The 223,789-nt window shown below is 35.7% G+C and overlaps 7 protein-coding genes across 15 annotated transcripts; 4 read left to right on the forward strand and 3 right to left on the reverse strand.

The window, feature by feature from the left end:
• The first annotated feature begins 35,279 nt into the window (after positions 1 to 35,279).
• On the forward strand, positions 35,280 to 85,707 carry LOC138315484 (core-binding factor subunit beta-like). 3 transcript variants are annotated; one of them, XM_069256537.1, is made up of 6 exons: positions 35,280 to 35,461; positions 35,677 to 35,763; positions 36,911 to 37,030; positions 48,267 to 48,383; positions 54,439 to 54,558; positions 81,326 to 85,707. In XM_069256537.1, the coding sequence occupies exons 1-6, from the start codon at positions 35,300 to 35,302 to the stop codon at positions 81,377 to 81,379; spliced, it is 660 nt and encodes a 219-aa protein (XP_069112638.1). In that variant the 5' UTR covers positions 35,280 to 35,299; the 3' UTR covers positions 81,380 to 85,707. The 3 variants fall into 3 exon arrangements, with proteins under 3 accessions (XP_069112638.1, XP_069112639.1, XP_069112640.1); XM_069256538.1 differs by lacking the exon at positions 81,326 to 85,707 and adding an exon at positions 54,943 to 56,070 and having other exon boundaries at positions 35,281 to 35,461; positions 54,439 to 54,592; XM_069256539.1 differs by lacking the exon at positions 81,326 to 85,707 and adding an exon at positions 54,943 to 56,070 and having other exon boundaries at positions 35,283 to 35,461.
• Positions 85,708 to 89,885: 4,178 nt separating this feature from the next.
• On the reverse strand, positions 89,886 to 122,763 carry LOC138315486 (katanin p80 WD40 repeat-containing subunit B1-like). The gene is made up of 18 exons (XM_069256540.1): positions 122,558 to 122,763; positions 117,356 to 117,486; positions 116,870 to 116,987; positions 116,267 to 116,367; positions 114,414 to 114,539; positions 111,644 to 111,759; positions 110,103 to 110,174; positions 108,417 to 108,567; positions 107,819 to 107,872; positions 107,606 to 107,691; positions 107,276 to 107,341; positions 106,705 to 106,874; positions 102,878 to 103,116; positions 101,960 to 102,118; positions 101,421 to 101,497; positions 100,958 to 101,032; positions 97,850 to 97,966; positions 89,886 to 96,774 (listed from the first exon to the last, which is right to left on the reverse strand). Exons 1-18 carry the CDS (start codon positions 122,586 to 122,588, stop codon positions 96,642 to 96,644), a joined length of 2,022 nt encoding a protein of 673 aa, XP_069112641.1. The 5' UTR covers positions 122,589 to 122,763; the 3' UTR covers positions 89,886 to 96,641.
• Positions 122,764 to 122,877: 114 nt separating this feature from the next.
• LOC138315487 (UPF0598 protein CG30010-like) lies at positions 122,878 to 129,841 on the forward strand. The gene is made up of 3 exons (XM_069256541.1): positions 122,878 to 123,063; positions 127,293 to 127,341; positions 129,086 to 129,841. The coding sequence occupies exons 1-3, from the start codon at positions 122,923 to 122,925 to the stop codon at positions 129,574 to 129,576; spliced, it is 681 nt and encodes a 226-aa protein (XP_069112642.1). The 5' UTR covers positions 122,878 to 122,922; the 3' UTR covers positions 129,577 to 129,841.
• Positions 129,842 to 140,234: 10,393 nt separating this feature from the next.
• On the forward strand, positions 140,235 to 157,450 carry LOC138315488 (mRNA (2'-O-methyladenosine-N(6)-)-methyltransferase-like). 3 transcript variants are annotated; one of them, XM_069256542.1, is made up of 14 exons: positions 140,235 to 140,391; positions 141,338 to 141,664; positions 143,281 to 143,465; positions 144,089 to 144,243; positions 145,121 to 145,352; positions 145,717 to 145,816; positions 146,085 to 146,247; positions 146,446 to 146,621; positions 147,150 to 147,236; positions 148,056 to 148,240; positions 148,439 to 148,532; positions 148,663 to 148,763; positions 149,179 to 149,253; positions 151,515 to 157,450. In XM_069256542.1, exons 2-14 carry the CDS (start codon positions 141,341 to 141,343, stop codon positions 151,651 to 151,653), a joined length of 2,016 nt encoding a protein of 671 aa, XP_069112643.1. In that variant the 5' UTR covers positions 140,235 to 140,391; positions 141,338 to 141,340; the 3' UTR covers positions 151,654 to 157,450. The 3 variants fall into 3 exon arrangements, with proteins under 3 accessions (XP_069112643.1, XP_069112645.1, XP_069112646.1); XM_069256544.1 differs by having other exon boundaries at positions 140,253 to 140,329; XM_069256545.1 differs by lacking the exon at positions 140,235 to 140,391 and adding an exon at positions 140,406 to 140,516.
• A 6,273-nt stretch (positions 157,451 to 163,723) lies between these two features.
• On the reverse strand, positions 163,724 to 203,205 carry LOC138315490 (mannosylglucosyl-3-phosphoglycerate phosphatase-like). Of its 5 annotated transcripts, XR_011207502.1 has the most exons (15): positions 203,147 to 203,190; positions 189,785 to 190,019; positions 188,598 to 188,684; positions 182,892 to 183,031; positions 180,638 to 180,763; positions 179,163 to 179,285; positions 178,490 to 178,655; positions 178,004 to 178,099; positions 176,698 to 176,865; positions 173,463 to 173,635; positions 173,034 to 173,111; positions 172,583 to 172,707; positions 171,896 to 172,049; positions 168,651 to 169,372; positions 163,724 to 168,458 (listed from the first exon to the last, which is right to left on the reverse strand). XR_011207502.1 is itself a non-coding variant. In XM_069256549.1 (14 exons), the coding sequence occupies exons 2-14, from the start codon at positions 189,957 to 189,959 to the stop codon at positions 169,244 to 169,246; spliced, it is 1,740 nt and encodes a 579-aa protein (XP_069112650.1). In that variant the 5' UTR covers positions 189,960 to 189,997; positions 203,155 to 203,205; the 3' UTR covers positions 168,466 to 169,243. The 5 variants fall into 5 exon arrangements, 4 of the variants coding, with proteins under 4 accessions (XP_069112650.1, XP_069112649.1, XP_069112648.1 ...); XM_069256549.1 differs by lacking the exon at positions 163,724 to 168,458 and having other exon boundaries at positions 168,466 to 169,372; positions 189,785 to 189,997; positions 203,155 to 203,205; XM_069256548.1 differs by lacking the exon at positions 163,724 to 168,458 and having other exon boundaries at positions 168,466 to 169,372; positions 189,785 to 189,997; positions 203,147 to 203,198.
• On the forward strand, positions 203,170 to 207,786 carry LOC138315491 (large ribosomal subunit protein eL13-like). Its single transcript, XM_069256550.1, has 4 exons — positions 203,170 to 203,252; positions 204,518 to 204,765; positions 205,089 to 205,262; positions 207,511 to 207,786. Exons 2-4 carry the CDS (start codon positions 204,520 to 204,522, stop codon positions 207,730 to 207,732), a joined length of 642 nt encoding a protein of 213 aa, XP_069112651.1. The 5' UTR covers positions 203,170 to 203,252; positions 204,518 to 204,519; the 3' UTR covers positions 207,733 to 207,786.
• A 4,640-nt stretch (positions 207,787 to 212,426) lies between these two features.
• Positions 212,427 to 216,757, reverse strand: LOC138315492 (uncharacterized). The gene is made up of 2 exons (XM_069256551.1): positions 216,447 to 216,757; positions 212,427 to 213,173 (listed from the first exon to the last, which is right to left on the reverse strand). Exons 1-2 carry the CDS (start codon positions 216,561 to 216,563, stop codon positions 212,511 to 212,513), a joined length of 780 nt encoding a protein of 259 aa, XP_069112652.1. The 5' UTR covers positions 216,564 to 216,757; the 3' UTR covers positions 212,427 to 212,510.
• Between the last annotated feature and the right edge of the window lie 7,032 nt (positions 216,758 to 223,789).

The following is a 223,789-nucleotide window of genomic DNA, read 5'->3' on the forward strand; positions in this document are numbered from 1 at the left end:
ACATATGAAGGTAAACCAGTAATAATTCTTACCGCTTCACGTTGAGCTGCTTGTAATTTTATAGAATCTGATACCAAACAACCATCCCAAAGCTCACATGCATATTCTAAAATGGGTAAAATAAAAGATTTGTAACTACGGAGTAGAGCATCCCTTTTTAAAATGAATTTTTAATTTCCTTAACATGTTAATTTTTTTCTTTTCATAGCAGAATAATATATAGAGTTCACGTGATTCCCCCATAAAGCACTTGAACTAATTGTTACACCAAGGTATCTATGTATGTTCGTAAAGTTTAAGAGTATACCATCAAATACGATATCAAGGTCTTCAATTTGAATCGAGTCATTTGTTTTATGTTATGTTTTAATGTTGGAAGTTTCGCTTTTTTTTCTCATCCATCTTTTTAACAATTAATTGTTCGTTTGAAATTTCGTTACCTTATTTTCTTGCGCTATTAAATGTTAAGTATGTCTTAAACAGGTCATTTCACGATTACTGCTCCTTACTTTAGAATTGAGCATTTACTTAATTCTTTCACCCCTCTCTACAAATCTCCTCACACATTTACTTAATTTATTCACCCTTCTCTATATACTATACATTTTGTACCCTAGATACCTATTAAAAAACAACTCCATGTCATGGTATGAAGATAACATTTTATTCGATAATTTTGACGTACATTCTACCAATCACTGAACGATAAACCTCAGTGAATGGTAGAATGTACGTCAAAATTATCGAATAAAATGTTCGATCTCATATGTCCTTTATGAGATCGAACATTGTTTTCAGTCATGACGTATCTCACGCCAAGAAAGGTGGTGACCTATCGCACCTCGGCTTCCGTAAAGAGGACCTCCAGGACCGATAAAGTAATCCGTTAATATGTATTAACGAACTTTACAAAAATTATCACCAAGTCATTATTGGGTGGCTATCGTTACATCCTCTACCATTCAAAATATCAATTACAGATTTCTTATTCTTCAAAATTTGAATTTCCTTATTGTTTATCAGGTGGTATTAAGAAATATCGGCCAAAATATTGTCTAGTACATTACTTTTTTTTTAAATTTTAGCATATATAATATAATACATATGTTTGTAAAAGCGGATAACGAATATAAATAAATATCGTAGATAGAAAATTTTCGTTTTATTCCTGTGAACTGGTACCCGTGTTAAAATACAAAAAAAAAACAAAAAAAAAAACTCACCTTTTTGGCATAATTGCATCATCGATCCGTGTCCAAAAGCTTTTCCTTAGAAACGTCGAGTAAACATAAAGATTTTTGATTACATACATATTGATATCAACATTTAATTTACATCATCTTTGTCGAAAGATAACGTCTATTGCTCATAATTCTGCTAGGAGTGTAGGACAAAGGCCTCCCCCCTCCCCGCACAAAAGCCACTTGGGACAAAATCCTACAGGACAAAAGCCCCTCCGGACAAAAGTCCATTCTTTTTAAGATTTTTTTAATCTTTTTTTTTTATTATTTTAAAATCTCTTGTCTGTTTGAGGTATTTTGGTGTTGTTATAGGTTGACATATATACATTTTAGTATATGCTTGTCTTACTTGAAGATGTGGTCTGACTCTTTCTTGTGTCATATGTCATAATGATTCATTATAACTATCCAATCTATTTTTGAGAAAGAAAAAGAAACAATTACTTAAAATTTTGTAATTTTGTGGGTTTATGATGTTTTGCCACGAAATAATTATCACATATTGTCACAGGTATATTTCATAAAAACAAACTCATGAAGTAAGTTTCAATGTTTTAATTCCATCACATTACAAGTCAATGTTCATATCATATTTAAATTCATAATTCAGCACTACAGGTTTCTCAGTCTGTCTTGCAAATCTCTTGTTGTTTTTAGTAAGAGGAAAGGGGCACCACGGGAGTCAGCAAGTAATGCTGCTGCAACTATTGCTTGATCCTCCTGGAGGCAATTGAGGGCCGTCAACACAAATAACTCTTCAAGACCAACTAAAGTGTTGTCTTTCAAACAGGTCATTCTTGCTGACACTCCCTCATCTGGTAAAATTTGTTGACATAGATAACAAAATTAATTTTCAAAATATTTCTATCATATAAAGTGATTTATTAGTAAATCCCTAAAATAAATTTAGATGTTTTTTTTCAATAAACCATTACTCAATATATGACTCTTATGATTTAATACTCAGTGCCAATAAATAGCAATAAATTGAACCATATTTTGAGGGTGTAAAATTATCGAGAAAAAAAAATCATTTAAATCTTTGTCCTTAGCGCTTTTGTCCGTACCCTGCAAAACCCCGCTTTGAAGACACTGCAGATCAAATCAGACTTAGATGGGAAATATCATTTTCTAGGCGTCAGTTGCTTTCTTTGTTTGATTTTGATACCAAGCTTAATCCTATTCTGTATTAATTTAAAATAGACTGAAGTTCAATTCCAATCCAACCATGTTTTCTCTGGTCATAGTATAGAAACCAACATCCGTACAGCCATACACACTGATACAACGACAGTCAAGGATAACACTAATCGCCTGTCGTCATCAGGCGACTAATTAGCGAATACAGACTTGATAATGGACGGAATCCAAAAATCAAAGTAAAACAACGTAAACAATGTACCTAGATTACTGAAGCTTATGGGAGCACAACCTAATTTAAAGAGGACAGAGAGAAAACCAAATTGTCGTAGAAAATGCAAAAAATGGTAATTTATTAAAGCGTCATATTAATCATATTAAATAGTTTATTATTTGCCAAAAGCATTACGATTCGTAACGTTAGTCTCATGTATACTAATTACATATTATTATCACGATCGATGAAAAACAGTAAGCAAAAATATGCCCATTGTCAATTCATTAATATGGTAACAGTTTGTAAATGGACACGACTGTGGATAATAGTAGTATAATCGTGTGTTTGTGCTGCTATGTGTTGTGGTGTGCTTTATTAATAACCCGTGGCTACGTCACTATCATCGCTAGGAATACGCAGCCTGATTATTACACAAGTGAATATCTGATTATTGTTATCCACAGGTTTACCTGAAGGCGTCATTACGGTTACACAAATAGATATTGTTTTCCTCAGGTTTTACCTGCAGGCGTCATCAGCGTTATTTTTGCTCACGGGAGACATGCAGGTGTCATCAGCATTACAAAAGGGAAATCCACCTTGTTTACTTTGCACGGGAGGAGACATGCAAGCGTCATCATTGTTACACAAGGGGAAACCCACCTTGTTTATTTTACACGGGAGGAGACATGCAGACGTCATCAGTGTTACACAAGTGGAAACCCACCTTGTTTATTTTACACTGGAGGAGACATGCAGACGTCATTAATGTTACACAAGGGGAAACTCACCTTGTTTATTTTACACTGGAGGAGACATGCAGGCGTCATTAATGTTAACCCAACTGGATTATTTTACACGGGAGGAGACATGCAGGCGTCATTAATGTTACACAAGGGGAAACTCACCTTGTTTATTTTACACTGGAGGAGACATGCAGGCGTCATTAATGTTACACAAGGGGAAACTCACCTTGTTTATTTTACACTGGAGGAGACAGCAGGCGTCATTAATGTTACACAAGGGGAAACCCACCTTGTTTACTTTACACTGGAGGAGACATGCAGGCGTCATTAATGTTAACCCAACTGGATTATTTTACACGGGAGGAGACATGCAGGCGTCATTAATGTTACACAAGGGGAAACTCACCTTGTTTATTTTACACGGGAGGAGACATGCAGGCGCCATTAATGTTACACAAGGGGAAACCCACCTTGTTTATTTTACACTGGAGGAGACATGCAGGCGTCATTAATGTTAACCCAACTGGATTATTTTACACGGGAGGAGACATGCAGGCGTCATTAATGTTACACAAGGGGAAACTCACCTTGTTTATTTTACACTGGAGGAGACATGCAGGCGTCATTAATGTTACACAAGGGGAAACTCACCTTGTTTATTTTACACTGGAGGAGACATGCAGGCGTCATTAATGTTAACCCAACTGGATTATTTTACACGGGAGGAGACATGCAGGCGTCATTAATGTTACACAAGGGGAAACTCACCTTGTTTATTTTACACGGGAGGAGACATGCAGGCGTCATTAATGTTACACAAGGGGAAACCCACCTTGTTTATTTTACACTGGAGGAGACATGCAGGCGTCATTAATGTTACACAAGGGGAAACTCACCTTGTTTATTTTTCACGGGAGGAGACATGCAGGCGTCATTAATGTTAACCCAACTGGATTATTTAACACTGGAGGAGCCATGCTGGCGTCATTAGCGTTACACAAGGGGAAACCCAACTGGATTATTTTACACGGGAGGAGACAAGCAGGCGTCGTTAATGTTACACAAGGGGAAACCCGCCTTGTTTATTTTACACAGGAGGAGACATGCAGGCGTCATTAATGTTACACAAGGGGAAACTCACCTTGTTTATTTTACACGGGAGGAGACATGCAGACGTCATTAATGTTACACAAGGGGAAACCCACCTTGTTTATTTTACACGGGAGGAGACATGCAGGCGTCGTTAATGTTACACAAGGGGAAACCCGCCTTGTTTATTTTACACAGGAGGAGACATGCAGGCGTTATTAAAGTTACACAAGGGGAAACCCACCTTGTTTATTTTACACGGGAGGAGACATGCAGGCGTCGTTAATGTTACACAAGGGGAAACCCACCTTGTTTATTTTACACGGGAGGAGACATGCAGGCGTCATTAATGTTACACAAGGGGAAACCCACCTTGTTTATTTTACACTGGAGGAGACATGCAGGCGTCATTAATGTTACACAAGGGGAAACTCACCTTGTTTATTTTTCACGGGAGGAGACATGCAAGCGTCATTAATGTTACAAAAGGGGAACCCAACTGGATTATTTTACACGGGAGGAGCCCTGCAGGCGTCATTAGCTTTACACAAGGGGAAACCCAACTGGATTATTTTACACGGGAGGAGACATGCAGGCGTCGTTAATGTTACAAAACAGGAAACCCAACTGGATTATTTTACACGAGAGGAGACATACAGGCGTCGTTAATGTTACACAAGGGGAAACTCACCTTGTTTATTTTTCACGGGAGGAGACATGCAAGCGTCATTAATGTTACAAAAGGGGAACCCAACTGGATTATTTTACACGGGAGGAGACATGCAAGCGTCATTAATGTTACAAAAGGGGAACCCAACTGGATTATTTTACACGGGAGGAGCCCTGCAGGCGTCATTAGCTTTACACAAGGGGAAACCCAACTGGATTATTTTACACGAGAGGAGACATATAGGCGTCATTAATGTTACTTTTTACACTGGGGAAATCTTTACATGCATGCGTCATTAGTTATTTTACACAACAGGCGGAGGACATGCAGACGCCATCAGTGTAACACAAAAAGGATCCCATCCTTTTTAATTTACACGGGTGAGACAAGCAGGCGTAAGGGTACCCAACCTATTTATATTACACGTCATCAACCCATCCTGTTAATGTTAACACCAACAAGAACTACAGACGTCTGTAAACCCTACCTATCTATCTTTACGTACAAGGAGACATGCGGGCATCATCAATCTTACAGTGTTATTATACAAATGGGATACCCATCCTATTCATTTTACACGGGGAAGAGGGGGACCTCCTACCATCAACATATGTTTTTCTTTCATGTGGGTATGTCGTGTAAAGAGTATGGAGTGAGTGACCAATCACCTTATAGCTGTTACATTCTCGGAATTTCGAGTGAAAAGTCAAAATTTCGGGTTAATAAGTTGAAATTTCGACTTAGTATGTAGAAATTTCGAGTTAATAAGTCGAAATTTCGAGTAACTAATCTGACAAAAGCGAATTTATTATTTATACTCATAGCTCTAATACTCTTTCGTATGTTAGCGTTACATATTTAGACACAGTATTCAGTCTTTTTAGTATTACCTGACCTGCGTGTGGTCTATAACTTGTAATCGTGATAATTGTGACGTAGTTTTGTATATGAGAATGATTATGAAACAGGAATTATGTCAGTTATCTGCTGTTTTGATTGTATATAGATACGAATGTAATTGCATTAGCTTTGATAATCTCTCTATAACTGTCGTCAGTTTCCTAGAATGTTATACGGATGCCCACGCAATTTCCTGTTACTCAGTGTCAGTTTTTAAGTAAATTTGCTTTAATTGCAAATGACATCACATTTCCATATACCATATTTTAACTCGAATAGGTTTTATTAAAGGTTTAACTTGAAACATAATTTAATGTAATGGAGCTATAACCTTATAATAAGAATTTAATCTTAATAAACCGCGAAGCGAGCGATTTATAACGTGAGGACTTTCCACTGTTTCCAGCGGTGTACCTAAAAATATAAAAATAAATAAAATGAAATAAAAAACTAAAATTAAAAAAAAAAATAAAATCAAATGAATATTAATAATTTGATGTACAACAATTCCATGGAATTAAAAATTTTCTCGAGCATAACTTTTAAATAGGAATACTATTTCTGATTTATCAGACAATCGGGAACGTCATTACAAACAGACATAATTTTGAAGCTCTGTTTTTGTTTCAAACTTATTCCGTATTTGCATATTACAGAGTTACCTCCCTTGTGGGTTGGTGTTCATTGTGACATTATTTAGTGAGCGAAATTCACGTCGTTTTCTCTGAAAAGTATGACGTTACGCTCGCAAACACATGACGCCACAATCAATACCTACTTACAAGGGCAAATAACTCTGTAATATGCTAATACAGAATAACAAGTAGATGATAAGTGATAGTTGGTATGTGTCACTAAGTTATAGTATGGCTGTTACACACATACCATGGTATGTGTCACTAGCTAGGTTATAGTATGGCTGTTACACACATACCATTGTATGTGTCACTAGGTTATAGTATGGCTGTTACACACATACCATGGTATGTGTCACTAGCTAGGTTATAGTATGGCTGTTACACACATACCGTTGTATGTGTCACTAGGTTATAGTATGGCTGTTACACACATAACATTGTATGTGTCACTAGGTTATAGTATGGCTGTTACACACATACCATTGTATGTGTCACTAGGTTATAGTATGGCTGTTACACACATACCATTGTATGTGTCACTAAATTATAGTATGGCTGTTACACACATACCATTGTATGTGTCACTAGGTTATAGTATGGCTGTTACATAAATACCATTGTATGTGTCACTAGGTTATAGTATGGCTGTTACACACATACCATTGTATGTGTCAATAGGTTATAGTATGGCTGTTACACACATACCATGGTATGTGTCACTAGGTTATAGTATGGCTGTTACACACATATCATGGTATGTGTCACTAGGTTATAGTATGGCTGTTACACACATACCATGGTATGTGTCACTAGGTTATAGTATGGCTACCACCAGGGTGGTTTAATGTCTAATGTTCGAATTTGACAAAGATGACTTAAAATGATTTTTTTAAACAAAGACTAAACCATTGCTCTCAAACAAAATAACATACATCTATGGTGTTAAACTATTTTCATGACTCTTATTTCGAAAGCATTTTTTTTTTCGCGGCTACTAAATTTTGCGATTTCCATTTTAAAACAAGATTAACGTTTACGGGTTGAATCATGAAGTGGAAATCCTTATTGATGCAAATGTTTCTAAAGTTGGGGTTGCAAAATCCGCCCACGTTCCGATTTTTTTCCTTCAAATTTTTCAGTGTTAAAGTTATAGTTACATAACTACTTTATTTGTGATTTTTATCTATTTTGTATTTTTTAAAAGACATAAAGGGCCTAAAAGGATGTTTTCTAAAAAAATACTCTGGGTATGTGGTAAGGGGACCCTTGTGTCATCTTTTGGACATATTTCTATTTTTTTTTTAATTATTTTTGTTAATAAAAGATTCTTCATTCTTTATTTTATATCCATTTATAATGATATTGACTAATTATTTTTTCTACAAAAACTAAATTTTTGTCAGGATATATTTGAGGATTTTCGGTTTGCTCGAAGTATTTGGGATGTTATCGATTTTGTCCACACTTTTAAATCATTTTAAAAACATAATACAGGTGTAATCTTATAATAGATACTTTTTCAACAACAAAAAATAAAATCCGGGAAAATAGCATTTCATAGGCTGTAATGTAGCCGGGGGAATTTTCTAAAAAAAAATCCATATTTGCCCAAAATGACTGTTAATTCAAAATTGATCATAGACACTATAATAAAACAACAGCTAGAGATATCATTTTTTGTTAACTAACATATGTATTCTAAAATTAATGCATTTTTATTCTTGCATTTTCCCTAAAAGTACAAAAAAAGCCTAACAACTTGGGTGAACAAATAGTTTCTTTTTTTAATATCAGAAATCAAATAATAATTGGAAAAAATGATATTTTCGTTAGCAACTAAAATTCAAAAGATGCAAATTAATTAAGATTATCCATCTCTCTTATGTAGATAAAGCTATTTTAAATTGAATTAAAATGATTAAAGAAGGAAACAGAGTTACAATTGATTTTCAAATAAAATATGTTTAATCTAAAAATAATCATGCACCACAAAGGCTACAATCTTTATTTTGACCAATCAGGGAGCCTTTATTTCGTTTTAATTACAACAATGTATTTAAAACTGTTACTATCTCATTCGGCATATCCCAAAGCCCATATGTACTAATTTTCACATTCATCTAATAATATCTAACTTCAACCAATCAGAGACCGCCATTTTGTTTCTATGGCAACCAATGTTTTTGAAATTGATACCATGTTATTCAACATACCTCATAACCTCTATATACCAATTTTCACATATTTCTGACATCATTTAAATACCAATCAATCAGAGGTCTCCATTTTGTTACCATGGCAACCATTATTTTTAAAGGTGCTACCATGATATTTAGCATATAGAATACACAGAAAATGTCATGTGAGTATTTATAATGGGGTTAAAATTGTGGACAAAATCCGTAACAGGGTGAAATGAGATGACAAAGAGAAATGATTCATTTTCGGGGTTTTTTTTCCAAAAAAGTGTAAATTTTTCGTAAAAATCATTATTTCAAACAAAAATTTCGTTTAAATTCAAATGAAATGACTTACATATAAAGCATACGATCTACTCTAATGATTTATGATGAAAAAACGTAGAATGTTTAATAAAGGCTAACCTATTGTGGGTTGTTTGTGCAGGTAGTTGTAATGAAAATAAATACAAGGAATTCATATTGGGGCCTTTTAAAATCATAAATGGAAAAGGTAGTGTCATTTTAAAGGGACAACTAGTTGTAAAATTGGGCTGTGGGCAGTTTCTTCTTTAACATTTTTTTAACATAAGCTTGAAAACCACCTTTTCAAAAATATTTTATTAAATCGAAAAGACGATGATGAAAATGCTGCATTAAATTATATGATTTTAATATGCAAAGACGAAATCTTTCAATTTTAGATCGTGCAGCAGGCAATGCCCTCTACACATGATAACATGCATCTGTTGTATATAGAAACCCATTTTAAAGAGCATATCTTTAAAAGCATATTTGCACTAGACTGGATCTATGAAATAACACTTAATTATCTTTAGAATTTACACAAATCGTACATATTACTGAAAACACTTATAAATATTTATTCACATATCTATAGCGATGAATAACATGCATATGTTTTTATAAATGATTATATAAACGATAAACACTGCAGGAAAGTCGGGGTATTTGAAGTTAAGAAAAAATGCGATAGAATACAGTTTTTTCGATCTGAACAAAAATAATTTTCATACATAATGCAATTGTATTATTGAATGCATAATATAATGCAGCATTTTAATCATCTCTTCTTTATTATGACATAAAGCTCCAGTGTCGAACGTTTAAAATATGGTTAAAAGATGATTTAATGTGCATTGGCGAATGGTATTGTATAAGCAAACGCTATGGATACAATAGAAATATCGTATGAACATTATTATAGAAATATAAGATTGTAAATTGTCGGTTGATAGGGAAGGTATTAATTGCTGTATCATAAAGATACGTTTACTTTGTTATATTTCAGTTGACAATAATACCAGTTTACAGTGTATAAAACAGTTGATACATATTATTTTATTTGATGTGATGTAGGTATTACACAGATTAATAACCTTATTTACGAAGGATAGGAGTTTTCTTTATAGCTATATGAACAAGATAACATGTGATAGACTGTGGCTTAAGGAAATAAATTCATGTGTGAGGATTTCACTGAACATCAAGACGACACATTGGCAAAACCACACAGAGACTATCCTTAATAACCTGAAAATATCAAGCATTTTAACATCCATAAAGGCGGATTTTCTTGTTTTTACTAGAGCTCGCTGGGAGGCACTGGGATGACAATTTCCCAGCTGTAAGTGTTAATTCTAACGCTTAGCAGGATATAATCTTAATAAGACTGATGAATTGATTTAATCAGTAAAAGTGAATCTAGCATCATCAGCTGACCGAGCAAAGCCATTCGATGGCTATGCAGTTACTTCAGCGGTAACTAAGCCGAGTGTTCAGCTGTTGCGGTTTTGCTATCTTTCAGACAGGCTAAACCTGATGCGAAGACGGTTGCGGTTCTTGAATTTATTTTACCATGGGTTTTTGTTTTTTTTCCATGACAGGCCAGTCATGTTGGGTTCTGACAGTATCCCAGACATGACAAGATAATGGATATCCAGAATGTTAAGCTACAGAAGTAGCGAGTCCATGTCCTCATAGTGACAGTGTACCACGTGTATCTAACAAACTCCGCAAATACGAACCACAACAGCTGAAAATGAAACAAAACAGAGTAATATGTTAATCATCATTCATATCGCCGGTTATTGCAAATCTAGGATTCATTTCATTTTCTGGATTTATTTTTCGTTTCTTTATTTACCTCTTATGAGAGGTATTGACTCGTGAACCCATTCGGTCCTCTTTCAGAATAAATAGGGAAATAAGATCATACTTCTATATTGTCATTTACAAATTAAATCGATCGCTACCAGTTGATCAACAATGAATGGATGCCTATTGTCAAAGCATGAGCATTTAGTATTTAAAAATCACAGAAATAGAATTGCCATACATGTTTTATCGTTTATTATTGCTTTCGGATATTTGTGAATTAAGACTAAAATCTACCACTTCCACATCAGCAATTTTGCAATACTCGAGGTAAGGTGACAAGTGATACTGTAGCACATATATTGATATTCTCCTTTGGTGGATGACTTGGTGCACAGGTTTTTTATTATTATTATTTTTATTTTCCACTATAAAACCTCACAAAAGCTATATTTTGACAGCAGCTTGTTTAACACATAATCAGATATTTTGTGGACGTTTGTCCTACTTAACACAGGCCTTTCTTAGATTTGTATGGCGAAGAACGGCAACTTTTCTGGAACGCATAATACTATATTTCGTGTCCCTTTGACACTGGACAACTATTTTGTAATAATGCCTGTAGATCTATACTTTGTTTTCACTAGAATATAATAAAACACACACACACACCAAAAAAACAATTATAGTAACTTCAATGCTTATAATTAATTTTCCAGGCTACTTTATAAAATGAAATACGTTTACACGTACGATTCAATTGATTTTTTCCAAGGGATCATTTTTTCCAAATCGATACGCAGCGTCAATGTTTCTATTGTGACGTAACGATAACGTCGGGTTTCCGCGCCATTCTCCGATTTTTTTTTTCATCACGGAATGAAAAAAAATGAATAGGCCAATCAGACTGCAGAAACAAAGAGAAAATTAATTATTTGAAATTCACAGGAATTATTTCTAAAGTAAATTTCACTTTTCCATGAGATTTACATTCAGGATTTGTACTCTAAATGTATCTGTATAAACTGTAGACAGATGCTTCTAAGTAATGGGACTGGTTGTGGTTATTTAACTCACAATACTTATATTATGATATTGTACAGTAATCAGCATTTCCGCGTGTGTTGATAGTTATGAAATCATCTAGGGCGAAACGATTAGGATTATCGCGGATTAGCAAACCGCAGATTGTCTCTTACCAAATACACAATAGGATATAAACGGATTCGATTTATGTAGTTCGTGACTGAACCACAGACCGAGTGACGTCACACAGTCATATCTCTATGACACCTCGCCCTTAAGTTAGACTTTCGGTAGAACCGTTACGTCAACAAAACATATGGCGTCAGATTTTTGAGGACGAAATTTTTGCCTTACGTAGAGACATATATTGTAGATTATCAGGTTACACTTTTGTCAACAGCGATTAGAACTAGAATCCGAGTGACGTCCCGGTGTATTACTAGTAAACAAGTATGCAATGCTAATGTGAGCACGAGTGAACAGGTTGAAATTAGTACATGAGTTATGTTTTATGCTCACTCGATGAAGAGTTTCAGTCATTGAATAAAAGGAGGTCGAAGTTGTCTTCAGGGGTGTGATTGAGAGATTTCACTTGCATTTCACTGTTATAATTTCAACCTAGCATAAAAATATGTGCACAAACAATGAATTAGGTCTATTGTTTACATACCTTAAAATGGTCACATAACTATTTCTTTCATTTTAAAGGCTTTTCCTCGAGTCCACGATTCACTTTCTCTAACAAACGTATACAAATTCCAAAAATCCCACCCGTCTTCATAAAGCATTTTCTAGAAAATGCCTTCTTCTCATTCCAAAATTGTTTTCCCACGAAAGCTTATTGGGCTCATTTTGGTAGAAGAAAAAACATTCTCGCGTCATAACGCGAAACTGTGGCGCCATTTCGCGAAACTTTGGCTTTATTACGATTATCTTCAGATATTCAGCTGTATATGCATTCTTTTTCCAATAAACAGACCCAAAACACAGCCGGTATAAAGCAACTAAGCCAAAACTTGAAACACATAATAAAGCATGACACGTGCAAGGTGTTAACAGTTTGAATATATTTTTAAAATTTGTTATTAAATAATTAATTTTGATAACAAAATGTGCCTCTGTGGGTATTGGCTAAAACGTGTTCCACTTACAAAAGTGCTAGACGTATAAATAAAGGGAGATAAACTTTAAGGCTTTTTATCTGGAGACTTGAGACTTGACAGTTAACAATTCTTAAAGGGCGAGGAACGTCTTTCCAATTGTTTGGCAAGGTGCCTATTTGTTTTACGAAAATCTAGCGCATAAAATTATTGAATAGCTAAATTTATCAATGATCTCAATTTTTATGGCAAAAATTGTATAGAACGTTATTATCGCAAACAAAATCAAAAGTCATGCTTCAGCACTAAAACCAAACAAAATGATATTAAAGGCCCACTACCTTTCCGGAGCAAAATTTTACTGTTTCTTAAAAACATTAATAACATAAGAAAGTACCGATGGTCTAAGATGAGGTAACAACACTAAATATATGCAAGATTTCCTGCGTAATATATGATAACCGTGGAGATTCATTTCGCTGTTTTGCCGCCTGGCGCAGCGATAGTCAACTCCGCACGGTATTTAGAACAACGGCGAGAAACATAAGATTTCGTTAGCCGTTTCGGAAAGGTAGTGGGCCTTTCAAAAATACATGTTTTGAAATATAATATAAGGAGCAAAATATTCAGTTATAAATGAAAAGTAGGCACAAGTTATTGCCAGTATGACATATCCTTTGTGCAATATAAGGATCACAATATGTATGTTACCTGTCGTAGGGGTCTTCTTTATCAGTTTGACATATCACATGTTGTTTCCGGTTCTGGCAAGTTATAACAATGACAATGGTTTATTAAATTACTAATTACAGTACATGAAGTTGTGTAATACAGCCTATAACATGACATGGATGCCATGTGAAAAACACTTCAAACTGTGGAATAATTAAGAAAATGAATAGTTATCGTCCCTTACTGTCATCGAAATGAACTACGCATTCTAAATCTTTCCTATTCACAGTTTTCGATGCTTTCTCTTATAAATGAATGGTTTGTATCATAATGGTTTTTTTTTCATATTACCAACAATTCATCGTGAAGAACATAATTGGACGTTGTAATTAATGTTATTCGTATACTTGTTTCATAATCTAACTTTGTCTGGCCTTAGTTGGTCCAGCAGTTGAACATTGTCTGGCCTCAGTTGATCCAGCATTTTAACTTTGTCTGGTCTCAGTTGATCCAGCATTTTAACTTTTTCTGGCCTCAGTTGATCCAGCAGTTTAGCTTTGTTTGGCCTTAGTTGATTCAGCAGTTTAGCTTTGTCTGGCGTCAGTTGATCCATCAGTTTAGCTTTGTCTGGCGTCAGCTGATCCAGCAGTTTAACTTTGTCTGGCCTAAGTTGATTCAGCAGAAAATGTCTTATATTTAGTTTCAGTTCATCTTTATGAGAGTCCCAGAGATCCAAACACCCAGTCCAAAAAGCAAATACAAGCAATGAAAGGTTACCATTGATGGAGAAAAATGTACAAAAGCAACATTTCTTCTTCATGTACATCATCTGACCAGAGCTGTTGGTAATACTTAATATGTTAAGTATTAAAATTTTATTTTTAGAAATCAAAAGCAAAGTACTTGCATTTAGCATTATCATATCTTTTTTTTTCAAAAAAAAAAAAAAAAAAAAAAAAAAGGTGCGGTTGTCCAAACGGTGACTACACCTAGCTTAATGTGGTTTGCTGAAATCTAAAGTTGAATGAATAGCAGGTAACTAATAATGTGCTTCAATCTGTTAAGCTGTGATTTGCCTAATCATCTTTTGCAGAGCTGTATTCATTAATATAATAATTTTCACGTTGATGGTATCAAACTCTTCGTCTCTCTTGTTAGCATACCTATCAATCTCTCTGTAATATCGCATGCACCTGACGAATTATGGTAACATCCATGCAGAATTCGATAGAAAAACTGAATTCCTTTACGCGAAATAAATTCAATACCGGTTCCATTCGGAGAAAATTCAATATTGAAAATTGTCTAATATTCATCATTATAATATATTTCGTGAAATATGATTGTATCGTGAAGGACAAAAGCGTTAAACTGTGTATTTGTTTTATCTGTTGTTTGTACTAGGCCCAATATCAACAACGTTTTCTCTGTTTCCCCTTCATAACCGAAATACAGCATTGTTTTCATCAGTCGTGCATTTTCGGATTACAACCAATCCGAAATGTTTTTGCTCGTCCTGCATTGATGGAAAGCAACTGTATCAGCATCAGGAGTTTTAGCACGTGTGACAGTTCGACTGATGTGAATGGTTTTAATCCTGTTCAAATAAAGAGTGCTTTTGATACAATTGTCTTTTGGCATATGGTGTGCTTGGGTTTCAGAAATGTTAGTGAAAAGATGGTGAATATATGTGACCAATGTCTAATAGTAAAGATTTTTAGCTCTGAAAAGTACGACTCACAAAAACGGCTCGCCACTTTTGTCTTTATTTGCCTTTGCCAAAATACAACTTATATTTCAAAACAAGGAGCATTTATTTATTATTTATTTTTTGATATGATAATTGGAGAATAAAAAAATGGCAAAAAAGATATTTTGTATTTGGGATTTTCGATATTTTGACAAGCTTTTGTATAGCATGGTATGACAAACTATTGACACACATGGTGTTCCTTAAGGTTGACAGTTTTTAATATTTTATCTTTACATGTTATTATCACTACATAAAACATCAAACGATATAGTAGTTCGTATAATCTACGTCATATCTACGTCATACCTCTATCAAAACTACGTCACAATGGTACACCTGCGATTCGAAAAGAACTACAGCTACAACTAAATAGCCCAAATTATTGTTTATTTCATACATACACAAATGAAATAAAAAAAATTAAATATCATCATGAAATATTATAGCTTCCAATTTAGTAATAGTTATTTGCATAAGTCTTCTGCATTATCCTCTGAAGCATTAATTTGGAATTATTTTCACGTGCTGAAGTAGTGATGCAGATTGTAAGTCTCGTGTCAAGGACTTTCAAAAGCCGCGAGAACAAGACAGAATGTGACGTCATCAACGTCTACACGGTGCATTGAGCGTATCAGCTGATGTAGAGCGCGCGGCAAGGCCACTTACTGTGTATCGTACGTAAGGGTGTCGCGCAACAAAGAGACAGTACGCTTAATTAAAAGATGGAAGCCTTCAGCAATCGAGCAGATAAAGAAATGTCCTAGTTATTTGTTGAGTTTGCATAGCTGTAGGATAATTATTTGATTGACGCCAATCTTTGATTGTCATGTCTGCTCGTGGCATGAACCGTCATTTCTGTTTATCATTTTGCAGTATTTTACCAGGAAGAAGATATTTCATAGTTTCCGACCTTCACCTCTCAAGATATGTACGAAACGATATCGAATATTATATTTTCATGGTAATCACAAACAAACCCGGAGAGCTGATTTTCGCTTATAATTGGAAACGTATTCGCAATGACGTAGACATTTAGGTAAGAAGTGAGCTTGTGCTTGCAGCTTGATAGATATATTTTTCACTTTATTTTCATTTGATTTGATATTTCACTGTAGAGATGTCTTCTTATTTAATGTTGCTATTTCATTTCTGCATATCTGTCAGTAAATGTAGAAGTTTTCACGTCGTTTGTAATAGGCTATCCGATGATGAAATATCCTATTAAGAAAACAAGTCATTCCAAAATAAAGACTTTCTTTACTTCATTTAATAGAATTCCGTATTAAACTGTAATCGCGTATTAAAAATGGTGACATTATTAGAATAGTATGGGTTAATGCACTGAAAAATATTTTATTTCATGCTACAATGGAAAACATAGCATGTCACAATATCATAACGTCAACCATTCTAACCCATGGATCTAGAAACAGATCATTAGTAGATATCTTTTACAATAAAATACATATCTTGAGGGGTGAAGGTCGGAAACAATGAAATATCTTCTTCCTGGTAAATATTATTCATATATTTCTTTTATACCTTTTTTCTTGTTATTATATTACATTCGATGTAAAGATTTCAAATTAGGACAACAATTTCGTTATTATGTCGACGTGTCATTTCAATCAATAAACAATATTCTTTTCACAGTCAATTTTTTATGCTAAGGTAAACAAATGGGAGGGGAAAGTGATAATAACGAAATATTACAAGCGCACAATCCTTGATAGGTCGGTGAAAAGACAAATATTTTGACATTTTCTGTGCTACACCTTCAGTGAGAACGGTGGTCATTGGGTTCATCATGTCAAGAACGATCACCTCTGAACTAACTCGTAATGCAAATTCGATGTACTCTAAACCACCTTTCTTTCGCGTTCTATTTATTTTCGCGAATTCTGTAGTCTAGTTAAATTCGCAAATGTTTATCTCCGTGAATTTATATATTTCACGATTCTTGCACAATCAAATTCAAAAGTATAAGTAATCAATTTCCACTTCGCGAAACTAAATCTCCGCGAAAATGCTTTGAAACGAAAATCGTCAGATTAAGTTGTTGGAAAAAAAATTGTTTAAACAGTAGTTAATTTTTCACTGTTTTGATCACACAAACGAAAGGCTAAAGCAATATCTTCCAAAGTGGTTGTCTGATAAGTACGCCTGTTTGCAGAATTGACAAATCAAATGTTTTCTCCTGGAAATGATAGCAACACATTCAATCCATTCTATTTACTCAGAATAGTAGCATATGTTAATATACCCCCTAAAGAAGTATAGCGCATATCATTTTATTCCGTGTAGGAAAATTTGTTTGTTTGCTTGATTATTTTAACGCCCTACCACAGGCATTTGGCTCTATAGACATATGTATATATATAGTATTATAAGGGTCAAAGAAGTAATATCAACAGGATTTTCCAGATGACACGAGATCCAATCAAACGTAAGTCTGTTGGATACGAATCACTTCAAATGGTAAATATGGGACAATGAAGTAATTCCTCCTTGTCCTATATATAGTATTATATATATATACATGTATATGTCTATAGAGCCAAATGCCTGTGGTCCTACTTACATCCATGGTCATGTAAGGACGGCCTCCCATACATGCAGTGTGTAGCGTGTGTGAAGTGCGAGGTGCTAACTTTAGAGACTGCGGTATGTTCGTGTTGTGTCTTCCTGTATAGTGGAACGGTTACCCTTTTTAAGATACAACTTTAATCTCATTCCCAAAAAGTGATCCTCCAATGCGCTCGTGAAGAAAAATGAGAAGAACGTGATTGATGAAATATTTTAATTCAATATCACCCAGACTGCGTACGAATTAATATCAGAACAGATTTAGTATAAATATTAACATATAAGAAGGTTGAGACGCGGCATCCAGTGCTGAAAGTTCAGTGTTCGAATCACCATAAGTTCTTACTTTGATTTTTTATTGCGACAAGAAACATGAAGCCTTTATTTTGTTAATTTTTATATCAAATTGATACTTTGAAATACATGCAATATAAAATAAATAAATTCGCAAAAATAGATGATAAAAAAAATGATTGGAAAAAATGTTCTTATAATGAACGATACACTTTTTGTAAATTGCATACACTGTGTAACGTCAACCCTGGCACATGTAGGGAAAGAGTCAGTATGGATTTTAATTATAGTTAGTACAACAAATTATGCGAACAATGAAATAGATTACTAGTAAGAATCTATTTTGGACATGGGAGACCCCATAATACGTCACGTGACATTTTACCTGTAGTTTATTTTTAGAGCTGTGAGCAGCCTAGGTCGTGGCAGGTGGAAAGTGACCATACCTCTTTTGAAGATGGGAACGCCTCGGTTATTTTACTGTTTTTGACAGGTCCATCGCTCCACAAGAGGTTCTGATGACTTTCTTCTTCTGATGTATTGCAGCTTATAACAAAAAGTTTGATGTTTCTAAAACTGTGATAAAAATGAGGGTTTTGCTTGTTTTGTCCCATGCTAATATTTGTAATTGTTAGCATTTCTTATCAAAAATTCGAAATACTTTTACTATAAAATCCAATGGGTTATGATTTCACAATTAAATGCGTAATACTTTTACCGCAGAAAGATTTACAGCCAAAATGAACTTGTTATAGACAAATAAGTCGTTGCAATAGCGATTTTAGTGAAAATTTTAAAATAAAAACTAAATTTCGCCTCTCAACAAAACATGAGAAACATACATTCTCAAAATGGCTACCAAATTGATCGTTTCTTCAAAATTATTATTATATTTTTTTGAAAAACACAATTTAAGGTATTTCGGCGACAGTGAAACATCGCCAGATAAATTCCTTAAAGGACAAATCTAGTTGTTATTGTCACGAAACTGTTCATAAAGGCTTAACTGAGCCAATATGACGTCACATGTAAAGCATTATTTTGGTTTAGCTAGGCGTTCACCAGTTACAAACATTATGCTTATTACAATGATAGTGCGTTATTTACACAATGCATTATGGTCTTATATTGGAAACAGCACTGTGACAGTCTTCACAGTGCACTGGTGCAAAATTATTATTACCAACTCTACCTGAAAACGTTACTTATTTTTCAATACAAAAACAGCACGACAACATACAATGACCCAAAACATTACGTTTTTCATGATGCTTCGTATGTAATAATGCTATCATAAAAACGAACCGGGGAATTGCATGAGACAGCGATCGCAAAACCGAAACAAAATGATAGAGTTTGTGTGAACCATGAGGTATCGTCAGAAGGATCACACAATCTTGGTTGTAATGTCAGGTTACAGTAAGCTGATGTCAGCATGTTGTGTGTCTCGTATCAAGTTCAAGATCTTTATTATTGAACGGCAACATATAGATACTTTGAGTGTTGTTCCTGGTGCTAGAAACTTTTAAGGCAAAATTGAATTCTAGCACATTAGTGCAATAATGAATTCGCGTATTGTCAGTAATTGTTATATTAACGATATTCTGAAAATGCAATTAGCGCATGAGTTAAAACAAGTACTCTGGTGCAAGAAGCATTCACATAAAAGTGCTACTGAAATACAGTTTCTCGAAAAAAAATGGTATCTATTCTAGTTACCTCTTCTATATGAAACAAGATATCTCAGAGGGATCTTGGCGTCTACCAATGAATGGTATTTGTCTGACAATGGAAAGAGGGGTCGTTTCTCTCTTTCCAAACTTTAATTATTAAAAACAAATAGACCTATATCATGTCAGTCATCTTGTTGACAGATCGGTCCCAAAATGCAATATGTACAACTAGGGTCCTGGTGAAACCAAATTTGAGAAAGATCCCTTCGGTACTTTCTCTGAGAAATAGCGGTAACATGAAGTGTTAACGGACGGAAGGACCAACGGACCACGAACGTAAGGCGATTTGAATAAAATCAGATACTGGGCTAAAACAGAGCGACACAGAATTGTCAGAAATCATGTCAGAAATCTAACGGCAGAAGACCTCAAAGAAGTTGTCAATAGGAAATTAAAATTTTATCTTTGATGACCATATGTTATAAACATTGTTGTCCCAACCACACGCACATCAATCAATTATACATTCACAACTTTTAGTTACCATTAATATGACATTTCCTTTGGTAACCAAAACATATTTGCCGTTTTGAAAACTATAACCATTGCAGCTGTCATCCTTCAAAACTTTGACTTACAGGTAGGGCGTAACATTTGTACCTTTAGTCTCATTGCATAATCGTTAGAAGCGACTAAATCTGGAATATTAACTTCTATCTTCCTCTTAACTGAATTTCTTCTTTCTAACGTCTCCATGACAACATTTTACTATTGATCCTAAATTTAGCGTTCGTCTTTGTGTAGAACATTTGTCTGCCTGAGACACACCATAGTCTATAAAAGTGGTCTTTTCTGGTTCTGTTCACCATAAAGAGAATGCCGTATTCATTCTAACAGAGGCAGCATTTACAACCGGCTGTATGACCCGGGTTATGGCTATGTGTGGTGTGATGTTCGGTGGCTTCAGTGAAATACAAAATGTAACACCTTAAAATGGACATGAGTTCCGCTATTACAAGGAAATACAAACCAAACATACCACAGTCTCCCAAAACACACTCATAGCACACATGTACTTATGGTTATACGTTGAAACACGTTATACTTCCGTCAATTAATTTTACAACTATAGAATCGTTATTGGTCCAATACTACTGACGCAACTTTAAAATATGCAGTGGCAGTAAATTTAAGTTGCGAGACGCCATGAACTTATTCTATTCACAAAGCGGTCCATGGTGAAGTACAACAGTGCATTCTAAACACTCCTCCTCAGCGAAATTGACGTTATCTTGGTTATTATATACAATACTCGCACAGGAAATTACGTTTGCATACTAGATTGCCAGACTCTTTTAACGCGTTTTCCTCCATTAACCAGTCATTAGCATCTGAAACTCTTTGCTCGAACATGTCAAGAAGGACTCCTCAATTTTCAAAATTAGGACTCAGCTTTACAACCTTGTAGCTAACTTTCCATCCTGTTATTTCAGTGGTGCCAGACTGGGTTAGATAAATCATTCTAGACTCCAAATACATTGCTCGAAAGTTTCATTTGTATAAAAGATATTTTCCCTTGTGTACGGAAGAAGATGGAAGAAGTCTGTTATTAAAACAATATCTTAACAATTATTTTTTACCCTACCCGATGTCAACTGATTAATGTAGTTTGGAAATGAACAGCTTTCAGGCGAGGAAAGTAGTTTTATTCTTGCATGTGTTCAGAACTCCAGCACCCATTCCTGAAGTCACTGAAGCCATCTTACTAGACTTCTTCTACTTACCTTTGTTATTTAGAATGCTCTTACTCCAGTTCTCTATCCTATTCATATCTCTGTACACTTATTGAGACCCCTTTCACTCTAGTTCTCCATCCTGTTCATTTCTGTTAACTTAATGAAAATAATCTCACCCTAGTTCTCTATCCTGTTCATATCTCTGTACACTTATTGAGAACCCTCTCACTCTAGTTCTCTATCCTGTTCACCACTGTAAACTTATTTCGAATCCTCTCACTCTAGTTGTCTATCCTGTTCATCTCTGTACACTTATTGAGAATCCTCTCACTCTAGTTCTCTATCCTGTTCATCACTGTACACTTATTGAGAATCCTCTCACTCTAGTTCTCTATCCTGTTCATCTCTGTACACTTATTGAGAATCCTCTCACTCTAGTTTTCTATCCTGTTCATCTCTGTACACTTATTGAGAATCCTCTCATTCTAGTTCTCTATCCTGTTCATCACTGTACACTTATTGAGAACCCTCTCACTATTGTTCTCTATCCTGTTCATCACTGTACACTTATTGAGAATCCTCTTACTCTAGTTTTCTATCCTGTTCATCTCTGTACACTTATTGAGAATCCTCTCACTCTAGTTCTCTATCCTGTTCATCACTGTACACTTATTGAGAATCCTCTCACTATTGTTCTCTATCCTGTTCATCTCTGTACACTTATTGAGAATCCTCTCACTCTAGTTCTCTATCCTGTTCATCTCTGTACACTTATTGAGAATCCTCTCACTCTAGTTCTCTATCCTGTTCATCTCTGTACACTTATTGAGAATCCTCTCACTCTAGTTCTCTATCCTTTTCATCTCTGTACACTTATTGAGAATCCCTCTCACTCTAGTTCTCTATCCTGTTCATCTCTGTACACTTATTGAGAATCCTCTCACTCTAGTTCTCTATCCTGTTCATCTCTGTACACTTATTGAGAATCCTCTCACTCTAGTTCTCTATCCTGTTCATCTCTGTACACTTATTGAGAATCCTCTCACTCTAGTTCTCTATCCTGTTCATCTCTGTACACTTATTGAGATCCTCCTCTCACTCTAGTTCTCTATCCTGTTCATCTCTGTACACTTATTGAGAATCCTCTCACTCTAGTTCTCTATCCTGTTCATCTCTGTACACTTATTGAGAATCCTCTCTCACTCTAGTTCTCTATCCTGTTCATCTCTGTACACTTATTGAGAATCCTCTCACTCTAGTTCTCTATCCTGTTCATCTCTGTACACTTATTGAGAATCCTCTCACTCTAGTTCTCTATCCTGTATCTGTAACTTATTGAGATCTCCACTCTGTTCTCTATCCTGTACACTTATTGAGAATCCTCTCACTCTAGTTCTCTATCCTGTTCATCTCTGTACACTTATTGAGAATCCTCTCACTCTAGTTCTCTATCCTGTTCATCTCTGTACACTTATTGAGAATCCTCTCACTCTAGTTCTCTATCCTGTTCATCTCTGTACACTTATTGAGAATCCTCTCACTCTAGTTCTCTATCCTGTTCATCTCTGTACACTTATTGAGAATCCTCTCACTCTAGTTCTCTATCCTGTTCATCTCTGTACACTTATTGAGAATCCTCTCACTCTAGTTCTCTATCCTGTTCATCTCTGTACACTTATTGAGAATCCTCTCACTCTAGTTCTCTATCCTGTTCATCTCTGTACACTTATTGAGAATCCTCTCACTCTAGTTCTCTATCCTGTTCATCTCTGTACACTTATTGAGAATCCTCTCACTCTAGTTCTCTATCCTGTTCATCTCTGTACACTTATTGAGAATCCTCTCACTCTAGTTCTCTATCCTGTTCATCTCTGTACACTTATTGAGAATCCTCTCACTCTAGTTCTCTATCCTGTTCATCTCTGTACACTTATTGAGAATCCTCTCACTCTAGTTCTCTATCCTGTTCATCTCTGTACACTTATTGAGAATCCTCTCACTCTAGTTCTCTATCCTGTTCATCATCTCTGTACACTTATTGAGAATCCTCTCACTCTAGTTCTCTATCCTGTTCATCTCTGTACACTTATTGAGAATCCTCTCACTCTAGTTCTCTATCCTGTTCATCTCTGTACACTTATTGAGAATCCTCTCACTCTAGTTCTCTATCCTGTTCATCTCTGTACACTTATTGAGAATCCTCTCACTCTAGTTCTCTATCCTGTTCATATCTCTGTACACTTATTGAGAATCCTCTCACTCTAGTTCTCTATCCTGTTCATCTCTGTACACTTATTGAGAATCCTCTCACTCTAGTTCTCTATCCTGTTCATCTCTGTACACTTATTGAGAATCATCTCACTCTAGTTCTCTATCCTGTTCATCACTGTACACTTATTGAGATTCCTCTCACTCTAGTTCTCTATCCTGTTCATCTCTGTACACTTATTGAGAATCATCTCACTCTAGTTCTCTATCCTGTTCATCTCTGTACACTTATTGAGAATCCTCTCACTCTAGTTCTCTATCCTGTTCATCTCTGTACACTTATTGAGAATCCTCTCACTCTAGTTCTCTATCCTGTTCATCTCTGTACACTTATTGAGAATCCTCTCACTCTAGTTCTCTATCCTGTTCATCTCTGTACACTTATTGAGAGATCCTCTCTCACTCTAGTTCTCTATCCTTCTGTTCATCTCTGTACACTTATTGAGATTCCTCTCACTCTAGTTCTCTATCCTGTTCATCTCTGTACACTTATTGAGAATCCTCTCACTCTAGTTCTCTATCCTGTTCATCTCTGTACACTTATTGAGAATCCTCTCACTCTAGTTCTCTATCCTGTTCATCTCTGTACACTTATTGAGAATCCTCTCACTCTAGTTCTCTATCCTGTTCATCTCTGTACACTTATTGAGAATCCTCTCACTCTAGTTCTCTATCCTGTTCATCTCTGTACACTTATTGAGAATCCTCTCACTCTAGTTCTCTATCCTGTTCATCTCTGTACACTTATTGAGAATCCTCTCACTCTAGTTCTCTATCCTGTTCATCTCTGTACACTTATTGAGAATCCTCTCACTCTAGTTCTCTATCCTGTTCATCTCTGTACACTTATTGAGAATCCTCTCACTCTAGTTCTCTATCCTGTTCATCTCTGTACACTTATTGAGAATCATCGCACTCTAGTTCTCTATCCTGTTCATCTCTGTACACTTATTGAGAATCCTCTCACTCTAGTTCTCTATCCTGTTCATCTCTGTACACTTATTGAGAATCCTCTCACTCTAGTTCTCTATCCTGTTCATCTCTGTACACTTATTGAGAATCCTCTCACTCTAGTTCTCTATCCTGTTCATCTCTGTACACTTATTGAGAATCCTCTCACTCTAGTTCTCTATCCTGTTCATCTCTGTACACTTATTGAGAATCCTCTCACTCTAGTTCTCTATCCTGTTCATCTCTGTACACTTATTGAGAATCCTCTCACTCTAGTTCTCTATCCTGTTCATATCTCTGTACACTTATTGAGAATCCTCTCACTCTAGTTCTCTATCCTGTTCATCTCTGTACACTTATTGAGAATCCTCTCACTCTAGTTCTCTATCCTGTTCATCTCTGTACACTTATTGAGAATCCTCTCACTCTAGTTCTCTATCCTGTTCATCACTGTACACTTATTGAGAATCCTCTCACTCTAGTTCTCTATCCTGTTCATCTCTGTACACTTATTGAGAATCCTCTCACTCTAGTTCTCTATCCTGTTCATCTCTGTACACTTATTGAGAATCCTCTCACTCTAGTTCTCTATCCTGTTCATCTCTGTACACTTATTGAGAATCCTCTCACTCTAGTTCTCTATCCTGTTCATCTCTGTACACTTATTGAGAATCCTCTCACTCTAGTTCTCTATCCTGTTCATCTCTGTACACTTATTGAGAATCCTCTCACTCTAGTTCTCTATCCTGTTCATCTCTGTACACTTATTGAGAATCCTCTCACTCTAGTTCTCTATCCTGTTCATCTCTGTACACTTATTGAGAATCCTCTCACTCTAGTTCTCTATCCTGTTCATCTCTGTACACTTATTGAGAATCCTCTCACTCTAGTTCTCTATCCTGTTCATCTCTGTACACTTATTGAGAATCCTCTCACTCTAGTTCTCTATCCTGTTCATCTCTGTACACTTATTGAGAATCCTCTCACTCTAGTTCTCTATCCTGTTCATCTCTGTACACTTATTGAGAATCCTCTCACTCTAGTTCTCTATCCTGTTCATCTCTGTACACTTATTGAGAATCCTCTCACTCTAGTTCTCTATCCTGTTCATCTCTGTACACTTATTGAGAATCCTCTCACTCTAGTTCTCTATCCTGTTCATCATCTCTGTACACTTATTGAGAATCCTCTCACTCTAGTTCTCTATCCTGTTCATCTCTGTACACTTATTGAGAATCCTCTCACTCTAGTTCTCTATCCTGTTCATCTCTGTACACTTATTGAGAATCCTCTCACTCTAGTTCTCTATCCTGTTCATCTCTGTACACTTATTGAGAATCCTCTCACTCTAGTTCTCTATCCTGTTTCATCTCTGTACACTTATTGAGAATCCTCTCACTCTAGTTCTCTATCCTGTTCATCTCTGTACACTTATTGAGAATCCTCTCACTCTAGTTCTCTATCCTGTTCATCTCTGTACACTTATTGAGAATCCTCTCACTCTAGTTCTCTATCCTGTTCATCTCTGTACACTTATTGAGAATCCTCTCACTCTAGTTCTCTATCCTGTTTTCATCTCTGTACACTTATTGAGAATCCTCTCACTCTAGTTCTCTATCCTGTTCATCTCTGTACACTTATTGAGAATCATCTCACTCTAGTTCTCTATCCTGTTCATACCTCTGTACACTTATTGAGAATCCTCTCACTCTAGTTCTCTATCCTGTTCATCTCTGTACACTTATTGAGAATCCTCTCACTCTAGTTCTCTATCCTGTTCATTCTGTACACTGAGTACACTTATTGTACACTTATGAGAATCCTCTCACTCTAGTTCTCTATCCTGTTCATCTCTGTACACTTATTGAGAATCCTCTCACTCTAGTTCTCTATCCTGTTCATCTCTGTACACTTATTGAGAATCCTCTCACTCTAGTTCTCTATCCTGTTCATCTCTGTACACTTATTGAGAATCCTCTCACTCTAGTTCTCTATCCTGTTCATCTCCTGTACACTTATTGAGAATCCTCTCACTCTAGTTCTCTATCCTGTTCATATCTCTGTACACTTATTGAGAATCCTCTCACTCTAGTTCTCTATCCTGTTCATCTCTGTACACTTATTGAGAATCCTCTCACTCTAGTTCTCTATCCTGTTCATATCTCTGTACACTTATTGAGAATCCTCTCACTCTAGTTCTCTATCCTGTTCATCTCTGTACACTTATTGAGAATCCTCTCACTCTAGTTCTCTATCCTGTTCATCTCTGTACACTTATTGAGAATCCTCTCACTCTAGTTCTCTATCTGTTCATCTCTGTACACTTATTGAGAATCCTCTCACTCTAGTTCTCTATCCTGTTCATCTCTGTACACTTATTGAGAATCCTCTCACTCTAGTTCTCTATCCTGTTCATCTCTGTACACTTATTGAGAATCCTCTCACTCTAGTTCTCTATCCTGTTCATATCTCTGTACACTTATTGAGAATCCTCTCACTCTAGTTCTCTATCCTGTTCATCTCTGTACACTTATTGAGAATCCTCTCACTCTAGTTCTCTATCCTGTTCATCTCTGTACACTTATTGAGAATCCTCTCACTCTAGTTCTCTATCCTGTTCATATCTCTGTACACTTATTGAGAATCCTCTCACTCTAGTTCTCTATCCTGTTCATCTCTGTACACTTATTGAGAATCCTCTCACTCTAGTTCTCTATCCTGTTCATATCTCTGTACACTTATTGAGAATCCTCTCACTCTAGTTCTCTATCCTGTTCATCTCTGTACACTTATTGAGAATCCTCTCACTCTAGTTCTCTATCCTGTTCATCTCTGTACACTTATTGAGAATCCTCTCACTCTAGTTCTCTATCCTGTTCATCTCTGTACACTTATTGAGAATCCTCTCACTCTAGTTCTCTATCCTGTTCATCTCTGTACACTTATTGAGAATCATCTCACTCTAGTTCTCTATCCTGTTCATCTCTGTACACTTATTGAGAATCCTCTCACTCTAGTTCTCTATCCTGTTCATCTCTGTACACTTATTGAGAATCCTCTCACTCTAGTTCTCTATCCTGTTCATCTCTGTACACTTATTGAGAATCCTCTCACTCTAGTTTTCTCTATCCTGTTCATCTCTGTACACTTATTGAGAATCCTCTCACTCTAGTTCTCTATCCTGTTCATCTCTGTACACTTATTGAGAATCCTCTCACTCTAGTTCTCTATCCTGTTCATCACTGTACACTTATTGAGATTCCTCCCACTCTAGTTCTCTATCCTGTTCATCTCTGTACACTTATTGAGAATACCCTCTCACTCTAGTTCTCTATCCTGTTCATCTCTGTACACTTATTGAGAATCCTCTCACTCTAGTTCTCTATCCTGTTCATCTCTGTACACTTATTGAGAATCCTCTCACTCTAGTTCTCTATCCTGTTCATCTCTGTACACTTATTGAGAATCCTCTCACTCTAGTTCTCTATCCTGTTCATCTCTGTACACTTATTGAGAATCCTCTCACTCTAGTTCTCTATCCTGTTCATATCTCTGTACACTTATTGAGAATCCTCTCACTCTAGTTCTCTATCCTGTTCATCTCTGTACACTTATTGAGAATCCTCTCACTCTAGTTTTCTATCCTGTTCATCTCTGTACACTTATTGAGAATCCTCTCACTCTAGTTCTCTATCCTGTTCATCTCTGTACACTTATTGAGAATCCTCTCACTCTAGTTCTCTATCCTGTTCATCTCTGTACACTTATTGAGAATCCTCTCACTCTAGTTCTCTATCCTGTTCATCTCTGTACACTTATTGAGAATCCTCTCACTCTAGTTCTCTATCCTGTTCATCTCTGTACACTTATTGAGAATCCTCTCACTCTAGTTCTCTATCCTGTTCATCTCTGTACACTTATTGAGAATCCTCTCACTCTAGTTCTCTATCCTGTTCATCTCTGTACACTTATTGAGAATCCTCTCACTCTAGTTCTCTATCCTGTTCATCTCTGTACACTTATTGAGAATCCTCTCACTCTAGTTCTCTATCCTGTTCATCTCTGTACACTTATTGAGAATCCTCTCACTCTAGTTCTCTATCCTGTTCATCTCTGTACACTTATTGAGAATCCTCTCACTCTAGTTCTCTATCCTGTTCATCTCTGTACACTTATTGAGAATCCTCTCACTCTAGTTCTCTATCCTGTTCATCTCTGTACACTTATTGAGAATCCTCTCACTCTAGTTCTCTATCCTGTTCATCTCTGTACACTTATTGAGAATCCTCTCACTCTAGTTCTCTATCCTGTTCATCTCTGTACACTTATTGAGAATCCTCTCACTCTAGTTCTCTATCCTGTTCATCTCTGTACACTTATTGAGAATCCTCTCACTCTAGTTCTCTATCCTGTTCATCTCTGTACACTTATTGAGAATCCTCTCACTCTAGTTCTCTATCCTGTTCATCTCTGTACACTTATTGAGAATCCTCTCACTCTAGTTCTCTATCCTGTTCATCTCTGTACACTTATTGAGAATCCTCTCACTCTAGTTCTCTATCCTGTTCATCTCTGTACACTTATTGAGAATCCTCTCACTCTAGTTCTCTATCCTGTTCATCTCTGTACACTTATTGAGAATCCTCTCACTCTAGTTCTCTATCCTGTTCATCTCTGTACACTTATTGAGACTCCATCTAGTTCTATCTGTTCTCTGTAACTTATTGAGATCTCTCACTCTAGTTCTCTATCCTGTTCATCTCTGTACACTTATTGAGAATCCTCTCACTCTAGTTCTCTATCCTGTTCATCTCTGTACACTTATTGAGAATCCTCTCACTCTAGTTCTCTATCCTGTTCATCTCTGTACACTTATTGAGAATCCTCTCACTCTAGTTCTCTATCCTGTTCATCTCTGTACACTTATTGAGAATCCTCTCACTCTAGTTCTCTATCCTGTTCATCTCTGTACACTTATTGAGAATCCTCTCACTCTAGTTCTCTATCCTGTTCATCTCTGTACACTTATTGAGAATCCTCTCACTCTAGTTCTCTATCCTGTTCATCTCTGTACACTTATTGAGAATCCTCTCACTCTAGTTCTCTATCCTGTTCATCTCTGTACACTTATTGAGAATCCTCTCACTCTAGTTCTCTATCCTGTTCATCTCTGTACACTTATTGAGAATCCTCTCACTCTAGTTCTCTATCCTGTTCATATCTCTGTACACTTATTGAGAATCCTCTCACTCTAGTTCTCTATCCTGTTCATCTCTGTACACTTATTGAGAATCCTCTCACTCTAGTTCTCTATCCTGTTCATCTCTGTACACTTATTGAGAATCCTCTCACTCTAGTTCTCTATCCTGTTCATCTCTGTACACTTATTGAGAATCCTCTCACTCTAGTTCTCTATCCTGTTCATCTCTGTACACTTATTGAGAATCCTCTCACTCTAGTTCTCTATCCTGTTCATCTCTGTACACTTATTGAGAATCCTCTCACTCTAGTTCTCTATCCTGTTCATCTCTGTACACTTATTGAGAATCCTCTCACTCTAGTTCTCTATCCTGTTCATCTCTGTACACTTATTGAGAATCCTCTCACTCTAGTTCTCTATCCTGTTCATCTCTGTACACTTATTGAGAATCCTCTCACTCTAGTTCTCTATCCTGTTCATCTCTGTACACTTATTGAGAATCCTCTCACTCTAGTTCTCTATCCTGTTCATCTCTGTACACTTATTGAGAATCCTCTCACTCTAGTTCTCTATCCTGTTCATCTCTGTACACTTATTGAGAATCCTCTCACTCTAGTTCTCTATCCTGTTCATCTCTGTACACTTATTGAGAATCCTCTCACTCTAGTTCTCTATCCTGTTCATCTCTGTACACTTATTGAGAATCCTCTCACTCTAGTTCTCTATCCTGTTCATCTCTGTACACTTATTGAGAATCCTCTCACTCTAGTTCTCTATCCTGTTCATCTCTGTACACTTATTGAGAATCCTCTCACTCTAGTTCTCTATCCTGTTCATCTCTGTACACTTATTGAGAATCCTCTCACTCTAGTTCTCTATCCTGTTCATCTCTGTACACTTATTGAGAATCCTCTCACTCTAGTTCTCTATCCTGTTCATCTCTGTACACTTATTGAGAATCCTCTCACTCTAGTTCTCTATCCTGTTTCATCTCTGTACACTTATTGAGAATCCTCTCACTCTAGTTCTCTATCCTGTTCATCTCTGTACACTTATTGAGAATCCTCTCTCACTCTAGTTCTCTATCCTGTTCATCTCTGTACACTTATTGAGAATCCTCTCACTCTAGTTCTCTATCCTGTTCATCTCTGTACACTTATTGAGAATCCTCTCACTCTAGTTCTCTATCCTGTTCATCTCTGTACACTTATTGAGAATCCTCTCACTCTAGTTCTCTATCCTGTTCATCTCTGTACACTTATTGAGAATCCTCTCACTCTAGTTCTCTATCCTGTTCATCTCTGTACACTTATTGAGAATCCTCTCACTCTAGTTCTCTATCCTGTTCATCTCTGTACACTTATTGAGAATCCTCTCACTCTAGTTCTCTATCCTGTTCATCTCTGTACACTTATTGAGAATCCTCTCACTCTAGTTCTCTATCCTGTTCATCTCTGTACACTTATTGAGAATCCTCTCACTCTAGTTCTCTATCCTGTTCATCTCTGTACACTTATTGAGAATCCTCTCACTCTAGTTCTCTATCCTGTTCATCTCTGTACACTTATTGAGAATCCTCTCACTCTAGTTCTCTATCCTGTTCATCTCTGTACACTTATTGAGAATCCTCTCACTCTAGTTCTCTATCCTGTTCATCTCTGTACACTTATTGAGATTCCTCTCACTCTAGTTCTCTATCCTGTTCATCTCTGTACACTTATTGAGAATCCTCTCACTCTAGTTCTCTATCCTGTTCATCACTGTACACTTATTGAGAATCCTCTCACTCTAGTTCTCTATCCTGTTCATATCTCTGTACACTTATTGAGAATCCCTCTCACTCTAGTTCTCTATCCTGTTCATCTCTGTACACTTATTGAGAATCCTCTCACTCTAGTTCTCTATCCTGTTCATATCTCTGTACACTTATTGAGAATCCTCTCACTCTAGTTCTCTATCCTGTTCATCTCTGTACACTTATTGAGAATCCTCTCACTCTAGTTCTCTATCCTGTTCATCTCTGTACACTTATTGAGAATCCTCTCACTCTAGTTCTCTATCCTGTTCATCTCTGTACACTTATTGAGAATCCTCTCACTCTAGTTCTCTATCCTGTTCATCTCTGTACACTTATTGAGAATCCTCTCACTCTAGTTCTCTATCCTGTTCATCTCTGTACACTTATTGAGAATCCTCTCACTCTAGTTCTCTATCCTGTTCATCTCTGTACACTTATTGAGAATCCTCTCACTCTAGTTCTCTATCCTGTTCATCTCTGTACACTTATTGAGAATCCTCTCACTCTAGTTCTCTATCCTGTTCATCTCTGTACACTTATTGAGAATCCTCTCACTCTAGTTTTCTATTCTGTTCATCTCTGTACACTTATTGAGAATCCTCTCACTCTAGTTCTCTATCCTGTTCTTCACTTTACACGTATGTCGGAACAATTGGAAGATGGGATTTATGTAATGACATTGTTACACAAGCAATGGAAACTTTATGCTAGTACGATGAACACACTGTCATCTTCTACATCAGACAAATGACCAAGCAGTACACAAAAGTGTAGAAGTTGTCTTGGAATAAAATCCGATGATAGAAGTCGAACACTTTTCTTTCCGAGAAGGTATGCTATCACGATAAAAAATACTTTTAGTGGTAATTAGAATCGGATTTTTTTGTGAATTGTTTTCTAGTAGATTTCACAATCATTGATTTTTCGTATAAATGACATTATGAAATTAATCAAATTCATATCAATTTTGCAACATGTAACCTTATATTGGTTACTGAACAACACTTGCAGCTTTTAAACAGATGAGTTCAAACTATAACATCTAATATCTACACTGTAACATGCATTTTTTGAAATGGTGAATTAATGTGTTTAACGCAACAACACGCAACAATGGGAACATAAAACTTTTTTAGCATGTAAGTTACAGAAATTTCAATGCATAAAATCTGTACATAGGATAAAATCAACTGACAACATGGTGGGGAACACAACCCATCAAACATGATCAATTTAATGTTCAGTGTCGTATATGAAACTCAGATACTAATCAACGTCTTTATTTTCGCAGCAGCTCGAATTAAATATTTGCTTAGATTCCTAAGTTTTTCTGTTTTTGGTTTTACATTTTCAATTACAGTTGAATAACTGAAATAATTTCAAAACTGATGAATGATTATAATAGTCAGTTTAACATATTTGGCTCTTAGTTCAAAGACAATATGTGTTTCATTCCCAAAACCATTACTATTTATTTTGCAGTCTTTTGATACAGTTATTATATCTACCTATATATGAGCTTTTAGTCTATACATATGCTGAGTATCATTTTCTTTTGCATGTAATTGTTTTAGTTGTATATATTGCATATCATAATGATCAGCAATGTGTTTGTAAAAAGAACATGTAAAGGAATTTAGAAACCATATACACCGCTACCTTCACACTCAGCGTCATGATCAACAGTTCATGGTCAGGAAAAAAAGGTATAGTAGGCCGGTACGTATATTCGTTCTACATCTGGCTGGACAAATATCAGCGATTTTAATCTTGTTTTCCAAATTATCACATATTTATCACCCTAAAAGCTGGAATAACATCGAGTATAAGTATATGAAAGCATATATCTACATTTCTATTATGACATCTTACTGTCGAGTTCTAATTTATTTTTACATAGTCAAGTGTAATTCTGAATTGCAGTTTAAGGATAGGTGGTGGTTTATAACAGCTTGTGCATGACGAAGTTTTAATAACCCTTATTTGTTTTTTACATATTATGATATCTATAGTTACGGTTAGACATTTTGTTCCTTATTCTCACAACGAATCGTCGGGTACATGTATTACACAGATTGTTACAGTGATCCGATACGGAAACAAATATTGAGTAAAACAATATCGGACAAGGCGAATATCTGGCGAGGTGTAATTTAGTCCAATACAAAGTTTCTTTTAGCTCAAAAATTTTCCCTATTCTGTCACTAACAAATCGTGTTGATACAGTGTGTTTTGAATCATCGTTTTCATAGCCTTCGCCTTATATTGCATTATTGAAAACTTCCACACAAACACAGATAACGATACTCTTAACGTTTTTGTAATGAAAATTTAACAATAAATGAAATAATAATGATAATAATGCTAGTATGTTTTCTTCAATTTCTGTATATCATGGCGGTTTACGGAAGTGTATGTCGACGACTGCACGGAAATTAATCGGTGTTTCATTTTACGTACTATTGTATCGTCTATAACATGTTCAAATGTGTGATATATTTGTCGATTGGAGCTAGAAATATAAAATATTACAATCTTTTATCAATCAGGGATATATGTCAATTAAAAGCACACTATATATATATATAGTCCAACTGCCATAACTGATAACACATAAAAGAAGGTGAACGTGGTATGACATTGAATTGTCGCTCGTTAAAGCTAGGTTACGGAAATGCATTTATTTCTGTTGTCACGTGATAGAATGCGCATGATGTAGTCGAGGGAGGTGAAATGAACTATCACGATACAAAAATACGAAAAGGTGTTCCGCGCTGGGTGGGTGATAGAAGAACAGCGGATATATTGACAGGTTCGTGGCCATAAAAACCCTTGTTTACACTTTCAATTTGAAAATCATGTCCCATCTCTTTTTTTCTAATGTCATGAACCTTTAACCATAAAATAATGTGACACTTAGTGTGGACATTCTTAAAATCATGCCACAGAAAACACGATTTGTGGTCTGAGAAAGTTCGTGGCTCGGTTGTAACACCTTTGACCGTGTGTAGTAAAAATCTAGGTCACACTATGCCATATTTGGCAAATTGATTAATTATTCATGAGCTGAACAACACACCTGTTCCATATAAGGAAGTGCGTCATGAAATATTGATAACGTCATTTGCATAATAAGCAGACCCTTCGACTGTTTCCGGTGACGTAGCGCAAACATCGGCCGGCCGAAGACGAGAATCTCCTTATAAGGCAATCTTCGGAGAAGACCGTGCCTCGGAAATATTTCGTCCGACCAATCAGATCACTCGGGTGTTTACGCCGTCACTTCGGTATTGTTGTGATCTAGAAATGAATGAAGTGACTTCAGACAGCATGCTGTCATTCGTTACGAACACGTTGTGTTGTGAAGTCGGGACTAGTGTACCGAGAACTATGCCTCGAGTTGTTCCCGATCAGAGATCGACTTTTGAAAATGAAGAACTATTTAGAAAACTTAGTCGTGAATGTGAGGTTAGTGTTAATTTTCTCAACTTTAATCCACGAGGAAGTTACCAAGTTTTCTGTTGGGTCACACATGAGGAAGTTTCGTTACTTTCGTAAACACGTTGTTTTTACTAATGTGTTCTCGGGAAGTTTTCCAAGTTGATGGATTATGATTCGTGTGATCGTAAATTGGAAGTCGTCTAGTGTTTTCTTTTAATCCTGGATTTAATCTTCTGTTCTAGGTGAAATATACTGGATTCAGAGACCGGCCACCAGAGGAGCGCCAGCTTAGATTTCAGACCGAGTGTAGGGAAGGGCATGCGGCCTTGGTAAGTCCAATACACATAACTCACCGTTACTCGCGGCTGACTGCCACTACAACCGTGACAATAGCCTAAGCGTGTAAAATATCTGAAATAGTAACAGTGTAAGATTCTTAATATGATACTTGATGGTAAAATTTGTTTTCTTTTTAGTTATATATAGGCAGGACAGCAAAAATAACGCGCGCACGTGTGATCGTTACGTGAAAATTTTATGAGTAAAAGTATTACTTTGATTATGTTTCGTTTCAAGGCAACGACAATAGTCTGATGTTCTGTGATTTGTTGATTAGAAATAAAAATGACATTTCACAGAAATATTTTCCGATTGCAAAATGTGTGATTTCAATTGTTAAAATGTTAAAAAAAAGCGCACGTTTGACTCATCATAGATCATAACTCATGTTAATGTCACTTTAATTAATCTTTAATTTTATATTATTTAATTATATTAGATAATCAAAGCAAACTTTTATAAGCCATGCAAAGCCCCTGTGATAAAAACAAATCTTTGCAAGTTCAAATTTGGTGAGGGACAAACACACACAAAAATGAAAACAAAATCAAAATGTACATTTTATCCATTACCTAATCTAGACTGAAATATTTAAATTATATTATTTTTTGAAATGGTGGCCCCTTTTAATATTTCCAAATGGAGGTCGTTCACAAAATATAGTAATAGTAGTAAAGACATGAAGCGACGTTCTTAAGCGGAAGGGAGGTAACTCCTACAATCTAAGGTCGGTCAATGCCATGTTCAGGTTTAAAAAATTGACAGATCATGTTTTTTTTTATTTCTATTTTTCTTCCTAAAACTATCTAGACTCCCAAATGCACTGTGTTTTTTTTACCTTTTTTTTCTTGAGATGATAATCATAATTTTGTTTCATTTTTCATTTTTTCCTTTCAAAATTCCATGAATTTAGCATAACTAAGGTATATGGTAATAAGGTATTGTTGAATTAAACAATGCATTGAATGATCAATCTGGAAATGTTATGAACAAGTTTTATTTTTGATTGATTATAAAAGCATTATCATAAATCTCAGAATTTGAGTAATTTGCTTAAATGTATATCTCTATTTCTATTGTTAGAATCAAACTTTAGCTAATTTACCAGTTATTAAGATAAATATCTTTTCTTTCCAGGCTTTTGTTTGTACAGGAACAAATCTTCAACTTAGTTTTTCTTCAAATGCCTGGTCCGATAAGGATGAGGACAGAGTAACTACTCGTGAATTTGTGGATTTTGACAGAGAAGTCGGAAAGGTATGTAATGAACAAATTCATATCTAATTGTTTATTCATATACATTTGTATTGGAGTGTACTCAAATGAAGCACTACAAAGTTAAATACAGACACAACCCAAAGAACACAAAATAATATACACCTGTTTATTGTAATATTAAAATGCATTATGCATGTATATTTAAAATCATGAACACAATTAATGTTTTATGTTAAAAAAAGTAGAGGCTGGTTTGAAAAAACAACATTTTTTGTATTGCTTATGGCTTTGATGGCTTTAAACCACATGGAACAAAGTCATGCATTAATACTGTATTACAAATGAATGTTATAACTACTACAAATTAAATATTAAGATCACAATTAAATACTTTTTTGATTAAACTTATAATATATATTTGGCATGACACAAAAGGTAAATAAGCACTGCCTTTATACTTATTACAGTCAATATCATATTTGATATAACAAACCTTTTTTTTCAATATTACAATTTAACATTTGAAAACAATCTAACATTATGTGTAATGCTGCAAATTAACATTAAATCCATATGATTAATTTTTCTTTGTTTTCATACTAAATCCGACTTTTTGATAGGCCAAATTCTTTCTCATAGATCTGTGAAGAAAAAGTCTGAAAATGGCACAAACGTTTTCATGACATCACAATAGAGATGCCAATGTGACATATTGATTTGGAAAATTGATCCCTTTTGAAATCAATGGAATCATACATTTAAACATATGTTGTTTTTTTCGAATAGTTTGAAAAAATAATTATTACAATTTTTTAATTTCATCGGGTTATACATTTTGTTTGCAAGCTGCGAATCCAGTACACAGATTCTCACAGTTTGCAAAAATAGTAACATTAATGTTGAAAGATTACATTACAATTTTACTTACAATGCATTTAAATGTGAATAAATTATGTTAAACATAACATCTGACAGAATTTATATTTTACATAACAAGAGATATGTAATATTTTACAATCTGATTATGTTTTCTTTAGTTTTGGATGTGAAATCATTTATCATAAGAAGACATTATTGATGACAACAGACTGTGACTAAATGTCTCTCTCACTGTGGCCTAATTAGCTAGTAATTCTATTTCAGTCATAATTTTATTGTAGTCATAACTTAATTTTAGTATTTCGATCCAGCATGTCAAGCACAGTCTCAAATTGGCTACCATCAAATCCCATATTCAGATTTTCTAAGAGGTGTTTTTAAAAGTATTTATACTTCAGTTACACACCAGTACAGTAAATTTGAGTTTCTGCTTTTAATATTGTAAAGTGAATTAGAAATATTTTTTTCATGCTTAATGAATGATATCTTGATACATCATGAAACAATTTTTCATAAAATCTCCAGGTCCCTCTGAATTCATTATAGGAAGTTTCACTGTGTATTTTCTTGTCCACCTAAATATTAACTACATCTTTCTAACAAAAAGTCTGATAGAGATTGTAGCTATTATTCTGCTTTTGATTTTATGTAAAAAAAGTTTCAATTTCTTATGTTTTGCCTTATAATCATGAATTTTCTATATAGAGAAGTATCAAATTTATATCCACTGTTTCTTTTGCTCATAAATGGTTCAAAATGTGTTACCATATTTGGTTATTTCAGAAGTCGAGCATTTATACACATGTTCATATCCCATTTATTAGTATAGAATTCATTATGACGAATGATATTAAATATTCAAGGATAACATTATAATTAGATCGGAAAAGTTTTGTTTCTACGACATTTATGTTAATTGAATTATGAAATATTTAATATAAAATAAATGAACTGTAAAGCATATAATGTTCAGTAGAAATAAGATAGATTAAGGATATAAAAGTTAATTGAAATGGATAAAATCTATGAATATATAGCAACTAAAGCTAATTACATATGATTTACATTAAAAGGCATGAACTAAATGAGGTTAAGACGATGATATATAATTCTTTAGACCCACATTACCGGTATTAAAATTCATCTCAACTAACAGAAGACTTACAGTTGGTAGTAAAGTATATTAGATCGGTTGATCATTAAAATAAGGAAATACATTCCAAATAGTACAAATATTTATGGAAATCCATAACATAATCCTTAGTGTCAAAAGTAATTTATGAAAATCATGTACAAATTGTATTTATGTACATATAAGATTTTAAGTACTGGTAAATGATAATTCTAATTTGTATAATGTTTGTTTTATTTCCACAATGAATAAGTTGTTTTTGATTCTTAGATAATGACATTATAGTTCACAGGTTTATTGCCTACATGACTAAACCTATTGCTTAACTACATCATCAAAATTGATGTTGATTGTTCATTTAATTTAAATGATGGTGGCCAAAAGAAAGATATTTGCTAATACATATATGAAAGAAAGAATCAGTTAAAAAGTTTGAAATAAGTGCATTCTCTCATAAAAAATACTGATAAGACTTTGTGATTTATCTTAGCCTAAAAACCATGGTTATAATATTGCCATTTTAGATTAATCAGAGACAGCCAGTTGTTGATGTGATGGAATACACATTGTGGTTAGATCTATATTATTTTTGTAAATAAATGTCATTCAATGGAAATGAGTTATGAGCAATTTGTTTTTAAAGTTTTGTTACTGTCAACAATTTTGCACTTCATTTTGGTTGCTTTTTTCATTCTAAATTTTAGAATGGATTTTCCTTCAAAATTTCTGCATTAAATTAAAAAAATATTGAAAAAATGCAAAGTGGCTGTATTTATAAAATGCATCCTGTAAAATTATGAAAACTCTACTATAAGATATTTATCAGTATATCAATTAGATATCATATAATAGAATAAGTATCTTGAGCATGCATTTAGGATAAAATATTTATTTTTAAGAACATGACTTAGCAGATAAATGAAATTATGTACAGAAAGGATGATGTTTTTAAGTATGAGAGTGATGTGTTATTTCCTATTCTGACTAGGCGGTGTTGTTAGCACTTCAAGGCCAGGGAATAGAATTTTACGCTTTCTTTAAAAATGAAGTTATTTCACATTTTAAAATCTATTATTGTACCAATCCTACAAATCGAATGGGAGTTTAATTACTCTAAGTTTAGGGCGGGATTTCAGCCCCCTCAGTTAGATAAAGAAGGGAAGGGCTGTCAGGATAAATGTGGGAGTGAGGTGGAGCTGGGTGGTGGAGGAAAAGGGGGCATTGTTTAACAGGAAATTATACAACCATGTACTCTGGGATATTAACAGAATAAATATCTATTTACATAAACTGACCAACAATTAACTCATTAAAAGCTGAATAATTAACTTCAAGCTTACAACATTGATGTTATTCAAAGTAAAATCTTCAATACTCATCAACTATTTATTGAAGGTGGACATTGCTTGATCTGTTTACCATTGTTGTACATTTCTGTATTGTTTACAATAACTTATATCAGTTGTTAATTGATATTCTAGTCCATCGGTAATCACTAATTGATATATTGGTACTCTCCCAACAAAATTTTATTGTAGTGAACTAATGGACAAGAGAGATGCCTCAAGTGGGATTAGCATTCCCAGTACAAGGAAATGCTTATTCTTGTAAAAGCATTGTCATCTTAATCATTAATTTCTTGAAATAATATATTTTGTCAGTGGTCAGTTTTTAGTTTTCTTAACAGGGAATTTTGTTTAAACTTTGAGTGATTTTGAATATATTATTAAAGTCTTACAGTATCCAACAACATAAGTCAATAGATTTTGATCAGATTTCTCATTAAGCTAACCAGTCATTCACATATATATATATACTGCAGTTAAGTTTTGAGAAATGTAATTCATAACATACATCAATATACATGTGCAATTTTTAGACCACCTTTATAAATAATTAATGTTTATTCAATAATGATATTTGTTAAAGAAAATTATTCTATAACGAATAGCAGAATAATTAAGGCAAATCCAAGTATGATTTGTTCATTTCATTTCAGGCCTTTACATTGGAGACCACACTGTAGCATAAAAACACCTTTTATTTGATTTATAAAGATTTGTAAGTTATAACGTTAAACAATTGTTTCATCTATTTTTACTGTAGTTCATGATAAAAATACTAACTAAATCCTGATATGTAATCAATAGAATAAGTCACTAAAATCCTGTGAAGTCTGGGTCAGGAATTCAAGGCTAACATTAAGGTCACTGGCCATGGTCAGTCTGGTCAGTACTCCCTGGTCAGGTACTGACCATACTTGTAGGTGTATGTTTTTCTCTACCAATCCTTCGGTGACAAAGCAGTTAATACTAGGGAATAACACTTGTGAGCTATCACAGGATAAAGACTCGATCATTCTATCTAAATTGTTAGAAAGGACAGAAAAACATTCGGGACCCAATGCAAAGATTCGGCCAAATGACCCAAAGAGGGACTCGAACACGGACCTCAGATGCCTGGAAATATTCAAATGTTCTAATTTATTGTTTATAGATGTTTTCACCAGAAATTGAATTTATGTAATAATTCACATTTTTTGTGATCCAGTGTAGCCCATGATCTGTTTCCCCATCCCCTTCTCCACCAGTCTACATAGGAGTGTGATGATTGCCTATAATTACACCCCTAAACAATACTTTGTGGCGTAAGTAATTGCCCATTTAGCAAGTTGTATAAACAGGAAAGTATAAGGAAAAGACTTGATCCAGCTTTGCAAGTGTAAATTGTCATTGTTCCTGTTCATTTTCCTGTTCGGTAGCCAAGGTTCACCTTATCAAAATTGCCAGAGGTGAGTCACTTCATCAGGAAGTCACTCAAGCATGGGGGTGAAAGTTGAGAGATCGTGACCCTACACTTTCCTTGTTTTTAGTGTATATACATACATAGTAATGGATTGTCTGCTTTATTACATGGAGCTAATTACTAAACCTCTTTTCTACATGGGTTCAATTTCTACATCTGTATGTTTGGGTATGAAAAATATTAAAACAGCAGCAGGGTTCCAATTATGGTTCATGCCTTTTTCTAGTCATTTCTTTCTCTGATGGTTATTTATAAGATGTGGATTTTCCATATTTTTGATTGTTTTGCACTGCTTTTGTTGAAGATCAGGCTCAATAGGAGGTTAAACAGTACATAAACTCTTACATAGCTTTATAGAACCAAAACGGAATCTCTCTGTTGTAAAGTGTGTCATATGATCTTAGGCCAAAAGATGTTGCCCCCTTCTCCATCTTATAGGCCTGCAATGTTTTGGAATATCCGTTTCAAGCCAATATTTGACAAATAGCATAAAAACCGTTGCACCTTGTGCACTACTGCATGAAGACCATCCTTTGTTTTGTTATATAATGATCAGGGTGAATACGATCTGTGCCAACATGTAGGTTCAATAATCTGTGAGGTGTATGATGTAAGCTGACATGTACTGTACACTCACCGATGGAAAACTTGTTGTGTATAGGCTGATGATTATTGTGACGTAAAGAGAAATCTTGAGCCAATGTTAATGAGCCATAACTGACAGGAAAGTTACCCCATACCTATTACGTATTCAAAGTTTAGTAAACAATCTCGCTTGAAATGTTCATATCATGATTTTGACATATATAATTGATGAAATTACAGAACTCCTGCTGTCATTTCATATCTGATTCTAAAATATCTGATATAGTATAAAGTGATGATAGTAAGCATGAGTCATTTGGAATGTCTCCTAAGCTATCATTGAAGAACCAATCCATGAAGATCATGCCTTAAATCATAACTGAAAAAACTCCCTTTAATAATCAGTCAATTTAGATCAATTAACTAGTCAATTAAGACCAAATCAATCAACCAGTCATTGAATATCCCTCAAGCAATTAAGGAAGATCTTTTACCTGATTACTAAAGATCTTTATCGATTACTGAATATCTTTTTTTTCACCTATTATTGATGATCTCACACCATCATTGAAGGTCTTTTATCATTTTGCTGAATATGCAACCAAACCATGTAGTGCCCAAAAAGTTGAATATGTCTACTTAATAGCATATTCATTTGTCACAAGCTAGATGTTAACGAATTACATTTTATCAAATTCATGATGTCTTAAGTCATCTATATAATAATCCATTAATTATTTGTCCACTAATTTCTTAATCAGAATTTTCATTTTTTACGCAAAATAGCCATTAGATTGAACTTGAAATATTTTTAAAATTTCCTTTTTAACATTAAAATGATTCAATTAGTAACTCCATCTAGAGCAGAGGATATGAATATGTATGACTTTTATTGTTAGTGAAAATATCTGTCAAAATAGTGGTAACATTTGTGACAGTGGCACTTAATAAACTTGGTGACATTAAATGGGTTATCAAGTACATAATGTATTTCTATCGTTTGAAAGAAAAATTGTTTCATGACAGATGGTAAGAGAATTAAGAAGAGAAAGAAATATAGATAGGATCTGTGTCCCGTAAGGGGGATAAGCTATCTTTTAGTGTCGGAACTGATCACTGTGTGATGAACTGTACTGAATGTTTTATTTCCTTTTTTCCACGTCCATGATATTGAGAAAATAAACACTGGTTGAACTCGGATGAAAACTGCCCCAGTTGTTCTATTTTACCTTTGTCACCAGTTGAGATATTTAACATACTAACTATATTACATATATTATGTATTTATTTTTTATTATCATAAAAATCTCTCTTGTAATTGTCTGGTGTTTGATTTTTATAAAAACATCAAGGAAGATTTCCTGTAAAACATCACCTTTTTTATTTATTTTTATATTTATTTTTATTTACTTATTTCTGTGACACCAGTTAAAATATGTTTTTATCTAATCAGTAATTTAAAGAAATGATAAAGTTTGATTTTTTTTATATCTACCATTTTCTTATCAGGATACAGGCTATAGCCAAGGTGGTATCTATCATATAGAAACTGATGTGGCTTAGATCATCTTCACCAATTCTGACAGATTCAGAGAAAGAATATCTGTTTTCATATCATTACGTGGCTTAATTCAATCTAAATTTGCCTGTAGACACTTCTTTATAAATCCAACTCTGTTTTATGATCTGGCAGAACTTTGTATTGACAATACTTTTTAAAGATTAGATTTGTACTCTTTGTCAAAATGCAATGACAGCATGACCTAAAATAAAAGAGAAATGGTCGAGTAAAATACCCAGTTCTTTGTACAGTTTTGCCTCTAAAACAGAACCCACTTGAAAACATTTCCATGATTAGACTTATAAGTTTTAAACAATAGGAGAAATAGAGGGAAAAGTGTGTGTAATGTTGTACCGATTATGTTACACATTGTTGAGCATTGCAGAGTGTTTTTGTCAACCAAAACACGAGACTCGTGTTATTGAAAATCGGGGTCCTAGTGGTACCGCTGGCCACTAAGTCTAGTGATCGAAATGTCACTCCCTCAAAGCATGGTCGTAAGGCCAACCTAAAACAAGGGAAAAAAACAAAAACTAAAGCTTCCGGCTAGGTGGGATGAGCTGTGACTACTGAAATCGATACAGAAGATTCGCTGAGGCGTGAAATGTATGCTTTGTCGATGAAATGGTATCATAATTGTGGGATGACAATAACTATCGTGAGACACCTCAATATGTTTATTTGTGTGGCTGGTGACAACTAATTCAGGATTTATTATCTAATATTTTCTGATCTAAAAACAATGTATTATTTGTTAAAATCATCAATGAGTTTCTAATTAACATTTTTTGGGCATTAAAAATATTTCCTAGATATACCTTCGAAGAAGCAATTATATCAAAGATATATAAAAAAAAATTCAAATTATGCATAATTTGTTATGATTTATATTTAAGTTGAATTACCTGAACATAAAGTTACTCTCCTGCATGGCTCCACAGGTGAGATAGCCACACCTACTGTACTTACCTGTATAATCTGTTATGTATTGGTAATTATGCCGTACATACTGATAGATATACGTCATACCTGTTCTCTGTCGTCGTTCTATACCTATATTAGCATCAGATATCTTGTCTTGTTTTATAAACATGTCTTGTTTTCATAAGGTTCATATGGGAGTAGTGCAATCTATTCATTATTGTTCCAATTTTGCCATTGAATCAAAAGGAGGGTGAAATCAATTTGAATATATATTGTATTTGTCATACCCTGTAACTGTTTTAATTTTCCTTGTGAATATGTAGATCAATTAGATTTCTATATTCAAAACTATAATCAAATCCGATTGAGAATCTACAGGTTTAAGGTTTTAGCTATCATCAGAATTATTTTTAAGAGCCTTCAAATCTACAGTAATCAATGAAATGAATTTCTGAGGCAATTAAAGTTTGATATCTGAGGGAACATGTATAGCAATAGCAAACACACAGTAGTTTGATGTATTGTGACATGACAGTTATCTCTTAGATGTCCATAATCTAGAATTGAAAGGATTTAAAGTGACTGTATTTACCACAGTCTTAAAATTTTAAGTCTTACAAAATGCAATTAACTGTAGTATAGAATAATTCATGAATAGTAAAAACTTTTATATATTTTCAATACTTTGACAGAATTAGGGAGGAGGATTTGAGGGGGAGGGGGGTAATAATGTCAAATTTAAAAAAAAAGACTTTTTGGTAAAATTTCATGATAAATAATTTTCAATTTTCTAAGACAATAAAGTACCAAGACAATTGTGTAATCAGCTTACTTGAAATAGTCTTTATACAGATCATTGGAAATGTATTTCTGAGATGATTGAGTTAAGCCGTGATCACAGGTAAACCTATAGAGTGACACGAGAATGCCTAGGGGCAACTTTTCACCGCGATACCTTGATATGTGTCTGTCAACCCTCGGAGCAGGTTGACGATGTCGCATACTGGCGTTGATGCATATCATTTTATTTTAATCCTTGTATACGAACCTGTAAAAAAAATTGTGATTTTATCATTTAATCTTTCAAACTGCGCAGTTGAAAATTACTAAATACATGTGTACTCAAAAAATGCATGGTGACTATTAGAAGGTAAACAAATGAGTAAATAGCATTATACACCGCTATATCTGAGTAACTGGATATTGTGAATTAAGAAAAGTTGAATCAATGATATGGAAGATTCAATCAAGAAGCTCGTTCGACTTTATCAAAGCTATTTATGATTAGAGAAAATTTTCACACATTTAAATTAAAAAAAAAAAAGAATTTTTATCACAGTTGAAAGAAAATTACAAATTCGTAAACTTTTATTCAGTTGATTTATCTGTATCACCAAATTACTGGGTAATTATGTTACTCAAAGGATGAAATACCTTGCTAAAACTGTGATTTTAATTTTTTTTTTGTATAGTTACAGTATCTGTAGAGGAAGTGCAGGAATTTCGGATTAAAAGTACACTATCCCTGGCCTAGAAGTCTGACTTTGTGTATTTTTCAGCTCAGTGTATTGTGGTGTGTAGTACTAGCTGTGAGTACTGTCTGGGTTTTCCCCGTTTTACTGTGACTAAGCCATACTACAGATGTTTTATGTACCAAAGCAGTAACACTATAAGTATTTATGTGTGTGTATATCTGAACCCTCTGTCTTATGAGGGGTCAGATATGGCTGCCCATCCCAGCCCCACATTTGTACCCAGTGACCTCCAGGAGGGAGGGGGATGAATCAGATGACCTAGATAGTAATGCACCCACCCACATAATAAAAGGCTGATTGGGGGGGGGGAGGGGGAGGGGGTGTAGGTGATTGTACTGATTTCAGTGATATCCCTTTATTCTATTCAACACAAATCTTGACAGACAAATTACTCACCGATTTTTACACATTCCTCAACTCATACGGAAGTGAACAGATGTTTGTAATCAACTGATCACGATTTACAAAAGCCAGAATACCTAACACAATATATCACAAAGAAATATTCTTTTTTTTTATGAAAGCATGAAATGAGAAAATAGATATAGACCCGATCATCACTAAAATGAAGCAGTGTGACATTAAAGCTGGGTGATCTTTGACTCATTAAAGGGAGGTTTTATCTATGATGATCGTCAAATCAGCACTTAATTAGAGACGATTGACATTAGAAACTTTGTTTAATTAGAAAGCTATTTATTTTGCATTGTTTTAACAGGTATTTTTTTCTTTTATTAAAAGTAAGAACGCAGAGATTAACATTAAGATGTCATCATTTTAATCAGATATAGGTCCAGAATGAATATGAAAATTGGATATGTTTTATAAGCTGATATTTAGGATGTTCCTGTAGATTTTTTTTATTAGCAGGCGTGATGCAATTCAAGCTAAAAATTAAAAAAAAAAAAAAAAGTTACTAGGGTGATATGATATGGAGACTGGTGTGATATGAAATGAAGCGAGTAGTGACAGAAGGCTTGGCTATGGTTCACTTTTCACACACAATCCTAGATTTAAACCGTTTTAAGTCTGTTTCCCAACCTCTCCTGCTAAGCCAGCCTTAGGAGGTTACTCTCTGATGATAAAATGTCTTTAAATCCTTCTTATCTTAATTGGCTGAGTGGGGAGCTCCAAGCCTTCACTTCTAGTGTACATCTGTGACAGGGTGAAAGGTTGTCATTTATTTGCCTACAAAGTCTGCAAAACGTTTTACAGTCCATCAACAACATTTATGATACAGTAAAATTGTATTAAATGTGTATGTTTTTTATATCGCTTATGCCGATCTTGGGATCATTATTTCTGCATGGATTAGTTGTCAAAAGGTTTCTCTGTCATTTAGTTGTAAATAAAATTTTGAGAAGCATGTGTCCATTAGTATTAAATCGGCAACAAAGGAATCATAGCAAAAAAACTGAGGATGATTTATTGCTCTTTCCGTTGACAATTAAATGTTTGAATTGAAAATGTTTGCTGAAAGCTTTGACAGACCCATTCTTACCTAAGGATAAGGAAATATTAGAACATGAACATATTTTGTTTGTTTGTTATTGCTCATTATTGACCAACGTCATTGTATTGGTTTTTCTTTGTCTTTTTTGTTTGTCTTGCAAACAAAATGATACAGATAATTAAAATATTTAGTGTTGTACTGAATTGTCTCCCCTGATGTATCTGAAGATTTAATTTCTTATTTTTCTCTTTTTATTTTCAAATATTGTTTTTGTAAGCATCCAATTCTGCATGATTTAATTAGTTTTCATAAGATTATGCACATTTTACAGGATTAGGTTGTTAGTGATATGGTTACATTTGATTTTAATTGGTTACCTGATGATTTTTTCTCTGTTTCAGGTTCATCTAAAATCACAGTTTATAATGAATGGTGTGTGTGTAATATGGCGAGGATGGGTGGACTTAAATCGACTGGATGGTGTAGCATGTTTAGAATTTGACTCAGAACGAGCGGAGGTAAGCTTCAGTCAATTTTATGTTAATTTTCAAAAAAAAAAAAAAATTGTAGATAATGTAATGTTATGAGGAACAAATCCTGTCCAGGCAGTGATTATGGTGTGTCAAAATAAAATGTTAAATATAAGGTCAACTTTATGGCTGGCTGGGTGAGAAAACAGGGTCAACCAATTTGTTTTTAGAAGCAAAAGTCATTTCAAAAGGGCAATGGTCAACTCATTTGTTCAGAAACAAGAAACAAATTTGAACTGATTTTATTTCAAAAGCTATGAATGGGGATAGACTCAGTTGTTCAACTAATTAAAAAGATTCGTTTTATAAAGGTCAAAGGTCAACTGGTTGTGGTTTGGTTTGAAAAGGCCAATTTTCAGTAAAGGAAAAGGTCAACTCATAAGTTTTATAAAGATCAAAGGTCAACTGGAAAATGCCAATTTTCTGTAAAGGAAAAGATCAACTCATAAGTTTTATAAAGATCAAAGGTCAACTGGTTGAGTTTTGTTTGAAAAGGCCAATTTTCAGTTAAAGAAAAGGTCAACTCATAAGTTTTATAAAGATCAAAGGTCAACTGGTTGTGTTTTGTTTGAAAAGGCCAATTTTCAGAAAAGGAAAAGGTCAACTCATAAGTTTTATAAAGATCAAAGGTCAACTGGTTGTGTTTTGTTTGAAAAGGCCATTTTTCAGAAAAGGAAAAGGTCAACTCATAAATTTTATAAAGATCAAAGGTCAACTGGTTGTGTTTTGTTTGAAAAGGCCAATTTTCAGTAAAAGAAAAGGTCAACTCATAAGTTTTATAAAGATCAAAGTTCAACTGGTTGTGTTTTGTTTGAAAAGGCCAATTTTCAGAAAAGGAAAAGGTCAACTCATAAGTTTTATAAAGATCAAAGGTCAACTGGTTGTGTTTTGTTTGAAAAGGCCAATTTTCAGTAAAGGAAAAGGTCAACTCATAAGTTTTATAAAGATCAAAGGTCAACTGGTTGTGTTTTGTTTGAAAAGGCCAATTTTCAGAAAAGGAAAAGGTCAACTTATAAGTTTTATAAAGATCAAAGGTCAACTGGTTGGGTTTTGTTTGAAAAGGCCAATTTTCAGTAAAGGAAAAGGTCAACTTATAAGTTTTATAAAGATCAAAGGTCAACTGGTTGTGTTTTGTTTGAAAAGACCAATTTTCAGTAAAGGAAAAGGTCAACTTATAAATTTTATAAAGATCAAAGGTCAACTGGTTGTGTTTTGTTTGAAAAGGCCAATTTTCAGTAAAGGAAAAGGTCAACTTATAAGTTTTATAAAGATCAAAGGTCAACTGGTTGTGTTTTGTTTGAAAAGGCCAATTTTCAGTAAAGGAAAAGGTCAACTCAAAAGTTTTGATCAAAGTTCAGGTCAATTCATTTTATTTTGCAAAGATTCATTCATTTCAATTCAAAAAGAGTACAAAGTTCAACTGATATGTTTCATAAAGAGCAGAGGTCAACTCTCACTATTATTCTTACAGAATAAAGGTCAAAGTGTTTCGTTTCATCTGTAAAAATAATCAACTCAGTTGTTTCAAAAGAGCAAAGGTCAACTCTATTAAACAGCTAAAGTTAATTTATTTGTACCATAAAGGACAAAGGTCAACAGATCAGTTTAATTAGAGCAAACTGATCAACTTATTTCATTTCATGAAATGCATAAATTTTGATTCAATCAGGGCAAAGGTCAACTCATTTTTTTTCTTAAAGAGAAAATATCTATTCATTGCCAGTTAATTGGTATCAAATGGAAAGGTCTAATGAAGCAATGGTCACTTCAGTCGTGCATTATGGGTTGCACTTCTTTTCAATAACAACAACAACAAAATTTCACTTTGGCTGGTGAAGTTATCATCTTAGGGAATTTTGAATACTGTCCATGCAAGGAAACTCCAAGGTCTGTCTCAGAGAGAATTAAAGAAAGGGGTTAAGAAATTATAGAGGTTTTATATGAATAGCAAATCTATCCAGTCACTTTTGAAAGTGATGACATTACCATTTTATTTGATACAATTTGTTATAATTTACCATTAAAATATTAGGTATTGCATTAAAATGAAGGATTTCTATGTCTAAAATGAATGTTTGAAGACCTTTGCAGTTGAAATGTAATCTATCAATTTTCATTACATTAAATATGGAAATCATTATTTTAATTAAACCAAAATATAAACATAAATTTCTGAAAGGACACTAGAGTTCAGATAGATTATTCAAATACATAGTTTTATGTATGCATGAGAGAGAGGCTGTTGGTATTCATGAGGAGTAAAGAAATACCTCCAGTGACAGAAAAGTTCAGTCATGGGGAGGAACTCTGTCTCAGATGTTATAACAAACATATAGGGGTGTTTTGTATTCATATTACTGAACAACAACACTCCACAAGAGCAATATAGCACAATTTGTCAAGAGAAATAGCGAAGCATATGTATGAATACATCAAGATGATAGATTTTGTCAAGGTTGATGTTGTAACGTGTCATACGATAAACACAGCTTTGTTACGCAATGGATCATGCACCTCGGGTAATGTAGCAGTGCTCTGCATCTGTTGAAATTTGCAAAAGTGAAACAGATTGCAAACTCTTTAAAAGGTGACAGAATTGGATGAGAGGGGCGGACCGGGCCCCCCCCGGGTCACACCATGGAAATGTAGTCTATCTCATCTTGTTGATTAATGGCGGTGTTGAGAAATGTCTTTTAGTCTGGAAATATCAGATAAACTAGCTCGAGTCTATTCCAGTTCTTGAAGGAACCATACAAAAGTGACAGGGGAATTAAACCAAAATCAGGCCTTTCTTTAAAGCAATTTTTCTTGAATAATTTCTTGGCAATATTATTGTGAAATTGGTAAACCTCAAAATTAACAATGAATGTGAATTAGAGACAGAATTTTTAATAGCAATAATTCATTCTGTAATTATTGATTGATTTAACGCTGAATTAGAGCACTGAAATCAGAACAAGAAATAATTCAAATTAATTTAATCTAATTTTTTCCTCTTTTATTAAAATTATCAATATTTGATTGAAAACCAGAAAGTTATTTAATACTTCTCAAGCGTGATTTTAAAAGAACTACCAGCATGGATTAAAAGATACATAAATTTTAATAAAAGATGATGTAAATACTCTTTAATTTTTATTGATGCACACTTTCTAATAAAAGATCTATAAGATATCAAATTGCCTTCATTGTTAAAATGATTCATAATAAGATATATTTTTAATTTGAGATGTTTCATGTAATTTTATGAAAAATTTTATGACAAAAATTTATTTGGATTTTTAGATGAATTGATGGCATTAAAAATTGAAAAAGTGAGAAAAAAACCATTAAACGTAAATAAAAGTTTTATGTCAGGTAGTGACAGAGTTGTTTCCTAGGATGCGATCATTGGAGCGTAAACTGCACAATTACACTGGTTAAGTACACCTCACCTTGTGCCAAGTCTGTTACTAAATGAAGCTTCAGGGGTGTGTTTAGGTAATTGTGTGAATCCTAGGTGCCAGACTTAGGTATTGGAAAATTTTTTTGTCTGGGTAGAAAATAAAAACTTCACTGATAGGATTCACTTACATTCATCATCTACATGTGGTTGCCATGGTTATAAAGTGTTATGGCTGTCAGGTGACATCAGATAGCCAATCAGGTGTATCCTTTTCTAGCAGACTGATTACAAGTTCTCCTTGAACTTCCTGTCTTTTATGTTTGTACCTCAATAGTGGAACTCTTCAGTATAAGGAGGAAACATTGTCACATTGAAGTTGCTTACTGGGGAGATTTGAAAATCTTACATATTTAGATATCTGCATTTGATCAGTGCTAGTATTGCATAGTGTCAATTACATTTAGCATTGTTAATGTTGATTTGAATTTGGAAATGTTACAAATATGTAGGTCAAACTAGAACAATAAATATGTATAACGTTTGTTTTTTATTCAATTGCATAACAACAACAATCTTATCCTCAAAATATGTAAAATTATGTTTACTCATGTAACCAAAAGCCAAACAAGTTGAATTGTTACACGGTAAAAACAAACGGTTTGGTTTGGCCACTGGGAGGTTCCTGGTTGCTGTGTCTCAGCACTGCTGGGAATACCCCCAAAGACTTGCCTGGTGAGATATGTGTTTTGAGCGAGAGGTGCTTTAAACAGTGTTACCAGTTTTTAACCACACAACATATGGGGGATGGTGAGGAAATGTTTGGTCCCAGTTATAATGTATAGTTTGGCTTGTTTGACATGGTATGTTGACATTTCCACGTCGTTAATCAGTGCACCAAAAGATAAACATTTCCTCTAATTTTGGTCTAAAGCGGAACTTTGCAAGAGAAAATGGTTTATGATTGTCCTTCGCAGCATTTCTCTGGTCGGGTGCTTAATTAAACATCAGGTGCTCGACTGGAATTGGCGTGTTTGGTGCTTCAGACTCATTTTTTTGGAAATGTTTAATAAAACTTCTGCAAAGAATATTAGCACATTGAATACAGAAATGAATATTAATGTCATAATTAATTCTTGTGGTGATGTCTGATTAAATTGTGCTTGTTTAGTTGGAGATGATTGATTTGGGATGTGTTTCCTACACCATACAATTTTTCATGCCTCTCTCAATAGCTCTGTGAAATTCCAATAATTAATCAGTAATATTTAATTACTCCTCTGATACTTGTCTGTTTTATCGTACAACACCCAGGCTGTAAATTATGGAGGGGGGGACCAGATTCAGCAGCTGTAATGTTGTTGTGGTTGCGAGGTTTTGGAAAATGGTACCACACTTTGGTCAGGAAGGACTTGAGCCCTCAGACCGACAAACCAACAGTGCTAAACAGGCCCAGCCTGGCCTTATCTACCCATACTCTGTTACCTGACCTGGGTGCAGGGGTGGCTGACTGGCTGGATGACTGGCTGGGAGGGGGACCACACTTAATCAAGCCATATGTTACTTCATGTTTCTTATCCTACTATTAGCTAACTGTAGTTAAAGTGCTTTTTTTGTGTAGTATTTCCACAATTAGGAAGCTGTGTGGTTGAGACGAAAGCTGCTTGCATGGTTCCAACCAATGGAGAGAGGTTGGAGAAGTATGGACTCAGTAACATGGTGATGTTTGACCCCTATGTTGGTTGCATCTGTTTCCTCCAGGTTCCAGTATCAGGAGCCGGCACAAAGGAAACAAAGACACCCATCATGGGCTTGTTCAACTTCCACACACTTTTTAATTTTTGCATGTGAAGTTTGCATCCAGATTTTGTGTATGGGACCCTTAATGCTTCATGCTAGGGTCACCTAAACCCAAACTGCCAGATGAATTTCATAAGTCTTTACTTCTGCAACAGAGGGAAATTAAAGTTTTCCCTGGGACAATGGAAACAATAAGACAAAGAAAAAATCAATAAAAGCCATGGATTGAAGTAGAAGTCAGCTGGCATCAAACTTGCTTGGCTTTTATTAGAGAGTAGTTTGTAATAGGGCCAGCAAATGTTCACATCTCTACCATATGTAGCTGGCAAACTCATAGGCCTAAAGGGTATGGCAAAGAAAAATAACTTTAAAAACCAATTAAAATTTTACATTGTTTGGATTTTCAAAAAGAAACACATTGAGATTGGCAGCTGATGATGTTTAACTCGTGCACACTGAAGATGAAATGTTTTTAGATACACCCCTGGGACTGAGACCTAGAGATGCATGTGGCCGCGTGGATTCAGCTGGCGACTGCGTAAACTTCTTAAGCCTGAGCACACGTTATCGGAGTGTGTCCCCTTAATTGAATGATGAAAGCACTAAAAACACCAGGTGAAACTAATAAGAAGATATTTTTTTCATTAAATGAGCGAAAAGTGCAATAATTTATAACTCTTTTCAACTTTTTTGCATCCCAAAGTGAGAGGGTGTGAAAAGTTGTTGTCTGATGCGTACGCTGTTGGCCGACGCTGTGCATGGTGCTGGTATGATACCGTGTGAGAAAACAGGGCGTGTGAAGCCTACAGCGCTCGTGTCCTCTGTATATTGCTGACCCGTCTCTGTTTTGTATTTCCGCAGGTGGAAGCCGCGATGCTGAGAGATCAAATAGAACAGTATAACCGACGGCTGCGGGAGTTTGAGGAACGGCAACGACAGTACCGCCAGCAGCAGGAGAGACAAGCTGAACAGGAAGCAGAGGTAGTAGAGGCTTTGTTGTGTATAGCAGAAGAAGGCAAGCACTAGACTCCCAAACCCACACCCTCCCCCTGCTAAACGCCAACCCATAGGCACTTCAGACTAGAAAAGTTCACTCACTGCAAAACTTTTATAAACTTTTACAAAACTTTTTTAAATGGCAATTAAGTAGATACAAAGTACCATTTGGCAGCAACAAAGTTTGTACAGGGAAGTGTGTGTATATCTTGGTTAGTGTAGGGTAGGGTAGGGTCTGGTCGAGTGTTCTGGATTGACCAGAGATGACCGAGGCGTGGCGGGGGAGGGACCGGGCCTGCATGCTGTGTTATCGTTGTGGTATTTTCTACCCTGACAGAAGCTTCATCCACTGTTTTACACCACTTTCAGGGCCAGCTATGGGATGAGGAATGGAGTTAAGCCAGTGTCACCATGCATGTTTTCTTCGTTGTCATGGGGGACACAATCAGTGTTGTGCAATCGCCTCGGATATCTGTCCGTGTGTCCGTGCTTCCTCCCAGGAGGTGCAGGCCACCTCTATCCTCTGCTCCAGTGACTGTTGTAAAGTGTTGTAAAGGCAAAATATTCTCTCTGACATTTGTGATATTATTTTTTTCATTATCATTATGATTTCATTTTTTTGTCTCAAATTTCATTTTTTGAAGTTTATGTGGCTACAATACTTCATTTGAACATGAATTATTTAGAGTGCCTATTGTTTTTCATTTCCACTGCCAACATTTTGTTTATGAATGCTTTTCTGTTGTTTTAAGTTCATGTTTGTTAAGTATTGTGAGATTTTGATGTTGTAGATGGTTTTAAGATCATTCAAAAGTGTTGTATTGAACTTTTTTAGTCCGTATGAAACTTTCTAGTCATATAAAAGTGGACCAAAATAATGGTATGTAGATTCTATATTAACTATATTAATTCATGCAATGCCTGAGAATGCAACCTTTATTTGTAGAGATATATTTAGGAAGAAAGCACATAAGAGTGATATGTATATAAGAAAATCTACTTTGCATTAAGTCTGAGTAACTTTGTAAAACTTTATCAAACACTACATATCTGTGATTGAGTGAATGTGTCTACATAAACTACCTATCAAATCATATAAAATATAGTAGAGTGAATGAAAGAGTGAATGGAATTTTATGAAAATGGTAGATAAATGTGTTAATGTGATATATATAATAAAATTTGTGAGCTAGAATGAGAGAGAAGTTGGAATAACATGAATGTGAGCCCCCCTCTTGGAGAGCAACAGATCAGAGTGGAGTTATCCACAAGCCTCCCTCACATTCATTCCTATACTCTAAGATGTGTAAAAAATCAATAATTTCTTCAAAAAAGGTTAGAGTTATCTCCCTTCATAGTGTTGATATGATACTGCTGGTTTGTACTATAAAATTCTATATAAAGATTATATATATGACTGGTTTATTTTTTGTAAAATTATTATAACCTTTCTGGGTCATATTACAAAGTTGAATAAATGTTTGATTTTACAAAGTTTTTATCATTTCTTAATTATTTTTGTGTTTTAGTGTGATTTAACAGTATTTTTTTTGCTTTTTTGATTCAATTTATCCTTGTGTTTGAGCTTTCTGGCTCGTTGCTTCCTTTTGTTTTCATGTGATTGCTTCAGCTTCTTAATTTTGTGTCATAAAAGTGCACGAAGATAGCACATGCGAGTACTACATCTCGCTACCACCTGCATATATATTTGTGTTGGTAGGAGAATCCAAATCACCATTCACATTCACAATAATGGACCACAGTAGCACAAATCTGAACCTCTCTACTGTTTTTGTTGTGGCCTATGTTGATTGCACCATATCGAGAGAGTCACTGGCTAATAAGCATGCAGATTTTCTGCTTGACACATGTCAGCCCTTCACACTCCAAAGAGAGGCTCCTCTATAGCTTCAGTATACAATCTTTTCACATCACAACACTAAACAAATATTTTCATTATAAAAACTTTTATAAAATGATCTTTAAGAAAAGTTCATAATTACCACTTAAGTTCTGAAGAACATTAGGATTTAGTTGTACTGTCACAAGTTCTGTAGTCAAGGTTACATATACATACAAAGAAGACAAAATCCAATCTCCAGTCTTGTCACCTTTTTGTCTCCATCAAAAACAAAGAAGCTTTAATCCAACCAATTAAACTTCAAAATATTAAAAATATTGCTGCCATATTTATTAGTGAAGAGAGTAAAAGTCTTCAGGATCCACTGTTGAAGATAGTCAAATACTATTCAGGTGCAAATTTAGGGCTTTAAACTTTCAATTTTTGTCTAAAGTGGTTTTATAAATAAAAACTTTAAAATAAGAAATCGTCGTGGATGCCATTTTATCAAATAACTTAAAAATGGAAAAAAAATTAATTCATAAAGTATGAAATGAAAGATAAACATTCTCATTATGGCACTTGAATTTCAATTTAGAGAAGCTTTTGTCAATTAAGGGTTAAGCATTTAGCTGATAAGTTATAAAATAGTTAGAAATGTGAAAGAAAGAAAGGGTAGGTTCAATGTAAAAAGTTAAAGCAAAAGAGGACAAAGATGAATCACTGAAATAAGCTGTTGGAGTGAGATAGCAGAGATAAATATAGGTAGCATGTATAATAGAAATCCTCCTACGAGTCACAAAGGAAACCAGATATTTGAAAGAGTATTGTTTGGCGTATGGAAAATATGTGGTTAGAACATTCAAAAGGCTCGGAACAGAATATGAATCTATGAGTGTTTGCTGTGATATTAAGGATTTAGCTGGTTTCTCATCCGTTAGGACCTATCTGATATAGACTGTTACAAAATGTCGGGGTGTCAGGCGCCTCTGTTGACTCACTGACAACAATTTTTCTTCGTCTTTGGATTTCCTCAAACATATTCCAGATGGATATTGGTCTTTTATCAGCCATTTTCATACAATAGAACAAAACACAAACTAAATACATTTTAAGTTTAACTAAAAATATTAACATTTTAGACATCTTATAAATAGATGTGGTCTTGTAACAGATATGTTACCAGAAATAGTTTTAAATGGCAAACAACGCATTTGAAATAATGTGTAAGACTATTGAATTATTCTGATATCCTAGGGAATTTTAAGTTTAAATGATATAAATGCGTCATCAAAATTGTGATAAATCTTTTTAATCATCTCCAATATTAAATACAGATACAAATGTTTAACATAATTTTAACATGAGAATGCGATAACAGATAGATCATAATTCACACAAGGACACACAACATTTAATAATTTTTTTTTTTTGCAAAACATGCGTTTCAACATGGACATTTTTGGCTTATTTAAAAGAATACAATTGTGTCCTAGATTTTCACTTTTTTTTAGTTGCACTAAAATATTTATATTGACCTAGTTGATGACTGTATTGACAAAACCTGTGTAAATTTCCCCCCATTTTTGTATGTTTTTGTAGTATTTACGAGAATTTTGAGAATTTTGACTGTGGTGAAAGAAAAAGACTATAAGATGCCCTTCCTTTAGAAAATGCGTACTAGTGAGAGGAGTGCTGCACTCCCACTGCCTAGTATCCATTACAGTCGTTATACCAGGGCAACTGAGAATCTTACACAACCACACAGTCAATAACCCTTACAGTTACCCACAACCACACAGTCACTAACCCTTACAGTTACCAACAACACCACAGTCATTCATCCTTACAGTTACCCACAACACCAGTCATTAACCCTTACAGTTACTCTCAACCTTACAGTTACCCATGACACCACAGTCATTAACCCTTACAGTTATCCACGACACTACAGTCACTAACCCTTACAGTTACCCACAACAACACCACAGTCACTAACCTTAGAGTTATCCATGACACTACAGTCACTAAACCTTGTAGTTACCCACAACTCTACAGTCACTAACCCTTACAGTTACCCATGACACCTCAGTCATTAACCCTTACAGTTACCCACGACACTACAGTCACTAAACCATAGTTACCCACGACACTACAGTCACTAACCCTTACAGTTACCCACAACACTAGTCACTAACCCTTACAGTTACTAATGACACCAGTCAACAACCTTAGAGTTACCCACAACACTACAGTCACTAACCCTTACAGTTACCCATGACACCAGTCACTAGAGTTACCCACAACTCCACAGTCACTAAACCTTACAGTTACACATGACACGACAGTAATTAACCCTTACAGTTACCCACGACACCAGTCACTAACCTTACAGTTACCCACAACTAAGTAATCCAAGTCATTGGTACCATTACTCGTTTGGTCACTTTATAACAGCAACAGTAAAATTCTTCACATATTAAAAATACCTAGAAATATGTCATTCATAACTAGTGCATAAAAAACATAAAAAACTTCTAAATATTACTCTTCGCATATCTTAGCAAGGAGCTTTATTTCGGTACTTGTAAAATGATAAATAGCATCCAAAACTTAACTCAAAATATTCAAGATATCATCTTTTTTTTTCTTTCATAATATTTTTGCTAACCGGTTTCAATACTGTTTTAATGGAAACTTGACATGAAATGACTGTAAGAAATTGCACTGATTCATCACAGTGATAGTCGGGAAACCAATATTGTGAGGATTGACATGGGGATCTCACCCAGTGGTTGTTATACTTTAATGGGCCGCGAACAAATCTGTTATGTTCAAGTGCTTAGAGAGGAAAATTCTATTTACAAAAGGATAATTTTGGTGAAAGCAACCACAGTTGTACATATACAAATCAAGTTGAGATAATTCTCTGGTACATGGTACAAAGCAGGAGTGGTACTCAGCTTTTCCGGTTTACTGCCCATTTGTAATTTTTCAAATACTAGAAATGAAAAGAATGTCAAATATGCCATGCACGAGATTTAATATGTATATTTAGTATGAAGGCCAAGGGTAATTTATTTGTTTACATCTTTCTTGACTTTAACTGATGGGCAGACGACATGGAAATTTACATTTTTGTCACCGAATTTCTATTTTCTGACATTTTTAAAGGACATCTTGAGATTATCATAATGAAAACACATATTCTGTTCATCATCTTTGTACATTTTATTACGATTTAAAGGCCCACTTCCATACATATAAAAGATCAGACACCTTACAGTACAAATGACTAAAAGAAAATACACAAGATTGTTCAGCAGTGCTCAAGGTCAAAAACAGTTATCATACCATAACACCCCAAATAAAAAGTGACAACAGCATAAAAATTATTTACTTAACAGAAACCATTTATAAACGTTAAGATGACCATGATTCAGCTGCACAACAGCGACGTAATATAAGCATTATAATTTTGTAAAAAACACAAATACAAAACGAAAATGTAGTGACAGTATTAAGCAAGGTTTATTGCGTAACAATAATTGAATATAGAACATTAAACAGAGTCAGTATTAGAGTGGAATGATAACCAGGCTTAATGGACAAAAAAAATCATAGCATAAGTTTTTACATATGTTTTCTTTTATGAAATGGCAGTATAGCAAGTCTTTTTGACAAAAGTGACGATATCACGAGGTTTACTAAACAGTTTGTTAACAATATTAGCAGTGTGACAAGTGTTTACTACTCGATGGTCACAAAACATTTACAGTATGTATAACACAGTTTAATTAACACAAAGTTAAAGAGTATCCGAAAACATACAATAAAGTCATTAGGACTATCAGAATTGTTAATGATAATAAAAAGAAGCAAAGAAAACAAATTACTCAAGTATAATACAGTTTCGTTTCAAAGATCAACTTAAATGTCTTTACCAAATTGGGTCAAAATCTTTAAGAAAGACGTTATGTTTAACTTTTAAGCCCTTCGAAAATATTAGATATTAGTTGAATAACATTTAACTGGGTTAAGTTTAAGTCGTAAACTAAAGATTAAAAATATCAGAATTCTTATTCAAATAAATGCTTGAAAGACAAACACTTGATACTTCCTGGTCAAAGAATCAAGTTCAGTGTCATTCAAATGCTTAATTGTTACCAATGGTAGTGATTTGAATAAAATGTCCATTTTCGGGAGAGAAGCAAGTTTTTCGAGAGAGAAAAAAGATAAATTACCAGAACAGATACCCGTTTTTTTTAACTGTGTAATGTATGACCTGTGTATCTTAAAAGTACATGGACTATGCAAATTAAGCATTTATTTTACCATAGGCGAGGGCATGATATCAAAGTTTACTGTTATAGCAGACTAGAAAACTAATGGCCTCCTTCATGTCCTAATAGCAGTTATAAAAAGTGAATCGTTCATGCATGCAATGTGCACTGATGTGGAATCCCTGTAGTATGCATGTTGGTCGTATGTGACAAAAATCATTGCACCTTTTGTACCCAAATACGCACATTGAATTGAAATTACTTTTAAATGATTTGCCTTATTTTCTCCTTTTAAAGACTTGATTTTTAAAGATGATACCTTCTCATTTAATAAATGTAATAAGAAATGACAATAACCATTACTTCACAAGTTTGGTTAAAAATGTTAAATTGTAGCAAAATTAAAACATTTTTAATGACAAAAAACTAATTTTTAACGTTTTTTATTTTTTTCATTTTTATGGTAATAGTAGGAGACTCTCTCAATTTTTCACATTTTATCAGAACATTATGAATATGCATCACCAGAATTATCAAAAAAGTAAATATCAATCATTAAATTGTCTCTTGAAGGACAATGCCGGTACACCCCAATTTTTGGGTATTTTCTATTGGTTAAGAAGGACTGTAGAAGTACCTATACAGTACTTACTACACGGTCAGAGGTTCATGTTTGTTGCTACTGTAATTCAAATTTCTAAATCCTTAATCAAAAGGAGATATGATAAGGAAAAATTTGTTTGGCCAATCTTTATAAAGACTTTATATAGACTTGTGATTTGACTTTTTGCTGTCTGCCATCCCAGGTGAGTTCAGCCCACCAACCCACCCTGCCGGACAGATCATCTAAGACAAAGTAAGCTATTTCCATTCTCTTGAGATGGAATGTATAGATCGAAGATGGCTAGGAGTCCATTCCCCCATTGTACCAATGTCTTTAGAATATAGACAGAGGTCTCTTCCCTTATGTTCTAGTCCAGTCCAAACAATTTTACTGAGCATAATAGAGGTTTTATGGTCTGTTTCTTCCCTTAAAAGTATATTAACAAAGTTATCAATTTAATCCCTCTGAAATCCAGCAACTCTGAAATCCTTGCTCGGGGTCTCAAAGAACTCCTTTCTTGTCCCTGATCAATTGTAGTTCAGCTCTAAATTACCTAAATAGCTGTCAATGGGTTGCAAAACTAAAACAAACAAACAGATCAAATAATGTTTCTTTCAGTTCCTGTTTAGAAATACCACTAACACAAAAGGTTTCATTCCATTTTTGCACCATTTCTAAGTCTCAATGGATATTACTTCCAGTCCTGCAATTTCCTTGTTAAAATTTCTGCAAACAAGTTTATTGGCTTCAATTCCTAATATGGCCATCAAGTAATACTCTACACAAATTATGATTTACTAAAATAACTTAAAAGTCATTCATGGAAATACATTTTTTAAAAAGTTCTCTTTTGATATATTTGATACCTTTGATACATTCTTAAATCTATTACCTAAAAACCATTTATAAATTATCTTCATTTTACTATTAATAAAAAGATATGGACATTTACTTTGAAACACCAATAAGTTCAAACTTCGAAAATGTCCATTAATGATATAACTCAATCTGTCCCTATATGGAAAACTATTTCTACCAATCAGGTATTTTGTGTCAAAAACCAATGTATCTTCAGATTAACTGAAAGCATCGGGCAAATTCTTCATCTGTTCAAAATGATAAGACCTGATGTTTAAACAATGTCCAATAAGGAACTGAATGAAAACACCATCAATTACTTTTAAGCCTTATGAATGCTTTCCTATCATTCCTAAAAAGGGAGTTGATCGGACCGAGCCCTGGGTGACCCTTGATTGATTACTTCGACAACATATATGAAGTACAAATGTTTTAGAATCATTGTTCATTTAATCTTGGTTCATAAGTCATTCCCATACAGATTACTGGGTCTCTATTGTATGTCTCTAAGCTCGCCATTTAATCAAAATTAAAAACAAAGCTACAATCTTTTACGCTATCACTTTTTAAGCTACACTAATCAATGCAATGGTTTTTGAATTAGAGAATTATTTTGAATGTCAAATGATTTTTATTGATAGCTCCCCTGGGTTTAGCAGGGGATTCCTGGTCTCCATATTGATAAGGGAGAGGTCACAGATTTCAGGTTAATTTATGCATGGGGTGATTTTCTAACTTAAAAGCAGGGACCTTATAGAGGAATAAATGAAGAATAGATTGAGATTTGAGACAAACAGATTTGGTTGAAATCAGAATTAGGCAACAGTAATCACAATTAATGCAATTAAAATTCAGATAATGAAAAAGACAAGCCTTTAAAAAGTCATATAAAAGTTATAACTGTTCAACGTAGGCTAGAGGATGACAGAAAGCGTGTTAGTGATAGTTACGGCGGGGGATGAACCATTGTTAGATTGTGTATCTGCGACTTTACATACCCGTAGCCTGATAGAGCGACTTAGGGCTTGACATATGGTCAGGAAGCCTGCACCCATAAACGTAATACACTAGACGAATTGTGGCACTGTCAGCTACATTTCCAGAACAGATGCCTTCTTGGCTGCCGACGTCCATCGTTGTCCCCATAACACAATTATCCCTATTGTCATATTTACCGTACATTTCTCAAGGTCAAGTTCTTGTTTGGCTCAAGGTCATGGTCTTCGGGTATCTCACAGATATTATCTGTTTATTTCCCTCTATATCCCTTACTAAGTCAAGTTTATGGAATGTAGGGGTATTCGTCATGCTCTAATGATTGTCAAAAATTCCATTATCATGTCCTTACCCTTGAGAAAAGGCTGACCAATCAGAAGCCCATTAGCCAGTGGTCAAGTGCCCATCTTCCGTCTAGGACATTCCATCTCTGGCCATTGTTGATGTTCTGTATAATGGTTTTTTTTATTAACTGTTGGTCATTGGATTGTGGGCATGAAATCATCTTTAAAAAAGAAAACAAAAACATTGGTATCAGAGCTCTTCAGTATGTGGAGGCTGAATTTGATTAGAAATTTTACCTGCCATTTATGACTGCGTAACTTCTGCTCTGCATTTGAAGTTATCTGATATCAATCGTTTGGCTCAATGTGTTGTTCGTTTATATATTTTTTTATTTTAGCTGTTTTGTTTTGCTTTTAATTCTGCGTATATGTTTGGTTTTTAGTTATTTTTTAGTTAATTGTTTTGATGTTTTTATTACAAAATACACAACCCTTTGTCTCTGAAACATGACATATCAAGTATCAATTATAATGTGATGAACACTAAAAAGAACAAAAAATCTTATTTGACTGTTTTTAAAATTTGGTTGACATCATTAGACTGGATTAGTTGGACATGTGATCCTATTGTAAAAGTTAAATTTCTGGTAGAAATCAAACCAGGGATCTCTGGAGTTAGAGAAGTTCTCTCTACTAAGCTGAGAGTTATTGTAACCGCCAGTTACCATAGTTACAACTAAAAGCATTAAATCAGTATGGTCTAACATTACATAATTGGGGGTCTAACATACAACAGCTATGCACTCCGGTACTAATTGTTGTTGTGGGTCTTATGACCCAAATTCCTCAACAATCAAACTTCCGGAAAGTTACTAATTATAGAATGCACATGCATTGAAAATTGCAAAAATGTTAATAATTTTGTATGCATCTGCATTTTATGTTATCTATCAAAATATCCGATCTTTTAAAAGCAGTGCATTAAATTGAGTTTCTTTAGATATTTACCTTTAATTCAAAGTTGAAAAATTTAGATAAATTGAAGAAATTTGTAAGTTTGAGTGTAACAATGAATTAAAGACAGATATTTATGTTCATTTTCATAATCTTTTGTTTTAATTATAATCTCTTAAATAAAAACATTGATGATAAAAATTCAAATAAAAGAGGAATATTGATAAAAAAACTAAAGTAATGTGAACAAGCAGTTTTATTCATTATTACTAAGTAAAATTTTATCACTAAAATATAAATCTTCATTGTATCACTGGATTGTTATCCATATTGGTATAGTTCTCTTTAATAAAAGAATACACAAAAGAAATACCACCCCAGAAAAAAAGGTCTGTATAGCCAAGTGGCCTTTATACACAGGTCAAATTGTGTAGAAATTAACCATTTTGTGACCCTAAGAAAGTGGCCTTATTAAGTAGGTGGTTGTCCTACAGAGGTGGTCACTAAGGCAGGTTGTACTGTACAAAGATTAGGGTCAGAGAGACAATGACCTGTAGGATTAAGTGACATGTGCCAGCTGGCTTAGGAGAAAGGATGCATGATATCGATATTGTCTTGTGACTTTGTACTTTATTTCTTTTGCTTCTTATTACTTCAATTTGAAAATATCAGTTCATTCATTTCTATTTTTGTTGCTGATGTTCATTCCTACAATAAAACCAAATATATGTACTAGCTACTGAATGTTTATCAAATTGTACACATCATTTCAAAAATGCTTTTTAGAATTAAGATTTTAACATGATTTATATGGTCATATGTTCCTTGAAGAACTTTCCTAAAACCTTGGCTCAAATTTCACCGTTGGATTAATTAACAAAGTGAATTATAATGAGCCTGAAATTCACATCTTCCTGTGACTGTGTTTATGATCTCAGTTTCGATGTGTCAGTTTTTGTGTGAGGAAATTAAAAAAATCATATCCTAATTAAATTTCCTAACAAACATTAGGGCAAGCGTTTATAAGTTGCCAAACTCTTATTTGCAACACTTATAAGCTGCCAAACTTTTATTTGCATATCACTTCACTTTTCCATAAGGCCTTAGATAACAGTCCCTCGTAGACAAGTGTGGCGATCCCATTGTCATAATGTCCTAAGCCTTGACGATGGTCTCCTGAGCACCTCTTGATGATTGTCCAATGATGCTGCTGATTACAGCCAATGGCTTTTGTCACCTCCTGTACATAATAGCTAGGACTGAATTCCACCCGAAGCACACATAATATCAATTTTGGCTAAAATGATGGCGGATCAATCTTAGCTTTTGACAGATTTTAGAAGACAATCTGGCCTGTAGCTGTCCACAAACTGTTTTACATCATTCAGGTCAGTGAGGGTTACCACACAGACCATGGGATAGTTTGTTCTTGGTCAGACTCTGGTGACAGTTCCTGGGAACGTGACCCAGATGTGGTCTGGTGGTGTGGCTGGTCTAATAAGACTGGTCATTAGGAACTCTGGACATTAAAACTCAACAACATAATCAACCAAAAGTTCTATAGGCTATGGTACAGTCCCACCTTAACTTCAGCATGTATCTTAATGAACCATATGATACTCATTATTTCAGTAAATATTAACTTGAACCAAACCGGAACATATGATTCCAAAATCTGATACAAATAAAAGATTTTTGACAAAGGTTCTTTCTGACTTCACAACCTGAAAATAGTTTTTACACAAACACTAGAAGATATGAGTGACTACTTTTCATTTAGATAAAAGCCAGCAGTGTTCCTTATAATTTAACAATATTTGAAAATTTTGAATAATAGTTTTGAGTGCTTGTATTCTGAACTGTAAAATCAATCAAAATATTTGGTCAAGAGTGTACATACATTTTGTTCCTTCAAATTAAGAAAAAACATAAAATCTACTCTGTAAGTGATTTTAACATAAAAGAATTCCTTGGTCAAAGGAGAAAAACATTTCAACATGACTGCTATCATTGTAGCAGCTGATCGATTGACCTTTTTTGTCCGAGAGGTGAAGAGTTTTCTGTCCCCTTGATAATGGAAGGCTGGCAGGCCCTTCAGGGCACAATACTAGTAGTTACATGACAGCCATGTAATAGAAATTATAAACAGTTTACTTGAAGAAGAGCTTGAAATTAACTTGAGATATCTGTTTGATTTCGCTTGTCACTTTCCGCTCAACGAAATGAGAAAAATATCCAGTGTCGCCCACACTTGAGAGAATAAAATCCTTTGAATAGATCAACAAAAAATTAATCAACTTGGTATTCCATGTCACTGAGCAAGTTATGAAATTGAGTCTTTATATTGTCCAAGTCTTATGGACGTTTGGAACAAAGGTCGATTTCCAGAGGTCAAACGGCACATGGAGGGAGTACATTGTTGCAGAATTTAAGTGCTTTTCAATTTCATAAAAGAGTTTAGAATGAATTGTGTACGATGCTATACAGTGTTAGATGCTTCTTACGTTTGGTCATTATACAAGGTCCAGGAAACTTGTCAGTTGATTAAACTAGAAGTGGGGATGTGATAAAGGAAGTGATATTTGGTCAGCTGTCTTGGATGAAGCAATTCTCTCATTCTTTGTGTCATTCACCTTTTCACCTTTACAACAGCAGTCACCAAATCCCTTAACTATACTCTCCTCTTGTTTTTGTTAAAAGATTGTCCTCCATTTTTTTTTTTTTACAAATCTTCCTATTTAGAGACAAAAAAAATCCAGAAATCCAAAGTTTGTTGTAATGTCTGTTACAAAAATTGTGGCAAAATCTTCCTGGAAAAATGAAGTCGATGTTTTTTGTTCTCATGGAAAATCCATGAAGTGATATTTATTCCAATAATGGTGTGGAAATGAAATTGTAGGCAATACAGACTGAACTCAGTATCTTACTAAGTAATTTTATGTGGTGAAGTAATTAATTTGTTTTTTAGATTGATTTGTGGTCAAAAGATCACTTCCCTCAAGGGAAAGGTTCGGAAGGAAAGTTTTGTCATGAATTGAAAGATTTTTTGACAGATTATAGCGAGGCTTGTGTGTGTTCAGATCCGACAAACATTTGCCCGATTTCCTTCACCAAGACATATTGGTGCTTTTAAGATTGTGGTTGAGATAACGAGCGAATTCCAATTCAAGAAACATTTGCCTCGTTCTGTCAGATATGAGCTCCATTCAACAATTTTCTAATTTAAAGTTGATTAGTATTTCTCACCTCATCAAATAATACTCGAATGATTTTTACAATAAGAAAAACATGTTAAAGAAATCAAATGAAAGATAATCTTGATTGCCGAATTTATACAAATATCACTGCCAAGAAACACAATGCACATGAAGGCTTAGATTAAATGATATGTACTAATTATCATTAGGATCATGTCAAACTTTTTATTTCAGGTGCTGTTGTTTGAGAAAGTAGGTGACATGCCTGACTTACTACAAGGTTAAAAGCTTTGATCACTGATTTTATTTTTTTTCACTTTGTATGAGATTTCTCATATTGCCTTCTATTATTACTGCTGATATTCATTATCATTTACAAGCCAGTGCATAAATCCATCTTGTAAAATATTGGACCAACAACGATGCCTTTAATTAATCTTACTCCCGAGAAAACTGATTGGAAACTTGTTTGAGCTATGTGTTTAGAGATCCAGTCAAACCTGTCTATAAAGATCACCCAAGAGAAAGGTCTCCAAGTGGTGTTTGGGACCCTAAGACAGGTAGTCTTATACAGAGGTGGTCTGTAAGGCAGGTCTCAATGAAGATGTATTTGAGACGGATGAAATGCTGTGTCTTAGTCTCTGCTAGTCAGTTTTTCTGTGCAAGTTAGTTTCTCCATTTTTGTGTTCTTTCGTTGCATTTAGCTCACCTGGGGGTATATGACTCGGTATAACTTGACAGGTAATTATCCGTTGGATCAAAAAAATCACCCGCACAGCTTTCTAAGGTGGCATTAGCACCAAGCTTAGTATGTATGTGAAGAGAGTAGAGGGGGACCCAATATACGTGTGTCTCGCACGCGACCATTGACGCGGTATTGTACAAAAAACGTGAGGAATCTCTGATTGATTTCCTATCGGCTATTTTTTTCATCACCTGTCATCAACAAATTTGATATAATTTTTGCCATCAAACTCGTGTAGGTCCAGCAGTGATTTAAGTATTTTTTTCCCACTCCACTGCCTCCATTGTCCAGGGTGAAAATGTCATGATCCCTCTGCCATCCAGAAAATAGAATTAAATGGTCATTGATTCAGATTGCAGGGCAATACTAAAACTAGCCCTGGGGATGATAAATTGTCACAAACAAGTAATAAAACAGGCTCAGTTTTGATTTCATTTTATTTCGAAGGTCTTCTGGTTGGCAGCTTTGTTGTCCGTTTTATACTCACCATGCTATAATGACCAGGTTGGTGAGGTTTTAACCGGATTACTGCTGGGGGCTATATACAGACATGAGGTCGACATTATTTAAGATGATACAATGGTGTCGTATCCATACTAGGCCGTGCGACTCTGGCCGCGAGGTGTGGACGCTCGGACGCTGATTGGACCGGATGCACGCCTGTTAGCTCCACAAGTCCTCTTCACCAGGCGTACTCCGCTCACATAAATCCATCACGTGGCGGGCAAATAATTTCTACCCTCTATGATAATAGAGAAGATAAACTAGCTATTTTATTTCTCATCGTAAATAGATCAGCTTACCGTTACGCTAACTAAAGAACTACACCAGCCCAACTTTGTTCTCTAACGACACAACTCGGTATCAAATCATCTTTTTGGCACTTCAAAACAATTTTAGAAAAATTGCTTGTAAATGAGATTCATTAAAAACAAAGCCTTTTGACCATTTTGATCCGTTTGTGATAGAACAAAGTGGTAATTGTTGATTGGAATGACCTGATCACATAATGTCATTCATCTCATCAATCACGCACAATCATCGCAGCGACACAGGGCCGTGCGGTCACCTTCCACATATTGTTATCATTGGTATCAGTACGGATTTGGAAATAAAAAGATGTTAATGAAGTTTTTATTTTCTGCTCTCTCTCTTCCCTACAGATAGTATGTGTACTAAAACCTTCTGGTTTTAATTAATAGTTGTTAAAACTAAATAAACTCGATAGCATCAGAATCCCATTAGCTGACCTCTGTCAGGGTATAATGTGTGAAGGGAGCTCTAGGTGTACTTCTCATTACCATCACAAACACTTAGGTCCGTATGTAAATCAGGCAAAGATGAACTAATGATACAAGGTTTGACCATGTGTTTTTTTTTTGTGTGGAAGTTTAACAGCTCTCAGTTCTTGCATAAATATGATTATGTAGTAGTTAAAGTGTTATATTTCTGTTAGGTACTGGTTTTAATGGTAACTTTCTGTTTTATCTTCCGTGTAATGCTTCATCTATCTCAATATCAAAGTCCAAACTGCAGATGGTTCACTTTCCTTCAGTAACATTCTGCCGATGTTCAGTAAATTGTCTTTTGTATGAGCAGGGTCCTTTAGAGATACCTCCATGTAGTATCTGATGGCTATCCCATCCACTATACTGTAGGATAATCTCATCCTAGTAGTTAGGGTAAAGTGCATGAACAGGATCTAGATACAGGTCATTGTTACAATAGCTGGTTGCTACGATACCAAACAAAGAATATAACCACAGTAGCACAGACTTGCCATTTCTCAGCTTTCCAATTAATAAAATGTTCACGGGTTGGCAGCATTAACCATTACCTAAGAAAATGATCCAAACACTTCCTTAAACCTAAATTAACTAGGGAATGATTAGGAGTATGCATTGAGTAGAGGTGTTATGCTATATTCAGAATCATGAGAAAATTTTGAAGGAGCTTCACTACTAAGTCCTTGAAATTGTTACAGCATTATCAGTACATTATCAGTACATTATCATACATTATCAGTACATTATCAGTACATTTTGATTTTGATTAATTAATGATTTTGTTAGTTCATGTGTAACACACTTCCTGCTTTACCTATAAAGTGCTGTGATATCTTATTCAGTTTGAAGGTCAACAGAACAAAGCCTGCTACAGTCCTGTAATCTAGCTATCACAAAGTTTGCCTCATCAATATTTCTCAATGCATCAATGAAGAGTTGACAGAGATAGGATGCTCCTAAAATTTCAAAGCTTTCTGAATCCCTTTGAAGGAAGGGCACACATGTGAAAATTAATGCAAGCTCACCTTTCAAATTTATTTGTGAGAATTTGATAACAAAACTAAAATAGAATCCATAGAAAGTATCCTTTTCTTTATCCAAAGTTCAATCTTTATAACTAGCCTGTGTTTCATCTCATCACTAAGAGATGTTCTGTTTAATGGTGATGGTTTAATGAATTTGCATTCACTTCTAAAATTATCCATATGCCTACAGGTTATTTTTTAATTTAATATTGAATCAAAAAATTACTTTCAACTTAATTAAGGAACAAATGTTAATTTCCTGATATAAGAAAACAAAATTTCCTGATATAAGAAAACAAATTAGTAAGTATGTCTATAGTTTTACTGAAAATACTGTATACATGCAAAACATATCTTTGAAAAAATGCAAATCAAAAGATATTTGTGAGTGATTAATTTCTAATTAATTTATCCTAAAACTGAAATTTTCACAGCTTAAAATGATAAAACCCCTTGATAATAGTTATTGGGTGCGAGATCTAATGTGCTATTGAGTGGCGGATTAAACCAAAGATTAAATGTGTGGAGGAGAAGGGGAAAGCCTTTGAACTTGTGGTAAGTCAACACTGCCACTGAATCTACCTGTAAATTTGTCAATTTTATGGTAAATGCCATGTTTGAACAAAGGTGAACGGCAGAATAGATTATATAAATAATGTTCACCTGGGTTTTAAAGACGTGGCTAACCTTGATTGAAAATGCGCAATTATATTGTAATGCGACACACATGGTCAGTCAACCATTCCACACCACCCGCCGATGCGTGTAACGATATAACTCCTCATGACTTCATCCTGGGATAAATATTAAAAAAAAGCTGTCACAACCTGGGCTCCATTTACGTTAGGCTAGAAAGCTATCATGTAGGACAAAGACTGAAGGACGCAAGAATTGCGGTAAATCATGGGTGCGCGTGCAGACAGATGACGACAGAGATCCTGGGGACGGGGTCTTGGCTCTGCGGCAATGATATTACGGGATTACACTGTATAGATGATATCTGTGCTAGGATTGACCGCCATGCTGCTGTTTTTTCTATCGCTACATTTATCTGATATTATTACCATTAAATGCCATTAAATGCCACTGGAGCATCCAAAGTGAGTAATTTGTGTCGCGGAGGTAACTCTTATGAAAGACCTAATGTTAGCTCTATTACAGAACAACACAAAGACCTGTTTTTCAAATCCATGGAAAAGCTTTTATTATAATAAATCTTGTTATCTCAATAGTTTAACATTCGATTCCTACAAAGGCGTTTTAAATAGCAATTACCCATATGTAAGTCGAAACATTTTTCCCACAGTAATCTGCTACAACAATGAAATCTATTCCATTATTAAAGTCAGACAAATAAAAATGTACTTCTCCTAATTTCCTATAATTGACCATGTTCATATCACTTTTCAAAAAAATCCTCGAGTCATTGAAATCAGGTGAGATAATTGTCGAAAAAGATACTATTTTTTTTAATATTGACGATTGCCTAAAAAGAGTAATTGTTTAGATGTCATTTGTAATTTTCTTCTCCAATTTTCTTCTGACAGATTTATGACTTTTTTTGTAACAAAAGGTAAAAAAATCCATTTTTCCTTTTCTTTATGCACAATTCTCATTTACAAAAAAATCTTTTATTTTTTACTGTGATAGGGTCTCTTAAAAAAAAGAAAATTGTCCACCATTTTCTTTCAGAGGTATCCGACTTGATATAAGAATTGTTGAGAAGAGTTGGGCTGGGTAATTCATCTGGGACCAGGTTGTTATTGTATTGGTGAGTTACGGTGGCTGAGTGGTTAAGTTGTTCCATCATTTCAACACTATAGTTCTTCTTCTCTGGTCAGTTGCTGACCATAGGTCAGTGTTTTTTCTCGGAGTACTCTGGCTATTCTCCACCTGTTAAACCTGACACATCGTTGAAGGACCCAGGTTGTTAAAGGGATGTAAAATAAAATAAATCACAAAGTCAGAAGGTCCTGAGTATGAGCATCAATCAGTAGCTGATACTTTTCTATAACAAAAATGGCTTCATCTCTCTTTCTCTCCCTAAAGAGATGTTTTACAACAGAGAGGCAGTTTTTTTGTGACAAGTAAGACATAATTATAAGGCTATTAACAAAACAGGATTCAAATGGCATCAGATGCCTTTCACTGGTTACTCAAAAATATTGTTAAAATATCATTTGCAAAAGGAACTTTCTTAATGCATCGACATAACAAGAAAATCTGTTTGAAATTGAAATGAAATGTAAACATTACATGCTCTGTAATTTCCTAGTTATAATTCTGACGTTGTTATTGCACTATTCAAATAAGTGTTATTGTAGCGAGGGATTTGAGGCAGTGAAGGGACCGGGGTCGACAGTGAACTGTATAATGTAGCAAAGAGTGTGAAAGAGTTCCTGTAATTACCATATGGCTCCATCAGATGATCCTAGTGTTGTCACTCACTACTACAAACACTTATACAAAGCCTGTGAATATCTCTGCATTATGTTTAGGGAGCCGTAAGCCTTTGCTGAAGGAATCATTAGTTCGGGACTTGTGCACGTTTGAAACGGTCCAGATTAATCAATGCTTAAATACTGCATTCATAACAACCATGTCTTTAACACTTTCTGTAGCCATGGTGAATTTTGAAGAAGAAAAAAAAGAAAAAAAAATGAAAAATAACTAGAAAAGGGGTGATTCTTTATATTAGAACTTTAGTAGGATTTTTGAAGAATGTGTTTTAAACTTAGATATTCATGTCTTTTGTTATAGGGTAATGACTAAACTGTTATGGTGTCAAATGCATAAAAGGTGTGAAAATTTTGATGGAGTACAAAAGACAGTGTGAAATAGATATAAAGGAGGTGGACCACCTTCTTATTGTAACCTCTGTAAGATAAGAAGTGTGTGGACTTGTCAACTTGTCTTGGCAAAAACGAGCCAAGCATCAAATCCGTTATATAAGACTCCATTGTTGTAACTTCAGTGACATGTTTCTCTAGGAAACATGCTGTTGTTCTTAACAATGGTAAAGGCACCTGTATAAATCTATTATCTTGTAGAGTTAAGGTGATATTGTAACGTTAGTATGTAAAATAAAGCAACAAAAGCAATATGATAGACAAATAAATAAATAAAAATATAACTTAATGAATAAATAGATAAATAAATAATATGTAGACAATAAAAAAATAATAATAAATAAATTATAAATAGACGAAAGAAAAAAAAAAGAAGGGGAGAAAGATAAAGAGAAATACAAAAACAACCGAAAGAAAATAAACTGTTGAACAAAAGACCAATAATTACGTTAGTGTATGCCGAAGGATGCAGTACCTGTATGAAGGTGATTTACGGCCAGTCTCATATTTCTAAAGATGAAAAATCCCTACAATGACTATATAGGGAAGCCCTCGGTATCGCATTACGCTTCATATTTAAAATGCAAATTTGTACACCTCTGTGGAGTCCATACAACCTGTGTCATTGACCAAGTACAATTGAAACAATTTTCTTGAAAATTAAACAAAATTTGGTCATGACCTATAATTTTCTCGGAAAGTTCTATGCAGAATTTAACCCCTACCCGCATGTTGTACCCACCCGCTGACATATAAAGCTGATGGAATATCAAAATATTGAATTTTAAGGTTAATCTTTCTATGGTAATGTCATGGCTGGCTGAAAGACATCAAAGAGGCTGTAATGTCAGACATCATCCTGTTATAGGGGCATAACAACGCTTGTTAAACGCAGTACGATATCACTCTGCTAACCTGTGAACATACATCATCGCTATGTTTGGTTAACAAAAGTCTGACTCGGTTGTGCTGGATGCATTGAATCTCTACCTGAAAAGGGTTCCTTCCATTTTTAACAGTTAAAGAAAGAAAATTTTAGTTTTTATTTAATTCTGTGAACAGTGATGATCATTTAAGAATTTTCACGCCTTGGTTGGTTGAGGTTAGCCAGAGTACTCTGAAAAAAATCTGCAAATCAAGAATTAATATCCGATAACTTGTTTTGTCTTAAACTTGCAATCAGCCTTAGGTAGACGGCTAGTGGAAGAAATCTTTACATTATAACCACTTTGTAACCCTAGCCAGGAAGTATATAATGGTAGAATGTTATCTTTCACTTCTTGGGCATGATTTGGTAGTCAATTGCTCGGAGCTGAATGGTTAGTGGTAGGAAGCCAGACACCTTAACCACATTGCCATTGCTGGCCTCTTCTTTTCCTAAAGGATTATTTAAATATTGAATGTGTTATTACAGTACTTAAGCTTTTATAATCAGCAACAGTATATATACTTGGAGCAGGTCTTTAATTACTACTGGACAATCACAGTCCTGGTCTAAAATCTGTCTTCTCTCTGCAAGTGGATATTGTATTCATTCTTTGGTTACAAAGTTCTGGAAGAATAAGGAACCAGCTAATCATTGGTCAGTTAAGTTATAATAGTGACCACTTGTGACCACTTGTTGTGATTTAGTGATATTGAAGTTCTAATTGTCTGGGCACTTGACCAATCTGTATGCTCTTTCTCGTCCAACTGTCTGTTATTGTATACGGAATCATTTTTATTTCTCTTTAATCCTTATACTAAACCATCACATTTCTTCATTTTTGTTGTCTTATAATTAGCAATCAATTCGGTTTTGATAAACAAATTAAGATATTGTCTAGTCTTTTATTTCCCAATCAAAACATTATTTTGATGTTTTCTAAGTAAGAGCTCTTTCATTGTCAACATAAAAGACAAATAGCTGAAACATGAATCTGAAATATTTTCCATTCCATTGAAAATATGTTAAAATTTATACAAAAAGTTAATTGATATTTTGTGGAAGCAGATATCAAAATTGAGCTCACCAACAGTTCTGTAAAAGGACTTGTTAAGTGTCTAGCCTAAGTGAGCCAGTGTGAGTGGTCCCCCTGCCACACCCAATATCTGTAGGTGACAATAGTCAGTAAGGGTAGGTGTGTGAGTGATAACTCACCCACGGACACATTTATTACGAGGAGAGCAATGAAAGGGTAGAGGAAGACTATCACCAGAGTTTGTGTCTGCTTTCATCCTCTCTAAAGTCTGGCATCGTCTCTCTTGACTGTTGATTGTGTAGGGAACCCTTCTTCACAGATGAACAAATCCAGATAGCGGAATTAATTTTAGTCTAAACAAGTGCAGTTGAATTCAATGCACAGAAGGTTTTGAGCGGGCCCTATTGACGGCAAATTATCTAGTGGTATTTGATACAAGCCACCCTACAGTCTTCATTCGGCTTAACACAATCTCTCATCGCTTAATTTTTGTGTACTCAATTAATTCATTATAAATCGTGAAGGGGCGGATCCCAGACCTAGTTAATTTGTCAGATGCAGCAATTGCTTTGCAAACCAGGCAAGAGAAGGGGTAGAACTGACTCGGGTGGTAACGCGGCCGTCGGTAACACGCCTGTTTATACGCAGATAAGATGGAAGCCAACCAACATATTCATGTGGTCACAATTAATGTCACGAATGTCAAATGGGAAGCTGCGATCGTGATAATCATTAATACAATTTCTTTGTCTTTTTACCGATTCTGAATTAATCATCAATCTTCTTTTTTCAAAAATATCAAGACAGAAAGAAAAAGAAAAAAAAGTTCAGAAAAAAAATCAACTGAAATTTCAGTTGAAAAAGTCGAGAAAAGCAAGTGCTCAACTGTTAAATCTTTTCACGGTGGTAATAAAAAAAATCTGTGCTGGTATTGTATGTGGTGTTAATTGAGAAGATTAAATATACCTAGTAATTATCCTAGACAAAGTTATTGCCAGTTCTACGCCACACAATGCAAGGCTCCTAAATTATATGTATTTTGTTTCAGCAAGTCAATCAGATTTAATTGGAACTTTATTTTTCAAAATCTTACGGCAACCAGAAAATATTCCCATCAATCATGTCTGTTTGAAGAGATCTCAGAGTGAGAGAGTAGCTGTATTGAATTGGACAAGAAAACTGGCAATATCTTTGTGGAATAAAATAGCCCAGTGCGCTCATGTCAGTATTCCTATAGATAATCACTCATGTCCTCTCCAACTCCTTTTCTTAGCCTTAATGTACTTCTGAATCAACATTAATGTAAGAAAAACGATGCATTGAAAATTTGAGGGGAAAATGCAATAAAAAATTAAATCTCTGCAAGAAAATGATGAATCTTTACAGAAATATAAATGTGATTTAGTATTTTATGTATGTAGCTAGGAATCACTGAAGCAAATTATCTATAAATTGTCAGAGAGTTTTAGTTTTATCACATTTCTAGAAAGTATTGGAAGACACTGTGGAGTACACCGAATCTCCTTTAGAAGTTAGGCCAATTGCAAAATGCCTGCTTTTTTGTGGAACCTGTTTTGAAGACGTTTGATTTATTGGTAACATATACAATGAACAATGCATTTCCAATAGTGAGTCACACTTCTTGATTTCTAAGGATGTTCTTTTCTGACAATCATAGTTTTTTTCATCATTTTCAATTTCAACTTTAATTTTTTTATGAATTAATTTAGTGTCGTCTGCTGCAGCCGTTTTTATTTTGAGCTATTGTCGGTTAAAAGATCTCCTCTGATTATGCCCTACCTATTTCATGTTATTGACTGACAAAGACACAATTTCTATCTTGAAGATACCCATTGTCCACAACTGATGTCGGGAAACACTCAATTAAAATCGTAATCACAAATCTATTATTCCGTGTTAATTATGTCGAGTTCTACAGATTAGGGGGAAACTTGTACTAACAAGACCTGCAGCCCTACCCCACGGAAGACTGCTGTGACCTCTTTACCTCCCCTTTATACTGGACCCTCCCTAACACCGATTGGGGGCCAGATCCCTCCTTTATAAACTACTAATAGGCTTAACCAGACAACCGCTCCAACCTATACTAACAATTCTCGTCCAATGTGTTGCATCCACGCGTGGAACTCTCCCTCTCTCTACTGACACGGCTTGACTTCATCTTTCACTCTCCTACCATCTTTGCCTTTTGAACGAATTTCTTTCAATAAGAACACAATAGCCTCTCTGTGTGCATCATTTCAATTATTCAATAAACAGTGATTTCTTTTTAAGGAGATTTATGAATTGTAAAATATTAATCCTAATTATCGTAGAACAATATCGCAACATGAAAAGCATGTACCATAGAGGATGTTTTAGTTTTTTGTGGGATGTGTTTTGTATCCGACGGCTATAATACTACACTTGGATGACTCTCGCTATCCCAAAAACACATTATTAAAAATAATGGTGAAACGCTGTCACTACGATTGGGTCTGGTCATTGTGGATTATACAGGTAGTGGGCAGACTGGGCACGCTCACAGCACTCGCTACGATTAACTCACCAACGCTCAGCGAACATTAAACACCAATCAAATTTCACACCCCTCTGAGTATACACCCCATAAAAAACTGTTCTTAAACAATTTAAATAATTTGGTCAAATTGTGAAAGTGGCGGAGGCCTAAAGGAAGTGACACATTGTGAGCGGGCGGAGATGGCCAGAAAGTGTTACGCATTTATGGCTACAGTTTCTGATGTGGACACAGAGTTAACGGTTGGTCGAATCTACGGCTATCGTGAACTTAATCTGGCCATTATGAATACGATATTACAAAGTGTAGACACCTGCCAAATCATTGGTAGGCCCGCTTGTACATCTGACCACTAGCTTTCATCATTGGGTAGCTAATAAAAATTGCAAGAAAGGAAAGTCTGCCCCGCTTTATTATAAGCCTCCATAATGATATTCTGATATTTCTGTATCATATTTGCATTATCAACTGAACAAAGAAAAAAATGGGTTTGTTGATACAGAGAGGCAGAAATTATATCAGCAACTAATTAACCACTAATTTCTAATGAATTTTTCATAGTGGAGATCTCCACTTGATGATGCTGGTATATCAATTATCATATTTTCATGTTGTTCAATTCACAGATGTTTATTTTGCCATCAGGGTAAAAGTACAAAATCTTTTCAGCAAAGACATTTCATTCTGATCATTTGTATATAAAATTCATGTATTATCCTGTATTAGATGATACTGTCATGGAAACAAAACGTTTTTTGGAGGCTGCGAGTAATAATCTCGTGTAATGGAGGGATGATACAAAGCAACGATAGAATGATAAATGTATTACTGACCTCATTTGTCAAATCCTTTTTAATTCTTTCTCTGTGGTACTGTGAGAGGGAGAGCACACACTATAAAGACTTCAGTTACCACTTAAATCCCATCCTTTTTATTGGATATATAATTCCATTAGCAATTTATAGCCAATAAGCTTATAATTTCTTTTTTTTTCAGCTCTGAACACCTGATATAAGAATTCATATATTTTTATATTTTTTTTTTTTTATATTTTTCTTTCCAAATTACAATATCTGTTGATATGAATTCTTCTGTCAAAAAAATAGAATCAGAAATGTAGAAAATGTCAATGTTTCTTACCTAAATACTCAATACTGTCTCTGTTGATATGATGATAGAGCATATTTATTTTGCTCAAGAGTTGAAATTTGAATACATACATAACAAATAACACTCGGTACACATCTTATTATCATACAAAGTATTAGATCTCACATAGTTTATTCCCTAATCAACAGTTCAGAAGTACACAAGGAATGTCAACTATCTTATCTATGAATTAAAGGGACATGCTTGGAATAAAACAAATTCCTAAAAACCTGGAATTACCTGTAGTTATAAATAGATTGTACAGGTATACAAAGGCTAACTTATTCACCTCTGGCACTCTGTAAGTATGGTAAACTTGATTTGTAGCAAAAAAAGAAAGAAGAATTTTGTTGACTTATGTATTATTAAAGATGCTCCACAGCCGACAGAGCATAAATGATATTCATCATTTGAACAATAATTGGTGATTAATCGTGTATATATAAGCCTAATTAACACAAAAAATAACTTAAAATAATTTATTTCGCCTTTGGTGCATGCACAATCATCACTTCATTCTATATAAGATATAGTACCACATATTATTTTCGGGATGCAATTAATTATTTTTCATATTTTTAACATGAAGTAAAATAAGAAGCTCAAACTTTTCAATGGTGATAATGGTGTAAAGTAAGTAACTTTTGTAACTGTAGAAAAATACGAAATCGTCTGCTCCTGTTTTTGATGGTGAAATCTTTAAAGAAAAAATATGTTTTAATCTGCATTTGATATCTTTTAAGATTGTGGGGGAAGGGTTTGAACAATTGGAGAGGTAACAAGATAATGTACAGGTGAATGATGAGTTGAGCGTTTCCTACGATGAGGCCTAATGGTTTAGGGTATAGAATGGGAGTAAATCTGACTATTGACCTAGAGATCATTACAAACACCCGCAGAGGCCCACTACACTCCTTTATCGGTGTGTATATAACCCTGTGTGTTATTAACTAGTAATGATAACAGCCCACCTGGCTATAAGACAGCTGATCGGACACACCTTATACCTATGCTATTGCTGGTCAGTAGGCATGACCACCTACACATCGGGAATTCCACCCCGATGACCTCCTAATATCTATTTACCTATTATGTCAAGTTGTAATGACATGCTAGGTGAAGCCAGAATTAGGTCATTGTCCAGTAAAAGACAGTAACGGCCAGTACAATACTGACCAGCTCTTCCGGTCTTTGTGTGGTCAGCATGCCACAGTGACTCATCCTGGACGGTAGGAATGTCATACCTGTATGTATAACAGGTACTAAACTGCATTAACTACCTGGCTGGAATTAGGTCTATAAGTGATTGTCTGTATATTAGTCATCTCTTTATCTACCTCTGTGGAGGACAACTGGTGAAAGCCTGGTTAGCTTGATATCTGCCAAACAAACCTGCATTTTTTTATGGACTGCAATAAAGATGGGTATATAGTCTGTTGTATCCTGCCCTGTCTCATCCTGTTCTGTCCTATCTTGTATTGAAAGACAGAGGCGATGCTTTTCTTTCTTACAAATACATCTAATTTCTTTGATCTGTAATCTTTATTGAAGAAATAAAAAAAAAAAAAATGAACTTCCAGGCAAAATGACTAGAAATGTACAGAATTTTAAAATGATAATGTGTACTGGTAATTTTAAAGAATGCATCCAGACTGATTAACAAAAATGAAAGATCAGTGAAAGTTTGTTTCAAAATATATGTCTGATAGATGAAAAATCAATCATAATACACTTTGTGATATAATACATTCTACAGCATATGGAAATTGTTTCTGCATTACCATTACATGTAAATAAATGAAACATCTAATTTGAAGAAAATATTGATGGATGGATTTAGTTTCTATTTTTGAAAATTCACTGTGAATAATGCATGACGTTTAAGCATGGATTATTTTTTCTATTTTCATTTTGTTCATAACTCAATGTTCACAAACTTAGTTGCACCATCTCATTGGTACAAAGGGAGGTAACTTGATATTGTCCAAAGTACCAAATTTTACAATGTTCTTTTAAAATGTTTTGTTCCTAGAAATAAAGATCATTCGAATTGTCCTTTATGGATTTCAAGCCTAACTGGAACATAGGCTTATATATCTTTCAAATGAAATTAAACTATTTCTAATAATTTATTCTAAATCTGCCATATGATAACTAACAGAATCTGTTTTGTTTTTTCCAGACACGTCACAGAAGTTCACGTACCAGTCCCACTGAGACCAGTGGTAGCGAATGACGGCCATTTCCTGTTCCCATGGAAACAACGCATGTACATATTGTAGAAATGTTTAAAAATCTCCACAAAGGAGAATAATTTATTCTATTTTACAAAAGAATGTTATATAAATATGATATATACTTGAGAGAATAGTACTACATTGACATGTTAAAGAACTACACCTATTGCTTGGAATTGTTTGTCGTATTTACATATCATTGACTGAGAGTTTCTGGGTAGAGACAATCTCAGAAATTCTTTAATGGCTGGGGGTGGGAGACAAGGGAGAGTTTATTTTTCATTAGTTGGTGAGAACTTTTGGGGTAATCCCTATTTCATTGCTTATGAAGACATTTGGGGATATTCTCTCTTTATTTTCTTTTGAGGACATCCAGGGAATATTTCTAATTCATTAAAGGGAGACACTAGATATTGTTTCTTTAGTTTTCGAGACTTCAGAGGAAGATCCCTGTTACACTGGTGGTGACCATCCCATGGAGACATCCTTTTTTCATTAACCACCCTTTTTTTTTTTACTGGGTTTGGATATCTCATAGGAAGATTTTTTTTTTTGTGGTTGTGAGCATCCCATAGAGAGATGTAGGGAAGGGAGGGTCACATTTGTTTGGGATATTAGGGGAGCAGGAAATATCTGTTTCACTCTCTAAAGGTTATTGGGTGCAGGAGGGTGCCAGGGGAAAGCAGGATATATTTCACTTGTTAACAAGAATGCAAAGGGAGACCCAGGGTACTCATTTTTACTAATATGTAGGGCACAGTGTATTGGAGACATCAACATGGGGGAGGCTGTAATTCTTGATGAAGATGCTCACCTATGAAATATACCTAATTAAGAAATCCTGTTGCAAATGTTCTTCTTCAATCATTTCATTATTGAGATATCAATAGGTCAGTAGATATTACATTGACCAAGACCATTCCAGGGGAACTTAGGATATGTTTTACATCAATAGAATTACATACCAGATGTGATGAACCTGCTCATTTTAGAGCTAATGGATGATATAGATCTTCTCTCCCCACTATATTGATATTGTGATAACTGTCTACTTATTTTTGTTGCTTTCTGTAATTTCAAAAAGGACAAGAAAGGATACGATTTAAGCTCAATCATCTTTTAATGACATGAATGCTTAATGACCTATTCTTTATAAGTTGCAAGTGAAATCAATCATAACTGAAAATTTTGAATAATAAAGCATCATGTGATGCAGTTTTAAAACTAATCCCAAAAATAACTATATGAAAACAGATAAATTTATTTTTGTTTTGATATAATTGTGTCTTGTTCCAAGATTTCACACATGCAAATCATTTTTATACATAAAACTTTTTCACTTCAAAATTTTCAGTTAAAATATTCTTTAAACATTCTACTTACAAAAAGTATTTAATACTTTAGTATATTTTAACATTTAAGCTTTCATAGATTTTGATAGCGTGCACACAGATAGATATGTTTATTTGGTTGTCTAGTTTAAAAGAGTAATTCTTTAACAATTGTGAGACTGCAAATAATTAATACAGTTTGATAAGTGTACAGGGATTGTGCAATATTTTGAAGGTGGCCACTATAGATGGTCAAATATTCTAGTCGAGTCCTATTGGTAGAAATATGTTGTTATGTCTATCCATTATTTATCTATATATACTTGCTGCTTCAAGAAAGGTGATAAAGCCTTTCTAAAGCTTCATTTTAAATCTGTGAATGAATTCCAAAATAATTTTGCAGTTGACTATCAAAACATTTGCATTTGAATATTGAGCAAGGGGAGGTAATTCAATCTTTCAAATTCTTTCATATTTTATTAAACAGGTGAAATTCTGATTATTTTCTTTCTTTAAATGGCATTTAGAGTAAAAATTTTACTCTTAGACTAAAACAAAACTAATTGTCTACTTACTTGTTCAGCTACATATTTTTGAAATGAACTGTTCCAACATCAGAATTAGAAGAAAGCAAATGTATTTTGATACTTGGCGTTAAACACCATTATATTGTACTATCAGCAGTGTGCCATCCCCTTCACCGCTGGTCTGTATATATACTATATATGTAATTATTTCCATTGTGTTTACCTATATATATATATTCAATTGTTAAAATGCTTTATTTCCTAACATTGCAAAGAACCTGAACATCCAATCACACATGGTTTATTTATTTATTCATAACTAATGATATTATTGATTAAGTTGACACTTTATCAATTTTTTTCCTCAATTATCTTCTGATCAACTTAACCAATATCATTTATAGTTTTAATTTTTAATATATCTGCTAATTGTTATTGAGTTAAAAGAAGAATATTATTCATCATTATTTTTTACGATGTAGATCCTCAGTTTGATTGGTGTGTATATGCATATAATTATATACTATATGGTGATTGGTGGATGTGTTGCAAAATGGAGAACCTCTATGATTGATCATGTTAAAGCCAACCGATAGAATTACAGAATTCAAAATTCATTCTCATTTTTGAAAGTGTATAATGGATGTTAGTTTATATAACTTCCACTTGACATATATTTTCGTAGAACAAAAACATTGTCACAGGAAATTCCAAGGACGAGTGTTTCTGATGAATGAGTACAACATATTCAGTAATACCAGGTTATCTATAGCCTATGTTATGCCTATGCAACCTGTGCAATGAAATCCATCAATCATATTCAATGTGTCATTAATTCCAAAGAATCATTCCAGATACTCGAGTAAAATGCCACAGTGCATTACCATATTTCACTGATTATTTATTATATACATATGTACATTTATATATTTATTTTCATAACTTGATCTTTGTCGTTTATTTATATAATATCATTTGAGTTGATAAGACATTTGGTGCCTAGTTTATGGTAGTTTTATTACATTTCCTTTGTTTGGCGTTACAAAATATTCAGAGAATAAGATAATTTATCTCATTTATATTTAAGTTCAAACATATGATATAGAACAATTTTACTGACAATAATCTGTGGTACCTGTACTGTGTCATATCAAGCTTTATTTCAATAAGATGCAAATTATAACATTTTACAACAAAACGTACAATCAATAATAACACAGATGTCTTGGACACACAGACACAGGAGACTTTAATACAGATACAATGGTGACTCAGTTACACATACATTGGAGACTTTGATACACATGTGACTCAGGTATACACACACTACAGGTGACTTGGATAGACTGACACAGGTGACTCAGTCACACACACACTGCAGGTGACTTGGATAGACAGACACAGGTGACTCAGTCACACACACACTGCAGGTGACTTGGATAGACAGACACAGGTGACTCAGTCACACACACACTGCATGTGACTTGGATAGACTGACTCAGGTGACTCAGCCACACACACACTGCATGTGACTTGGATAGACCGACTCAGGTGACTCAGTCACACACACACTGCATGTGACTTGGATAGACCAACTCAGGTGACTCAGTCACACACACACTGCAGGTGACTTGGATAGACAGACACAGGTGACTCAGTCACACTCACACAGCAGGTGACTTGGATAGACCGACTCAGGTGACTCAGTCACAAATACGCAGGGGTATTGGGCACATAGATACAAGTGACTCAAATTACACATACACAGGTAACTTGGAAGCACATACACATGTGACTCTGTAACAAATACACATGTGACTCAGTTACACATACACAGATAACTTGGAAGCACATACACATGTGACTCTGTTACAAATACACATGTGACTCAGTTACAAATACACATGTGACTCAGTTACACATACACAGGTGACTTGGACACACAGACACAGGTGACTCAGTCACACATACACAGGGAAATTGGACACATAGATACAAGTGACTCAAATTACACATACACAGGTAACTTGGAAGCACATACACATGTGACTCTGTTACAAATACGCATGTGACTCAGTTACACATTGACATACACAGGGGATTTGGACACACAGACACACGTGATTCAGTTACACATACACAGGCGACTCAGTCACACATACATAGGGGACTTGGACGCACACATAGGTGACTCAGTCACATAAAAAAGTTGACTCAGTCACAATATGCAGGTTACTCAGGTATACATACACAGGGGACTTGGACATACATACACATGTGATACACAGGTAACTATGGCTCACAATGAGCCAAGCACAGAAACTTACCAAAGACGTAATTTGTTTGTGCATTCGCAAAGCTAAATGCTCATAAGAAATCCTTTACATTCAGTATCAGAACACTCAGTATTTCAGAAATACTCTGTGCCTGTATTTTAAGCAAATAAAAAGAGATTTATTTTTCAAAAGACATTTCTTGTCATTGTTTTCATTACATAGACATATGCCAGAGAGAATAGAGATGATGGTATCATCTTCTCACTTCACAGTATTAATCTGGTTTCTGTGTTGCCTACAACATACATGTATTGTAATGTTAGAGTGACAGTGACATTGTCACAGAATAGCTATAGTGTGTGAAAACTTTAACTCAAACATCATGGACACCTTGTTTAGAGAAAGGTTTGCTTGAGAGTGTGTTCTACGGATCCAGAATCACAGGTCAAAAGTCAAGTTCAATATTTCTAAAACAAGAGGCCCATGGGCCTTAACGGTCACCTGAGTTAGAATATATAATGAAACAAATAATGAAACAAATTAAAGACATATAAACACTATATGCTGGGCCTTAAAGTTGGTCAGTGATTTATAAATTTGACCTTTTTAGACTATGAAGAGTATTTGCTTCCATCAAACCTGTGAACTTAGAGGTATCTTTTGAAATTTCAATCAATTTGACCCTGTTAAATTTGGTCCTGCCCCTCTGGTCCCCCAGGGGATCATCGAGGACGGATATGGATATTAAAATGTTATCTCAGGCTAATAATTCTAACCAAGTTTGACTCGTTTCCAATGAAAATTGAGCAAAAAATGCTCATAGATGTGTTTTCCCTATATAAACTATAGTAAACTTGACCCCCTCCCCAGGGGGAAATGTGAGACCCCTGCAGGGTCATATAATTCACAATTTTTGTAAAGGACCTTAAGAATTTTCTATTTATGAAAAGTATTTGTTTCTACCATTTCCAGAATTTCAGAAGAAGATTTTTTAAGTTTTAGCCTATTTGACCCATTTTTAGCCCCGCCCCTCTGCCCCCAGGGGATCGGCCTGGATCAATGTGGATATGATGTTAAAATGCTATCTCAGGCTAATAATTCTAACCAAGTTTGACTCGTTTCCAATGAAAATTGAGCAAAAAATGCTCTTAGATGTGTTTTCCCTATATAAACTATAGTAAACTTGACCCCCTCCCCAAGGGAAAACGTGAGACCCCAGGGTCATATAATTCACAACTTTTGTAAAGGACCTTAAGACCTTTCTATTTATGAAAAGTATTTGATTCTACCATTTCCAGAATTTCAGAAGAAGATTTTTGAAGTTTTAGCCTATTTGACCCCTTTTGACCCCGCCCCTAAGGCCCCTGGGGGTCAGTCATAGAAAATTTGTTAATAGGATTAAATGGCCATCTCATACTGATAATTCTGATAACATTTGACTCATTTCCTATTACAAATGACCAAATAATGCTCAAAAATGTGTTTTCTCAATATAAAGTATAGTAAACTTAACCCCTTCCCCAGGGGGAAACTAGAGACCCCAGGGTCATATAATTCACAATTTTTGAAAAGGACCTTAAGACCTTTCTATCTATGAAGAGTATTTGATTCTACCACATCTGTGAGTGGAGAAGAAGATTTTTGAAATTTTACTCAATTTTACCCCTTTTGGCCCCTCCCACAGCCCCCTGGGGGCTGGGGACCATATAATTCACAATTTTGATTGGCCTTATGCCTTAGAAGGTTTGTGCAAAATTTCATTGAAATTGCTTCAGCAGTTTTGGAGAAGAAGTCGAAAATGTAAATTGTTTACGGACATACGACGCACGACGCGACGACGACGACGGACAAAAGGCGATTAGAATAGGTCACTTGAGACTTTGTCTCAGGTGACCTAAAAAGGACTTTGATATCACTATGGTGACAGTGGCATTGTCCAGAAATGGTTCCATGTGAATAATCAAATTCCCTTGCAGTGACCATAATCAAACTTCATGGACAACTACAGACGAATAAGAGCCTTATGTAATTTAACAAGAGGCCCAGAGGGCCTGTATCGCTCACCTGGTTTTTTGTTAGTAATTATCACAAGACTCTGACAATTAGAAAAATAAGCAAAATTGACTCCCAAAGTTTAATTTTGAATCACAACCATACAATGATGCTATTGATACCATACAAATATGCTATCCAATACATAGGTTCAGAGACAAAGTAATTTATATGAAAATAGTAGCCTAATTGACCTTTTTGACCTCGCATATATTGCCATTTAAGGCCAGGGGGTAAGCCCTATCATTTGTACAATTTCAAATCCCAACCTTATAATTGCATTATAAGTGCTTTTCCATTCTTAGTTGCAGAGAAGAAGTCGTTTATATGGAAATAGCTAAATTGACCCCTTTTGACCCCACCCTTCAGGCCCCCGGGGGGTCAGCCCCATCATTTGCAAAATTTTGAATCCAAACCCTATAAGGATGTTAAGTTATACAAGAAGTCATTTATATGGAAATAGCCACATTGACCCCTTTTGACCCCTCTCCTCAGGCTCAGGGGGGGGTGTCAGCACAATTTTGAATCCCAACACTATAAGGATGCTACCATTGCATTATGGGTGCTATACCATGCTTAGTTTCAGAGAAGAAGTTGTTTATATGGAAATAGCCAAACTGACCCCTTTTGACCCCGCCCCTCAGGCCCCTGGGGGGTCAGCCCCATCATTTGCACAATATGGAATCCCCACCCTATAAGGATGCTACCATTGCATAATGGGTGCTATGCCATGCTTAGTTGCAGAGAAGAAGTCATTTATATGGAAATAGCCAAATTGACCGCTTTTGACCCCGCCCCTCAGACCCCCGGGGGGTCAGCCCTATCATTTGCGCAATTTTGAATTCCCACCCTATAAGGATGCTACCATTGCATTATGGGTGCTATACCATGCTTAGTTTCAGAGAAGAAGTCGTTTATATGGAAATAGCCAAATTGGCCCCTTTTGACCCCGCCCCTCAGGCCCCCGGGGGGTCAGCTCCATTATTTGTACAATTTTGAATCCCCACCCTATAAGGATGATACAATTGCATTATGGGTGCTATCCCATGCTTAGTTTCAGAGAAGAAGTCGTTTATATGGAAATAGCCAAATTGACCCCTTTTGACCCCGCCCCTCAGGCCCCCCGGGGGTCAGCCCCATCATTTGTACAATTTTGAATCCCCACCCTATAACGATACTACAATTGCATTATGAGTGCTATCTCATGCTTAGTTTCAGAGAAGAAGTCGTTTATATGGAAATAGCCAAATTGACCCCATTTAACCCCGCCCCTCAGGCCCCTGGGGGGTTAGCCCCATCATTTGTACAATTTTGAATCCCCACCCTATAAGGATGCTTCCATTGCATTATGGGTGCTATCCCATGCTTGGTTTCAGAGAAGAAGTCGTTTATATGGAAATAGCCAAATTGACCCCTTTTGGCCCCATCCTCAGGCCCTCGGGGGGTCAGCCCCATCATTTGTACAATTTTCATTTAGTAGCCCATAAGGATGCTACCAGTCAAATTTTGTTGAAATCCGACCAGCGGTTATGGAGAAGAAGTCGATTGTTGACGGATGCCGGACACCGGATGCCGGATGCTGCAGTATCCTATAAGCTCACCTCGGTCCTTTGGACCAGGTGAGCTGAAAAAGGATCCCAAAGGTTCTTCCTTAAAACTTCACTTAAAAATCCAAGATGGCTTCCTAATGGCCATGTTGTTTTCCAGTTAGTCACAAAATGACATAAATGTCAAAATGTACATACAACTAAGGATCAAGGGCAACCTGTACAGCACATTTGAGAAATATCTTATCTGTACTCTACGGGTAGTAACAAACTTTTATAAAATGTCAAAATACATGTTGGCTGCCATTTTTGAAATAGCGGTAAAAAGAATGGTTTATGGACAGATAGACAGATGGACCATTCAACTAAACAACATGTGACTTGAATAGCCTACTGAAGATACTGTAAACAGGGATATTTTGGCGAATAATTATTTTCATGATTTGCATGCTTAAACCTTTTGCAGTGTTGTTATTTTTACATTATATGAATTTTAACAACATGTAGAAAGTATTATATATGGGGAGAAATTGTCATGATCTAATGACCTTTGCATAGTTAGCGTAAATTTACCCCTCACCTAACTTTCCATTTTTACGATAATACTGGATAGGTTAAAATTAAACCTGACATGACTGACACCATGCACATCTGACTGGTAGCTTAATGAAACAGTGAAGACATATTTTTTACATCGGTTAAATGTTATCTGATGGTCAATAAAGTCAGATTTCAAAAAATAAAAATAAAAAAAAATAACCAAAAGCATATGTCAATTATACAGAAATATTTATTGTGTAAAAATAATGCAGTGTTCCGTGGCCTGAGCCGTATATGAAGTGGACCAAATACTAGTCACTAAAACACACTATATAGACAGCACTTTAGGAAGCTTAAAACACAAATAAATTACTAGGATATATGTATAACCTACATACCAATTAATAAGCACAATTGCATAGGGACAATTTGTTCTCAGAGCACATTTAATGATTAACAAAACAGACGATAGTCATTCCATTATTTGTGAGACTCAAATTCAGTTTTTCTTAATGCACATACAATACATGAAAAATATGGAATCAACAATAAACATGTAATCTAGATGTAATAATGACATTGATGTTCCTTAGTCTATTTTTTACAATTTGATGATGGTCTTCAATATTTTTTCAGTGATCTTCCCCTGTTTTTGAAGTTCAACTATGAAACTAATAACTACCAACTTCGAGTTGGTAACTATTAGTTTCATTTTCAAATTAAATCTATCATTTTCTAAATTGTGACCTGAAGAAAGCTTACATAGAAATACATCAACTATTCATCAAAATCAGAAAACCTATACTTTATCATAAAAAAAAATCAATCTTTTAATGAAACATGTAGATTAAAAGGTACATGTACAATATTCCATTATACATTGAAGAATTAATTAATTAATGACCCTGTTCATGCTTCATTGCATTCATTCACTCTCACATACACTTAAACAAATATATCAATTTGGAATCATTTCTAATTGTTATCATTTGAAAAATTAAAACTATTCAATATAATATATACTGTTTTTTTGACAGGAATATAAACATTGACTCTTTCTCTATACATGCATGTTAACATACATCCTGAACTAGTAAGTGAGTGTTCAGATCACCTTTCCATCTTAAGGAATTCACCTATGAGGTTACATAATGAACTATTTCGGCTCTAGAACTAAAAGAATAAGCATGTTTAGCTGTAAATCACATAATGGAGCAATGATAAAGGTTTTAATTTGTCAAATTAGACCTTGTCCACTCCAATACCCAAATAACTTGTAACATCATAGCTAGGTATTTAACTCCCCTGGCCTTACTGACAGAAAGATTTACTTTGAAAGACAAATGGTGAAAAGGGGAAATTAAATAATGGTTGTCAGAAAGGTGATGAGAATTGCGCCCCAAACCATACAAGATTAAATCTGATTGGAATATGACATATAAGACACTACTAGCCATAAAGTATCCATAACAACGGACATATGGTATTGTTTTCAATTTGAGATTCTAAATTAATTTTTAAACAAAACAGAAACTTGTTGACCATCAACATAATGGAACAGTATTCAATATGGAAATAAATGATGAGTTCTAGTTATGCATTTTTCCAGGCATTTTAATCATTTAGTAAAATCATTTTAACCCCAGCATACTTCTTGGTAATTAAAAAGCAGTCTACTTGATGCTGAAAACTTAAATGAAGTTTGATGGCATTCATTTGTGTAAATTAACAACACTTCATTTCAACATGCTTAAAGCATTTCATTAATTTACACAAACTAGTATCCAAGCATGACACAGATCAAGAATCAATAAACTACATAATACCAGTACCTAATTAATATGAAGCATAAAGGCATGTAAATATTGTTTACAAGTTATATTCATAGTATACAAATCATAGTTCTTGTAGCATATGTACATTGTAGTCTGTGTATAGTATCTGAATCATACCACCAGGTAGCAATAGGTATGTCATGGTTTCAAAATGTAATTCTAATTAAACTAAACTTTGGACAATATTGCCCCCCTCCTCAATCTCCCAGAACACCAAATACCATTAGCTACACATATTAAGGCATAGTAACGATTCCCGAACTCTTCAGACTATCAATGGGCCGTGGATTCACAGTCTAGTGATCCTGAACCCTCAGGAGAAGGAAGTCAGACCATTTTCTGTTTTGCCTGCAGACAACTTTTGTCATATGAAGATAGATTTTTACAAATCCAAACAAATTCTACAAGATGATAGCTGAACTTGTCAGAATAATGATTGATTCTGGAGGCAATTGGAGACTGAAATGTCTAAACTCTGTAAAGTCATGAATTCGAACCACGGGTACACTTGTCTCTGAAACCAATGTCCTGGGCATGATGTAGGTGGTAAGAGAACTATAACAAACATATCATACACCCCTGCAATATAGAAGGACCTCCAGATACAATACACTGTACATCACCGATCTCAATAGGGATTAAATCTACATCTGTTCAGTATAGCAGGACCTCCAGATACAATACACTGTACATCACCCATCTCAATAGGGATTAAATCTACATCTGTTCAGTATAGCAGGACACCCAGATACAATACACTGTACATCACCCATCTCAATAGGGATTAAATCTACATCTGTTCAGTATAGCAGGACACCCAGATACAATACACTGTACATCACCCATCTCAATAGGGATTAAATCTACATCTGTTCAGTATAGCAGGACCTCCAGATACAATACACTGTACATCACCCATCTCAATAGGGATTAAATCTACATCTGTTCAGTATAGCAGGACCTCCAGATACAATACACTGTACATCACCGATCTCAATAGGGATTAAATCTACATCTGTTCAGTATAGCAGGACCTCCAGATACAATACACTGTACATCACCGATCTCAATAGGGATTAAATCTACATCTGTTCAGTATAGCAGGACCTCCAGATACAATACACTGTACATCACCCATCTCAATAGGGATTAAATCTACATCTGTTCAGTATAGCAGGACCTCCAGATACAATACACTGTACATCACCCATCTCAATAGGGATTAAATCTACATCTGTTCAGTATAGCAGGACACCCAGATACAATACACTGTACATCACCCATCTCAATAGGGATTAAATCTACATCTGTTCAGTATAGCAGGACCTCCAGATACAATACACTGTACATCACCCATCTCAATAGGGATTAAATCTACATCTGTTCAGTATAGCAGGACCTCCAGATACAATACACTGTACATCACCCATCTCAATAGGGATTAAATCTACATCTGTTCAGTATAGCAGGACACCCAGATACAATAAATACCCTATCCTGGTAAAGGATTTACTTCGTTTTTATTTGACCTCCAATAGTCTAAGTTATTTACGAATGTGAATGCGAGATGGAGGAAAGCCAGATTCACAATGGCTTGGCTTCCACACTCTTTACCTAACTTCAAATATAGAAGTTACTATTTCAATAGGTTTTGAAAATCTACTGAAGTTTTTGCTAGGTGAAGCACATGATGTCTGTTAGAATGTTACTATTGATAACTTCCCTACCTACTGGTATAGTTAATACTGGTAAACATAATGCAATACTAATGCTGTGATATATTTTTGATTTTAGCAGAAGTTAACCTTATATTTTATATAAACATTCTCTCAATGAATTCCATGTCCCCAATACACCAGACTAGTTAGCCAAAGCACCTACAGGGCAGCGAAAAGGTGTGATAGCTGATGCATTTCACTTCACCACGATGGCTGGGTTTTTTTTGGTGGATTTGTTCATGTAGCTATAACTGGACATCAAAACATTCAGTAACTTAAATATTCAGAAACAAACATTTCAAACTATGATTTTGTTCTTTAAGATGGATAACCTTTTTTTCTATCCTGGGATAATTTAGCATTTAACCCGATAAAAGATTATGGTAAAAAACTGAATCACCGGGCTGTTCTGTGGTATAACATTTAGCATGATTATTAAAATACAGAACATATAAAGGAAACACAAATCAGTTTATACCTATCATAGTAACATTGCTTGTCCGTTTATCTTGTGTATCAATTTAATATGTGGACTAGAATCTGGCCTTACATATTGTAATTGTTAATGATTCAATCATGTTTGTAATCAAATTACACTAATTCACAAGAACATATAGGTAAGGGAGGTAACTCAGACAAAACATACTGAAACTCAATTCCATTATCAAGAACCAAGTGAACTGGTTAGATGTTGAAACTTTGATAACTTTTGATATTTCAGTATAACTTGTGATACATGTGGTCTATTGAAATATCTATTTATTAATGTTTTGCTCCAAATTCATTTTACCCTCAACAGTTTCTCTACTGATTGGTTTGATTCACTATTTACCCAATTCAGATAGAAACACCTTAGTACATAACTAGCATATATATGAAAAAAGTAAAGTCAGAGGTTTTAAAAATATCAGTTTTATGAATGTGAATTTGGTGAGCGGGTGAAAATGAGAACAATTTCTATACAACATCGGTATAAGCAATATTTGGCATAAGCATCAAGAGTGCCATTTAAAAGGAATGAAATCTGGTGTGACACTGGTGGAATTTCTAACATATTTGTATACTCACTCTTACATGTTCTCACTCGCTCATATTCAATGTTCATATGTGTAGACAACAACACAGAATTACATATAGATCTTGGCATAAAGAAACACATAACCTATATCATATATGATCATGACACCAGCTCCGCCTTAACAGACCTGACTGAGTGGAAAAATAGGTACCAGTTTATAGAATATTTCTTTTCATTGCATTTTTATAAGGACTATAACATCATTAATTAAATCAAACTACCATTTTTTCCTACCACGTAATTTTTTTATATGCTATATATATCAACATAAAAATGTTATGTATCTGATAATAATGATTGGTCAAGACTTGTTGTATTCAACCAAAAACTTAAATCACCAATTGTGAATATGTGTCTGATTTTTAAAGGAAATAGTATTTTTAACACAACCAAATATTTAAGGGGTGCTTAAGCTAAACTCACAACCATCTAAGTACATAAGTCACAGAGGACAGGGGTACAGAAAGCCATAAAATTTGTGTCAATACATTTTCATGTCATTTCCACGCTGGTTTTAACAACACAGAAATTAGAATTCTAACATTGAGAATGCCATAATGTTGGATTCAACATTTTAACAAATATAGCAACTTACAACAGATACATGGAAGTGCAAAACTAGAAAATATTTAGAAATAACACACTTTAGATAGAAATTTCCTGCAATGCAAACTTCAAACAAAACAACTTTTTGGCTCTATCAAATGTGATTATGTCTTCCAAGTGATGTATACGTAGCTTATGAAAGCATTGAATAATATTTATGCCAGAGAAGCTAAAAACAAGAAAACTTTTATTTGCTGATCATGAATACATTTTTTAAGAAAATTAATACAGCTTATTTACTATAATCCATCTGGAATGTTTTGTAGGTAACCAGTCTGACTGTAACAATAACTAGACAATAAGTATTGATTACATATTCCCAGGTATTATCCAATATTACATCTACTACAAAGTACATATAATAATTGTAACTATCATTATATAACATTGCTTGTCACTATTTATTGAGATATGATCATATTTTTTTAGGTTTAACATTATTTGAAAGTATTGTGAACATAGAAGACAAAGTACAATGTAATGAACTTACAGCACTCTGTTTCACCTTACTGGCTGGCAACTTGTTATAATTTCCTCATTACCAATGGTGCCTTGACTTCAAATTATTTTGGTGGAAATCACTATTGATAAAGCCTTGATTTATGTGCATTAAAGAACTGTAAAAATTCTAACCAGACACATATATATCACATGTAAAACAGATTATCAGCAGTCAGCCCAAAACATCCATAGCATCTTATATAATTAGAAGCATCCACATGTTAAAGCCATGACAGAAGTTTTTAGACTGTTTCTGTACCGCAAACATGCATACAGTCATGTAACACTGACACACAGTTACATACAATAATACGTAGGCCATTTTTTCTATAAACATGTATTGCTATAACATTAAGGCCAATCATGTAAGGTACTGTATTTATGTCTTATGGCATACACGTATATACTAGAATATCCAATTTAAGCCTTATTTCTTTGTCAAACCACTGATAAAGCTTATGAACTACTGATGAAGACGAATTATATAGCAAGAATCACATCTGACAATAATTCCAATAAACAAACAATTTCACAGAGCTATGGTAGTTGACTTTGTTTTGGCAGAGCTGGCCACCTTAAGTTTTAAACACAAGTTTCAGCTCATCTCACCTTCTTGGTGTTCATGACAAACTGATGGATCACATTGCTAATGACCATGACTTTACTTACTGTTAAAATTGCTGATAACGGTTCTGATACATTTTGTCCTACTGCATGCTGACATAGAATACTATACATATCACAAATAGGGTGCCACTGATCACACACCAGGCTAGTTAGACTAGTCTCTGCTGCCTTCTGTCCCTCAACACCTCCAAGTGTCTCGTGTAAATATCACACACCAAGGAACTAGCACTATAACATTTGGTATATTGTGTAAATACCTAGTTCATCTTCATACCACAATGTTGGAATTTAGCACTGGTATAGGAGGCTTCACTTTCACTAACTTCAAATGTTTGTGCTAAAGCAATATTGTGAATTTTAATGGGGATATTATCCAGTATCATTATTTCCTTGATTTTCCCCTCTGTCCACATTTATTTGTAAAATTTCTGTTTCACTAGTGATGTGGAACACACAGCACAGAGAGTCGACCTGTATATAACTAGATAAACACAAAAGGTTGTAATTGGTCAGTTATCAATCCAGAATAACTCGCAGCTCCACATTGTCTCACATACTCTGTGTTCATGCTTGTGCTGAGACAGGGTTTGTGAATGTTATTGGTTGAAAGCTTTACTAGACGTTTAATCCAAATTGTTTATAAGAATTTGAAGTTCGCGGAACACTGTGCCGACTTTTCCCTGAATGTTTTGTCGTTTGTCCATGTCACTCCTAATTTGTATAATAACACTATAGGCTGCGTTACACTTCCTATACCTAAAATAAAACCGAAAACAATTGTCAAATGTAAACTTTATTTTTATCATAACATACAAAAAATTGTCTTTTCAAACCTTAATTTACATCACAAAAGAAAGACATTATCCATAATACGGTAAGCAATACAAAATTAGCTTAGCAAAGCTCATACAGTATCAGAGACAAGTGGCATTTTCCTATACCTTATCCATCTTAGTTCAAATCATCACTTTCATTCCTTATTACTAAATAAAATTGTCGTAATATTCCTTCAATCAATTCTGAAATTCAGCTCTCTCTAAATTCTTTCCCTTATGTACATTTATCTTGTTATGATAACTTCCCTCCCATTCTCTCTATATCTACATCCATTCTTAACTATAGCCCTTCATGAAACCTCTCTCTAAACCTGTAACCATTTCTAACTACAGACCCTTTCTTCTGATTTTGCCCTCTTCTAATAGATGTTCATTTCTACTTTTTTTTCCAAACTGAATATGAAATTTTCTAATGACATTTTTTAAAAGCATATCATACTTTTAACCATCTTCAAATTCTCTTTTATAATGCTCCTTTAATTATCAAAAAACCAAATTTTATGCAAATGACTCAGTTCTATCAAACTCTGTTAAGATACTTCACTTTTGAATCATTTTCTTAAAAAGACCCTGACAGAACTGGACCATAGGCTTAAACATTTTAACAAAAAGCAGTAAATGAACACAGAAAATGGTCTTATTATACCCACAACCGATACATCTCATAAATATTGTCCATCAAACTATAATAAACTACTTCTTAAATGCTGAATGTACCACATTCATCATAATTAGTACCAATTATCATATACCCTGTGACTTCACAAGGCATTCATAATCAAGAAATAAAAGATATGTGCACCAGTCTTGATCAGTTAAGTCTTTGCTTTATGAGGAAAGTGATATAGAATAATTTGTTTCCATGACAAATGGGATTATCTAAATATACATCAACTCAACAAAAATGACAGTTTACGGGGTGCTTATCACAGTGAATATGGTACCAACTTTTGTATGACTCGGTTGTGGTGTAAAATAGACTGTCATTGACTTACCTCTCTTCTCGTGAGATATCCACACCCACAGACGGAGGAGCTGTTAGATTGGACTTGATCACAGGTCCAAAATTTCTTAAAATTATTTTCAAGGCATTGCAGGCAGTCATAACATAACTGGAAAGGAAAAATGGGTATGTCATACCATTACAATATGATTATCAATTTACATGGTCTTAAAAGCACTTACTGCTGTCAGAGAACTATTGTACTAAAATATGCTCTACTTCATACTAAATATACTCTTCTTCATACTAAAATATACTCAATATACTCTTCTTCATACTAAAATATACAATATACTCTTCTTCATACTAAAATATGCTCTACTTCATACTAAAATATGCTCTACTTCATACTAAAATATGCTCTACTTCATACTAAAATATGCTCTACTTCATACTAAAATATGCTCTACTTCATACTAAAATATGCTCTACTTCATACTAAAATATGCTCTACTTCATACTAAAATATGCTCTACTTCATACTAAAATATGCTCTACTTCATACTAAAATATGCTCTACTTCATACTAAAATATGCTCTACTTCATACTAAAATATGCTCTACTTCATACTAAAATATGCTCTACTTCATACTAAAATATGCACTACTTAATACTAAAATACAGTGGAACCTCCCGAAACCGATCATGGTCGGTGCATATAATTTCGGCCGGTTTAGAGAGGGTTCGGTTTGGAGAAGTGAACCGAATACCGATCAGTTTAGAGAGGGTTCGGTTTGGAGAAGTGAACCGAATACCGATCATCACGATCCGGATTTAATCGATCGGAAGTCGTTTTTTACATTAGTGCACCGCATGTATGCCTAGTGTTCGTTAAAACCGACCGATATTGATTGTTAATGTGAATGTTATCACAAAAGAGAAAATCATACGTTTAAAAGGAATGGATTACAGCAAACTTGACTTTGTTACCGCTTATAAATGTAGTTTAGTTAGTTGCGTGAATGTTCTTGGGGATGTTCTCGTCTGCAACCTACATACGACCAATCGCTTCCGGTTACGTCAAGAATCAAATTATATGGTCTAATTACACGATGATCAGTCGATGCCGGTCATTATATGACATAGTCATTTTCTAAAACAATACATGGCTTCGGCTTCTTCATACAGATAATTTACGTTATCCAACAACTTCAGTTTGTAAATAAAAAAACACGTGTAATTTGAATACGAAACTTTCTCTTTATTACTAGCTCTGCTTGTTTTCCTACAGTAAACAAACCGCGTGCACATGGTAGACCTTCGTTAGATATCTAAACAATAGGCATGATTAAATAATTACACCACCATCTCGGGTATAATTACCGTGTACATATACCTATAGCTTTTACACCTGTATACATGCCCCAGGACATGGCATGCGACAACTATGGTACAGGTACGTGTGTATTTCACGGTCGGTTGATCAGACCTCAATGCAATCTATCGGTGTCGCTCAGGTAAGGCCGGTTTTCAGAAGTGTATTTTAGTTACATTTGACTATTCCGATCTTAAAATCGGTCCGGCATTCGGAATTGGGAGGGATCAGTTTTGGGAAGTTTTATATACTATTAATAAAGAGGAATTCATTCCGTACATGACATCCATGTTCGGTTTCTAGAGGTGATCGGTTTTGAGAAGGTTCGGTTTTGGGAGGTTCCACTGTATACTCTACTTCATACTAAAATATGCTCTACTTCATACTAAAATATACTCTTCTTCATACTAAAATATGCACTACTTCATACTAAAATATGCTCTACTTCATACTAAAATATGCTCTACTTCATACTAAAATATGCTCTACTTCATACTAAAATATGCTCTACTTCATACTAAAATATACTCTTCTTCATACTAAAATATGCACTACTTAATGCTAAAATATACTCTACTTCATACTAAAATATGCTCTACTTCATACTAAAATATGCTCTACTTCATACTAAAATATACTCTTCTTCATACTAAAATATACTCTTCTTCATACTAAAATATACTCTACTTCATACTAAAATAAGCTCTACTTCATACTAAAATATACTCTTCAATATCTATAATCATGGCCATATACTTTTGCCAAATAAAAGGTACATTATTTGATTACTTATAACACTCAAATTTCTTTTGAATTCATAAGAACGCTAACATCATTAGAACTTCATGCAATGCATCGGACTTTAGCAAGTCTTCATAAGGCTACCGTACATTTCACGGCAATTTTTAGTTAATTTGTCACTTTAAGTTGCTCGTACATATATAGCTCTATATTATCATTATATTTTGTAATCTTATGTCGATAAATTTCGTACTTTTTCCCTTTCAATATAATGCAGTTGTCGATAAACAAAAGACACAACTCCCAGTCACAGATCAAAGAAGGAAACTCGCGATCGTACTCAAAACTTTTAACTTTTACTGCGCAATGATATCAGATATAGTTTGTCAATGCAACCAACACAAATAACTTTATAAGCGTTATAAGAACTTTCTTTTGCAGTTACCTTACTAACATTTGATTACAATAATCGATCAGTAGCATGAATTTCCTAAAATTTAGATAAACATGCACAATCCAAAATCCATCGAAAGTCTGCCGCGGAGGAAGACAGCGAAGAAGGCGTTGTTTGTGATTTTCGGAAGACTTCTGATCTCGGAGTAATACAAATATCATAGAGTCCCAACTGAACACTAAAATACTCCATCCATGGTGTATTTGTATGTACAAAATTCAATGTCTGTGGTTTTGATTATTGGGGTTTTATTTTTTCATACCATCAAGTATTACGTGAAATGAACAAAACAACTTTTAATTTTCATTGCGGAGTGGTTTCATTGTTTTGATGTGCACAGGCTCACCGAGTGTACCTAAGAATGCTGTTTCACAGCATCAAATATGCACTTCTTAAAATATGCTCTTCTTCATTTCCTTTATATTATTAATATATTTATGATGATGACTGCACAAATTTCATTATTATACTACCGGGTTCAAATTTATCATGCTCTTAAATTTGATTGTAAAGTTTACAATATTCAATAAGATAATTATATGTAACAAGCATTGGTCTAATTCATTACAGGTAAGGATACAATACATACCTATCATATTTACTCTTGAGCAGATCTTTGATGTGAGGCAGTAACGTAGCACATAGATCTAGACTCCAGAGTCCTCTGTAGAAACATCAAGTTAATGTTAAAATAAGTAAGGAATTGCATTACTGAATGCAAGGAGAATAATTTCATTACAAAGAATAGATAGAATTCAGAAAATAATTTGCTTTACATATTATTCTGGAACTGTTTAACAATAAGACCTCATCAATTTGAAGCATTTCTATTGGCCTAGCTTAACTTCACTTTAAACATGCATTCAAACTCACTGGAATACTTAGACAATATATACTATGGAATTAGTAATAAAGCAAGGTAACAAACAAAATCATCTATGGAGAAAAATCTGAACAAGTAACTTGTGTGTCTATATCTACATTATATACCAACAATTAAGTGAATTATATAAAGCATTGATTTAAATGAATACTTTCAAGAAGATACTTACGATTTAAGGTTAAGAACATTAAATAAGTCTACTAATACAGCTAAGTCGTTCATACTAATGGCAGAATCAACAGCAGTCTGTAAAACACAAATTAAGTCATCAATAGCAAAAGTAATGACCAGATCAAAATAACAGCACATACCCTATAACAAGTTTCCCCCCCCCAGTGTCTTTTTTCTTTATTTTCGCCATTACATAGCTTGTTGAAATTTTAAACTGGCGAATATTAGTTGAGTAGGAACCGAATATGCTTACATCAATTTAGTTAAAATCTTATATTGGGTATACATATATATGTAGTGGATATACCCATGGACAGTCTGACAACAACTTGCGCTAAGTTTTAATTAAAACCCTTGATATTCAATAGAGAAAATATGAAGTAGTGAAAATAAAATATCTTATTTTCTGGTGCAAATGGCCAAATTTGTGTGTGGTGAAAATTCCCCATTATATGATAAGTTAAAATGAAGTCCAAACTGGGCGTGTCATAGTTAAATAATAAAGAAAGATTAACAGTGAACACCTGTTACACTGACCTTGGTATTTCCACTTGTCCACATAGCTCGCACTATTTGGATATTTTTACTCCGACTTGACATAACCTGTGACATGGCACTATGACCTTTCAGGACAGCAGTAAGAACTGTGTCCTCGTCTGGTTCTCCACTTGGTGTCGAGCCCCCATTGCCAGTTTTCTGGAATAAATCGTAGGCCATTCTTTTAAAGCATAACTCATCACAAACAAGATTATCGTAGTCTAACAGTTCATCTTTCTTTCCAACTCAACATAAACAAGATTATCGTAGTCTAATAGTTCATCTTTCTTTCCAACTCAACATAAACAACATTATCGTAGTCTAATAGTTCATCTTTCTTTCCAACTCAACACAAACAGGATTATCGTAGTCTAATAGTTCATCTATCTTTCCAACTCAACACAAACAAGATTATCATAGTCTAACACTTTATCTTCCATTCCAACTCAACACAAACAAGATTATCATAGTCTAACACTTTATCTTCCATTCCAACAGATTTTGTATTTAACTTTTTAATCAATGTTTTATGAAATAGCACTATGGCATTTCAGTGCTATCCTACTTCATTTCTTTTATCAAATATTTCAGATTTCATTGCTTTAAACTCTAAAACAAACCTTTTCTATTCTGTTATTTTATGTTCAGAAGGCACACCTACTATGCAAGAACTACAGTAAGTTTCGTTATGGACAGTTCATGAGACATTATTATACAATTTGATAAACCAAATCCAGTGTTCCCACAATAATGTGCACACCAATAGCCTCAAAAAACTCACAATCTGGACAGAAATATCAGGAAAAGTATTTAATCATTGCCTCAATTAATGGATATGGCAGTTTGGACTGGGGATGTAGGTGTTCAGATTATCCAGGGTCTACTGTAAGTAAAGATTTTACTTATGTGAAAACTTACAGGTAAAAAGTCTTCTGCAGCAATTCCAGCTACAGGATCTGGTTCTTTAGACGGTGGTGCTGGTGTCGGGTTGGACCTTGGTGTAGGAACAGAAGGTTGGGCTTTCACCACTGGAGTAGCACTTGGTGTTTTGGAAGCTGCTGTAGGTTTACTGGTGGTTTTTGAGGCTGGTTTTGTGCGCTGTGTGACTGGGGCTGGTGTAGGAGCTGGCTGATGTACTGAGAATACCTCTGGCTGGTCTGTAGAGTGATAATGTAAAGATGATGAAATCCATTAAAATATTCAAACAGGCTTCATACAACTGTAATTATTATTAAGTAAATTGTACTTCTGAATAACATCAATCTTAATTTATATTAGACAACCTTAAACAAATTTCTGATATAACAAATTAATTGTTAGTATTTTGCAAAACAGGACAGGAGGAGGCAGGACAGGAGGAGACAGGCCAGGAGCAGGACAGACAGGAGGAGACAGGCCAGAAGCAGGACAGACAGGAAACAGGACAGACAGGAGACAGGACAGAAGTAGATAGGACAGGGGGAGACGGGACAGGGGGAGACAGGCCAGGAGCAGGACAGACAGGAGACAGGACAGACAGGAGACAGGACAGAAGGAGATAGGACAGGGGGAGACGGACAGGGGGAGACAGGCCAGGAGCAGGACAGACAGGAGGAGACAGGCCAGGAGCAGGACAGACAGACAGGAGACAGGACAGACAGCAGACAGGACAGGAGGAGATAGGACAGGGGGAGACGGGACAGGAGAACAGGACAGGAGAAGGACAGACACAAGGACAGACAGGAGGAGAACAGGACAGACAGGAGGAAAGACAGGAGACAGGACAGGAGGACAGTTAGGGGGAGGACAGACATGAGGTGACAGGAGGAGGACACACAGGAGGAGGCAAACCAGGAGGACAGATCGAAGGAGGACAGACAGGAGGACAGACAGGGGGAGGCAGGACAGGAGGACAGACAGGAGGAGGACAGACAGGAGGAGGACAGACAGGAGGAGGAAAGACAGGAGGAGGACAGACAGGAGGACAGACAGAAGGAGGGCAGACAGGAGGACAGACAGATGGAGGACAGACAGATGGAGGACAGACAGAGGAGGCAGGATAGGAGGACAGACAGATGAAGGACAGACAGAAGGAGGGCAGACAGGATGAGGACAGACAGGAGGAGGACAGACAGGAGGACAGACAGAAGGAGGGCAGACAGGAGGACAGACAGATGGAGGACAGACAGATGGAGGACAGACAGAGGAGGCAGGATAGGAGGACAGACAGATGAAGGACAGACAGAAGGAGGGCAGACAGGATGAGGACAGACAGGAGGACAGACAGGGGGAGAACAGACATGAGAACACAGGAGGAGGACACACAGGGGGAGGACACACTGGAGGACAGATGGAAGGAGGGCAGACAGGAGGACAGACAGGGGGAGACAGGACAGGAGGACAGACAGGAGGAGGACAGACAGGAGACAGGACAGGAGGACAGTTAGGGGGAGGACAGACATGAGGTGACAGGAGGAGGACACACAGGAGGAGGCAAACCAGGAGGACAGATCGAAGGAGGACAGACAGGAGGACAGACAGGGGGAGGCAGGACAGGAGGACAGACAGGAGGAGGACAGACAGGAGGAGGACAGACAGGAGGAGGAAAGACAGGAGGAGGACAGACAGGAGGACAGACAGAAGGAGGGCAGACAGGAGGACAGACAGATGGAGGACAGGACAGATGGAGGACAGACAGGGGAGGCAGGATAGGAGGACAGACAGATGAAGGACAGACAGAAGGAGGGCAGACAGGATGAGGACAGACAGGAGGACAGACAGGGGGAGAACAGACATGAGAACACAGGAGGAGGACACACAGGGGGAGGACACACAGGAGGACAGATGGAAGGAGGGCAGACAGGAGGACAGACAGGGGGAGACAGGACAGGAGGAGGACAGACAGGAGGATACAGGAAAGGAGGAGGACAGACAGGAGGAGGCAGGACAGGAGGACAGACAGGAGGACAGGCAGGAGGAGATAGGACAGGAGGAGACAGGACAGGAGGAGGACAGACAGGAGGCGACAGAACAGAAGGACGGATAGACAGGAGGAGACGGGACAGGAGGAGGACAGACAGGAGGATACAGGAAAGGAGGAGGACAGACAGGAGGAGGCAGGACAGGAGGACAGAAAGGAAGACAGGCAGGAGGCAGACAGGACAGGAGGACAGACAGGAGGAGACGGGACAGGAGGAGGACAGATAGGAAGAGACAGGACAAGAGGACAAGACAGGAGGAGGACAGACAGGATACAGGACAGGAGGGACAGGACAGGGGGAGACAGACAGGAGGCGACAGGACAGAAGGAGGATAGACAGGACAGGAGGAGGACAGATAGGAGGACAGATAGGAGGATAGACAGAAGAAGGGCAGACAGGAGGACAGACAGATGGAGGACAGACAGGGGGAGAATAGACATGAGAACACAGGAGGAGGACACACAGGAGGAGGACACACAGGAGGACAGATGGAAGGAGGGCAGACAGGAGGACAGACAGGGGGAGACAGGACAGGAGGAGGACAGACAGGAGGATACAGGAAAGGAGGAGGACAGACAGGAGGAGGCAGGACAGGAGGACAGACAGGAGGACAGGCAGGAGGAGGACAGGACAGGACAGGACAGGACAGACAGGAGGCGACAGGACAGGACAGATAGACAGGACAGGAGGAGGACAGATAGGAGGACAGATAGGAGGATAGACAGAGAAGGGCAGACAGGAGGACAGACAGATGGAGGACAGACAGGGGACAGATAGGAGGAGAAGGACAAGGAGGAGGACAGACAGGAGGAGGACACAGGAGACAGGAGGAGGCAGACAGGAGGACAGGACGGGGGGAGACAGGACAGGAGGAGGACAGGACAGGAGGCGACAGGACAGAGGAGGAGGACAGACAGGAGGAGCAGGACAGGAGGACAGACAGGAGGACAGCAGGAGAGATAGGACAGAAGACAGGACAGGAGAGGCAGGACAGGACAGGAGGAGGACAGACAGGAGGAGGACAGACAGGAGGAGGACAGACAGGAGGAGGACAGAAGGAGGATAGACAGGAGGAGACGGACAGGATGGAGGACAGAAAGGTATACAGGAAGGAGGAGGACAGACAGGAGGAGGCAGGACAGGAGGACAGAAAGGAAGACAGGCAGGAGGAGACAGGACAGGAGGACAGGACAGGAGGAGACAGGACAGGAGGAGGACAGACAGGAGGCGACAAGACAGAAGGTCGGATAGACAGGAGGAGACAGGACAGGAGGAGACAGGAGGAGGACAGATAGGAGGAGACAGGAGACAGGAGGAGGACAGGACAGAAGGAGGACAGGACAGGAGGAGGACAGACAGGAGGACAGGACACAGGACAGGCGGAGAGGACAGAGGAGACAGGACAGGAGGAGGACAGACAGGAGGAGACAGGACAGAGGAGGAAGGACAGAGGACAAGACAGGAGGAGGACAGGACAGGGAGGAGACAGGACAGATAGGACAGACAGGACAGATAGGAGAAGGACGGATAGACAGGAGACAGGACAGGAGGAGGACAGGGAGGAGACAGGGACAGGACAGACAGGGAGAGCAGGCCAGGAGCAGGACAGACAGGAGGAGGACAGACAGGAGGAGGCAGGACAGAAGGAAGGACGGACATGGATGGCACTATATAAGTATACACTTCGTCTCCCACTCCTACTGCCTCCCCCAATTTCATGGCAAAGTAAGAATGTGATGAGGATTCTAGGTGTCTACAGTTGTGATTCTCTGTTTTAAAACCTACTATCTTCAGGTGGAGGCATGAATGGAGACTGTCGTGTTGGCGAGCGTGAGATCTTGGACTTTGTCTGGAATATGCTCTGGTAGTCTTTAGGGTTCTGTATGTCTGCGGCCGAGTCGTCTGGACCTTCATCTTTATCATGAGTCGGCTCTTCAGCCTCTTCCTTAGGTACACTGCAGGAAAAAACTCTGTTTATCATCATATTGTTAGTGTTGATACCAGGACTCATAAATTATAGCTAGAAATACATAGGTTCCCATTTATATCTGAACACATAAATTTGTTTTATTGTAATAGTGACACCTATCTTGAGCTAGCAGTTAAAATAGGTAGACACAAGGATAGATACAATCACTTCCAGCTTTACTGGAGCATTTATACATTTTTGTTTAACAATTGACTAACTGATGGGATTAAAGGCTAAAGTAAGATCAATCTTCTTTGATAAAGCATTGAAATCTAATAATTCAGATTTGATTTTTTTCATTTTGAAAATAAAACAATATTGAATTCATGATTAGTTGAATTTATGAAATAGTTGTTAAATTTATTGATAGATAAGAGTTAGTTGTACCTAGCCTGTCGTGTTGATGTGGTGGGCGGCCTCTCAGTGATAAAACTTCTCCTTCCACTACTGTTCCTGAGACAAAAATGATCATATCAAATTAATTTTAGATCAAATCAATAACAGGGAATTTTATAAGATACTTAAAGCGACAGCCACTGAAAATATTTGCAAAAATCCAGTTAAATATAGAAATGTTAATAGGCAATGTCACTAAATATCTTATATGAAAATTTAAGTTTTGAAAGCACATACAGGAAAGAGAATTTTCACACTCCAAATCTAAAAAGATTCGGCATAGTTATTGGTGTGAGCAGGGTTAAGTGTTGTCATACTCACTTAGAGGAATTGTGTGTTGTCGAGTCGCCTACAGAAGAGCTGGGTGGACCGTCTGAGTGAGGTACTGTACCGCAGGGCTTAACTCGCTGTGCATAAAAATATAAACATGAGGAAATGTTCAAGATATTCTGGTAAAAGAACAATAATTTAGTCAAACTTACATTCACATTTAGAGAAAACTTTTAACCATCTATCATTTGAACAAAAACTTACCTGTAAATCTACTACAAAACTTGATACATTTGTTTTACTAAAGGAAGCACATATCTGAAAAACAAAGGAAACACTTATTATGTATTTGTTACAATGTATCATATATAGACAGATAGTATAATAACGGAACACTCTTAATATACAGCAAAAATTAGTGATAAAATCTTCACAAATATAACTTCACAATTCTTGAAATGAATTTTAGCAGTTAATATAAATACCTTAAACTTCATCCTGATCCTTATTTATAATGCCAGACTATGAAGTACAATACAGTATATTACTAGACATTATGCATAGCAAATTATCAGGAGAAACATTGATATATATTGATATAACTCTTGTCAAACTTTTCTTTATACATAATTTACTCCATCCCATTTCTGTGCTTAGAAGTGGACAATCTTGTAATTCTCTTGTGTGTAAAATGGATTGATAGATTTAGTGCATGTAGAATTACAATTTTTTATATAAAACTATTTTCACACACAAACTAAAAGACACCTGCAAGTGCGGATAATTCTGTAATATGCAAATGACTTGTTTTACCTCTGTCACAATTATATAACAAGACCATGTATAATGTAGTCCCACTTACAAGCTGATTCTGGGCTACCCCCATGTCTGCCACCTCGCCCCAGCTCATAGGTATAGAGTCGTAACACTTAGCAGGCTCCCAACCATAGACTTTCATTGTGTCGCGACCACCACTAAACATACACTGACCCTCGGGATGGAAAAATATTCGTCTGAAAGGATAACCACAACAATGAATAAACAACCACTTCATGAAAATAAATTCAAATATCTTACTCTTTGTTATCTTATTTATCAGTATGTTTCCAAAAGCTTGGCAAAAGAATTTACAGCAATAAATATTTTATATGGCTATATCATACCAATAAGGTATGTAAAGTAACTACAGTGATATTCATACACAACTTTATATACTACAAATTACTACAGGATGTGTGATGTTACTATGGTGATGTTTGGTACAGTTACAGGATGTGTGATGTTACTATGGTGATGTTTGGTACAGTTACAGGATGTGTGATGGTACTATGGTGATGTTTGGTACAGTTACAGGATGTGTGATGTTACTATGGTGATGTTTAGTAGTTTCAGGATGTGTGATGTTACTATGGTGAGGTTTGGTACAAATACAGGATGTGTGATGTTACTACGGTGATGTTTGGTACAAATACAGGATGTGTGATGTTACTGTGGTGATGTTTGGTACAGTTACAGGATGTGTGATGTTACTATGGTGATGTTTGGTACAAATACAGGATGTGTGATGTTACTATGGTGATGTTTGGTACAGTTACAGGATGTGTGATGTTACTGTGGTGATGTTTGGTACAGTTACAGGATGTGTGATGTTACTATGGTGATGTTTGGTACAAATACAGGATGTGTGATGTTACTATGGTGATGTTTGGTACAAATTCAGGATGTGTGATGTTACTATGGTGATGTTTGGTACAGTTACAGGATGTGTGATGTGTAATATATGGTGATGTTTGGTACAAATACAGGATGTGTGATGTTACTATGGTGATGTTTGGTACAAATACAGGATGTGTGATGTTACTATGGTGATGTTTGGTACCAATTCAGGATGTGTGATGTTACTATGGTGATGTTTGGTACAGTTACAGGATGTGTGATGTTATAATAGTGATGTTTGGTACAGTAACAGGATGTGTGATGTTACTATGGTAATGTTTGAGACAGATACGGACAAGTAATGTTACTATGGTGATGTTTGGTACGGTTACAGGATGTGTGATGTTACTATGGTGATGTTTGGTACAGTTACAGGATGTGTGATGTTACTATAGTGATGTTTGGTACAGTTACAGGATGTGTGATGTTACTATGGTGATGTTTGATACAGTTACAGGATGTGTGATGTTACTATGGTGATGTTTGGTACAGTTACAGGATGTGTGATGTTACTATGGTGATGTTTGATACAGACAAGGACAAGCAATGTTACTATGGTGATTTTGGTACAGTTACAGGATGTGTGATGTTACTATGGTGATGTTTGATACAGACACGGACAAGTAATGTTACTATGGTGATGTTTAGTACAGTTACAGGATGTGTGATGTTACTATGGTGATGTTTGGTACAGTTACAGGATGTGTGATGTTACTATGGTGATGTTTGATACAGACACGGACAAGCAATGTTACTATAGTGATTTTGGTACAGTTACAGGAAATGCGATGTCACTATTGTAATGTTTTGATACAGCTATAATCAATATTACCTGACAGGACAGGAATCACCGTCTGTTGAAGATACCATCATAAATGTTTCTAGATCCCAGAATTTTACAGTTCTGGAACAAAGTATAAGTCAGAATTATTGGCAAACTTAATAATATTGCACAAAAACTGGAGAAATGATATAATGACATAATAGGTATCACACATTATACTAATACTTGTACTTTATAGTTGATAGTAAGCATGTTATTTTTGTGATCATTGAGTGATCAGTATTTAGGTTAACATGCTTGCATTAACAAAAAGAGTTTCTCTCAAAATATAAAACAACACACATTCTTTCATTAATAGATCTGAAAAAAAACGTAAGTAAAAAAATCTTTTTTTGTTCTTTCAACATACAGTAAAACCCCTCTAACTCGAACCCGGATTCCTCGAATCCCCCCCTATTTGTCGAACTGGTCGTACGGTCCTGACCGTGTCCCTATATAATCTATGTAATAAAACCCCGGATAGCTCAAACAGCTATCGTCGAATACCCCTCATTCCTCGAACAGAAATATGTCCCCGTTTCATCAAAGACATAGTTTTTACCCATGTATTCGTCGAAGTGTTCGGCCCTTGAGTTTTTTTTTATCTGTGTCACACCTGACTGCACCGACCGACATGGATAATTGCTCACTTGTGTTTATACAGGTGGTATCAAGACTTTAGGTAATTAAGGGATTAATGGTGTCATTATTACCTACCTTTGAAATCGCAAGTCGTTGTTTGATGCTAACTTTATTTGAACAGAAAAGGCATTAAATTATTGATGCTTCTCTCATAAAAATCTTCGCTGTAATACGAAAATACAGAAGTTGTTGATCTGAGTAAAAAGAAAGTACCAATTACATAAGTTCATTTTTTAATTTTTTGTTGTTGTTTTCATTCAACATGCTAGCACAATGTTACTTATCAAAAGATGTAAACGATATCAAACGATGTGCTATGTACATTTTATCAGTGCCTTCCTTATCTTTTCCCGTATATTGTATTTTGTAACTCTACTCGTGAACACATGTATCCTAACGCTTTTACAAAATAGACATCTATATATATATCGTTTCTTATGTCTGTAGTTATGCTGGTTTGTAACTTTATTGTGAGTATATATTTTGTAAATATTTTAAATGATTTATGATAATTAAATAATAGAAAATGTACTTCTTGTTGACCAATTTGGATTGTCGATCGCTTACCTCTTCTGTGAATGACATTTGATTTAGGGCTTTCTCGTAGGTATTTTCAAACGCTCAATTTATGTTATACATATTTTTTTTCAACTTGATATTACTATCAATAAAACACTTGAATAAAGAAATCCAAAATGCTGAAAGATAGGGTAATTAAAATTTCATTGCCATGCATTGTTTGTCATAGTTTGAGACCGGACATTTTGACTGTCGATAGTAATGAACCTCGGATGAGTCGTGTCGAATACCCTGTATTCCTCGAACTATTGACCTGGTCCCCTGCTGTTCGAGTTAGAGAGGTTTTACTGTATGTTTTAACTCTAGCAAAATATGAGCATTTCACACACCTATCTGAACTGCCTGAGGCTATCAAAAGTTCATTCGGATGGAACTCTACTACATTGACTGGTCCTGTGTGTTCTGAGAGCTCTGTAAGCATTCTGCCAGCAGTGATGTCCCAGATCTACAATGTACATTGATATATATTTAAACAAAATTATTTACAGTCAGTGGTGAATTGATAGTATAAACTCTATTCATTTCAACCACTAAAGGCTTTTCAACTTTATTTCTCAATAAAATTGAGTATGTCACTTGCAATTTGGAGCCACGTGGATGAATATATATGATGGTCTGCTTCGGAAACTGTTAGTGTTTTTAGTACTGATAGTACGAACGAAGAACATGTATCACAATAATTTTGAACAAATACAATTGTAGAAAAGTTACATTGTTTATGTTACTACCATATCTCTTCGAGCAATGCTTCCGTGTGTATGACAAATATACAATTTGTACTATGTACATTTTTACACATGGCAATGACGTCGCAATGTTCACATTTTGTGTCAGCAACATGACAACATTTACATTCTATTTATATTTGTAACATATTTGGTTGCATGCAAATGGATAAGATATGTCAGAAAAACAGCAGTCTTTGTGTAGGACAAGTTTAACCAAAGTTTGTAGTACAACGATACAGCTCGATCAGGGGAGTCCGATTACTGACAAGTCCTTTTTGTTATCTACGGTGAGACTATGCCCTACACAAGTTTGGGTGCTTTGAATTATCAATCAAACTGAATCCTACAGTTGTAGCTTTTACAATACTTATAATCAATATATGTAGAATTTATTGATTCAGAAGTGATTGAAACAATGATGCAACTTTATGCCAACATTCTGAGAGTGGTAATCTATAACATGCTGTGTGGGCCTACCTGTGCTTATACATGTTTATGTTCCTTGGCCGACATACAATTCATTTGAAAATCTCCACAATCCGGAAATAATGACATGTAGCCATTATAAAATCTGCATTCAGTCATTTAAAACGTGAACTGATCAAAGTAGAACTCAAGTGATCACAAAGTTGAAGAAACTCTCTGTTCGTCACACCACCTTGACGTAGGCGGTTTGAATCGAACGCTAAGTCACAACTATGTTAAATATCCTGCCATGTTATGAATTGTGTAAGCGTGGGTAATTACACTTTGCAAACCTCAAAAATCAAATTGATTTGCACTGTGGAGTTTTTAACATCTGATAAATAAAATGACTTATAGTTTCATACCGGGAAACCCCCAGATATAAGCTTCATCAGATGGAACTCATTTTATTTGTATGTTCATTGATAAATTGGCGAGAATACCTGCCAATTCGAGTGGCTGTTCCTTATGCCTGTCAGAGCCAAATGATATAACTCGATTTTAATATTATAAATGCCAAACACTAAATATGGTAAATATTGAGCTATGAAAATTAAAGCTAAGACTGTAAATATAATAGGGCTGAAACGATTAAGGGTAGTAATTTTTGTATTCGATTATTCGGTCACATGTAATCGATTACTAATCGATTAATCGTTTGAATTGAAGGCAACTATATTGTTTACTACTGACTACTGAAAACGTCCGCCATGTTTATCAACTAATAATAACACCTAACGTTACCGTATAATATGACAGAGGACATGCCTTATATAATATAAGCCTACCAACAAATAAGAAAAGATTTATTTACAAAACAAACATATTTTATCCCAAATTAGCTCTGAATTCCGTTCCTGTGTTGTCTTCCGTAACATCGTTTAAATCAAATCTGCTAACCCGCTGTTTTGACGTGACCTTCACACGTACGACTAATCAACCAAATCTGGCCGCCACGGAGCGACATGACCAAATTTTTGTCAATGAACTTTTTTATTTCCGTGATCAAAAAAATAAAATAAATCAACAACTCTTATATTCAATTAGAATATGAACAAAAACTTTCTTTTTATATGATAAACACATGCAATAGTAAAATTTAAATGTTCAAGATTACTGCTCCTTCCGCTCCCGAGCGTCCCGGCGGCGATTAGGCCTCCGTGACGTAACAACATGGAGTCGATCGCTAGTGAAAATTGGCGAACAGCGTGTTGCAAGCTTTCTCATGACATCCACTTTTTCATTGATTAATGACTTTAACTTCCACAGAGACGTAATTTAACAAGTATTTCTCACATCATTTATGTTTTGTTGAGTTCAAAACATGTACATAAAGAGATGAAACTCCAGTCGGAATGGCTTACTCAGAAATCCATGATCTGTCAACGTGTTTAGTCAGCTTACAATGCACTGGCTATGCATGTTACGATTAACGATTAATAAAATCTTTAATCGATTATCAGCAATTCGCTTCATTAATCTAATCGCCTCCGATTATTCAACTAATCGTTTCAGCCCTAAAATATAAGGATTAAATTATCTTTCTGGTGGTTTTATAGAAGGATTTACTGGACCGCTTTGCGATCCATTCCAAATATCAATGCCCTACGCAACTTTATCCTTCGTTAAAACCACCAGAAAGACACTTTAATCTTTAAATAACAACAATATATAAAAGGTATGCAGAAAATGCTATAATTTTTTAATAAAGTTTTAAATTTGTCTGTTTTCTCAGATTTCAAAATTATATTTATACAGAGAAACCCTTATTAGGTCTTGAAAAACTGAAACACAGTGTTTAATATTACCAAATTATTGTAATATAATTTGTTTCTAAAAAAGATACATACCCTAGCCTAATACTGATAATCAATAGCCTAATACTGATAAGATTTCCTGATACTACCTTCACTAATCCGTCGTCACTAGCTGATGCTATCCACTTTCCATCAGGACTGAAGCGCACACAATTAACATAATTTGTGTGACCTTTGTATGTATAGATACAGCCCTTTCGTCGTATATCCCATAACTGTAAAGGGAGAAAACTCACTTAAATAGGCAAAGTGACATCATAATAATTTAATAGAAAATCAAGATATAAATCTTACATAGGATATACAAGGGGAGATAATACAATTTTTTCAAATAAAATATTCCTAGCAAACATGTTCCTGTATTTAAAGATATTAATACCCGTATTAGGAATTAATATAAATAGAGAAAAGGCAATGATTGGCTATAGAATATGGCATTGTTTCAGTGTATTAATTATTCTGATGTGTCACAAAATTTTGTATACCACATAAGACTAAATTTCCAAATAATTTCTTATGGATTCAGAAAGCATCCACAAACAAATGTAAAATGTATCATAATATTACAGTGTTGTACAATGTGGTAGGACGGGCCAACCATGCAATAAAAGGATTATCCTGACTTGAACACAGCATACAGTCTAACCCACTTATTTTGAACTCGGATATATTGAAATCCCGCTTAATATGAACAAGCTTAAGTATACAATTCCCTTCTACGATCCCATGTAATCTATATATTTTTTCCCGGTTAAGTTGAATCGGCTACTATGAAATCCTGTGTTGCGTCATTTTTGTCTCTGTCTCTGTTGGCTTTTTCAACTAACTTTACCCAGATATTATGTAAACATTTGACTGATATGCATCGGTCGGCCAAGCCAGACATTATTGTACAGTGTAAACAAAGGCGAGAATGGAACATGCCCTGTATGAATGGAAACTTAATTGACCGTGAAGTTGAGTGTTCACAAGTGAGTTTTGACATTGTGAGTAAATGTTGTAACAAAAATATAAATCAGTCTACCAGCCGTGGAACAAGGACTAAAACTAAAACACAAATAGCGAAAGAATTTGACATCAAACCCAGTACATGAGGTGAGATTTTGAACAAAAAGATAGAATAATCGGGACATGTGAAAGTAGAAAGATTACTCTGAAACAAAAACGTAAATTATGACAAGGTCGAAGTCGAGTCCGATGACCCAGATTACGTGATTCCATTAGCGGAACTTAAGAAAATATGGGTACGGAATGGAGTTATTTCAGTAGAGAATTACGTTTCTATGGATGATAATTTCATCACAACCACATTATCAGATCACGACATTGTAAAATCTGTGTACAAACGTCGACATTGACTAGGATGACGACAATGATTAAAAACATGACTAATGCTGAGGCACGAAACTACTGCATCGTTAAACTAACAACTTTAAGGTTCATTCAGCAAAAACAAAACGTCAGTGATAATATTTTCGTCAGTCTTACTTGCAATACTTTTATTTTTCAGCAACAAATTTGTTGACAAATAAGAGACAGTCTTGCATAAGAGATTTCTTTCAAAAATGACAATAAGGCTTACCGGAGAACAGACTGCAGTATCAAGGGTACGATATATTGTAAATGTTAAATGTTTACTGAAATCAATTTTATAAAAAAAAATGTGTAAGTTAAAACAAATGATTACAAAATTTGTTTATTAAAATATAATTTTATTTTGATTTTCTTGTTGTCGTTGTTGATGGTCGGATCTACGTCTAACAAAGGAAATAACTAGAGATGTCCTACAAAAATGCCAACCCAGTTATATTGAAACCCGTTTATTATGAACAAATTCATAGGATCCCCTGGATTTCATTATATCCGGGTCAGACTGTACTTGTTTGAATTTTTTTTTATCAATTTCCTTCATTGATTTCTGTGAACTCCACTACCAGCTTACCTTGACATTGCAGTCCATAGAACCTGAGGCAGCATAGTCCCCAAATGGATGGAAGTCCAAACTTTTGATGCTTGAATTGTGACCAGTAAGTGTTCTCATGACTGAAACCAAAGTTGAAGATTGTAAACTCAAAATCAACTCTCAACTTTAAATAATTTACAAAATTTCAGCATCAAGTTATGCAACCATTTTTTTTTATTGTTACTAAGAAGTTTCATATCATATTTTCACAAAATGGATATGGTATAACACAGGCAAAATAAATAATTAATTAAGTTCAACCCTGCTATTTCATTACCCATATGATGAAAATAGTTTCTAAATATGAACCTAATAAAGGTTCAATTAAAGGATACAATATTTCACAATTTATGAATCCAACTACAACAGAGTTTGATACTAATGAAGAGTAATGAAGCTTACAACATCTGTTGTTATGTAAATATTGTAACCTGTACATAACAAAGAGACTAGTTGTTTGCCTTTTCATGTTATAATTTCACTTAGAAAATGGATTGGAAATCAATGGTTCTGCAAAATATAGGATACATGAAACAATCCCTTAGATTATATCACTTAACACTTCATATTATACCCGCTTACTTTTTGCTTCTTCCAGATTCCATATTTTCAGAGCTCCTGACACAGATCCTGCCACCACAATTTCTTCTTCATGACCAAATCTTACAGCTTCTACAGGTGTAGTGTGACCAGTCAGACTCTGAAATAGTACCAGGTATATATTTACAGACAAACAACCCGACAGATAACCATCTAACATACTAATTTAGTGTACTGACTCTGATCAGCATCGTTCAACTTCCATCTATCTTTATCTTAATCTGTTGAAGAACAAAAGCCACTTTTATTTTCAACAATACCTTCAGCAGACTAAACCTAAATGACTTTAAATCATTAAAAAAAGAAAATTCCAGAAAACATCAGGCCAGGCAAGTGATTATGAGCATACTTATTACTAGAATAGATCAATACAGTTGGGCTTGCCACTTAAAACTCACCATGATATATAGTTATGCTTGCCTGCTATATGAACACTAACCATAAAACATTAAGTAACTGAACATTTACCATAATACAATTGGGCTTGCCCACAGCCCACAGGTTGACCTTTCTGTCCTCTCCTCCAGTCACCATTACCCGACCAGATTTGTGTCCTATCGCAAGGCAGTTTACATTCGCACCATGAGCCACAAACTCCTCTGAAACATGTAAGATAAAACACACTTAAATTCTAGAACAAACAATTATCATCTATTTGAGTAACAACCCCATTCCAGTGAGAATGGTGTTGTGAAAGTACATATTATATTGTGATAGTATTTTAGACACTTTATGATTGTATTATAATACCTTTACAACATTACTCAATATCGTAAATTCCCAATATATGTGTCATATACAATGTGAAATCTATTGCAAATTATTTGTCTGTGTTTTTTTTAGTAATAATTGTACAGAGAGATATGATTAGTGTAGATTACTACTAGCATTAATATATACCGGTAATAATGCAAACATTTGTTTTCTAAAAACAAGAGGACAATAGGCCTTAATGATCACTTGAGTTCGCATATACTATAGAATGAAACAAAGACATATAAACACTATATATACTGGCCCTTGAAGTCGGTCAGTGATTTTATAAATTTGACATTTTAATCTTTGAAAAGTATTTGCTTCCATCAAACCTGTGAACTCAGAAGTTTTTTTGAAATTTAAGTCATTTTGACAGTGTTTGGCCCTGCCCCTATGGTCCCCCAAGGGGGTCAGCGAGGACCGATATGGATGTTAAAATGCTAAGGCTAATACTTCTAATCAAGTTTGACTAATTTCCTAATAAAATTTAGCAAATAATGTTCATAAATGTGTTTTTCCTATATAAACTAAAGTAAATTGACCCCCCTCTGTGGGGGAAACGCGAGACCCTAGGGTCATGAAATATACTCCCCGCCCCTCCTGCCCCGGGGGCTCAAAATTTATACAAATTCTATTCCCCTTCCCCCAAGGATGTTTGTGGCCAAATTTGGTTACAATCCATGCAGAACTCTATGACAAGTAGCAATTTAAAGGATTTACCTCTATTTCCCCTATTAGGTCCGGCCCCTCCTGCCCCCCTGGGATCAGAGCCAAAATTTATACGAATTCTGTTCCCCTTCCCCCAAGAATGTTTCTGACCAACTTTGGTTACAATCCATGCAGAACTCTATGACAAGTAGCGATTTATAGGATTTACCTCTATTTCCACTATTAGGCCCTGCCCCTCCTGCCCCTGTGGGGTCAGAGCCAAAATTTATACAAACCCTGTTCCCCTTCCACCATGAATGCTTGTAGCCAAATTTGGTAACAATCCATGCAGAACTCTATGACTAGTATTGATTTAAAGGATTTACCTCTATTTCCCCTATTCGGCCCTGCCCCTCCTGCCCCCATGGGGGCTCAGAGCCAAAATTTATACAAACCCTGTTCCCCTTCTCCCAAGGATGTTTGTGGCCAAATTTGGTCACAATCCATGCAGAACTCTATAGGACAAGTAGCGATTTAAAGGATTTACCTCTATTTCCCCTATTGGGCCCGCCCCTCATGCCCCCGGGGGCTCAAAGCCAAATTTTATACAAATTCTATTCCCCTTCCCCCAAGGATGTTTGTGGCCAAATTTGGTTACAATCCATGCACAACTCTATGACAAGTAGCTATTTAAAGGATTTACCTCTATTTCCCCTATTAGGTCCGGCCCCTCCTGCCCCCCTGGGATCAGAGCCAAAATTTATACGAACTCTGTTCCCCTTCCCCCAAGGATGTTTGTGACCAACTTTGGTTACAATGAATCCATGCAGAACTCTATGACAAGTAGCGATTTATAGGATTTACCTCTATTTCCACTATTAGGCCCTGCCCCTCCTGCCCCTGTGGGGTCAGAGCCAAAATTTATACAAGTTCTGTGATCCCCTTCCCCCAAAGATGTTTGTGGTCAAATTTGGTTACAATCAAAGCAGAACTCTATGACTAGTAGCGAGTTAAAGGAAATGTTGAAGGACGGACGACGGACACCGCGCCATGACATAAGCTCACCGGCCCTTCGGGCCAGGTGAGCTAAAAACCTAAGAGATCAGTGAACTTGATAATCAAAACATGATTTTTACTTGCAATAATCTGCAGCATATTTTTAACACAATATTTAATTTTACTCTATCTAATTGTAAATAAAACATTGTTACATTATTTGTCATTTTATAAAACAAGAAACAGTGACATCAGATTTAATTTAAAATCATCCCATTCAAAATTCAACTTTTCACAGTGGATAGAAAAAGAGAATTTAATAAATAGAGATTTAAAGAGATCAACATTGTTATAACACTAATTGTGCAACCATTTTCAAAAAGATACCATTAATATAATGACAAAAGCATTACCCCGGTAGTACAGGTATAAACTAGTGAAATTGTTTCATAACTAAACAAAGGATTTTCAGGTATTAGAGCCAACGCCGTTAGTGTTAAGTTGGTGGATATGAGGTTTCTCTACTCCTTATATAATTAGCTGAAGTTGTTGTAATTGATCTTCTTAAATTGATTACTATACAAATATTCATAGTCTATCATATATCTAGCAAATGTTGTAGCAGAAAGGATATCACCTTCTGACTAGCATAAATGATAAAACTGTTTCTAATGTTATTCAGCTGATGTTGTCTGTTGTTTATAATACCCATATCCAATTCCTGGACAAGGCACTCAAAAGCATTGTGTAATTTTTTGTGTTCTTCCACAGATAGGACGAATAGGTTACTTTTTCCTTTCTAAAATCATTATAACGCCTGTTACTATTCTTAGGATAACCATACTCCAACAATGTTAGAGGTATAGCACGACGAGACTGTTTTGATCATTAAGTTGTGTCTTGCCTATAACAATCATGCAGGATTCACACTGCGCAGAAATGGGCTCAATATAAATTTCACATCCTTCAAATCCTGAAGGAATTATCCCAAATCATGTTAAATACAAAATGTCACTATTGCACTTTTATACTGAATTTAGACATTTGTTTACCCCCACCACTATTTGTAATTCTACCCAGTCGCCATTTTTGCTCGGTACTTACAAATTACGCAAAGGTGAAGGAAAGTAAAAATATAATTATCTACAAAATTCTTGCAGTACGACTAAAATGTATTATTGTATAAAAATATTTCCAGAATTTATAAGAACATTTAAACAACCCTGGTTACCATTGTTAATATCATCTTTCCACTTTAAACACTGTGCTATATTTTTATAAACCAGAAGTGACAAAAATTGGAATATATGATTTAACCTAGATTGTACAGCGCTGGACATGATTGCTATGGGTCAACTACAAAATGTGTGATTGTTCCGTGGATTTATATTTTGTCATATCCTATTCTTATAGCAGGATATGTTCATGGATAACTACTGACTAACGCTATGTTTTTTGACATTCTGGTAAGTTTTCACTTTGTAATTAAGCGTCAAACTTACGCCCTAGTTCGAGGGCGGAACTTGCGAAGACTCATATAGGGGTCGGGAATTAGATGTCAATATTGCCCCTCAGAAGTTTCTCAATATCGGCGCCTGATATTATTGGATTAAAGATAACCATAGTTAGTACTAGATCAGTAGATATATTTCAGGTTTGACACCATAGAAATACCTCATTCAAACATTAATAAACCAAAGCGCATTATTTTGTAGCAGGGCTTGTAAATAGTTTGTGTTTTATGGGAATATATATCATGTCGTAGTACTGTGCTAGCTGTAAGAATGTGTGTGTATCTTGTACACATGTAGCTGTCGTGTATAATGTCATGGTATCAGGCGCCTGTGTTGTGTTCCGTCTTCGTATTGGTCGATCGTGCATGTATTGTTATAGAAGGGTATATATAGGGGTGTTCTGTCCATTTCATTGCGGTGTACTGAAGGACTGAGTTCCTGGACCTAATAGGTTTTAAATACAAGTGGGTAATTGGAAGCAGGAATATTTATAGGTAGGATGGTAGGGTTGTTAGTGGGGTATGGAGGGGTTGTAGGGGTTGTTGGGCCCTACATCTTGTGTAATACATTGTTTAATATGTAATATGTCGTCATAAATAAATATTGTTACAACCTTGGTTACCATTGTTAACATTATCTTTTCACTTTAAACACTGTGCTATATTTTTATAAACCAGAAGTGACGAAAATTGGAATATATGATTTAACCTAGATTGTACAGCACTGGACATGATTGCTATGGGTCAACTACAAAATGTGTGATTGTTCCGTGGATTTATATTTTGTCATATCCTATTCTTATAGCAGGATACGTTCATGGATAACTACTGACTAACACTATGTTTTTTGACATTCTGGTAAGTTTTCACTTCGTAATTAAGCGTCAAACTTACGCCCTAGTTCGAGGGCGGAACTTGCGAAGACTCATATAGGGGTCCGGAATTAGATGTCGATATTGCCCCTCAGAAGTTTCTCAATATCGGCGCTGTGCTAGCTGTAAGAATGCGTGTGTATCTTGTACACATGTAGCTGTCGTGTATAATGTCATGGTATCAGGCGCTTGTGTTGTGTTCCGTCTTCGTATTGGTCGATCGTGCATGTATTGTTATAGAAGGGTATATATAGGGGTGTTCTGTCCATTTCATTGCGGTGTACTGAAGGATTGAGTTCCTGGACCTAATAGGTTTTAAATACAGGTGGGTAATAGGAAGCAGGAATATTTATAGGTAGGATGGTAGGGTTTTTAGTGGGGTATGGAGGGGTTGTTGGGCCCTACATCTTGTGTAATACATCGTTTAATATTAATATGTCGTTATAAATAAATATTGTTACATGTTAAAAGTTTTTGTCTTGTTTTCCTTCACCGGCAAAAATCAAGCAAAACCCTACGAACCTTGGTTGAAACACACAGGTAGGGAGCCGGGTGTAGTTTGTAGTTATTAACAAACTGGGCCCGTTTTGCTCCTGTTACAATTTCATAAAAATCATGTCGGTGTACCTTACTTACTTATCCTAGAATGAATATTGTGTATGGTAGCCTAATGAATGATTTTTGTATCTTTTCATTTTAGAAACAACACATTGTATCATAATCTTTTTGAAATACATGTTATACATCATTCATCTCATTCTTTCATCACCAATTCCAATCTCCCTGGTTTGTGCTACTAATAATCATTCATATCGCCCATTCATCTTCAATTTCAGTTTCGCGTCTAGCACAAGCATTGAGTTTTTAACTCTTTTGCTGACTTACGAAGTTTCCATGCTCTCTTCGTATGCGACATCTTCGATACAATGTAATTTCTTCAAACACCAATATAAGATTCTCCGTAAAAACATGAAATATCACTCATTCCAATATTACTTTCCGGTCCATTCTAAAGCTCTAGATTATTTAAAGAATGGTTCTTGTGAGTAAAGGCATGTCGATTTGTTAAAAGTGCTCATCAGGGAAATATGGCCCTGGTCATAATGTAACGAGTTTGTTGATTGGTCAAATAGAAAACGGAAGTAGATACCAGGCCAATCAGTTTGATGGTTTCATTTGGGTTTAATTAACAAGTGCGCATGACATATTACAGACGACTTCCGACGAAAACAAACTACAAACAGAAAAACATGAATGTTCTTCGAATGCATATCAATGTTAAAAAAAACTGGCAACCAAAGTTATGGAGTCGAAGTGTACATTATATACAAGGACAATCGCCGGAACCAAAGATCAGAGAATATTTTTACTTTATCGACCACCAAGGACAGGTAAATTAGCCACTGACTGAAACAGTCAAAAACAATCAAATGACAAATGTTATGAAAAAAATGATACGATCGCTTTCTAGCTTCGCGCTAGGGGGATTTCCCTTAAGCTCAGTCGGTAGAGCGGCGGACCAATAAGTCTGGGGTCGCGGGTTCGAGCCTGGCTAGCGGCACACGTATACTCTCGTTCTGTTACATTTGGTGCCTTGCAGTAGACCACTCCAAACGAAAGCTAAACGAGATTGAGAGGCTTAGATAGAACCCGGATTTGTGTTCAGGGGCGAACACGTTTGAAAGGGAGGGGAGTAGTGTAGTAGGTTTTAATTGTACATAGTGATACGGTCACCTTCTAGCTTCGTGGCTAGCTGCAAATGACTTTTAGACAGAAAATGATGTTGTCTTTAGGGCTACAATCGGTGCCTATTAATGGAACAAAGTAATGATTATGTAAACTATTATAAAATGTTTGTTTCCATTTTATCGTACTGGTTTAATATCTGACTTACCTACTAGGCAATAAACTGTGTGCTGATAGATTTTATCAATGTTTGCATCTAAAAAGAACAAAAACGGTAATGCTAGCTAAATTCAAAAGGTTTTGAGTCGTTTTCATCCTTCTTTTTTACTTGGATTGACTGAAATTATTGTATCATTTCAACTTATTTGTACTAACCTAAAGTTTGTCTTACTATATACCCGATTTCATATTTCAAGTATTGCAAAAATACCATATATCGTACTTTAAAAAGTGGTCAAAAGTGTAATTTCTATATATTTTCTTATTTTTTGGGTGTTGAAAAAACGACTTTCCAAACATATGGTTTTTGGCGGTTTTTTTCATGGTAAAATACTAAGATCCTCCAACCCAAAAAGCAGAAAACAAATTCTGTTGCAATTATTTGGAGGTTAGGCCTCTTTTTTTCGTATTTTTACTGGACTATAAGGTGACAAAAGGGGTCACTTCAGTTCCGTAGATTTAAGATCTCAAGTCCCAGAATTTGAGTAATGGTATCCTTTTTAGCTACATGTAGTAGACGTTGTTTTGTTTTAATTACACTACCGGGTAATACTGACATGTTTACCCAAAGACACCTCAAGGCATACTAATTGTCGCCAATACTGGCAGATGCTATTGTATATTTGTGTGTATCATGATTACTATTATGTTGCACTGTACGTGTTTGTATAGGGATTAACACTTAGGCCTATTACAAATGAGATATCTTATACATACGCAGGTAAACGGCTATAGTCTGTTTCACAAAAACAGATCTATAATACCAGGGCTTTTTATCAGTGCTTTGGGAATGGGGCCTGTGGCTTTGAATTTGGTAACATTGTTATAACCAACAAAACCAAGATTTGGGAAAAATTATGAAATATGAAATAAAGCATAACAAATAAGATTTTTTATTTTCCAGTGTAGTTTATGTACTTTTCTGAAGCCAATTCACAAATATTTAAAGCCTTAACAATTAAGTTTATGCAATATTTTTGGATAGTTTTAAAAAAACTTTGATTTTGGGAAATTTTAGGCTTGAATTGGGAAAAATTTAGAGGTTTTGCCATGGGGAATGGGGCCGATTTATCATACTGAAAAAAAAGCCCAGATAATACCATATAAATACTTAATGTCAGGAAAAGTAATGAAAATAGAACGATAGTCTGCTCCGGAAAGTTAATCTCCACGACCTTGTTTTGAAACGGAATTCGCAAAATTAAGTAGCCATGAATAAAAGTTGGTTTACAGTATACTATTCCCCCCTTTCAAATGTGTTCGCTCCAAACCAACCCATGTTCTCTCCAAGGAAGCCTCCAATACTTCCACTTGGATTGGTCTATGACACAAAATGTAACCGAGCAAGAGTAGCTGCCAGCCGTACTCAAAACCACCACTCTACCAACTGCGCTAAAGGGAAATTCCTCCTAGCGCAAAGCTAGAAGGAGTTCATATAACAGTTTACAATTATAATTAAAATCTACTACAAAAGAAAAATAGATAAAATGTAAATATGTTTAGGCTAAGTAGTTACAGTGTGATTTATATGTTATCAAAACAATTTGCAGATATAAATGCAGTCTGAATGTGTATATTGTGTAGGTGACAAGTATATAATCAGACATCTGCCATATATTTAAAGTCTGAATTGCCCTTATATTACCAAGGTCGCTGAGCTAATGAAATGTTTTAAACAAAAAAAATCCATGAATGAACAATAATTCTCAATGGAAAGAACAGCTCAATATTTTTTCTACTAACCTACATAACGTACATGTACTAAAGTAATAGAAGATATTGCATCGGCTGTTATATTCACAGGGATCATCTTTTGGTGATATCGATGGCCATCACCTTGATTACAAAATTTTGATCTGTGAAATATTAAGAATCGGTAGAATTTTATTTACACTTCAATCAAAATCACGAAATTCTGATTCACTAAAATCTAATTCCATGGGGAATGGGGCCGATTTATCATACTGAAAAAAAAAAGCCCAGATAATACCATATAAATACTTTATGTCGGGTAAAGTAATGAAAATAGAATGATAGTCTGCTCCGGAAAGTTAATCTCCATGACCTTGTTTTGAAACGGAATTCGCGAAATTAAGTAGCCGTGAATAAAAGTTGGTTTACAGTATACTATTCCGCCCTTTCAAATGTGTTCGCTCCAAACCAACCCATGTTCTCTCCAAGGAAGCCTCCAATACTTCCACTTGGATTGGTCTATGACACAAAATGTAACCGAGCAAGAGTAGCTGCCAGCCGTACTCAAAACCACCACTCTACAACAAATTGGCCAGCAAAAATAAACAGTTATGCAGTAGTTAAAGTGAATAGTCAGGCAAAGAAAACCAGTCTAAATGCATTTATTGTCCTTCCAGAAGTCCTTACGAATCAAAACGACGGTCAAGTTCTGCTTAATTTTCAAGATTTGACCATTGCTGTTTTGGAAAAGCCTCGTGTAAATTTAGCACAGTTCTAAAATAAATTCACCTTACTCTTTGAAAGCGAGGCTGCGTGGAAATGGCAACATGGGCATAGCCAGCCAGGAGGACATTTTTATGATTCCTATAATATAAATTAATTTCTTAAATCTTTGCATGCAGAGTGAATTTGAAGGAAAGTTTTACTTTTCTATTTCATAAGAAATTACACTGGATATATTAACACCATTTTTACTGACTTTAGCCTTCCGTAGCCCGACCATTCACTTTGAAGATGCATTGTCAAGCATTTTTAGGTTACCTGACCATCGGTCATAGTGACCTATTGTGATAGTCTTTTGTCCTTCGTCATCCGTCATGTGTCGTTCATCATGTGTCGTGCATCCAGTGACGTCCATTAATATTTCCTTGTGAATGCGATAACTTCAGTAAATATAAACTGAGCTTAATGAAACTTTGCATGTAGAATAAAATTTGAAAGATCTTGGATGAGTTTGGAAATCAGCTTGATTAGACAGTAATTTATGGAGTTATTTCCCTTTGCACAAATATTATAGGACCTTGTGAACGCAATAACTTTAGTGAATATAAACCGAGCTTAATGAAACTTTGTTTGTAGACTAACAGTGGAACAATCTCGGATGAGTTAAAAAATTCAGCTTGATTAGATGGTAATTTATGGATTTATTGCCCTTTGCACAAAAAATATTATTGGACCTTGTGAACACGGAAACTTGACCTACATTATAATTACATTGTATTGAATCTTGTGAACATGATAACTTCAGTAAATATGATCCAAGATTAATGAAACTTTGCATATAGGCTATATAGCTAACATTGGAAGTTTGAAAATAAGCTTGATTTTACTTTCCGGAGTAATTTCCCTTTGCAATGATACTTATTGAACCTTGTGAACTCGGATATGTGAGTAAATATGCACCAATGTATGTTCCTATTTCGTGAACAGAAGACATCAGTTGGCTAGTAAATTATATAACTAATTTGTATCTAATATAAGGTGACCGTTAATGCCCATGGACTCTTGTTCAAAAGTGCTGATTATTGCAATACACAAACATGACCAAGTACTAGTGAAATCCATGTTTGTAGGTAAAATAACAGCCTGTTGAAGCTTTTTGCCAGATGTTATTTTATACCTAGATGTTAGAATTAAATAATTCATAGATGCAAATATTCCTTCTTTTGTCAAGGCCAAACCTATGCTTAATTTTAATTACTTTTAAATGGGTATATGTATACAATGTTTTCATCTTTTCCAGCTTTTTCTTGATGATGCAAAGATGAAAAATTTTACTTCATGCTTTAAGGGTAAGTTAATTATATTAGTTAACAAACATCAGACAAATTACATAAAAAATTTAATAGTCAACATTTCTCTTACATGGTGAATGAAAGCGGATTCACATAGTTTGCAAACAAAATTTCTTTCATACCCCGATGAAGTTAAAAAATAGTTACATCAATGCATATAACTATAATTAAACACAAAATACATTTAAACGTACGATTCCATTGATTTTCAAAGGATTATTTTTCTAAATCAATACGCAACGTCAACGTCTCTATTGTGACATCATGATCATGTCAGGTTTTTGCGCCATTCTCAGATTTTTTCTTTATAGTATATGAAGAAAAAGAATCTGCCCATCAGAAAGTCAGATTTTGTATGAAAACAAATACTTGATTATTCAAATATATAAAAACAGCAAACTATTAGGACATCTGCTTGTTTCTAAAAAGCATAGAATATGATCACAATGAACCATCTTCCATCTGAAAAAAGATAAGTTACAGTATTTCACATCAAGTGCTTCGGGAAAAAAGTTTTTTTTTTCAAACGTCATGTTAAAATTGTCCTTGGTTTGATTAACAAAAGCATGAAAGTCATATTGTCTTGTACTACTAGTTTTAAAGGAATTTTTGATCAATTCCCATATCAATCTCCCTATTATTTTTTGTATGTTTAATTTTGAGTTTGATATGAAAACAAAGTGGCTCACTGACAGATAGATGAAAAGAAGGAAATAGTGCCTCATAGTCTAAAATGTCAACAGTCCTTTAATGTCAGTTATAGAATATCCAAAAGTGTCTCCTTTCTTGTTAGTGAGATTGATTATCACATTGCTTTTGTTGTTTATATAAGAGTTATGGGTACTGTGTACCACCACAAGTGTAAATTTGGTATCAATCATTGAAAAGATAAATAATTTCTCTTTGAAGTTAGATATATGTCACTGATATATAGAGCCCTTTTATTTAAAAGTATCACTCATTGGAAAGATAAATAATTTCTCTTTGAAGTTAGATATATGTCACTGATATATAGAGCCCTTTTATTTAAAAAACCTTAGATTAAAAAATATGTCGGGTTTTCTCTACCATATATATAAATACTGTTGGTAAAAAAATGTGCCAGGTCCCTGTGGTTTATATCATATAAATACTGTTGGTAAAAAAATGTGCCAGGTCCCTGTGGTTTATATCATTTAAAATATCATAACATCAAACAATTGACAAGTTTAGAATTAAAGGGACAATTCAATGAGGTTAACCCTGTTACATAACCACGAAGCAAAATAGACATAAATGTATTGTTATACATACCATATGGAACGTTAACATATAACAAGAAATATTGACAAATTTCACAACATTGTTAAGTATTTTGATTGATACCATTGAGATTCCAAATCGTTGACCCATACTCGAGCCAAAGTCACATACGTTAAACAAATGCAATACATAACCACTGAGGAGTTGGTGAAATTATATTTAGACAAAAACATGCACCTAATAATATGAGTAATTCTAGACAAAACATTCTTTACTACACTGGCAAGGATCAGGGTTCAGCATACAAGACTCCCAACCACAATGTGTAATGGTGGACAGTAAGCGAGTTTTCACATACATTTCACTACAGTGGGCTTTTCTGACATATCACAGTAAAACCAACTAATCGAATGGTTTGTTTTCAATATATATGCAAATTTTAATGTAGTCTTAGACTGAATTGTCCCTTTAAATAAGACATTTTTATTCCTTTTTACAGAGAAAGATTTCCTGTCATTTTTCTTCAAAAGATTAAAACTGAATGAGACAACAAGATACAGAGCCGATTTTCCATTTTTATCTCCCTGTGGAAGAGAACGTAACTATATACGATGTGATGATAGACCTATTGTCTACACACACATTTTAGATGCTCCAACTCCTGGTGACCTTGACCTTTTGTCTTATGGAGGGGCGGGAACGGCACTCACAGTGAAGTTTGAACCACAGAGAATCTGTATGCTGCCAAACACAGGAAGAGTTTATCACCCAGCTTCGACTTCCCTTGGTGGTATAGGACTGATCAAATCTAGTATTGCCATTGAAATCAGTCAATATTTTGAATTTGAGAAAGGTGAAAATTACCCACCTACCAAGTTCCATTGGAAAGGAAAGACATACACCTTGACTAATGAACTCGTCGGTATCATGGACTTACATGCTGAGGCAGCCAGAGATTTATTGTATGAACAACAGAGTAAAGTTAGCTAACATTCCATTTGCAAAATATGGCAGAGTCTGTGAACATCATAGCTTTAATGTGTAAGAGGGGTTTAATTATTACAATTATTATCAATTTCATCTGCCAGTGTTTGTATTTTCATTAATATCCAGATAATCAAAGATTGAATTATGCGATGCAATATATGTTTCATTATTTCCTTGTGTTCATGTGGTACTTATAGGTATAAGAAGTGATGATTGTAATCTGACTCCTTTGAACATAAAAATGTGATAATCCTCCAGAAAGTGACAACATGCCTTACCTTTTCTCTTCTCATGGTGCATAAAACAAGGAAAATTGGATGTCATTATAAACACACTATTTTGCTGCGATCACAGTCCTTTATTGTCTTATTTAGCACTTGGAATTTATGAAGTATTCAGAATATTTACACAAATGTTTTAGTAGAGTCTGATGCCCTGGTTGGTCAGATGTTTAGCAGAGCCTTTCCTGACTTGCAATATTTTAGTTTCTCAAACTAAGGCTACCACTCGTGATAAAGTTATGACCCCTTCATGAATTAAAAAACTCTTCTTTTTTTAGCTCACCTGGCCCGAAGGGCCGGTGAGCTTATGTCATGGCGCGGCGTCCGTCGTCCGTCGTCCGTCCGTCGTCCGTCTGTCCGTCAACATTTCCTTTAAATCGCTACTAGTCATAGAGTTCTGCATGGATTTTAACCAAATTTGGCCAGAAACATCCTTGGGGGGAGGGGAACAGAACTTGTATAAATTTTGGCTCTGACTCCCCGGGGACAGGAGGGGCGGGGCCCAATAAGGGAAATTTAGGTAAATCCTATAAATCGCTACTTGTCCTAGAGTTCTGCATGGATTGTAACCAAATTTGGCCAGAAACATCCTTGGGGGAAGGGGATCAGAACTTGTATAAATTTTTGCTCTGACCCCCCCGGGGACAGGAGGGGTGGGGCCCAATAGGGGAAATTAAGGTAAATCCTATAAATCGCTACTTGTCCTAGAGTTCTGCATGGATTGAAACCAAATTTGGCCAGAAACATCCTTGGGGGAAGGGGAATAGAACTTGTATAAATTTTGGCTCTGACCCCCCGGGGACAGGAGGGGCGGGGCCCAATAGGGGAAATTGAGGTAAATCCTATAAATCGCTACTTGTCCTAGTGTTCTGCATGGATTGTAACCAAATTTGGCCTGAAACATCCTTGGGGGAAGGGGAATAGAACTTGTATAAATTTTGGCTCTGACCCCCCGGGGACAGGAGGGGCGGGGCCCAATAAGGGAAATTTAGGTAAATCCTATAAATCGCTACTTGTCCTAGAGTTCTGCATGGATTGTAACCAAATTTGGCCACAAACATCCTTTGGGGAAGGGGAACAGAACTTGTATAAATTTTGGCTCTGGTCCCCCACGGGCAGGAGGGGTGGGGCCCAATAGGGGAAATAGAGGTAAATCCTTTAAATCGCTACTAGTCATAGAGTTCTGCATGGATTGTCACCAAAGTTAGCCACAAACATCCTTGGGGGAAGTGGAACAGAACTTGTATAAATTTTGGCTCTGATCCCCCAGGGGCAGGAGGGGCGGGGCCCAATAGGGGATATAGAGGTAAATCCTTTAAATCGCTACTAGTCATAGTGTATTGCATGGAATGTAACCAAATTTGGCCACAAACATCCTTGGGGGAAAGGGAACAGAACTTGTATAAATTTTGGCTCTGGTCCCCCACGGGCAGGAGGGGCGGGGCCCAATAGGGGAAATAGAGGTAAATCCTTTAAATCGCTACTAGTCATAGAGTTCTGAATGGAATGTAACCAAATTTGGCCACAAACATCCTTGGGGGAAGGAGAACATAACTTGTGTAAATTTTGGCTCTGACCCCCTGGGGGCAGGAGGGGTGGGGCCCAATAGGGGATTTAGAGGTTAATATTAAAATTCCTTCAGAAAGGAAACAATGAACCTGTATTCAGAACATTACTTGGCATTACAAACCAGGTGAGCGGTACAGGCCCTCTGGGCCTCTTGTTATAATAACTGCAACAAAATTTAATTCACAAAGTTGTTGCTTAAAATGTTTAAGAGCTAGGCCAAATTCAAATGTTCATGATGGTTTTGCTGAAATTTTTTTGCCAACCATCATCATATGGTCTTGGATTTTGATAGTTGAAGTTTGTTACCGCTATTTCTCAGAATGTACTGAAGGGATCTGTCTCAAATTTCATGTGCAGTTTCCCCTTAAAGGACCCTAGTTGTGCATATTGCATTTTGAGACTATTTGGTGAACAATATGGCAGACAGGCCGCCATTTTGGATTTTAATAAATTCAGTTTGTTTCCGCTGTTTCTCAGAAAGTACTGAAGTGATCTGTCTCATTTTTTTCTGTAGGATGTAATAAAAGTTTAAAAAGCAGAGAAAAATCTGTCTTTTCATTGTCAGACATAGGTCGATCATTCTTTGGTGGGCGCATAGATCCCTCTGGTGATGAAGTAATGGTCACTTCATTTTCTAAATAAAAGAAACACATTTTTCTGCAGTTTCCATGGAATTATTGTAACAAAGCCTATGTCCTACAGATGCTAAATGGCTAGGTCCAATTCTATTACCACTTTTTACCACTTTTGCAGATAAGAGACAGAGTTATGGCCCCTTCATTTGCTTACGCCTACCGGTAACCACATACATCATATCTTTAAAATGTCCATCAACATGCAGCTTTTTATTTATAGAACATGTGTAAGAATTTAACATTCAATTTACCTACACAAGATATTCAAGTGTTGACTGATGATGCATATTTATCTCTGCAGAAGCAATTGTTAAAGATGCTACACGGCTGATATGTTTTCTCTGTCAAAACCAGAAGCAGACGAATAAGTATTTTTCTTCAGTTGCAACAGTTTCTTACCTTACACTACACTGAAGTACTGATTGTGCATCCACCAAAAGCAAAACAAGTTTTTTTTTTGTGTGTGTGTTAATTACATTTACATGAGTACGGAAAGCACCAATTATTACAATTATTCAAATGATGAGAATTGTTTATGCTTTGTCAGTGGTAGGGCATCTTTAATGTTAGTGTAATTACACACCTTATATGATGATAAGGCAGTTAAGAACAAATGAGGAAACCAGTCATGTGATGAATATCAGCATCGGACATCTGTTTATTTATTGGGTTTTATTAGTTTAACATCCTTTTAACAGCAAGGGTCATGTAAGGACGAGCCAGGTTTGTTGGTTTAGGAAAGCCAAAATACCCGGAGAAAAACCACCGATCCAGTACATGGCAACTGCACCACATTGGATTCAAACTCGCAACCCAGAGGTGGAGGGTTTGTGGTAATAGGTCGAGACATCTTAACCATTCGGCCACCGCAGCATTGGAAATCAACACAACAAAAGAATATTATAAAGTCATCAAAATTGTATGTAATTATCTATAGACTACAGATTGTACATATTCGCCTAGAACGAATATAAGTACCCGGCCTACTATACCTTTCGGCCAGGTTCGAATTTGTCCCTATGTGTCTTAGTGGAACACTGCCTCTGAAAATCACTCGGGCATAGTTTTCTATACTTTTTTGTAGGTTTCCAATTATTTTATGCGTATACATGCATTTACATATTATTTTTGTCCACAACAAACATAACTACCATTCTTGATATCTATCGTACCGCTCACAAGACGTCAATTTTTTAATTTGTAGACTTGCCATATAAATTCCCTTCAGAAAGACCTTCATATGTATTATGTAAAAAAAATTATGCCTCGATGAGAATTCAATATTTTATATGGTTCAGTTTTATTGCCTAGTATGTAAGCGATATCAAACAAGTACGATAAAAATGCAAACAAACGTTTTATAATGGTTTGCATAATCATTACTTTGCTCCATTAGCAGTAATAGGCACCAATTGCAGCTCTAAAGACGACACCATTTTCTGTCAAAAAGTCCTTTGAGCTACAATATTGCAGCTAGCATTCGCCGTAATCCAAAATGTAAGTCTTTCTGTACTCGTGGTACATTAATCTGTTACAGGAAACATGCATAAGCCTTTTATCCTTTGTGACTTACAAACTTATGTAATATGTGACACAACCCTGATGTTAGAGGCATCTCATGATGTAAAGCATTGTTAAATCCTTGAAAAGGGGGTCATTATACGGCTTCAACTCTTTCTAGAAAACAGGAGGGCGATAATTATAGTGAATACGGTTGTTTATGACAGGATATGATTTGCAATCGCAAATATTATTTTGACCTGCAGTCAGGTGATGGTGAAGAAGAATTAGGACCCAACCTAGCAATACCTTGAACACTTATGGCAAAAACTCTGAGATGGGCTATTTCTGAATGGATGGATAGTGTGCTGACGGAGGAGAACAAGGCCTGGAGAAAGGTAAATGATGTTGGTACAGTCACATATGATTATTTTGACAAGATGTTGAATTGTCTCTTTCTTGAGTCATAGTATGACAAAATGTGAAATATTATAAAAAAAAGATAATAATTAAAAAATTAAATTATACAGGTACTACTATGGTGTCTAGTTTATACAGATGTCACTATGATGTCCAGTTTAGACAGGTGTTACTATGGTGTCCAGTTTAGACAGATGTTACTTTGGTGTCCAGTTTAGACAGGTGTTACTATGGTGTCCAGTTGAGACAGGTGTTACTATGGTGTCTAGTTTATACAGGTGTTACTATGGTGTCCAGTTTATACAGGTATTACTATGGTGTCCAGTTTATACAGGTGTAATTATGGTGTCTAATTTAGACATGTGTTACTATGGTGTCCAGTTTATACAGGTGTTACTATGGTGTCTAGGTGTCTAGGTTATAAGGTGTTGCTATTGTGTCAAGTTTATACAGGTATTTACTATGGTGTCTAGTTAAGACATGTGTTTCTATGGTGTCCAGTTTATACAGGTGTTACTTTGGTTTCCAGTTTAGACATGTGTTACTATGGTGTCTAGTTTATACAGGTGTTACTATGGTGTCTAGTTTATACATGTGTTACTATGGTGTCTAGTTTAAACAGGTGTTACTATGGTGTCCAGTTTAGACATGTGTTACTATGGTGTCTAGTTTAGACAGGTGTTACTATGGTGTCTAGTTTATACATGTGTTACTATGGTGTCTAGTTTATGCAGGTGTTACTATGGTGTCCAGTTTAAACAGGTATTACTATGGTGTCCAGTTTAAACAGGTGTTACTATGGTGTCTAGTTTAAACATGTGTTACTATGGTGTCTAGTTTATACAGGTATTACTATGGTGTCCAGTTTATACAGGTGTTACTATGGTGTCCAGTTTATACAAATATTACTATGGTGTCTAGTTTATAAGGTGTTACTATGGTGTCTAGTTTATACAGGTGTTACTATGGTGTCCAGTTTAGACATGTGTTACTATGGTGTCTAGTTTATACAGGTATTAATATGGTGTCCAGTTTATACAGGTGTTACTATGGTCTCTTGTCTATACAGGTGTTACTATGGTGTCCAGTTTATACAGGTGTTACTATGATGTCCAGTTTAGACAGGTGTTACTATGGTGTCTAGTTTAGACAGGTGTTACTTTGGTGTCCAGTTTAGACAGGTGTTACTATGTTGTCCAGTTTAAACAGGTGTTACTATGGTGTCCAGTTTATACAGGTGTTACTATGGTGTCTAGTTTATAAGGTGTTACTATGGTGTCTAGTTTATACAGGTGTTACTATGTTGTCCAGTTGATACAAGTATTACTATGGTGTCTAGTTTATAAGGTGTTACTTATGGTGTCTGGTTTATACAGGTGTTACTATGGTGTCCAGTTTAGACATGTGTTACTATGGTGTCTAGTTTATACAGGTATTACTATGGTGTCTAGTTTATAAGGTATTACTATAATGTGTCTAGTTGAGACAGGTGTTACTATGGTGTCCAGTTTATACAGGTATTACTATGGTGTCCAGTTTATACAGGTATTACTATGGTGTCTAGTTTATAAGGTGTTACTATGGTGTCTAGTTTATACAGGTGTTACTATGGTGTCTAGTTTATACAGGTGTTACTATGGTGTCTAGTTTATACAAGTATAACTATGGTGTCCAGTTTATAAGGTGTTACTATGGTGTCTAGTTTATACAGGTGTTACTATGGTGTCTAGTTTATACAGGTGTTACTATGGTGTCTAGTTTATACATGTGTTACTATGGTGTCTAGTTTATACAAGTATAACTATGGTGTCCAGTTTATAAGGTGTTACTTATGGTACATGTCTAGTTTATACAGGTGTTACTATGGTGTCCAGTTTAGACATGTGTTACTATGGTGTCTAGTTTATACAGGTATTACTATGGTGTCCAGTTTATACAGGTGTTACTATGGTGTCTAGTTTATACAGGTGTTACTATGGTGTCTAGTTTATACAGGTATTACTATGGTGTCTAGTTTATACAGGTGTTACTATGGTGTCTAGTTTATACAGGTGTTACTATGGTGTCTAGTTTATACAGGTGTTACTATGGTGTCTAGTTTATACAGGTGTTACTATGGTGTCTAGTTTATACAGGTATTACTATGGTGTCTAGTTTATACAGGTATTACTATGGTGTCTAGTTAATACAGGTATTACTATGGTGTCTAGTTTATAAGGTGTTACTATGGTGTCTAGTTTATACAGGTATTACTATGGTCTCTAGTCTATACAGGTGTTACTATGGTGTCTAGTTGATACAAGTATTACTATGGTGTCTAGTTTATACAAGTATTACTATGGTGTCTAGTTTATAAGGTGTTACTTATGGTGTCTAGTTTATACAGGTGTTACTATGGTGTCCAGTTTAGACATGTGTTACTATGGTGTCAAGTTTATACAGGTGTTACTATGGTGTCCAGTTTAGACATGTGTTACTATGGTGTCTAGTTTATACAGGTATTACTATGGTGTCTAGTTTATAAGGTGTTACTTATGGTACATGACTAGTTTATACAGGTGTTACTATGGTGTCCAGTTTAGACATGTGTTACTATGGTGTCTAGTTTATACAGGTATTACTATGGTGTCCAGTTTATACAGGTGTTACTATGGTGTCCAGTTTATACAAATATTACTATGGTGTCTAGTTTAGACATGTGTTACTATGGTGTCTAGTTTATACAGGTATTACTATGGTGTCTAGTTTATAAGGTGTTACTATGGTGTCTAGTTTATACATGTGTTACTATGGTGTCTAGTTTATACAGGTGTTACTATGGTGTCCAGTTTATACAAATATTACTATGGTGTCTAGTTTATAAGGTGTTACTATGGTGTCTAGTTTATACAGGTGTTACTATGGTGTCCAGTTTAGACATGTGTTACTATGGTGTCTAGTTTATACAGGTATTAATATGGTGTCCAGTTTATACAGGTGTTACTATGGTCTCTTGTCTATACAGGTGTTACTATGGTGTCCAGTTTATACAGGTGTTACTATGATGTCCAGTTTAGGCAGGTGTTACTATGTTGTCTAGTTTAGACAGGTGTTACTATTGTGTCCAGTTTAAACAGGTGTTACTATGGTGTCCAGTTTATACAGGTATTACTATGGTGTCTAGTTTATACAGGTGTTACTATGGTGTCCAGTTTATACATGTGTTACTATGGTGTCCAGTTTAAACAGGTATTACTATGGTGTGTAGTTGAGACATGTGTTACTATGGTGTCCAGTTTATACAAATATTACTATGGTGTCTAGTTTATACATGTGTTACATATGGTGTCTAGTTTATACAGGTGTTACTATGGTGTCCAGTTTAGACATGTGTTACTATGGTGTCTAGTTTATACAGGTATTACTATGGTGTCTAGTTTATAAGGTGTTACTATGGTGTCTAGTTTATACATGTGTTACTATGGTGTCTAGTTTATACAGGTATTACTATGGTGTCTAGTTTATACAGGTGTTACTATGGTGTCTAGTTTATAAGGTGTTACTATGGTGTCCAGTTTATACATGTGTTACTATGGTGTCCAGTTTAAACAGGTATTACTATGGTGTGTAGTTGAGACATGTGTTACTATGGTGTCCAGTTTATACAAATATTACTATGGTGTCTAGTTTATACATGTGTTACATATGGTGTCTAGTTTATACAGGTGTTACTATGGTGTCCAGTTTAGACATGTGTTACTATGGTGTCTAGTTTATACAGGTATTACTATGGTGTCTAGTTTATAAGGTGTTACTATGGTGTCTAGTTTATACATGTGTTACTATGGTGTCTAGTTTATACAGGTATTACTATGGTGTCTAGTTTATACAGGTGTTACTATGGTGTCTAGTTTATAAGGTGTTACTATGGTGTCTAGTTTATACAGGTATTACTATGGTGTCTAGTTTATACAGGTGTTACTATGGTGCCTAGTTTATACAGGTATTATTATGGTGTCTAGTTTATAAGGTGTTACTATGGTGTCTAGTTTATACAGGTGTTACTATGTTGTCCAGTTGATACAAGTATTACTATGGTGTCCAGTTTAGACATGTGTTACTATGGTGTCTAGTTTTTATACAGGTGTTACTATGGTGTCTAGTTTATACAGGTATTACTATGGTGTCCAGTTTATACAGGTGTTACTATGGTGTCAGGTTTATACAGGTGTTACTATGGTGTCCAGTTTAGACATGTGTTACTATGGTGTCTAGTTTATACAGGTGTTACTATGTTGTCCAGTTGATACAAGTATTACTATGGTGTCTAGTTTATAAGGTGTTACTATGGTGTCTAGTTTATACAAGTGTTACTATGTTGTCCAGTTGATACAAGTATTACTATGGTGTCTAGTTTATACAAGTGTTACTATGTTGTCCAGTTTATACAGGTATTACTATGGTGTCTAGTTTATACAGGTATTACTATGGTGTCTAGTTTATACAGGTGTTACTATGGTGTCCAGTTGATACAAGTATTACTATGGTGTCTAGTTTATACAGGTGTTACTATGGTGTCCAGTTTATACAGGTGTTACTATGGTGTCTAGTTTATACAGGTGTTACTATGGTGTCTAGTTTATAAGGTGTTACTTATGGTGTCTAGTTTATACAGGTGTTACTATGGTGTCTAGTTTATACAGGTGTTACTATGGTGTCCAGTTTATACAAGTATAACTATGGTGTCCAGTTTATAAGGTGTTACTTATGGTACATGTCTAGTTTATACAGGTGTTACTATGGTGTCCAGTTTAGACATGTGTTACTATGGTGTCTAGTTTTTATACAGGTGTTACTATGGTGTCTAGTTTATACAGGTGTTACTATGGTGTCCAGTTTAGACATGTGTTACTATGGTGTCTAGTTTATACAGGTGTTACTATGGTGTCTAGTTTATACAGGTATTACTATGGTGTCTAGTTTATACAGGTGTTACTATGGTGTCTAGTTTATACAGGTATTACTATGGTGTCTAGTTTATACAGGTATTACTATGGTGTCTAGTTTATACAGGTATTACTATGGTGTCTAGTTTATACAGGTATTACTATGGTGTCTAGTTTATAAGGTGTTACTATGGTGTCTAGTTTATACAGGTGTTACTATGGTCTCTAGTCTATACAGGTGTTACTATGGTGTCCAGTTTATACAGGTGTTACTATGGTGTCCAGTTTAGGCAGGTGTTACTATGGTGTCCAGTTCAAACAGGTGTTACTATGATGTCTAGTTTTTACAGGTGTTACTATGGTGTCCAGTTTAGACAGATGTTACTCTAGTATCTCATTTCAAATGTGTAATTTGGCATTTCCATTTTAGACAGGTGTCTACTGTTTTACTCTGTAAAGACAGGTGTTAACGTTAGTATTCTGGTTTTCTTAGATAAGTAATGTTTTAATACTGTTTAGACAGGTTTATTTTTACATTAAATTTTATTGAGCATAGATAAGTGCATGACATATTTTTATTAACGATTCTATTCATTTGAACAATAATTGTTGTTTAATTCACTCATAGTGTCTAATTAACACAAAAAATAATATGAAATACTTTCTTTCACTGTTAATGCATATTGCTCAATCAGTTCTTCATTAAGGATATATCAGGTGCCAGGGATTTTTTGTGGGACCCGTATTAATTTTAATATTTTTAGTTTGAAGTAAAATTAGAAGTTCAAACTTTTCAATGGAGGTAGATATAATGTAATGATGTAAAGTAAGTAACTTTTGTAACTGAAGAAAAATTCTAATTTGTCTTCTTCTGAGTGTTTTTTGATAGAGAAAAAATACCATTTGTCAGCGTTGTAGCATCTTTAAGTTTTCTTCTAGTCATTGGTAAGAATAAATGTAATTCTTACAATAAAAAAAACATGTTCTAAGTTATTTGATTCTTGTTTTCGATGGGACTATTGCAAGTCTATGTGTTTTGCATACAATATGCTAATGAATAGCCAGTGTACTTATTTCAACATCCGGGTACGGCGTGGATAATGCAATATGCGTCTTAAAAATTATACGGAACGCATTGAAATACTGGCAGTAGAAAATATTGAATATATAAAGTCAGTAGTAACTGTATCAACTAGAAAAATCAAATATTGATTTAAATTCATTTAATATTGATAATTTAAATAAATTTTGATAAAATATTAATACTTCTTATTATATTAATCAACAATACTTTCGTTTTCTTTTTTTCAGTAGTGTTAGACTTTTGTATTTACCTCATTAAGGCACTCCGCCGATGGCGTCATCTCGCTTGCCGTGGGAGAGATTGTCTCTCGTTTTTAGCGGTGTTTGCGGAAGTTAACTGAAAGTAGTTATATGTTTTTGGTGCATATTATAGAGGATGGACTAGTTTACAATATCTGATAAAAGGTATTCACGATTTGTGGATGCAAAGTCATGGAACACGAAAGAAATTTTCGTGCCCGTAGTGTCTATGTTGTTACTGGCTTGTGTGGAGCGAGATAGGAAATAGGCTGCAAGTACTGACATCAAAAGTACTTTTATTGTTTCATCAAGATCTGGATATATTGAATAACAACATTAACACCAATAAATTGGGCATATGATGTTTTTAAGAGCATCTACAAAGTGCATCACGCTTTTAGAAATTACGTCATGTGATGCATTTTTATAAATTTTACAAATATTGATGTTACAAACGTCCATATATTGCAGTCCCTAAAACCGACACAAAATATTAAATGCCATCATAAGGTATTGAATGACACATTCCCAAATCGGAAACAAAGATAAATATATAAAAGGCACATAGATTTAATAAAAACTATTCCGATAAGAACATGTACATCACATGCAATTAAATGCTTCCATTCTAGAATACAAATTCTTGTTCTATTGATATATTTGCTTATCCTGATCCTCCAACTTATTTTGCATGTGAATAGTGTATTTAATATTTTATTCATATAGTAGATGGTCCACAAATAAGTAAACCCAAACCTTGTACATTCTTTGATGCAAGTGTTAGTAATAATATCACTTGCACTCCCCATGGCCATACTCTACACAATACCTCGCAACTTACACATAAGCTTCTGGTTTAGAATTAAAAATTTTTAGTTCTTTGGTTAAGTGAAGTAAATATTTTATTCTGTCATCTGATATGTACTTCAATATCATGTAATCTATATATGATGGTCAAAAGTTTTTGTGTTAATAAATTATTCCGGTTGTAAGATACAGCTTGCATGAAAGTTTACAAAGACTTCAATAAGTATCAATTGTAAACCATGCATACAAAAATTTTTGCATAGGAATTGTAAACATAGTTAACTTAATTGATTCCTTTCACTAGGTGATGAAAATGGAACCGCAACATAAAGTTTCCCAGAATGGGGACAACGGATCTCCTCAACTAAAGAAAGCGATAGATCCAGTCGCGGGATTGTCAAAGGATGGTATCACTATGACGCCACCCATTAACATTTCTCCCCTCCCGCGCCAGGATTCCCTCCCCATGTCGCCCCAGCAGCCCATGTCACCAGATCCTGTGCATGATCTGCCTGAGGAACTACTCCTGGCTGGCTGGAGAAAGTTTTGGAGCAAACGAGAACAACGGCCATATTTCTTCAACAAAAATACAAATGAATCTCTATGGGATCAACCGCCACCCATAGGTGGAGTGAGTATGATTAAGACGTTATATTCTAAAATTTCTCAGAAATTGTAACATTAATTATGTGTAATTTTGGACTTAGCCGCTTTCTTTTCTTCTAACACAAGTCAGGGCTAGATTTGCATCATGTCAATTTAAAGCTTTCTTTTGTCAAGACTTTTACCCCATTTTTCATTTGAAATTCATCCATGGGCCATATATATACACCTATGTGAGAGAGTTTGTCATGTACCATGAAAAAATCATTGTGACCTACATTTATAGGTTTTTTTTAATCTAATATGTACAGGCTCTTCATAGAATACATGTCACTTGAATGTCATAAAATCACCTATGTGAAAAGTGTGCAAGACTTAGTGTTATAACTAAAAGATCATTGTTACCTACTTTCTGACCTATCAAAGTTTATGAGAGTACTCTATCTCAGGGCTAGATATTTCCTTTTTAGGTCATCTACCTATAGTCATCATGTTTTGTCCATCGTCATACACTGTCCGCAGTCAGTGCGTAAAGTTTTCACATTTTGGAACTTCTTTTCCAGTTCTACCAGTGCAATTTGATTGAAACGATCCTGATGTGGTCCCAACAAATGTTATTATTTTTCGGGTCGATCCGATATCAAAGATGGCTTCCACAGCCGCCATCTTGAAAACACTTCTTCTCAAATTCAACAAATGGGATTTGACTGAAACTTGCCTGAAATGATCCTGACATGGTCCCGACCAAATGTTGGTTTTTTACGGCTTTATACGAAATCCAAGATGACCGCCATAGCTGCCATTTTGAAAGCACATTTTGAACTTCTTTTCAAGTTATACCCGTGCAATTTCACTGAAGCTTGCATGAAATGATCCTGACCTGGTCCCGCCAAAGTGTTGTTATTTTTCGGGGCGATCCAAAATCCAAGATGGCCGTCATAGCTGCCATCTTGAAAACACATTTTAAACTTCTTTCAAGTTCGACAAATGAGATTTGGCTGAAACTTGCCTGAAATGATCCTGACATGGTCCCGACCAAGTGTTGTGTTTTTCGGCTTTATACAAAAACCAAGATGACCGCCATTTTGAAAACACATTTTGAACTTCTTCTCAAGTTCTACCAGTGGAATTTAGCTGAAACTTGCAAGAAATGATCCTGACATGGTCCCGACCAAGTGTTGTTATTTTTCGGCTTTATACAAAATTCAAGATGGCTGCCATAGCCGCCATCTTGAAAATACATTTTGAACTTCTCAAGTTGTACATGTGCGATTTTGCTGAAACTTGTCTGAAATGATTCTGATACGAATTTGACAAAGTGTTGTTACATCTTTGGTTGATCCCAAATTGAAAATGGCTACCATGACAGCACTTCTAATTTATTTCCAATAGACTATTGCGAAGTTAGTCAGATGACCGTTAAGGCCCCTGGGCCTCTTGTATCTAATAATAATATTGAATGATACACAGTCTGACCTGCCATGGGCAGTTGGGCAATGGTAAATGTAGAGCCCTGTCTCTTTTCATGGGATACTTGTCATAGTGGCTCATATTCCAGAGTCAACGGTTCACCTACAACTGGTTGAGACAGTATGTTATTATTGTCATGTCTAAGAAAATTGTTAAAAGATGGTATTTTTTCAGCAACAACCAGACTTGTTGACAGACCCTTTGGGTATAGGGTCAGGGCCTTCACCACAAGTTGCTGGTGATGTCAGACTAAGTCGGCCGAGTGTAGAATTACCACCAGCACAGGTCGGGGAGAAACGACGGTCGAGTGCAGAAATGGGACCACTCAGTCCAACAAAGAGACCTGCATTTGCCTACAGGTAAGGAATATTACGTGAAAGTTGTACCGATAAATCATCTTTTGGGGAAAGGGATAAGAGTTTGCTCAGATGATGACTTTGATGATCAGTGTAGGGTCAGAGGGGTGGTGCCCAATAAAGAAAAAAAACCAGTTGAACTTTATTTAATAAAGGGGACCATTGGTGTTTCAAAGTTTTTGCCTCATTCATTAGCTATATGAATAGCATCCTTTTAGGAGAAATAAAGCAAATTCTTTGAAATTCTTCTTTATCTTTGAAGCTTAGTATTTTGCCATAATCATTGCAATATGCTGTGAGCGATACAGGCCCTCTGTGCCTCTTAATTGGGCAGTGATTTACGGGACTCCGTTACTCGCCTAGACAAGTCCTGGACTCATGACTTATTTGTGGAACTCACCAAAATTTTGAGAACCCCCTATATTTGTTTGTACTGGGACTCGTCAAAATTCAAAAATTAGTGTTCTGGTGTTCCTACTAAAGGGGAAGTAAATAGCTAATCGGGATATGAGCTAGTAATTTTCTCATATTGCTTTTTCAGCCTCTTCTTTTCTTTGATAAAAAGAGTAATGTTTTATTATTGTTTCAGTGTGTTTTCTATTTAACCAACAATGTTGTTTTTTCAGTCCGTTTTGGAACTTTGATGTACCTAGTAACGTTGCTATACATGAGCGTGCCCCTCCTGTACTCCCTCCTCCACACCCAGAAATGGAAATTCTAAGAGCACAGATGGTAGCCCGGCTTAGGACCCACTACCAGGAACTCTGCCAAGCCAGAGAAGGTCAGTACGCTAAAGGAATCATAAAATGAAATAAGTATTAATTTATTAAAAGTATTAAAAGACAATTTAATGTTTCATTTAATGTTTAATTTCTCCTTAAAGGTCCACTGCCTTTCTGGTGCAAAATATAAAGTTGTCGTAAAAACATTAATAACTTCAGAAAATATATACTGATGGCCTAAGATGAGGTTACAACACCAAACATATGCAAGATTTCCTGCATAATATATGAAAACAGCGGAGAGTCATTTCGCCGTTTTGCTGTCTGGCCCAGTTACCGCGCAGTATTTAGGACGACGGCGTGAAACATAAGACGACTGGGGTTATGAAAATTAAAGATGTTCCACCACCGACAAAGCATAACTGATATTCATCACTTGAACAATAATTGGTGTTTAATCGTGTATATATATACATGTCTAATTAACACAAAAACAATATTAAATAATTTAATTTTCCTTTGGTGCATGCGCAATCAGTACTTCATTCCATATAGGAAATAGTGCCACAGAATTTTTTGGGATGCAATTAATTATTTTTTTGTAATTTTAACTTGAAGTAAAATTAGAAGCTCAAACTTTCCAATGGTGGTAATGGTGTAAAATAAGTAACTTTTGTAACTGAAGAAAAATACTAAATTGTCTGCTCCTGTTTTTTATAGTGAAAAAAATACCATTTGTCAGCGGTGGAGCATCTTTAACATTTTATTTATAATGGCTTAAAAGCAAGGGGCAATATTAAGCATCTGTTTATTGTTTGAAATTCAATGAATGAGATATTTGTTTGAGATCAAAATCATTCCGCTTCCTTTTTCATGAGATACTAAATGTTATTGACTTTTCCCATATTATAAGATATATGGTTGGGGTTGCTTCAGGAATCCATGCCCCTACAGAGTCCTTTAATAGGTGGCTTCTAGAGAGAAAGGTGTTAGATAAGGGGTCTGACCCCTTCCTTCCCTCAGTGTGCTCACCGGAGATATCACAGTCCATGTACAGGGAAATTATGAATGATATACCTGTAAAGCTGATCAAACCAAAGTACTCTGGGGACGCAAAGAAACAGCTCTTCAAGTATGCTGAGTCAGCAAAGAAAATGATTGAAACAAGGTAAACTTCACTACCATAATATTCAATGTTGAACTTATTTTGCTGCACTTTAGTGTCGTTAAAGAGGATCTTGCTATCTGATTTCTATTTACATACATAATACTGAAAGGACGTTTTGTTAATTAAAAATTGTTATTAGCTAGAAGTAAATAAGATTAAACAGTTTCAGTGAGGTATAATTCCTCTATGGTGAATGTCTATAATTTAGAGTTTTGTATTTGGCAGTAATTGTATCATGGTAATAGCCTTGTGATTTGATGAAAAAGAAGAAGAAAAAAGCAAATTAAATGGGCAATGATAAAGCTCTAGAAGTTACCTAATGTGATTTTTTGTTGACAATCATTCATTTAATTTTTCTCTGTAGGAGTGCATCCTCTGAAAGTCGTAAGATTGTCAAATGGAATGTGGAGGATACCTTTACTTGGCTAAGGAAACAACAGAACGCCAGCTATGAGGATTTCTTGGTAAGGCCTCAACTGAACGTTTTATCTTTTTAAAAAGTGTGTTTATATGAGCATTAATTATCATATGTAAATACTGTATCACAATTATGACATAGAAATAATTTGTTGTAAATAAAAACATTAAATATGAAAATATTAGATGTGTTTAGTCTATTTACTTAAAAGTAATTAACAAAGTGTAACAACATGTACCTGTATATATTGTGTTGTTCATTCATCACCAACACATACCATAGTTATTGTGTAATGTAACGACTGTTTGTTACAGGAGCGACTGGCTCACCTGAAACGACAGTGTCAGCCCCACCTTACTGAAACAGCAAAGGGGTCTGTGGAGGGCATCTGTAGTAAAATTTTCAATATGTCAGCAGACACTGTCAAGACTCTTCATGAAAAACACTGGCAGTTAATGAAAGAAAGTAATATCCAACGTAAGTTGTAACGCTTTAATTGCTATTTTGATACTTATTTATTTTCATTGAAGATACAAAAGTTCTAAAGGTTTGTCTTTACCAGAAATATATATGATTTATGAAAGAATTCGTTGCAAAAGTTACAACTCATTCAGCTTTAGGAAATATGGTGCAGTGTTATGGAAGCAGAATTTGTAAAAAAAAAATCTTTTTCAGAGGTTCCCCCATTTCCAGAACCGACACACAAGCGTAAGGTGATGTGTTACCCTATACAGATGGTGATTCCTTGTCCTAGACTACCACAGGTGGAAATGCAGACTGAAAATGAGATCCACAGCCTAAAGTACAAGACAGAAACTCTCAGAATAAACAGCTCACATTTTCATAAACTGGTAAGAATCGTTGAAGTAGGATCTGGAGGTGATTTATGGCATACATATATATAGCATTGTTGGCTTATCTTATTTTATTTAAGACATGAAACACATGGCTGTAAAAATACTATAATTGGTTGTTTTGACATTCTGCCACTAGCACTCCACATGTGATTTAAGATATAAAAACCAACATGGTGGTTGACTTCGAAATCCATGCTTTTCTCTATTTTCAAACCCTGGCACAAATGATCTGATCTGCTGATGTGACATATAACAACAATAAATCATGATGAATTAACATAACATCTGTATGCATAGTGGGGAATTGAATAACGAGGAATTATAGATTCATTAAATATTTGTATCTGGTATTTACTGGAGATATAAATCTTCAGCCAATTAGCTGATTTTACATTACTTTCTTATATGTAATTCCATATAGTTTACACAAAAAGGTAAATTTCAACCATTTTCATCTCTGATTTATGGTTTAATTTTGTATTGTGACAAAACTAACAGTCCTGAATATAACCTTAATTACAGGAACAGCTCTATAGACTAAACTGTAGGGATGACCCCAGATTCGACCATTTTCTTGCCAGGGTATGGTGCTTACTGCGGCGCTATCAGGTAAGTTTTGAATTCCAGCATAAGGCCAAACAAAATTAATTGTTAGTTTCTCAGGCCACTTTTTTAAAAAGTCAGTGCGGGCGGGGGGAATATTTTTCATTTCTCTGAAAACAAATGCGGCAGATAACATTTTATTTTTTTCTCACTTGAAGGACATGAAAATCAATAAAAACACGTGTAGAAAATGTAAATTCTTACTCAGTCTTTAAGAACAGCTTTTAAATATCTCAATCGTCACTATATCCAAAGAAAATCAGTTGAAAATACATAATCCTGGGAGGAAACATTCCATTTTGAGCAAATGCTGACATCGGCAGCCATTTTTTACCGGAAATGAAAGGTGCATACTAAAATTGGAGCCAATTTCCGGGTGCGTTTTCGAATGGAAATTTCGGGCGAGTTCGAATGGAAATTTGGGGTGCGTTCGATGCGGCGGTCTCGATTTTAATTTTTAAGTTATGGCGCATAAAAACGTTGGTGCGGGGGGTAAATGTCGATGCGGCGGGGCCTGAGAAACTAAGAATTAATTTTTTTTGGCCTTATAGAAAAGTTTAATCCCTGTCTTCTCAATCTTTTAATATATCATATTTTGTGTCCCATAATATCCAGCATATCAGGCTCCAGTGTATTATTTAATCATATTGCTATAATTGTGTGTATCTGCTATCCTTCTATGAGTATCAGGGTTATACTGGATCAAACCGCATGTGGTTATATATCTAATGGGTCAAGGGTAGATAATTTTCATTATAAAACAGAGTTATGGCCCTTGGATATATTTGAAGTAAGGATGTGATGTACATTGGCGTTGCATTTCAGACTCTGTTTGGGATTCATGCCAATGAAGGATTTGGTCTACAAGGAGCCCTTCCTGTGCCTGTATTTGAGTGTCTAAATCGTGTATTTGGTGTTTCCTTTGAGTGTTTTGCCTCCCCATTGAACTGCTACTTCAGACAGTACTGTTCAGCATTTGATGATACCGATTCTTACTTTGGATCTCGAGGGTAAGTCGTCCTTGTGTCAGAGTAAGATACAGAGTATTGAGAAATCTTAACCCTTTTGAAATTCTGATTGCATGAGAAAGTGATCCTTTTAAAGAGATAAATTTTATCACCCATAAAAGACATTGCTGAGATCAAAACAATTTACGTAGTAGACACTATCAAGAAGAACAGTCCTAAATTGATGTGCTTGATTTACAGATCCATTTTGAAATTCCATCCAGTGGCAGGGTCATTTGAAGCCAATCCACCATTTTGTGAGGAGCTCATGGAAGCAATGGTAGACCATTTTGAGGTAAAGTATTATTTTCAATAAGTTTGAATACAGGTTATTTTCAATCTTGTTCATTTTCTGTATGCTTTGTATCAATAGTTTCAGCTAAAAGTTTAATGCTGTTCTTTTTTTTTTACAACCTTATAAACAGGGCTTGCTAGGTGATACCCAGGAGCCGTTGTCATTCATTGTGTTCATACCCGAGTGGAGAGACCCTCCAACAGAGGCCCTGATGCGGCTCGAGTCCAGCAGGTAAGTATGGTCATCTCAACTGACCTACACATCGCTGAAATAATGATAAATCATTTTGCTCTATAATGTAGAGTGGTCTTCATAATACAATGTCTTTACTAAGTATCTTTTGTCTGCTACTTATTCCTCATATAAGCATAGCATAGTATTTATAGAATGTGAAGGTGAAATTATTATTTCCATATAAGACATGTGGTGTGCTTCTTTAAAATCATACGACTAATTAGATGTGACATCAGAATAATTATCCATGATTTTTTATAGTTATAGACCACATTTCAAAAGAAAATATTGACAATGATGAATGGTTATACTGACGATCATGTGAGATCTCGTGTAAAAGTCTCTAATTTTACAAAATATGTAATTCTTGTTATGCAGTACATGTATATGAAATATAATTACTTTCTTTCAGATTTAAAAGAAAGCAGGTGATATTTCCACCTTATGAACATGAATACAGAAGTGGTTTTCAGCATATTTGTCCAAAGTAAGTTTGAAAAAAAAAAAAAAAAAAAAGTTTTAAGTGGTTTAAATGCTTTTCAAATGTAATTCTAATGAAAGTCATGTATTTTTGTGTTGTTTTTTTTAGGTCACCTGAGACGAAGTCTCAAGTGACCTATTCTAATCGCCTTTTGTCCGTCGTCGTGCGTCGTGCGTCGTCCGTCGTATGTCCGTAAACAATTTACATTTTCGACTTCTTCTCCAAAACTGCTGAAGCAATTTCAATGAAATTTTGCACAAACCTTCTAAGGCATTAGGCCAATCAAAATTGTGAATTATATGGTCCCCACCCCCCAGGGGGCTGTGGGAGGGGCCAAAAGGGGTAAAATTGAGTAAAATTTCAAAAGTCTTCTTCTCTACTCACAGATGTGGTAGAATCAAATACTCTTCATAGATAGAAAGGTCTTAAGGTCCTTTACAAAAATTGTGAATTATATGACCCTGGGGTCTCCAGTTTCCCCCTGGGGAGGGGGTTAAGTTTACTATACTTTTTATTGAGAAAACACATTTTTGCGCATTATTTGGTCATTTGTAATAGGAAATGAGTCAAATGTTGTCAGAATTATCAGTATGAGATGGCCATTTAATCCTATTAACAAATTTTCTATAACTGACCCCTAGGGGCCTTAGAGGCGGGGTCAAAAGGGGTCAAATAGGCTAAAACTTCAAAATCTTCTTCTGAAATTCTGGATATGGTAGAATCAAATACCATTCATAAATAGAAAGGTCTTAAGGTCCTTTACAAAAAATGTGAATTATATGACCCTGGGGTCTCACGTTTCCCCCTGGGGAGGGGGTCAAGTTTACTATAGTTTATGTAGGGAAAACACATTTATGAGCATTTTTTGCTCAATTTTCATTGGAAACGAGTCAAACTTGGTTAGACTTATTAGCCTGAGATAGCATTTTAATATCATATCCACATTGGTTCTGGCCGACCCCCTGGGGGCAGAGGGGCGGGGCTAAAAAAGGGTCAAATAGGCTAAAACTTCAAAAATCTTCTTCTGAAATTCTGGAAATGGTAGAAACAAATACTTTTCACAAATAGAAAGGTCTTAAGGTCCTTTACAAAAATTGTGAATTATATGACCCTGGGGTCTCCTGTTTCCCCTTGGGGAGGGGGTCAAGTTTACTATACTTTATATAGGGAAAACACATTTATGAGCATTTTTTGCTCAATTTTCACTGGAAACGAGTCAAACTTGGTTAGAATTATTAGCCTGAGATAGCATTTTAATATCATATTCATATTGGTCCAGGCCGACCCCCTGGGGGCAGAGGGGCGGGGCCCAAAAAGGTCAAATAGGCTAAAACTTCAAAATCTTCTTCTGAAATTCTGGAAATGGTATAATCAAATAACACTTTATAGATATGAAAAGGTCTTAAAGTTTGTTTATAAAAATTGTAAATTATATGACCCTGGGGTCTCCTGTTTCCCGTTGGGGAGGGGGTCAAGTTTACTATAGTTTATATAGGAAAAACACATTAATGAGCATTTTTTGCTCAATTTTCATAGGAAATGAGTCAAACTTGGTTAGAATTATTAGCCTGAGATAGCATTTTAATATCATATCCACATTGGTCCTGGCCGACCCCCTGGAGGCAGGGGGGGGGGGGGGCTAAAAACGGGTCAAATAGGCTAAAACTTCAAAAATCTTCTAAAATTCTGGATATAGTAGAATCAAATAATTATAGATGGAAAGGTCTTCAGGTGTTTTATAAAAACTGTGAATTATATGATCTTGGGGTCTCATTTAACCCCTGGGGAGGGGTCAAGTTTACTTTAGTTTGTATAGGAAAAACATATTTGTGAACATTATTTGCCCAATTTTCATAGGAAATTAGTCAAACTTGATTAGAATTATTAGCCGAAGATATAGCATTTTAACATCCATATCCGTCCTCTATGACCCCTTGGGGGACCAGAGGGGCAGGACCAAACAGGGTCAAATTGATTAAAATTTCAAAAATACCTCTAAGTTCACAGGTTTTGATGGAAGCAAATACTCTTCATAGTCTAAAAAGGTCAAATTTATAAATCACTGACCAACTTCAAAACCCAGCATATAGTGTTTATATGTCTTTAATTTGTTTCATTATTTGTTTCATTATATATTCTAACTCAGGTGACCATTAAGGCCCATGGGCCTCTTGTTTTAACATAGCATCACGATAATAAATATGTTAAAGCTGTTATTTACTTAAGATATTTTTTCTACAAAATTAAAATGGGATTTTGTTTTTCAGAACAGACATGAGTTCAAAGTCATTACATGGAACTATGGTGGTGTTTCTCCAGAACAATGCTGGCTTTGCCAGGTGGGGACCAACCCCTGAACGAGTGAAAGAATTACTGCTCTCTTCCAAACCTCGCGATACTGTATAACACATGTGTTCACAGATCTCAGTGCGAAGTCCGACACAGACATTATTCCACAGACAGTCAAAGCTGGAATGTGTGCTGGCATTCGTATCTTTGTATCTGCAGCTGTAGTTCATCAGCTTTGTGTTCCGTGTCCAGTTTAATGTAGTCAGATAGCCTGTGTGTAATTTCTCTGTGTAGACAATGACTTGTGTTGTTGTTCTACAGTAAAATCTCTAATCTAACGTACCCCATGACGATGGATATATTATATATGTAATTAAGATATCGAGCTATTTGGCTATGCATTTTACACAATTTCATTCTTAAGGATGTACTCCTCTGAGAAGTCAAAATTTTCTTGTATTAAACTTTTTTTCTCATATAGATTTTTGGAAATAGGAGTTCATGTCATAAAAGAAAATGGAAGAAAAAACATATGTCCGTGTGCTCGTTTTTGAGCTATTGTCACTCAAAGATACCTAGTTGACAAAATATTGGATTTTATGGGAATTTCGCCGTTTTGGCTATATACACAAGAGATTAAAGCCATAATTTTCTAATGAGGTGTTTGATATGTATGGATGTTTGTAGAATTTATTTTCTAGTAGTCTCCTTTAAAAATATGCCAGTTTTGATTAATAAGACTAATATTTTTTTCTCAGAATAACAATATGTTACCCCTACCCCTTAATTTTGAACTACAAAATGCACCATTTTCAGCCATTTTTGCCAAATTTAACCCTTTATAGAAAAAGTTCTGGTATTAAACTTTTGTTAATATTTTGCATATCAACAGGGAATGGGTTGTTCTTTCTAAATCAGGCAGAAAAATGGGGGGTCTGTGTGCTTACTTTTTTGCCCCATTTGAATATTTGTTATTTTTCAGTATTTTAGAGTAAAAAATAAAAGTGCTCAAATTACCATTAAATGTAAAAATAAAGTGACAAAAGTGTATCATTTCACACATTAATGCTCAAAATTTTAATTACCACGAACCCAGTAAAGATTTACAGCAAAAATTAGCTCGATACAGCTAAAAATACTGGCGCAATGATGATTTAAGTAAAATCAATTTCAGTAAAAAATGGTAAAACTGTGGCTCTACTCAAAGCGAAAAAAGACACAATTTCAAAATGGCCGCCTAATGGGCCATTTCTTAAAATCCCCGTATAAAAAAATCTACTAAAAATAGTAATGTAATTTTTTGACAAAATTTGCAACTGGCAACTTGCTACAGATATTGATAGATTTTATTTGAAAATCTCATAACTTCTTTGATCTATGTCGAAACGAGACTTCAACGGGACTGAAACCTCAGAAGAATACAACCTTAATTGTTGTAAGTACAACACCAACAAAGTCAAGGGATGGAGCTTTTACATTTGAACAGAATTATGCAGATCTTTAAAAGGGATAGTATTTTTGTTTTCTCTGGAATTTGTTTTTCTGTAATGAGAATATTACTGTAAAAGAAGTCAGCTTCAACACATTTAGCATCCAAATAATTGTTATCCCATAACAGATTTTCCATTTTCACAACCAACTGTCATTGATTTTTTTTTCTGGCACATTGTATCGGGTAATGGAACTTTGTGAACAAGAATGGAAACTTAATTGTGATTTGAAACCTTGTATAAAATACTTTTGTTATATGTTATTTATTCTTTTATAAAATTTGTGTGTGTTGTTTATATACTAGGCTTAGATTCACTGTCGTAGTTCTTAATCTTCATTTCAATATAGCCATGTTTCAACCGGTGTGATCATATCATTATCATGTTGTTTTGTATAGTCTTTGTCTGACCAACAAAGAGACAAGTCAACATTGAGTTTAGTATCAAAGAAAATTGTTCTGACAACATGTGGAACTCTTCTTTTTTATCCAGTAACAATAGCACATTCTCCATTTTGTCATTGAAACAAATCTGTTAACATTGTATACAGAACTACCAACCAGAAGGAAACCTATCTTCTCTATATCGCATTAGATTGGGTATGTAAGTTCTAAGATGAGTATCTTAATCATCCATGTCTGGATAGCAAGATTGTGGCAGTTACCTGGTTCAAGCTTTTCCTCCCTTTTCAGAAGTAAAGTTCTATACTTGGCCTCTGTTGATGATTCGACAATCACTTGTATTGGTTATAGTACTCTCGTCATTCTTCATTGTGGAAGAAGTCAAACATCTTGATTTTTGAAATTGATCTTTTTAATGAAATAATCATGAATGAATATATTAAGATTATTAGAACTGCTGTGTGATCATGTGTTATGTTTTATGATTTACTCTGTAAGTGTGAAAGTGGTAGATAAATATATGTGGTTGTCTTACAGTTTCTTAGCTGGTCCAGATTTTAATTAACTGTCAAAAAGGAATTTTTGTTTGTATTCATTGTTACTGATTTACTTCTTGTGTAATAATAATTAATGGTAAAGTGTTATTAAATAGTTTCCTTGGTAAAAACCTGTATGAGCGCAAGTTATTATATGCTAGTATCCATGGTTACAGGTAGAATATGGTTTATCAGTTATATGGTAGTATCCATGGTTACCAATAGAATGTGGTATGTTTGTTATATGACAGTATCCATGGTTATATGACAGTATCCATGGTTATATGACAGTATCCATGGTTACTGGTAGAATGTTGTATGTTTGTTGAAGTATTGTTTTGTTTGGTTGTGTAATAGTTTTGTTGAATAATACTTGGATAACTAAGCTGCTTTTGTTTAACCAGTCCCTCCAATTAATGAGTTTTCTGCCAAATGTTTTATGGATGTTGTTTTATCAGCCAAAAGTTTGATGTTGGTTTTCATATTCTTATTCAATGATACCAATACTTCCAAGTTTTTATACAATCGTAATTATGAACAGATTTCATTGTCCTAGAAAAACTGAGTTAGGACCATTTCATACATTCATTACAACAAGTTGCATTTTGAACCTCCTAGAAACAATCTTTACTCTTAGTCATCTTTGTACATGCGAAGATGTTTTGTATTCACTCTAGGATATGGGCAACTGGAAATCTGAAACTGACTTCATGTTATTTTGTGCAATATAGGTATTTGTATTTTGAACAGCATATAAATAACATAATCACATGGTATTAATACACTGATCATCTCAGATCAACATCAATGAAACATAATATAAGGTGTATATTGGCAAACAGGGTAAAGGAGAATAGCAGTAAATTATGCCCTTGGATTAGATCTTAGGATCTTTGTTGTAACATCCACTTTACACTGACCAAGCGGTAATTGATAAATAAGTGTTTCAGATTGAGACTTCCTAACCTGTCTAAAGAGTGGAAAATATTATTTTATGAAATATTGATTTAATAGTATAATGTTTCAATGTTGGGCTTCATATAATTGTGTTGAATATAGAAGGCAAAGTTTATTTGTGTTTTTACCATACTGATGTCACTGTTAAGGGAAGAAGAAGAAAAAAGATAGAAAATTATTTCTATAAATTAAAAAAATAAAACAAACCAAAATAAAACAGAATAAATTTTGAAGTAGAACCAACATTTCCACTGATATCACAATATGTTTGGTCTATTTCATAGTATTTCTAGAATACTCTGTAAACATGTATCTGGTATTTTATCCCCCGCTTTCACCAAAACAAGGGATATTAATCCTTCTGTCTGTAACGCTTTGGTTTCCGTGCAATAACTGCCACAATTCTTAAGCGATTGTTTTGTAACTTGGTCATATAGTTAAATGTTCTTAGGGTTTCGGATGAGTTTGCTCTGCATTTTCATCCGACCCTATTTGGCAGAGTTATGGTCCTTTGATTAACGAAATACAGCATTTCTTTCAAAAGTTGGTAACATGTTTAAATGTCTCAGGGTCGTGGCCAAGTTTGATCGGCACTTTCATCGGACGCTATTTGACGGAGTTATGACCTGTTGATTAATGAAAAATGGCATTTTCGACAGTTTCCGTTTAATAACCAAGTTTGTTGAGGACTTTCATCGAACCCAATTGAATGGAGTTATGGCCCATTGATCAATGAAAAACAACATTTTCGTCTGTTTCTGTTCAATAACTCTCGCAAATATTTCTGGATTTTCTCAAAACTTGATAACATGGTTAAATGTCTCAAGGCCTTGGCCAAGGTCGAATGGAACATTGATTGGACACTATTTGACTGAGTTATGGACCTTTGATTAATGAAAAGTGCTATTTTTGTCTATTTTCGTTTAATAACTCTGAAATATTACCAGATTACCTATTTGATGGAGTTATTGGCCTTTAATGAATGAAAGCAGGGAATATAAATTCCATATAAGAATTGATCTAAAGGTAACCAAAGAATTGGCCTAAAGGTAACCATACTGTTACTATAATTGACGTTTTATTTGCATGAAAAAAATAATGCTTGAGAATGAAAGTGCTGTTTGTTATATACATTTTTGTATGACTGAGTGTTATATAAATCATGTTTTGATTAGATTGTCGTTAAGGTATTACATTAGACAGCATGTAGATAAGTGTTTTTTATGGTTTTTTTCTGAGGTTGAATTTTTATCCAATTTACAGTCATTATCTTTTTCAAAGTCTGTAAATTTACCTGTTTTCTCTATATTTTGAATCCTTGTTACACTGGAAGATTTATTTATCTATGCTTGAAGCTCTCATTCATTAACCCTGGCCCCAAGGTCATTGAACAATCTCAGACCTACAGAAGTTTTTTTCAACCATCCTTAAAAATATCACATTTAGAACATCTGATTCAACAAGTCAAAAATTAAGATTGTTAATAGGGCCATTGAATACAATATCTAGAGCCTTTTCATTACTATTGTCTGAAATGAAAACAAAGTAAGCTAAATAGGCTAAATGTTATTTAATTAGTACATATCTGGTGGGAGAATATAATACTGATACTATGTATGCATGCTATTCATTTCTGGTGTAAGATAAATGCATAGATATGTATGTATGACATTTCTTGTATGAGGATATACATACACTTGTATGTATGATATTTCTGGTGTAAGGACACATACACTGTGTATGGATGACATTTATGGTGTATGGACACATACATTTCGTATGTATGATATTTCTGGTGTAAGGATACATGCATTTTGTATGTATGATATTTCTGGTGTAAGGATACATACATTTTGTATGTATGACATTGTGGTATGAGGTTACATACTCTTGTATGATTGACTTTTCTGGTGTAAGGATACATTTCAGTGATTTTTTTTAGCTTTGTAAAAATGGCATCATAGAAGCAAAAATATCACTAGTGTGAATTATTTGTTTTTCTTTATATTTTGTTAGAAGTGATATTTTATTTTTTGTTATCCAATTTGTAAATCGTCTTCTGAAGTTTAATCAGAAATGTAATTTGTTAAGTTCATTAAGTCAATCATTATATCTTTAATCAAAATGTTCGATAATTTTTCAAGCTTAAATCTTAACAATTAACACTGGCTACAAAATCATGTACATTATTCAGATTGAAAGGCAGCTTTTCATATACTAGCAATTCTCCCGTGGGTTTTGATATTTCATGGTCTATTATGTTTCTTGCAACATGATGTGTTTACATAATAATAATGAATGTAAATTTCAAAGGAATTTTGTACATATTATAAATGTATATGTAAATGTATTTTTGTAAAGAAAATATATAGTACGCACCATGTTCATTTGTGTACATTTTAGATTGTAGCTGAATGAACTGTACACAATTTGCATGTTTATAAATCCTATATGTATTTATTATAAATTTTTATATTGTGTATATAAATGATCACTGAACTACCCAGTCATTATAATACTACAAAAACAAGCCTGTTTTATGTTATTGATTACAGCCTGCATATTTTATTAGGTCACCTTAGACGAAGTCTCAAGTGACCTATTATGGTTATCGCCTTTTGTCTGTCGTCGTATGTCATATGTCCATAAACAATTTACATTTTCGATTTTCCAAAACTGCTGAAGCAATTTCAATGAAATTTTGCACAAACAAAAGCATATGGCCAATCAAAATAGTGAATGATATGGTCCCACCCCCTAGAGGGCTGTGGGAGGGTCCAAAAGGTGTAAAATTGACTAAATTTTCAAAAATCTTCTTCTCCACTCACAGATGTGTTGGATTTAAATACCGGTACTCTTCATAGATAGAAAGGTCTCAAGGTCCTTTACAAAAACTTGAATTATATGACCCTGAGGTCTCGTGCTTCCCCCTTGGGAGGAGGTCAAGTTTACTAAAGTTTTTATAGGAAAACACATTTATGAGTATTTTTGCTCAATTCTCATGGAAAATGAGTCAAACTTGGTTACACTTATAGGCTGAGATATAGCATTTTAACATATCGGCCCTCGCTGACCCCCTGGGGGACCAGAGGGGCAGGGCCAATAGGGTCAAAATGACTAAAATTTTCAAAGAGGCCCAGAGGGCCTGTATCGCTCACCTGGTTTGTAATGCCAAGTAATGTTCTGAATACAAGTTAATTGTTTCTTTTCTGAAGGAATTTGAATATTTGCCTCTAATGCCCCTATTGGGCCCCACTCTTTCTGCCCCAGGGGGTCAAAGCCAAAATTTATACGAATTCTGTTAACCCCAAGGATGTTTCTGGCCAAATTTGGTTACAATCCATGCAGAACTCTGGGACAAGTAGCTATTTTTAGGATTTACCCCTATTTCCCCTATTGGGCCCCACCCCTCCTGCCCCCAGGGGGGTCAGAGCCAAAATTTATACAAGTTCTGTTCCCCTTCCCCAAAGGATGTTTGTGGCCAAATTTGGTTACAATCAATGCAGAACTCTAGGACAGGTAGCGATCTATAGAATTTACCTCTATTTGCCCTATTGGGCCCGCCCTTCCTACACCCGGGGGGTCAGAGCCAAAATTTATACCAGTTCTGTTCCCCTTCCCCCAAGGATGTTTCTGGCCAAATTTGGTTACAATCCATCCAGAACTCTAGGACAAGTAGCGATTTATAGGATTTACCTTTATTTCCCCTATTGGGCCCCGCCCCTCCTGCCCCTCCTGCCCCTGGGGGGTCAAAGTCAAAATTTATACAAGTTCTGTTCCCCTTCCCCCAAGGATGTTTCTGGCCAAATTTTGTTACAATCCATCCAGAACTCTAGGACAAGTAGCGATTTATAGGATTAACCTTTATTTCCCCTATTGGGCCCCGCCCCTCCTGCCCCTGGGGGGTCAGAGTCAAAATTTATACAAGTTCTGTTCCCCTTCCCCAAGGATGTTTCTGGCCAAATTTGGTTGCAATCCATGCAGAACTCTAGGACAAGTAGCGATTTATAGGATTTACCTCTATTACCCCTATTGGGCCCCTTCCCTCCTGATCCAGGGGGGGTCAGGGTCACCATTTATGCAAAATCTGATCCCCTTCCCCTAAGGAAGTTTCTGGAAAATTTGGTTGCAATCCATGCAGAACTCTAGGACAAGTAGCGATTTATAGGATTTACCTCTATTACCCCTATTGGGCCCCGCCCCTCCTGCCCCAGGGGGGTCAGCGTCACCATTTATGCAAAATCTGATCCCCTTCCCCTAAGGAAGTTTCTGACCAAATTTTGTTAAAATCCATGCAGTACTTTATGACAAGTAGCGATTTAAAGGAAATGTTGACGGACAGACGACGGACGCCGCGCCATGACATAAGCTCACCGGCCATTCGGGCCAGGTGAGCTAAAAATCTTCTTCTGTATTAACAGGTTTAATGGAAACAAATACTCTTCCTAGATTAAAAGTCAAATAAAATCACTGACTGACTTCAAGGGCCAGAATAATGAGTATATAGTGTTTATATGTCTTTGTTTCATTCTGTATCTGACCTCAGGTGACCATGGGGCTCTTCTAACTTCATAATATATGTTGTATAATAAATCCCAACTCTGAGCTTTCGACATGGTATACTGTCAACAGTGTAAAGGTCACACTCAAGATTTTCAGGATAAAAAGTCGCGACTTATTCTCGGAAAAATATGATACATATTTCAGCAGTAATCATATATCAGTGGTTTTTGTGCGACCTTTTGCAATAAAATATGGTTGTGCTAATTGGAAACAGTGTATGTTGTTAATGTACAAATTATTGCAAATGTGTTAATTTATTATTGCCTTACTCCAATGAAAAACAAGTTTTTGTTAAAATTTGATTGCGTTTACAGTATTCCAGCTTTGTAATAAGGACATTGTACATGTATATATCCCAGCCCTGACCTCAGGACATGGTATATATCCCAGCTCTGACCTCAGAACGTGATATATATATCCCAGCTCTGACCTCAGAACATGGCTATATATCCCAGCCCTGACCTCAGGACATGGTATATCCCGGCTCTGACCTCAGGACATGGTATATATCCCAGCTATGACCTCAGGACATGATATATCCCAGCTCTGATGTCAGGACATGATATATCCCAGCTCTGACCTCAGGACATGGTATATCCCAGCCCTGACCTCAGGACATGGTGTTTCTAAGCTCTGACCTAGGGACATGGTATATCCCAGCTCTGACCTCAGGACATGGTATATCCCAGCTCTGATGTCAGGACATGGTATATCCCAGCTCTGACCTCAGGACATGGTATATCCCAGCTCTAACCTCAGGTCATGGTATATCCCAGCTCTGACCTCAGGACATGATATATCCCAGCTCTGACCTCAGGACATGATATATCCCAGCTCTGACGTTAGGACATGGTTATATATCCCAGATATGATATATCCCAGCTCTGACGTCAGGACATGATATATCCCAGCTCTGACTTCAGGACATGATATATCCCAGCTCTGACGTCAGGACATGGTATATCCCAGCTCTGACCTCAGGACATGGTATATCCCAGCCCTGACCTCAGGACATGGTATATCCCAGCTCTGACCTCAGGACATGGTATATCCCAGCCCTGACCTCAGGACATGGTGTTTCCAAGCTCTGACGTCAGGACATGATATATATCCCAGCTCTGACCTCAGGACATGGTATATCCAAGCTCTGACGTCAGGACATGATATATATCCCAGCCCTGACCTCAGGACATGGTATATCCCAGCTCTGACCTCAAGACATGATATATATCCCAGCCCTGACCTCAGGACATGGTGTTTCCAAGCTCTGACCTAGGGACATGATATATCCCAGTTCTGACCTCATGACATGGTATATCCCAGCTCTGACCTCAGGACATGGTATATCCCAGCTCTGACCAAGGGACAGCAGTCTGCGACTTTAAAGGATTTGTGCAGCCAAAAATTTTTTTTGAAAATACGTCGGGATATTGCTTTGGATGGATAAAAAATTAAGTCCCACCCAACGAATCGCCTAGCTTTTAGCGCTATCGGATGGTTTTGGTCATGATTTACGGGTAGTGTCGACTACGGTTCAGAGATAATGAGCTAGGCGGTCACGTGGTCTTGTGATGTCACAGTAGTCCGAGGCTACACAAGGTAAGCCTAGTACTATACATCTATACAGCACATACACGTATACGTTAGATCTACAATTTGAGTTTTTCGAGTAAATGGTTATTCTAGCTTTATGATGTTGATATTTTCAGTTTCAAAACATTCAATTTACACCATTTCAAACATTCAAACAAGCGTATATCTAACTTTAGATTAATTAATCAGTCCAATTTGATAGCAATATCAAAATGATGTTCGGATCAGTCTGGACTGAGATTAAGATATCATATTATGTAAATTTCGGTGTAATAAAAAACAGTATAATGTAACACTATCTTTTTACGGTTAAAATCCCAAAATTTAGCATGACTATATCTAGAATCCGTGTTTTTATTTCAAACTTCTGCCATAACGATGCAAACACGGCACAGTTTTCGAGTAAAAATAAAATGTGGACGATTATCAGTTACGTGATATTGGAGTAACAATATCGAACTTATACCGAAAATAATATGTACATCTATATTGTTGCCTTTGGAACTTTATCCATAACGTTTACTAAAAAGCAGAAATACATCAATGATATTTCTGATATATGTTTTTAAATTACAGTATAAGTGTAGATTTAAATTCACTATTTCAAAATTATACTAAATCATTAAAATAGTATATTCATTGTCGATCCTTTTGTATACCATACCGAGATTTGTATACTCCAAAAAGTAACCACATATAGTGTTCAAATGAAAAATGAAATTACTTGTATACAGGTATTATAAATAGATATAATATCTTGTACCTTTTCAAAAATATACTTAGTGATATTTAAATAAGTATATATAGTGTGGTAATGCTGTAACCCTTCTTGTATGACTATACTTGTAGATTCGAAACGGTGAAAATACATGCTTAGAATTTTTACTAATACCTTAGAAATTACGGGTATGCCACGATTCCGTAATTACAGTACTAGACTGGAATTATTTTTAAGGTTAAATCTTTAGTTGAAATAGTTCTTAGAACCATTTTTGTTTCAGAATAAGTCAACTTCCATTATTGTTTTACCTGTGTACGACATATATATATATATATGTATATATTTAATATATATTCCTAGGTATGATCAGGGATATTTTATTTCCATTTGCTTTTACATGGAGGTGACAATAAAAAAATCTAGAGCATACCGGTAGATGTACGGGGTTTCCATAATTCAAATCACAATTCAAATAACGGATGTCATAACCTGATTGACAGTAAGACAATAGCAAATACCCGATAAAGTCCACCGAATAGCAAACTGCCCGCGGCCAGGTAATTACAGGTGAGTTCGATGAATGGCGTGGTGTACAGGTAAACAACATCCTGGTCCAGGTATTACATAACCATCAAACCAAAGGCATGGCTAATAATATATTTACATCGAAGTATCTACTCGTATATCGATTAAAAATTGAAAGCGACCGCACGGTCTGAAAAAATAGTTTGTTTTGCTTAATATCTCAATATTTAGATCTTTTATAATATCAAAAATAAATTCTTTCTATCACATGTTGACTCTCACTCTCAATTTATTCGGTTAGCAACACACAACACAATGTTTGTAATGATCAATCATCGGTGTGTATGTACAGAAACATACATACATATATGTATATATGTTTCTGGTATGTACGTCAATATACTTTAATCAAGGATTTCGTAAATTGTTACGTAAAATTTCATTTTACAGTCACAAACTTTGTAATTCACAATGTATCAAATATACAGACTACAGGAAAATATTATCTAATTAAAGCTTATTCGTTGCTGAACTCCTCGACAAAAAATCCGAAACTTTTATTTCTGTGTGGATTTTCTTTCATAATTACACGAAGATACCTGCTATTAGAGCATAAATTAGAGTATTTGAAACATCGAATTTCACTCTTTTAGTTATTTACTTTCGAGCCAAAGTTATTGTACGATTAACTTCACTCAAAAGTAATTATAAAAAATCGTCGATCGGCTTTTCCTGTGACCGTCGATGTAAGTGATAGCACATCAGTTATGGTACAGCTATAAGCCACAGACTATTGTGATGTCACATGCTTTAGAGCTAGAAAATATGCATAATCGGGCGGTCAGAAGTTTGGACCTCGATATCGACGGTTTACAGGTTATTCCGGTCGCGCGCGGAACGGAGAGGTTTCTACACGTGCTAATAAAGCCATTTCCAGCATAAACTGAAATTATCATTTTTGACTGCACAAATCCTTTAAGCACTAGTCCGATGGCCATGACTAGTAATTTTATGGCTGGACCAGAACCAATTGTAATGAACTAGTCCAATTGGACTAGTGGCTCCCCACTCATTTAAAATCAGTAAACATACTATATTTACAAGATTATTTATGTCCTGATACATCCTTTTGTGAAAATTTTCTTTGCCTAATGTAATTTGGGTCAAAAACGGATCATGACTAAAGTGCTGAAGCAAAACGACTGTATATTTAATTCGGACTAGTGATTAAATAGTCGGACTAGTAAAATTTTGGTGTTTACTAGTCCAAATAACTAGCAACGGAAAAAAATAACTTCACAGACTGGGACAGGGTATTGTATTCAATATTACATGTGCATATATTGTTAATAAATACTTAACTATCCAAACAAAATCATCCTGACACTTTGTAAGAAAAAGAAATGCATTTATTTTGGATACGTCTTTAATGTATAAAATAACAATACATGTAAGGAATACATAATTATATCGCCATTATTAAATGAACAAGCAATTACACCAGAAACATATAGGCCTATACATAGAGACTGTAAACTCCTTCATTGTCTATGCTGATGGAAGAGGGACTTCCGATTTATAGGCATTTATTTCTTGGCTAAATACTTTTCAGTATACTTATTAGTTTGAATTTGTTATTGTTGCACAAATATAGTTTAAACATTATATTATGCTCTGAAAAGACCAATTATTCTGATTAAAATGTTTATATGATTTTTGAAAGCATGAACATTTTACCTGGTCGTCTTCTTCCAAAAATTGTACCCACACTTTTTGAAAACTACTTAATCTATTGCATTTCGAAATTATCATCCTATGTGACTGTTAAGGAATAAATTGAATAACCCCTTGGCACATACAGGAGTCCCTCTGCTGCTTGAATAAATGGCAGAGTTGTCAATCTATATGTACAAATGTTTCTGGTTACACATAACAGCAGGTACATTGTAACAAAATATATGGCACCATACATAATATTGGTAACATCACAGGGTAATATATATTCGTTGCTCTAATTTTGGTTGCATTAGTCAGGTACAGTGTCATGCATGAATTCTTATAATTTGAACCAGCACTATAGTGAAAGCACAATGCAACTTTTGACTGTTAATAAAATAAGGTCTCACATAGTTCAAAATTGGGAAGAAACACATTACAATATCTTTTCATCTCTATCTCAGTATCACATCGAAAAGCAAAAGTTAAATGGAAACACTAACACAAAATCTGGAATGTCATTCAACAAAATACATATGTATTCAGAAATATAGATGTGCCAATGTAATGAACAATTGGTCAATGTATAAACTAAAAACATACATAGGAATATGTTAAAATCTATTGTGATATATATATATAAAATTTGGTAAAAATGATCAATGCTAAATCTAGGGATATAAGTTGTTTTAAATCTCTGGGTACAGTCCATCATATTGTGCTATATTTGGGAATAAAGTTCATCATTGTGGTAAATCTAAGGATAAAGTTCATCATAGTGTTATATTTAGGGATACAGTTCATCATTGTGGTAAATCTAGGGATAAAGTTCATCATAGTGATATATTTAGGGATACAGTTCATCATTGTGGTAAATCTAGGGATAAAGTTCATCATAGTGATATATTTAGGGATACAGTTCATCATTGTGGTAAATCTAGGGATAAAGTTCATCATAGTGATATATTTAGGGATACAGTTCATCATTGTGGTAAATCTAGGGATAAAGTTCATCATAGTGATATATTTAGGGATACAGTTCATCATTGTGCTAAACATAGTAACAAAGTTCATCATTGTGCTACATCTAGGGATACATTTCATCATTGTGCTTCATCTTGAGATAAAGTTCATCATAGTGCTACATCTACGGATAAAGTTTATCATATTGTGCTTAACCTAGGGATATAGTTCATCTTTGTGCTATATCTAGGGATACAGTTCATCATATTGTTCTACATCTAGAGAAAAGTTACTCATTGTGCTACATCTAGGGATGAAGTTTATCATTGTGCTACATCTGGGAAAAGTTCAACATCTAGGGATAACACCAGGTCATCATTGTGCTAAATCTAGGGATAAAGTTTAATATTTACAGTTTGCACTGACATGGACTCAATAACCATGCTTTCTAGTATTATCATTATCAATGTATAATGATAGTACAACATGGCGATTCTTATTGTTACGGGAATAGTCGCTGGCGTAGCAATGTGGGGTCATGACCCCACTTTTGGTGGGAACATATGAATGACTCTATTCCGATCAGCTGTTCAATCGAATTAATTGACGATGACAAAGGCGAAAAAATACAAGTATTTATTATATGCAACTGTCGCGAGAATAAATAATATTTACTTGCGTTAAAAACTGTAAATATAAAGTTATGAGAGTATAATGATAATGGAGCCCATGTAAATTTTATGTAACCCGGCTTCACCGGGGTTACACAATTTACACATGCTCCATTATCATTATACCCTCATAACCTCAACAAAATCAAAATATATTCCTTAATTATTGTGCTACATCTTGGGATAAAGTTCTTCATTAATGAAGATGTTTTGTTATGATCATGAAATATTGACTAAACTTGACTAGTTTTATTGCTGTAATTTTTAGATGTTTGATATTGATGACTTTATACATAAAATAGGAGATATTTCTGATTTACGCAATTTTAATGGTAAAAAATACAAAATGTACTTTAAAGATGCTCCATCGCCGACAGAGCATAAATGATACTAATCATTTTAACAATAATTGGTGTTTAATAGTGTATATGTATGCCTGATTTACACAAAAAAAAATAATATAAAATTATTAATTTTGCTTCTGGTGCATGCGCAATCAGTACTTCATTCCACAGATTTTTTTCGGGATGCAATTAATTGTTTTTAATAATTTTAATTTGAGGTAAAATAAGAAGCTCAAACTTTTCAATGTGGGTGATGGTGTAAAGTAAGTAACTTTTGTAACTAAAGAAAAATACTTAATCGTCTCCTCCTGTTTTTGATAGTGAAAAAATACCATTTGTCAGCGGTGGAGCATCTTTAAATTAATATGACTTTGATCAACATTTCAATTTTGAGGACTTAAGAACATGATATTAAATTAACTGCAATATTTAATGAATTAAAGAACAAAGTAGTTGCCAGGTAAACCATTTTTTAAAACCTAGTAAATCTATATTGCATGACAACAACATAATATACAAGAATTTAAAATGGCAATTAAAGGAACAATAATATGCTTGTGAAAAAAGGTAGACTTGCCACCAGTCTCTAGAATATTAAAAAAAATCACTAAAATTTGGCTTGATTATTTTTGTCTCTACTACATGTCTGATTCTAAGATTCAAACTTGGGGGAGATAATCTAGTAAAGAACTGCTGAGAAAGTCTTATCAACAACTTAGGGTCTGGTGGCCAGTCTAGTAAAAAGGTACCTAAAATACTTGTATGGCGAAAAAAAAAAAAAAAAATAAATAAAGAAAAGAAAAGATAAGAAAGAAAAATCTTAGTTTAATGAGGAAAAAAAATGAATCACCGGGGCACTACTGAGGTAGCAGAGTAATATTTTGTAGATCAATTTTAGAAATACAGTGTATAACAAAAGTTGGTATACCAGTACATGGTATATCATGGAATGGTATCAAGCTGATCATAGGATAACAAGTTAATAAATATTACAAATCAGTCATATGCACGACTGATGCACTCCATTAACTAGAAGGGTTCTGCTAAAATTGTGCAACAAAAATTAGTGGAGGATCAATATTTAGCAGACAAGATAGTCAGAACCCTTCAAACTAAGATACACTGCAGTCTCCATTTATATAAAACATTGCATAGATGAGGGAATTCTCCAACAAAATCTCAATCCTTGTAGAGTTTTATATAAGCAGACCCTGGTCACACATGAAAATGAAACAGTAACACTTTCGGCAGCAGTACTTGACATACACCAGAGGTAAAAAGGTTCCCAGGTCTATACAGTGATATGCACAGATAAAAATTTATAAATGTATTCAATGCCCATAATTTTTGGCAAACGATTGAATTATACTTATTTCAAACACAAACTTAACAGAGCTAAGCAGCTGGTAGACTTATGACAACATACATTCATACACATACATATGTACTTAAAAACATGCTTAAATGCTTACACCAAAGTTTCACCTCTCCATGATCCATTAGTGTATGTCCAAGAGTAACTTAAAGTGGCTCTTATATTTTTTGTACAGTTGAATATTGGTGTCTCAAAATCTGCATGACTTTGGAATTTTTTTCTATCAGATATCTAACTTAGTGAGCTCAAAATACCAATGAATCTTAGGTGAAGTAGGTTTTTAAGGTACATTGTATAAAAGTTAATGTTATAACAATATCAAATGTACACTTCTTCAATTATATCAGCAGTACTATACAGCAGCAATTAAAACCTATTATTGCGATCCAATTATCTTTCACCTGTCAAATTTTACACATTGATTGTGCCTTTATAGTTAAAGGATAGGTTCTATAGTTGGTATAATAATGCAGAGTTTTTAAATATAAACTTTTACATCGATTACGAAACAAGTTATCCAACTTATGCAAATTACTCTCGTAGCCCAGATTTAAGCGCGCGAGGGACTTAGTGTAGGAAGAAATTGGAGTGCCCGAAGAAAACCCACATGATCGGGCAGGTGACCCCTAACCTTTTCACGTCTGTGCCAGGGATTCGAACCCCGGCCGGCTAGGTAAAAGGCCAATGACTCAACTTCTACACCACCCGACCACCCAAGTGCAGAGATTTTAATTTTGGTAAATTTCAGGATTCACTCAAATTCACAAAATTGAATCCCTTGTATAATTGATAAAAATCTGTCGAATGAATTACACTTTAAAAGTATACAAAGATAAATACTGAAAATAACCCACCATAAATGAGTTTCCAGCAGTTAGTCGCGACATTTTCACCCACAAAATTAAGAACTTTACAGTATCTCATCTGTTTTAAAACTAAATTGAATTTCCTCTAACCCTTTTGGGCCAGATTAGTGTTATATTCTAAACTTAGTCTCATTCACCCAAGGATGCTTAAGATAAATATGATCAAATCCTTTCATTCCAACAGAATGAGCTGTATTTTACCTTAAAATTAGAAGCTCAAACTTTCCAATGGTGGTAATGGTGTAAAGTAAGTAACTTTTGTAACTGAAGAAAAATACTAAATCGTCTGCTCGTGTTTTTGATAGTGAAAAAATACCATTTGTCAGCGGTGGAGCATCTTTAAGATAAATATGATCAAATCCTTTCATTCCAACAGAATGAGCTGTATTTTACCTATTTGGACCTGCCTCTCAGCATGATTTACAAAAATGAAAGCCAAACCCATGATTTAAACAAGGTTTCCCTTTAACTGAAGGATGATACAGACTAAATTTGTTAATTTCCATTACATCAGAATGATCTTAAGAATTTACTGTTTCCACTACTGAGACATGACTTTTCTGCCTTCCGGGTACCAGACCCATAATTAAGTCAAAGGGTTCACCAGCTCTACTTGGTCGAAATCAGTTAAGTAGTTTATAGGAAGAAGTAACCGACAGGAAAAATTGAAGGCAGGACAGATGACCTCAGATCCAGGCCTCTTTTCTCCTAAATCCACATCTCACTTTATACAGATCCTGACTTTTTTCTTTCACTAGAAAACAGTTCCAGTATTTTATTTATAATCAATAGTTCAGTATATCCTGTCAATATTTCTTTAACATTTATATTTTACTAAAAGTTTGATCCTAGTCAATTCCTTCCATACTTCACATTTTGTTAAATAACAGAAGTTCCATTCTCAGTAATTCATATTATACTGTAAGTGGAATCCAAGCTGAATTTCTCTGTATAATCATTTTTCAGGCTTACAATCTCTGTATGATTCAATAAAAATCGGAATCCAGTTCCTCCAAATCAGTACTGGGTACAGTCTCTAATGAGGATTCTCGAATGCATGAATCTCTTAAACTATGGCTAGATTCCAGTCTAGAGGCCAACAAAATCTGCTTTGTCTGGAAAAAATAACAATAAATGGTGAGGATTAAAGTTATAAAAACAAATCTCTCCTTAACAATGATATATTAGAATGGCCGTTAATTGCACATTGAACATAAAAAACCAACCTCAAGCAGCATCAATGCTATTTTGAGCAAGGAGCTCCTTGTAGGTAGTTGCTGGTGGCTACATAGATCAAAATATATTAAATTTATGTCTCATGCAATTAAAAACATATATTTATCCCATAACTATGCATGTTTCACAATGGAAAACCCATGTGATAAATTCCATAACAGTTGGTTATCATTTATGTTTACACACACCAGTGTGTAAACACCTACGGCGTCTCTGATTGGTCAAATCCAAGATCTCTTGATTCCGATTGGCTCTCAACTTTGGGCTAGTTTTCATAGTGCATTTTCTTTTAAATAGCATTATATTTACTGTATAACAGGTATTTGCTTATTCAAAGTATTAAAAAATAGAATATTGGCTCTTTATTAAGGCACTATATTTTAGGACGGAAAGATATCGCTACACATTGTATGGTGGTAAGTTTCCCTGAATGAAGTCAAGAAAATGGTCACCACAGTATAAATATATAGTTAAAGTTATAGGATAAATAAGTTCCCCAACGCCTGACTGTTGTTTATCATGTTTATCTAAACTCTCGTTAGTTAATTTTCAAATTCTTAAAAGACACTTGCTAAAGCTTGTGTCTTTTCAAAATTTGAAAATTAAGCAACTCGAGTTTGATAAGCATGATAAACAACAGTCACTTGTTGGGAACCTCTATATCTCTGACAGGTTTCTTTCCCAAAGACTCTTTAATATGTCACTACATACCAATTACTAATTTTAAGGTATAAACTGGGCTTGTGTACACTAAGATGTATGAATGCATGATATACCGACACTTAACACAAGATTTTGCTGGAAATTCTCTAATAAAACAAATACAAATAATTCAAAACCTGTTTAAAACATTTAAACCTAGAAGATGCTTAGTTAAAACATGATACTCACTCCATCTAGCCCAGATTTATGTATAATCATCATAAGCAGATTATGTCAAGATCCAGATGCAGTGCTAAACATCAATCTGACACTGCACCTGACTACGAGATGGTTGAAAAATTCACAGCAAAAGTATTTAAAAGTTTTTAATGCCTAGAGCAAATGCAGAACTAGTTCACAGTGATCTATCTCTCCAATTTTTTATCTGTTTTACTGAACTTCACTTTGTTAGGACTTTAGTAATACAAATTTTGATTGATCTCTTTTGACCTCTTAAGTTGCCATAAGCCAAGACAAGAATTCCACGGAAGTGGATGTGTCGCTTGCACAGCATTACAAAAAATAGTTATTTACAGTTGAAAATATTGTTAATAATTTAGGTGAAGAAATCAAGTTCCATAACTCTTGCAAATATTGATGGATTTTGAAAAGTATCGAACCCATCTAAGATCTCATTGATATAAAGCAATATACCAAATTTGGTTGGAATCGGACAATAAATACTAATGTTTTCAAGCGGAAGCCATGTTTCGACTATTTTAAGGTCCCGTAACTCTTGCAAATATCGACAGATTTTGACCAGTATCGAACCCATCTAAGATCTCATTAATATAAAGCAACATACCAAATTTGGTTGAAATTGGACAATAAATATTTAAGTTATCGAGCGGAAACCATGGATTTTTCTGTTTTGATGATTTTAAAGTCCCGTAACTCTTGAAAATATTGACGGATTTTGACCATTATTAAACTCATCCAAGATCTCATTGATATAAAACAATTTATGAAATTTGGTTGCAATTGGACGATAAATATTTAATTATCGAGCGAAAACCATGAATTTTTCTGTTTTGACAATTTTAAAGTCCCGTAACTCTTGCAAATATTGATGGATTTTGACCATTATCGAACTCATCCGAGATCTCATTGATATAAAGCTATATACCAAATTTGGTTGAAATCGGACTATAAATACTTCAGTTATCGCACGGAAACCAATTCCCGGACGCTGACGACGCCGCCGACACCGACGCCGACATAGTGATACCTAAGTGTCGCCCTTGCGTTGCAGGCGACACAAAAATTTGGACAGCATACAATATGCTGCTGACCCTAAAGTACCTTCATGCCAGATATTTTGTTATCACTAAAACAGCTTAAATTGATACCCCTCCTTTAGATTTTAAAATCAAAATTAAACAGGGGAAAAGTAATAAGAATATCAATTATGTAGTAGATTTCCTATTTCACTGATCAAACCAATGGTGTAAATCATCCATTTCTAAATATCTAAAAAAAACATTTTCAAAGAAGAGAATTTCCGTACAATGTTGACTTCTATCTACAGCAGAAACTTGTAAACTAAAAGATCATGGTTATATAAATCAATGTTTTTTGGTCTCAACAATTAGTTTTTTTGTCTAACTAATCATTCATACTAGAGCAACTTGACTAACCTTTATAAAAAGATTTACAATGGTTCAGTCAACTTACAGATATAGACATCAGACTGTACTTACCTCATCATTATATGTGAAGATGCGCCTCTCAACCCTCGGAGCCAGTAGACACGACTCTGTCTCTATTTCGTGCACACTGACCTGACGCACCAGGCGGCTAGATAAGTTGACACACTCCATTGACTGACTCTTCTGATGGACAAGACTTTTCTTCCTGTTATCAAAAATCATTATAAAATCATATCTTAGTCCCATGTTGCTAGACAAATTCATCTTGGAAATCTATATACTGTAATGTGTTATTATAGCAATTTTGGAACTGAATAAAATCTACTGAAGTACTGGTATATGTTGTGTTATGCCAATTTTTGCTGACCTTTTTTCACTATAATCATATTAGGTGCTTATAGCTAATTGCACTAATCAGACTAAATACTTGTGTGTATTCTATAAAGATGTATGCTTATCTAAATTAATGTTAAAGATGTACAGTAGTGTTATATACTACAGTATCACATCACCCATCTTAGTTATCAACTTTGAAATCACATATTCCTAGTAAAGTTTGTTGTTTTTAACAATTTTGTCAAAAAGAAATTTGTTAAAAGTAGTTCCGTCTTTATTTTCAAAATTCTTCATAAATCATATAAACAAGCTAACAGTAATTAGTATTACTGACTCAGGCTAGACTTTGTTTGTGTCAAGACCTACAAGTTTTGCATTCCCATTTGACAAGAAATGACTTACCTAACAAGACTGACAAGACTTTGCCTATGTCCAGATTTACAGGTTTTGTGTCCTTGTTTGATGAGAATAGACTCAAAATGATTTCTGACAGCAGTACTCAAAGTACAGCACTGTTCTGATGACACCTAGTATGCATACAGAAAGAAAGTTTTCAGGAAGATACATGTATATATAAATTTCCTTTGTTCACAACTAAGCTACAGTTCTTTAAACCTCGTACAAATGTAATTATTTTTGTACCAGATTTTGCTTCTGCAATAAATTCTGAAAATTCCTTTATTTCAAGGCAGTTATAGAAAGTTATCTGTTTCACTTTATCTATTTCATCACTGATGTCTTTCAGTAATATCTAAATAATATCTTTTGGTATCTATAATGTATACCTTGTTCATTTGATCATTTATCATTCGCAATATACCTGAAGGTACCTATACATGTACAAAACACTTACAATGATATCACAATTCTTGAAAACTTCATATCCATCTTTACCCATGCCAATATATTCCTTGGTGCACAAACTGTAAGTCTGATGAAAAGGAAAAGATTTTGTAGAACAGTCAATACTTTACATTTTTTTTCTATTATCAAAATTATTTCAAGAGATACATACAGCAGTTGTGTTTAACCATTTTGATGATTTCTTCCTAGTGAGGAAGGGAACTATCTACAGTGTAACTCGTCCAATAGCTCTTGACTAATGCAGATCCCAGTGTATTCCAGTGTAGTTGTATGGCCTTTTCCTTCTTAATTTATAGTAATTACAACTTATTTGGAAACCTGGCTACACCAGCTAAATATGCTGGTCCTGTTGTCATCCAGTTAAGACAAGTTACATTGTACTGATATCATTCGATTTTGAAAGAAAAAATGATCTTACCTTATCCAGAACTAGATAATCATCTTGTACTTTGACCAAGGCTGGATCAACTCTGTTACCACTGGGTTTACTGGGGTCAAACCCGTACGACATGCCAGACACCTGTGGAAATCGTCCTTCTAACTTAGGATACTGAGACACACCATTCTCTAAAGCTTGTAGAATTTCCTCTCCTGAAAAGGCAACACAAATTTCACCAATGTTTGAATGAAAAATGTCACTAATTATAAAACAATTGCATATGATTTTCAATTTTGAAAGAAACAAGAGATCCCAGAGGGATCTTGGCGCCCACCAAAGATTGATCTATGTCTGACAAATGAAAGAGGGATCTTTTCTCTGCTTTTCAAACTTACAATTCTTTTTTCTGATTTTCAAACTTTAAACTATCAAAATCCAAGATGGTGGTCGCAAAATGCAATATGCACAACTGGGGTCCTAGGGCAACCTACATATGAAATTTGAGAAAGATCCCTTCAGTGCTTTCTGAGAAATAGCGGTAACAAACTTTAACTATCAAAATCCAAGATGGCTACCTGGCGGCCATCTTGTTGACCGATCAGTCCCAAAATGCAATATGCACAACTGGGGTCCTAGGGGAACCTACATATGAAATTTGAGAAAGATCCCTTTAGTGCTTTTTGAGAAATAGCGGTAACAAACTTTAACTATCAAAATCCAAGATGGCTACCTGGCGGCCATCTTGATGACTGATCAGTCCCAAAATGCAATATGCACTACTAGGGTCCTAGGGGAACCTACATATGAAATTTGAGAACAATCCCTTCAATACTTTCTGAGAAATAGCTGTAACAAACTTTAACTATCAAAATCCAAGATGGCTGCTTGTCGGCCATCTTGTTGACCGATCAGTCCCAAAATGTAATATGCAGAACTAGGGTCCAAGAGGAACCTACATATGAAATTTGAGAAAGATCCCTTCAGTACTTTCTGAGAATTAGCGGTAACAAACTTTAACTATCAAAATCCAAGATGGCGGCTGGTCGGCCATCTTGTTGACCGATCAGTCCCAAAATGCAATATGCACAACTAGGGTCCTACGGGAACCTACATATGAAATTTGAGAAAGAGTCCTTCAATACTTTATGAGAAATAGCGGTAACAAACTTTAACTATCAAAATCCAAGATGGCTGCCTGGTGGCCATCTTGTTGACCGATCAGTCCCAAAATACAATATGCACAACTAGGGTCCTAGGGGAACCTACATATGAAATTTGAGAAAGATCCCTTCAGTGCTTTCTGAGAAATAGCGGTAACAAACTTTAACTATCAAAATCCAAGATGGCTACCTGGCGGCCATCTTGTTGACCGATCAGTCCCAAAATGCAATATGCACTACTAGGGTCCTAGGGGAACCTACATATGAAATTTGAGAAAGATCCCTTCAGTACTTTCTGAGAATTAGCCGTAACAAACTTTAACTATCAAAATCCAAGATGGCGGCTGGTCGGCCATCTTGTTGACCAATCAGTCCCAAAATGCAATATGCACAACTAGGGTCCTAGGGGAACCTACATATGAAATTTGAGAAAGATCCCTTCAGTGCTTTCTGAGAAATAGTGGTAACAAACTTTAACTATCAAAATCCAAGATGGCTACCTGGCGGCCATCTTGTTGACCGATCAGTCCCAAAATGCAATATGCACTACTAGGGTACTATGGGAACCTACATATGAAATTTGAGAAAGATCCCTTCAGTACTTTCTGAGAATTAGCCGTAACAAACTTTAACTATCAAAATCCAAGATGGCGGCTGGTCGGCCATCTTGTTGACCGATCAGTCCCAAAATGCAATATGCACAACTAGGGTCCTAGGGGAACCTACATCTGAAATTTGAGAAAGATCCCTTCAGTACTTTCTGAGAAATAGCGGTAACAAACTTTAACTATCAAAATCCAAGATGGCTGCCTGGCGGCCATCTTGTTGACCGATCAGTCCCAAAATACAATATGCACAACTAGGGTCCTAGGGGAACCTACATATGAAATTTGAGAAAGATCCCTTCAGTACTTTTAGAGAAATAGCGGTAACAAGAATTGTTAACGGACGGACGGACGGACGGACGGACGGACGGACGGACGGACGGACGGACGGAAGGACGGACGGACGACGGACCACGGACGAAAGGCGATTTGAATAGCCCACCATCTGATGATGGTGGGCTAAAAAAGAAAAAATGAACAAGAGATCCCTAGTGACAAGATGGCTACCTGCTGTCAGACATCTTGTTGACTGATCAGTCTAAAAATGCAATATGCAGAACTAAGGTCCTAGGGGAACCTACATATAAAATTTAAAGAAAGATCGCTTAAATTCTTTCTGCGAAAAAACCGGTAACAAACTTCAATTATCAAAATCCAAGATGGTGGCCTGTCACCATCTTGTTGACCGATCAGTCTCAAAATGCAATATGCACAACTAGGACCCTAAGGGGAACCTACATATACAATGTGAGACAGATAACTTCAGTACTTTTTGAGAAATAATAGCGGTAACAAGCTTCAACTATCAAAATCAAAGATGGCGGCCTATCGGCCATCTTGTTCACTGATTGGTTTGTAAATGCAATATACACAACTAGGGCCCTAGGGAAACCTGCACATGAATTTTGAAACAAATCCTTTCAGTATTTTCTGAGAAATAGTTGTAACAAACTTCAATTGTCAAAATCAAAGATGGCGTTCAGTCGGCCATCTTGTTCAGCGATCGGTACCAAAATGCAATATGCATAACCAGGGACCAAGGGGAACCTGCACATGAAATATGTGAAAGATCCCTTCGGTGCTTACTAAGAAATGGCGGAAACAAACTTCAATTGTCAAAATCCAAGACGGCTGCCTGGCGGCAATCTTGTTGATCGATCAGTCTCAAAATGCAATATGCACAACTATGGCCCTAGGTGAACATGCACATGAAATTTGAGAAAGGTCCCTTCTGAACTTTCTGAGAAATAGCGGTAACAAACTTTAATTATCAAAATCCAAGATGACTGTCTGGCCGCCATTTTGTTGACTGATTGGTCTTAAAATGGAATATGCACAACTAGGGGACTAGAGGAACATACATATAAAATTTGAGAATAATCCTTTCAGTCCTTTTTGAGAAATAGCGGTAACAAGAAATGTTAACGAATGGACGGACTATTTTGGCAATGTTATATATTCATATAAATATACATGTAAACATATCAAATCTACAAAAACACAATTCACCTGTGACTTTTAATACAATCAATGGATCTACTAGTGGGAGAATGGTGAGCAGGTCTCGGAGTTTGAATTCACCCTTCTCATGGATTCTATCTGAACGGAAAGTTCCGGAGTTCAACAAGGCTACATCGGCTTTAGAAATCTCGAGCATGACATCGGTCACCAAATTACCTAGAAACAACAATTCATATTGTTTTTTATTTTTGCCATAAGAAAATTCCAGGTAGTTGGATGCTGAAGGTGAAAAATAGTTAACAGTAGATTTGTATTTAACAAGCGGCCCATTGGCCTTAACATTCATCTGACTATTGGCACAATACAACACCTCAAAGAATATAGTAGTGGCAAACAATTTAGGCAATACAAAATAATTCTTTTAATAGAAGAAGTTCAGGTTCTGATACATTTGATGAATTAGACCTTGAATGAAGGTGAACAACATTCATTTTAATAAACATGGTGTTCCATGATCCTCACCATGCTACAGGTCTCCAGGCCTCTTAGTTATTTACAAGAGGTTGTTTAAATTTTTTAGCCTATTTGATCCCTGTAAACTTGAATGAATGTCAAGGTCATTCTTGAAACAAATTTTGTAGCCCTTCATTCCAGCATGTCACAGGCCCAATATAAGGTCCCTAGGACTTTAAGGTTATTCACAACATGGCATTTAAAGCTTTTAGCATATTTGACTCCTGTGACGTTGAATGAAGATCAAGGTCATTTATTTGAACAAACTTGGTAGCTCTTTACCCAAGCATGGTGCAAGCCAATATCATTTCTCTAGGACTCTTAGTTATTCACCAGATGTTGTTTAAAGATTTTAGCCAATTCGACCTCTCTGACCTTGAATGGAAATCAAGGTCATTCATTTAAACAAACTTAGTAGCCCTTCATCCCAGCATGTCACAGGCCCAATATCATGCCTCTATGCCTCTTAGTTATTCACAAATTTTAGCCTTTTTTACCCCGGTGAACTTGAATGAAGATCAAGGTCATTCATTTAAACAAAATTGACAGCCCATCATCCCAGCATGCAACAGGCTCAATATGAGAACCCTGGGCCTTTTGGTTCTTGAGCAGATGTCGTTTGAATGAAAAGTTTACGCACAGGGGACAACGCACAATGACGGACGATGCATGATGACAATAATAACTGAATCTAAATTATCATGAGGCAATTGCAATTAAAGTATCTGACTTTACTTCAATTGTAAGTTCAGACCATTGTTTGAAAGTTTACATGGTACTGATAACATTCTACAATTAAGTGTACATAATGACTGTATTCTAACAATGACATTTTACAAACCTAGGTTTGTTTCACTGCTACGTATAGAAGAAAATCTGCCATCCATTTCTACTGCCATCTCCCCTAAATGCTCATCCATTTTGCTATCAACTTGTCCTGAAACAGACAATAACAGAAATATTATATTTACAGTTACAGATTGTTATCAGGAGAAACTCTTTTATAAAGATATCTATTACATCATAATCTTTTTTTGAAGTTGAAAATAACTTTGATTCTGAACCTAAATTTCCATTTATTTTTTACAAATTAAATAAATTTCAATCAATCGAAATGACCCAGTCTGATGTTCTTACATTAGATATTAATTTTAGCAAACCCATCACATTCAGTGTAACATTTATAGAACAAGATATATTGCATATTAACAGACTGATAACAAGTTTCATTGAACAATATGTCATCTGAATCATTGGTGGCTGCACAGTCTCAATAAAGCTTCCATTGATCAGCAAAAAGTATAAATAACGAATTATGAGGTGCTACCTAGCAGTTCGCTGACAATGTCCTTGACCTCTTGGTTCTCCTCCCAACTAGAGTCAAGGTCAACCCTTTTGATATCCAGATTCAGACCAGACTCATCCTTTCCTATTGTAATCTTACTCAGGTTCCTGAAATCTGTTCCACTTTTTATCACATACTTTCCATTTATCTGTGTAAAACAATGTGTCTAAGTAAGACAGAGGCACCTTTAAACCTTAAAAACGTTGTAGAGCAATCAGTACATATATCTCAAGTTTGCAATGGTTTTATTTAAACTGAACCAAATATTGAATAATTGATGCAAGGCATAAACATGTACCTGACATTCAAGATTTTGAACATACAAGGCTTAGCACTGAAACTAATAGTCATTCCAATACCTAATCACCTAAATTCTAAGGCTGGAACTATTAGGCATGAATGATCCTAAATCAGCAGGGAAATATCTCTTTGGAGATGTACAAAACTGTTATAAACATAAATAAACAAGTGATCCCAGAGGGATCTTGGCGTCTACCAAAGAATGATTTATGTATGACAATTGAAAGAGGAATCCTATGTGGACACTATGAAATTTAACAATGAGATCTTCAGTACTTCCAACTGATGATGACGGGCTAAAAAAATAATGAAGGAAGAAATTTAACTCTTTGTTTAACTTGTCTTACACATTTACCATTTCTATATTGTAGTCATGATCATGACCTCCAAGGATTAAATCAATGACACCACACTCTTCAGCTAGGCGACGATCATTTGGCCACCTCATGTGTGTCAAAGCAATGACAATATCTGCACCCTAAAAAATAAACAAAACTAAAAATTAACAAAAAGTTAATAATGGTGTATAAATGATTAACATGAGGTAAGTTAGCCTCTATTTCTCAGTTGTTATTGATTATTAAAGCAAAGATGTCACTATTTTTTAATTTGATCGAGGTATGAAAGAAATTTTGTTTGCAAACTGTGTGTATCCTTTACTATCATAAGCTAAACACTTTTGGACTTTCAATAACACTCAAGATCAATAAAAATACATGTGTGTATATTCATAACTCAGGTATAGTACTGCATAATAAAATCTACTTGCCAGAATGTCCTAAACATATATACTGAATATTGCCTGAGTAAACTGAAATATACTCCACACATTCATTAATATTATTGATATTCTTCTTAATATCCTTGCAAAGATACAAAATATCATCTAATCAATTATTTATGGATCTCTTCTTCAAACCAAATCCTCTCTAAACCATTCAAAAATTCATGGTCGTGCATGATTGGTTTAGGAAAGTTCGAGGGTAGTTGACCTTTTCAACCCAAATTCAATCCAAGCTTGTGTTACCTCATACACGGTACCTTAAAATTGCATCAATCTATCACCTGGATACCATGTTTGGCTAAACAATCTATTTTAGTAACAGTGACCTTTGTAGATGACTTTTGACCCAAAATCAAATTCCAGTCTGTGTTACCTCTTACCTAACATTGTTTGAAATTCCAATAAAATCCAACAAGTTTCTTTTCAAGTTATCATCTGGAAACCAAAAGTCATGAAAATCTATTTTTAGTAACAATGACCTGTGTTGTGAACCTTTTGACCTTAAGTGCAATCCAATGCTGAGTTACCTCATACTTAAGCTAGTTACCATTGTGTGAATTCAAAGTTTCAACAATATCCATCAATCCATTCTCAAGTTATCGTCTGGAAACAAAAACAGAGACAAGCACTACAGTCCTTTTCTGTTTCCCCAGCAGGGGGCTAATATAGGATCTATGGTTTTGGAGAAGACTTTTTACCTCAATAGATAATCCACTGTGACCTTGTATTTGGGTCAAGGTCATTTCTTCCATAACATAAATAGGCTTAATTTTATGACTTTCAGTAAAATGTCTTGGGGAGTTTGCAATCGATTGTGAGTCTAGTGCTAAATCTTACATATACCAAATACTTGTATTAGGAAGAATTTTATGTGCAATAAGGACATGTAGAAAGACACATTATTTTGGAGAAATAGTCCATGTTTACCGAGTTCCAAGTCATGTTGCAATGATAAAGAACTTTGAATTTCATCAGGTATCAACATGACATTTTCAGAGAATCTGAACATTTGATGTAAAATTTTATAGAAGCAATCTTCATCTTACCTCTTCTTTGAGCTGAGTTCCCAACTCTTTTCCTCTCTCAACAAAATTGGTGAAGGTCACATCCTCGGGATCTAGTGTAGCCAGTGTGTCAATCCACTCTTCCTCCACCAGTCCTATAAACCCTAGCTGGAGACAAACATCAGTGAGTGACAAACTTTGTTAGTACAGCCTTATTTAACACGAAAGAATAGCCAAATAAACCTCTAAATGAGAGGCCGAGAGGGCTTGTAACGCCCACCTGGTTTGTTGTGCCAAGAAATATTCTTACAGTAATACAAGTTTGGTGTTTATTTCCTTAAAGATTGACTTTCAATTTTCTGTTGGGCACCCACCCTCCTGCCCCAACTTTTTTTTTTGTTTCAATCTGACATTTTGCCATATTTTGAAAACCAAGTGAAGCAAATCTCATGAAAAGAAGCTCAAAGGTAATATAGTCATACATATGCACAGATACCATGCAATAAACTGCAAAAAAGTCAGCTCTAATATTTTGGTAACAAGAGGCCCATGGGCCTTAACGGTCATCTGGCTCATGGCACAAAACAACAAAGTCACAGTATAAAGTATTGGTTAACGATTAATATAAACAATATAAGGAACTCCTTAGTTGAATATGTAAGTTTCTGAAATAGGTAAATGTCATTTGTTGAACAAACTTGGTAGCCCTTCATCCATATATGGTTGTAACCCATTCAAGGATTAATATAAAGAGGAGTCAGATTTTAAAGCCGAATTTCAGCAAAGCTCCCATTTTGGACCTCCGCCGTACTATCCCCATGGGTCTTACCTTGGTCCTTTATAAAATATGATTGTCCTCACCTAAAGTTTCCCCTTCTGAATCAATTAAAACCCCTATAGACCAATTTTCATTGAGATCAGTGACCGAAACCTGGAAACAGGAAGTGGGCCAGCGGCCATCTAGGAATACCATAATCTTTACAAAATGTTTGCGTGTTGATCGGCATCAATTAAAACCCCTATAGATCAATTTTCATTGAGATTGGAGACCGAAACCTGAAAACAGGAAAAAATGTTGCCCTTTTGGGGCCCCACCCTTTAGCCCCTAGGGGTCGGACCAGGCTAATTTATATAAAATATGATTGTCCTTCCCCAATGATGTTTCACACCAAATATGGATGAAATCCATCCAAGGATGAAGGAGGAGTAGGATTTTAAAGCTAAAACTAAGAAAAATTTGCCCTTTTGGGGCCCCAACCCTCAGCCCCTAGGGGTCGGACCAGACTCATTTATATAAAATATGATTGTCCTTCCCCAATGATGTTTCACACCAAATATGGATGAAATCCATCCAAGGATGAAGGAGGAGTAGGATTTTAAAGCTAAAATTAAGAACATTTGCCCTTTTGGGGCCCCAACCCTCAGCCCCTAGGTTGGACCAGGCTCATTTATATAAGATATGATTGTCCTCCCCCAATGATGTTTTACACCAAATATGGATGAAATCCATCCAAGGATGAAGAAGGAGTAGGATTTTAAAGCTAAAAAAAGAAAAGATTTTTTTCCCCCTTGATGGTCAATGCTTCAGAGTACCTAGCAGATATATCATTTCTAAATATCAATTTCTAGATATTAACTTTTACACATTAATTATAGACCCGCCTGTATAACTTTTTGTCTTTTACTTTAACATACCGGGTAAGTACATTCTTCACAAAATGATTTTGCAGATACTTTAGGGTAATGGGAAAATATTTTTCTAAATACACTGGTGAGCAAAACGATCAAACTGCATCGGTCTGTTCTAAGCATAGAGACCCTTTATTAATCTTTGTGTACAGACTTTGTTGGCCTGGCACTTAAGAAATTCTTACCTTATGCAGACAAGTGAAATGTATTTATTGGTACAGTATTAATTCAGAGTGAGATATCCCTGTCTAAATCAGAAATCCCTGTAAGAATTTGTCCTTCATTTCAACTTATAAGGGAAGAATGTATTTAATCTATGGTTTATCTTTTATGAATCTAAAATGCCAATACATAGTTCGCCATGAAAGATTGTTAGGCATAACCTTGCGAAATAAGCCGATTTACAATAGTCAATGATATATTTACTACCACTGTTCTCTGTGCATTACATCATGAACATTAGCATGGAGCAGTTACTTTGGCATAGGAATTTTAAGCTTGATACTAGCAATGCAAACATTTTCCATATGAATTTACAATATTCTTTCAATGTAATGCCAGATGCTTATCATTCAACAGACAAAGGAAAGATTGGGCATTGTAGTACCTTAAATCCATTCCATTCCATCATGTGAGTAACCTTTCCTTCCGCCAGTGGCTCTTGAGTGAGATTATCCGTAACATTACTTATAAGCCATGGAAAGTTAGTCTGTCTTCTAAAGTTTTCTAAATGGTCTACTCCAAAATCTTAAACAAAATGCAACATTCAAAATATCTCCATGGTCACCATACACATACCATGCAATTATTTTCAGTTTAAACATAAACAAGTTCACATTTCAGAGTTCAGAAGAAAGCTCTCCAATAATATATGATCATTTAACAAGAGGCCCATGGGCCTTAACGGTCATCTGACTATTGGCACAATACAACATAGCCATTTAAATATTTAAGCCCTTTTGACCCCTGTGAATGAAGATCAAGGTCATTTATTTTAAAACAAATATGGTAGCCCTTCATCCCAGCATGCTACAGACCCAATATCAGTACCCTGGGCCTTCTGGTTCTTGAGAAGAAGTCGTTTAATTTTTTTTAGCCTTTTTGACCCCTGTGACCTTGGATGAAGGTCAAGATCATTCATTTGAACAAACTTGGTAGCCCTTTATCCCAGCATGATACATGCCCAATATCAGTACCCTGGGCACTCTGGATATTGAGAAGAAGTCGTTTAAATATTTAAGTTTTTTGACCCCTGTAACCTTGAATGAACATCAAGTTCATTCATTTGAACAAACTTGGTAGCCCTTCATATCAGCATGTCAGGGGCCCAGTATCTGGTCTCTAGGCCTCTTAGTTATTCACAAGAAGTCATGTAAATATTTTAGCTTATTTGACCCCTGTGACCTTGAATGAAGGTCAAGGTCATTCATTTGAACAAACTTGGTAACCTTTCATTCCAACATGATACATGCCCAATATCAGTACCCTAGGCACTCTGGTTCTTGAGAAGAAGTCGTTTAAAGATTTTAGCCTATTTGACCCCTGTGACCTTGAATGAAGATCAAGGTCATTGATTTGAACAAACTTAAAAGCTCTTCATCCCAGCATGTCAGGGGCCCAATATAAGGTATCTAGGCCTCTTAGTTATTCACTACATGCCCGATATCAGTACCTTGGGCCTTCCGGTTCTTGAGAAGAAGTCGTTTAAAGATTTTAGCCTATTCGATCCCGGTGACCTTAAATGAAGGTCAATGTCATTCATTTGAACAAATTTGGTAGCCCTTCATCCCTGCATGCTACATGCCCAATATCAGTCCCTTGGGCCTTCCGGTTCTTGAGAAGAAGTCGTTTAAAGATTTTAGCCTATTCGATCCCTGTGACCTTGAATGAAGGTCAAGGTCATTCATTTGAACAAACTTGGAAGCCCTTTATCCCAGCATGCTACATGCTCAATATCAGTACCCTGGGCCTACTGGTTATTAGGAAGAAGTCGTTAACATATTTTAGCATTTTTGACCCCTGTGACCTTGAATGATAATCAAGGTCATTGATTTTAACCAATTTAATAGCCCTTCATCCCAGCATGTCAGGGGCCAAATATCAGGTCTCTAGGCCTCTTAGTTATTCACAAGAAGTTGTTTAAAGGATTTTAGCCTATTTGATCCCTGTGACCTTAAATGAAGGTCAAGGTCATTCATTTGAACAAACTTGGTAGTACTTCATCCCAGCATGCTACAGGCCTAATATCAATACCCAGGGCTTTCTGCTTGTAGAGAAGAAGTCGTTTGAAGATTTTAGCCTTTTGACCCCTCTGACCTTGAATGTAGGTCAAGGTCATTCATTTGAACAAACTTGGTAGACCTTCATCTCAGCATACTACATGCCCAATATCAGTACCCTGGGCCTTCTGCATGGTTATTGAGAAGAAGTTGTTTAAAGATTTTAGGATTTTTGAACCCTGTGACCTTGAATGAAGGTCAAGGTCATTCATTTGAACAAACTTGGTAGTACTTCATCCCAGCATGCTACAGGCCTAATATCACTACCCTGGGCTTTCTGCTTCTAGAGAAGAAGTCGTTTGAAGATTTTAGCCTTTTTGACCCCTCTGACCTTGAATGAAGGTCAAGGTCATTCATTTGAACAAAATTGGTAGCCCTTCATCCCAGCATGATTCATGCCCAATATCAGTACCCTGGGCCTTCTGATTATTGAGAAGAAGTCATTTAAAGATTTTAGCATTTTTAAACCCTGTGACCTTGAATGAAGGTCAAGGTCATTCATTTGAATAAACTTGGTAGTACTTCATCCCAGCATGCTACAGGCCTAATATCAATACCCTGGGCTTTTTGCTTCTAGAGAAGAAGTCGTTTGAAGATTTTAGCCTTTTTGACCCCTCTGACCTTGAATGAAGGTCAAGGTCATTCATTTGAACAAACTTGGTAGTACTTCATCCCAGCATGCTACAGGCCTAATATCAATACCCTGGGTTTTCTGCTTCTAGAGAAGAAGTTGTTTGCAGATTTTAGCCTTTTTGACCCCTGTGGCCTTGAATGAAGGCCAAGGTCATTCATTTGAACAAATTTGGAAGCCCTTTATCCCAGCAGGCTACACGCTCAATATCAGTACCCTGGGCCTTCTGGTTATTGAGATGAAGTTGTTTAAATTTTTTTATTTTTGACCCCTTTGACCTCGAATGAAGATCAAGGTCATTGATTTGAACAAACTTGAAAGCCCTTCATCCTAGCATGTGAGAGGCCCAATATCAGGTCTCTAGGCCTCTTAGTTATTCACAAGAAGTTGTTTAAAGGATTTTAGCCTATTTGATCCCTGTGACCTTAAATGAAGGTCAAGGTCAACATTTGAACATACTTGGTAGCCCTTTATCCCAGCATGCTAGAGGCCAAATATCAATATCCTGGGCTTTCTGGTTCTTGAGAAGAAGTTGTTTGAAGATTTTAACCTTTTTTGACCCCTGTGACCTTGAATGAAGGTCAAGGTCATTCATTTGAACAAACTTGGTAGACCTTCATCCCAGCATGCTACAAGCCTTTGCCTTTCGGTTATTGAGAAGAAGTCGTTTGAATGAAAAGTTTACGCATGGCGGACGGTGGACAGCACACGGCACACTACGATGGACAGTGCATTATGACAATAGGTCATCCTGACCCTTTGGGTCAGATGACTTAAAAAGCTATATTATGACATTCATGCAATATGAATGTGAAAACTTTACTACCTTAAACAATCACTGGAAATAAGCAATGTTATTTCAAGTGTTATCACAAATGAAGATAAAACATGCAATACTCATATATCATAACATTTACAGTCAGGGGTGAATTGATAGTATAAACCCCATTGATTTCAACCACTAAAGGCTACTCAACTTTATTTCCCGATAAATTGAGTATGTCACGTGCAATTTGGAGCCACACAGATGAATATATATGAGTGTTTTCAGCAGGCCTACCGATCGTACATCGAAGAACATGTATCAAAATAATTTTGAACACATACATGTACGTGTATAAATACAAACATAGAAAAGTTACATTGTTTATGTTATTACCGTATCGCATCTGTTGCGTATTATGTTGTACAATGTACAGTTTTGACCATTCCGACGACGTCGCAATGTTTACATCTTGTGTCAGCAACACTGTGGCAACACTGTGTTGTTGGCTAAAACATGTACATCCTATTTGTATTTGTAACATATTTGGTTGCACGCAAATGGATAAGATATGTAAAAAAAAAAACAGTCTTTGAGTAGGACAAGTTTTACCAAAACTAGCACGACGATACAGCTCGATCAGGGGAGTCCCAGGACTGACAAGTCCTGTTTGTTATCTACGGTGATCGCCGGATACTTTATATGCCCTACACACGTTTGGATGATTCGAAATATTAATGAAACTGGATCCTGCAGTTGTGGCTTTTACAATACTTATAATCGATATATGTAGGATTTATTGAAGTGTTTGAAACAACGATACAACTTTTAATGCTAACATTCTGAGAGCGGTAATCTGTAACATACATAGTGTGGGCCTACCTGTGTTTGTACAGTTTTTCCGGAGTATAAGCCGCAACAGTTTTCCCTGAAAATCGGGAGTGCGGCTTATACATCAGTGCGACTTTTCTGTGGATGAAAACCAAAATCTGCCGATGTTTTTGCATAATTACGTTGTGATTCATATGTGAAAATTGTAAGTTTTACTCGCAAGTTTTGTAAAGTTACCTATACATCGAACAAGTCACTGTAAAAGTGTTTAAAAGATAAAATATGCAATGAAAATATATTAAAGATGAAAATAATTACATATCAGATGCATGTTCATTCGTAAAATTGTTTAATTAAATTTGACGGCCAACATCCGATTCATTTGAAAATCTCTAAAATCGGTAAATAATGGCATGTAACCATTATAACATCCATGTATTCAAGTCATTTAAAACGTGAATTGATCAAAGTAGAACTCAAGTGATCACAAAGTTGAAGAAACTCTCTGTTCGTTACACCTCTTTCACACAGGCAGTTTGAATCAGACGCCGCGTCACAGCTACGTTTTAAAAATATCTTGCCAGGTAATGAATTGTGTATGCGTAGGTAATCACATTATGCAAACGCCTAAAATCAAATTGATTTGCATTGTGGAGTTTTTAACATTAGAAAAATCAAATTACTTATAATTTCATACCAGGAAAGTCGCAGATATATACTTCATCGGATGTAACTCATTTTATTTGTATGTTTATTTATAAATTGACGGGAATATCCGCCACTTCGATTGGCTGTTCCAAATGCCTGTCAAGAGCCAAACGATATAATTTTCTTTTAATCTTATAAATGTCATAACCACTAAATATGTTAAATATTGAGCTATGAAATTAATAGTTAAGACTGTAAATATAAGGATTAAAGTATCTTTCTGGTGGATTTATCGAAAGATAAAGTTGAGTAGGGTATCGATATTTGTTTCATGGACCGCTTCGAGGTCCATTCCATATACTGATACCCTACTTAACTTTATCCTTCGATAAATCCACCAGAAAGATACTTTAATTCTTAAATTTTTTTCTTGTATAATGACAGAATTGATGGATATGAAAGTTTATACAATCTTGAATAAAATGTTTAAGGAATAGATTTTTATTTTGTTGAGGTTATGAGGGTATAATGATAATGGAGCCCATGTAAATTTTATGTAACCGGCTTCATAATTTATACGTTCTCCATTATCATTATACCCTCATAACCTCAACAAAATAAAAATCTATTCCTTATATTACAGTTTTTCACGTAATTGATTATTATTTATTCTCGCAACAATTGCATATTTTTTATTAAAATTCCCATATTTTTTCCTCTCTCGTCATCGTCAACGAATTCGATTGAATAGCTGATTGGAATCCAGTCATTCCTATGTTCCCACCAAAAGTGGGGTCATGACCAGAGACTATTCCCGTAACAATAGAATCACCGCACATGTTGTACTATCATTATACACTGATAATGATATAACTAGAAAGCATGGTTATTGAGTCCATGTCAGTGCAAACTGTAAATATACCTCAATAACAAGTGCAATAGCTTCAAAATCACAAATGACTTCAAAATAAAAGTTCAGTATTTGTTCTGTATATATTGAAAGTCCTTACTTGTATTCAATGTATTATGCAACTATATTCTATATTTTCAGGTTATCTAAACTATATTAGCTTTAATATTTGTATTTAGTTCATATATATCAGTAAAATCAAGCTACAGGCATTGAAACCAAAGGAAAATGTTTCCAGGTTAAACTCTTACCGAAATCATGGTTGCCGTATACTGCACAGTGAACTCCTATGGCATTGAGTACAGGAATCATTTGTTCTCCCTTCATAAATATACTTACTGCAATAGATATATAAATAGCTTTTCGTCATATTTAACCAATTTTTACCAATGAATTTTTTTTTTAGTAAATTAATATCAATGTCCAGCGGACCAGCCAATCTACACACGGAACTTGAAGAAGATCCCTTCAGTACATAATTTCTTTACACGTAACAAGATTCAATTTTTCAATTCCATGATGGCAGTGATTTTCATACTCAATAATTTCAGGGGCCTGTACCTTTTGAATTGGAAGAAAGTTACATAGTTTTTTCTTGAAATACAGTATAACTTGTCTGAACCGAACCCTGTATAAACCGGAAACTTGTCTATACCGATTAATTTTTTTGGTCCCGGCAAATTTCTTAATAAACTATAGTACCCAAAACCTGCATAATCCGGAACCTGTCTACTCTGAAAACCGGAACTGTCTAGGTAATGTTACTTTACCTTTCTTTGTAAAATTAACTTGGGCAAACCGGCAGCAATGTTTTCACAACATGGGACTGATCATGAGGCGCCTTAGGGGATTTACCTGTACTGGTATATACTAAGTGCTAGATAGTGACAACTTTTCACTTTTCATTCAACAGTTTTATTACATGTACACTGTATTTGTAAATACTTTTCACGGTCAATTCTAACCATAAAGCATACACATAACTTCTGAGAGTTCATTTGAATGTAGCACACTGAGAGAAATGGATCATACATGTACACCTCAGAAACCAAGAAAACGTAGGATGGAATTCTGTGTTCTACCATGTACACATGTGAGAATAAATGTTTGTGCTGTAATAAAAAATTCTTCTGATGATTTCCATGTGAACATATTGTGATAATGTACTATCCTCTATAAACGGGACACCTGTATAAACCGAACAAATAGACTGGTCCCGTTCACATCCGGTTTAGACAAGTTATACTGTATATATATTTTTGAGAGTTTTTATTTATTTGGGAAAATATTTAAATGAAATTGGAAAAATACAGCAAAATTTCTCTAGGAGAAGGGGCGTTTATTCGGCCCCAAATGTACCTAAAAAAAAAATCACTGGATGGTCATCTGTCACATGTAAATGTGTAGTCATTTCCTTAGTTTTTCAATTAATACTTACATAATGATGGGTTCAAAACATCTCCACTAAATATGACTAGTGGATTAAGATGTTGTGCCTCGCACTTCCGTACATATGCTGCCAGCCTCGCTGCTCCTCCCTGGGGTTCATCCTTCTGGGGCTCAATGTTGTACACATCATTGAAATGTATTATTGTTATCTCGTTATTGTTCATATTGAAGTCGTTCTAGTTCAGTTATCCTCACTTCATAACTGGAAAACAGATACATGTACTCTGTGAAAAAAAATGAGGAAAAACTAAATATTTTTGGTACTCTAGGCAGCTATTACATTGTACAAAACTAAAATGAATGCATGCTCCCCCACCCTCACCTTTCATTTGGTGAGATATTATTATTAATAAATATTCTTATTAATAAGGTAATTTCATCACTTAATTGTACATACTCACTCTGCATTTTAGCCACAAATCCAACATGTAATAACATTTATAACAATCCTGATTTGCAACACAGGGATTTGCAAATTAAGTTACAATTTTTACATGTATAAAAGTCCATACAAATTTATACTGATTTTACTGGGGTTTTTTGTTTGTTTTGTTTTTGTAGCTAGCTAAATAAATTCAGATACTGAATTAAGCCACTGTAAATACATAAATAGGAGAAAGGACAAGGAGATGAGGGAGGAGTGAAATGAATAAGCATAAATTTATATTCCAAAAATGTATATTTCCAAATATTAACATCACAGAGAAAATATTCCTGTTTATTTTTTCATCATTTACAAGAAATGGCTATCACAGTCAAACTTGTCTGCATAGATACTCTTATTCTTTACGAATTTTATACAATTCCCCAGACCATAAATACTGGAATATTGCAAAGATTTGGTCCTTTAGGTCACACTTTATACCTGAAAGTCTATGGAGATCATTCAAAGAACCAAGAATTAAATTGTCTCCAAAGCTAAGTGATTTTTACACAAAGTTTAAATCATGTTGAAATTAGACATTTTGGATGCCAAGAAAGTGTTTTCAGCAAGTGATTGGTCATCCTCTATAACATAGCCATTACTATCCTAATACTCAGGTCCCTGTGAGTGTGACTGGTCTATACAGTTTATTGAGGAAACAAGTACATCACAGCTGCTGTTTCATGTATTAGTTTAATCTGTAATCTTAAAAAACCATAGATTGATCAGCTGTGCATAATTTCCTTTCAGATCAAATGTAAATTTCAGTAAGATACTTACTTATATACAGATTGTATATTTTGCTTCAAAGAGAATTTACCATATCAACTGATGATTAAATTCAAGACGCCAATGCACTTCCAGTACTATAACTATTAAAGAAACTTGACCTGACAGTGAAGTTTCTAAATTTACAGATATTGCTTTAGCTATTTCAATCTAAATACTTTATGAATAAATTTCGAAGGAAACAATAATATCAATACACAAAATAGAGCCAAACTTTAGAACCAACGATAAAGATACAGACTCAGCCTTCATATTGTGTACCTCAGCGATAATTCCAGTAAGTCAGCATAGAGACAATACATATCAGATTACCTGTGGTATCCAGTCTCATCATACCTGAGGTAAGCAAGGCTGATAAAATCCCCCAAAAAATTGAAACAAACCAGTGTTTTTTTAAAGTCACATGCTTGTGTCCTTTGTAACTTTTGAATATAACTTTTTTATGAGTGTAAAATAAACACATTTTGAGTAAAGACCATAATAATAGTTATATAACAATTAATTGCATCAGAACGATACTAGAACTAGAAAGACTCTCAAGTTTCAAAGAGTCAGAAAAGGACTTTATGAGATCAAAAGTAATTGGTCCCAATAGTATTAGCTAAAGTAATAATAAATAGTATAATAGTTAATATAAGTAATAGCTTGGTAATGATAGGCTTATATGTAAAATGTCAGTGTGAGTCAAGAATGACGCAACTATTAATTCTAATTTTGTTTATGTTATTGGCGCAAATTCAAATATTTTCTGTGTGTAATTTACTAATAATGATATGTAAATACGAGTTCATGCAAGCTAGTATCTGAAACACTGTATTTATATATACCTGGAATCCGGAATTATATAAGATCAAAAACAAAAACAAAATCTACCATCACAAGAGTCACTTACCCAAGTGAAGACCTTACAGATGAATAAGAAATAGCCGAAGTTATGAACAAATTTTTTGTCAGTGTATTTGTGGAAGACAGAAATACCCATCTACCCCCGTTACCTATGAGGAATATAATAACTCCACTGGTAAACTTTGAAATCACGGAGGAAATAGTACTGGAGGCACTATCTAATAATAATAATAAATAACAAGAGCCCCAAGAGGCCTTGACAGTCACCTGAGTGCTGGTTTAAATCTGTAAATGTATTTACCAATTAGAATTAACTTTAAAGTTAAACCTTCGTATTAGTATTTTTATTTTCTATTTTATTTTTGATAGTTAGTGTATTATGTTACCAAACCTTATGCTTTAAATTCCAATTTGCTGTGCAAATGTTAAACAACAAAACCAAACTAGAAGTCAGTCAGTGTCAGTGATTTTATATTTTCACTTTTTAATCTATGAAGATCATTTGGTTCTATCAAACCTGTGAATTCAGAAGAAGATTTTTGAAATTTTAGCCATTTTGACCCAATTTGTACTCCCCCCTCCCCCCCCCCTCTGGTCCCTGGGGGTCAGCCATGACCAAAATAGATATGGTGTTAAAATTCAATTTCAGGCTAATAATTCTAAACCAGTTTGACTAATTTCCTATTAAAACTAAGCAAATAATGTTCATAAATGTGTTTTCCTACATAAATTATAGTAAATTTGACTCCCTCTCCAGGGGAAAATCTGAGATCCCACTGGGGCCATGAAATTCACACATTTTGTAAAGGGCCTTAAGACCTTTCAATTTATGAAGAATATTTGGTTCCATCGAATCTGTGAATTCAGAAGAAAGATTTTTGAAAAGTTAGCCAATTTGGCCCCTTTTGGCTCCACCCCTCTGGCCCCTGGGGGTCGGCAGCCAATTTGACCCCTTTTGGCCCCATCCCTCTGGCCCCTGGGGGTCGGCCTGGGCCAATATGGATATGATGTTAAAATGCTTTCTCAGGCTAATAATTCTAACCCAGTTTGACTAATATCCTATGAAAACAAAGCAAATAATAAACTATAGTAAATTTGACCCCCTCCCCAGGGTAAAGTCCGAGATGCCAGGGCCATGAAATTCACAATTTTTGTAAAGGGCCTTAAAAAGACCTTACAATCTATGAAGAATACTTGGTTCCATCAAATTTGTGAATTCAGAAGGAGACTTTTAAAATTTTAGCTATTTTGATCAATTTTGGCCCCGCCCTCTGGCCCCTGGGGGATGGCAAGGACCAATATGGATATGATGTTAAAATACCATCTTAGGCTAATAATTCTAACAAAGTTTGACTCATTTACTTTTAGAATGACCAAATAATGCTCAAAAATGTCTTTTCCCTATATAAACTATAGTAAACTTGACCCCCTCCCCAGGGGGAGAACGCAAGACCCCAGGGTCAAATAATTCACAATTTTTGTAAAGGACCTCAAGACCCTCCAATCTATGAAGAGTATTTGATTCTACCATTTCTGGAATTTCAGAAGAAGATTTTTGAAGTTTTAGCCTATTTGACCCCTTTTGGCCCCACCCCTCAGGCTCCTGGGGGTCAGTCGTGGAAAAATTGTTAATAGGATTCAATGGCCATCTCATACTAATAATTCTAACAAAGTTTGACTCATTTACTTTTAGAATGACCAAATAATGCTCAAAAATGTCTTTTCCCTATATAAACTATAGTAAACTTGACCCCCTCCCCAGGGGGAGAACGCAAGACCCCAGGGTCAAATAATTCACAATTTTTGTAAAGGACCTTCCAATCTATGAAGAGTATTTGATTCTACCTTCTCTGGAATTTCAGAAGAAGATTTTTAAAGTTTTAGCCTATTTGACCCCCTTTTGGCCCCACCCCTCAGGCCACTGGGGGCCTGAGACCGTATAATTCACAAATTTGGTTGACCTTTGGCTATGGAACCTTTGGCTATGGAAGGTTTCTGCAAAATTTCAACAATTTTGGTTCAGTGGTTTTGGAGAAGAAGTCGAAAAAGTAAATTGTTTATCGCCATACAACAGACGACGCAAGACGCACGACGGACAAAAGGCGATTAGAATAGGTCACTTGAGACTTCATCTCAGGTGACCTAAAAACCAAATAAATCACCTGGTCAGGACGGAATTCACTCAAAACTTCTTTAAGAAACAAAGGGCACCATAGCAAAGCCATTAACCTCAATATTCAAACAAGAGGCTCAAGGGCCTAAACAGTCATCTGACTACCTTGGCAATAATCATATAGGAAATGAATTAGATATAGTGTCATGGTAGTTATCTTCGATTTGGGATCAACCAGAAATGTAACAACTCTTTGTTGGGACCATGTCAGGATCATTTCATGCTAGTTTCAGCCAAATCGCACCGGTAGAACTTGAGAAGAAGTTTAAAATGTGTTTTCAAGATGGCGGCTGTGGCAGCCATCTTAGATTTTTGATCGACCCGAAAAATAACAACACTTTGTCAGGACCATGTCAGAATCAATTCATGAAAGTTTTAGCCAAATTGCACCGGAAGAACTTGAGAAGAAGTTCAAAATGTGTTTTCAAGATGGCGGCTGTGGCGGCCATCTTGGATTTCGGATCAACCTGAAAAATAACAACCCATTGTTGGGACCATGTCAGTATCATTTCATGCAAGTTTGAGCCAAATCGCACCGGTAGAGCTTGAGAAGAAGTTCAAAATGCGTTTCAAGATGGCGGCTGTGGTGGCCATCTTGGATTTCAGATCGACCCGAAAAATAACAACACTTTGTCGGGATCATGTCAGCATCATTTCATGCAAGTTTCAGCCAAATCACACCGGTAGAACTAGAGAAGACGTTCAAAATATGTTTTCAAGATGGCGGCTGTGGTGGTCATCTTGATTTCGGATCGACTCAAAAAAATAACAACACTTTGTCGGGACCATGGCAGGATTATTTCATACAAGTTTCAGCCAAATAGCACCGGTAGAATTTGCGAAGTTAAAAATGTGTTATCGAGATGGTGGCTGTGGCGGCCATCTAGGATTTCAGATCAACCCGAAAAATAACAATACTTAGTCGGGACCATGTCAGGATCATTTCATGCCAGTTTGAGCCAAATCGCACCGGTAGAACTAGAGAAGAAGTTCAAAATGTGTTTTCAAGATGGCGGCTGTGGCGGCCATCTTTGATTTTTGATCGACCCGAAAAATAACAACACTTTGTCGGGACCATGTCAGGATCATTTCTTGTAAGTTTCAGCTAAATTGCACTGGTAAAATTTGAGAAGAAGTTCAAAATATGAAAAGTTAACGCACGACGGACGAAGCACGGTGCATGGCGCACGGCGCATGGCGGATGACGACGGACGAAACATGACAACCACAGGTTTCCAATAACTCAACCAACCCTATAAAATCAGTGCCTACTTAAAAACTTTTTATCAGTTTTGCCCTCAAGCAAACAAATAACAACCTTAATTTTTGGGGGTTTTGCACAAAATCAGCGCCAGGGTGAATATAAACCTTTAATACAACACCAGTAAGTCCAAACATGGATTAGTCAAAACACACGTATTTACTTCATGGGGGAGGAGGCTGGAAGAGGCCGAGCAAAACTAAACACAAAACAGTTGACGCTCGCGTTTAATGATGTCTGCCGCTAAACTTGAACCAACTGTTTCAGGAGGGTCGGACGAGTCTTGTGGAACAATAGTTCCGTAGAGCGTAGTGCTGAGCATTGATGACAAGAGAGCGACACATGTTCAATAGCTTTGTCCATGTCCAACGCGTAAAAGCTACAGTGTACGACAGTTTTTAACTGATGGGCTGTTGGATGGTCTAATTTGAGATGCAGAAAAGTCAATAGACCGTCTAGAACACTTCTGGGCACAATGATACATTCTCGAGTTGGGTGAAGGGGATCTGTACGATTCACGACCATGAGGCCATCTTTCGCGATGGAAGCTACCTAAATGTATCGTTTAACATTTCGGATGCCTATCAGTTTTTTTGAAGGTCGCTTTCCTTGGCGGAGATGAGCGTTGGCACGATGCAGGTCGGGGCATTCAGCTTGAATGGCATTCCATGCACCTCTGCTAGTGAACGGTAAGTTTACAGGGCTTACTGTCCGTTAACACAAGTCTTGTTGACCGATTGGATTCTGTAAGGACTGAAATGCTTATAGCGGCGGCGATCGATAGGGCTTCAATTTCACAGGGGAGCCACGTCACTTGCAACAGCAGAGCTTCGCGCTGAAGAAACCTGCTAAATGCGTGGTGTTATCCCGAGAAACGTACAGCGTTGCTCCTAAACCGTGATTTGTGCTTGCTCCATCGGTGACGATCCACAATGTATCAGAGGGTTGAGGAACTACTATAGAACGGTTGGACAGTAGAGCGTGTTGCGCGGCACTGAATGCTTTGTGGAGACCATCGGTCCACTGAATTTTATCTTGGGAATCTCGTCCAGCGACAACATCATCTAACGGGGCTACGAAAGTTTTTTATTACGCTGTTTTTTATGACACGAGAAAGTACTTTGTAGGCACCTATAAATGAGCGTAATGCTGAAACCGTAGGTGGGGCACTACATGTCGACAGTGTAGCGGCGCGATGAGGTAAGGCTTGTAACGATCCTGACCGCCACACCCAGCCAAGTATGTTTGTTTGCCTGGGAGCGATTGTTGTTTTACTAGCATTTAATACAGACTGTTTTGTTGCGTGTTCAAAGTTTTTCAAAAGCTCATCAGGCGTGTTTCCTCCACAATATAAGTCATCGGCGAGTTTCGCGATGATGCCCTCTTGGACCAAATCGCCTAGCACATGGCACATTAGTTCCTCAAGTGAGGTTTCAGAACCGGGCATGCCGATCGCTAATCGAGCATATACGCAAACGCCTCGGAAAGGAGTTACGACAGCGCAAAACTTCATAGAGTCCTTGCTCAACAGGATCTGATAGAAAGCCTTTGTGAGATCTGTCATGGCGAGGAATTTCCATTGAGCAATTTGACGAAGTGTTGAGTTAACGTACGGCATGAGTGACGGTTGAGGTTTACTGTACCTACCGACATCAGCGAATGCTGTGATCAGTCTGAAACCACCGTTAGGTTTCTTGACTAGGAAGGAGGGTTTAGGTATTCCACAGACACATTGACATCTTTGGGTTTTCGAAATACACCAAGCTGTTCAAGTTCATCAAATTTGTCTTGAAGATAGTTCAGCTGACTTTTACCATATTGCGGAAGGCGACCTTTCCTTTGTGGAGGTAAGACGGGCCCCATGTTGACTTTAGCTTTGAACGGATCAACGGCACCATTGTAATCAGAAAAAATTTGAGTCGAAAACACTATCATACTTGTGAAGGATATTCAAAAAGCCCTGCCTAGTATCTTTATGAAGAATGTTGTCTGGGGCCACAGTTACAGTCTTTGAATGGTTACTGTCAGGCTGTTTTAGTTTACAGGGATTGGTGTATTGTTCTCCGATCGACTCCGCTTCTGGAATGTATGTCGCGCATACCTTACAGAAATGCTCACTCCTTTTAAGAACCTGAGGCTCCTGCGTTAAGTTAGGAATGCGGATTTTACCGGACACACACGTGAGCAATGAAGGCGGAGGCCACAATTGGCGGATTGACTGTCATGTGACTCAATAGAAACAACCCGACACTGACTCAACAGATCATTCGGAATGTCCATTTCAAGGAACTGACCTGGCCAAATTGTTGACCGTTCAGGTGCCCTAAGGACATGCACTCTCATGACGGTCTCCGGGGTTCGGTATCGAACCGTAACTGCACAAAACTGTGTCGTCGATGAGAATTTGGCGCTTCACAGGACGAATGGAAATGTCATTTTGTTCCATGAATGGAATTCCCGCCAAAATGTCTGTACCAAGGTTTTCAACGACAAGAGCGTCGAGGTGTAGTTTGTGTCATGAGTGAACACTGTTTGTGTCTCGCCGACAATTGTTAGTGACGAGGATCTGTCAGCATGGCTATAGCAGATTGAGAGCTACAGGTAACTCGCAAAAGATCCTTGGCGACCGATGTACGGATCATGTTGCCTGTCGCGCCGCTATGTACAGTTAAGCGAACAGGGTGATGCGCATTGAATGCGTCTATATATGGTGATTGGGCAACTCTCACCCTATTTATATTTGCACTTGGGTTTCCTGTCGCTACCGGTTGCGAGTGGTCGTTTATCTCACTGACAGTATCTAGCTCGTCGTCAGAATTGACATCGGATATTCCAGTTATCTGCCTAGCTTTTACGAGGTAATGTCTATCTTCAATGGGCAAGAAAGCACATTTGCTGAGGAAATGATTGTCAGGTCTGCCGGCGGTTTTGCATAGACATCAAACTTTGGTAGGACATGTATTATTTGACCATGTGCTACACTCGTAGGAAGTTTTGCGTGGTTGATTAGGAAAACGACTGACGGCAGCTCTCATGACCTTAGCATCATCAGACGCTTGGAGTTCTTCTAGTAATGAAGAGAGTGCCTTTGAAATTTCAGGTTTGATTGAAGTGAGAGTGCGAGATCGGAGTTTGGTACCGTATATTTGTTTCAAGAGGTTAAGCTGAGTGAACGAGTCGTAACCATGTTAACACGACAAGATTTTCTAATGTCGGAGACAATTCCTCATCTTCATCTAGAGGCTGGCCGTGATGAGAGATACCCATACCTTGACAAAGTAAATTATCGTCGACGAACGTGACAAGCCGTTGATACAAATCCTCAGGTCTTTCACCTGGTTCAAGTTGAATAGAACTAAAGTCAATCAAAAGTGCACCTGTTGTTTGGAATCCAAAGTGTAACCTGATAGACTGCCATATTTGGTCTATAGATGTGGACGATTTGACGATCGAATTTCTTGATATGAGGGGACAATAGTTTGCGATTGGGCCGAGCATGAGTTCCAATGTGGCAACTTTCTGTTTTTTTTGTAACACCGCCATCACCTACATCATCAACGAAGCCCCTGTGAGGCGAGTTTTTAGATTTGACCTCCCACGTGACCCCAGAAACTTAAAATGGGTCGAACTTAGAGTCTAACAACAATGTGTAAAGTAAATTTTGTTTCCAATTTTCAAAGGAATTCACAGTCTCCTCCTTTGTGAGGCTCCACTGTTTCAGAGCACGATGTGACAACGTCATGTTTTATTTCCTGTATGCTTTTATACAAGCGGAGTTGACAAGTCTAGTGTTTATACAGAGTTGGCGTGAAAGTTCGTTTCGTCGCTGCCACCACGCCAGGGTGAATATAAACCTTTACAGTAATATAACACCAGTAAGTCCAAACATGGATTAGTCAAAACGCACGTGTTTACTTCATGGGCGAGAAGGCCAGAAGAGGCCGAGCAAGACTAAATACAAAACAATGTGATTTCATATCCGGAAAGTTAACAATAATAAAGGTAATGATAATAAAGGGCTCGGAGACGGACTGGGGATACTGGCACAGGAATTTTGGTACAAATTCTATAAATTTAAGACACCAATACTCCCATGGGATTTGAATCCATGTTTTATATAAGGTTGAAGAAAGTCTATTTCAGTTTTTCAGTGCAAGAAACTGGGAAGAATAGAATAGATCTATATTAAAAAAAAAAATCCCTACCTACCAACACTTCATTTTGAAAGGGTGTTACCGGAAACAAGTACCAATATATTTTTTTATTTTGTCTAAGACATATGTATGACTTGGTCTATCCTCTATACTCCAGAGGTTATGGTACCATCACTGTCTATATCTGGGCTCACGCTACCCATTTGCATTTTAGTTATTAACAAATCGACCTGGCTAATTGCTAAAATAAATTCATCCTAGTTCGCAAAAAAATGCTTAAGTTTTTCTTCACACACCTGATATCCAATCGCACGGACATAAGCTTCAAACATCATTTTTATCAGTCGCATTACTTTCATAGCAAATCTAAATCAGTTACTGTACCATATATATTTTAATGTTGAAGGGATGTAAAGTTACAATACGCACAACAGAGTATGGTTTAATGAATGATCGGGATCTTTTGTATTTGTGCACTTTCTAATTGATGCATAAAATAATTATTTGATGCTTCTTCGTTATTTAATGTTTTTCATTATGAAATGCTGTGAATGCACAATTTGCTAAAGAAATTCTTATTTGCTAAAGAGAAAACAAGAGGCCAGTGGGCCTTAACGGTCACCTGAGTTTGAATATATAATGAAACAAATAATGAAACAAATAAAAGACATATCAACACTATATACTGGGCCTTGCAGTTGGTCAGTGATTATTTTTGCTTCCATCAAACCTGTGAACTTAGAAGAATTAAAGAATTTTTTGAAAATTTAGTCATTTTGGCCTTGTTTGGTCCAGTCTTTCTGGTCCCCCAGGGGGTCATCGAGGACCAATATGGATGTTAAAATGCTATCTCAGGTTAATAATTCTAATTAACTTTGACTCATTAAAATTGAGCAAAAAATGCTCATAAATGTGTTTTCCCAATATAAACTATAGTAAACTTTACACCCTCCCCAGGGGGAAACGTGAGACCCAGGGTCATATAATTCACAATTTTTATAAAACACCTTAAGACCTTTTCATCTATAAAGTGTATTTGATTCTACCATTTCAAGAATTTTAGAAGAAGATTTTTGAAATTTTAGCCTATTTGACCTTTTTTGGCCATGCCCCTCTGCCCCCAGGGGTCAGCCAGGACCAATATGGATATGATGTTAAAATGCTATCTCAGGCTAATAATTTAAACAAGTTTGACTCTTTCCTATGAAAATTGAGCAAAAAATGCTCAAAAATGTGTTTTCCCTATATAAACTATAATAAACTTTACCCCCTCCCAAGGGGGGAAACGTGAGACCCCAGGGTCATATAATTCACAATTTTTGTAAAGGACCTTAAGATCTTTCTATCTATGAAGAGTAATTGATTGTACCATTACCAGAATTTCAGGAGAAGATTTTTGAAGTTTTAGCCTATTTGACCCCTTTTGACCCCACCACAAATTTTAAAAGGCCCCTGGGGGTCAGTCATAGAAAATGTGTTAATAGGATTCAATGGCCATCTAATACTGATAATTCTGACAACATTTGACTTATTTCCTATAACAAATGACCAAATAATGCTCAAAAATGTGTTTTCCCTATATGAACTATAGTAAACTTAACCCCCTCCCAAGGGGGAAACGAGAGACCCCAGGGTCATATAATTCACAATTTTTGTAAAGGACCTTAAGACCTTTCTATCTATGAAGAGTATTTGATTCTACCACATCTCATCCTCGATATTCCAGGGGTTCCGATCACTTACGATCTCTACACCCCTGGACTATCTCATAGTGAAACTGGAGGCAACATAATAGAACAGGTAACTTAGTCATTTGATGTACATCAAAAGAGCCGTATAACGGTACACTGTGATTGACTCTGTGCCTTTGATGTTAGGAGTCGCTCTCTCTGTAGTCTTCAAATGAAATATTTGCTAGCCTGTGATTGGTCAAATGTTTTCCGCTGAGCTGCCTTCAATTTCACTATGAGATAGTCCAGGGGTGTAGAGATCGTAAGTGATCGGAAGCCCTGGAGTATCGAGGATGACCACATCTGTGAGTAGAGAAGAAGATTTTTAAAATTTTCGTCAATTTTACCCCTTTTGGCTCCTCCCAGAGCCCCCTGGGGGTTGGGGACCATATAATCCACAATTTTGAATGGCCTTATGCCTTAGAAGGTTTGTACATAATTTCATTGAAATTGCTTCAACAGTTTTGGAGAAGAAGTCGAAAATGTAAATTGTTTACTGACATAAGACGCACGAAGTACAACGGCGGACAAAAAGCGACTAGATTCCGCAACTTTTGCTATGCAAACTGGAAAGTTATTGCAAGCCCAGGAATATGTCATAACAAAACTGGAGGCTCTGAAGACTCTATGCGACAATTAGATGAGTTCAGTAGGTAATTTGGCCCTTTAATGTACATCAAAACTATAAGATAATAGATATAACGATATAGAAAGTAACCCCTGAGTATATCAAGGATGGACTTGGTTAGCTGCAATATTGCAGCTGAAAAGACTTTTGACAGATAATGGTGTCGTCTTTAGAGCTAAAATTGGTGCCTATTTCTGCTAATGGAGCAAAGTAATGATTATGCAAACCATTATTAAAACATTTGGATGTATTTTATCATACTTGTTTATATCACTTACCTACTAGGCAATTAAACTGAACAATATAAAATATCAAATTCACAGTGAAACCTTATATTTTTCACATATAAATATGAAGGTCTTTTCGAAGGAAAATTATACGGCAAGTATATTAATTATGAACTTGATATTTTGTGACGGTACAGTAGATATGGTAGAATGGTCGTTATATTTGTTTATGACAAAAATAATATATAAATGCATGTATACACATAAAAAATGGAAATCTAGCAAAAAGTATCTGGTAGATAAAAATTTGCCAGAGTGATTTTCTGTGGCAGTGCTCCACTAAGACATATAGGGACCATTTCGTACCCAGCTGAAAAGCATAATAGGCCGGGTACATATCTATATTCGTTCTAGGACTTGGTCAGTGATCATCAGATGTTAGGCGTAACGTATAGCAAATCTACATTTCATGTAAAAAGTTCCCATAAAGTCAAAAAGCATAATATTTATATATATTACTATTCGAAAATAATGCATATCTGTTATTGGACAGTACTTACAATAAAAAAGTTCTCTGAACAAAATACTGTGATGTTGAAAAGGAGATCAACTCCACAAACAGGATACAGGTAGTTTGCCACTTCCTGAAGTATAGTCGGATAGTATAGGCCTACTGTACATCATAAGAAATGATATGTTGATGTGTATGAATTTATATAGTAAGTTTCAATTGATTTATTGTCTGTCGTGTATTGGGGTTAATAAAGAGGTTACACACCAAGCTGCCATTGTATGAGTGCAGTGTATAGTTGCATAGATAATAGTGCATGTAGATCATGAGCTCCTCTTTCTTAATTAAACACGATGCATGATTATAATGTGAACTTAGCCATTGGCGTCATTCACATGAACTAAAATGACCATGCTGAGCAAGTCCCTTCGTGTGTTGCAAGCACTTAGCAGACGACGCAGGTGAATCTGAAAGTACGATTGATGGTAGACGCAAAATTCCAATCAATTAATTGACCGTTTTATTTTCTCTAAATTAAACTTTCGTTAATATACTAGCTAGTTATCAGAGATATTACTAAAATCCAATAAAACTGTGTAAAATATTACCTTATTACCTGGTGATAATAACTGTGTACTGTGCAGCGCTTGAGCAGTGTCAACTTCCGTTGGAACTCTTTTGTACTTCCTTTTCAATATCGGCCATTCTGTGACGGTATGTTACCGCTTGACATCCAAAATAAATCCTCTTATACACGGCCAATCTTTGATATTTTGTGTGTGATAAACACTTTAAAGTCTTTTTAGGTGTTATTTTCACATCAAGTCATTAATATTTTTCGATTCATAATGATAGATGTTGTATTTTATCAGCGATGAATTAGGGAAAGTTACGATGTTGTTCATGCTACAAATTGTAAATAAAAGTAATTTGGACGAACATTTTATGTCTAAACCAAGTGATAGTTAAGTTTTCTGCTGTCTTCAATATCAGAATATCTATGAAACTAAGTGAAATATCATGTTAGAATCTGTAAAACTGCTGAAACATTTAAGTTACTTTATAAGAAACCTGTAACTTTACCCCCCCTCCCAACATTTTACGATATCTTGATAGGTCTCTAGAGTGATGTGCGAGTCGGACCACACATGAGAATTTGTCTGAAAATTTAATTATTTCAATTTAGCATTTTAAAGACCAGGGAATATATTGTATATACGAAAGGTATAATATTCAAATACATCATAAACATGCTCTACCGCTGACAAATAGTGTTTTTTCTCTATCAAAAACAGGAGTAGACGATTTAGTATTTTTCTTCCGTTGCAAAAGTTCCCATTGAAAGGTTTGAAAAGTTTCAAGATAAAAAGATTAAAAGTAAATTTAAGTAATTAATTGTATCCCGAAAAAAATCTGTGGCACTATGTCCTATATGGAATGAAGTACTGATTGCGCATGAACTAAAAGCATAACAAATTATTTTATATTATGCTTTGTGTTAATTAGACATATAGATATACACGATTCAACACCAATAATTGTTAAAATGATGAGTATCATTTATGCCTGTTGGCGGTGGAGCATATTTAAATCATTCTTGATGAATAAAATCAATAAGTATCTCCTGGCATTTGTCCAAAAATAAAATGAAGCTATACTGTATATAACTTTAATGTTTTGTCACACCGGATTATTTCCGTTATTATGTTAAAGAACTTTTTGATATAATCCTAACAATTAACATCTGGTGTGTACTGTGATTGTGTCCGTAAATTCCATAATTTCCTAAATATGCTCTGACCCTATACATCATATATCTGTCTGTCAAAATGACTGGTGTCAGGAGGGTGGGAAAAGTAAGACAAAATGTGACCATAAAATTAGTATGTTTTTTTTTTTTATCTGTGATGGATAAGTATTTGATATGTTGGTTAAATGGAGTCCCTTATTCTTTTCATGGGAATCGTATTTTGTTGTAGCCATGGCCCCAAAAAGAGCAAATGTGGTGCCGAATGGGCATTTCCACAAGGATTGGCAGCGTATGGTGAGGACATGGTTCAACCAGCCCATGAGAAAGAAAAGGAGGCACGAGACTCGTGTCAAGAAAGCTCACAGAATCGCACCTCGTCCAGTTGCAGGATGTCTAAGACCCATTGTCCGATGCCCAACATTCAAATACAATACAAAACTTAGAGTTGGAAAGGGATTCACACTTGATGAGCTGAAGGTAAAGACCAGTGATGATGAAAAAGTGTTTTACAATTTTTCAGTTTGTGTTCACAATAGTAGTACCTCGTAACTATTTAAATCATATGTTCCACCTGTTCTCAACAAATATTTAAAGGAAAAGTCCTTTGTATTTCAGTTTCCACAATACTGGAAGCAGTAAAATTGTTCAGGTGCAAGATCCAGCTTCGGATTTTTGTAACTTAATCAGCCAGATCTACTTTCATTTCTTTTATTAATACAAATGACGATATTGACTGCATCAAAATAATCAGAAATGGAAAAATGACAGCATACTTAAACGATTGGTATTTGATGTTGCAGCAAGCTGGCATCAATAAGAGAATGGCACTTACCATTGGTATTGCTGTGGACTACAGGAGGAGGAATAAGTCTGTTGAGTCACTCCAGCAGAATGTTCAGAGACTGAAGGAATACAGGAGCAAACTCATCCTCTTCCCCAAGAAGCAGAGCAAACCCAGGAAGGGAGATGCTACAGTAAGTTTTCTGTTCAATTGATGGCATAGACCTCAATGTCTGTTTTGAAGCATTTACTGTCTACTGCATTGATTTGATTATTGCAGCCTGGCAAATAGGTGTGTTGTGTCCATATTGAATATCGACAAATCGTTGTTTTAAAATATTTTTTTTTTTATTGTTTTAATCCTAAAGGATCGTTCTTGAAATTCATTTGTTAATTCCATAAATTTCTAGAAATATTGTTTTTTGTAAGGGCCATCTTTCTCTGGTTAATATGCAATCAAAACTCATCCCAAAATGCAAGAACCAAGGGGTCCTACAAAAATATCATTTCTCATCTGAAATTACACTATTTTAATGTCACAAATTCTTAAAATTAGGTTATATTAACTTACCCGATTTAATGCGCAAAAAAAACCTAACACAACTAATTTTTGTGTCACATTGGATGATGGTGTTTGAAAGAGTTGCTTTTCTCCTGCCAGCGATCTCCTGCCAGCGATGTCATCTTTTGCATTAAAAGTCCCAGTACATCCGATTAAATTGAGACTTGGCCAAAATACTTTTTGCATCAATCAAAACATGTGGGGGAAAAAGATTGAGAAAAATATCTAAAACTGGTTTTGAGTTAAAACCCAGAATTTTGAGAATTTGCATTAATGTCAATTTTTGACAAAAGCATTAGGTAATGATTTTCAATTGAATTGAAACTTTGTAAAGTTGCTCTTTGCATCAATCAAAACACATGGACAGAAACTAGGAAAAATATTAAAATCCTTTCAGGTATTTTGGGATTAAAACTAATTGGTTGATTTTGATAATCTGTGTTTATCGATTCCTACCCTTTTAATATATCTATCAGAACACTAGACAAAGAAGCAAGACTTAATGGCTCATTCTTTTTTATACCAATGCAGTGATATAAAACATATGTAACAAACATGCTAGGTGTTAGATATATACCGTAATACTTATTTCGACCACATATAAGTATCGTTTTTCCCCAAAGGGCCAGTGAGCTTATGTCATGGCGCGGCGTCCCATCGTCCGTCTGTCAACATTTCCTTTAAATCGCTCTTTGTCCTAGAGTTCTGCATGGATTGTAACCAAATTTGGCCACAAACATCCTTGGGGGAAGGGGAACAGTACTGTATAAATTTTGGCTCTGACCCCCTGGGGGCAGGAGGGGTGGGGCCCAATAGGGGAATTAGGGGTAAATATTCAAATTCCTTCAGAATAGAAACAATGAACCTGCTGTATTAAGAACGTAACTTGGCATTACAAACCAGGTGAGCGATACAGGCCCTCTGGGCCTCTTGTTGGAAAAATATTTGATAAATCAAGCAAATACACTTGTTAATCTTAAGGTTCATGTAAAGGCTTTAACCAGTGATATTTTGCAAGCCTATAACTCATTACTGTGCTGCAATTGAACAAAACTAACTTCATTAATTGTTGGTATGTACCCTGGCTAACTGTCAGTCTTACTGTGGATATGTTATTTGTGAAGCTGCTTGTAAATTTCAGTAAAATAAGAGAAAAATATATATTTCTGGAGAAGACATAGAACTCGTGTGAATTGCATTGATGGCACCAAATAAGCATGCTATCTTGTTCAGTAGTGAGTATGCCAGGTACTCCAACAGTTTGTTTGGCAAAATCGGACCAGCGAATAGCGCAGGAGCCTATTGTTGTAAATGCAAATGGCTGCTTTAAATGGCGGATCACAAATATAGCATATAAGAAGACATTTTAATTGATACAAGTGCTCTCATATACACTATAAGGTATTCTGAACATGACAAGAAGACTATTTACGAAAAAAATAGTTAAAATATGGACTTTGAGGCTCTTTCCGGAAATTTGCATTTTTTGCCCCAAACAGATCAGTTGAACTATTTTTTTCGTGAGGAGTCTTCTTGTCATGTTCAGAGTACCTTATGGTGTCTATAAGAACATTTGTATCATTTTCTCACAAATTACATATCAACAGTAAGACTGACAGTTAGCCAGGGTATATACCAACAATTAATGAAATTAGTTCTGTTCAATTGCAGCACAGTAATGAGTTTTAGGCTTGCAAAATATCACTGTTTAAAGCCTTTACATGAACCTTAAACAAAATGTTGCACTTTCATTCTGTGTTTAATCAACTGATCAACTAAATACACATTTATAGAATCTGCTTAAATTGTAGATTTAGACCTTGGACTTGTAGTTGACATGAAATTGGTTCATTTTGGTAATTGTTCTAATAATATTTCAGGCTGAAGAAATCAAGATGGCTAAGCAGTTGTCAAGCTCTGTTGTTATGCCAGTAAGACAGGTCGCCAAGACCGATAAGGCCAGGGCCATTACGGCTGAGGAGAAGAAGTACAGTGCTTTTACTGCCCTGCGACAAGCTCGTGCTAACAAGAAGTTAAAGGGCTTCAGAGAAAAGAAGGCTAGACAAAAGGCAGAAGAAGAGGCCAACAAGCCCAAGAAATAGACTAAATTATTGGTTTTCTGTCCTAGAGCGTCCATTAAAAGCCTGTACAAGAAATTATCAGATTCCTGGTTTTCATTAAAGGGCATTCCAGACCCACGGTTGATTGCACTACGCTTCACTACACTTATCACCCATGGGCCTCCCAACTCCAATGATTTTGTTTGAAAAAGTTTTTAGATGTTTCCGAAAGGAACTACTGTGTACGAAAAAGAGTAAAATCTTCACAAAAAGTACCACATTTACTGAAAAGCACTAGGATTAATAGAAAGTGATGTTTTAGTCCTTAAAATTAAGATTCATAGTATCACTAATTATTGGGGGTGGGGGTGAAAACCAACTATATTTGTTTACTCTTCATGGATTATTTCCTTTCTGGCACCAATTACTACATCCTCAATTTCCAGGTGATACAGACGTCACTTATGATCTCTATTGGGACCCTACCAGTAGTTGTGATTTAGGAAAAATTTACATGTAATTGTTTGCATCTCATGAAACAAATTATTTCCACATAAGCAAAACAACACCATCATGGAGTATTCCAGACATTCTGAAATCTGGACGCACATCACAACTTAATACTGGTTGGGTCCCAGTACACCCATGGAATCCGTTGTAGCAAAACTGATGGCAGTTCAGGAAAAAACAGACCGATCACAGTCCTGCGGAGACTAGGAAATGTATGTTAAATGAATTCAGATTGTAGTACATGTACTTATGACACCAGTTAATACCCAGTGTAATACAAATCGAAGAGAGTGTGTCCTTACAGGAACTGTTTGAGAACAGCAAAGCTTGCCTCTGTAATCCTAAGACCTACAGTATTTAAAATTTTACTCATTGTCTGTTGTTTAGGAAAAGTAACATACAAATTGGCTCCTTGGGCATCTTACATTATCAAAATTTTAATTTTTCCTCCTTAAAATATTTGTCCATACCAAAATCAAAACATGCAATCCAATATCCAGATTCATGATGTCTGTTGTTAAGAGACAACAGCTGCACATTTTACATCATGAACCAAAACTTTAACCTGGATATTTTGGCTTAATGGGCCTCTTGATTTGCTTCAGCACTTGACTCCTTAAAGTGAATAGTCGGGCAATAAAAACCTGCCTAAATGCATGCATTGGCCTTCCAAAAGTCCTTATGTATATCAAAACAGTGGTCAAGTTCTGCTTATGTTGTTTAGTTTTGATAATTGAAATTACGGAAAAGCATGGTTAAAAAAAATTCTGAAAGCAAGGCTGCGTGGGAATGTCAACACTGACAGCTAACCGAATGGAAATTTTAGGATTCCTTTAAGATAATTTATTCCCATGCACAGTGATTTTGATGGGAAATTTTATTTTCTATTTCATAAGAATTTATACTGGATATAATGACACAATTTTTTACGGATTTTAGCATTCCTTTGCCTGACTATTCACTTCAGAATGATTATCTCAATCCATCACATCAAATTGATGTCGGTTGTTTTTGAAGTTATAGATAACAGTATTGCACTAAAACCTTACCCTGGCCGTATTGGCCCACTGGGCCTCTTGAAATTCTCAAGATCTAGCATTTTCGTCCTATAAGGGATTTTCCATACCCATCATAACAATTATACTTGTAATCCAATATTACTGCAGATATTGGTGTCAGTTGTTAGGGATAACAATATTTGAACACTTGCACTAAAACTTTAATTTAGTCATTTACAACGCTGGCGCCAGAGTGATTCCGTAAGCCCAACCTCACTTCTTTTAAGTTCAAGAGGCAGGCTGAAAAGGAAATTGTCACAGTATCATTTGCCAAACTAAACACAATACCCTGAAAGTGGGGGACTAACACAAAGGTTATTCATCCAGGCATTGTTCAGGTCTCAAGGCCTTCTGGTTATTATACACCCTCTTGTAACGAGTGGGTATAATGGATTCAGGTTGTCAGTCTAAACAACGATCGACCAACTACTCCTAAACTACCAGATGAATTTCAGCTTAACTCGTGGATCTTGAATGAAGATCAATGACGCTCATTTGAAGAAACCTTCTAGCCATTCACCCAAGCATGCTACAGTACAGACCTTAGATTTTTAGGTCATCTGACCCAAAGGATCAGGTAACCTATAGTCATCATGTTTCGTCCATCGTCGTCTGCTGTGCGCCGTGCGTTAACTTTTCACATTTTGAACTTCTTCTCAAGTTCTACCAGTGCAATTTAGCTGAAACTTACATGAAATGATCCTGAAATGGTCCCGACCAAGTTTTGTTATTTTTCAGGCCAATCAGAAATCTAAGATGGAAATCCAAGATGGCCCCCACAGCCACCATCTTGAAAACACGTTTTGAACTTCTTCTCAAGTTCTACATGTGCGATTTAGCTGAAACTTGCATGAAATTATCCTGACATGGTCCTGACAAAGTGTTGTTATTTTTCGGGCCAATCGGAAATCCAAGATGGCCGCCACAGCCGCCATCTAGAGAACACATTTTGAACTTCATCTCAAGTTTTACCGGTGGGATTTAGCTGAAACTTGCATGAAATGATCCTGACATGGTCCCGACAAAGTGTTGTTATTTTTTGGGTCGATCCGAAATCCAAGATGGCCGCCATCTTTAAAACACATTTTGAACTTCTTCTCAAGTTCTACCGGTGGGATTTAGATGAAACTTGCATGAAATGATCCTGACATGGTCCCAACAAAGTGTTGTTATTTTTCGGGTCGATCCGAAATCAAGGATGGCCGCCACAGCCACCATCTTGAAAACAAATTTTGAACTTCTTCTCAAGTTCTACCAGTGGGATTTGGCTGAAACTTGCATGAAATTATCGTGACATGGTCCCGACAAAGTATTGTTACATCTCTGGTTGATCCCAAATCGAAGATGGCTACCATGACACTATATCTAATTAATTTCCTTTATGTTGAGGCCCTTGGGCCTCCTGTTTGAAATAAAATTTGTTTAAAGAAATTGAAAATGATTCTGACATGGTCCTGACATAGTGACACCATATATAATTAATTTTACTATTGGCAAGGTAGTCAGATGACCGTTTAGGCCCTTATGGCCTCTGGTCTTTTATTGACAAGAAGTCATAAAGATAATAAAAACAATTAACATCTAAAAGACTTATTTGACCTTGATAACCTTAAATGAAGGTGAACAAAAATGATAGCCTTTCATCCCAGCAGCAGAGTACCCGGTACAAGTTTAATATTTAGTACATGGTTTTTGATAACTTTTCCTTTAAAGGAAAAAAAAAAAAGACAGACAGGCAGGTAAACTAAAAACTCTTTGGACACTTTCATAAGGAGTTATTGTTATATCCTACCTGTAAGTTGCAAGGATGATTTTGTTATAAAAATATTCAATTAGATCAAATTGTGCCTCGCCCCTTATGTTCGTGGGATGAAGGCAATTTCGTCAATAATGTTAACCAGATACATCATATTGATAATTCACATTGATTTACTGTAACTGTGGCCATGGAAGATTACCGCAAAATTTCTTCAATGAAGTTGATGAAGTATAGTTTTTTAGATTTCTTCAATAAAGTTGATTAAGTATAGTTTTTGAGAAAAAGTTGAAAATGTACATTGTTTATGGACAAATGACGCTAGACAACCATTGGTAGGAATTGGTCACTTAAGACTTGTGACTAAAAAGAGGTAACATGTTTTTAGAGACCACAGACTCCAGACAGGCTTTATATAGCAATGGCAAATTCACTTGACAACAGACAGACTTTCTATTATATCAATTTATACACTTCTAAAACCATGGATGACAATTTATTCTCTGCTTTATAGACTACAATAATGCAGTGATTTACTGCCAATTAATTTCTTTTGTGTAAGCAACTTACTTTTGCAAATTTCATATAAAAGAAAATTTGCAAAGTTTATTTCAGCAGATTATTATCAACCATTGAAACATTTGTAAATATTCTTTAAGTCAATTTTTATATCCCATGAAAGTTAATCTCCGCAAAGTTGTGTTTAAAAGGAAATCTATGAAATTAGGTATGTATGGATAATTGATTTGTAGTTTTCCATTTTCTTTATTTCTCAAAATGGCAGGCTATCATAATTGTAAAATTGTAATGATATGCCAAGATATGAGAGAAAAATACTCATACACGTGTGGATATGAAGGATAGGGATTTCTCCCACCATTCACTGATTTGTCACCGGTTTTAGCCATGGAAGATTTCTCAGTATACCCCTAGGGTATGACAAATTGCACACACTAACCTTTTGAACCTGAAGTCAATTACATGACGTCATGACTTCATGTGGTGTGACCGTGACGTGTATTGTCGATGGCGTCATCAATATCGATGTGCAGACAACGGAACCATGATCATGTCATGGTGAAAATGCTTCTCTTTAGGATATTATGTCATCTTTTTTTTGTATATGGGAAAAAAAGAATCATTCCCTACCTATGAGGGTGTGACAACAATATCACAACCCTCGTGGGAATTCCTGAATGTTCATGAATTACCCCTCAGGTTGTGATTTTGTTGTCACACCCTCTAGGTTGGGAAATATTCTATTAATCCTACCTTCAGGATCACAAATGTTGTAAAAAAAAAAGCCTCAGGTTTTACTACATTTTGTGAAATTCAGGTAGAATATCCTATCCTTCATATCCACATATGAAAGATTCTTATATCGTTACACTACAAAACTCTGCACAACAATATTTTATCAAACCCAGTCAACATATTTATTACATTCTTAAAAGCGTTATCATCTATAATTACAATTTCCTGAAGCTGTTGGGACTCTAGAAGAAACCATTCAATTCATTATGATAGTGTGGAGATACAAAGCAATCTTCAGATATCATGTAACTCTTGTCCTTGATGTAAGTATTCCCATGTAACAGTCTGTGCACAAATCCAAGAGGTTCCGGAAGTTCCTTATATTCACCCAAACTGAAGGGTAACTTCTTGGTAAAAATCATTCTGTCTGGCAAGATGGCCACATATTGTGAGTCAAGTCCATGGGTATTGCGTAGTTTGTACATGCGATATGGGCTTCTGCGCAATGTTGCTACACACCTAAAATACACAGGCACGTAAACTGCAAAAAAACCTAAGGAACTTCGATATTTTGTAGGTATCTCCATAGGTTTGCTTAAGTCCACATCTTTAGTCTCAGTGTCTGTATATATAAGATAGCAAAGAAACGGTAAAAATATTAATGACACTGCCAACAATAAGTCTAAACAGCGTTTATATATTAAGTATGTATCGTTTACATAAATGAGTTCATATCTATTTTCGAGTAAGCCATCTTTCTTAGGGTTTGATTTAAAAAAAGGCTTATCCTCTGGCTCACGCTGAAGGAAATTTCTCTTTGGAACCTTGTGAATCATCCAAGTGTGATTTTCTAATAATTTGGTTCTCGCTGCAATACATCTAGACACTGTTTCTTGGACAGGTGACTGTAAATAAGAAAGAAAGCATACATTTAGATATAGCTATGACAATGTCACTCAAGGCCATCCCTTGTCCGTCAACAATCAACCTAAGCCCCATATCATTATTATTATCCTCGATACTCCATGGGTTACTATTTAATACTGACGTTATATTCACCCCTGGACTATCTCATAGTAAAACAGAAGGTAGTTCAGAAGAAACAATCTGACCAATCACAGGCATGTAAAGATATCCTTTGAAGACTAGAGAGAGAGACGGCTGCAACACTCAACTTCAAAGCCACAGTCAACCAGTGTACCGTTATATGATTCTTTTGATGTTCATCAAAGAACTAAATTACCTGTTCTGTTGCCTCCAGGTTACTATGAGATAGTCCAGGAGTGAATAACACCCATGACACTCTGGTACCATCCTCGATATTTCAGGGGTTCCGATCACTTACGATCTCTACACCCCTGGACTATCTCATAGTAAAACTGGAGGCAACTGGAAAGAACAGGTAATTTAGTCCTTTGATGTACATCAAAAGAACCGTATAACGGTACATTGTGGTTGACTGTGTGACTCTGATGTTAGGCGTCGCTCTCTCTGTAGTCTTCAAAGGAAATCTTTGCTGGCCTGTGATTGGTCAAATGTTTTCAGCTGAGCTGCCTTCAATTTCACTATGAGATAGTCCAGGGGTGTAGAGATCGTAAGTGATCGGAACCCCTGGAGTATCGAGGATGCTCTGGTACTGACACCAGACTCAGACATTACGACAGACAGATGTCTGGTGTAGGGCCAGAGGACGTGGAATTCGCCAACACTTGTTTGTTTGTTTGTTTGATTAATCAACGTCCAATTAACAGCTATGGTCGTGAAAGGACGGCCTCCCATGTATGCTGTGTGTTGCGTGTATGTTGTGAGAGGTGCGTGTCTTGGGAGACTGCGGATATTCATGTAGTGTCTTCTTGTATAGAGGAGCTGTTGCCCTTTTTATAGTGCTATATCACTGAAGCGTGCCGCCGAAGACACCAAGCAACACACCCCAACCGGTCACATTACACTGACAACGGGCGAACCAGTCGTCCCACTCCCTGTATGCTGAGCGCTAAGCAGGAGCAGAAACTCCCACTTTTATAGACTTTGGTGTGTCTCGACCAGAGGACAGAACCCAGAGCCTTCCTCACAGGAACGAACTCTCAACTCAAGGCCAAAAGTGCCAAGAGAGACATTAGGAAAGATAAAGTCAGTTAGAAAGAAGAGGAAAGATAAGATCCTAAATTTAGTCGCCTTTTACGATCATGCATGCACGTTATATTACATCAATACAGTATAGTTTCTTTTCCGCAACTATTTCCCTCCACACCGTAGCCATTTTCTCATAATATGTAAATCGACTCAAATCTCTATGGATTGCTACGGGTAGATAAATTATTCATTTTTTTAAAAGGTAAGTGGCACTTCTGGGTGGTAATACAATGTCTATGTCTGATGTCAGGGCCAGAGTATTTTGGGCTAGGGTGGATTTTATGTTAGTAATGGTAACCCCTGGAGTATTGAGGGTGGCATATGACATGATGCAGGGTGTTTTACTAATGTACATCCAAAAATTAGGAAAACCATAGTGTCTCAGAGTAAAATATAAAAATTAAAGAAAATTGGGACAACTTCTTTAAAGGGACAATTCACTCAGGATAATTCTTTTACATAACCAAGAAGCAAAATATGGCATAAATGTATTATTCTACATTTCTTATGAAGCATATAACATAAAATATTGAAAAATTCCACGTCATTGTTTAGTATCTATATTGATACTGTTGTAATTACAAATCACTGATCAATACGATTAAGCAGGTACAATATGTGCGCTGTACCCATATCCGAGCCAAAGTCACGCATTTTAAACAAATGAACTACATAACCACTGTGGAGGTGATAAAATGATTTTTAGTCAAGACATTTCACCTAATAAAGTAAACACACTACTGTCAGGGCGATTTGAGCAGTTTTAAACAAAAGTAGCATTACTCTAAGAGCAAGGGACAGGGTTCGGCATACAAGATGTTCGACCACAATGTGTAATGGCGGCCAGCGAGCAAGTTTGAACATTTCATATGCATTTCACCACCATGGGCTTTTCTGGCATATCACAGTAAAACCGTCTGATCTGATTTCCATTAGAACTGGGTATTTTCCTATATATGTACAAATTTTAAGGTTCTATTAGACTGAATTGTCCCTTTAAAATATAAACAAATTACAAAGTACTGAATAGAGTATTAATTGTTAACCTTCCACTTAAAATGTCTGGCCTTCTAATCCTAATTGCTGACCTACCAACCCATAATTGCTGACCTACCAACCCTAATTTTTTTACTTACCAACCCTGATTGCTAACCTACCAAATTGCTGACGCACCAATTCACCAGTCCTAATTGACAACTTACGAACCCTACTTGCTAATAACTTACCAACTCTAATGTTTGACTTACCAACCCTGACCTGACTCATCTATCCTACCGGGTAATTGCTGATCTAATAATCCTAATCGCTGACTTACCATTGGTTGGTATATCAGCAATTATGTTCGGTAAGTCAGCAATTAGGGTTGGTGAGTCAGGAATCAGGGTTGGTAGGTCTGCATTTAGGATTATACCAACCCTGATTTCTGACTCACCAACGCTAATTGCTGACTTACCTAACATAATTGCTGACTTACCAAACATAATTGCTGATTTACCAACCCTAATTGCTGACTTACCAATTCTAATAACTGACTTACCAACCCTAATTGCTGATATACCAAATCCGAGTGCAGACCTACCAACCCTGATTGCTATTACTCACCAAACCCTAATTGCTGACCTAACTGTTAACGAGTAACGTTACCTATTGACTACTCTTACACCGTTAACACGTGTATGAGGTCTTATTCCATCCCGATTACATTGGTTGGATATGCGACACGACGCACTGTTAAAAGTATCTCGATGTATTAACCTCTAACATTGTTGGAGTTTATTACCTATCTACCTGATCGCTGACCCACCAACCCTTATACTTAATGTGCTACTGACCTATAAATCTAGATTGCTCACTTACTAGTCTTGTTATTGACCTAACAATCATGTCTACTAACCTACCAGCCCTGATTGCTGATGTACAAACCCTGATTGCTGTTCACCCTAGCCCAAAATACTTAGCTAAATAACGTTAGGCCTAGACTAACGCGAAACAGCAAAGCCAAAGGGCAGTTGAATGACATTTCTGACGATTTCATTAGAACCTACCGTCCAATAATTTCGAGAAGAGTCTTCTAGTCGACATGAGATCACCCTTCCTAATTTCAAAACAGTGTGCTTGTTACGAAACAAGCATAACGGAATGTGTGTCAACTTAAATAGCATCTCTGCTAGTGTCGACCGGTTCAGCTGAGGAATAATATAACTCGTTCAGCTCGTCCGTTTTCTTTTATTCGGAACAACCGGTTCGACCGTTTGTAAAAGTCTTTATTTCAAGTATAAATTCTGACAGACCTGCAGTTTATGATACAGGCATGTGAGAGCTTTGCCAAGGCTCGTCTGAAAACGATATAAAATTACCAGGTCCGCCTTTAATTCATAAACGGACAATTTGGTCCAACCAGTCAAACCGCATAATAGAAAACGGCCCTTGACCTATCCTTCAGAATCGGTATCCGCCAATATCGAAACGAATGCACCTCGTAACCGGATACATCGCTGACCACATATATTACGAGTTATTGTGGACATTTTGTAATGTTCATTATTTTTAACTAACCTCTAAAGTTCTATTTATTCCCCTCTTTACACAAATACACATTATTAATTGCAGAAGGTAAATGTTGTTTTCCGATGTACCGAAACGAACACACTTAGTTTTAGTACACCGGATTTAGCTACAACGTTAGGCCTAAATATTCGGAACAACCGGTTCGACCGTTGGTTAAAGTAATTATTTCATTTATAAATCCTGACGGACCTGCAGTATTTAATACAGGCCTGTGAGGGCTTTGCCAATGCTCGTCTGAAAACAGTATAAAATCACCAGGTCCGTCTTTAATTAATAAACGTACTAATAGGTCCAACCAGTCAAACCGTATAATCGAAAACGGCCTAGGACAGCCTGGACCGGTCCATATCTTTATAAGTGGAAAGCCCCAGTTTTGAACCATGCATAAAAATAAAAATGAAATATTTTCTAAAATTGATAGATATCTACATCCAATATGGGGGGGGGTTTGATTTACAATGTAAATTTCATTTTTTAATGGACATAACAAAAATCAATCTCTCCCAGGGTTCATTGCGGTCCCAACAATTTCACCTCTGTCAACGGTTCACAGAATATTACGTCATGACATTGTTTGATACACTGCGTCCCCTTTATACATGATGTCATAGTGATTGTTTTGAAACGGCGAACGTCGTTTGCAAATTGTGACTATTTGATTACAAGTTTTTAATGTAGTGTATCCGCAAAAGAATCCATAATTGTTTGGTTTGATATTGAATTATCAAATTATGTTCTGTCCGAAATAGCAGTCGTTTATATGCAAATGATACAAAAGGAAACTTAAAATTAAAATATGTAGGCCTATTGAAGAATTTGGTGTGCGACCGAAATACGTTTTTCGAGAATCTTATAATTTCGCTGGGCCGTTTACATGTAGGTTTCCCTCGGGGTCTAGTTGTGCATATTGCATTTTGGGACCAATCGGTCAACAAGATGGCCGACAGGCCGCCATCTTGGATTTTGATAGTGAAAGTTTATTACCACTATTTCACAGAAAGTGATGAAGGGATTCTTCTCAAATTTCACATTAAGGTTCCCCTTGGGACCTAGTTGTGCATATTGTAACCAATCGATCAACAAGATGGCCGACAGGCCCCCATCTTGGATTTTGATAATGAAAGTTTGTTACCGCTATTCTCAGAAAGTACTGAAGGGACCTGTCTCAAATTTCATGTGCAGCTTCCCCTAGGTCCCTGGTTATCTGGTTATGCATATTGCATTTTGGTAACGATCAGTGAACAAGATGGCCGACAAGATGACATCTTGGATTTTGACAATTGAAGTTTGTTACCGCTATTTCTCAGAAAGTACAAAAGGGATCTGTGTCAAATTGCATGTGCAGGTTCCCCTAGGGGTCTAGTTGTGCATATTGCATTTTGAGACCAATCAGTCAACAAGATGGCTGACAGGCCGCCATCTTGGATTTTGATCATGAAAGTTTGTTACCACTATTTCTCAGAAAGTACCGAAGGGATCTGTCTCATATTTCATGTGCAGGTTCCCATAGGTCCCTGGTTATCTGGTTATGCATATTGTATTTTGGTAACGATCAGTGAACAAGATGGCGGACAGGACATCTTGGATTTTGATAATTGAAGTTTGTTACCGCTATTTCTCAGAAAGTACAAAAGTGATCTCTTTCAAATTTCACATGTAGGCTCCCCTAGGGGTCTAGTTGCGCATATTGCATTTTGGGACCAATCGGTGTACGAGATGGCCGACAGGCCGCCATCTTGGATTTTGATAGTGAAAGTTTATTACCACTATTTCACAGAAAGTGATGAAGGGATTCTTCTCAAATTTCACATTAAGGTTCCCCTAGGGACCTAGTTGTGCATATTGTAACCAATCGATCAACAAGATTGCCGACAGGCCCCCATCTTGGATTTTGATAATGAAAGTTTGTTACCGCTATTCTCAGAAAGTACTGAAGGGACCTGTCTCAAATTTCATGTGCAGCTTCCCCTAGGTCCCTGGTTATCTGGTTATGCATATTGCATTTTGGTAACGATCAGTGAACAAGATGGCCGACAGGATGACATCTTGGATTTTGACAATTGAAGTTTGTTACCGCTATTTCTCAGAAAGTACAAAAGGGATCTGTGTCAAATTGCATGTGCAGGTTCCCCTAGGGGTCTAGTTGTGCATATTGCATTTTGAGACCAATCAGTCAACAAGATGGCTGACAGGCCGCCATCTTGGATTTTGATCATGAAAGTTTGTTACCACTATTTCTCAGAAAGTACCGAAGGGATCTGTCTCATATTTCATGTGCAGGTTCCCATAGGTCCCTGGTTATCTGGTTATGCATATTGTATTTTGGTAACGATCAATGAACAAGATGGCGGACAGGACATCTTGGATTTTGATAATTGAAGTTTGTTACCGCTATTTCTCAGAAAGTACAAAAGTGATCTCTTTCAAATTTCACATGTAGGCTCCCCTAGGGGTCTAGTTGCGCATATTGCATTTTGGGACCAATCGGTGTACGAGATGGCCGACAGGCCGCCATCTTGGATTTTGATAGTGAAAGTTTATTACCACTATTTCACAGAAAGTACTGAAGGGATTCTTCTCAAATTTCACATGTAGGTTCCCCTAGGGCCCTAGTTGTGCAAATTGCATTTTAGGACTGATCGATCAACAAGATGGCCGACAGGCCGCCATCTTGGATTTTGACAATTGCAGTTTGTTACTGCAATTTCTCAAAAAGTACGGAAAGGAGCTGTCTCTAATTTCATGTGTATGGTCCCCTAGATCCCTGGTTATGCATATTGCATTGTGGTACTGATCATCGAACAAGATGGCTGACAGGACGCCATCTTGGATTTTGACAATTGAATGTTGTTACCGCTATTTCTCAGAAAGAACTGAAGGGATCTGTGTCAAATTGCAGGTACATTTTCCCCTAGGGGTCTAGTTTTGCATATTACATTTTGGGACTGATCAATGAACAAGATGGCCGACAGGCCGCCATCTTGGATTTTGATAGTTGAAGCTTGTTACTACTTTTTCTAAGAAAGTACGGAGGTAATCTGTCTCAAATTTTATAAGTAGGTTCCCCTAGGGCCTTAGTTGGGTATATTGCATATTCCACCTGATCGGTCAAAAAGATGGCCGACAGGTGGCCATCTTGTTTCTTGATAATTGAAGTTCGTTACTGTTATATATCTCAGAAAGTACTCAAAGGATCTTTCTCAAATTTCATATTAAGTACTACGTTGTAAAAGTTTGGAAAGCAGAGAAAAGATCTCTCTTTCCTTTGTCAGACATAGATCATTCTTTGGTGAGCACCAAGATCCCTCTGGGATCTCTTGTTTGAGAGGAGTTGGCAATGGCAGAACTGGCTTTACCGCTAAAGATCTTCACTAATTATATCCCAATAAATCCACAATTCATGGACAAAAATACTAATGAAAAATTATCTGGTACACTTAGTATAGGTACCGGAGAAGAATAAAATAATGAATGATCAGATCTTAGAGGTATTTGACCTTTTTATTTCCTTTTGTTTTTAATGTGATTTAAATCTATCAACATGAAGTAAAAAATTAAAAGACAAAAATGACCAAGTACAATTTTACATATATGTCACAATCTTTCTAATTATGATAATACATACATGTAATGAACTAATAGAGATTAACAATTACATTTCTATATTTTTGTCATGAAGGTGGTAGTATCACCCCAAAATGTTCCCATAGTTCAATATTATTTATATTTGATTTATGAAAACTATGTTGCATCTGTCAAAGTTTCAAAGAAATTAAACATATAGTTTTTCTAAATTAATATTCAAATTGGTCTTTTTTTTAAATAAAATAAAAAACCAATGTTTGTAATCCACCCCATAAATAAAAATTTTAAAGGGACATGAACCTTAAATAAGTTGTTCTGTATGCTTAGATATGGTTTTCAGATGTTTATTCAATATTTTATTACAATGATTGGTTATTTAAAATGGCAGGAAAATGTGGGGAATTCCTACCCAAAAAATGATAAAAATAGACCACCATATTCTATTTTTGGAACACAAAACGAAAGCTGACCGAAAACGAGGTTATAATGAACAACAAACTTGTAGACTGGTAGGTTCCCGCCTCAGATACCTCCTTGCGTATTTCTGCGCATGATATTCATCTGGAGACTAGAGGTTCCCTCCCTTAGTTCTCTACTCCCGCGAGGTAGCTCCATCTTGAGTATCCATGATGATTTTTTTGATTGGTCAACTCCAGAGTCACTTTTTTTAGTGCGGGGAACCCTTTCATCGCACTGCGCATGATATGTCATGAACGATTTAAATAAAGTAAATAAGTCTAAGTTTTGAAATACTTCATAACTGAGTTAAGAGTTCATAGGAAACGTCATTAACGTCGTTCCTCCATAGGAATACACTCAGAAAATGATGCGCACTACTCTGTTAGCACGAAGATACCCGCTTCAAAGACTTAAGACCTTATTTACTTTTGTACGCTTCATAGGATCGGGTAGCTTCTTGAGTGGAAATTCCAACTCCAGAGTAGTGCGCATCTTTTTTGCGCATGATATGTCGATCATGGAGGACGGCTACTTTCGTTAAAGAAAAATAACACTTGCTGATGACATGACAAGGAATATTAGTTTTCAAAATTTTTATGATTATTTTCTAATTTACGATGGTTGACAAATGAAGTTTAAGCCATATTTGTTAATATTTGTTATAAAACAATTTGTATTTAGCGTAAGAATGATAAGTCAACAGTCAAACGAGACTTTTCACCGCGAAGGGAGGTTCTTGACTTATTGCACACATGTACATCACGCAAGTATAAAGTGGGAAGTTACTCCCATCTCTTGCAGCGATCCATTTATATTTACCTACTTTCCCAATCTCCCATGTTACTGAATCTTGACGTACTGTTTTCTATCGTAATTCGTTTGTGTTCGATTTACCCACGTTTTTGACCCACCATTTTGTTTACAATCATTTAATTTGTGCAGTGCATTGTGGGAGGTCATTAAAGTTCAACACTACTATTTATATCACACTCAGACTACAAAATTCGACCGGGCCGGTTCAAAATACAGAAATATGGAATTTCTATTATAATTATTTTCTTTGATACATTTGCACAATAACTGATATATATTACTTAGTAAGGTATCTGACTCGTCTTAAATATGTATTTAACTCAAATTTACATGGTTTATTTAGGTTCATGTCCCTTTATACAAATTTTCTGTAATACATGTACCATATTGTTTACTGATATATACTGTATATACGGTACGTAAGTATTGTATATATGGTGTTTTTTTCAAGTAAAAAGTTTTCATTTCTCTTTCTAATTATTTTTTGAGGATCACAAAAAAAAAATCCTCACAAAAATCAAAACAGATCAAAATGGTGAAGTTCAATTGTTACAGAAAAGTACCGGTAATGAAAACAAGAGGCCTATGGGCCTTAATGGTCATCTGACTATCGGCACAATAAAACACCTCAAAGAATAAAGTAGTGGCAAACAATTAAGGCAATAACTCTTTTTTTAGAAGAAGTCCAGGTTCTGATATACCGGTATAATGAATAAGACCATGAATGAAGGTCCTTTGCTACAAATCCAATATCCAGTATCTAGGCCTCTTAGTTATTTACAAGAAGTCGTTAAAAGATTTGAGCCTATTTGACCCCTGTGACCTTGAATGAAGGTCAAGGTCATTCATTTAAACAAACTTGGTAGCCATTCATTCCAGCATGTCACAAGCCCAATATGAGTACACTTGGCCTTTTGGTTCTTGAAAAGAAGTCATTTAAAGATTTTAGCCTTTTTGACCCCTGTGACCTTGAATAAAGGTTCAGGTCATTCGTTTGAACAAAATTGGTAGCCATTCATTCCAGTATGTTACAGGCCAAATATCAGTACCGTTGGCCTTTCGGTTATTGAGAAGAAGTCGTTTGAATGAAAGTTAATGCACGGCTCTAGGCTTTTTGGTTATTGAGAAGAAGTTGTTTAAAGATTTTAGCCTTTTTTACCCCTGTGACCTTGAATGAAGGTCAAGGTCGTTCATTTGAACAAACTTGGTAGCCCTTCATCCCAACATGCAACAGGCCAAATATCAGTACCGTTGGCCCTTTGGTTATTGAGAAGAAGTCGTTTGAATGAAAAGTTTATGCACGGCGGACAGCGGATGGCGGATGGCGCACAGTGACGGACGATGCATGATGACAATAGGTCATTGGGTCAGATGACCTAAAAAGCATACCTGGTACAATGTATTTGCTTTATTAATAATAGTTATTCAATTTTCAAGAAAATAAACCAAGATTTATCAATATATAGCATTTTAAGCACCTTAAAAACCTTTATTTGCCATTGGTAAGGATTTTATACTTGTGGAGTTATGTCCCATTATTTTGTAAATTCATTGCATGTTTTCCTGTTGTTATATAACCTAAATGTCAATATCTTTTATATTAAATAACAATGTTCAAACAATATATTTAAAATAAAACGACACTACATGACTGGATGTGGTTGCTATTTTCAAAACAAATAAATTTATTTATTAACCACTTCAAAGGAGACACTATTTTCAGCAAAATGTACAAATTGTACTTGAGTCACTTTCATAAAATACTTGAAGATCTAGAGGAATCTGTACTGATTAAAAAGAGTCTGCATGAAAACTTCAGTTGGCTCCCTTGCCATAAAACTGTCCACTACCTAAGTTTTTTAACAAGAGGCCCAGAGGGCCTGTATCGCTCACCTGGTTTGTAATGCAATGTAATGTTCTAAATACAGGTTCATTGTTTCTTTTCTGAAGGAATTCGAAAATT

The sequence above is a fragment of the Argopecten irradians genome, chromosome 2, assembly GCF_041381155.1.
Source record: "Argopecten irradians isolate NY chromosome 2, Ai_NY, whole genome shotgun sequence".
Taxonomy (NCBI): Eukaryota; Metazoa; Mollusca; class Bivalvia; order Pectinida; family Pectinidae; genus Argopecten; species Argopecten irradians.

Bases quoted from the DNA above. Each gene is read 5' to 3' on its own strand.
- LOC138315484 (XM_069256537.1), top strand. From the start codon at position 35,300: ATGAATGAAGTGACTTCAGACAGCATGCTGTCATTCGTTACGAACACG. The intron at 35,764-36,910 runs GTAAGTCCAATA...TTTTCTTTCCAG, and splicing joins GGGAAGGGCATGCGGCCTTG to GCTTTTGTTTGTACAGGAAC. The intron at 54,559-81,325 runs GTAGTAGAGGCT...TGTTTTTTCCAG, and splicing joins AAGCTGAACAGGAAGCAGAG to ACACGTCACAGAAGTTCACG.
- LOC138315486 (XM_069256540.1), bottom strand. From the start codon at position 122,588: ATGTCGCATACGAAGAGAGCATGGAAACTTC. The intron at 111,760-114,413 runs GTAGTATCAGGA...TGTACATTGTAG, and splicing joins GTGACGACGGATTAGTGAAG to ATCTGGGACATCACTGCTGG. The intron at 102,119-102,877 runs GTAAGTTTTCAC...GATTTATTCCAG, and splicing joins CTGCAGAAGACTTTTTACCT to AAAACTGGCAATGGGGGCTC.
- LOC138315487 (XM_069256541.1), top strand. From the start codon at position 122,923: ATGAATGTTCTTCGAATGCATATCAATGTTAAAAAAAACTGGCAACCA. The intron at 123,064-127,292 runs GTAAATTAGCCA...CATCTTTTCCAG, and splicing joins TTATCGACCACCAAGGACAG to CTTTTTCTTGATGATGCAAA. The intron at 127,342-129,085 runs GTAAGTTAATTA...TCCTTTTTACAG, and splicing joins TTTTACTTCATGCTTTAAGG to AGAAAGATTTCCTGTCATTT.
- LOC138315488 (XM_069256542.1), top strand. From the start codon at position 141,341: ATGAAAATGGAACCGCAACATAAAGTTTCCCAGAATGGGGACAACGGA. The intron at 141,665-143,280 runs GTGAGTATGATT...GTATTTTTTCAG, and splicing joins AACCGCCACCCATAGGTGGA to CAACAACCAGACTTGTTGAC. The intron at 143,466-144,088 runs GTAAGGAATATT...TTGTTTTTTCAG, and splicing joins AGACCTGCATTTGCCTACAG to TCCGTTTTGGAACTTTGATG.
- LOC138315490 (XM_069256549.1), bottom strand. From the start codon at position 189,959: ATGAACAATAACGAGATAACAATAATACATTTCAATGATGTGTACAAC. The intron at 180,764-182,891 runs GTACTACAATGC...GTTTGTCTCCAG, and splicing joins TGGAATGGAATGGATTTAAG to CTAGGGTTTATAGGACTGGT. The intron at 173,636-176,697 runs GTGAATTGTGTT...TTGCCTTTTCAG, and splicing joins GATTGTATTAAAAGTCACAG to GAGAGGAAATTCTACAAGCT.
- LOC138315491 (XM_069256550.1), top strand. From the start codon at position 204,520: ATGGCCCCAAAAAGAGCAAATGTGGTGCCGAATGGGCATTTCCACAAG. The intron at 204,766-205,088 runs GTAAAGACCAGT...TTGATGTTGCAG, and splicing joins TCACACTTGATGAGCTGAAG to CAAGCTGGCATCAATAAGAG. The intron at 205,263-207,510 runs GTAAGTTTTCTG...ATAATATTTCAG, and splicing joins CCAGGAAGGGAGATGCTACA to GCTGAAGAAATCAAGATGGC.
- LOC138315492 (XM_069256551.1), bottom strand. From the start codon at position 216,563: ATGCTATTTAAGTTGACACACATTCCGTTATGCTTGTTTCGTAACAAG. The intron at 213,174-216,446 runs GTAGGTTCTAAT...TCTTATTTACAG, and splicing joins CTTCTCGAAATTATTGGACG to TCACCTGTCCAAGAAACAGT.